General features: G+C 42.1%; 3 protein-coding genes across 5 annotated transcripts in view; 1 reads left to right on the forward strand and 2 right to left on the reverse strand.

Moving 5' to 3' along the window:
• Positions 1-18,174, forward strand: part of LOC137377289 (cytochrome c oxidase subunit 6A, mitochondrial-like) — a 23,308-nt gene extending 5,134 nt beyond the window's left edge. Inside the window, exons 2-3 of the mRNA XM_068046846.1 lie at positions 146-279; positions 18,094-18,174. Of these exons, the coding sequence (XP_067902947.1) occupies positions 146-279; positions 18,094-18,174 (215 nt within the window). The remainder of the gene's footprint in view (positions 1-145; positions 280-18,093) is intronic.
• A 33,325-nt stretch (positions 18,175-51,499) lies between these two features.
• ddb1 (damage-specific DNA binding protein 1) lies at positions 51,500-200,820 on the reverse strand. The gene is made up of 27 exons (XM_068046122.1): positions 200,676-200,820; positions 196,316-196,464; positions 193,901-194,017; positions 184,191-184,412; positions 179,788-179,902; positions 178,737-178,834; positions 174,617-174,775; positions 173,994-174,077; positions 172,960-173,076; positions 171,702-171,804; positions 168,830-168,905; positions 164,448-164,556; positions 159,220-159,398; positions 150,566-150,729; positions 149,382-149,489; positions 143,804-144,011; positions 140,497-140,592; positions 120,634-120,745; positions 101,211-101,334; positions 92,504-92,668; positions 91,731-91,825; positions 88,907-89,077; positions 84,537-84,646; positions 79,495-79,664; positions 64,254-64,356; positions 56,014-56,137; positions 51,500-53,883 (listed from the first exon to the last, which is right to left on the reverse strand). Exons 1-27 carry the CDS (start codon positions 200,734-200,736, stop codon positions 53,800-53,802), a joined length of 3,423 nt encoding a protein of 1,140 aa, XP_067902223.1. The 5' UTR covers positions 200,737-200,820; the 3' UTR covers positions 51,500-53,799.
• Positions 200,821-222,952: 22,132 nt separating this feature from the next.
• On the reverse strand, positions 222,953-257,983 carry LOC137377010 (lysosomal membrane ascorbate-dependent ferrireductase CYB561A3-like). Of its 3 annotated transcripts, none has more exons than XM_068046123.1 (6): positions 257,867-257,928; positions 249,022-249,215; positions 242,816-243,024; positions 234,136-234,290; positions 228,833-229,004; positions 222,953-225,832 (listed from the first exon to the last, which is right to left on the reverse strand). In XM_068046123.1, exons 1-6 carry the CDS (start codon positions 257,884-257,886, stop codon positions 225,812-225,814), a joined length of 771 nt encoding a protein of 256 aa, XP_067902224.1. In that variant the 5' UTR covers positions 257,887-257,928; the 3' UTR covers positions 222,953-225,811. The 3 variants fall into 3 exon arrangements, with proteins under 3 accessions (XP_067902224.1, XP_067902225.1, XP_067902227.1); XM_068046124.1 differs by lacking the exon at positions 257,867-257,928 and adding an exon at positions 249,857-249,911; XM_068046126.1 differs by having other exon boundaries at positions 222,954-225,832; positions 257,900-257,983.
• Between the last annotated feature and the right edge of the window lie 30,375 nt (positions 257,984-288,358).

Genomic DNA, 288,358 nt, shown 5'->3' on the forward strand with positions numbered 1-288,358 from the left:
GGTCTGAAGTGAATATCTTTTGTTTTGTCTCTCTATTCTGTCAATAAACAGCAAGGATACAGTATCTATGTGGCCACTATTGCACACTGCCATTGCTACACATGTATTCTCTTTGGTCTACATCTGATATTTCTCTGTTCTTCAGGTCGTATGTGGAGGTTAGTGAGTTTTGTAGTTGCTTTACCAGGAGTTGCTGTCTGCATGCTGAATGGTTTCCTAAAGCATTCGCAAGAACCCGCTGAATTTGTGCCGTATACCCATCTCCGCATCCGTACCAAGGTATAAGACTAAGTAAATGAGCTGTATGAGATATTGCATTAAACACAAAGAATATTCTAATTATCACTGAATTTAGCAATTGTAAATTTAAAAAAGTACACCAAGCTTTGCATTCTTGCATGGACCAGGATAAAAATATGTAGGCACTGAATAAAAGTATCACACTGTGCTAATTTCCAGAATTTTCATCAAAAGTAGAAATATAACCCTTGGTCATTCAGCAGATTGTTTCCTAGAATGAAAATATATTAGTTCCTCTGTATCCATGTTACAATTACCATACTGTAGTTCCAAAGATAAAAATCCTGGCCTGTGCTAAATTGGTTGATTTTTTAAAAAATCATTTATTCTTGGAATATAGATGACACTGGCAAGCCAATATTTATTACCAATCCTGAGTTGCCCTGAGGGCATTAAGAATCAACAACAAACAGTATAAGACATGAGTCACATACAGGCCCACAGTTACCAAATGTATTGAATTCAATTCACAATTTTTCATGGTGGGATTTGACCACTCTCAAGATCTCAGGTTACTTTAGTTCAGTATCATTACTGTCTGAGCTGGGGCAGTGTTAGGTTTGACTTCAGGAACCTGGGCAAGGGAGATACCTATTTGATGTTTCCTGCAAGAAGCTGTAAATATGTGAATATTGGACAAAGACGGCACAGCGGTGCAGTGGTTAGCACCGCAGCCTCACAGCTCCAGCGACCCGGGTTCAATTCTGGGTACTGCCTGTGTGGAGTTTGCAAGTTCTCCCTGTGTCTGCGTGGGTTTCCTCCGGGTGCTCCGGTTTCCTCCCACATGCCAAAGACTTGCTAGTTGATAGGTTAATTGGCCATTATAAATTGCCCCTAGTATAGGTAGGTGGTAGGGAAATATAGGGGGACAGGTGGGGATGTGGTAGGAATATGGAATTAGTGTAGGATTAGTATAAATGGGTGGTTGATGGTCGGCACAGACTCGGTGGGCCGAAGGGCCTGTTTCGGTGCTGTATCTCTAAACTAAAACTAAACAGTTTTGAGCTTGCTGCAAGCCTTTTTTCTTTGCTTTTACCGCAAGTCAGCATTACTAGCAGTAGTAGAAATCTGGTGCACAGGTTCTCAGACTAGGCTCACACAGTGTTTGTGCAAGATCTTCCAGAATTGTACCACAGCATGAGTTAACATTTTCAGGAAAAGAGGACAGAAAATTGTGAAAACATGATGGGTAAAGGCAACTTCTTCCTGCAACTCAGCACTGTACTTCAGGTCCTGGAACATTCTCCATGCAAGGTTGTAAAATAACCTTGAGAGGAAATCATGAAACACCACTATCAAAAGCACAGCAAGACTCAAACATTTCATTTCTTCCAAGAATACTGTCAATTGCACAATGTCCAATTAGACTGCTGCATCATATCCAGTATCATTCTCCAGTTTGGTATTTAGTTAAAAGAATGACGGCAGCTCAGTGAGTTTAGCCAGCAACTCCTGCTGGAAGAACATATGCCCAGATGTTGGGATAAAAGAACCTGAATAATTTATTACAACTGCAGGAGAGGCAATTACTGTTTCAGCCAAAATTAAGATATCAAAAACTTGTTTTAATGTCAGTTTAGGTCTTATTAAGGTGAGGGATGATAGCCTTGGCAAATAGAGTATTTTCCATTTTGAGCATTCGATGTCATAAAGCACTTCCTGGTCAGATACAGCACAATTAAATACTGAGTATAACTCTGGTTATGTTTTAGGCCATGAAATTCATTGGTGTAGTGCCTGCATGGCATAAGGCAACTGGAGTGTCAACTGCGTACACCCAGTAAGATTAGAAGAGTGAGATCATGATGTCAGAGACAACAGGCTGATGCAATTCAAGAATACTATAATTGCCCAACGTTAGGGAACGCCTTCCTTATTCAATTCTGAAACAACAGCATTAGCAAGCAAGATAGGCCCTGTTCTGGGACTAGTTAAAGGGCCACTTAGCAAGTTGCAGCTGAGGTGCTTTTCACTTACTTGCTCATATAAAGTTGGTGGAAGAGTTTGAAGGTTTCTGTTGACCACAGAAAAGCAGAAAATTACTTTCCCTTGCATAAGTATGAGGGTAATGGTTGCAGTGCCATTTGCTCTACAACATGAGCATGGAGAGATGGTGGCATAGTGGTAATGTCACTGGACTAGTAATCCAGAGGTACAGGCTAATACTCTGGGGACTTGGGGACCCCCCCCCCACAATGGCAGCTGGTGGAATTTAAATTTAATTACTAAATTAAATAATAAAAAGAATCTGGAATTGAAAGCTCGTCCCAGTAATAGTGTCAAGAAACAATCAGTTGTAAAAACCCATCTGGTTCACTAATGTGCTTTAGGGAAGGAAATCTGCTGTCCTTTCCTGGTCTGGCCTACATGTGACCCAGACCGACATCAATGTGGTTGACTCTTAAATGCCCTCTCAAAACATTTTTTAAAAAAAGAAAACCGGTTAACCGTGATTTTTGAGCATGTGTGAGAATGGGGGAATTAGGTTAAAATAAGAAGTTATAAGGTCTTTAGACATAAGCTTATCTTAATAGTGTTTAAGATTTCGTTTTCAATAAATAGTTAATTTGTTGTTATTTAAAGATCCATGGTTTGGTCTGTTTTATTCTGGGGGGTTATGAGAAGGTTTAATTTGGCTGATTTCTGGTTGGGTGGGAAAACTTTAATAATATGCTGCAACCTGTGGAATGATGGGACTGAACAGTGCATCGCTCTCGCCTCGGTCGTAACAATAAGATCAGCAGTGGGGATGTTCGCTGATGATTGCACAATGTTCAGCACCATTCGTGACTCCTCAGATACTGAAGCAGTCTGTGTAGAAATGCAGCAAGACCTGCACAATATCCAGGTTTGGACTGATAAATGGTAAGTAACATTCGTGCCACACAAGTGCCAGGCAATGACCATCTCCAACAAGAGAGAATCTAACCATCTCCCCATGACATTCAATGGCATTACGATCACTGAATCTCCCACCATCAACATCCAGGGGGTTACCACTGACCAGAAACTGAACTGGAGTAGCCATATAAATACCGTGGCTACAAGAGCAGGTCAGAGGCAAAGAATCCTGCAACGAGTAACTCAACCCCTGACTCCCCAAAACCTGTCCACCATCTACAAGGCACAATTCAAGAGTGTGATGGAATACCCTCCATTTGCCTGGATGGGTGCAGTTCCAACAACACTCAAGAAGCTTGACAGGACAAAGTAGCCTGCTTGATTGGCACCACAACCATTCACTCCCTCCACCACCGATGTACAGTGGCAGCAGTGTGTGCCATCTACAAAATGCACTGCAGCAACGCACCAAGGCTCCTTAGAAAGCACCTACCAAACCCGCGACCTCTACCACCTAGAAGAACAAGGGCAGCAGATGCATGGGAACACCACAACCTGCAAGTTCCCCTCCAAGCCACACACCATCCTGACTTGGAACTATATTGCCGTTCCTTTACTGTCGCTGGGTCAAAATCCTGGAACTCCCTTCCTAACAGCACTGTGGGTGTACCAACCCCACATGGACTGCAGCGGTTCAAGAAGGCAGCTCACCATCACCTTCTCAAGGGCAATTAGGGATGGGTAATAAATGCTGGCCTAGCCAGCGACGCCCACATCCCATGAATTAATTTTTTTTTAAAGTGACGTACACGTACAAATCCTGACTCTAAACAAGCCTCTAAGGTACGCGCAGTTCCAGAATATAAGCTGGTGACTGTGAGCTTTGGGTTGAGTGTCAGTACGTCTTCCTCTGGGCTCTCTTCCTGCTCTCGCCCTTCAACGTGAGCAAGGCTGAGCAACTGGCAGTTCTAGGCTATTTGAATGCACAAAAGCAGAAAGGAAGGAAATAGGGCTGGGGAGGAAAGCACAAGGACCAAAGCACACGGTTGCTTCATCAGCATTTTCCATTTCATGGCACTTTTCAGGATGAGGATGAGGAGTTACTGAAGAAGGCGCATAAGGCAGCAGGTTACCGTCATCCAGGATGGCCTCGGCAGCATTGGTGTCACTTACCCTGTGGGATGGATGCCCATGATCCTGAGAACCATCTCTTCTAGGGTGCTGAGGGGGGTGGATCCTTGGTTGACCTCCACCCATCATATGCCTATTCAGCCTGTTATGGGGTCAGAATATCAGTGACTGTGTCATTGTGGTTCGGTAATGTGCCTGCCAGAACTGAATAGCTGCCGGTTTGCAGAGGTGTGTAGAGGTGTACATGTGGCTGGTATGATTGGAAGGTGTGTGTGGGTAAGGTGCAGTGTAAGGATGTTAGGGGTAAAGCCTAATTGCCAGGTTGTGCTGCTGGGTGAGTGGTACATTGAGCAGTTTGAAAGGTGTGGGGGTGAGATGTGATGTGCAGATGCAGTCACTCACCTTGACCACCCGGCACCGCTGCCCTGTTCATGGTGCTACACTCTGGGAGTTCACTATTCTTGCCATGTGCTCCCACTCCTTTCACAGGGTCAGTCTAGAGAGTTTCCTGCTCCCCCGCCAGAAACGTGGCTTCCTTGCTTGATCTCTCGGTAGCATAGGTCCTGGACGGCGTCAGAAAACTTTTGTTTTTATTCTTTCATGGGATTTATTACCCATCCCTATTTGCCCTTGAGAAACAATCAACAATGGTTTCATGGTCACCGTTAGACTATCTTTTTAATTCTAGACTTATTAATTGAATTCAAATTTCACCATATGCCGTGGTGGGATTTGAACCCATATCCTCGGCGCATTAGCCTGGGCTCTGGATCACTATTCCAGTGACATTACTATTACGCCACTGCCTCCCCATAAGGAGTCTACTCCTTCCCTTACTGTGTCATTTCATTTCCCTCAATGGTGAAAAGCAATTATCCAGCAGCCTGCAGTCCATTGCTGAAACTTCCCCTTTTATAGGACTGTGTCTTTAGGAAGTGGCAGCTACCTGGAACACTGCGGTTTCTTCCCAGTGCTACTCGGCCCCTGGAGTGTGCTGGGGATGCTTACATTTAAATGGAGCACCGGACTCGCTCATGGCTATGCTGAAATCAGGAAAATTAGGTGGGTAGACAAAATTTATGTCTCAGTTACTTCCTTTCCATTGGGCAAAAGCATGCCACAAATTGCGCCTCCGTGTCCAAATATTAGAGCAAAGGAATTTTGCAGCCTTTGGTGCTTCAAATGGTGAAACCCCAAGACCACTTCCATAAACGAGCCCTTATTGATAAACCAGAGCATGACTTTATACGTAAATTATCTGGTGACGATAATGTTGCCCAAAGGTTGAACAGAAACCTGTTTAACTATAATTAACTGGCTAAATTGATACAGTTCTCTTGTAGTTACCGAGTGTTCATATATCAGAAGAATAAACAATGTATTTATGCAACAAAGACCATAAACTACGAATCAGGTTTCTTAAAAGTAAAAAGTAGACAGCAATGAAAAATTGAAATAGTAGATTTCACTTACAGCTCATCATGAAAGGTTTTAGTAAAGAGAAACATCCAAGTTGTAGAAGAGTTGGTAACCAGAGGACACAGATTTAAGGTAATTGGCAAAAGACCTAGAGGTGATAGGAGGAAAACATTTTTTTATGTAGCAAGGGAGAAAGTAATAAAGTCCGAATCAGGGTTAATGTGCATGTATGTGAATGCACGGAGTGTGGTTAATAAAACTGGTGAGATTTCCTTGTGGAAATATGATGTTGTGGCTATAACAGAGACTTGGCTCAAAGAAGGGCAGGACTGGGTGTTAAATATTCCTGGATACAAGGTGTTCAGGAAAGATAGGAAAAGGGAAAAATGGGAGATGGGTGGCAGTACTGATTAAGGAGAGCATTGCAATGCTGGAGAAAAAGGATGTCTCAGAGGGGATGAGGACAGAATCAATTTGGCTAGAGCTAAGGAACATAAAAGGTGCAGTTAGATTGCTCGGTGTTGTCTATAGGCCTCCAGATAGTGGGAAGGATGTGGAGGAACAAATTTGAAAGGAAATTACAGACAGGTGCAAAAATTATAGGGTAGTTTTAATGGGGGACTTTTATCCCAGTCTATGCTTGGATAATTATAATAGTGTGAAGGGCAAGAGTTCCTAGAGTGTGTTCAGGAAAATTTTCTACAGCAGTATGCTTCTAGTCCAATGAGAAAGGAGGCACTGCTAGACCTGGTTCTTGGGAATGAGGTGGGCCCAGTGGATCAAATATCAGTCGGAGAGCATTTAGGGGATAGTGATTATTGTAACCATAATGTTTAGACTGACTATGGAAAAGGACAAGGAGCAATCCAGCGTAAGAATAATTAACTGGGGGAAGGCCAACTTCAGTGGGGTAAGAATGGAGCTGAAGCGAATAAATTGGAGTCAAAAGCTGGCAGGAAAATCAGTAGATGAAAAATGGGCTACCTTCAAAGAAGAGATAGTTCGGGCACAGTCAAGGTGTGTACCCTCGAAGGGGAAAAGTAGAGCAAACAAATCCAGAGTGCCCCGCAAAAGAGGTGGAGATTAAGATAAAGAAGAAAATCTGTGCTTATGATAGATGCCAGGTAGAAAATACTATTGAGAACTAGGCTGAATATAGAAGGTCCAGATGGAGGTGAAAAAGCAAATAAGGGAAACAAAGAGAGAGCATGAGAAGAGACTGGCAGCTAGCATTAAAGGAAATCTCCAAGTTTTCTGTCGGCATATAAATCGTAAAAAGGTGGTAAAAGGAGGAGTGGGGCCAATTAGAGACCAGAAAGGGGATTTACACATGGAGGCAGAGGGCATAGCTGAGGTAGTAAATGAATACTTTGCATCTGTCTTTACCAAGGAGGAAGATGTAACCCAGGCAATGTTGAAAGAGGAGGTAAGTCAGATACTAGAGGGGTTTAAAATTGATGAGGAAGTATTAGATAAGCTGTCTGAACTTACTTAAAGTGGATAAAGCACCAGGGCCGAATGAGATGCATCCAAGGATACTGAGGGAAGTGAGGGTGGAAATCGCAGAGGCACTGACCATAATTTTTCAGTCTTCCTCAGACTCAGGGTGGTGCCAGAGGACTGGAGAATTGCAAACGTTACACCCTTGTTCAAAAAAGGGTGTAAAGATAAGCCCAGCAACTATAGGCAAGTCAGTTTAACTTTGGTGGAGAGAAAACTTGAAGAAAAATTAATTTGGGCCAAAATCAATAGTCACATGGACAAATGCAAGTTAATTAAGGAAAGCCAGCATGGATTTCTTAAGGGAAAATCATGTTTAACTAACTTGCTGGAGTTTTTTGAGGAGGTAACAGAGAGTTGATGAGGTGTACATGGACTTTCAAAAGGCATTTGATACAGTGCCACACAACAGACTTGTGAGCAAACTTGTAGCTCATGGAATAAAAGGGACGGTAGCAACATGGGTACAAAAATGGTTGAATGACGGGAAACAAAGAGTCGTGATTAATGGATGTTTTTCAGGCTGGAGGAAGGCTTGCAGTGGAGTTCCCCAGGGATCAGTGTTGGGACCTTTGCTTTTCCTGATATTTATTAATGACCTAGACCTTGGTGTAGAGGGCACAATTTCAAAGTTTGCAAATGATATGAAACTTGGAAGCATTGTGAACTGTGAGGAGGATAGTGTAGAACTTCAAAAGAACATAGATAAGTTGGTGGAATGGGCAGACAGGTGGCAGATGAAGTTCAATGCAGAGAAGTGTGATGTGATTCATTTTAGTAGGAAGACCATGGAGAGACAATATAGAATAAAGGTCACAATTCTAAAGGGAGTACAGGAGAAGAAGCACCTAGGTGTTTTGTGCATAAGTCATTAAAGATGGCAGGACAGGTTGAGAGAGCAGTTAATAAAGCATACAGTATCCTGGGCTTTATTACTAGAGGCATAGGGTACAAGAGCAAGGAAGTTATGTTGAATTTGTATAAAACACTAGTTCGCCCTCAGCTGGAGTATTGCGTCCAATTCTGGGCACCACACTTGAGTAAAGGCATGAGGGCATTGGAGACAGTACAGAAGACAGTCACGAGAATGGCTCCAGGGATGAGGAATTTCAGTTATGAAGATAGATTGGAGAAGTTAGAGGTATTCAAAATCATGAGGTTTCTGGACAGAGTAGACAGAGAGAAACTGTTCCCATCTGTGAAAGGATCGAGAACGAGAGGGCACAGATTTAAAGTATTTGGCAAGAGAAGCAAAAGTGACATGAGGAAAAACTTTTTCACGCAGCGAACGGTTAAGGTTTGGAATGCGCTGCCTGAGAAAGTGGTGGAGGTAGGTTCTATTGAAGCATTCAGAAGGGAATTGGACAGTTATATGAAAAAGAAGAATGTGCAAGGTTATGGGGAGAAGGCAGGGGAATGGGACTGAGTAAAATTGCTCTTTCAGAGAGCCAGTGCAGACACACTGGGCCGAATGGCCTCCTTCTGCACTGTAACAATTCTGTGATTCTGTGAGGTTATGATGTGGAATGTCCAGCCTGAAAAGGTGGTGAAAGCAGATGATTAACTTTCAAAGGGCAATGGGAACTTCAGTGGGAAAAATTTGCAGGGCTTTGGGGACAGCCTGCATGATAGGCTGAATTGCCTATCATTCTATGGGTCTATGAGCTGCTAGGGTATATAAAAAGCATAAAGAAATAAAAATAGTATAACATGCAATTTCTGTGCGAAACCTGGATCAGATTCTTAACAAAATTGTAGAACATTTACAGCATAAAAGGCAGCCATTTGGCCCATCATGTCTGTGCTGGCTCTCTGCAAGAGCAATTCAGCTAGTGCCACTTCTTCACCCTTTCCCAGTAGCCCTGCATTTTTTCTTCTTCAGGTGCTTATCGAATTCTTAGAACTTAGAACATTACAGCGCAGTACAGGCCCTTCGGCCCTCGATGTTGCGCCGACCTGTGAAACCATCTGACCTACACTATTCCATTTTCATCCATATGTCTATCCAATGTCCACTTAAATGCCCTTAAAGTTGGCGAATCTACTACTGCTGCAGGCAGGGCGTTCCACGCCCTTACTACTCTGAGTAAAGAAACTACCTCTCACATCTGTCCTATATCTATCACCCCTCAACTTGAAGCTATGTCCCCTCGTGTTTGCCATCACCATCCGAGGAAAAAGACGCTCACTATCCACCCTATCTAACCCTCTGATTATCTTATATGTCTCTATTAAGTCACCTCTCCTCCTCCTTCTCTCCAACGAAAACAACCTCAAGTCCCTCAACCTTTCCTCGTAAGACCTTCCCTCCATACCAGGCAACATCCCAGTAAATCTCCTCTGCACCCTTTCCATAGCTTCCACATCCTTCCTATAATGCGGTGACCAGAACTGCACGCAATACTCAAGGTGCGGTCTCACCAGAGTTTTGTACAGCTGCAGCATGACCTCGTGGCTCCGAAACTCGACCCCCCCTACTAATAAAAGCTAACACACCATATGCCTTCTTAACAGCCCTATTAACCTGGTTAGCAACCTTCAGGGATTTATGCACCTGGACACCAAGATCTCTCTGTTCATCTACACTACCAAGAATCTTCCCATTAGCCCAGTACTCTGCATTCCTGTTACTCCTTCCAAAGTGAATCACCTCACACTTTTCCGCATTAAACTCCATTTGCCATCTCTCAGCCCAGCTCTGCAGCCTATCTATGTCTCTCTGTACCCTACAACATCCTTCGGCACTATCCACAACTCCGCCGACCTTAGTGTCATCTGCAAATTTACTAACCCACCCTTCTACACCCTCTTCCAGGTCATTTATAAAAATGACAAACAGCATTGGCCCCAAAACAGATCCTTGCGGTACACCACTAGTAACTAAACTCCAGGATGAACATTTGCCATCAACCACCACCCTCTGTCTTCTTTCAGCTAGCCAATTTCTGATCCAAAGCTCTAAATCACCTTCAACCCCATACTTCCGTATTTTCTGCAATAGCCTACCGTGGGGAACCTTATCAAACGCCTTACTGAAATCCATATACACCACATCCACTGCTTTACCCTCATCCACCTGTTTGGTCACCTTCTCGAAAAACTCAATAAGGTTTGTGAGGCACGACCTACCCGTCACAAAACCGTGCTGACTATCTCTAATGTACTTATTCTTTTCAAGATGATTATAAATCCTGTCTCTTATAACCTTTTCCAACATTTTACCCACAACCGAAGTAAGGCTCACAGGTCTATAATTACCAGGGCTGTCTCTACTCCCCTTCTTGAACAAGGGGACAACATTTGCAATCCTCCAGTCTTCCGGCACTATTCCTGTCGACAATGACGACATAAAGATCAAGGACAAAGGCTCTGCAATCTCCTCCCTAGCTTCCCAGAGAATCCTAGGATAAATCCCATCTGGCCCAGGAGACTCATCTATTTTCACACCTTCCAAAATTGCTAACACCTCCTCCTTGTGAACCTCAATCCCATCTAGCCTCGTAGCCTGAATCTCAGTATTCTCAACAATATTTTCTTTCTCTACTGTAAATACTGACGCAAAATATTCATTTAACACTTCCCCTATCTCCTCTGATTCCACACACAACTTCCCACTACTATCCTTGATTGGCCCTAATCTAACTCTAGTCATTCTTTTATTCCTGATATACCTATAGAAAGCCTTAGGGTTTTCCCTGATCCGATCCACCAATGACTTCTCGTGTCCTCTCCTTGCTCTTCTTAGCTCTCCCTTTAGATCCTTCCTGGCTAGCTTGTAGCTCTCAAGCGCCCTAACTGAGCCTTCACGTCTCATCCTAACATAAGCCTTCTTCTTCCTCTTGACAAGCGCTTCAACTTCTTTAGTAAACCATGGCTCCCTCGCACGACAACTTCCTCCCTGCCTCACAGGTACATACTTATCAAGGACACGCAGTAGCTGCTCCTTGAATAAGCTCCACATTTCGATTGTTCCCATCCCCTGCAGTTTCCTTCCCCATCCTACGCATCCTAAATCTTGCCTAATCGCATCATAATTTCCTTTCCCCCAGTTATAATTCTTGCCCTGCGGTATATACCTGTCCCTGCCCATCGCTAAGGTAAACCTAACCGAATTGTGATCACTATCACCAAAGTGCTCACCTACATCTAAATCTAACACCTGGCCGGGTTCATTTCCCAGTACCAAATCCAATGTGGCATCGCTCCTGGTTGGCCTGTCTACATACTGTGTCAGAAAACCCTCCTGCACACACTGGACAAAAACTGACCCATCTAAAGTACTCGAACTATAGTATTTCCAGTCGATATTTGGAAAGTTAAAGTCCCCCATAACAACTACCCTGTTACTCTCGCCCCTGTCGAGAATCATCTTCGCTATCCTTTCCTCTACATCTCTGGAACTATTCGGAGGTCTATAAAAGACTCCCAACAGGGTAACCTCACCTCTCCTGTTTCTAACCTCAGCCCATACTACCTCAGTAGACGAGTCCTCAAACGTCCTTTCTGTCGCTGTAATACTCTCCTTGATTAACAATGCCACACCCCCCCCTCTTTTACCATCTTCTCTGTTCTTACTGAAACATCTAAATCCCGGAATCTGCAACATCCATTCCTGCCCCTGCTCTACCCATGTCTCCGAAATGGCCACTACATCGAGATCCCAGGTACCAACCCATGCTGCAAGCTCACCCACCTTATTCCGGATGCTCCTGGCGTTGAAATAGACACACTTTAAACCAGGTTCTTGCTTGCCAGTGCCCTCTTGCGTCCTTGTAACCATATCCCTGACCTCACTACTCTCAACATTCTGTACACTGGCACTACAATTTAGGTTCCCATTCCCCTGCTGAATTAGTTTAAACCCCCCCGAAGAGCACTAGCAAACCTCCCCCCCAGGATATTGGTACCCCTCTGGTTCAGGTGAAGACCATCCTGTTTGTAGAGGTCCCACCTACCCCAGAAAGAGCCCCAATTATCCAGGAAACCAAAACCCTCCCTCCTGCACCATCCCTGCAGCCACGTGTTCAACTCCTCTCTCTCCCTATTCCTCGCTTCGCTATCACGTGGCACGGGCAACAACCCAGAGATAACAACTCTGTTTGTTCTCGCTCTAAGCTTCCACCCTGGCTCCCTAAATTTCTGTCTTAAATCCCCATCTCTCTTCCTACCTATGTCGTTGGTGCCTATGTGGACCACGACTTGGGGCTGCTCCCCCTCCCCATTAAGGATCCCAAAAACACGATCCGAGACATCACGAACCCTGGCACCTGGGAGGCAACATACCAACCGTGAGTCTCTCTCGTTCCCACAGAACCTCCTATCTGTTCCCCTAACTATGGAGTCCCCAATGACTAATGTTCTGCTCCTCTTCCCCCTTCCCTTCTGAGCAACAGGGACAGACTCTGTGCCAGATATCTGTACCCCATTGCTTACCCCTGGTAAGTCGTCCCCCGCAACAGTATCCAAAACGGTATACCTGTTGTTGAGGGAAACGGCCACAGGGGATCCCTGCACTGCCTGCTGGTTCCCTCTCCTTCCCCTGACGGTAACCCATCTACCTACTTCTTTTACCTGAGGTGTGACTACCTCCCCATAACTCCTCTCAATAACCTCCTCCGCCTCCCGAATGATCCGAAGTTCATCCAGCTCCAGCTCCAGTTCCCTAACGCGGTTCTCGAGGAGCTGGAGTTGGGTGCACTTCCCACAGATGCAGTCAGCAGGGACACTCTTGGCGACCCTTACCTCCCACATTCTGCAGGAGGAACATACAACTGCCTTAACCTCCATTCCCACTATTCCAAATTCCCAACAAATCTACTGAAAAAAACAAAAAAAAAACAAAAAGTCAAAACTTGTTAGGTTAGCAATCCAACGGACAGAACTTCCTAAATAAAAAGCTTACCTTATCAACACACCAGAGTCCTTTTTTTTTGGTTAGAGGAAGAGGGTGGGTGGGAGACACTACACGTGTAGTGTCCCGGGTACAGCCACCACACAAATATATACCTTTTTCCTTACCCAGCAGTCCCCTGGTCCTCCGAAAACAAAAGGGAATTCACTTTTAAACTTACGCTGAAATTGACTTCCCAGCTGTAAGCCCGTTCACGCACCTCCGTTGCTATCCAAGCTGCAGTCACCGAAACTAAAAGAAAGAGATTCTAAACCACACAAATATATACCTTTTTCCTTACCCAGCAGTCCCCTGGTCCTCCGAAAACAAAAGGGAATTCACTTTTAAACTTACGCTGAAATTGACTTCCCAGCTGTAAGCCCGTTCACGCACCTCCGTTGCTATCCAAGCTGCAGTCACCGAAACTTTTTAAAGCCATGATTGTATCTGCTTCCACCACATTCTCAGGCAGTGCATTTCAAACCTTAACCACGTGCTGCATAAAAAGATTTTTCTTGATTTTTTTTTTTGCCAGACAACTTAAATCTGTATCCTCTGGTTCTCTACCCTTCCGCCAATAGGAACAGTTTCTATCTCGGCACCTCATGATTTTGAGCACCTATTTCAAATCTCCTCTCACCTTTCTCTTCTCTAAGCAGAACAACTCCAGCTTCTCCAATCTATCCAGATAACTGAAGTCACTCATCCTTGGAACCATTTTGTAAATTTTTTTTGCAACCTCTCTAAAGCCTTCACATACCTCCTAAAGTGCAGTGTCCGGGATTGGACACAATACACCAGTTGAGGCCTAACCAGCATTTTATAAAGAATCACCATAACTTCCTTGCTTTTATAATCTATCACCATCCTCCAAACAGTTCACAATACTTCCACGTTTTGTGTTCCCTGCAAATTTTGACATTGTGCACAGTACACCCAAGTCTTGATTAATAAAATCATGAAAAGCAGTGGTCCTAGTACCAACCCTGGGGGACACCGCTGTGTACCTTCCTCCAATCCAAAAAACAACTTCACCACTACTGTTTCTGTTACTCATCCAACTTCGTATCCATACTGTCACAGTACCTTTTATTCCATAGGCTTCAACTTTGCTTGTCTGTAAACACATTAACTGCATTGCCCTCATCAACACTTGCTGTTATCTCACCAAAAAACTCAATTAGTTAAACATGATTTGCCTTGAACAAATTTATGCTGACTTTCCTTAATTAATCCACACTTATCCAAGTGATGTTAATTTTGTCCTGGATTATCATTTCTAAAAGCTTTCCCACATCAAGGTTGAACTGACTGGCCTGTATTTGCTGGGTTTAATCCTTGCACATTATTTTTGAACATTTGCAATTCTCCATTCCTCTGGCACAACCCCCCACATCTAAGGAGAAATATAGGAAATAGGAGCAGGAGTAGGCCCCTTGAGCCTGTTCTGTCATTTAACTCGATCATGGCTGATCTTCTACCTCAATACCATTTTCCTGCACTATCCCCATATCCCATGATATCTTTAATATCTAGAAATGTATTGATCTCTGTCTTGAATATACTCAATGACTGAGCCTCCATAGCCCTCTGGGGTAGAGAATTCCAAAGATTCACCACCCTCAGTGAAGAAATTCCTCCTCATCTCAGTACTAAATGGCCTACCTTGTATTCTGAGACTGTGTCCCCTGGTTCTGGACTTCCCCCAGCCGGGGGAAACATCCGTCCTGCATCTAGCCTGTCGAACCCTGTAAGAATTTTGTATGCTTCAATGAGATCACCTCTCATTCTTCTAAACGTTAGAGAATATAGGCACAATCTCCTCACTCTCTCTCCTCATAGGACAATGGGATCCCAGGGATCCTGTGTGGGACCTTATCAAAAGCCTTAGGTAAATCCAAACACAGCACATCCACTGGGTGCCCCTTATCTATTCTGCTAGTTACATCCTCAAAAAACTCCAAAAGGTTCGTCAAACATGATTTCCCTTTCATAAATCCAGGAAGCCAGTACTTCCACAATTTCCAATGTTACTTCCCTCAGCATACTGGATGCATCCCACTTATCAACATTAAGTACAGCCAGTCTTTCTACTACCTCCTCTATCAATATTTAGTCCATCCAGTGTCTCAACTATCTCCTCGTTCACTATGACTTGAGCAGCATCTTCTTCCTTGGTAAAGGCAGATGCAAAGTACTTATTTAGTATCTCAGCTATGCCCCTTGCCTCCATGTGTAAATCCCCGTTTAGGTTCCTAATCGGCCCCACTCCTTTTACCACAGTTTTACTATTTACATGCCTATAGAAGACTTTTGGATTCTCTTTTGTGTTAGCTGCTGGTCTGTCCTCACGCTCTCTCTTTGCCCCTCATTTCCTTTTTCACTTCCCCACTGTACTTTCTATCTTCAGCCTAGTTCTCATTTGTATTATCAACCAGCCATCTGTCATTTGAACCCTTTTTCTGCTTCATCTTAGTCTCTATCCTGTCAATCAGGGAGCTCTGGCATTGTTTGCCCTACCTTTCCTCCTTGTGGGAATGTACTTTGGCTGCATCCGAACCATCTCCTCTTTAAAGGCAGCCCATTGTTCCGTTACAGTTTTGCCTGCCAATCTGATTCCAATTTGATTTCCATTCTCACGCCACTGAAATTAGCCCTCCCCCAATTAATTATCTTTACTGTAGATTGCTCCTTATCCTTTTCATAGCTAACCTAAATCTTCTATGATTACTGTTCCCTAAATGTTACCCTACTGACACTCAACCCATGACTCCCCAGAATCAGATACCTCCTTCCTCGCTGGGTCAGAAATGTACTGTAGAAAATTCTCCCTCTCTACCCTTTACATTAATTATCCAAATATAAACTGGGATAGTAAAGTTCCCCATTATCACTATATAGTTTTGCACCTCTAATTTCCTTGCAAATTTGCTCCTCTATATCTTTCCCACTAGTTTTGGCCTATAGGATACCAGTAGTGCAATGTTACCTTTATTGTTCAACTCTAACCAATTAGATTCTTCCCTTGACCCCCTCCAGGACATCCTGTCTCTCCAGCATAATAATATTCTCCTTAAATACTGCCATCCCTCCTCCTTTCTTTCCTTCTCCATCTTTCCTGAACTACTTGTATCCAGGCACATTTAGAACCCAGTCCTGCCTTTTTTCGAGCCAGGTCTCCATCGTTATCACAACAGCCACATGGGATTATATCTGCACCTGCAGCTCACCTGCCTTATTTACCATGCTTCGTGCACTTACATACATGCATTGTAAAGCAAATTTAGACCTTGTTGCATTCCGTCTTAGTCTGTCCACCTAATACCTTCCTATTTCTTACTTCAGTGCTATAGGTCTCTCCTATTCCTTTGTAAGCCTTGTTTCTCATTTCTAAATCTACATCCTGGTTCCCAACCCCTCCCAAGTTAGTTTAAACCCTCCCCAACACTAGCAAACTGCCCGATGAGGATATTGGTCCCAGCTCTGTTCGGGTGCAGCCCATCCGTCCTGTACAGCTACGAATGTCTAAGGAATCTAAAGCCCTTCTTCCTACACTGTCTTTCCAGCCTGCTATATTCTCCTATTCCTATACTCGCTGGCAGTGGCACTGGGAGTAATCCGGAGATTACGACCTTTTGAGGTCTTGCTTGCTAGTCTCCTTCCTAGCTTCCTAAAATCTGCCTGCAGGACCTCTTTCTATCAATGTAATTGGTACCGATATCGTGGACCTGTGGCTGTTCATGCTGTCCCTTCAGTGCTCTGCAGCCACTCTGACATCCTTGCCCCTGGCACCAGGGAGGCAACCTATCATCCTGGAATCACATCTACATGACCTAGACCTGCTTTTGTTTCCTTATTAACAGGAAACCTTTAGCCTCTATATAATTGAGCTCAGAAAAATTGAAAAGCTGATTGTTGAAATATAACCTTATTCCTGAACTAAGAGTTGTTCTTGTGGACCATCTGCCATTCCATGTTAATTCAAACAAGTATCTGGATTGTTAATTGACATCCTATAGATGAAATGACACCTGGCTTTCTATAAATATTGAATGCGAGATACATGTCCAGTTGCATGTTATGAAACTCTTTACCTTCAATTGATTGTTTTCAAGACAAAGAAGGAAATCATTGTCAAGTGGTTTGTACTTGCTTTACAATCAAAATATATTGACATATGAAAAATGTGATGTAAGTGTAAACAGTTCTTCACAATTGCAGTTTTCAGATATTCATAAGGAACGTGGATTTGACTTCCAATACAGCGAACCTAGGCCTAGAATAAAACAAATTTAAAGTAACACGCCACATTTGAGGTCTTCTCTGTCACAGCTCCCTCTACTGTACCTCAGAATCCTTCCAACGCAATACTAAGAGATTGGAAGTGCAGCCCTTCGGATGAAATGTTAAAACTCAGTCCTTATGTGCCGAATAAAGTGGTTTACGTCATTGTTAAATATCCCATGGCACCATACAGAGAAGAGCAGAGAATTCTTGAGTCCTAGCCAAACATTACTCCCTCAATCAGTTTCACCTAAAAAAAAACAGATGAACTGGCCATTTCTCTCACTGCTAGTCATGTGATTTTTCTTGGAACATATTGACTGCCTGGTTTGTCTACATACGTTATTCTAGTTCAGTAATAATTTATAGCATATGAAGCACTTTGGGATGTGTGAGGAGTATTGAAAGGACCAACTTAACAGCAAGTCTCTTTCTTACCTCAGTGTAAAATTTTTTCATTTCCTACACCACCATTTTGAAATGAAATAACCAACTTAGTGCCAATAAGTTGAGATATGATGCATTTAGTTCCAGTGAGTGGAGAGTAAGGGAAGTTTTATGTGCTGGTCCTATGCCCGCAAGAGATTAGACTGAGACTGTCCCAAACCTGTTTCACACAGTATCCTTGCAGCTAGCAGACAAATGAGAAGACGACAATTTCCACAGTAGTTTTGGATTATTTTACTGTCTCACAGTAGTACTGATGCCACTTTGTTTCTCTTTTGCAGCCTTTTCCTTGGGGCGATGGGAATCACACGCTTTTCCACAATTCACATACCAACCCATTACCCACGGGCTATGAGAAATAAAGTATTAAATTCATTGGTGGGAATTCCAGTCCACAACGCATTCATCATTCTCGTGTGTAATTCATATGTACTATTATAATCCAAATGTAATATTCAAAATAAATAAAAAGTTTTACATGACCTATTAGTCTCTCAGTATTGAGCTGTCTCTAATTCTTGAAAAAGCATTTCCTTGAACAGTAAAGCAAAACTTTGCTAAGTTCAGTCATGATATAAATCAGTCAAGTAATTTTTCAGAATGGGCAAGATTGGAAAAACCCACAAACCTGCATTTACTTTGATTCATGACTTCAAGATATTGAAATTAATGTAATCATAAGGTCTACACAGTCACATAATAAACAATGTACAGAAATGTCCTTGCACCATGAGTTGGGTGTGCAGCCATGATTCTGTGCCACATATTAGCTACACAATAACATACCTTTATCTTGTATTGAGACAAACACACCAGTGACCCTATGCCATGTAGTGAGGTGCACATAGTAATGACCCTGTACTTTGTGTTGAGGAGTATAAGCAATAACCTTGTAGCAAATGTTAAATATACAACAATGATCCTGTACCACATGTTGGAGAGTACATAGCAATGCCTCAGCATCATATGTTGCACTAACAGATGGGCAGAAAAGGGTTCATAATATTCTCCTGTTCTAGTCACAAACATGCTCAACCTGACAGTTAAATGACACTATTTCAACTGTGGTGTTATATTAGAACTGCTTGAATGTCAAAGATATTAATAGGTGTTCAAAATATTATTAATAGTTCCTTTGGGATTGTCTGAAACATACATTTCACACACAACACCAGAGTCTATCACAATTTATAAGGACACTCATACATAACAGGGAAAATTACTCCACTTTCTAAATTCACTCTCTGACAATTCTCTCATAAAAGTGTAAATCATCAATTGACAAACTCTTGATTTTCTGGAAGACTCCTGCAGTTGTGTGATTGCCTTTAAGAGTGATGTCCCTTTAAGATCTTAGTATGCTAATGAGCTAAGTACCAGAATTTGGTCATGTGAATAGGTGCTAGTCTCACTCTGCTACTATAACACCAAGAGACAAGTCCTGTAATAGTTAGCTCTGTACTGTGTTACAAAAGTGCCTATGTGTTTTGTTAAATAGATTTTTTGAGGATTCATTTTTGAAAGCTTGAAGAAATGATAAACTTTGGGAGTTTTCAAAGGGGGTCATGAAAAACAGTCCCTGGAAATGTTTTTTTTAAAAAAGGGGCACTGAAAGGTCTTGTGCAGGCAAGAAGTCATTCCGGGAAACCACCTGACTTCCAGCTCAACAAACAGAGAACTTTGGACACCTGGAGATGTTGTTTACAAAGAAGTGATTGATGGAGGTCAAAATATTGACCTGTTGTCGGTTTCGCTTTTGAATTGGGGTTGAAAAAGGGAGAGAACTTCCAAGGAGAGAAGAGAATTCCCAAGGAAGGAGAGACCACAATCCAGCTCAGCTTTCCAGCACCTCTCTAAAAGGCCCCGAGAAGTCATCTCACGTCTTTGAAGAAAAGCCTGCCAAGTTAATTCTCAATGCCACCTGAAAAGAACTGGTCTAAAAGATCCCAGTGACGGTCTAAAAGACGGTCTGAACTGGTCTAAAAGATCCTTGGGGCGGCACAGTGGCGCAGTGGTTAGCACCGCAGCCTCACAGCTCCAGCGACCCGGGTTCGATTCTGGGTACTGCCTGTGTGGAGTTTGTAAGTTCTCCCTGTGTCTGCGTGGGTTTCCTCCGGGTGCTCCGGTTTCCTCCCACCTCCAAAAGACTTGCAGGTTGATAGGTAAATTGGCCATTGTAAATTGCCCCTAGTGTAGGTAGGTGGTAGGAGAATAGTGGGGATGTGGTAGAGAATATGGGGTTAGTGTCGAGTTAGTATAAATGGGTGGTTGTTGGTCGGCACAGACTCGGTGGGCCGAAGGGCCTGTTTCAGTGCTGTATCTCTAAATAAAATAAATAGACCCGTCTAGGTGTACTTGGAGTCCAGACTGTATGCCAGTTTTTGGAACACAACATATCTCATCTGCAGTTTCTTCAAGAATGAGCAAGTATTCAGCCCAAGATTTTTTTGTCTGTAATAGGGATCTAAAAACAAAAATCCTTTTTTTTCTTCCAGTTAACCGCTGTGCGAGTGTGAGGGGCTCAGGTAGAAAGGGAACTTTAACATTTCAATCTGTGTGTTTATGCTTTACTTCATTACTGGTTAAGAATTGTTTTATAATAAACTGATAATTTTGTTGTTTATTAAAGAAACCTGGTTGTTGTGTTTTATTCTGGGATTAAAAATAGTGTCTATGATTGACTGTATCTGTAAGCGGGAAAAAAATGTAAACATATGTTGTGACCTGTGGAGAAGTGGAACTAGAATAAACAGTGCACTGTCCCGCCTCGGTCGTAACATCTGTATTGGCAATTCAGGTGAGAAGACAGAATCCAAGATTGAAGACCACATGAAAACAGCTTTAAAAACTACCTACAGCTAAAAGAAAGTTAAAGGAAACACTGGCCCAAACAGTGTAAAAATAAAAAACTCACCTCCAGCTGTGGAAGACAGAGCTGGATGACTGGTAGCAAAATCAATCAGTGTGAGCTGGTGAGTCAATATGCCATTGGTACAGGAACCCAGTTTAAAAAAAAAGCTTTGAGGTGCCTTCAAAGTTGATTTTTTTTTTTTTAAAGTCTCAGTAAAAGAAGATAACTGGGAGAACCCAATCCCTGGCTCAGGCTGACTGATTGTTTTCAAAGGCTCCACCACGCTGATCAGGTCCACGCCATTACAGGAGGCACTCGACAGCAAAAAGCACGGGAATCCTCCATTTTCACAGCTCGCAGCTAGAGTTATTAAAAGAAACCATTAAATCACTCTAACGCTGAAGAGCTTTCACTCACTCAGCCAAAGTTTTTTTTTTAAAAACTCATAAAACCACTCAACCGTGAAGAATTGCCTATTGGACGGCTGTATAAACAAACTAGCAGAAATAAGCACTTGAAATGCCTATTGCACAACTGTAAATAGACTTGTGTGTTGGAGCTAGATAAACAGACAAGCTGCTGCTGTCAATCAAACCAGCCAGTCTAAAGAAGAGAATTTTTTTTAAAAGGAAAGTGGTACAGAGTCACAGAACCAGGACTTAAAGCAAGGGTAAAGCAAAAGAACAGCAGAAAGATGGATACCAATTTTCCCAGCATGAACTGGAAAGCCTTGGCTATCCAATCCAAGTTCAAATTGTTCCAACAGGGAATGCAGTTATGCTTTACAGACCAAGTAATTGAAGAACCAGAAAAAACAGCTGTAAAAATTCTGATAGCAATAGGAAATGAGGGATTATACAGAATCAATACCTCAGGATTATCTGACGAGGGCCAGGAAAATCCTGCAAAGATATGGAAAAAGCTGGAAGATGAAGTCAGATTAAGAGTGAATTTCAGAATTCACCACCGAGAATTGATGTCCTATAGGTAACAGCCACAGGAATCAATGGACCAATTTATCAAGAGATGCCGTAGTAAGGGCAACAAATGCGATTTCTCAGAAGCTGAGCTGTCAGACAGAATAATGGAGCTGGTGATTGTATCAACACCCATTGAAGCATGCCAGAAAGACCTCTTGGGGGGCGGGGGGGGGGGGGGGGGGGGAAAGGGCACAGCATTGATGCACTGCTGGAAGATGGCAGGAATTATGAAGCCTTTGTAGCTGGAAATCAGCACCTGCAAACACTAGGTGCAATCAACAGTATCGGCACCATAACCAGGTCAAAAAGAGAAAACAAGCTGTGTGGTAAGTGTAGTTGGTCTCACTCACAGCGAAGCTGTCCCGCATATTGTGACCTGTGAAAGGCGTGCTGTGCAAAAGGACACTGGGCCCGCCTATCCAGGAATTCTGGCTCCAAAGACACAGCCAGAAGTAATGGTTGGACACAAACAAACACTGAAGGTGTTCTTCGGGGTTCCGAAGAAGGGTCACTGACCCGAAACGTTAACTCTGCTTCTCTTTCCACAGATGCTGCCAGACCTGCTGAGTGGTTCCAGCATTTCTTGTTTTTATTCTACATTGTGAACCTGACACATCATGTTGAAGTCCAACAGCTGAAAGCTTTCGTCACTATTAATATCATGTGCCCAAAGAAAGCTGGCAAGCATTCACTCAAGATCAAGATTGACACCGGTGCTAGTGCAAATATCTTAACAGTTTGAATCCTGACAGATATGTACCATAGTCGGTGGAAGTCTATGCTACAACCGACAACTGCCAAATTATCTGCCTACAATGGGTCACCCATTCTTTGCAGTTGCACATCAACAAGGCAATGCAACTGTATCAAGTCAGCATGGAAACCACAAACGTTCTACCTTGTAGACATGAGGAGACCAGCAGGACTACCAGTGTGTAAGGACCTCAACATCATAACGATCCATGAAAGCATTGCCAAGGGGAAATCTCCAAGGGCCAGAACCTGCTCGCAGACTCTGATTAGCATCAAACAGTGCAGTCTGGAAACCCAGCAACACAACTATGCTGCGCCTTCACTTCTGCTACCCAGTGAATCGCCAGCACCACAATGAGCCAGTTATCTCCATGAGACCAAGTACTCCTCCCCCAACTAGTCCTCAACCTGGAGCCCCAAGCCTTCAAACACAGAGGATGAGGAGAGGTGAAGGACACATAATGTCCTGAAGAGACAGAGGAGGAATGAGTCAAAGCATTGTCTATTGGCTCTTCGAGATGAGGTGCTGGAACATTCCAAGAATGACAAGGCCCCCAAAGTGGTCATCTTGAGAAAAGCAACAGAATATATTGACAGGCAGAGGGTGGAGCAACAGTTAATGAATGCAGAGAGAGAGAGAAAGTTCAGGAAAAACGGCAACAGCTGACACATGAATTCCCCGAGCAAGAGTTGTCAAACCACAGAGACGAGCTATGATCTTTTGAGCCTCTATATTTGTAAAGTTCACAATCTCTATCCATGTGTAAATAATTTAGATGTTATCTAATGTTATGTATTTTTACTTTTAGCATACGAGACTTATCTTTGGAAAGGGGGTTTTGTAATTGCCTTCAAGAATGATGTCCCTTTAAGATCTAAATATGCTATTAAGCTATGTACCAGGATGTGGTCATGTGACTAGGTGCCACTCTCACTCTGCTACTGTAACATCAAGCAGCAAGTCCTGTAATAGTTATCTCTACTGTATATATTAGTTAGCTGTTTAATAAACCTGTTCGAGATCGTCAAACAACCTGAATTCCACGCATCTCATTTATATTGCATCAGCCAACATAACAAGTTTCTCATTGCACCTGCAGCAGAATATATTCTGCCACAGAAAGGCTAATACAGGTGGGTGATTTTGTTAAAACGAACAGGGCAGAGAAATTACAGAGAGGTGCAAGCACTATAGAATAATGATACAGGGTACTTCAATTATAGACTGGGATAGTAATAGTGTAAAGGGCAGAGAGGGGAAAGAGTTTCTGAAGTATGCTCAGGAGAACTTTCTTGATCGTACGTTTCTGGTCCACTGAGGAAGGAGGCATTGCTGGATCTGGTTCTGGGAAATAAAGTGGATCAAGTGTCAGTTGGGGAACATTTAGGGAACAGTGATCATAAGGTTTAGATTAGTTATAGAAAAGGACAAGAAGCAATCTAGAGTTTAAAAAAACTTCATTGGAGGAGGGCCAATTTCAGTGGGTTGAAAACAGTTCTGGCCCAGGTAAATTGGAATCAAAGATTGGCAGGCAGAACTGTAATCGAACAATGGGCTGCCTTTAACGAGAAATTGGTTCAGGTACAGTTGAAGTATATTCCCACAAGAGGAAAAAGATTGGGCTACCAAAGCCAGATGTCTCTGGATGACAAAAGAGATAGAGAGTATGATGAAGCAGAAAAAGAGGCGTATGACAGATGTCAGGTTGATAATACAAGTGAGAGCCAGGCTGAATATAGAAAGTTCAGAGGGGAAGTGAAAAAGGAAATAAGAGGGCAAAGAGAGTGTATGGGAAGAGACTGGCAGCAAACATAAAAGAAAATCCAAAAGTATTATATAGGTGTATAAATTGTAAAAGGTTAGTAAGAGGAGGGATGGGGTCAATTACAGACCAAAAGGGGATGTACATATGGAGGCAGAGGACATGGCTGAGCTACTAAATGAGCAATTTGCATCTGTCTTTACCAAGTAAGAAGATGCTGCCAAAATCATAGTGAAAGAGGAAATAGTTGAGATACTGGATGGGCTAAAATTTGAGAGAGAGAAGTTTCTAGAAAGGCTAACTGTACTTAAAGTTGATAAGTCACTTCAACCGGACGGGATACATCAGAGTATACTGAAGGTAGTAAGGGTAGAAATTGCAGAGGTACTAGCAATAGTCTTTCATTCTCCTTAGAATTGGGGGTGGTGCCAAAAGAGTGGAAAATTGCAAAAGATGCACCCTTGTTCAAAAATTTAATCCAAGATAAAATTAACAGTCATTTGGACAAGTGTGGATTAATTAAGGAAAGCCAGCACAAATTCGTAAAAGGCAAATAATGTTTAACTAACTCAATTGAGTTTTTGATGAGGTAAGAGAAATTTGATGAGGGTAATGCTGTTGATGTGGTCTATATGAACTTCCAAAAGGCGTTTAATAAAGTGTCATATAATAGGCTTGCCAGCAAAGTTGAAGACCATGGAATAAAAGGAACAGTGGCAGCATGGATTTTTAAAAATTCATTCATGGGATGAGGGCGTCACTGGCCAGGCCAGCATTTATTGCCCATCCCTAATTGCCCTTGAGAAGGTGGTGGTGAGCTGCCTTCTTGATCCACTGCAGTCCATTTGGGGTAGGTATACCCACAGTGCTGTTAGGAAGGGAGTTCCAGGATTTTGACCCAGTGACAGTGAAGGAACGGCGATATAGTTCCAAGTCAGGATGGTGTGTGACTTGGAGGGGAACTTGCAGGTGGTGGTGTTCCCATGTATTTGCTGCCCTTGTCCTTCTAGTTGGTAGAGGTCGCGGGTTTGGAAGGTGCTGTCTAAGGAGCCTTGGCGCGTTGCTGCAGTGCATCTTGTAGATGGTACAAAAACAAGAAATGCTGGATTCACTCAGCAGGTCTGGCAGCATCTGTGGAAAGAGAAGCAGAGTTAACGTTTCGGGTCAGTGACCCTTCTTCGGAACTGACAAATATTAGAAAAGTCACAGATTATAAACAAGTGAGGTGGGGGTTGGGCAAGAGATAACAAAGGAGAAGGTGCAGATTGGACCAGGCCACATAGCTGACCAAAAGGTCACGGACCCGAAACGTTAACTCTGCTTCTCTTTCCACAGATGCTGCCAGACCTGCTGAGTGAATCCAGTATTTCTTGTTTTTGTTTCAGATTTCCAGCATCCGCAGTATTTTGCTTTTATTGTAGATGGTACACACTGCTGCCACTGTGTGTCGGTGTTGGAGGGAGTGAATGTTTGTAGGTGCTGCAGCTTCGTGCAGGTTCCGAGTCAGGAGGTAAGTAAACAGATGGCCAGGTCGAGTTGAGTCGGGGTGGGCTCGGGTCGGGTTTGGGGCAAAAGCGGAGGGACTCGGGCTGGGTCGGACTCGTTTTCCCAACATAAAGTAGACACCCATTGGAAGGTAGCTATGTAACCCCACTATTTAAAAAAGGATGCCACTTAACTTTGAAAAACAGTCCCTGGAAATGTTCTTTTAAAAGGGGCATTGAGAGGTCTTGAGGAAAGCAAGCCTTACCAGGAAACCACCTAACTTCCAGCAACAATAGGCCTTTCCGGGAAACCACCTGACCTCCAGCTCATTAAACAAGAGAACTTTGGACATCTGGAGAAGTTATTTGCAAAGATGTGACAGGTCAAGATTGATGGAGGTCAAAAGGTTGACCTCCTGTTGTCAGTTTCACTTTTGAACTGTTTTGAGTTAGGTTTGGACTGCATACAAAGGGAGAGAACTTCCAAAGAGAGAAGAGAATTCCCAAGGAAGGAGAGAAGACCACAACCCAGCTCAGCTTTCCAGCACCTCTGTAAAAGACCCTGAGAAGTCCATTGTGTCAACTCATCTTATCTCCTGTCTTTGAAGAAAAGCCTGCTAAATTAATTCTCAATGCCGCCTGAAAAGAACCGTTCTAAAAGATCCCAGTAACCCACCAATGTGTACTTGGTGGCCAGACTGTACGCCAGTTTTTGGAACACAACATACCTGCTTTTTCTTCAAGAATGAGTAAGTATTCAAGTGTCTTTTTCTGTCAGTAATAGAGCTCTAAAAACAAAAATCCCTTTACCTTTCTGGTTAACCTGTGTGTGTGTGTGTGTGTGTGAGAGAGAGAGTGAGGGGCTAAGGTAAAAAGGGAACTTTAATATTTCAATCTGTGTGTTTATGTTTTATTTCATTACTGGTTATGACTTCTTTTACAATAAACTGATAGTTTTGTTGTTAATTAAAGAAACCTAGTTGGTGCATTTTGTTCTGGGTAAAAAAATGTCTATGATTGACTGTATTGGTAAGTGGGAAAAAATTTAAATACATGTTCTGACCCGTGGAGAAGTGAAACTAGAATAAACAATGCACTCCTCCCACCTCGGTTGTAACATATAATTGCGGGCGCTATGCAGCATAAACCAAATGCTGATATACAATTGTAAGTGGGGTAATAATAATTGAAAAAGGAAAAATAAAAAGAACCAGGGGTTTCTTGGGTAACAGAGTAACAGTTGCTGCGACTTTTCTGGGGACGGAGGATATATCCCTAAGTGATGAGAGACTTAACCAAGGTTAAACTAAAGGATTTGGCAGAACTTTTGGTGTTAGAGTTAAAACCAGGAGCTAAGAAAGCAGACATAATTGAAGTAATAGCACACCATTTGAAATTGGAAGAAGAAAATAAACCAGAGGGTAGTGCAGTTGAATTAGCAAAAATTTGGTTACATATGAGGCAGCTTGAGCTTGAACAGAAAAAGGAGGAAAAATAATTGAAAAAGCTTGAACTTGAAAGAGAATTGACAATGATGAAACTTGAACTTGAGGAAAGGGAAAGAAAAAAAGAGAAGGAAAGGAAAGGAATTCAAATTAAAGATGGATTTAAGAGAAAACAGTGGCCTTGACTCCACTGAAAGATTTGGTGAGGCAAGATCTGACTTCAGCCCAGGACCCAGTGGAGAGCTGTTTAAATTTGTATAAGCACTCCCTAAGTTTGAGGAAAGGGATGTCGAGGCATTATTCATTTCTTTTAAAAAGATAGCCAAACAGATGAAGTGGCCAAAGGAAAGCTGGACACTGCTTATGCAAAGTAGGTTGATGGGCCGAGTTCATGAAGTTTATGCCATGCTTTCTGAGGAGGCTTCTGTAGATTATGAGATGGCAAAAAAGGCTATTCTCACTGCGTATGAGTTAGTCCCTGAAGTGCAGACTTGTATAGAATTTGAGAGGGTAAAAACAAATTAATTTTCATCGTTGCAAACTGGCACTAAAGCTGGAAGTCACGTATGAGAATCTTAGGGAACAAATTCTCTTGGAAGAATTTAAAAATTCACTCCCTCCATTAGTAAGAATCCATTTAGAGAACAGAAGGTTTCAACGGTCAGACGGGCAGTGGAAATTGCTGATAAGTGAGCTTGTGTATAAGCCCAAACCATTTGTCACCCCACAAACCCGAGGACAGAAGATTAGGAGGGTGAAAGGAAGGCAAGTAGCTGGGGACAAGAAGGGACAGCTGGGAATGCCCCGGGATCTCCTCCTCAGGCCAAAAAGGAAGATGCTGAGGGTGTAAGTGAGGTCCAAACGCCCAAGTGTTTCCATTACCATATGGTGGGACACCTTCGTGCATAATGCTGGAAGTTGCAAGGTAAACCCTTGGGACTTATTGGGATACACAAAGCCAATGCAGAGAAAGGGGCCCTGACTGCAGCTGTAAGGCTATATATAAAAACAAATGTGAGTGCAAGGGTTGTGAATATGATAGCTGAGTGTTATAGGGAATTCTTGTCAAAAGGAAAAGTAATTCCTTATCCCTCAATTGAGGCAGACAAACCTATAGTTATAAAATGCCTATACTTATAAATACCTATAATTATTTTTTAAAAACCTATAGTTATACTTAGAGATGCAGGAGCCACCCAAACTCTTTTGCTGCGGAAAGGCATAACATTTCCACCAGAAAGTGCAATGAATGCTAAATTTTAGTGAATGGTATTGGCAGGTAGTATACCTGTACCTTTGTATCGAGTGCACTTAGAGTGTGACCTAATGTCTGGAATGGGAACTCTAGGGGTTGTCCACAGTTTACTAGTAGACTCCTGGGGAAGGATGTGGCTGGAGCGAAAGTAGTTGCTTCTCCAATAGTTGCTTCTCCAGTAGTCAAGGAAAAACCAAATGAAATTAAAGAGACAGAACTGATGCATGAAAAGGTTCCAGGAAGTTTTCCTTCACGCGTAGCAACCCGAGCAATGGCTAAAGAAGTTCCATTGTCGGAGGTAATATTGGCACCACAGACAGGTAGCTGAATATCTGAAACTTTCTTTGGGGATTTGGATAACCCAAAGGAAATGTTTAATAAATCTTGTCTGATCATGGCTCAGCAAGCTGATCCAGAGTTAAATAAAGTGGCACAATCAGCTCAAACAGAAACTGAGGCAAAAGGAGTTCCAGAAGGCTATTATATTAAAAATGGGATTGTGATGAGGAAGTGGAGACCTCCTCACAGACCTGTGGATGAAGAACGGACGGGAGTTCATCAGATAGTGGTACTGCCAAAGTATCACCGTGAGCTATTAAGGATAGTTCATGAAATTCCGATAGCGGGACATTTGGGGATCGGGAAGACCAAATCATGTATAAGTCATCATTTTTACTGGCCAGGTTTTTCCAAGGACATGGTGCAGTTTTTTTTTTTTTTTAAAACGTGCCATACATGCCAGATTGTGGGAAAACCACAACCTGCCATAAAACTAGCACCTAAAATTCCCATACCAGTTATTGGGGAACCATTTAGTAGGGTGTTGGTAGACAGTGTAGGACCTTTACCGAAAACAAAAGCGGGACAGCAATATATACTAATTATCATGGCTATGACTACTCAGTTCCCAGAGTCCATTCCCGTGTGGACAATTATTGCTGAGGTAGTAGTAGAAAAGTTAACCCAATTCTTTACGAGATATGGATTACCAACTGAGATTCAGTCAGATCAAGGTTCCAATTTTATGTCTAAAATTTTTCAGTAAGTTATTGGTAATTTGGGTATAACATAGTTAAAGTCTTCAGCATACAACCCACAGACAACAGGATCTTTGGAAAGGTACCATCAGACCCTCAAAACTATAATCAGGGCATACTGTCATGAATATCCCCATGACTGGGATAAAGGGCTAGAATTTCTTTTGTTTTCCACTAGGTTTTAGTCCTTTTGAATTAGTTTATGGATATCAGATAAGAGGTCCTCTAAAACTAAATAAAGGTTTTAGAACAGAGAGATGAACCTTCTGTGCTAGATTATATATCCATGTTCCGGGCATGGTTCGAGAGCTTGCAAAGTGGCTCAAGAACATCTTAAAGCTTCCCAAACAACTATGAAGAAATGGGCTGACAAGCATGCCAAGACCCGAACATTTCAACCAGAGGATGAGGTGCTAGTATTACTGCCTTTACAGGGTGAACCACTGAAAGCATGGTTCAGTGGTCCATATAAAGTGGTCAAGAGAATTGATGAAGTAAATTATTTGATTGACATTGCAGATCATCGGAAAAAGAATCAGCTGTATCATATCAATATGTTGAAACAATATTGCCAGCAGGAGGATAAGCAAGCACAGGTATGTCAGGTAGCTGAGACAGTGAAGGATGAAAAAGATAGCGAGGATGAGTCAGAAGGAGGTTAAGACAATTCTCAAATTGAACCTCCTACTAGCCAGTTAGTTAATACTGAATTGTTAGGGAAATTAGATACTACACTTTCATATTTCAATGCAGAACAATGAGAAGACCTAACTAGGCTACTCACAGCATTTAAGAGAGTCTGTAGGGACAAACCAGGATGTATAACCTTAGCCACACAAGATGTGGAGGTAGGGGAATCCTTTCCTGTAAAACAGCATCCTTATTGCTTTATTCCAGAGTAACAGGCCCAGGTAAAAGCAGAAATACAATACATGCTGGAAAACTACCTAATGGAACCTAGTCAAGGCAGCTGGAGGTCGCCAGTGGTATTAGTGCCTAAACCTAATGGTTCAACTAGACTCTGCATAGACTACAAAAAAGTTAATGCAGTAGCAAAGGTAGACTCCTACCTAATTCCTCGCTAGGAAGATAGATTTGTAAAAGGGATACTGGCAAGTTCCTTTAACACCTGAGCTAAAGAAATATTGGCAAGTTCCTTTAATACCCCGAGCTAAAGAAATATTGGCCTTTGTCACACCAAACGGTCTTTCCCAATGCTGAGTGATGCCATTCAGGCTAAAAAAAGGTCCAGAAACCTTTCAGACACTAATGAACCAAGCGGTAGCCAGTGTTCTTAACTGTGTAGTTTACCTTGATGATGTGCTGGTATACAGTCACACTTGGAAGGACCACTTGGAACAGCTAGAAGCTCTGTTTAGAAAATTACAATCAGCTGATTTAGTAATAAACCTTGCCAAAAGTGAATTTGCGAAAGAGAGAGTGACCTCAGGCATATAGTAGGGCAAGGACAAGTATTGCCAAGAACAGTGAAAGTACAAGCATTGGTGGAGTTCCCTACCCCTAAGGCTAAGCGAGAAATTATGAGGTTTTTGGGATGTCTGATTTCTACTGAAAGTTTGTACCAAATTTTAATATCATAGCTGCTCCACCAACAGATTTGCTACAGAAAAAGAAAACCAAGGTAGAATGGTTAGGGGAGTGCTAAGCATCTTTTGAGAAGCTGAACGCCATGAACTAATTTGACTAACGAACCAGTTTTGGCTGCTCCAAATTTCACGAAGCCCTTCAAGGTTGTGACTGATGCTCATGACCTGGGGGTCGGTGCAGTCCTGTTACGAGATGATGAATCAGGTAAAGAAAGGCCAGTGGGATACTTTTCCAAAAAACTAAGTCGACACCAAAAAGATATTCAACAGTGGAAAAAGAAACCCTAGGTTTATTATTGGCTTTTAAAAATTTTGAAATCTATGTCTGCCATGACTACAGAGACACACTGGTATATACTGATCATAACCCCCTAGTCTTTGTGGAAAAATTCAAAAAACAGAATGCTAGACTATTCTGATGGAGTTTACTATTACAGCCCTATCACTTAAAGATTATCCATATTGTGAGAAAAAATGTTATCGCAGATGCTTTATCTAGAAGCTAACTTTGCTTTGAGTTATCTAAGTGCAAAGATGGTACAAAGCAGAACTCTATTGCTACAAGAAGAGTGAATGAGTATGAGTGTGAAAGTGTGTTTTAAAATTTTTCGTCTTCTATTTTTTTCCACATTTTGTAGTGAAACGCATTTAAAAATGGCGTTTCACACCCCCAAGAATGGAGGTGTTACACAAGTGCCTCTGTGTTTTGTTAAATATATTTTCTGAGGATTCATTTTTGAAATATTGAAAAATGCGAAACTTTGGGGTTTTCAAAGGGGGGGGGGGGTCATGTAAAGGACACTTGACTTTGAAAAACAGTCCCTGGAAATTTTTTTTTTTAAAAAGGGGCACTGAGATGTCCTGAGAGAGAAAAAAAGCCTTACCGGGAAACCACCTGACTTCCAGCAACATGAAGAATTTCCAGGAAACCAACTGACCTCCAGCTCAATAAACAACAGACAACTTTGGACATCTGGAGAAGTTGTTTACAAAGATCTGACAGGTCAAGATTGATGGAGGTCAAAAAAGGTTGACCTCCTTTTGCTGGTTTCACTTTTGAATTGTTTTGAGTTAGGGTTGAACTGTATAAAAAGGGAGAGAACTTCCAAGGAAGGAGAGAAGACCACAACCCAGCTCAGCTTTCCAGCACCTCTCTAAAAGGGCCAGAGAAGTCCACTGTGTCAACTCATCTCGTCTCCTGTCTTTGACGAAAAGCCTGCTAAATTAATTTTGAACGCCGCCTGAAAAGAACTGTTCTAAATGATCCCAGTGACCCATCTGCATGTACTCAGAGGCCAGACTGTATGCCAGTTTTTGGAACCCAACATATCTCATCCGCTGTTTCTTCAAAAATGAGTAAGTATTCAGCTCAAGATTTTTTGTCTGTAATAGATATCTACAGACAAAAATCCCTTTATTTTTCCAGTTAACTGGTGTGTGTGTGTGTGTGTGTGTGTGTGTGTGTGTGAGAGAGAGAGAGAGAAAGAGAGAGAGAGGCTAAGGTAAAAAGGGAACTTTAATATTTCAATCTGCGTTTATGCTTTATTACTGGTTAAGACTTGTTTTATAATAAACTGATAATTTTGTTGTTTAAGAAGCCTGGTTGGTGTGTTTTATTCTGGGATAAAAATAGAGTCTATGATTGACTGTATCAGTAAGTGGGAAAAAATTTAAATGTATGTTGTGACCCGTGGAGAAGTGGAACTAGAACAAACAGTGCACTCCTCCTGCCTCAGTCATAATACAAGAATGTTAAACAGTAAAGTTACTTGCTCACGAGCATAATTAATTATGCGACGAGACATAAGCGATATGCATAAAGTCATTTCTAGCCGTTGATGTCAACACTGGAGGCCACAAAAACAAATTCATTTATTTTTAGAGGGCCTTTTCTCTCGCATGGGCGCTAACCTGTTCCTACTTAATATAGCAGTTGGGGCCCTACTTATATCATCCAGATCTTCATATTAAAAGGAGCCTATTGCCTGAAACAGGCAGGTGCTTTGGATATCCAGTAGTCGACTCCTTTTGAAATGGAGCCAGCCACATCACTGGTGTTAATAGGATAGTTAATGTCAGACAAGGAAAATCAATTCCCAGGTTCCTAAGATGGAAAATTATTCAACTTCTCTTATTTTCTAAACACAAAATGTCATCAATATTTTCTGAGCTAATAAATCATTCCCTGGTATTACGGTTTTAAGCAGAAAAGATCAAGGGGAGGAAACAGAACTCTTTTGCACTTTCTGTGCAGTGTCAGCATTAAGCACTCCTAAATCAGGTGCAGAGCAAGTTAGTGCACATTGTTGTTCTTATGTTGACTTAACAATGTGTCTTTCTCAACTCCTACCTCAAAAAGCTGCACCAATGCAATATTTTCATTTACCATACCAGCTAATCTCTGAGAAATCTCTGACTTGCAATATGCAATAAATTAATCCATCAGCAACTAAAGAAAGACTAATCAGATTTATTTCATTAAGTAGCATTAGAGCAGGGGAGGGTGGTGGAGAAACAGGCCATCCTTTCCATCTGGGCTGGATTTGAACCCAAGTCCCAGATGCTGAAGAGTAGTGCATTAATACCAATGCTTTAAAAAAAAAAGTAGTCCTGGCTTTATTAACACCTGATGGCTGTCAAATACAGATAGAAAAATATTTCACATTTTAATAATTAAAGATATTTCCAAGTGGAACTTTCAAATCCTTAATTTTACAAGACTGCCAGTGACTACATACATAGCATAAGAAACAGGAGCAGCAGTAGACCATTTGGCCCCTCAAGCCTGCTCCTCCATTCAATAAGCTCATGGCTGATCTGATTGTGGCCTTCGCTCTAATTTCCTGCCTGCCCCCCATAACACTTGACTGCGTTGTCAATCAAAAATCTGTCTAACTCAGCCTTCAATATATTCAATGACCCAGCTTCCACATCTCAGTCTTATATGGGACACCCCCTAAATTGAAACTGTGCCCCCTAGTTCTAGATTCCCCCACGAGGGGAAACCTCCTCTCAGCATCTAACCTGTCAAGCCCCATCAGAATCTTACACATTTCAATACGATCACCTCTCAATCTTCTAAATTCCAATAAGTATAGACACAACCTTCTCAACCTTTCCGAAGACAAAACATGACTGTCTCCAATGAGAGTCAGCTGTCCACAGACATTTACAAACAGCTATTTGGCTGGAAGATGAAAGCATCGCTTGTATCTTTTTAATCCTTCAGTCTATATAAAGCCCATTTAGAGACATTTAGAAACAAAACTGGAAGTGATGCCTCTTGTAGGCAAGTAAAATCATACTGCTCAAGTTCATTCAAACAATCTGAAACCTTTTCATACAGAGCAATTTCTTCCTCCCCGAGCTGCCTATTGTATGATGGATGAGAATATAAAATTGTTTTTGAACATTTGCATTATCTATTGTAATGTATCTGTTTAAAAAAAATCAACCTGGAAAAACAGACAGGAGGATAGAGATTAAAATCATAGAAGAAAAATTGAAAACTAGCAAAAGATAAAGAAAAAAATAAAATAAAAAAACTGAGTGGGAAGCAAAATGGAATGAAACAAACAAGGGGAGAATTCTTATTAATTATTTTCAAGAAATATAATTTAAAAAGAGATGGATAGAAGCCAGAGAACAGTGAAGCAAACATGGAGGGTCCAGGCTAGATGGAAGGAAAGAAAGAAAGTGAAAAGGAGTGTCAGATGAAAAGAGTCAGAAAAAAAGACAAATCGGAGAAAGAGACAACAACACAGGGAAAGAGAGATGGGGAGACACACTTGGGAAGATAAGTTGATGACGACTTAGTGAGTTGGTATGCCAACAATGATGCAACATCATTGGTGATAGAAAGTGATGGGATATAGGTTCATATCATCTTGTATTTGGTTGAGTTTCCACTTTGTGAAGGGAAGACACCAAGTATTTTGGGGCAGCTGTTTCTCAAGAAAGAAGTCACTCCCAGGTACTTTCTTGCACTACTGTTATGAAGCAAGATAGTCAAAATAAGTGAGACAATCCCATATAAATTAAATGGAATGGTATTTATATTTTCAGAGCAAGATATAGGAAAATGTGTTACATTTTTAAACAAAAATAAATTTCACCCCAAATAAGTGGACCATATCAGGTCTGTTTCAGTGCATGTTTCAAAGTCATATATGCAGAAATCTGGTAATGTAATAGCAGCTTTGTCACTAAGTATGGTGCAGAGAGAATCAACTAGGGAAAGGCAAGAAAAACGAAAATAATAAAGTATTGTCTTAACAAGTGAGACAAAAAAGCACCAAATATGATGGATGTCATTTTGTTCAAACCTGACATTCCTACAATGTCTGGCATAGGTGTGAGGGGGTCCCCAACTTAAACCATGGAGACAGAATGTAATTTCAGAGTAGTACAAAGCAGCTTTATCAGAGCTTACCCTTGTCCAGTATAGAAAGGCCATTTCCCAGAGTAGTTTTAGTTCTTCTTCCTGAAGTAGTGTGCAGTTTTGGCAGAGGACAGTGCAGCCCAGCAGTGATGTGATCCAACCAATTATTGCAACTGATGGCTCAACCTTATGCATCTAATACACTCAAGTCTGTGTCCTTTTGATTGGAGGGAGCAAAGATGGAGACTATACTGGGGGAATCAACCAGAACAGGAGAGAGTAAAGGTTTTGCTGGGAACAAGGACATCAAAGATAGACATGAGCAGATTGATTCCTGCACAAACTGAATTAAAGACCAAAGTCCAGGCTGTTGGGATTTAGAAAGTGTAGTTGTGAGTGATTTTTTTTCCAGGGGAAGTGGGGCATGGTGGTGAGGGACATCAAGGAATGTCTGGAGATGGCCTTGAACATGATAGATGAGGCAGGACTTTGCAAAGACAGAGATCATGGGAGTGGAGAAGCCATGTGAGATAGCTAAGTCAAGTTGGTGGCCCTGAGTATGGGTCACAGGGATTATGTGGAGGAAGAGGTTTAAGGAGGGCAAGATATAAATAATTCAAAGGAGAGAGGGCAAGTGGAGCAAAAGTGAAAATTGAAATCACCAAAGGTGAGAAATCTCTCAATGCAGATGCTAAAGGGACAAAAGGAGGGAAGATATCTCACTGTGAAACTTGAGGATTGATAGACACAGGTTTGTAAAGGCAGGGTAGAACAAGGAAAGGAGTTCAAGAGGAGAAAGTCCCAGAGTAGTGGGAGAGATCCTAATGCATGATTTGGTGATGAGAAATTTTGGTGGGGCAGGTGATGAAAAGTATACCCAGGCATGGAGGTTTCATTAAAAGGGAAAAATATCACCACACATGTGTCACTGACTGCTTCCTGAGGTTTGGTTCAATAGGCACCAGTTACTCTACAGGATTTCAAGTAGCCACAAGATGCCAGCCTTTCACTGCAGAGCAATCAGAAGTGACCTTACCACCAAATCATCTAATTTAACATAGCCCAGAGATGGAAATTCTCTGATCAGTATGCCTTAGCTACTCAATTCCTAAGCCGCCAGGGGCCATGTGTATTTATACGTATTTTTCTTCCTGAGCAATACATATGTTTTTTTATTCATTCATGGGATGAGGGTGTCACTGGCAAGGCCAGCATTTATTCCTAATGACTTCTAACTGAGTGGCTTGCTAGGCCATTTCAGAAGGAAGTTAAGAGTCAACCACCTTGTGTGTCTGGAATCATATATAGGCTAGACCTGATAAGGACAGCATATTTCCTTCCCTAAAGGTCATTTGTGATACAAGTCTTTTTATTCCACATTTATTAACTGAATTTAAATTTCCCAGCTGCCATGGTAGGATTTGAACTCACGTCTTCAGATCATTAGTCCAGGCCTCCAGATTAACAGTAACATAACCACTATGCTACTGCTCCCTATAAATAAGACAAATTCTATCTGAAGATCTCGCTAATACCATACTGCTTTATTAGCTAAAAGTGTGTAAGTACAACTGGGGAGAGTGATTTCTCTCCCTCTTACTGTTAAGAAACTATGCTTGAACTCTGTATTGACCCTGGTAAAACCCTCAGCTACAGAGAAAACCAGTGTTATTATAAGTAATAATCAAAGTGGTGTGTCCCAGTTAGTGTCCTGTACATTAATTATCACTAGGCTCAGTTGAATTTTATCTTTGATTAACCTTACATTTTTAAAATAACTTCAAGTTTCCAGAATTTTTGGGGGAAAAATCTCACTGCTGGAGTCAATTGGAACAGTTAAGGACTACTTGCCAAATAACACTGACAGAAGTAACAAGAATGTTTGTTTTCTTAATATGAGTTGACTCATGTATCCCAAATATATCACAATAATTCTGACTGGAGAGCTGAGAGCTTTGTTCATGACAGTCTTTGGAAAGAAGGATCTACTTTCCCAAAAGTGACTGATTGCAAGGGATCTAACGTGAGAAAAACTGATTGGAAAAGATGCAAGAACCCTCTGAGGGTAGCTTTTCGATCAAACCGTTGTGAAATCTTCAGAAACCATTCAACCCCAACTCTCTTTGGCTGAGGTGTTTCAAAATGAGAGGAACCCAATGCTGAACCTAAAACAATGTGCACTGAAAGTCAGATCTCTGAACACCACATATAGTCCATAGGAATGATTTGCTTTTCAGAAAGAAAAAAGCTCAACAGATGTGCTGAGTCAGTCGTACAGCATTAGAACATTACAGCGCAGTACAGGCCCTCGATGTTGCGTCGATCATCTGACCTACACTATTCCATTTTCATCCATATGTCTATCCAATGACCACTTAAATGCCCTTAAAGTTGGCGAGTCTACTACTGTTGCAGGCAGGGCGTTCCACGCCCCTACTACTCTCTGCGTAAAGAAACTACCTCTGACATCTGTCCTATATCTTTCACCCCTCAACTTAAAGCTATGTCCCCTCGTGTTTGCCATCATCATCCGAGGAAAAAGACTCTCACTATCCACCCTATCTAACCCTCTGATTATCTTATATGTCTCTATTAAGTCACCTCTCCTCCTCCTTCTCTCTAACGAAAACAACCCCAAGTCCCTCAGCCTTTCCTCGTAAGACCTTCCTTCCATACCAGGCAACATCCTAGTAAATCTCCTCTGCACCCTTTCCAAAGCTTCCACATCCTTCCTATAATGCGGTGACCAGAACTGCACGCAATACTCCAGGTGCGGCCTCACCAGAGTTTTGTACAGCTGCATCATGACCTCGTGGCTCCGAAACTCGATCCCCCTACTAATAAAGGCTAACACACCATATGCCTTCTTAACAGCCCTATTAACCTGGGTAGCAACTTTCAGGGATTTATGTACCTGGACACCAAGATCTCTCTGTTCATCTACACTACCAAGAATCTTCCCATTAGCCCAGTACTCTGCATTCCTGTTACTCCTTCCAAAGTGAATCACCTCACACTTTTCCGCATTAAACTCCATTTGCCATCTCTCAGCCCAGCTCTGCAGCCTATCTATGTCCCTCTGTACCCTACAACACCCTTCGACACTATCCACAACTCCACCGACCTTCGTGTCATCCGCAAATTTACTAACCCATCCTTCTACACCCTCATCCAGGTCATTTATAAAAATGACAAACAGCAGTGGCCCCAAAACAGAACCTTGCGGTACACCACTAGTAACTAAACTCCAGGATGAACATTTGCCATCAACCACCACCCTCTGTCTTCTTTCAGCTAGCCAATTTCTGATCCAAAGCTCTAAATCACCTTCAACCCCATACTTCCATATTTTCTGCAATAGCCTACCGTGGGGAACCTTATCAAACGCCTTACTGAAATCCATAAACACCACATCCACGGCTTTACCCTCATCTACCTGTTTGGTCACCTTCTCGAAAAACTCAATAAGGTTTGTGAGGCACGACCTACCTTTCACAAAACCGTGCTGACTATCGCAAATGAACTTATTCTTTTCAAGATGATTATAAATCCTATCTCTTATAACCCTTTCCAACATTTTACCCACAACCGAAGTAAGGCTCACAGGTCTATAATTACCAGGGCTGTCTCTACTCCCCTTCTTGAACAAGGGGACAACATTTGCTATCCTCCAGTCCTCCGGCACTACTCCTGTCGACAATGACAACATAAAGATCAACAACAACGGCTCTGCAATCTCCTCCCTGGCTTCCCAGAGAATCCTAGGATAAATCCCATCTGGCCCAGGGGACTTATCTATTTTCACTCTTTCCAAAATTGCTAACACCTCCTCCTTGTGAATCTCAATCCCATCTAGCCTAGTAGGCTGTATCTCAGTAATCTCCTCGGCAACATTTTCTTTCTCTACTGTAAATACTGACAAAAAATATTCATTTAACGCTTCCCCTATCTCCTCTGATTCCGCACACAACTTCCCACTACTATCCTTGATTGGCCCTGTTCTAACTCTTATCATTCTTTTATTCCTGATATACCTATAGAAAGCCTTAGGGTTTTCTTTGATCCTATCCGCCAATGACTTCTCGTGTCCTCTCCTTGCTCTTCTTAGCCCTCCCTTTAGATCCTTCCTGGCTAGCTTGTAACTCTCAAGCGCCCTAACTGAGCCTTCACGTCTCATCCTAACATAAGCCGCCCTCTTCCTCTTGACAAGCGCTTCAACTTCTTGAGTAAACCACGGCTCCCTGGCTCGACAACTTCCTCCCTGCCTGACAGGTACATACTTATCAAGGACACGCATTAGCTGCTCCTTGAATAAGCATAGAAACAGGCCCTTCGGCCCACCGCATCCATGCCGTCCATAATGCCTATCTATACTAATCCCACCTGCCTGCATTAATTCTATATCGCTCTATGCCTTGCTCATTCAAGTACCTGTCCAGATGCCTCTTAAATGTTGCTAATGTTCCTGCCTCCACCACCTCCTCTGGCAGCTCATTCCAGATACCCACTATTCTTTGTGTGAAAAATTTACCCCTTTGATCCCCTTTAAACCTCCTCCCTCTCACCTTAAATCTATGCCCTCTAGTTTTAGTCACCCCTATCATGGGAAACAGACTCTGATATCTACCCTATCTATGCCTCTCATAATTTTATATACCTCTATCATGTCCCCTGTCAGCCTCCTTTGCTCCAGGGAAAACAGACCCAGCCTATCCAATCTCTCTTTATAACTCAAGCCCACCAAACCAGGCAACACCCTTGTGAATCTTTTCGGCACCCTCTCTAGCTTAATCACATCTTTCCTGTAGTGCGGCGACCAGAACTGCACACACTACTCCAAATGCGGCCAAACCAACATTACGTACAACTGTAACACAATATCCTAACTCTTGTACTCAATGCCTCGGCCAATGAAGGCAAGCATGCCATACTCCTTCTTCACCACCCTGTCTACTTGTGTTGCCACTTTCAGGGAACCATGCACACCAAGGTCTCTCTGCTCAACACTCCCCAGGACCCTGCCATTCACTGTGTATGTCCTGCCCTGGTTTAACTTCCCAAAATGCATCACTTCACACTTGTCTGCGTTAAATTCCATTTGCAAATCCCTTGCCCACTTTCCCAGTTGATCTATATCCTGTTGTAACCTTAGACAACCTTCTTCACTGTCCACTATACCACCAATTTTGGTGTCATCTGCAAACTTACTAATCATGCCCCCTACATTCACATCCAAGTCATTAATATGTATGACAAACAACAGAGGGCCCAGCACCGATACCTGCGGCACACCACTGGTCACTGGCCTCCAATCTGAAAAACAACCCTCCACTTCCACCGTCTGACTCCTATCACCAAGCCAATTTTGTATCCAATTGGCTAGCTCACCCTGGATCCCATGTGTTTGAACCTTCCAGACCAGCCTACCATGCGGGACCTTGTCAAAGGCCTTGCTAAAGCCCATGTAGACAACGTCCACTGCCCTGCCCTCGTCAACCCTCTTGGTCACCTCCTCAAAAAACTCAATCAAATTCGTGAGACATGATTTCCCATGCACAAAGCTATGCTGACTATCCCTAATCAGACCTTGCCTTTCCAAATGCATATAAATCCTGTCTCAGAATCCCTTCCAATAACTTTCCCACCACTGATGTAAGGCTCACCAGCCTGTAGTTCCCTGGCTTATCCCTACTGCCCTTCTTAAATAAAGGCACATTAGCTATCCTCCAGTCTTCCGGTACCTCACCCGTGGCTAACGATGATACAAAAATCTCTGCCAGGGCCCCAGCAATCTCCTCCCTTGCTTTCCATAGCATCCTAGGATACACCTGGTCAGGCCCTGGGGATTTATCCACCTTAATGCGCTTCATAACCTCCAACACCTCCTCCTTTGTAATGTTGATATGCTCCAGGATATCGCTGTTCCCTCCCTTGAACTCACTAGCTTCCATTTCCATAACCTTCTCCACGGTAAATCCAGACAAGTATTCCATTTCTCCACACATAGATTACCACACTGATCCTTAAGGGGACCTATACTCTCCCTAGCTACCCTTTTACTCTTAATATACTTATAAAATCTTTTAGGATTCTCCTTCATCTTACCTGCCAGGGAAATCTCATGGCCCATTTTCGCCCTCCTAATTTCCTTAAGTGTACTCCTCCATCCCCTATACTCAAGGGACTGGCTTGATCCCAGCTGCCTATATCTAACATATGCCTCCTTCTTTGTCCTGACCAGACCCTCAATATCCCTCATCAACCAAGGTTTCCTAAACTTGCCAGCCTTGCCCTTCCATGCTGGCCCTGAACTCTTCCTATCTCACTTTTAAAAGCCTCCCACTTGCCAGACGTCCCTTTACCTGTAAACCGTCTCTCCCATTCAACTTTTGAGAATTCCTGTCTGATGCCATCGAAATTAGCCTTCCCCCCAATTAAGACTTCAACCGGAGGACCAGTCCTATCCTTTTCCATAACTATCTTGAAGCTAATAGAGTTATGGTCACTGGTCCCAAAGTGCTCCCCCACTGACACATCAACCACCTGCCCAGCCTCATTTCCTCAGAGAGGTAGAGTGTAGCCCCTTCTCTAGTAGGGCCATCCACATTCTGCTTCAGAAAACTATCCTGGACACACTTAAATTATTCCCCATCTGATCCCTAAGCTTCAGGGAGGAATCAGTCTTCTGGGAAAAGATCTTCAACGAAGACTGGGGATCATGTCCAAGCTTCAAAGAAAGAGATTTGGACATAAAAGCAAGGATTTGGACACAGTGCAAATAGACTCAGGCACATGAGTGACTGTATAACTCAAGGGTCTGAGAAACTTTACCAAAAGAAAAGACTTAACCTTAAAAGATGGGTACGGGTACAACAGACAAAATGTTTTACATGACCTGAACTTTAAGGTCACAGATATGAATGGCACACAGATTAAACTTTAGGACTGATGAAATTAAAACAAAGTCAGAGTGAGACAACTTCCCTCTACCTCTTAATAAAAAAGCAACAATGGTCAATCAGATTTCAAATGTCCATAAAAAGTAACAACCATTCTGGTGAATGAAGAAGATCTATTGTCTTCAGCTCACAGGATTTTCTTTAGAAGCACACTGGAAAATGTATCAGAAAGGAGCTCTGAATTCAGCATAGCAGACAGTCCACCACTCCATCACCCCACAGAACCACCCATTACACATGGAACAGCAACCTGCATTTCCTGCCAGCTATCCCTCAAATAGTCCAGGTTGACTTACCAATAGTTTTACCTGAAAATACCCATCCTCCATCTCCCCTTAAAAAGAATGCATTCAATGTATCAGAAAATCTAACCATAACAGTTCCCTCATTAAAATCGAAGCCAAAAATTCACTGCCAGGAATGGTGGAGGAGGCAGAAACTCTCAATTATTTTTAAAAGGTACCTGGACGTGCACCTGAAGTGCTGTAACCTGCAAGGCTATGGACCAGGTACTGGAAGGTGAGATTAGATTAGGCGGCTAGTTTTTTTTTTGGCTGGCACGGACACGATGGGCTGAATGGCCTCCTTCTGTGCTGTCATTTTTCTATGGTTCTAAGCAGCTTGTAACTCTCATATTTAGAATAGATAAAAAAATATTTGTTACTTAAACACAAAAATACACAAAGTACTTCACACAGTGATTTACCTTCTGGAGTGTGGTTACTGTTATTATAAAGGCACACATAGCAGCTATTTTCTGCCAGCAACATCTCTCCACAATTATGAGATAAATGCCCAGTAACTTCTTTTTTGGTAGCATTGACTGAGGCCAAATGTTGACCAGGAGTCTGGGCGCAGTCCTGCTTTTCTTCCAATAGAAACATGAGGGGTTTACTAATCACCTGGTCACTGGAACCAGTAGGAAGAGCCTTGGTTTCCTTTGTTATCTGGAGAAAATTTAAGAGATTCTAGGGCGTAAACAAGCTAGACATCATGACAGGAAAAGTTTCAACAACCTGTTTGTGTCTGCAGAGATGGAGGAATGTGACAAAGCTCTTTTTAAGTCTTAGTTCAAAGATAAATCTCAATATATATATAAAAAAAGACAATTCTACTATGCATTTGTCAAATTAATAGAATTAAATTTTACAGAACCGTCAGGCTATAGTCCCATTTGCCACAGACCCAGTTTTTAAAATCTCTACCATTTCCGAGGGCTTCCACATTGACTTCTAAGGGATGGAACTTTTATTTTCCCATCTGCAGGAACAAATTAGCTTCCAAACGAATGCATTGGCCCCAGAATGGGGTTCCGGCCAGGTAGCAGTCTGGAATCCCAAAAACAGGTAGCTGTTTAAAGAAAAATGGATGCACCCCCTTTCTCAAGGTTGATCAGAGCAGTACTGAAGTCCAAGACAGCAAGACTGGAGTCTACTTTCAAAAAAGATATGCCCAATGTGGTGCTTGTGTGCATTTGCCTCATCCAAATGAGGTGCCCTCCCACTGACCCCACAAATTCTGGCAAAACCACCAGGATTGCAATTGAGCAAATTTGGATGTTGGAATATAGTTGATGCAATTACCATAATTTAAGAACTATGTTTTTGAAAGAATATATGACACACAATACATATCTTCATCAGCTCTGCACACCCTATTTCAATACAAAACACTTGCATTTAGCCAGGAAAATAAAGACTTGCGTTAATCTAGCACCGTTCACAACCACCGAACATCTCAACGTGCTTTATAGACAATTAAGTACTTTTGACGTGTAGTCACTATTGTAATATAGGAAATGAGGCAGCTAATTTGCACACAGCAAGCTTCCACAGACAGCAACGTGACAATGACCAGATAATGTTTTTTTATAACAATTGAGGGATAATATTGGCCAGGACACTAGAGATAATGAAATAAAAACAAGAAATGCTGGAATCACTCAGCAGGTCTGGCAGCATCTGTGGAAAGAGAAGCAGAGTTAACGTTTCGGGTCAGTGACCCTTCATCGGAACTGACAAATATTAGAAAAGTCACAGGTTATAAGCAAGTGAGGTGGGGGTGGGGCAAGAAATAACAAAGGAGGTCTAGATTGGACCAGGCCACATAGGTGACCAAAAGGTCACGGAGCAAAGGCAAACAATATGTTAATGGTGTGTTGAAAGACAAAGCATTAGTACAGATTAGGTGTGAATACACTGAATATTGAACAGCAGCAAGTGCAAACCTGAAAAAAAACAGTGGGTAAGCAAACTGAACAAAGATGAAATGAAATAAATGCAAAAAATAGATTGTAAAAAATGTAAAAAAGAATGTTAAAAACTGGAAGAAAAAATAACTAAAAATGAAAGTAAAATGGGGGGCTGTCATGCTCTGAAATTATTGAACTCAATGTTCAGTCCGGCAGGCTGTAGTGTGCCTAATCGGTAAATGAGATGCTGTTCCTCGAGCTTGCGTTCATGTTCACTGGAACACTGCAGCAATCCCAGGACAGAGATGTGAGCATGAGAGCAGGGGGGAGTGTTGAAATGGCAAGCAACCGGAAGCTCAGGGTCCTGCTTGCGGACTGAGCGGAGATGTTCCGCAAAGCGGTCACCCGGTCTGCGCTTAGTCTCCCCAGTGTAGAGGAGACTACACTGTGAGCAACGAATACAGTATACTACATTGAAATTGGTCTTTTATTTCATTTCATCTTAGTTTGTTCAGTTTGCTTACCCACTTTTTTTTCAGGTTTGCACTTGCTGCTGTTCAATATTCAGTGTATTTACACCTAATCTGTACTAATGCTTTGTCTTTCAACACACCATTAACATATTGTTTGCCTTTGCTCTGTGACCTTTTGGTCAGCTATGTGGCCTGGTCCAATCTAGACCTCCTTTGTTATCTCTTGCCCCACCCCCACCTCACTTGCTTATAACCTGTGACTTTTCTAATATTTGTCAGTTCCGATGAAGGGTCACTGACCCGAAACGTTAACTCTGCTTCTCTTTCCACAGATGCTGCCAGACCTGCTGAGTGATTCCAGCATTTCTTGTTTTTATTTCAGATTTCCAGCATCCACAGTATTTTGCTTTTATTACACTAGATAATGCCCTGCTGTCCTTCAAAATAGGGCCACGAGATCTCTTATGTTCACCAGAGAGGACAGACTGGGCCTCGGTTTAACGTATCATCTAAAGACAGCATCTTTGATGGTGCAACACTCCGATACTGCACTGGATTTTCTCCTGTCAGGATCGATGGCTTTCAGAAATGGATGTCCTCGATCTTTTGTGATACCTGTCAAATGCTGCTTAATTCATGCAACACTCAGTAAACTTTAATTGTTTCTATGACACAATGCCACTGAACGTTTCACATTGCCTCGGTTAGCTTATTTCTCTTGAAATGCTCTTTTGCTTCTGAAATGGTCATTTCCGTCAGTTTGTTCATAACCTAAAAAAAAGCTGTTTTCTTTCATTTTTTTTTGTCAGCACTGGCAATGAACTCCAGCAAAAACATTCACTTTAACTTCACAAAGAAATTTCAGCTGCTCTGCATCCTTGTAATGAGGATATGATAAATGGTGGTAAAGGCCTGCTACCCGACCCAAAGGGGCCCAAACGTGTCGGGTTCGGGTCGGTTCGCTCTTCCAAGTCTGGCTTTTGGGCTCAGGTCGGGCCAGCTCCGACGCACACAGTACTCCACAGACTCTGAGTCTGCGCATTGAGCGAATGAGCGTCTCTATGACGCCATCGCGCTCATGCTGCAGCAGCGCAGCTTCCTTCTATTCCATCCATCCAAAAGTGCTAAGTACAGTGAGTGCACTATGGTCGGGTCGGGTGCTAGAAAAAATGGAAGGACTCGGGTCGGGTTGTGCTCGAGTCCCATGTGGCTCTGTTGAGTTCGGGTTGTTTTTTTTTTCCAGACCCAAGCAGGCCTTTAAAATGGTGGCCTTCAGGTCAGCTGTTCTCAAACTTTTATTTGTAAGTAACCTTCTGCAAAGATCCAGGGATCCCTGTGTAATGACTTGGAAAAACTTGTGCTACTTCAAGTCACTAAAGATTACAGTTCTTCCATTTCTGGTCATCTCAGGCGTCTTCAGCAGAATGGAATACAGCCCTAACCAATCTTACATCTTTGGGATCTGCCATGGAGTTAGGCAGTAACGGGGTGCTGAGATTTGCCTGCTGCAGAGTATAGCTCCTCATGGCCCTGAGCTGCCAAGAAAGCATTAATTGTTGAATTTAAATTTTTGTGATAGTCTTTATTGCTGAGTCAAATAACAGAAAATATAAGAATGCCATATTTCCCATAACTTAAACATTTCAATAAGCGCCTCGCTGCTCCCACCCCCAAATCTACTTGCAGAGGCAACAGACAGCTGCAAAGTTGAAGCAGGTGTCATCAAGTTATCACTGAATTATGTCTATGACCTTTTTGATTACCGTACTGAAGGAAAGCTATTACATTCTGAACCAGAGTTGCTTTGTTCTTAAAAATGTGAACTTATTTATGCTACATACATAGGTAACTAAATAACAGACTGTATGCTTTTCAACCTTTTGTGCTTGGGTTTTAATTGTGAATACCTTTTTAATCATCCTCTGTCCCTGTTCAGATTTCAAAGTAAAGCTTGTGCCCCAACGCTGAAATGCCTTCCTCAGCATTTTTCTCCTCCTTTTGAAAATCTTTTTCAAAACACATCTATCAAAGCTTTGGGATACTGCTCCTGTTTTCCATGCGCCTATTTGAAGTGCCTTGGTACTTTTTAATGTTAAAAGTCTTCCAAGTTGGTGGCTGTTGCCATTGTTTGAGGTTGGAATTTTCTCTGCAAAACATCCAACTAAAACTGGCTTAAGATTAATAACTGATCCTAACTGCACTGCGTTAAATCTGATAAATAAAGAACTTACATTTATATGGCATCTTTCACATCCTCTGGAAATCTCAAAGCATTTTGCAGACAATCAATTATTTTTGCAGCATACTGACTGTTGTGTTGTAAGGATGAATGTACCAGGGTATTGGATACCAGTTCCTTATACTGCCATGAGCAGCTGCAGAATTTATCTTGCTCATGTAAAACTATCAAGAACACAACATACCAAAGATAATAACAAGTTTGCATTGAGACACAAAACAATGTGAAAACTAGTGAAATTTGCTGTTTTCCCTGTTTAATTTTACTTCAAATTAAACCTGATTTGTTGGATTGTAGCCTGATATACAGTTGATCAGCATTACTATCTGTCAGCCAGAGACCAACACAGGCCATTAAAGACAAACCTGTATTTATATAGTGCCTTTCACAACCTCAGGGCACCCCAAAACACTTTACAGCCAATGATGTACTTTTTGAAGTGTAGTCACTGCTGTAATGCAGGAAATTCTCACAAACAGAAATGTGATGACTAGATAATCTGTTTTTGTCATGTTGATTGAGAGATGAATACTGGCCAGGACACTGGGGATAACTCTCCTTCTCTTGTTCAAAATAGTGCCATGGGATCTGTTACATTCACCAGAACAAGTAGATGAGGCCTCGATTTATCATCTCATCCAAAAGAGCACCTCCGACAGTGCAGTACACATTCAATACTGCAAGACAATGTCAGCCTTGATTTTTGTGTTCAAGTCCTGGAGCAGAATTTGAACACAGAATCTTGTGACAGAGGCAAGTATGCCACCAATGGAGCCACAGTAATTTTACTAAATTTAGTTTATACTAAATTTTAAAGGTGGTAATATAGATAGATTCTTAAGGATCACTGAATTTTAAGCAAGCCATCATAAGTAGGACAAAAATGTTTGAGCAGAAAGACTTTAGGTCTTAGTCAGAAAGTACTCTGTTGTATGAATCCAATGGACAGTGAACAAGATTAAGCTATGCAATTAGATAATGGCTGTTCTGTATCTTAAGTCCATTTACCTGCTTTAGTTTCATACTCGAGATACTTTCCAAACAAAAGTCTATAAATCTGAGCTTTAACATTTTCAATTGACCTAGCTTCCAGTCTTTTTTTTTTTGGAGGGGAGAGTTCTAGACTTCCACTTTTCTTTGTGTGAAGTGATTTCTGACTTCATTCCTGAACAACATAGCTTTAATTTTAAGATTGTGACCCCTTGCTCTGGATTCCATCACTAGCAGAAATAGTTTCTCTCCAGCTATTCAATCAAATCTTTTAATCATCTTAAGCACCTGAATTATATCACCACTTAATGTGGACTGTTATACTGCAAAACATACACTTCTCACAGCTTATGAGATTGCCTAAAGCATACAAATTGAAATATAAGACCTTACATAAAGCTCATAACGGTACTTAGAGAATTGGCAATGGTGCTAAGAATATGTCAATTGCGATTGGTGGAGGTAAATGTAGTGGCCAATCTCCACCTGTAGTAAGTGTAAATAAAAACCACCTTTATATTGCAATATTGAGAGTTAGTACAGATTAGTAAAAGGCAGAGTGCTCAACTAATCTAATTGAATTTTTTGATGAAGTAACAAAGTTGATGAAGGGAATACAATGGATGTTGCATTCTATATGGATATTAAGAAAGCATTTGACAAACTTCCACTTAAAAGGCTAGTTAACAAAATTGAGGCTCATGGAAAGAGGGTCAGCATCAGCTTGAATAAAAAAATTGGCTTTAGGACAGAAAATGGCAAGCCATGATGTGGATGTTTTTCAGACTGGAGGATGGTAGACAGCGGTGTTTCCCAAGGTTCAGTGCTAGGACCACTGCTTTTTTTGATTCATATAAATGAGTCGGATATTGGAGTACAGAGTAAAATTACAAAATACGCCAATGATTCCAAACTTCAAGGTGTAGCAAACAATGACGATAATACCAAATGACTGCAACATGACATAGCTAGCAGAATGAGAAACAAGTGGCAACTGGAATTTAAAACAGAAGTGTGACGTGATCCATTTTGGCAGAAGGGATACAGGGAGGTAATTTACAATTAATGGCACAATTTTAAACAGTGTGCATGAACAGAGGGACCTGGGGGTTCATGTGCATAGATCTTTGAAGGTGACAGGACATATTGAGAGTGTATTTAGCAAAGCATATGGGAACTTGGGCTTCAAGATGGAGGTACTACGTACAAAAGCAGGGAGATTATGCTGAACCTTTATAAAGCTCTGGTTAGGCCACTACTGGAGTATTGCGTCCAGTTCTGGACACCATACTTTAGGGGCTGAATTTTATTCTCCCGCCGCCAGGAGTGGCAGCAGGTGAAAAAATGGCAGCTGGCATGTGTGGGCCACACGCAACCAAGCCGCTGCAATCTAGCGTGCAGCGACTCATCATAATATGCAGGGCGACCACTCCCCCCCACCAATGGCGGGGGCGGTCTCTGTGACACCGGCAACGGCGCCAGCTGTCTTTGTGCAGGCACTGGCGCCATTATTAAAGGGCTGCCTGACCTGTACAGATGAAGCACCCACTCTCCCCCAACCCCCTAGAGAGCCCAACGTTGGGACCTCAACAAAATCCAGTCCTAGGAGGGTTATGTGGGTCCTTGACAGGATGCAAAGGAGATTTACCAGAACGGTTCCAGGGATTATAGCTACAAGGTTACGTTGGAAAAGCTGGGATTGTTCTCCTTGGAGTAAAGAAGATTGAGGGGAGATTCAACAGATGTGTACAAGACTATGACAGGTTTAGGCAAGGTAGACAAAAAGCCGCTCCCATGAGATAATCATACAAGGACTTGCTCACAGATTTAAGGTTCTGGGCAAGACATGTGGGGGCTGTGAGGAAGAAGCTTTTTCAGCAGTGAGTGGTAGTGACCTGGAACTCGCTGCCTATGAGAGTGGTGCAAGTGGAGACAATCAATGATTTCAAAAGGAAATTGGATGGGCCTTTGAGGGAAGTAAACTTGCAGGGTTACAGAGATAGAACAAGGGAATGTGACTGATGGAATCACTCTATAGAAAGCCAGCATGAACTGATTGGGCCAAATGGCCTCCTTCTGTGCCATATTGACTGAGACAAACCATCATGGGTAAAAGGGCTTTCCCACCTTTGCCTTGTATAACCTCTGATTGTGGTGAGCAGGACAGTCACAAACATTATGTGGCTACAGTAAATGGAAGTTAACTTCAGGGAGAGCAGTTTTTAAAAAGATTGCAAGCAAAGGAGTGGTAGCAATGTCTTACCTGCTAGTGACAACCATGGGAAGTTTCCAAAGAACTGAGACTGGGGGAGGCAAGTATGGGTCCTGCTCTGCACAACTGAGATGCAAGTGAGGTTTCCGAGCTTAGCACACCTGGTGCGACTGAATTTCGTTCTGCATTTCAGCCAAGCCCTGGTGTATATGCATGGTTGAAAACTTCTTACCAAACCTATTAGGACTCCTTCCTTGTGGGGGGTAAAAATCCCCATCAGTAACACCCTTAGCCCACCCAAACATGCAACATACTACTTTGCAATATGACATACTAATTCCTCAAATCTGCAAGTTATAATGATTTAGCTACCATTTCATTTATAGCGAACAAAGTTTTTATTTTTTTTTTAAAAATAAATGTGTGTCTATAAAGGTAACCGATGTTAGGTTGGGCTTGGAACAACTTCCATTCTGGACACCCGGTGTCAGTATCAAACATTTCCAGACTAATTTTGGCATTGTTGATGCAGAGTAAAGTTCCCACAGTTCAACCTCAAAGCATTTCTCATGCAGTGAGATTTTTCCATTTCCCACATCACTCATCCCACACCTTCTCTGAGTTATCAATTTAGTGCTAAGAGCAGTTTGTGCTGCAAGTCCATTCCCACTAATAACTAGATTAAGACTGTCACTGCACACAGAATAGTCGTTGCCAGAGGCAGGAATCTTCCATTCCATTTGAGTTAGTTTAGAGATACAGCACTGAAACAGGCCCTTCGGCCCACCGAGTCTGTGCCGACCACCAACCACCCATTTATAATAATCCTACACTAATCCCAGATACCTACCATATCCCCACCTGTCTCTATGTTTCCCTACCTATACTAGGGGCAATTTTTAATGGCCAATTAACCCATCAACCTGCAAGTCTTTGGCATGTGGGAGGAAACCGGAGCACCCGGAGGAAACCCACGCAGACACAGGGAGAACTTGCAAACTCTGAGGCCCCAGGATCTAACCCCACAGATCTATCAAGTCCTCCATGGACACAGATTAAAATTGCACTTTATACACTTGGAAACTGAAATTTATTGAAGAAAATAATATTAAAAGGTTCGAGCACAGTGCACATCTGTTCATTATTTATAAAGCAGTTTTATTTTCAGCCTACAAAAGGACACAATTTTTTTTTTTTTTTTAAACAGCCACAATAGGAAGAATTAACATTTTCTTCAAGTAATATGAAGGGGACTCTACCTATAAACCAAAGGAAATAGGCACACAACACCGTAATATGCACTGCCCGCATACCAACTTCACAGTGATTCCCTCTCATCACGAGTTCACAATAGGCCCTAGAAATAGCTACAAATATGAGCAATCATCAGATCATCTCCTAGTTTAATGTACAACAGCTATTTTTATTTTAGCCAAAAGATCAGCCCACATGTTAAGATATGCTCTGGTTAGTGCTGCACCTTAAAGCCAGTGTTTTTGTTGAGTGGGGGAGAGGGTAGATTTCTTCTTTTCCCCTTTCTATAACATTTAGAAATAAATTAAATCCTAAAGCACATCCTTTGATAAATGCAGCCTCTTGGGTAAAGGGAAGTCAGCAGAACTCAAATTATCAGAATGTGTTAATTAACTTCTGTTCTCCCAGATGTTAACAAACCTGTCTATCTGCAGCATTATTTTTATTTCAGAATTTTAGTATTAAGTTTTGTTTTCTTTTAATCCTAAAGGAGATACATGCAGATTTTATAGGGTAGACTGTAAATTTGAATTCTGAAATTAAACCAACCCCCATTACTCCACTCCCTAAAAAATGGCAGGGTTCAAAATAACATTCAACATTGATTTGCATCAAAGCAATGCAGAAGTTATATCTCATTAGCATTACTACAATGCATAATTAAGACCCATTAGGCAGCTAATGGATTTTTTTTTTAAATAGATAATTGGCCAACTCTTACTTTCAGACATTCATTGGAGGTTGCACATGGCCATCAGCGGTCTAAGCCTAAGTGCACCAGGATAGGAGGGATGTATGCCCATTCTACAGTGCAATTTTGCCAACTTTTGCTCGTTATTGTGAGGCCTGTAAATTATGTTGTCATTTTAAGGCATACTAAGTGACAGATATAAGCACTCCCTGCTGTTCTTTACAAAATACTATGACACTGTCTGGTGCTCAGTCATGGAAATATCACCAACAGAGGGTGCTCAAGAACCCCGAGGGTGCTTACAAACAATTTTTCCAACAGCTGCCCCAAGTCTCCCATGCTCGTTTTCATAGCATCACAGCACCAAAAGGTGACATGCCAATGCATGAGTGCTGGGCTCAGATTCCAACAGTCCCTAACTATGGTGCTGCCTTTAATTAATTTACATTTTTTTTTTACATATTAAGTTGTTGGTTAATGCAGAGGAATGGAGCTATTTCTCATTTTAAACATTCAGTGTCAATATCAGGTACTCCAATGTCAGGAATAGCACAGGTTAAATTAAAAGTAAAGCTACTTCTATCCTGCCCCAACAATGTGCCATAACCTTAATTTCAGAAAAATACCTGCCAACTACAATGCATTTTTTCATTTTCCACACCAGCCACCTCAGTGAGATCGTCAGCTTGGTGACTACGAAGCCACAGCATAAAACTGCCCACAGAACTGGTTTCAAACTAGCTCAAATTCAATTCTGGTATGACACTTACAGCATGAATGAGAGGAATCTTCCATGTGAGCTGGATTCAAACCCAAGTCCCAGAAATGAAAAGTCAGTGTGCGAAATTGTTTGTAAATAAAACTAAATGATCCTACTGCCCTCCCTACAGGAACTATCTTTAAACTTTTCATCACAAAGTTCAAAAGGACAGTCACTGGAAGCACAGCAGACTCTTAAAACACAAGTTTATTTGTGCTGAGCACTTAACTAAGGATTAAAGTTGGGCAGCCTTTGACTGGATGGCCACATCATTATTTATCATTTCTGTCTATTCCATTGCTCCAAAGACTATAATGTGTCACATTCATCCCGCAACATGGAATGACAGTTGGAGAATAATATAGCTTCTATAGGTAATTTACATTTAATTTTTGGCTTTGGGTAATGCCAGACAGTAGGGGAAATGTCATTTTTTCAGCCTTCCCTGGAGTTCCCTTCCATATGAACAAAGGTGTCCTAATTCAGCGGCTCAGGACAGTGATGAAACATAGCTATGAGTGAAGAGGCTTTGCATCCCAGGCAATATTGGTTCATTTCATGGATGCTCTGTAGCTGTTTTTATTGTTTACAAAGGATTCACTGCAACCCTCCAATAAAACCAGCAATACCACTGAAACTCACAGCACAGCCCCAGTGCTCAGCTAATGTATTCTGGTCAACTCTTCAACAATTTTTATCAGATCATCTACAGTCGCTTCTCTCTTCATCCCACTTCCATCATCAATCTGAAAATAAAAGCAGTCATGTAAGTGTCTATGCCCAATGATCCATGAGCCATCCAAGCTTCATCCTTGGTAAAAACTACCAACCATAGAATAATCAAGAAAGAAGTGCCAATTGTAGAACAGAAGTCTTACTTGCTGGTTGACAGCTCTTAAACTCTCAAACCCCTAATCAGCCAGAGACCCGAAACAGTCAGAGCAGATCCTTAATAAAAACAGTAATGTCATGTTGCTAAAACTCCTTCAAAAAGGAGTTAGCTAAATATTTCGTTTGGGATGAGGTTTCTGTACTGTTGTTGAGTACAGTTGTTTTTGTACCTGTGGTAAGATGGTGACCACGGATCATTAATGGAAATGAGGCGACAGAGAATATTCTGGAGTTTTGCCTCATTATCCTTGGGAGCACACAGTAACTGCCCTCACAAAATTAAAAGGGTGAGACAAAATCCCTGATAGATTTGACAAAACATAGTCTGTTAAAATTACAAGCCTGATGAGCTGAATATTCTCTTCTTCTTCCAGGCATTATGCTCAATTTGCAGTTTATCCGCAGACCATGGCATTTCCACAGTTGTCTTGTATAGTAATACATGGGATGTGCTGCTCTTTGGGGTTCAGGATAAAATTACATGCTACAGATTGAAGTTTAATCATTTTATAATTGTAGTCTAGATGATTCAATTGGATTACATTACTGTCTGACATAAATTACGGTTTGTAAAATACATGGTCACATATCTGGATGGATGCGATGTGCCTATTCTTTCTTTGATCAGATCATATAACTGCAGCAATTGCAACTGCCAGTGTGCAAAGTAGCCACAAAGAATATTCACACAAGTGACTGCACAATCCATATATTAATACATTAAATCTGTGTGCACTTCCTATCAGCAATTTTCATTATAAATTTTTATGTTCACATTTGTCAAACTGTAATTACACTCTCCCACCAGTGAAGGCACTACAGCACTTCTAGTGTTATTACAGAGTAACAGGTTTATGTAGGCACTTTATATTATAAGTCTACATTAAGTAATAAAGGGTGACCATCTTTTCTATTCTGGGATAATGGAAGATAAACAGGTCATTCTAGAGGTAGCCAGAATCAGTTCGCTACACTCAGCAACCTGGTATAGAAGAAGAAATAAAAACAAGTAGTGCTGGAAATACTTCACAGGTGTGGAGAGAGAAGCAGAGTTAACGTTTCAGGTCAGGGACCTTCATCAGAACTGGCAAACGTTAGAAATGTAATAAGTTTTAAGCAAATAAAGTGGGGATGGGGCAAGAGATAACCAAAGAGATGTTGATAGGACAAGGTCACAGAGACGTTGTCCTATCTGATGACAGGTCACTGACCTGAAACGTTAACTCTGCTTCTCTCTTCACAGATGCTGCCAGACCTGTGAAGTATTTCCAGCACTTCTTGTTTTTATTTCAGATTTCCAGCATCTGCAGTATTTTACTTTTATTATACTGGTATAGAACAAGCATGTCCGAAAACTGATTTCTCTTGCCGTTGTCTGTTGCAATTCTGTTTTTGCTATTACCCAAGTATAAATAGCATTCACAGCATATCCTGTATATCTCCCTGCATGCTAATGTGGATAACCTTGCTATATCTGAAAAAAGTGAAATAAAGTTGCGACGTCTCAAAAGCAAAATACTGCAAATGCTGGAAATCTAAAATAAAAACAGTAAATGGTGAAAATATTCAACAGGTCAGGCAGCTTCTGTGGAGAGGGAAACAGAGTTAATGTTTTAGGCCAATGACCTTTCATTATAACTGCTCTGAAAGGAGTTCAACCTGAAACGTCAACTCTTGTTTCTCTGTCCACAGATGCCACTTGACCTGAATATTTCCAGCATTTTCTGTTTTTATTAGCAATGTCTCCTCTGGATATGCATGGGGAATTTCACATTACAGGCAGATACTTTTGAAGTCTGGATTCTTTAGAATTTTCGATTTGGTGACTTTTTTCATGTAAGTGGAGCTGTTTTGATGGATCTGATACACATGATGAAGTGACATGTTTTGGCTAATCAAGAAATTAATATGAGTATTAAAACATATTTTAATAATTTACATTGTCGGCAAAGCTATATTTAATTAGTTACACAGTCACACATTACCTGCAAGCCCGCAGCCACCTCCTGCATTTTAGGTCGGCTGAGATCCAAGAAGCTCTCAATAAGGTCTCCATCTATGAATCCTGCAGCAGGTTCAGTCTTTCTCTCAGAGTGAAATGATCTCCAGGTAGAGCAAAGTCATGGAAGATTTCTTTTGAACAGAAATTTGTCAGCAAACAACAGCAAAGACGGGCTTTACACAAGAACGTGCAGGAAGAGGAAAACTGCTAACAAGCCTCACAAATCTCATGTCACCACATCCCTCAATCCTGAACTGTTCCTGGTGCACAATTTCATAGAAACTCAGTGAAGAGCAATGAAAGTGCAAGAACCAAGACACTTGGAGTTACTGAGGTGGCATTACTTCTTATGAACATTACAGGACAGTTCCATAGGAAATTAATATTTTATGAAGTGTTCACAGCCATCACTGTAACAAATCTGAAGCAGCCCCTCATGTTCATAGTGTTTATGTGGGGCAAACTGTGGAAGTTATACTCCAATTCTGTCCAAAAAGGTTTGGTGAAAAGCTGGAAGACTTTAGTGAGAAAACATTTTTTAAAAACATTCAAAGCACTGTAAATTATATTTGTGGCCAATGGAATTTTCAAATAAGGCTTTCCAGTTAACAGATAAGTCTTTGATCATACAGATGGTTAGGGCTGTATTCAAACAGTTAAGAAAGTGCTTCTGTTTTTGTTAATTTTTTTTTTTAAAGAATTCATAGTTAAACTGAAGAAATGTTGGACCAGTTATTTTTTTTTCAAGAGAGCGTCGTAAATAGCGAGGAGGAAAGCCTTAGATTACAGGACAATTTAGATGGACTGGGAAGATGGGCAGAGCAGTGGCAAATGGAATTTAATCCTGAGAAGTGTGAGGTGATGCATTTTGGGAGGACTAACAAGGAAAGGGAATATACAATGGATGGTAGGACACTACGAAGTACAGAGTGTCAGAGGGACCTTGGTGTACTTGTCCATAGGTCACTGAAGGCAGCAGCACAGGTAGATAAGGTGGTTAGGAAGGCATATGGGATACTTGCCTTTATTAGCCGAGGCACAGAATATAAGAGCAGGGAGGTTATGATGGAGCTGTATAAAACGCTAGTTAGGCTGCAGCTGCAGTAGTGTGTTCAGTTCTGGGCACCACACTATAGGAAGGATGTGATTGTACTGGAGAGGGTGCAGAGGAGATTCACCAGGATGTTGCCTGGGCTGGAGCATTTCAGCTATGAAGAGAGACTGACAAGGCTAGGGCTTTTTTACTTAGAACAGAGAAGGATGAGGGGGGACATGATTGAGATATACCAAATTATGAGGGGCATTGACAGATTAGATAGGAAGAGACTTTTTCCCTTAGCGGAGGTGTCAATAACCAGGGGACATAGATTTAAAGGGGATTTGAGGAAAAGAAATTTCACCCAGAGGGTGGTTGGAATCTGGAATACACTGCCTGAAGACATGGTAGAGGCAGGAACCCTCACAACATTTAAGTAGTATTTAGATGAGCACTTGAAACGCCATAGCATACAAGGCTACGGGCCAAGTGCTGGAAAATGGGACTAGAATAGTTAGGTGCTTGATGGCCGGCACATACACGATGGGCCGAAGGGCCTGTTTCTGTGCTGTATGACTCTATGAGGACACAAAGAACTAGTTTGGCAACATGTACTGGTTGTCACATGACTTGTTAAAAAGAGAATAGAAACCCTGGCAACTAAGGCAGATGTGGGCAAAGTAGTGACAGTCGCGCACCGCTTGACAGGGCAGAACCCCAGCTCAGCCCTGCCTGTTCCATCTCTTTAAAAAGCCTGAAGAAGTGTCATGGAGAAGAAATCAGAGTCTTGCTGAATGCTTAAAGAGTGCAGAAGAGGAGAATTCCCAAGGAAGGAGAGATGACCACAACCCAGCTCAGTTTTCCAGCACCAAGAAGTCCACTGTGTCAACTCATCTCCTGTCTTTGAAAAGCCTGCTAAATTAATTCTCAACACAACCTGAAAAGAACTGTTCCAAAAGATCCCAGTGACCTGTCGATGTGTACTCGGAGGCCAGACTGGCTGCGAGTTTTTGAACACAATTTATCTCATCTGCTGTTTTCTTCAAAAATGGAGAAGTATTCAGCCCAAGTGTTCTTTTATCTGTTAGAGCTCTGAACAAAAAATCCCTTTTATTTTTCTGGTTAACTGGAGTGTGTGTGAGTGAGATTAAAAATGGCAGGAGATCTCAGACCCGTGTTATGCTCCTCTTGCTCAATGTGGGAGCTCAGAGACACGGCTGATGTCCCTGACTCCTTCACGTGCTGGAAGTGTGTCCAGCTGCAGCTCTTGTTTGACCGCATGACAGCTCTGGAGCTGCGGATGGCCTCACTTTGGAGCATCCGCGATGCTGAGGAGGTCGTGGATAGCACGTTTAGCGAATTGGTCACACCGCAGATTAGGATTGCTGAGGGAGAAAGGGAATGGGTGACCAAAAGGCAGAGAAAGAGCAGGAAGGCAGCGCAGGTGTCCCCTGCGGTCATCTCCCTCCAAAACAGGTATACCGTTTTGGATACTGTTGAGGAAGATGGCTCAACAGGGGAAGGCAGCAGTAGCCAGGTTCATGGCACCGTGGCTGGCTCTGCTGTTTGGAAGGGCGGGGAAAAGAGTGGAAGGGCTATAGTCATCGGGGATTCGATTGTAAGGGGAGTAGATAGGCGGTTCTGTGGTCGAAAACGAGACTCCCGAATGGTATGTTGCCTCCCAGGTGCACGGGTCAGGGATGTCTCAGATCGGCTGCAGAACATTCTGAAAGGGGAGGGTGAACAGCCAGTTGTCATTGTGCACATAGGCACCAATGATATAGGTAAAAAACGGGATGAGGTCCGACAAGCAGAATTTAGGGAGTTAGGAGCCAAGTTAAAAAGTAGGACCTCAGAGGTAGTAATCTCAGGATTGCTACCAGTGCCACGTGATAGTCAGAGTAGAAATGAAAGAATAGTCAGGATGAATGCGTGGCTTGAGAGATGGTGCAGGAGGGAGGGGTTCAGATTTTTGGGACATTGGGACCGGTTCTCGGGGAGGTGGGACTATTACAAATTGGACGGTCTACACCTGGGCCGGACTGGAACCAATGTCCTTGGGGGTGCTTTTGCTAACGCTGTTGGGGAGGGTTTAAACTAATGTGGCAGGGGGATGGGAACCAAACGAGGAGGTCAGTGGACAGTAAGGAGGTAGTAACTAAAGCCTGTAAGGAACTAGATAAAGAAGTCAGCGTGACTAAGGGAAAGAGTAGACAGGGAGCAGATGATGAACGCAAAGGGACTGGTGGTCTGAGGTGCATTTATTTTAATGCAAGAAGTGTAGTAGGTAAGGCAGATGAACTTAGGGCTTGGATTAGTACCTGGGAGTATGATGTTATTGCTATTACTGAGACTTGGTTGAGGGAAGGGCACGATTGGCAACTAAATATCCCAGGATATCGATGCTTCAGGCGGGATAGAGAGGGAGGTAAAAGGGGTGGAGGAGTTGCATTACTGGTCAAAGAGGATATCACAGCTGTGCTGAAGGAGGGCACTATGGAGGACTCGAGCAGTGAGGCAATATGGGCAGAACTCAGAAACAGGAAGGGTGCGGTAACAATGTTGGGGCTGTACTACAGGCCTCCCAACAGCGAGCGTGAGATAGAGGTACAAATATGTAAACAGATTATGGAAAGATGTAGGAGCAACAGGGTGGTGGTGATAGATTTTAATTTTCCCAACATTGACTGGGATTCACTTAGTGTTAGAGGTCTAGATGGAGCAGAATTTGTAAGGAGCATCCAGGAGGGTTTTCTGGAGCAGTATGTAAATAGTCCAACTCGGGAAGGGGCCATACAGGACCTGGTGTTGGGGAATGAGCCCAGCCAGGTGGTTGAATTTCAGTAGGGGACTACTTTGGGAATAGTGATCACAATTCCGTAAGTTTTAGAATACTCATGGACAAAGACGAGAGTGGTCCTAAAGGAAGAGTGCTAAATTGGGGGAAGGCCAACTATACCAAAATTCAGCAGGAGCTGGGGAATGTAGATTGGGAGCAGCTGTTTGAAGGTAAATCCACATTTGATATGTGGGAGGCTTTTAAAGAGAGGTTGATTAGCGTGCAGGAGAGACATGTTCCTGTGAAAATGAGGGATAGAAATGGGAAGATTAGCGAACCATGGATGACAGGTGAAATTGTGAGACTAGCTAAGAGGAAAAAGGAAGCATACATAAGGTCTAGGAGGCTGAAGAAAGACAAAGCTTTGAAAGAATATCGGGAATGTAGGACCAATCTGAAATGAGGAATTAAGAGGGCTAAAAGGGGTCATGAAATATCTTTAGCAAACAGGGTTAAGGAAAATCCCAAAGCCTTTTATTCATATATAAGGAGCAAGAGGGTAACTAGAGAACGGGTTGGCCCACTCAAGGACAAAGGAGGAAAATTATGCGTGGAGTCAGAGAAAATGGGTGAGATTCTAAACGAGTACTTTGCATCGGTATTCACCGAGGAGAGGGACATGACGGATGTTGAGGTTAGGGACAGATGTTTGATTACTCTAGGTCAAGTCGACATAAGGAGGGAGGAAGTGTTGGGTATTCTAAAAGGCATTAAGGTGGACAAGTCCCCAGGTCCGGATGGGATCTAACCCAGGTTACTGAGGGAAGCGAGAGAGGAAATAGCTGGGGCCTTAACAGATATCTTTGCAGCACCCTTAAACACGGGTGAGGTCCCGGAGGACTGGAGAATTGCTAATGTTGTCCCCTTGTTTAAGAAGGGTAGCAGGGATAATCCAGGTAATTATAGACCGGTGAGCCTGACGTCAGTCAGGTGCTGGAAGCTGCTGGAGAAGATACTGAGGGATAGGATCTATTCCCATTTGGAAGAAAATGAGCTTATCAGTGATAGGCAACATGGTTTTGTGCAGGGAAGGTCATGTCTTACCAACTTAATAGAATTCTTTGAGGAAGTGCCAAAGTTGATTGATGAGGGAAGGGCTGTAGATGTCATATACATGGACTTCAGTAAGGCGTTTGATAAGGTTCCCCATGGTAGCTTGATAGAGAAAGTGAAGTTGCATGAGGTCCAGGGTGTACTAGCTAGGTGGATAAAGAACTGGCTGGGCAACAGGAGACAGAGAGTAGCAGTGGAAGGGAGTTTCTCAAAATGGAGACGTGTGACCAGTGGTGTTCCACAGGGATCCGTGCTGGGACCACTGTTGTTTGTGATATACATCAATGATTTGGAGGAAAGTATAGGTGGTCTGATTAGCAAGTTTGCAGATGACACTAAGATTGGTGGAGTAGCAGATAGTGAAGGGGACTGTCAGAGAATACAGCAGAATATTGATAGATTGGAGAGTTGGGCAGAGAAATGGCAGATGGAGTTCAATCCGGGCAAATGCGAGGTGATGCGTTTTGGAAGATCCAATTCAAGAGTGAACTATGCAGTAAATGGAAAGTCCTGGGGAAAATTGATGTGCAGAGAGATTTGGGTGTTCAGGTCCATTGTTCCCTGAAGGTGGCAACGCAGGTCAATAGAGTGGTCAAGAAGGCATACGGCATGCTTTCCTTCATCGGACGGGGTATTGAGTACAAGGGTTGGCAGGTCATGTTACAGTTGTAGAAGACTTTGGTTCGGCCACATTTGGAATACTGCGTGCAGTTCTGGTCGCCACATTACCAAAAGGATGCTTTGGAGAGAGTGCAGAGGAGGTTCACCAGGATGTTACCTGGTATGGAGGGCGCTAGCTATGAAGAAAGGTTGAGTAGATTAGGATTATTTTCATTAGAAAGACGGAGGTTGAGGGGGGACCTGATTGAGGTGTACAAAATCATGAGAGGTATAGACAGGGTGGATAGCAAGAAGCTTTTTCCCCAGAGAGGGGGATTCAATTACCAGGGGTCACGAGTTCAAAGTGAGAGGGGAAAAGTTTAGGGGGGATATGCGTGGAAAGTTCTTTACGCAGAGGGTGGTGGGTGCCTGGAACGCGTTGCCAGCGGAGGTGGTAGACGCGGGCACGATAGCGTCTTTTAAGATGTATCTAGACAGATACATGAATGGGCAGGAAGCAAAGAGATACAGACCCTTAGAAAATAGGTGACATGTTTAGATCGAGGATCTGGATCGGCGCAGGCTTGGAGGGCCAAAGGGCCTGTTCCTGTGCTGTAATTTTCTTTGTTCTTTTGTTCTTTGAGTGCATGAGGGGCTAAGGTAAAAAGGGAACTTTAAAATTTCAATATGTGTGTTTATGCTTTACTTCATTACTGGTTAAGACTTGTTTTATAATAAACTGATAATTTTGTTGTTCATTAAAGAAACCTGGCTCGTGTTTTATATTCTGGGAAGAATAGAGTATACAATTGACCGTATCAGTAACTGGGAAAATTTAAACATGTGTTGTGACTTGTGAAGAAGTGGAACTAGAACAAACAGTGCACTCCTCCTGCCTCGGCCGTAACAATACTTAATGATATTAGATTAACTTCCCCCAGCCTTTCCAGGGAAACTTAAGGAGCAGGGAAAGGATTTGTACATTTTTACAAGCTACTCCCCTTCTCTGTATTGAAAAATATGCCAATCTCAAAGTCTTGGTTGAATGCTTTCTTAAACAAGATTAAATTCTTACCTCCAACAGTGATGTGCCCGGTCAGGTCTCTTTATTGCTCGGCCGCTATGGTGGTTACATCAACTGCCATCTATCCAAAAAAGTGGAAAATCGCCCAGCTATGTCCTGTCCACAAAAATCCAATCCAACCAATTTACCACCCTATCAGTCTACTCTCAATCATCAAGATACTGGAACAGTGCTATCAAGCAGCACTTACAGAATAAGCTCGTCATCAATGCTCAGTTTGTGTTTTGCCAAAACTACTCAATTCCAGACCTCATTACATCCTTGATTGAAAAATGGACAAAATAGCAGAATTCCAAAGGTGAGATGAGAACTTCTGCCTTGATGTTAAGGGCAGTCTTCAACCGAGTGTGCCATTAAGGAACCCTAGTATAGTTCAAGTCAATGGGAATGGGAATCGGGGAAACTGTCCACTGGCTGTAGTCATACCTAGCACAAAGGAAAATGGCTGTGGTTGTTGGGGTCCAATTTTCTCAGCTCCAGGACAACACTGCAGGAGTATCTCAGGGGAGTGCCCCAGGCCCAACCATCTTCAGCTGCTTCATCAATGATCTTCCCTTCACCATAACATCTGAATTGGGGATGTTCACTGGTGACTGCACGGAGTTCAGTTTCATTCACAACCCATCAGACAATGAAACAGTTCGTGTCCACGTGCACCCAGATAACATTCAGGCTTGTTAAGTGGCAAGTAGCATTCATGCCACACAAGTGCAAGTCAATGACCATCTCCAATAAAAGGAAGTATAACCACATTCCCATGACATTCAATGGCACTACTACCATCAAGAACCCGGGGGTTAGCATTAACCAGAAACTTAAGTGGACCAGGCACATAAATACTGCAACTACAAGAGCAGATCAGAGGCTGGATATTCTGCGGCAAGTGACTCATCTCCTGACTCCCCAAAGCCTGTCCACCACCTACAAGGCACAAGTCAGGACTGTGATGGAACACTCTCCTTTTGCCTGGATGAGTGCAAATCCAACAACACTCAAGCTGCTCGACACCATCCAGGACAAAGCATTTCGCATGATTGGCACCCCATCCACCACCATGGTGTCTGCAGTGTGTACCATCTACAAGAAACTGCAGACACTCGCCAAGGTTTCTTCAACAACACCTCCCAAATCCATACCTCTACCACCGAAAAGAACAAGGGCAGCAAGCGCATAGGAGCATCACCATCTCCAAGTTCCTCTCCAAGTCACACAACATCCCGCCATGGAAATAGATCACTGTTCCTTCATCACTGGGTCAAAATCCTGGAACTTCCTATCTAACAGCACTGTGGGAGTATCTTCACCACACAGACTGTAGCAGTTCAAGAAGGCAGCTCACCACCGCCTTCTCAAGGGCAATTAGGGATGGGCAACATATAGTGGCCATGTCAGTGACACCACATCCTGTGAATGTATTTAAAAAGTGAGGCATCCTGAAGCAGATCCATCAAACGTTACAGGTTCCATGACTGGAGACTGCCCTGAGAGTGAATGCAGACCTGCCAAACTCCAGATTCTGGGAAGGAATAAGCAACAGCTTGATGTGCATTCTTTCCCCTTTAATAAAACCACCAATCTAATCTAAACAGATGAATTCATTAAAAAGGATATAATGAATGTTCAATCTTGCCCACACTTTTGATAACTTTATTCAGTCGATTTTGGACTTCTAAAAGGAAGTTGTACCAGCTCTCAGACAACGAGGTAACCAAACCTGTAAAACAACCGTCAATAAGCTAAACAAATCTGTGAAGCAACAGCACTTACATTAAAGAGTTTCTTCTAACAAGTGATGAGGTTGCAGTATTGGTCCTGCTGAGACTGAGGCACATTATTCTTCACAGTCTTTTGATTTTTTTTTTGTTGCCTGTTCCCACTTAAGATTTTTAGGAGACTCTGTCTCAATTGTGTTATAATGTCAATTTGCCCCTACAGCTTTTATAGTGGCACAATGAGTTTCCCCATTGAGAATTCCTTTATACCCTGGTTTTATTGAGAAGAATGTCAGGCAACTTATTTTTCAGTATACAAGGACTGTGCCTAATAACTATCCCACAAACAGCAGCAGAGATTCACTGAACTTGTATGACTGAGTGGGTTAGCTCTGCCACCTCAGAGGAAGTGATGTTGCCTACCTCAATCTGATCTGCATCCACACTGCTGCACAGTAATGCTAATAACTGTAAGGGCACTTTAGCCCTTAGTGTTGGCTTATTCTAGGTATATTGTACCACTTTCCTATAGGGTGGGTATCCTGAATTTCCCAAGAGCACAAACTTCCCATACCCACTTGAAACCCAAATAAGCCACGGAGAATTGGGTGCTGAGCCACTTCTGCCTGCTGAATGCATATTTTGCTTCCATATTGGGTTGCCTTGCCAAGGGCCATCATAAAGTTTAAATGAAAGCAAAATACTGTGGATGCTGGAAATCTGAAATAAAAACAAATACTGGAAAAACTCAGGTCTGGCAGCATCTGTGGAGAAGCGGAGTTGACATTTCAGGTCAGTGACCCTTCTTCAGAACTGGCAGATAGAAGAAAGATTTTCAGCTAGTAAAGCGGGGATGGGGCAAGAGATAACAAAAGAAAAGGTACTGATAGGACAAGGTCACAGAATAGCTGACCAGAAGGTCATGGAGCAAAGACAAACAAATGTTAATGGTGTGCTGAAAGACAAAGCATTAGTACAGAGAGGGTGTTAATGGAAAGAAAACTGAACAGCCACAAGCACAAACATGAAAAAAAAACATGGGGAGGCACAGTAGAAACAAACTTAAACTAAAATAAACACAAAAAAGAAAAAACTAAAGATAAAAGTAAAATGGGGGGTCGTCATGCTCTGAAATGACTGAATTTAATGTTCAGGCCGGCAGGCTGTAGCGTGCCTAATTGGTAAATGAGGTGCTGTTCCTCAAGCTTGCGCTGATGTTCACTGGAACACTGCAGCAATCCTAGGACAGAGATGTGAGCATGAGAGCAGGGGTGTGTGTTGAAATGGCCAGCAAACGGAAGCTCGGGGTCATGCTTTCGGACTGAGCGGAGGTGTTCCGCAAAGCGGTCACCTGGTCTCCGTTTGGTCTCCCAAATGTCGAGGAAACCACATTGTGAGCAGCAAATACAGTATTTTACATTGAAAGTACAAGTAAATTGCTGCGTCACCTTAAAGGAGTGTTTGGGGCCTTGGATAGTGGAGAGAGGGAAGGTAAATGGGCAGGTATTGCACCACCTGCACTTGCAGGGGAGGTGCTGTGGGAAGGGGACGAGGTGGTGGGGGTAATGGAGGAGCGGACCAGGGTGTCATGGAGGGAACGATCCCTTCGGAATGCTGACGGGAAGAAAGGGGAAGATGCCTTTGTTAGTGGCATCACACTGGAGGTGGCGGAAATGGTGGAGAATGATCCTTTGGATATGGAGGCTGATGGGGTGGAAAGTGAGGACAAAGGGAACCCTGTCGCAGTTCTGGGAGGGAAGGGGTGAGGGTAGAGGTGCGGGAAATGGGCCGGAAACGGTTGAGGGCCCCGTCAACCACAGTGGGGGGGAGGAATCCTCAGTTGAGGAAAAAGGAAGACATATCAGAAGCACTGTCATGGAAGGTAGCATCATCGGAGCAGATGCGGCCAGTTCTGAAGGATCAGTGACCCGAAACGTTAACTCTGCTTCTCTCTCCACAGATGCTGCCAGACCTGCTGAGTTTTTCCAGCACTTTGTTTTTATTATAAAGTTTAAATGTCTTTTGAACCTTTCCAACAGTAAAATATTTGTCCCTATTCTCCCACTTCCCTTTAACAGTCAGTGTTAAACACAATATAAGTAGGAGGAGCAGCAATAGACCATACGGCCCCTTGAGCCTGCTCCACCATTCAATACAATCATGGCTGATCTTCTGCCTCAACTCCACTTTTCTGCCCACTTCCCATATCCCTTGGGGACCATAAATGTGTATCTCAGCCTTGAATATATTCAACAATGGAGCATCCACAATCTTCTGGGGCAGAGAATTACATAGATGCACAACCTTATGGGTGAAGAAATTTCTCATCTCTGTCCTAAATGACTAGCCCCTCATCCGGATACTGTGCCCACATATTCCAGATTTCCCAGCCAGGGAAACCTCTGTGCCCACTAACAGGGCTGCATAATTCTGTCTGTTTCCATGAAATCACCTCTCATTCTTCTAAACTCCAGACAGCATAGGCCCAATTTACTCAGCCTATCAAAGGACAACCCTCTCATCCCAGGGACCAATCTAGTGAACCTTCACTGTACCGCCTCCAAAGCAAGTATATCCTTCCTTAAATATGGAGACCAAAACTGCACACTGTACTCTAGATTTGGCCTCACCAAAGCCCTGCACAACTGTAGCAAGAATACATTATTCTTGCACTCCAATGTCCTTGCAATAAAGGCCAACATGCCATATGCCTTCCTAACTGCTTGCTGTACTTGCATGCTGACTTTGTTCCTTGTATGACTACACCCAAATCTCTCTGAACAACATTTACAAGTTTCACACCTTAAAAAAATATATATACTGCTTCTCTTCTTACTACTAAAGTGAACAATCTCAAACTAAAGGCCTGCTACCCGACCTGAACCCGACAGCGTGTCATGTTCGGGTTGGGTTGCACTTCCGGGTCCGGCATTTGGGCTCGGGCCGGGTTGGACATGCTCTATCACTTTAAAAGTGGTTTTATTAGTTTTTTAAAGCTTGTGCAGGTAAGGAATAAAGTGAAAAATGGAAGGCAAGTTAACTGATGGTTGAGTCGGGTCGGGCGCGGGAAAAAATGAAAACACTCGGGTCGGGTCTCATTTGCAGACTTTAGCAGGCCTTTACCTCACATTTCACCACATTATACGCCATCTGCCACCTTGTTGCCCATTCACTTAACCTGTCTATATCTCTTTGCACCTTCCGAGTCCTACGCACAGCTTACATTCCCACCTAGCTTTGTACTGTCAGCAAACTTGGATACATTACTCTCTGTCTCTTCATCTAAGTCAGTGATATAGATTGTAAATAGCTGAGGCCCCAGCACTGATCCTTGCTGCACTTCACTAGTTACAGCCTGCCAACTTGAAAATGCCCATTTATCCCTACTCTCTGCTTCCTGTCTGTTAACAATCCTCTATCCATGCTAATATATAACCCCCAACTCTATGCACCCTTATCTTGTGTATCAGCCTTTCGTGTGGCACCTTATCGAATGCCTTTTGGAAATCCAAGTATACTACAAGAGTTCCCTTTCGTAAAACCATGCTGACTTTGTCTGATCATACTATGATTTCCTAAGTGCACTGTTAAGGCTTCAATAGATTCCAGCATTTTCCCAATGACTAATGTCAGCTAATTGGCCTGTAGCCCCGTTATCTCTCTCCCTCCTTTCTTGAATAGCAGTGTTACATTTGTGAATTTCCAATCTGTTGGGAATGTCTTGGAATCTAGGGAATTTTGGAAAATCATAACCAGTACATCCACCATCTCTGCAGCTATTTCTTTTAGAATCCAAGGGTATAGGCCATCAGGTCCTGGGGATTTGTCAGCTCTTAGTACATTAAATTTCTCCAATACTTATTTTCTGCTGAAAATACAGTTTGTGAAGGATAGCTCTGCAGCCAATCTTTACACACTGTTATATTTAGAGTTATACATTATAAGCGCACACTCCTAACCCAACAACCACAGTTTCAGTCTGTATCTATTTATAGTGATTCAGGTGAATCACCAATTAATGCCCACCACCAGCATACAATTAAACACAATGTACAATTAACAGATCCCCTCCTCTCCTTAAATAAAAAAAAGTTAATACGTACAACCAAAATTTCAAAACAAATGAAATCAAAAAGCTCTGTACAAAGACAGACTTAATGAGTGGGCAAGATCCAAGTAAGCTGCCATTTTAGTAAGTGTATACAGCTTGCCCTTTGGACCTTGCAAGTATGTAACTGACTTATTTAGGAAACCTATTTGAACTACTTTTAGATATAGTAGCATTCCAATGTATATAAGTGGAAATGGAATATAATGTGGAAACATGTGAGGTTATCCACTTTGGTAGGAGGAACAGATGTGCAGAGTATTTCATAAATGGTAAGAGATTAGAAAGGGTAGATGTACAAAGGGACCTGGGTGTCTGTCAATAAGTCACTGAAAGCTAACATGCAGGTGCAGCAAGCAATTAAGGTGGCTAATATTATGTTAACCTTGATCGCAAGAGAATTTGAGTACAGGAGTAGAGAAGTCTTGCTTCAATTGTACAGAACCTTGGTTTGACCACACTTGGAGTACTGTGCGCAATTTTGGTCCCCTTACCTTAGGAAGGATATTATTGCCATAGTGGGAGTGCAACCAAGGTTCACCAGACTTGTTCCCGGGATGGCGGGACTGTCCTATGAAGAGAGATTGGGGAAACTGGACCTGTATTCTCCAGAGTTTCGAAGAATGAGAGGTGATCTCATTGAAACCTAAAAAATACTTAAAGGGATAGACAGGGTAGATGCAGCAAAGCTGTTTCCCCTGGTTGGGCAGTCCAGAACCAGGGGACACAATTTCAAAATAAGGGGGAAGCCACATACTGAGATGAGGAGAAATTTCTTTCTTCAGAGGGTTGTGAATCTTTGGAATTCTCTACCCCAGAGGACTGTGGAAGCTCAGTCATTGAGTATGTTTAAAGCAGAGATTGACAGATTTCTAAAGACAGATGACATAAGGGGATATGAGGATATAAGGATAATGTGGGAAAAAGGCATTGAAGTGGATGATCAGCCTGATCATATTAAGTGGTGGGGCCGGCTCGATGGGCTGAATGGCCTACTCCTGTTCGTATGTTAACGCATTACATTGCGAGACGCCACTGCTCCAGTACCCCTAACAATTTCTTCGTACTTCTCTTTTTCTTTTCTTTTTGTAAAAGAATCAGACAGTGATGACTTGCATCCACTCATTTAATTTTCAAGATTTCTTTTCTGTCCAGCATTAATTTCAAAGCAGCAAGGTCAATCTGTAACTTTTTCTCACTCACTTTTCATAGAGTGTACATTATTCCACAATGACTATTATCGACATAACATTTAATCGTATACTACCTTCAGTACACCCATTGTACAGAATCTCACTTGAAATACTTGACAAATAGAATCAAACATCCACTACCTCCAGAAGGGCCAGATTTTCAGCAGCCAAAGTACTTTTAACATCCTATTTTCTTAGCTTCCCAAGCTAAAGGACAACATTTCTCATTCTCACCTATCAGAAATATGAAACCAACTGTACTAGAATACCCATCAGGAAGATGTGGGGCATTGCTAAAAATGCCTAGTTTCATGTTCTTTGGGTTGCCCAAGGATGAGAACTTAAGTACACATTTCTCCATATTTAATTTTAATGTTTTATTCACCCTTAAAGCATATTCTATTTCAAGGTGTTTCATCATACTACTTAATTCCAACACATCAAACCCAGAACCTGGTCTATTCTGAGTGCTCAACCAGTTCACCTGACTAACCAAGCTTTGCAATTGTTCTGTCTTTTTTTTTTTTAAAGATATATCTTTCTGCGAGGACGTGGCACAACAAACTGGGATGCGAGTAACACTCTCTAAACAGGATTGTTGATTTAAAGATATTTCAGACCTACTCTGCTTAATAACTAAACCAATAGATTTAGAAGCCCCATAACCTTGACTCCCAATCTTAAATTCTACTCTAATCTTCATAACACATTTTGCAAATTTCACAGCATCACCCCATAAGAAATCACAATATGCATCAAGATGTCTGAAAGTTTTCATTTATATTAAAAAATTGTGATATCGACTTTTGTTGAACACAACCAATTTTCAGCAAAACAGATCTCACCAAGAAATACCACACCTTGGTAACATCATTAAGGAAACAGATGCATCTTTAGTTTCCATAGTTGCCTTGTGGGGACAGATCAAAAGTAAGCTAATCAGCTAACAGAATAACTGTGGATTTGCGGAGCCAATTTATAAAAAATAACAAGCAGAAGCTAACAGGGGGACAGCTGCAGATAGCTTAATAGCCTATTGTTTAATAATCAGCCTAACAGTTCAAGGAGGGGGGGGGGATGTGGAACTACTGAAATAAAATGCAAGTATAAAATGCTGGGACGAATGAACCAATCATGCACTGATAACAGAAGTCTGCAAACCACTCAGAAACAAGAGGGGGGGGGGGGGGGGGCGCGTTACTAGTTTTGTTTGAATAACTAAGAAAGGCTTGCTGTAGTGAGCACATGTTCTTTTGTTTTGGTCTTTGTTCTTTTTGTAATCTTGCAATGTAACAATCACATACTGCAATAAAGTTTCTAAAAGTTACGGTCGGACTTCGTCTCTCTTTGTAACTGATGGGATCCAACATGCCTTCTGCATCTGCTGCCTCAGAAATTTCTCACCCTGCAGAAACGCGGCTTTTATGTTGATTGATCTACACTCCCATGAATGTGACCAAAAGAGCTAGATGTTTAGGATTACTTTTCCAGCTGTGGGAGAGCCAACTCTAACATCTGCACCATCCAGTCGCTCTTCAAAACCCCAAGCAACTATTGTTGCTTTAGCCTTCTAAGTCCCATCTGCAAGCACTTTTTCAGTACAAATCCACCTGTGACAAAGCTGGATGCCCCATATCTGGTACTTCAGATAAAACTCCAAACTCTCTCGAACCATCTAATTCCTTCTGTTTTGCCTCTCATTAGTTCATCAAGTTTATTGGCAGCAATGAAAACTTCACAATCATGAAGGCTTCTGCTTCTAGTTTTGTTCTGAGACTGTTCTGTGGCCTTTGTTTTGTTGTGTAATTTATTTAAGCTAAAGCCCCTACTTGTACTTTTATGTTTGTTGGGACTTCTACTGCTAGATCTCCCTCTTGCACTACTTGGGGACTTTATCCCTTATGTGATCATTTACTGACACAAGGGCTGCTTCTGGACCCACTACCTGTACTTGCAGTGGGCTTTCTTACTCTTCACTCTTTCGCCCCATTCTGCCAGTCCATGGATTTACTTCTTGGTCATGCTGAGCATTCAACCAATGTTTAAACTTGCCAGTAGCCTTTCCTGCATATCCCACAATTGTTGAATCCATCCATTCACTCGACGTCTCTGGAATACATGTCACCCGAGTACCCACTCTGGGTAAGTGGTCTTTGGATGCGATATTTCTGTCCTGTATCATCACCACTCTCATACCACTATCCAGCTTTTGATCTGCCATATTCTCTTCCTCAGGACTTCATTACAAAACACAAGTATTTGAAGTACAAGGTGCCTGGTTTACTTCTACCAGCTGCTTAGAGTCTGAGATTCTGCAATTAATTCCGATTAATCGTGAGGAACGAACCTCAACAGTTTGATTGCCGTGTTTGATAAGTACTATCTTACCATCTGACATATTACCTTATCAAGGTCTTTTCATTCCCTCTGACCCTCCCTTTTATAATGCACCAAATTTCCTGAATTAAATTCCGTCTCAGATGGTCTTGTATGATGCCTCAGTACTCTACAAATCTTCTGAGACCTCGGCTTTGATGAAAGCCCATCTCTCTGCATGTAAAGCATTCAAATGTGTTGAAAAAAAGGAACTAAATGTAGCCTTTTCTAGAAGTGGCGGTCTATTGCACAGCACAGAAGCCGATTTGGGATTTATCCCAAGGACAAATTGATCGAGACTATACTCACTAAGCATCTGGAGTGAATTTTTTTGCATGAACCGCCCATACCAGGGCAGTTGTCAACTTGTGTCTGGTTGACCAGCTAAAAATTTATGCAACATTTCGTCAATCATCACATAATTCCTTTCACTGAGTCAATTGCTGAAAGGACTTTCAGCTACAGTATTCATGACCATGATATTCACGTTTTCATACGGCTCTTAGTCACTGGAAAATTCCCCTCCATATCAGTCAGAAACTTTGTTGATGCCCCAAGTCCATTCCCTACTCACGTCTCCATGATTTTATCTATTATAACCCTTTTGTCCTTACTAAGTATTATTGTAGAAAGACTTAGTCTGGTCACCAGATCCACAAAATGTAGAATAAAAATATATTTTGTCTTTATCCTATACCTTTAGATCCATGGCAATTACTTAGTGAAAGTCACGTACCAATAAAAAGCTTACAAGAGGATGTAACGGCATCCTCCACTATTTTCTACAGATTTCACACTTCTCGTTAATCTCTTCTATTAGTCTTGTATACTGTTAATCAACATTTTAACCTTTGACAAGTAGGGTGAGCAAATTGTCTATGTAACTTAAAGTTTGGTTCTCTGATTCTTATCACCTGATGCTATTGATCGTTGCCTTAACATTCTGACGAAAATCAGGTTTTGTTAAGGGAAAATGGTGACTGCAGCTTTGATAGTAACGGAGGTGCGTGAGCGGGCTTACAGCTGTGAAGTCAATTTCAGTGGAAGTTTAAAAGTGAATTCCCTTTTGTTTTCGGAGGACCAGGGGACTGCTGGGTAAGGAAAAAGTATATATTTGTGTGGTGGCTGTACCCGAGACACTACACGTGTAGTGTCTCCCACCCACCCTCCTCCTCTAACCAAAAAAAAAGGACTCTGGTGTGTTGATAACGTAAGCTTTTTATTTAAGAAGTTCTGTCCGTTGGATTGCTAAGCTAACAAGTTTTGACTTTTTGTTTTTGGTTTTTCAGTAGATTTGTTGGGAATTTGGAATAGTGGGAATGGAGGTTAAGGCAGTTGTATGTTCCTCCTGCAGAATGTGGGAGGTAAGGGTCGCCAAGAGTGTCCCTGCTGACTGCATCTGTGGGAAGTGCACCCAACTCCAGCTCCTCGAGAACCGCGTTAGGGAACTGGAGCTGGAGCAACTTCGGATCATTCGGGAGGCGGAGGAGGTCATTGAGAGGAGTTATGGGGAGGTAGTCACACCTCAGGTAAAAGAAGTAGTTAGATGGGTTACCGTCAGGGGAAGGAGAGGGAACCAGCAGGCAGTGCAGGGATCCCCTGTGGCCGTTTCCCTCAACAACAGGTATACCATTTTGGATACTGTTGCGGGGGACGACTTACCAGGGGTAAGCAATGGGGTACAGGTATCTGGCACAGAGTCTGTCCCTGTTGCTCAGAAGGGAAGGGGGAAGAGGAGCAGAACATTAGTCATTGGGGACTCCATAGTTAGGGGAACAGATAGGAGGTTCTGTGGGAACGAGAGAGACTCACGGTTGGTATGTTGCCTCCCAGGTGCCAGGGTTCGTGATGTCTCGGATCGTGTTTTTGGGATCCTTAATGGGGAGGGGGAGCAGCCCCAAGTCGTGGTCCACATAGGCACCAACGACATAGGTAGGAAGAGAGATGGGGATTTAAGACAGAAATTCAGGGAGCTAGGGTGGAAGCTTAGAGCGAGAACAAACAGAGTTGTTATCTCTGGGTTGTTGCCCGTGCCACGTGATAGCGAAGCGAGGAATAGGGAGAGAGAGGAGTTGAACACGTGGCTGCAGGGATGGTGCAGGAGGGAGGGTTTTGGTTTCCTGGATAATTGGGGCTCTTTCTGGGGTAGGTGGGACCTCTACAAACAGGATGGTCTTCACCTGAACCAGAGGGGTACCAATATCCTGGGGGGGGGAGGTTTGCTAGTGCTCTTCGGGGGGGTTTAAACTAATTCAGCAGGGGAATGGGAACCTAAATTGTAGTGCCAGTGTACAGGATGTTGAGAGTAGTGAGGTCAGGGATATGGTTACAAGGACGCAAGAGGGCACTGGCAAGCAAGAACCTGGTTTAAAGTGTGTCTATTTCAACGCCAGGAGCATCCGGAATAAGGTGGGTGAGCTTGCAGCATGGGTTGGTACCTGGGATCTCGATGTAGTGGCCATTTCGGAGACATGGGTAGAGCAGGGGCAGGAATGGATGTTGCAGATTCCGGGATTTAGATGTTTCAGTAAGAACAGAGAAGATGGTAAAAGGGGGGGGGGGGTGTGGCATTGTTAATCAAGGAGAGTATGACAGCGACAGAAAGGACGTTTGAGGACTCGTCTACTGAGGTAGTATGGGCTGAGGTTAGAAACAGGAGGGGTGAGGTTACCCTGTTGGGAGTCTTTTATAGACCTCCGAATAGTTCCAGAGATGTAGAGGAAATGATAGCGAAGATGATTCTCGACAGGGGCGAGAGTAACAGGGTAGTTGTTATGGGGGACTTTAACTTTCCAAATATCGACTGGAAATACTATAGTTCGAGTACTTTAGATGGGTCAGTTTTTGTCCAGTGTGTGCAGGAGGGTTTTCTGACACAGTATGTAGACAGGCCAACCAGGGGCGATGCCACAGTGGATTTGGTACTGGGAAATGAACCCGGCCAGGTGTTAGATTTAGATGTAGGTGAGCACTTTGGTGATAGTGAACACAATTCGGTTAGGTTTACCTTAGCGATGGGCAGGGACAGGTATATACCGCAGAATTATAGCTGGGGGAAAGGAAATTATGATGCGATTAGGCAAGATTTAGGATGCGTAGGATGGGGAAGGAAACTGCAGGGGATGGGAACAATCGAAATGTGGAGCTTATTCAAGGAGCAGCTACTGTGTGTCCTTGATAAGTATGTACCTGTGAGGCAGGGAGGAAGTTGTCGTGCGAGGGAGCCGTGGTTTACTAAAGAAGTTGAAGCGCTTGTCAAGAGGAAGAAGGCGGCTTATGTTAGGATGAGACGTGAAGGCTCAGTTAGGGCGCTTGAGAGCTACAAGCTAGCCAGAAAGGATCTAAAGGGAGAGCCAAGGAGAGGACACGAGAAGTCATTGGTGGATCGGATCAGGGAAAACCCTAAGGCTTTCTATAGGTATATCAGGAATAAAAGAAAGACTAGAGTTAGATTAGGGCCAATCAAGGATAGTAGTGGGAAGTTGTGTGTGGAATCAGAGGAGATAGGGGAAGTGTTAAATGAATATTTTGCGTCAGTATTTACAGTAGAGAAAGAAAATGTTGTTGAGAATACTGAGATTCAGGCTACGAGGCTAGATGGGATTGAGGTTCACAAGGAGGAGGTGTTAGCAATTTTGGAAAGTGTGAAAATAGATAAGTCCCCTGGGCCAGATGGGATTTATCCTAGGATTCTCTGGGAAGCTGGGGAGGAGATTGCAGAGACTTTGTCCTTGATCTTTATGTCGTCATTGTCGACAGGAATAGTGCCGGAAGACTGGAGGATAGCAAATGTTGTCCCCTTGTTCAAGAAGGGGAGTAGAGACAGCCCTGGTAATTATAGACCTGTGAGCCTTACTTCGGTTGTGGGTAAAATGTTGGAAAAGGTTATAAGAGACAGGATTTATAATCATCTTGAAAAGAATAAGTTCATTAGAGATAGTCAGCACGGTTTTGTGAAAGGTAGGTCGTGCCTCACAAACCTTATTGAGTTTTTCGAGAAGGTGACCAAACAGGTGGATGAGGGTAAAGCAGTGGATGTGGTGTATATGGATTTCAGTAAGGCGTTTGATAAGGTTCCCCACGGTAGGCTATTGCAGAAAATACGGAAGTATGGGGTTGAAGGTGATTTAGAGCTTTGGATCAGAAATTGGCTAGCTGAAAGAAGACAGAGGGTGGTGGTTGATGGCAAATGTTCATCCTGGAGTTTAGTTACTAGTGGTGTACCGCAAGGATCTGTTTTGGGGCCACTGCTGTTTGTCATTTTTATAAATGACCTGGAAGAGGGTGTAGAAGGGTAGGTTAGTAAATTTGCAGATGACACTAAGGTCGGTGGAGTTGTGGATAGTGCCGAAGGATGTTGTAGGGTACAGAGGGACATGGATAGGCTGCAGAGCTGGGCTGAGAGATGGCAAATGGAGTTTAATGCGGAAAAGTGTGAGGTGATTCACTTTGGAAGGAGTAACAGGAATGCAGAGTACTGGGCTAATGGGAAGATTCTTGGTAGTGTAGATGAACAGAGAGATCTTGGTGTCCAGGTGCATAAATCCCTGAAGGTTGCTAACCAGGTTAATAGGGCTGTTAAGAAGGCATATGGTGTGTTAGCTTTTATTAGTAGGGGGGTCGAGTTTCGGAGCCACGAGGTCATGCTGCAGCTGTACAAAACTATGGTGAGACCGCACCTGGAGTATTGCGTGCAGTTCTGGTCACTGCATTATAGGAAGGATGTGGAAGCTATGGAAAGGGTGCAGAGGAGATTTACTAGGATGTTGCCTGGTATGGAGGGAAGGTCTTATGAGGAAAGGCTGAGGGACTTGAGGTTGTTTTCGTTGGAGAGAAGGAGGAGGAGAGGTGACTTAATAGAGACATATAAGATAATCAGAGGGTTAGATAGGGTGGATAGTGAGCGTCTTTTTCCTCGGATGGTGATGGCAAACACGAGGGGACATAGCTTCAAGTTGAGGGGTGATAGATATAGGACAGATGTGAGAGGTAGTTTCTTTACTCAGAGAGTAGTCAGGGCGTGGAACGCCCTGCCTGCAGCAGTAGTAGATTCGCCAACTTTAAGGGCATTTAAGTGGTCATTGGATAAACATATGGATGAAAATGGAATAGTGTAGGTCAGATGGTTTCACAGGTCGGCGCAACATCGAGGGCCGAAGGGCCTGTACTGCGCTGTAATGTTCTAAATTCTAAATGGACTTACTGGTTCAACTGCACAGCCACAAACTTTCCAAAAATAACTGCCTTATCATGTTCCATGTCAAGTTTCAGTTGTACCTTTTTCATACGTTTACTTAAAATCAGAGGTATCGCACTACCTGTTAGTACTTATAAAATGGTTTAACTCCAGCTATTTTACATGGAATTACAACTCTCTTTACTAGCCTCAATGTGTTGTCATCAAATTTAAAGCAAGTAGCACTTTTCCTTAATCTTGTGTCAATCCTGACTACTTAAGTGAATCAAGATAACATTTCAACTAATCTATTCCACATACTGTTGAAGTGCAAGCACTATCAAGTGCTGCATATTCATCACAGGACTAAAATGTCTTGTGAACAGTATAATTTGTTCAGATTCATCACTACTTTCATCCTTTTCCTCAGAATTCTCTTCGTCATGTGTCATTTCGAAGACCCTGCCTCTCCGCTTTGGGCAATTTTTCACATAATGGTATTTCAAGTCACACCTGATCCACTGATTAACTGTTCCTTGGGCTGTTCTGGGATTCATTCACCTATTATAGCTGTTCAAATTTTGTCTTCCGCTGCAATAGCCAGATCTGCTAAAGGTGCTTTCATCCTCATTCTGCCTGTCTTTAATCCATTGGTGCCTGTGACCATTCCGAAATCTGGCAATTATTGAGTCCTCTATTCTTTGTGTCACTACAGATTGTCCCAGTTGTTCCACATCGGCTGAAAGAAATCATTATTTCCCCAGGACCTTTCTCAAGACAACATAGAACCAAACACTAGTAGCCTGTCCAATTGAGACAGGTTGGCACAATCCAGCAATTTAAATGCTAGTTCTGAACCAGGGATCCTGAAATTAAATTAAGTCAGTCTTTTGTACAATCTGTTAAAGTCCATGGTATATTCCTCCATGGAATGCCCATTTGTTTTGCAAAACCGATCACAGACCAACCATACCTCATATGCACTTAACAGATCATCGTTCCTGTAGATTTCATCCAAGAACTCGAAAAGAAGATCTAAACCTTCATCACTATCCAACTGGCGTGCATCCACTTCACAAAATACTTCATTTCTGACTTTACTTCTGATAGGAAGTCTCAACGCTAAGGCCATACCTTATTTCCTGTTTGGCAGGGTTGTAACCTGCGTCTATATATCTATCTACTTCATTCTTCCAATAGTCACATGGTTCAGACTCAGAACATCAGAGTGTATTCATATGTAAATTGTTGGGATATGATTACATTCTGGAGTCTGAACCATATCCCAATAATTTACATTTGCTTTCTGACATTTTCCACAATGGCTATTGGGATTGTAATTTTCTTTCTGAAAAAAAAAATTCTTAACTTTCAGCCTTCACCTTTAGGCAACCCATCTTCTGCTACCACCATGTTAAAATCCAGAAAGCCAGGTGAAGGATTGAATTGGAGCCACTTGTCACACACTTTTATATTTATTTATAGAGTTACACATTGCACACATACACCTTCTCACCCAACAACCAGTTTCAGTCTTTGTCTATTTATAGGGATTCATGTTAATCACCATTAATGCCCACCACCTGCACACAATTAATCTACCATTAAGTCAGCATTCCTTTAAATTTCACCTGAATTACAATTTGCTAATCCTGCAGCTAGTTACTTCCCTCCAAAATGACCAAATATCCATTTATAGCAGTGAATGACAATGCAAATGATCTACTCCAGGAGAATCAAGTGGCATCAACACCTTACCATTTCTGCATCAATTCCTAAGCATTTAGAATTATGGCAGTAGATATAAATGATTGTAAGGGTTCATACTATAAAGTGTATCCTGTAAGCTCTCCCTCATAAAATATTAGTAAAAGCCATTACCCTATTAGACATCCACTTTGTTGGTAAAACAGATTTCTGTCTTCCTCCAAGTCTGGTCTCTTGCGCAACTCCTATTTTAATTGCTTCACCACTCTATGGGATGCTTTCAAGCCTCCTGGACCCTAAACTCTGGAATTCCTTTCCTAAACCGCTCTGCCTACCTCTTTTTCCTCCTTTAAGACACTCCTTAAAACCTACTCTTTGACCAAGCTTTTGGTTATCTGTCCTCATCTCCTTATGTGACACGATGTCAGATTTTCTTTGATAACTCTATGAAGCACCTTGTTAACGTTTCACTACATTACAGGCACTATATAAAAGCAAGCTGCCGTTGTTGCTGGAATGAGCATTCTACGCCAGCTTTTGTTTCACTCAGGTGACCTTCAACATTCCTGTGCAAACTCACCAATCATGCCATTGACTGTACCAAACAATACCGAACCCAGTGTAGGTGTGGAAGTCTCGCCAAGATTCTGCATTACCAGAGATCCATGACAGAACACATTGACAAACTCGCCAAGGTGGAACAGCCCCACTTCTTGGAGGTGTTGCCTTTCTTCATCTGTAGTAGCCGCACTGAAAACAAAGACATAGACCTATTGCTGCACATAAAATTCCAACACCTTTCATTTCAAGATCAGAGGGGCGGCAGAACTCACTGTAGATCCATTATACAACTTGCATTCCTACAGTTCTGCTCAGAGAAAGACATCTCAGAACACTCTACAGAGTTAGGAAAACATTCAACATTAAGCTAGAGGAAAAAAAAGTTAAGGAAGTTTGCAAGTTCTCCCTGTGTCTGCGTGGGTTTTCGCCGGGTGCTCCGGTTTCCTCCCACATCCAAAAACTTGCAGGTGATAGGTAAATTGGCCGTTGTAAATTGCCCCTAGTGTAGGGAGGTGATAGGGAATATGGGATTACTGTAGGGTTAGTATAAATGGGTGGCTGTTGGTCGGCACAGACTCGGTGGGCCGAAGGGCCTGTTTCAGTGCTGTAGCTCTAAAAGAAAAAGTGCCAAAAGCATGGTTGATAAGTACTTCTAGGTTTTTAGAGAAGCATTAAATTGGAAGAAGTTATTGAAGACTGGGATATAGTGGCAGAAGGAATGGTCACTAATGTATATTGGAGGGCAGTAGGAAGAATAACCTGGTTTCTGAGGAACAGAGGGTCAATAGAAAAAGTTAATGAATAATTTGAAAGCCAATTCACTGGGATATGGGAAGCCACTGGACCTTTGCAATGACATGGGTGAGGGGAAGCAGGAATGTAGGTGATGGTAGAAATGATCTGTAATTTGAGGAAGGTACAGGTTGGAAGGCTGGTTGGAAAAATGTTTTGAGAAATTAAGTCTCAAGATGATCCAAACATGTTACAGTATTAAGAAAAGGTACAAGTGGGGAGCAGCAATGTTTGAAGTGGAATAATTGATCTTGGTAACAGTGGATATGGTGGAAGAAGCTCATTTTGAAATTAAACAGTACAAGAAGTTTCTGCATCTCCAGTTACAGGTTTAGTGCCAGCCTGGGGTGGTTGGGACAGGGTGAGTGGGGTGGCGGAGGAGCATGCAAAAAATGCAGTTCTTTCCACGGAATGACAGGATGTGAATTTGCATCTACAATTCCTCAAAATAAAACCTTCATCCCCCGTGCAGGTGTACTGACAGCAGGCAAGAGGGGAAAACAAAAAGATATAGCGAAAACAAAAAAGTAGCTCACAAATTCCTAATTCAGAATGAAATATTAAATAATAAAAAGTGACTAACATAATTAAAACTGGACAGGTTGCATGTGGGCAGGATTGGGACCAATTTCCACCGGTGAGGGGGGGGGGGGGTTTCTAGTGCTGTCAGGGAGGGTTTAAATTAGAATGGCAGGGGGTGGGAATCTGAGCAGGGAGACAGTGGAGGGGGAAATGAAAGACAGAAAGGTAAAAAGCAAAAGTGGAAGGCAGAGAAAAGGGCAAGAAACAAATAGAGCCATAGTGCAAAATAAAGCTAAGATGACTAACAATGTTAAAAAGACAAGTCTAAAGGCATTGTGTCTTAACGCACGGAGCATTCGCAATAAGGTAGACAAATTAACAGTGCAAATAGATATCAACGGTTATGATATAGTTGTGATTATGGAGCCATGGCTGCAAGGTGACCAAGGATGGGAACTGAAGATCCAGGGGTATTCAGTATTTAGGAAGGACAGGCAAAAAGGGAAAAAGGAGGTGGGGTCACATTGTTAGTAAAGGAGGAAATCAATGCAATAGTGAAGAAGGATATTGGCTCGTGAAATCATGGCGTTGAATCTGTATGGGTGGAGCTAAGAAGCCAAGGTTCAGAAAACGTTGGTGGCGGTTGTCTATAGGCCCCCAAACAGTAGTGGAGATGTAAGGGATGGCATTAAACAGGAAATTAGAGACATATGCAATAAGGGTACAACTGTAATCATGGGTGAGTTTAATCTATATATAGATTGGTCAAACCAAATTAGCAATAATACTGTGGAGGGGGATTTCCTGGAGTGTGTATGTGATGGTTTGTTTTAGACTAATACGTTGAAGAACCAACTAGAGAACAGGCCATCATAGACTCGGTATTGTGCAATGAGAAAGGATTAATTAACAATCTTGTTGTGTGGGGTCCCTTGGGGGGCAAGTGACCATAACATGATAGAATTCTTCATTAAGATGGAGTGTGAAGTAGTCGAATCCAAAACTAGGGCCCTGAATCTAAATAAAGGAAACTACGAAGGTATGAAGCACGAGTTGGCTATGGTAGATCGGGGAACTTTACTAAAAGGGTTGACGGTGGATAGGCAATGGATAAGATTTAAAGAGCGTGTGCATGAATAACAACAATTATTCATTCCTGTCTGGTGCAAAAATAAAACCGGAAAGGTGGCTCAACCGTGGCTTACAAAAGAAATTTGCGATAGTATTAGATCCAAAGAGGAGGAATATAAAATTGCCGGAAAAAGCAGCAAGTCTGAGGATTGGGAGCAGTTTAGAATTCAGCAAAGGAGGACAAAGAGGTTGATTAAGCAGGGAAAAATCGAGTACGAGTGTAAACTTGCGGGGAACATAAAAACTGACTGTAAAAGCTTCTATAAAATATGTGAAGAAAAAAAGATTAGTGAAGACAAATGTAGGTCCCTTACAGTCAGAAATGGGGGAAATTACAATGGGGAACAAATAAATGGCAGAACAATTAAAACACATACTTTGGCTCTGTCTTCACAAAGGAGGACACAAATAACCTCCCAGAAATGTTAGGGAACCAAGGGTCTAATGAGGGGGAGGAACTGAAGGAAATCAGTATTAGGAAAAAAAAAAGTGCTAAGGAAATTAATGGGGTTAAAGGCTGACAAATCCCCAGGGCCTGATAATCTACATCCCAGAGTACTAAAGGAAGTGGCTCTGGAAATAGTGGATGCATTGGTGGTCATCTTCCAAAATTCTATAGACTTTGGAGCAGTTCCTAGAGATTGGAGGGTGGCAAATGTAACCCCACTATTTAAAAAGAGGAAGGAGAAAAGGACCAGGAATTACAGAACAGTTAGCCTTACATCAGTAGCAGGGAAAATGCTAGAGTCTATTATAAAGGATGTGATAGCAGAACACCTAGAAAGCAGAAACGACATTGGGCAAAGTCAGCATGGGTTTACGAAAGGGAAATCATGCTTAACAAATCGACTGGAGTTTTTTGAGGATGTAACTAGAAGAATAGATAAGGGAGAACCAGTGGACGTGGTGTATTTGGATTTTCAGAAGGTTTTTGATAAGGTCCCACATAACAGGTTAGTGTGCAAAATTAAATCACATGGGATTGGGGGTAATATACTGGCATGGATTGAGAATTGGTTGACAGACAGGAAACAGAGCGTAGGAATAAACTGGTCTTTTTCTGGGTGGCAGGCAGTGACTAGTGGGGTACCGCAGGGATCAGTGCTGGGCCCCAGCTATTCACAATATATATTAGTGACTTGGGTGAGGGAACTAACTAACATTTCCAAGTTTGCAGACAACACAAAGCTTGCGGGGGCGGGGGGGGGTGGAATGTGAGCTGTGAGGAGGATGCAAAAAGGCCCCAATGTGATTTGGACAAGTTGGATGAGTGGGCAAATGCATGGCAGATGCAGTATAACATGGATAAATGTGAGGTTATCCACTTTGGTTGTAAAAACAGAAAGGCATATTATCTGAATGATGATAGAATCGGAAAGGGGGAGGTGCAACAAGACCTGGGTGTCCTTGCACACCAGTCACTGAAAGCAAGCATGAGACCATATCAGGAGTACTGCGCGCAGTTTTGGTCTCCTTATCTCAGGAAGGATGTTCTTGCCATGGAGGGAGTGCAAAGATGATTTACTAGGCTGATTCCTGGAATGGCAGGATTGACGTTTGAGGAGAGATTGGGTCGACTAGGCCTATATTCACTAGAGTTTAGAAGAATGAGAGGGTATCTCATAGAAACCTATAAAATTCTAACAGGACTAGACAGGCTAGATGCAGGGAGAATGTTCCCGATGGCTGGGGTGTCCAGAACTAGGGGTCACAGTCTCAGGATACAGAGTACGCCACCTAGATGAGGAGAAATTTCTTCACTCAGAGGGTGGTGAACCTGTGGAATTCTCTACCACAGAAGGCACTGGAGGCACAGTCATTAGATATATTCAAGGAGGAGATGAATATATTTCTTAATACCAAAGGGATCAAGGGATATGGGGAAAAATGGGGGAAACAGGGTACTTAATTAGATGATCAGCCATGATCTTTTTTAAATGGCGGAGCAGGCCCGAAGGGCCGAACGACTTACTCCTGCTCCGATTTTCTATGTTTCTATAAACATGAAATAAATAACTGCTTTCAGGAAGTGAAATTATTCTTAGTATATGAACTCAGGTTTTTTTTTAGAAACAGAATTAGAGCAATACTGGAAGCAGGTACAGAGAGCGAGAGTGAGAGCGAGATCAATGGTGATGGCAGTGAGGAAGTGATCAGTGGCCTTATTTGTGTTCTAACCCCTTGAAGTGGCAAGGTCCCACTTGATGATAAGCCTGACATTGAGTGACAACTGAAATGTGAAAAATTCCGACAGGCATTGATAGAATTCAAGCATTGGTATATTTAATATATTATTGCACACATATGCAAAGTGGTCAGCTCTTGCATCCTGAATGTAAAACAAATTTGTGCAACCATTTTTAAATGAAGCAGCAGAAACTGCATTTTTAGATCTGACTTTCAATTCTCAAAAAGTTACCAAAGTCACACTAAAAATGGTCCATGTGGTTCAAAACGGGCTGGATGGGTACTCACCCTACAAGAGCATTCTTTCATATTTCAGCTGATGAGGTCCTAGGCCAGAACACATTTGTCATACAATAGCTTGAAAGGTTTAAAGGGGATTACACACAGAATGCGTGCAGGAGTGGAGTGACTTTCACTGAACCTGCTCACCTGTCTTTCTGACATACAAATAAGTTGAAGGAGTTTTCCGCACCCAGGAAATTATCATCATCCAGTATCTCAACAGCACTCATCCAATTAGGGTTGAAGTCCCGGGCGATCTTGCGTAAAAATAAAGGAACAAAATCAATTTTAAAGTCACTATTTCATTAATATACCAATACAAATATCAGACAGATGCTTGTATTGTTAGTACCATTAATGAGACTTAAAAGCAAAGCATTGTCCACTTGATCCCAATCCACTATTTGAAGAGACCGGAATACTTAAACTGGTCAACATGTATCTCTAAACCACTTCCCACAATTAAGACATTAACTGATCATATACCTTGGTGCTATTTGTGGGTTTTTCCTGTGCATGTAGCCTCATGGATCTTTAAGAACACAGGTTATGTAAGTAATTGTATAACCTACCAAACTTTGAAGAAAAAATGTAGCTGTGCAATAAGATGTTCTGTCCTTCCACACTTGGGCTGTGTCTGGAAACAGCATTTTGAGCTGTATAATCACCAAAGTGAATCAATGATGGCTACAGGACTGTTACTAGGAATATGTTGCGCGGGAAACATCAATGATTACACAGGATACACAACACAGAAACAGGCCATTCTGCCCAACTAGTTCCTGCCAGCGCTTATGCTCCACTTGACTATCCTCCCATTCTTCCTCATCTAACTATCACCGTAACCCTTCATTCCCTTCTCCCTCATTTGCTCATCTGGCTTCCGCTTAAATGCATCTATGCTATTCGTTTCAACCACTCCCTGTAGTAGCAAGTTCCACATTCTTGCCACTCTCTGAATAAGTTTCTTCTGAATTCGCTATTTGAATTCTTGGTGATATCGATGGCCTCTAGTTTGCTCTTCCCTACAAACGGAAACATTCTCTCTGTGTCTACTCTACCAAAACCTTTCCCAATTTTAAAGATCTTGATTAGGCCACCCCTCAGCTTTCTCTTTTCAAGAGAAAAGAGACCCAGCCTGTTCATCCTTTCCTGATAGGTATACTGCCACATTCCTGGTATTAGCCTTGCAAATCTGTTTTGCACCCTCTCCAGTGCCTGTCTCTTTTTTATAATATGGCAATCAGAAGTGCAGACATTTCACCAGGTATGGTCGGACGAAGGTTCAATACAAGTTCAACATAATTTATTTACTTTTCAATTCTATTCCTTTAGAAATAAACCCTACAGCTTGGTTTGCTTTATGGCCTTTTTCATTTGTGTATTTGTACTCCCAGATCCCTTTGCTCCTCTGCCCCATTTAGATTCTTATTTTCTATGCCACCTCCTTATTTTTCTTACAAAATGTATTACCTCACATTCATCAATGCTGAAATTCAATTGCCAATTATATGTCCTGTCTGCATGTTTAATATGTTGAAATTTGTTGCAGTCCTTCTCAGTATTTGGTGTCATCTGCAAAGTTAAAATTTGTAGCTTTGATTCTAAAGTCTAAACTGTTAATATAAATCGTGAACAGCTGTCCCAGCATTAGTCCTTGTGAAACACCACTTCTCACCTTCTACAACTAGGAATAACTATCCTTAATCCCTACTCTCCAATTTATCTTTCAACAGCTAGCTATCCATTCTGGTACTTGTCCCTTAACTCCACATTCTCTAACCAGATTCATTAGTGTATTGTGTGTTACCTTATCAAAGCCCTTTTGAAAGTCTAGATAAATTACATATATTGCATTACCCTTGGCTACTCTCTTAACTCTTCAAAAAATGCAGAGGTTGGTCAAGCAAGACTTTCCCTTTTGAAATCCATGTCGACTATTCATTATTATATTTTGGGTTTCTAGATGTTTTTCTCTCCTTTAGTAGAGATTCTATTATATTTCCTACCAATGATGTTACGCAGACTGGTCTTTAGCTCCTTGGACATGTTCTATCTCCCTTCTTAACTTTAGGTATAAAGTTAGCTATCTGCCAGTCTACTGACACTACACCTTTCTGTTAACAAATGATTAAATATGTGTAGTAATGTCTCTGCTACCTCTTCCCTATTTTCTTTTAAAATGAGATGTAATCAGTCCAGGCGTGTTTAATCGACTTTAAGTCTGATTAGCTCATTTAATATTTCAGCACTTTTTATTTTAAATGCAATTATCTCATTTCTAATCTCATCATCTGATGTCATGCCCATCTGTCCTGTTTCCATGGTAAATACTGAAGCAAAGTAATTATTCTGTATTTTCCCCCATTTTTCAAATTGCCTGTGATATTACTTTGTCCTTTATTAAGTGACCCTATTCCCATTGTGACTTTCCTCTTTTTAAATTGATGTGCCTGTAAAATATTTTAATATTTGTTTTATGTTCCTTGATAATTTATGTTACTTCTCTTCCCCAATTTATTTTAACTTCTCTCCTAAATTTCTTAATATTCTCCCTAGTCATGCTCTCCCCTGCTGTCCATGTACTTAGTGTATGTCTCTTTCCTTATCCTCAATTTTTTTCCTTATGCCTTTATTCATTCATGGGACTCATTAATGTTTAGTCTGTTCCTGTTTTTTAGTGGAATATATTCTATATTGTTAAACAATGTCTATGACAAACAATATTGTTGCTCATTTTAATTTTCCCAAGTTCAACAAAGGTTAACCAGTAAACAAGTTTTTACTGGAAAGCATGTGATTTCAAGTAAACATAGCACGGGTTTAACTTGAGATATTTTGTGTTGTGACAAGACAGAATTGATGATTATCCTGGGACTTGCCTGAAAATGCTTAATTTCACTTTGAACTGTTAAAAGCCAGCTGGTTTTTTGGACTGAAAGGAGTTGTTGGAGAGCTGCATATGGGCCTGCCAGGATCAGAAGAAAATCCAGACTACTGTTAACTCTCTTTGAAGAATCCCTACTATTGAAAAGCAAAAGCCTGTATCAAGTTGTACTCTTGCCTCCTGTACTTGGAAGACATACTGAATGTTTGCAGAAACCTTGCATCGAATGTGTTAGAACTGAACCCTTTGTTGCCACACACCTGCTGTAAGACCTATGTGAAGCCTTCTGTAGTTGAATTTCTTTGAACGCCTACCAAAGCAGACTGTCCATCAACATCACCTTGAAAGATTCCTAGTGGCAGTCACCTATTCGACTTTGGGACACCTCGCCAAAACAAAGGACTTACATATCCGCTTCTCAATTTTTTTTATTCCTTCTATTTCTTTGCAACAACTATAAACAAAAATCCCTTTTTTCCTGGTTAACTGGTTTTTGGATGTATGTGCATGTGGGCTAGGATAAAAAAATACAGGGCTTTAATATTTCAATTCAAATATTTACTTCATTATTGGTTAAGACTTGGTTTATAATAAACTGATAATTTTGTTTATTATTAAAGAAAGCTGGTTGGTGTGCTTTATTCTGGACATAGAGTATCTAATTGACTGTTTTGGAAAGTAGGAAAATGTATTGATATGTTGTGACCTGTGGAGAAGTGGGACTGAATTAACAGTGCACTCTTCCCACCTCGGCCGTAACAATGTTCCCCAACTCGGTGAATTAGATGCATCACCAGTTGCATTGATATCAATATGCTAGCTAAGATTTAGTATAGGTACTGCCCATTCACAAATTAATATGCTCTGCTATGCAATTCACAAATCTTTTTAACACCGGTGCTTTCCTGGCTGGCTATTTTCAGACTGAGAGAAAGCAGGAATGAAGAGAATTAAAATGATTGGATGTCCCAACTCTCAAACCTCCATTTTATTAACATACTGTCAAAAGGTATGATTCTTGCCACCCCTGCTGCCTGAAAACCAGCAAAGCACACAAAGAATACTGCACAATGTTCTGTAAGGGTTAAACAACGGTATAACATTACAAGTCCTCTCACACCACGCCTGTAGCCAAAGAGGATTGACAAATGGTAAGAGCCGCTATTACCTCCCTTGCATCTCTTAACAGCCTGGGATACATTTCCTCTGGGCCTGGCGATGTATCTACTTGCAAAGATGTAGCATCTGGGTTATTGGCCAACATTAGACTGAGACATACAAATCAGAAGGCCCCAGTTATGCCTTCCACTGGGAGCCTAGGTTAGCTGGTCTAGATCAAGGCAACAGTTATGGGTTTCAAAACTGGTCTCAGCATCCCCAGGTTCGGGAGAGTAGAAAAAATAATTCAGCAAAGATTCCCCCTCCTCAACAGCGACTCCTTACTGTGTGCATTCAGACTTTAGGTAATGACAGGACCAAACTCGGTTATGATGTCCTCCATGGATGAACATTCTCCTAATACTAATTTCTAGGCCTGTACATGATGGACCAACAGGTTAGCTTTTTCAGAGCAGCAAAAATCTGGAAAAAAGCAAGGAAAAATGCAATTTAAACTCAAGTTGCATTGTACCTCTTCAAAATTCCCTTCCATGGGTTTATATGCAAGAAGTAGCACCGAGCGCATCAAGTCTCCCACCAGGATGAAGTCTCCTTTTGTTTTCAGGTAGAGGGCCATGATATTATTGTAGTGATTACACTCTGTGCGTAGTTCTTTTTCAGCAGTCCATTCATATAAACGCACCTAAAGTGAAAATCACACTGTTACTTCTTCATATCTGGGATAGAATACAGAGTTAATGCACTGAGATCTGGTTTTACCCACCTGATCAAAATAAACTCAAAGTAATGAGAAAAATAAATAAGGCATGCTTTATGTCAAATGATGATATTTAATCAACTGAACTTTACAAAAAACAGACTAAAGGTGACTTGAGCTTGCAGCTAGAGATGGCTAACCTAATTTGTATCACTGCACCTTTCACATTTCAATCCATTGAGACGGAGACACCCATGTCTGCAAAAACCCATCAAAGAAAATGACCTGGGGAATCTGAGTGACCATTTATCCTGTCCCCATTAGCAAGGCATCAAGGCTTGAATACCTGAGGTATTCAACTGGTGGAGGTGAACCACTAAACCTAATCACTTGAACAATGGGACCCCAGCTGTGAGAAGAGGAATCCCAGACATGAACTAATCAAGTTGCAAGGGGAAATATACCAGTGACGACCATGTCTGAATCACTGGGTGACTGTCATATGACAGGTCCACACTTGGTGTGTTTAAACTTCTGCTTTCTCTGCAGTAAAGACACAAGCAGCTAAGACGCTGATGAAAATAGACCAGAGTGGTGGGGGGGGGGGGGGGGGGGCGGCTCCTTCCTCCCTCTCTCTCCAACCCACCTTGCAAGCTTCAAACCGTTTGCTGACCACATCCACCCAGGGACTCCTTGAAAGAAAGCACTACTGTCGCCAGGAGAACAGCCAAATCAGCCGTCTACATCTTTAAATCAGAAGCATCGAGACCGAGGGAAAGTCACGAGACCACCAAATTCAGCCTGAAATTAGCTGAATCACCAACCTCCACAGGCTGTATATCCCTTTTATTTCTCTGGACTCTAATTTGGCCAATCTATGCTCCCCCACTCTAACATATTTGCGTGCGCGAGAGAGAGAGAGACAGAGAAAGTTGGAACGTATGTTATTTTATAGCTAACCTCTTTTTTTGCTAAACTCAAGAACACCAGTCCAGTTGGTTCTTTTATGGTCACAGCGTGTAAACAGTTAAACACTCACTGAACTGGCAAGTATATCCTTTTCAAATCGGAAGTAAATCTATTGCGGTCAAGTGTGGAGAGGGAAAAGAGGGGAACTATTTGACCCCTCCTCACCTGATCGCAACAGTCCACTTGAAGTGAAAACATCCAGCTAAACCGTGAAGAACAGTGGTACAATTATAGATTACATTTTTCCAAAATTGGGTGGTATCTGGAATGAACATTTTGTAGCTGTGTGATGCTAGGGTGAAGTAATGGCAGTTACAGCTCTATTACTGACAATGGCGGGAGAAATTCGAATTGGGGAATTAAGAACAGGCAAAAATTGTATTAATTGCAAGTGCAATTTTTCCTTTCACTTATTATTTAGAATTTAGAACATTACAGCGCAGTACAGGCCCTTCGGCCCTCGATGTTGCGCCGACCTGTGAAACCATCTGACCTACACTATTCCATTTTCATCCATATGTCTATCCAATGACCACTTAAATGCCCTTAAAGTTGGCAAATCTACTACTGCTGCAGGCAGGGCGTTCCACGCCCTGACTACTCTCTGAGTAAAGAAACTACCTATTAGTACGTGTAAGTACATAAATTTAACAGTGAAGTTTCTAATAACATTGGCATCGTCATTAAACTAAGGTCCTGTCCAATAATTTCAGTTTTCAGGTGGAATTTAAAGATCCCATGCCACTACTTGAAGAGGAGCAGGAAATTCAGTCACTAGAGTCCTGCTCAATATTTCTCAAACAACCAATTGGATTAATTGGTCATTTACGTCACTTTTGTTTTGTTAGATGTTGCTGTTGCAGATGCTTGCCACATCTGCCTAGTCACTGCACTCATAATTAGACAGAAATTACAAAACAGAAACAGGCAATTCCCCCCAATCAGTCCATGTTGTTTACCTGCCAGATAAGCACCCCAAAAATACTTCATTGCGTGAAGTGATTCAAGATGTTTGAACGTGATGACGCAAGTAATAAATGCAAGTATTGTTTATTTATATCACTCAAGTGTGCAAACTGTGTAATTCTCAATCTATTTACCTGCAGGTATCATGAGCATTGAAAGGTACCATCACGAGAAAAAGTATATAAAATTTTATTTCACTAATTCTGTATAGTTGCAGGCCTAGATTTAATAGGTTAAGTTAGTAATTGCATTCTCATATTACGATATTTAACTGGAGATAAAAACCCCATGGAGCAACAGAACTGGCTTTGACTGCTCAACTCACAGTCCGAAACCAAGTGGAACTGAGGCTTTAATTCTTCTTCCTTGAGCACAGGAAGAGAAAAAAAATATTAAAATACATGCAAAGTAACCCAAAGCACAGTTGCACACCCTCTAGTGTCAACAGAATGCTTAATGGGGGATTATGTGCAGCAATAAGAGCCCCATTAGGAGAAGAATAAAGAAAAATATAATGAACCACAAAACATGTCAATTTATAATATCAGTAGGGAAAAAGAACATAGATTCTTAACCCAATTTTCACAGAGACACAATAGCCTGCACCACTGAACAATTTACATTCACTAAAAGACCATTTTGAACAGGCAGACTCCCTGCCACCCCAGCAAAGAAAGGTTCTGAGAGTTATAGACTTAAGTACCGTGCTATTGATGCTTGCCAGCAACTTGCCATTGAATTCTACCATGGAATATACAGCACCTTTTACTTCTTTTTCAGCTACAGTCTGAAGTTTACCTGTTGAATTAAACAATATGCTAGTTAAAAGAATATAAATTCTGGCATTTAAAAACAAAATCCATTGAGAAGGGTGTGGATAACCTAGAGGAAAAATACTGGTTGATCCAGAGCATTCAAAAACAGGGCTGAATAAACAATCCTGTAACTGTATCTGTACTTCTGCCGACTAGTACTGGATCTATTCCAACTGTACTGGAGGAGAAAGGATAAATCAGTATAAAATCTACGGCTATGTCTGAAACAGAGATCAACAAAAATGCATTCCAGACTGGTTCTGTATTTATTCCTAAATCAGCCAATTAGAAGCATGGGGAACAATAGCATGGGTCATTACTTCCCAAAAACTTTAAATCAGCATCGTTCAGCAATGGTACATGGGGAACTCTTTGGGTCTGCACTTCACAGTCATAGCACAGATGAAATTTGATGGTTCCGAAGCGCTCAGTAATCATAGGTAGGAGTCAGAGCTGCTCAGCGATGGCACAGGAGGAACTCTGGAGCTCATTAACAATACCATTGCCTCTCCGAGTAACAGATGAACGTCACAGCCTGCACTTTTGTGGGGGGGGGATGGGGTTTGGAGACTGGAGGGGGGGGGTAAAAAAGTCAAAAAAGGGATCAGTAACTGTACTAGTCAGAAACTAATAGACAATATAAGCTTAACACGTGACCCACCGTCAGAGTACTGGAACGCAATGATTCGTCCTTGTTTTGGTTCTGCTTCTTCAGGATAAACCATTGCTGTGCCTACAATGAAGTAAGTATTGGGATCTTTGCCTAACTTGCAGGACACAATACTTAGTGCATACTCATTCTGAAGGAACTGGTGAGCATGAAGAACTGAAAACAGAAGACAAAGTCATTGTTAAAATCATAGGGGACTGAACACAACTTGGTTAAATAACAAGTCGACACAGAATAAATCAATTGAGATCCATAAAGCTGCTTGATCTCAACAAGCGCAGGAGTCATAGTGCTACAAATTGGCATTATTGCCTCTGGAGACAGAAAACAAACTTCCTGCTCAGGCTGGTCGTGTTCCTGATCACTATCCATTGAGCCCTGGTGGAAAGTGGAAATTCAGTTTGATGAGGTCAGGATCAGACCCTGTTGTGCTAATCCTCATGGTCAATACAGCCCGTTAATACTGTCTAGCCTCCCTTTGTACAGCTACACTTTCTAATCTCTTACCATTTAGGAAACACTCTGCACATCTGTTCCTCCTACCAAAGTGGACTACCTCACATTTTTCCACATTATATTCCATCTGCCACATTCTTGCCCACTCACCAAGTCTGTCCAAGTCCCCTTGAAGCCTCTTTGCATCTTCCTCACAACACACATTCCCACCTAGTTTTGTGTCATCCGTGAACTTGGAACTACTACATCTGGTTCCCACATCCAAATCATTGATATATATTGTGAACAGCTGGGGCCCGAGCACTGTTCCCTGCTGTACCCCACTAGTCACAGCCTGCCAATGCGAGAATGACCTGTTCATTCAGACTCTCTGCTTTCTGCCTGTTAACTAATCCTTAATCCATGCCAGTATATTACCTCCTATCCCATGTACTTTAATTTTGCCAACCAACCTCCTGTGGGGGGACTTTATCAAAAGCCTTTTGAAAATCCAAGTATACCACGTCCACGACTCCCCTTTATCAATTCTGTTAGTAACATCCTCAAAAAACTCCAACAGGTTCGTCAAACATGATTGCCCATTCATAAATCCATGTTAACTATGCCCAATCAGATTATTATCCAAGTGTCCATTTATCACATCCTTTAGAATAGATTCTAGTGTTTTCCCAAAGACCGATGCAAGGCTAACAGGTCTGTAATTCCCTGTTTTCGCTCTCCCTCCCTCTTAAACAGTGGGGTGGCATTTGCTACCTTCCAATCTGCAGGAAACGCTCCAGAATCTATAGAATTTCAAAGATGATCACCAATGCATCCACTATCTCCATAGCTACCTCTTTCAACACTCTGGGATGTAGAATATCAGATCCTAGGGACTTATCAACCTTTAGCCCCATTAATTTCACCAATGCAACCAATTTCTTTTAATTCCTCATTCCCCTTAATCCCTTGGATCTCTAATTCTGGGAGATTTCTTACATCTTCCTCAGTGAAGACAGACATAAATTAATAATTTAGCTTCTCTGCCATTTCTCTATTCCCCATTATAAATTCTCCTGAGTCTGCCGGTCATGGACCCACATTTGTCCTAGCCAAACGTTTCCTTTTTACGTACCTACAGAAGCTTTTATAGTCCGTTTTTATATTTTTTGCTAGCTTAAGTTCATATTCTATTCCCCCTTTATTAGTTTCTTAGTCCTCCTTTGCTGAATTCTAAAATCCTCCCAATCCTCAGGTTTACTACTATTTCTGGCAACTTTATAGACCTTTTCTTTTAATCTTATACAATCCTTAACTTCCTTTATCAACGGTTGACTGCCTTTACTTTTAGGGTTTTTGTGCCTTGAAGGAATGTATAGTTGCTGTAAACTATGTAATATTTCTTTAAAGACTATCCATTGCCGATGTACTGTCATACAATGGTATTACCACCAACATCCTGGGGGTTACCATTGACCAAAAACTGAACAGGACCAGCCATATAAGTACTGTAGCTGCAAGAGCAGGTCAGAGACTGGGAATTCTGCAGCGAGCAACTCCACTCCTGACACCCGAAAGCCTCGCCGCCATCGACAAGGCACAAGTCAGGAGTGTGATGGAATACTCTCCACTTGCCTGGATGAGTGCAGCTCCAAACAGACTCAAGAAGCTTGACGCCATCCAGTACAAAGCAGCCCACTTGACTGACACCCCATCCACCAACTTCAACATTCACTTGCTCCACCACTGATACACAATGGCAGCAGCTTGCACCATCTACAAGATGCTTTGCAGCAACTCACAAAGGCTCCATCGACAGCACCTTCCAAAACCACGACCTCTACCACCAAGAAGGACAACAGCAGCAAATGCATGGGAACACCACCACCTGCAAGTTCCCCTCCAAGCCAAACACCATCCTGACTTGGAACTATATCACCATTCCTTCACTGTCACTGGGTCAAAATCTGGAACTCCCTTTCTAACAGCACTATGGGTAGACTGCAGCGGTTCAAGAAGGTGGCTCACCATCACCTTCTCAAGGGAAATTAGGGATGGGCAATAAATGCTGGCCTCGCCCACATCCCGTGAACGAATTTAAAAAATCCAATCAGGACGGTGTGGACTCAGCTATTATTTAACTATTATTATTAGTTAAGCCTTCAAAAGAGAATTGGATAATTAGCTGGAGAGAAAAAATTTGCACGGCCACAAGGGAAAAGGTCAAGGCAGTGGGACTAGGTGAGTTGCGCTTGCAGAGAGCTAGCACTGACATGATGGGCCAAACAGCCTCCTTCTGTGCTGTAACCATTCTATGATTCTACAACATGGGAAAGCTTCTGTACAATTTCTGTTCCCTCAAAAAAATAATTCAAAGGATGCTTGAGGGAAAAGTTGTATGGGAAAATGGTCAAGCAGATTGAACAAAGTATATACCAGATCATATAACCTACTCACCCTTATACTTTGCGATAAATCCAAGCTAACATACATACATATTCAAATGAACAAGCTACTATAGTCCACTGCAGATCCCCATCATAATATAGTTAGGAAAAGGGCCACGTTATCATATTCCTTTTGCGTGGGACTGGTCTGACTCATCCCTGCACATCACCAAAGAAAACTTTCAAGAAACTTCAAGTTGAGGGATTTTTTGGTGAGTAAATTAAAACTTATAATTTTTTTAATGAATTAACAGTGCTTCACGGCCATTCCAGGGTACAGTAGCGTAGTGGTTATGTTACTGAGCTATTAATCCAGAGACCTGGATTAATAATCCAATTAAAGTTTGTTAGTCAGATTGAGAATTTAAAATTGCTTTCTAAAAATCTGGAAATCTGATACCAGCGTATCAGTAAAAAAAAAATTACCATGAAGCTGTTAAGATCGCAGTTAAAAACTCAACTGATTCACTAATGTTCTTTAGGGAAGAAAACGTGCCATCCTTACCCAGTCTGGCCAATATGTGACTCCAGTCCCACATCAATGTGGTTGACATATCTGAAGTAGCTTAACAAGCCACTTTTACCAAACGTGCTGCCAGTGGTTCATTAAGAAGGCCCACCACCACCTTATCAAGGCCACTAGGGAAAGGCATTAAATACTGGCCTTCCAAGAAACAGCCACATTCCAAGAATTAAAACTGAATCTTCACATGGTGAACACTTCTGCCGTATAGAATTCAATCTCACTGCTGTGCTGCAGAAATGAGTGAGCTACAATACAGGGAATTAGCTGCAAATACAGGCCTCCACACAGACTTTGACACCTCAAATCAAAATTAATCTTTCATGTTGCAGATGTTTACCATTAGATGTTGACAACCTTCTTTCAGGAATATACTCGGATGAATCAACCATTACAGATAATGACACTGGCATAGTGGGAAACTTGCATTACTACTTTACAAATAGGTTATTTGAAGCATTAAGCCAAACAATGTTGACCTGATGAGAGTTGGCAACGTGAGTTGAGGTAAATTCTCCTTTGATAGTTGCAGTTAGCTCCAAAAGCCTTGTGTATTGCTTACATTTTGGTCCTCAAAACAATGACAAGAGTTACTTTCCAAAGCAGTTAACAGAACTAATTTTCATATTAATAGGTATATTATAAAACGTTATATGAAGCAGGAGACAGCTTTGCTACCCCTTGGGTGTATATAGCTGTACTCCTGTTTGGCACATAGTGATTGTAACTTAGGGTCCTGTGAGATGTGAATTTGCATGCTTACACTTGCTGTCTCTTTATTCTGGTGGAAAAGGGTAAAATATCAAAATGCTTGCCTGTGTTGGTGGGAGGAGGCTTGTGTGGAGCATAAACTGGTTAAGGTGAATGGCCTGTTTCTGTGCTGTAAATTCTATGCACTTAAAAACACAATGAAGCACTATCATTACATGATAATCCACTATGTTACTCAAGTTCAGTGACTGGTTGTGTTACAGTTGCTTCGAAGCGAGCATTATGGTACTAATGAGCTCAGTGAAAGCCTCTGGCTTCACATCCCCCATTGCCTTAATGCTATCCCTCACAATAATGTTTTGGGTACACTCCTTAAATGGGGTCCACTGCCTCCCCCAGTTAAACATCATCTTGGCATGCAAGTGGACGGTATTAAGGTACGGAACCTACATACAGAACTAACAGCTAACAATGTTATGCAACTTGTACAGACTGAACTCTTAAAAATGAAAAAGCACCATCCTGTTAGACCGACTTATATGAATTCCTGTGTAAACCTAATTTTGGTATTCTTGCTGCAATACAGGTTGACATGGACTTCCTAATTATATCTTTCATAACTAGCCCTATTCATGCCAAGTATTCATTACCCTGAATCTCTTATGCAAGTAATACACTGGTTCAACACCTTCTTAATGGTAAGCCTATTTAAGTTTGATAAGGATGACTTTCTTGCATGTACATGGCAGGTATCTGTCGAGCACAGCATGATTGATGGTTTACCTGAGCAAAGTTCTTGAGATCTAACATATCTTATATCCTGACTGGCCCTGCAGGTTCAGGAAACAGCAGTGATACTTTCAGTAATATCTTTCCACACTTGTCACACCATGTACTTATGGGGGAAGAGGGAGTGGTGGCGACTCCCTTCTACATATCCTTTCTCTCTATACTTCAAGCAGTGTTGGCGGTACATAGTCAACAAGGCAAATTTCCTTTGTTTCTAGCCACTATTCTACAGGAAAAATGGTTAGTAAACAGCTGTACTAGACTGTCATGTGCTACTGAAGGGATTAAATTACTGCTCAACACTGTTTAAGGATTCAGTTGATAATTTATCCTCATGTTTAGTTTAGTTTAGAGTTACAGCACTGAAACAGGCCCTTCGGCCCACCGAGTCAGTGCCGACCATCAACCACCCATTTATACTAATCCTACACTAATCCCATATTCCGACCACATCCCCACCTGTCCCTATATTCCCCTACCACCTACCTATACTAGGGGCATTTTATAATGGCCAATTAACCTATCAACCTGCAAGTCTTTGGCATGTGGGAGGAAACCGGAGCACCCGGAGGAAACCCACGCAGACACAGGGAGAACTTGCAAACTCCACACAGGCAGTACCCAGAATTGAACCCGGGTCGCTGGAGCCGAGGGGCTGCGGTGCTAACCACTGCGCCACTGTGCCGCCCCAAATTTGCCTTGTTGACTATGTACCACCAACACTGCTTGAAGTATAGAGAGAAAGGATATATAGAAGGGAGTCACCACCACTCCCTCTTCCCCCATAAGTACATGGTGTGACAAGTGTGGAAAGATATTACTGCTTCATTAGATGTTCTGCTATAGCACATAATATATGTTAAGTGTTACGAAGGTGCCTCTGTGTTTTGTTAAATATGTTTATTGAGGATTCATTTTTGAAAGATTGAAGAAATGTGAAACTTTGGTGTTTTGAAAGGGGGTCATGCAAAGAACACTTAACTTGGAAAAACAGTCCCTGGAAATGTTATTTTAAAAGGGGCATTGAGAAGTCTTGTGAGGGAAACCTTTCCAGGAAACCACCTGACCTCCAGCTCAATAAACAACAGAGAACTTTGGACATCTGGAGAAGTTCTTTACAAAGAAGTGACAGGCCAAGAATGATGGAAGTCAAAATGTTGACCTCCTGTTGTCAGTTTCGCTTTTGAATTGTTTTCAGTTAGGGTTGAACTGCATAAAAAGGAAGAGAAGTTCCAAGGAAAGAAGAGTACTTCCAAAGAGAGAAGAGAATTCCCAAGGAAGGAGAGAAGACCACAACCCAGCTCAGCTTTCCAGCAGTTCTGTAAAAGACCCCGAGAAGTCATTGTGTCAACTCATCTCGTCTCCTGTCATTGAAGAAAAGCCTGCTAAATTAATTCTCAACGCCGCCTGAAAAGAACTGTTCTGAAAGATCCCAGTGACCCGTCTATGCGTACTCGGTGGCCAGACTGTATGCCAGTTTTCAGAACACAACATATCTCATCTGCTGTTTTCTTCAAGAATGAATAAGTATTCAGCCCACGTGTCTTTTTTTGTCTGTAATAGAGCTCTTAAAAACAAAAATCCATTTATTTTTCTGGTTAACCCGTGTGTGTGTGTGTGTGCGCGCGCGCGTGTGCGTGAGGGGCTCAGGTAAAAAAAGGAACATTAGTATTTCAATCTGTGTGTTTATGCTTTACTTCATTACTGGTTATGACTTCTTTTACAATAAACTGATAGTTTTGTTGTTTATTAAAGAAACGTAGTAGGTGTGTTTTGTTCTGGGTTAAAAAAAAGCCGATGACTGACCGTATTGGTAAATGGGAAAAAATTTAAATATATGTTGTGACCCGTGGAGAAGTGGAACTAGAATAAACAGTGCCTCCTCCCACCTCGGTTGTAACACATAATTGCGGACTCTTTGTGGTATAAACCAAACGCCGACAACATACAATTGCAAGTGGAGTAATAATAATTGAAAAAGGAAAAGTAAAAAAAAAAACAGGGGTTTCTTGTATAATAGAGTAAAGACTACACCACCGGAATGTCTTTAACAGCTGCTGCGACTTTTCTGGGGATGGAGGACGGATCCCTGAGTGATTTGAGAGACTTGACCAAGGTTAAATTAAAGGAATTGGCAGAACGTTTGGTGTTGGAGTTTAAACCAGGAGCTAAGAAAGCAGACATAATTGGAGTAATAGCACACGATTTGAAATTGAAAGAAAGCAAACCAGAGGATAGTGCAGTTGAATTAGCTAAAATTTGGTTACAGACGAGGCAGCTTGAGCTTGAAAAGAAATGGGAGGAAAAAGAATTGAAAAAATTGGAACTTGAAAGAGAATTGACAATGATGAAACTTGAACTTGCGGAAAAGGAAAAGAAAAAAAGAGAAACAGAAGGAAAGGAGTTCGAACTAAACCTGATTGGTGCGTTTTATTCTGGGATAAAAATAAAGTCTATGATTGACCGTATCAGTAAGTGGGAAAAAATTTAAACATATGTCGTTTCCCGTGGAGAAGTGGAACTAGAACAGTGCACTCCTCACGCTCCAGTCGTAACAATATCAATGCTGGGATGAAGGGACAAAATGTATTGTTGCTATATTTGCTGATTACACAAAGATAGTTAGGAGAGTAAGTTGTGAAGAGGACACAAAGAGTCTGCAAAGGGATATAGATAGGTTAAGTGTGTGGGCAAAACTTGGCAGATGGAGTATAATGTGGGAAAATGTGAGGTTGCCCAACTTTGATGGGAGTAACAGAAAAGCAGAATATTTACATTGAGAGACTGCAGAACGAGGCATCCAGGTATCCTTGCACATGAATCACAAAAAGTTAGCATGCAGGTACAGCAAGTAATTAGCAAGGCACAGCAAATGGAATGCTGCCCTTTATTGCAAGGAGTATGAAAATAGGGCACTGGTGAGACCACACCTACAGTACTGTGTACAGTTTTGGTCTCCTTACTTGAGGGATATAATTCAATTGGAAGTAGTTCAGAGAAGGCTCAGTAGGCTAATACCTAGGATGAAGGGGTTGTCTTGTGTGGAAAGGTCGAGCTGGTTGGGCCTATCCTCATTGCAGTTCACAAGAATGAGTTGATCTTCTTGAAACATGTAAGATTGTGAGGGAGCTTGACAGGCTGAATTCTGAGACAATGTTTCATCACATGGGGGAAATCTAGAACTAGGGGGCAGAGTTTCAAAATAACCCTTTTAAGACGGAAATGAGGAGGAATTTTTTCTCTCAAATGTTCGTAAATTTTTGGAATTCTCTTCCCCAGACAGCAGTGAATGCTGGGTCATTGAATATATTCAAGGCTGAGTGAGACAGACTTTTCATCTACAAGGCAGTCAAGGGTTATGGGGGGCAAGCAGAAAAGTGGAGTTCAGGCCACAATCAGATCAGCCATGATCTTATTGAATAGCAGAGCCGGCTTGAGATGCCGAATTACCTATTCCTGCTCCTACTTCTTATGTTACGTCAGCTCAGTTAAATCATGGATGCCTCTAATTTCTCCTGACAAATACTTTTTTTCCTGCCAACAGAAGCATGTAACACAAGTAAATTAGTTCTGTAAAATGTTATAATGCAGATAATGAAGAAATAATGCAGAACAAGACCCTAAAACAGCTATATGCTCAAGAAATTGGCAGACACCTATGCTTCTGTAAACAACGTTAAAAAAAAAACAGAAGTGGTGGCAGCATTTGTAGTTGGTTGAGATGGAAATAAGCTTGTTGAGCCTGGTGAAACGCCAGATAAACTACTGTTTCTATTTGAAAGGTAACCTTTACCTTCAAAAGTATGTTGATCTATGATTAGTAGATTGTGGACTTCCACTTCATCCCCAAATGAGCTCTCATGCTGTGAAGTACTACTTGGGAAAAGCTTACTGGAGCTAACACTGGTAGAAAGAGCCTGAGGGGAGAAACAAGGAATAGTTCAGTAAAGCAAAACACTGACAGCAACACAGGACATTCATAGCCACAGACCTTTGCTTTCTTTAACACACTGTGAATGCTCTTTTATATTAATACTTTTGAACAATGGTATTCATTACAGCACTGGAAACATTGCAGATTGCCTCCCAAGCAATTGCGACCTTTGGGAGACTTGCTGCTGAACTTACCTCTGAACTCCATTTATGGGCCAGCTGCAGGATTCTGAATGAACTGCAATTCAGTGCCATTATTTCTTTTACTTCTTCTACAGTTAATGGTAGCAAGGGAATGTTATTCCCAGATGATGGTTACCTCAGTTTCCATTAATTAAGAGAAAGTACCCTATTTAAATATAAATACATAATACACCTATTGGTCCTCTCTTTCTCCAGGGAAGTTATTGGTTTGCGCCTGAGGATGGTCACATGTTTGAAATTAGGTGCTATCAGTTTGGAGAACTATAGGATCAGACCTGTGTCTCATCTCTCCTTGATGCACATCTTGCAGCATTGCTAAGTAGTCTTCGAACAAGACACTGAGGCGAGAGAGGAGATAGCAGGCGCTCTGACACAAATTTTCAAATCCTCTCTGGCCACAGGAGAGGTATCAGAGGATTGGAGGACAGCGAACGTGGTACCATTATTCAAGAAGGGTAGCAGGGATAAACCAGGTAATTATAGGCCTGTGAGTCTAATGTCAGTAGTAGGGAAATTATTGGAAAAAATTCTGAGAGACAGGATTAATCTCCACTTGGAGAGGCAGGGATGGATCAGGAATAGTCAGCATGGCTTTGTCAGGGGGGGATCGTGTCTAACAAATTTGATTGAATTTTTCGAGTATGTGACTAGGTGTATAGATGAGGGTAAAGCAGTTGATGTCGTCTACATGGACTTCAGTAAGGCTTTTGATAAGGTCCTGCATGGGAGATTGGTTAAGAAAGTAAGAGCCCATAGGATCCAGGGTAATTTGGCAAACTGGATCCAAAATTGGCTTACTGGAAGGAGACAGAGGGTGATGGTAGAGGGTTGCTTTTGCAAATGGAGGCCTGTGACCAGTGGGGTACCGCAGGGATCGGGGCTGGGACCCTTGCTGTTTGTAGTGTACATTAATGATTTAGACGTGAATATAGGAGGTATGATCAGTAAGTTCACAGACGACACGAAAATTGGCGATGTTGTAAACAGTGAGGAGGAAGGCCTTAGATTACAGGACAATTATAGATGGGCTGGTAAGATGGGCGGAGCTGTGGCAAATGGCGTTTAATCTTGAGAAGTGTGAGGTGATGCACTTTGGGAGGACTAACAAGGCAAGGGAATATACAATGGATGGTAGGACCCTTGGGAGTACAGAGGGACCTTGGGGTGCTTGTCCATAGATCACTGAAGGCAGCAGCACAGATAGATAAGATGGTTAGGAAGACATATGGGATACTTGCCTATATTAGCCAAGGCATAGAATATAAGAGCAGGGAGGTTATGATGGAGCTGTATAAAACGCTGGTTAGGACGCAGCTGGAATACGGTGTACAGTTCTGGTCGCCACACTATAGGAAGGATGTGATTGCAATGGAGAGGGTGCAGAGGAGATTCACCAGAATGTTGCCTGGGCTGGAACATTTCAGTTATGAAGAGAGACAGGGTAGGCTGGGGTTGTTTTACTTGGAGCGGAGAAGGCTGAGGGGGGACCTGATTGAGGTATACAAAATTATGAGGGGCATTGATAGGATAGATAAGAAACTTTTTCCCTTAGCGGAGAGGTCAATAACTAGGGGGCATAGATTTAAGGTAAGGGGCAGGAGGTTTAGTTGGGAGTTGAGGAAAAATCTTTTCACCCAGAGGGTGGTTGGAATCTGGAACACACTGCCTGAATGGATGGTAGAGACAGGAACCCTCACGACATTTTAGTATTTAGATGAGCACTTGAAACGCCATAACATCCAAGGCTACAGGCCAAGTGCGGGAAAGTGGGATTAGTTTTGGACGGGTGCTTGATGGTCAGCACAGGCACGTTGGGCCGAAGGTCCTGTTTCTGTGCTGTAAAACTCTATGATTCTACGACTGTATGATTGGGTTAGAGGCCTTGGGGAAGAAATGCTAACGAGCATCAAAAATTCATCAAGCACTTTGCATCCTTCACAAAAGGCTATGGGTGTGAGCAAGAGTACTGACACTTCAATTATATCCAGAGAATGATTTTGCTTCTTTTTAAGTTGGTTTGCTTTCATCAACTGCTCCCTCTGGTTGCAATCAGAAGCACACTGGCATTCTGACAACTCACTGAAGCTCCAAAATATTCATAGAATCATGGAAACTTAACAGTACAGGAGGAAGCCATTTGGCCTGTTCCTTGTGCTGGTTCTTTGAAAGATGCTGATTTTAATTTGTCCATAACCCTGCAGGTTCCTCATCCTCAAGTACCTGTCCAACTCTCCCTTTTATAATCATTTATGGAACCAGCTTCCACCGCTTTTTCAGGTAGATGTTTCAGATCCCAGCAGCTCAGTGATGTGATAACATTTCTCAATCTCCCCAATACATCTTTTGCAAATAATTTTAAAGCTATGACATCTGGTTATAACCCCACTCACTAGAGGGAATCTTTTTTTGCGATCAAAACCTCCATTCGATCACCTCTTAACCTTCTCTGCGCCCAGGAGAACAGTCCTATCCTTTGTAACCACTCCTCATAACTGAAGTTCCTCATCCCTGATGGGATCTTGGTAAACCTCCTTTACAGCCTTTCTAAGGCCTTTACATCTTTTCTGAAGTCTGGAGCCCAGATTTGTCCACAGTAATCCGCTAGGCCTAACTGCAGAATTACACAGAATATACAGTACACAAAGAATGTACAGGCCATTCGGCCCAACCAGTTCATGATGGTGTTTTTGCTGCACTTGATCCTCCTCCCATTCTTCCTGATCAAACTCTTATCAATATAACCTTTCATTCCCTTCTCCTCATATGCTTATCTAGCCTTCCCCTAAATGCAGCTATACTATTCACTTCAACTAGTCTCTGTAATAGTGAGTTACACATTCTCATCACCCTTTGGGTGAAGTTTCTTCAGGATTTCCTATTTGATTTCTTGGTGACTATCCTACATTAATGGTCTCTAGTTTTGCTCTTTCCCACAAGTGGAGACACTGTGTCTAACCTATCAAAATCTTGCATAATTTTCAAGACCTCTATTAGTTACACAAGATAAAAAATAGGAGCAAGAGTAGGCCACTCGGCCCCTCAAGCCTGCCCCGCCATTCAATAAGATCATGGCTCATCTGCCCCAGACCTCAACTCCTCTCAACTCACATTAGTTCATCCCTCAGTCTTTTTTCAAGAGTAAGGAGACCCAGCCCTATCCTCAGTTCTGGCATCCTTGTAAATCTCTTTTTGAACCCTCTCCATTGGCTTTATTTCCTTTTTACAAAATAGGAACCAGAACTGTACACAGCACTCCAAGTGTGGTCTAACCAAGGTCCGATACAAGTTCAGCATAACCTCCACTTTTTACTTCTGTCCCTCTGAAAATAAAACAATGGCTTGGTTTGCTTTTGTTATGGCTTTATTTGCTTGCATCACAACTTTAGTGATGTGTATTTGTACTCCCAGATCTTTGCTCCTCTACCACATTTAGATTCTTACTTTCCAAGTAACATGTAACCTGCTTATTTTTCTTACCAAAATCTAACACCTCACACCTACCTACGTTAAAATTCAGTTGCCAATTTTACACCCATTCTACAAGTCTATTAATTTCTTCATGTAATTTGTTGCAGTCCTCCACAGTGTTGATTATGCCTCCCAATTTGGTGGTGTCTGCAAATTTGAAAATGTTTTGTTTGACTCCGATGTCTTAATCGTTATTAACTGTGAACAACAGTGGTGCCAGCACTGATCTTTGTAGGATCCCATTTCCCACTTTCAGTCTTTGTGAATAGCTACCCTTTACTACTCTCTACTTTGTCTTGCAGACAGCTAGATATCCAATTTGTTACTTATCCCCCGACTCTGCATGCTCTGACCTTATTCGTGAGTCATGGTACCTTATCAAAGGCCTTTTGTAATTCTAGATATATTACATCTACTGCATTACTTTTGTCTGCTCTCTCTGTTACCTCTTCAAAGAATTCAATGAAACATTCCCTTTTGAAATCCATGTTGCTTATTCATTATTACATTTTTGGTTTCTAGATATTTCCTTATTTTCCCCTTTAGAAGGGATTCTATTACTTTTCAAACAACCGATATTAAGCTGACTCGGTTACAGTTTCCTGGACATGTTTCATCTCCCTTCTTAAATATAGGTATGACATTAGTTCCTTGCTCCAGTCCCCTGGCATTACATCTTTTCCCACAAATTATGTAAGTCTATTTGTGCCTGTTAGCTCTTCCCTAGATTCTTCTAAAATGGGTAATTTATAAATCTTTAGCATGATCTCTAACTTTATATTCTATATCTACATCTGTAACTCGCATACCTTTTTAACCACCTTATCGATTTCCTCTGCCACATTTAAGGATTTGTACATGCGGATACCACCGTCTCCCTACTGAAGGGAAAAATCTATTTTAAACATCCCCAACAACTTTACTGATAGCTTGACTACACTACCTGCAAGCTGAGAAACATGAATATAGAGGAACATTAACAGATATCTGTCAGACAAAGGCATCTTGTAACGAAGAACAAATCTTAGGTTGCTATGGAATCAGAAGAACTGTTTAGAGATAATGAACCACGGAGCACCAGCAAGTAATATGCATTATGAGGTAATCCCACTAAACACCGAACCAACCATGAACAAGGGGTATAGGCATATCTGAAGGAAATATTGGGGTGTATGTGAAAATCACAAAGTAAGTGTGGACACAAAGAATACAACTTAATACCTGTAGCAACTGCACCCAGTCAACTGGGACAGATTAGTCTTAGTCTAACGGAAAAAAGACGCCTAAAAATTCAATAGACTTTGAGCAATCATCGGTCTGGCCAATCAAGGCACTTGAAGACTCCAAGACAGGTCTAGTTGTGTTTTTTTTTAAATCTAATCTGTGTATTAATAGTTAAATAAAGATAATCTCAGAGTGTCCGTTCAAGATTCAAGTCCACAAACCCCATTTTAATATCCACTCTAGGTGTGATAGGATATTTCATAAACTGCTCATCTACACTGTTCAAAATCATGCCATTTATAGGATACTGTCTTTCCATATTAGTCCTCCCAAAGTGCATCACGTCACACTTCTCCACATTCTGTCTACACCATCTTGAAGTCCATAACTATCCTCACCACTATTGTCAAGTTTCGTATCAGCTGTAAACTTTATACTGCTGCTTTCTACATCTTAGTTTATGTCATTTATAAAAATTGAAAAAAAGTAATGGACACAAAACTGACCCTTGGAGATGAACACTGCAAACCACCTCCAGTCTGAAAAACATTCATCCACTGCTACCCTTTGCTTCATGTCACCAAGCCAATTTTTGTATCCACATCGCCATTTTCCCCTTCTAACTTCTCAATAAGACTCCTGCATGGCACTTTGCCAAGTGCCTTCCAAAAGTCGATATATACATGTACTCCACTCGAAGAAAGGCACGATTTACCTTTAAAAAAACATCCATGCTGGCTCTCCTTGATTAACTATGCTTTTCCAAATGAAAGTTTATTTTGTCCCTGAAAATTATTTTCAATAACTGCCCCAGCACCGATATTAGGCTGACTGGCCTGCAGTTTTTTTTGGTGTATCCCCCCCGCCTTTCTTCAATAGTGGTTATAACATTAGCAACTCTCCAGTCCTCCAACACTACTCCTGTAACCAATGAGGAATGAAAGACTGCGACCAATACATCTACTATTTCTACCTTTGCTTCTTTCAACAATCTAGAATATATTCCATTCAGACCAGGTGACTCACCAACTTTCAGTAATGCCAATCTCTTCAGTACGTCTTCTCCATCTATTAATATCCTGACCATAACTTTCCTCTCTTTTAGAAAAACCTTCACATCATCCTTTATGAAGGCAGATGCAGAGTGCTCATTATATCCTCTCCCTCTACATGAAGATTTCCCCTTTGGGTCCTTAACAAGCCTAACATTTTCCCTCGCAACAAAAGCAGAAAGCATAATACTGTAGATGCTGGAAATCTGAAACAGAAAATACTGGAAACACTCACAGTCCTGAAACATTAACTCTCTTTCTCTTTCCACAGATGCTGCCAGACCTGCTGAGTGTTGCCAGCATTTGCTCTTTTTTCCTAGCTAACCTCTTACACTTCACATGTTTATAAAATGTTTTAGATTTAATGTTGCTTGCTAATCTTTTCTTGGAAACTCTCTGCCTGTAGTATTAACTTTTTTAATTCCCTCCTGTATTTTACATCATAATCTTGATTGTAACTGAATCTTGCTCCTGATATTTGTCATAAGCCTCTTTATTCTGTTTTATTTTAACTTTTATTTCCTCTGCCATCCAGGGTATGTTACCTTTGGATGCTTTACCTTCTCTCTTCAAAAGGAATATGCCTAGTTTGCACCCGAATTATCTCTTCCCAAAATGTCTTCCATTACTGCTTTATCCTGCAACTGCTGTTTCCAACCTACCTGTACTAGGTCTCTTCTTAAATCACTCAAATTAGCTCTTCCCCAATTGAGCATTTTTTAAACTTGATATTTTTTGGTCTCTTGCCATAATTACTTTAAACCAAATTATGCTGTGCTCACTAAGCCAGATGATGATTTCCTGCAACACCCATCACTTGCCCGACTACATTTTACAGAACGAGATCCAACACTGCTTCCATTCTGGTCAGACTGGAGCCATCCTGATTGGGAAACTTGTGCCAACAATATGAGAATCAGCACCAATTTAGATCAATGGTCAATATGGTTTATTTAACTTACAGCAGACACAGTTTGTTCAGACAATCAAATTAACTGGTCAAGTCATGCCTGCCCAATCCAAACATTTTAACAGATGTATGAATTTCTTTGGCTGGTACTGACAAATAGAGAGTGAGCATGAGTTGCAATTGCTGAATCTGGTGACCTGGAAATGCACAGACATCAAGTCCCAGGTTGAACCATAGAAAAATTATGGCACAGAAGGAGGCCAATTCAGCCCATCGTGTCCATGCCAGCCCAAAAAAAACTAGCCGCCCAATCTAATCCCACCTTCCAGCATCTGGTCCATAGCCTCGCAGGTAACAGCACTTCAGGTGCATGTCCAGGTACCTTTTAAATGAGTTGAGGGTTTCTGCCTCCACCACCCATTCCTGGCAGTGAATTCCAGACACCCACCACCCTCTGGGTGAAAAGGTTTTTCCTCATGTCCCCTCTAATCCTTCTACCAATCACCTTAAGTCTGTGCCCACTGGTAATTGACCTCTCCGCTAGGGGAAGCAGCTCCTTCCTGTTTACTCTAACGAGGCCTCTCATAATTTTGTACACCTCAATTAAGTCACCCCTCAGCCTCCTCTGTTCTAAGGAAAACAACTCTAGCCTATCCAATCTTTCCTCATAGCTGCAACTTTCAAGCCCTGGCAACAATCTTGTAAATCTCCTCTGTACGCTCTACAGAGCAATTATGTCCTTCCTGTAATGTGACGACCAGAACTGTATGCAATACTCCAGCTGCGGCCTAACCAGCGTTTTATACAGTTCCAGCATTACATCCCTGCTTTTGTATTCTATACCCTGGCCAATAAAGGAAAGCATTCCACGTGCCTTCTTCAACACTCTATCTACCTGTTCTGCCACCTTCAGGGACCTGTGGACATGCACTCCAAGGTCTCTCACTTCTTCTACCCCTCTCCATACCCTCCCGTTTATTGTGTAGCCCTTTGCTTTGTTTGCCCTCTCCAAATGGAACATAGGAACAGGAGTAGGCTACTCAGCCCCTCAAGCCTGTCCCGCCATTCAATGAGATTATGGCTGATCCGCGGCCTAACTCCATATACCTGCCTTTGGCCCATATCCCTTAATATCTTTGCTTAACAAAAATCTATTTATCTCAGATTTTAAATTAACAATTGTTCTAGCTTCAACTGCAGTGTGTGGGAGAGAGTTCCAAACCTCTACCACCCTTTGCGTGAAGAAGTGCTTCCTAACATCTCTCCTGAATGGTCTGGCCCTAACTTTTAGACTATACCCCCTAGTTTTAGAATCTCCAACCAGTGGAAATAGTTTATCTTTATCTAGCCTGTCTTTTCCTGTTAATATTTTGAAGACTTCGATCAGATCACCCCTTAACCTTCTAAATTCTAGCAAAAACAGGCCTAATTTGTGGAATCTCTCCTCATAACTTAACCCCTGTAGTCCAGGTATCATTCTTGTAAACCTCTGTTGCACTCCCTCCAAGGCCAATATATCCTTCCTATGGTGTGGTGCCCAGAACTGCCCACTGTACTCCAAGTGGGCTCTAACCAGGGTTTTGTACAGTTGCAGCATAACCTCTGTCTTTACACTCCAATCCTCTAAATATAAAGGCTAGCATTCCATTAGCCTTTTTTTGATTATTTCCTGCACTTGCTCGTGGCATTTTAAAGATCTATGCACCTGAACCTCCAAGTCTCTTGGGACATCCACTGTACTTAACCTCTTCCCATTTAGAAAGTAGCCTGCTTTATCTTTTTTGGTCCAAAATGGATAACCTCACACTTGCCCACATTGAAATCTATCTGCCACAGTTTTGCCCATTCACCTAGTCTGTCAATATCTCCTTGCAATTTTATGCTATCATCTAGACTGTCTACAATGCTGCCCAACTTTGTATCATCAGCAAATTTGGATATATGACTTACTATACCATCATCCAAGTCGTTAATGAATAATGTGAATAACTGAGGCCCAACAGATCCCTTGGATACTTACCCATTATCCCCCACTCTCTGTCGCCTACCACTCAACCAACTTCCTAACCATGTCAATAATTTGCCCTCAACTCCATGAGCTTCCACCTTAGTTAACAATCTCTTATGTGGGACTTTGTCAAATGCCTTCTGGAAGTCCATATAAATAACATCCATGGACACTCCCCTGTCCACTACCTTAGTCACCTCTTCAAAAAATTCAATGAGATTTGTCAGGCATGAGCTTCCCATCATGAATCCATGCTGGCTGTCCCTGATTAACTGAAATTTTTCTCGGTGTTTAGTCACCCTATCCTTGATTATAGACTCCAGCAACTTCCCCACCACAGATGTCAGGCTAACTGGTCTACAATTCCCTTGGTTCCCCCTTTCACCCTTCTTAAAAAGTGGAGTGACATGTGCAACTTTCCAATCCAGAGGGACCACTCCTGAATCTAGGGAACTCTGAAAGACTATAGTTAGGGCATCTACAATGTGCTCCCCTACTTGCTTTAACACCCTCGGATGGAAACCGTCAGGTCCTGGGGATTTCTCACTCTTTAGTTCCATTAATTTCCTTGTTACTGATGTTTTACTTACGTAACTGTATTAAGTCCCTGTCCCCTATCGGCTCTTAATTTTTTCGGGACTTCCGGCAAGTTATCCTCCTTTTCAACTGTAAATACTAAGGCAAAGTAATTGTTCAACATGTCTGCCATTTCCCCATTACCAATGACAATATCTCAATTTTCAGCTTTTAGTGGGCCTACATTGCTCTTGACCATCCACTTTCCCTTTATGTAACTATAAAATTTCTTCTTATTGATTTTGATGTCCCTTGCAAGTTTCCTTTCATAATCCCTTTTAGTAGCTCTTATAAGCTGCTTTGCGACCCTTTGCTGGTTTTTGTATCTATCCCATTCAGCCAGATCTGTGCTGCGTTTTGCATTTTTGTAAGCCCTTTCTTTTAGTTTTATGTTATCCCCTAATCTCTTTTGTTGTCCATAGCTGTTTACCCCACACTTCTCCAGATTGAAATCCATTTGCCAGTTTTCAGCACACTCCACCAAAGCGTTGATATCATTCTGGAGTCGACAGCTATCCTCTTCACTATCAATTACACAGCTAATTTTGGTGTCATCAGCAAATTTTCCAATCATGCCTCTCACATTTAAGTCCAAATCATTTATAGCACAAACAGCAAGGAACCTAACACTGAGTCCAGTGGAACGCCACTGGAAACCGCTTTCCATTTGCAAAAACATCCATCGACTACTACCCTTTGTTTCCTGTCACTGAGCCAATTTTGGATCCAACCTGCCACATTCCCCTGGATCCCATGGGCTTTCATTTTACTGACCAATCTGCCAAGCGGGACCTTGTCTTACTAACATCCATGAAGACTACATCCACTGCACTACCCTCATCAATCTTCCTTGTCACTGCCTCAAAAAACTCAATTAAGTTAGTAAGACATGACCTTCCCTTAACAAATCCATGCTGACTATTCCTGATTAATGAGTGCCTTTCTAAGTGGCAGTTTATCCTGCCCCTCAGAATTGATACTAATAATTTACCCACCGAGGTCAGACTGACCAGCCTACAATTATTTGGCCTATACCTTGTACCCTTTTTAAACAATGGTAGAACGCTCAAAGACCTCCAATCGTCTGGTATCTCGCCCGCATCCAGTGAGGATTTGAAGATGATCCTCAGCGCATCCACTATTTCCTCCCTGGCTTCCTTTAACAACCTGGGATGCAGTCCATCCGGCCCTAGTGATTTATCCACCATCAAGGATGCCAGACCCTCTAGTACTTCCTCTCTCACTAGGCTTATTGTATCTAATATTGCACACTCCTCCTCGTTAACAAAATCTGCATCAACCCTCTCCTTTGTGAAGACAGAGAGAGAAAAATCATCAAGAACCCTGCCCACATCTTCTGCATCCATGCATAGGTTCCCTTGTGCACCTCTGATAGGCCCTACCCTTTCCTTAGTTATCCTCTTGCTCTTAATGTACTGATAAAACATATTTGGATTTTCCTTGATTTTACCTGCCAGTAATTTTTCATGTCCTTGCTTTGCTTTTCTAATTTCCTTTTTTACTTCACCCCTGCACTTTCTATACTCCGAGGCTTTCTAAAGTATTAAATATTTTGTGATTGTCATAAGCTTTCTTTTTCTGCTTTAAACTTACCCCGTAAGCTTCTAGATAACCAGGGGGCTCTAGATTTGGCAGTACCATCCTTTATCTTTACGGGGACATGCCTAAACTGTGCCTGTAGGATCTCGCTTTTGAATGCCTCCCAGTGGTTTGCCACTAATTTTCCTTCAAGTAGCTGTATCCAGTCCACTTTCGCCAGGTCACCTCTCAGCTTCATAACATTTGCCTTCCCCCAATTTAGAACTTTTACTCCGGTTTTATCCTTGTCCTTTTCCATGATTATGCTAAAAATAACCATATCATGGTCACTACCTCCAAAATGGTCACCCACTGTTACTTCATCCAGTTGCCCAGATTCATTACCAAAGACTAAATCTAGAACTGCCCCCCCGTCTCGTTGGGTTTGTTAAGTGCTGGCTAAAAAAAGTTCTCTTGAACACAGTTCAAGAATTTTGTGCCCTCTGAGCCCTTCACACTGTTTGTATTCCAGTTGATATTAGGCTAGTTGAAATCGCTATCTATTATTGCCCTATTGCTTTTGCATTCAGAAATTTGCCTACTTCTATCTCCCTCTCACTATTTGGGGTCTATAGTACACTCCTAGTAGTGTGGCTGCTCCTTTTTTATTTCTGAACTCCACCCATAAGGTCATGTTTGATGATTCATTTCGCACATCATTCCTCTTCAAAACAGTTATTGATTCCTTAAATAATAATGCTACACCCCCTCCTTTTTATCCCCCTCTCTATCTCGCCTGAAAACACTATATCCAGGGATGCTGAGCTGCTATTCTTCCCCCTCTTTAAGCCAAGTTTCTGTTATAGCAATGATATCATGCTCTGGTTAGGCCCCAACTGGAGAATTGCATCAAGTTCTGGTCACCACTCTTTAGGAGGGATGTGAGGGTCCTTGAAAGGGTGCAGATGAGCTTTACCAGCATGATTCCAGGAACGGGGATTTTAGTTTCAAGGTTAGGTTGGAAAAGCTGGGGTTTGTTCTCCTTAGAACAAAGCAAATTGAGGGAGATTTAATAGAAGTGTACAAGATTATGACAGGCTTACACAGGTTAGACTGTTCCCAGTAGCTACTGCACCCTTTCAAGGACCCTCACATCCCTCCTAAAGAGTGGTGACCAGAACTTGATGCAATTCTCCAGTTGGGGCCTAACCAGAGCTTTATAAATGTTCAGCATAACTTCCCTGTTTTTGTACTCAATACCTGTTTATGAAGCCCAAGGTCTCATATGCTTTACTAACCACTCTCTCAATATATCACTACCAGGTCCCTCTGCTCCTCCACACACTTTAGAACTGTGCCTCTCCCTATTCCTTCTGCTAAAATGCATCACCTCACACTTGTCAGTATTAAATTCCATCTGCCACCTCTCTGCCCATTCTGCTAGCCTAAGTCCTGTTGCAGCCAGTTCACATCATCCTCACTATTTGCCATACCTCCAAGTTTGGTGTCATCGGCAAATTTTGAGATTCTACTCTGTTTTCCAAGATCCAAGTCATTTATATATAGGGGAAAAAAAGCAGTGGTCCCAGCACTGACCCTTGGAGACCACTACCATCCTCCAGTCTGAAAAACAACCATTTGCTATGACTCACTGTTTTCAGTCCGAAAGCCAATTTTTAAAAATCCAATTGGACAATGACCCTCCTATTCCACGAGCATCAATCTTCTTAACCAGGCTTTTGTGTGGTACCATATTAAACGCTTTCTTAAAATCCACATAAACATCATCCACCGTATTCCCTTCATTAACCTTCTCTGCTACTGAATATATGGAAAAACCGAGTCTCCTCATAAATCCTGTTCTGCCTGAACCACAGCCCCAAACCCCGCCCCCCAAAACACATTTTTTTCCTCCCCACCTCTTTGTGCTTCTAATTCGCTTTCTATTACCCATGTCTCACTTGGCTCCCTAACCCATCCAATCCTAATACCCAGCCAAGCTATGCTGATTTCACCTGGCAAGGTTTGCCGCTTAACAAGTCCACTTCCTCTCTCCCTTTACTTCACCCTTGCATCATCCACTGTGCCCACAGCAATGCTCATCACAGGCTCAACCAATGTGGCACTCCCATTTGCCGCATATCTTGCTCCAGGTGATCATCTGCCAAGCTAATTTTTTAAAATTCATTCACATGATGTGGGCATCGCTGGCAAGGCCAGGATTTATTGCACATTCCTAATTGCTCTCAAGAAGGTGCTGGTGGTGGGTGAGTCACCTTCCTGATCAACTGCAGTACGTGTACATGACGTAGGTACTCACACGGTGCTGTTACGGAGAGAGTTCTAGGATTTTGACCCAGCGATGAAGGAAAGGTGATATGTTTCTAAGTCAGGATAGTGTGTGACTTGGAGGAGAACTTGTAGGTGGTGCTGCTCCTATGAGCCAGTTGCTATTGTCCTTCTGAGTGGCAGAGGTCACAAGTTTGGGAGGTGATGTCGAACCAGCCCTGGCATGTTGCTGCAGTGCATCTGGTAGATGGTACACACTGCAACCATGATGCGCTGGTGGTGGATGGGCTGTCAGTCTCACTTCTGGAATTCAGCTCTCTTGCCCATGTTTCGACCAAAGATGAAATGAAATCTGAAGCCAAGTCATAGTCAGAGTCATACAGCACAGAAACAGGCCCTTTCAGTCCATCGTGTCTGTGATGTTGCTAGAAGCCAAACTGAGCATTGACAAGGTTATTGGTGAGTAAGCGGCACTTTATAGCACTGTTGCGACTGGCAAGAACATGGGATAGAGCAGAGCTAACTGTGTATGGGAACCAAGATCAATCCTAACTTCACAAAAGCAAAATACTGCGGATCCTGGAAGTTTGAAATAAAAACAAAATGCTGGAAATACGCAGATCTGGAAGCATCTGTGGATTGAGAAACAGAGATAACATTTCGGGTCTCTGACCTTTAATCAGAATTAGGAAAAGTTAGAAATGCAATAGGTATTGAGCAAGCGAAAGGGGGGAGGGTGGGAAAACAAGAAAGATAAGGTCTGTGATAGGATGAAGGATAGGAGAGATTAAATGACAAAAGGTTTCATTGTGCAAAGCCAAAGGGAGTGGTAATGTGACAAGAAACAAATCATGTGTCCAGAGGAAATGTGAATGGCGGATCCTGAATAACTGCTGTCCGAAATCAAAGGAAAGGAAGTGAGAGAAACAGAGAGGAAAAAACCAAACCAGCAAAGAAAAACTAAACAAAATGGAAGCAGAGGTTCTAATCTAAAATTGAAATCAAATGTTGAGTCCAGAGGGCTGTAAAGTGATCAATCGAAAGATGAGGTGCTGTTCCTGGTGCTTGTGTTGAGCTTCATTGTGACACTGCAACAGGCTGAGCACAGAAAGTCTAGAGTGGGAGCAAGGTGGAGAATTAAAATGACAAGCGACTGGATGTTCAGGGTCACGCTTGCAAACTGAACGGAGGTGCTCTGCAAACCGGTCACCCAGTCTACTTTTGGTCTCCTCAATGTAAAGGTAACATCGTGAACAGTGAGTACAGTATACTAGAGTATTTCAGTTCCAACTTTGTTGGAATACTGTGAACAGGAGAAGGGGGATTGACATTTCTGCTGAAGGCTGGGATCATGACTGATTCAGAGGGATCATTAACCATCAAACATGACTCCAGTGTAAAAACATAAACAACTGGGCCTGATAACTGCCCCATCAATCAAAATAGAGAGTCATAGATGACACAAGGAGATCAAAAGATCGAAACCTGGGCAAGCAGGAATTGTGTATGCGGCATCTCTATAATTGAGTAATGGGTTTTGGTTGTAAACCGGTTTGGCTTAATGGGTTTGATAGTTTCTGGTCCATGACAAAGGTATAAAAATAGGTGATTGTGTGTCAGATTCTGCAGATGACTATGTATGCCAGATTGAAGAGATAAAGACTTGCGTTTAAAAAGTGTAGGGTTAGGGTTATGTTTTGGGTCGTGCTTTCCATGGTTTGTCATTAATTTGTTACGATGATTTTTTTTGTATTAAAACTTAGGATTTTGTGTTTTTAAAAACTGAAAAGGACATTTCGGTGGACATCAAGACATCTGGAAATAGCTGAACTTTATGCATGTTTTGAAAGGAAGTTCAACAAAAGCTGAACTGGTAAACAAGGACTGGATAACTGGTAATTTCAAGGAAACCAACAGGGGATTTGACCTCAGAGCCACCGTCTGTCATGACAAGAGAGAATCTATGACTGGGCATGTGACTTGTTTATGGAATGTTTTGGTTTCATTTTTGAAGTTTAAAAGCCAGTGGGTTCGGACAAAAGTAGGCATTCTGAAATTAGATTTTCTACAAGCCTGGAGTTCAGAAGAAAAGCCAGAAAAATGCATTACCTCTCTGTAAAGAATTCTTGCTCTGGAGAAGCAAAAGCTTGTATGAAGTGGTACTGCTGCCTCCTACATTTGAAGAAACCCTGAATTTGCAGAAAATCTTGCATCTTTTAAAAAAAAAAGAACTTTTGCATCGAGTGTGAGAACGGACACCTGCTGCTACACCTCTGATGGAAGACCTATGTGATGCCTGCTGCAGATGAATTTCCTTGAATGCCTACCCATCACAGACTGTTCATCAACCTCGTCTAGAAAGACTTCGAGACACCTCGCCAAACCGAAGAACTTCCTTCCAGATCACAAAAGTCCATGTGTTTATTATTCCTTTCATTCCTTTGAATGAGCTGTAAACCAAAATCCCTTTTTTCCTAGTTAAATGGTTTTTAGATGTGTGTGCATGTGAATGAGGGCTAGGGAAAACAAGGAGCTTTAATATCTCAATTTGTATACCGATTTACTTCGTTAGTTAAGACTAATAACAAAGTGACTCCTGACAACGCATCCAGCAGCCGACGTCATCAGAGCGCTCCCAACTGCGCACATGCACAGGACGGTCTCTTGCCGTCAGTAGGGTGCTTCACATGCGCAGTCTACATTTTTGACAGGACTAATTTGCGCATGTGCGTGAAAATGTCATCGCGCAGCCGGACTGGAACTTCATCCAGCCCCACCACCCAGCAGGAACCTAACCCCCACACCCACCCACCAACCCCACCCCCCCACCTTACCACTCTCTCTCCCCCACTTTCCCCATGGGGAGCAGGAGCAGGAGGGTGGGGGGAGAAGCAGGAGCAAACGGCTGATGGGGATGAAGTGGCGAGGCCTGGAGCAAGTGGCCGACGACAGGGTGTTGGGGTTGAAGTGGTGAGCGGAGCGAGAAGCTGATGAGGATGCAGTGGCAAACAGGAGCGAGTGGCTGACGGGGGTGGGGGGTTTAAAGCAGTGAGTGAGCAGCTGAGGGAAGGCAGCGGTGAGGCCTGGAGCGTGCGGCAAGCAGATGGGTGTGGGAGGCAGTGCCAGGGAAGAGAAGCGGGATACTGTTTGGGGTGGATCACAGTGATTGAATTGAATTTGATTTTTGAGATAATTGAGCAGTGACATTTCAGTGCATGAGACTGCATTTGTGCATGCGCAAGTACTGCACTACTTAGTGGTTGCAATGTCAGCAAACGCAGCCTTGTAATAAAGTTAATTTTGTTGTTGATTGAAGAAACCTGGTTAGTGTGCTTTATTCTGGGGACAAATAGATTGTTAACTCGCTCTATCACTCTCCAGAATGTTCACTACCTCACAAGTAAGCCCCTCATGATCCACAGTTTCTTCATTGTTGAATCAAATGCCATCCTGGTACTGAAAGAGACTTGCCATACAGATGGTGATTCTCCCTCATCAAAGACTCCTGCCAGTGTGTATGATTCACCATATGTCCCAGACAAATTGCAATAGTGGGCCCTTAAGTTCATGCCAGGAACTCTCCTTACTCCTAGGGTACGTTTTCCTCATCTAAGCACTTCACACGTTCATCCCTTCCTATCTTTCAATGGAAGTTCTTGGTGTCTAATATCCCAAGTTCCACGGCAATTTCTTGGCAGTATTTTCCTTCGGGCAGTGCACTGAGCAATTCTAGTTTTCGACGTTTACCTTAATTCCCCTCGCTCCCTCTTCCTTGATTCTGTTTTTCGGTCCTCTTTCAACCTCACCCTTCAGATCAATTCTCCACTCACATGCATGGCTTGCCTTTGATCTCATTAACTGAAATGGCAACACCACCTCCAAAGTCTTGATATGAACATCTGCAGCTACTTCTTCATCTCCCTTACCATCCACATTTACCTGCTCCACTATTCTTCCTGGAAAAATCTGCCACCGTTTCACTGCCTCCTTCATTCTCTCAATTGCCAAACCTCCCCCATGGAGCTTCAACACATTATACCACTGCTCCATTCAATATCCTTGTCCCCACCAAGTCACTCACCACCTCTCAACCCTTGTTCACCCAGGGTACAGCGAAGTCAAGGCCTAAGAGGAAGCGCACAAACCTCCAAACTACTCATCTACCCCTGACCCTTCAAGCACCACCTGCCCTTCATGAGGCAGAGTCTGCAGATCATGCACTGGACTCCACCATCTCAGAGCGAAGCAAACTAAAGTGGAAGCAAGTCATCCTTGATCCCAAGGCACTGCCTAAGATGATGATCACAACATGGCTAGCACATTTCCAGCAATGGTTTCCCCTTGCTACCTCGAGATCCAGGTTTGGTCCCTTCCTCTTTCTCAAATACATGCTGCTCTGCAGTGACACAACCACAGACAAGACAAATTCCATCCCTCCCTTAGACTACCTCCATCCTATTGTACTGCCTCTCCAGCACCAAGTTGTGGATGTGGCATAATTTTCAAATTTTGAACACCAGAAAGATCAAAGCTTTTGTCAAAAAGTTCCAGACCCTTGCCATTGCCTTTATCATCCTTCCTGGGTGGTCACTCTGGCTGAACCAGATGCGCACAATCGCAGCATTCCCTTTGACCTAGTTGAGCATCAAACCCTATGTCCTATCCCAGGGGTCAACAACTTTTTTTTTTAACCTGAATAGACTTGTCTTTTTTTTAATTACTGAAAATGAATTGGGAACCACAAGATGAGCTTTTGACATTTCTAAATCAAATACTTGGCAAATTGCCAAGTGTCTCTGGTAGAATGCATAACATGCTTATACAATAAAATACACGTATTGAATTTATGTACCAATAGAAAAAATGAAATTAAAATAGACCTAACTCTGGATCATCAATTATTTGACTTTTTACTTTAATTTCATCAGTAAAATCATCTTTAAAATAAACCATAGCTTAAGATGCATAGAATTAAGACTACTTTTGCTGCTATTCATTCTCGTGATATAAAAATAATAGCACATTCAGAATAATTTATCGTTTCAACTATATTAGAAACAATAATGGTCACTACCATAAATCCTGTTCCTCGAACCAAAGGCATTATTCTATAACCATGGTGTAGCCATACCACTCAACAGATTTATTTAGAGCACAATGATGTTTTACATTAAAATAATCAATCATTTGAAATCCTGCAGTACAGCATAAATGATTAGCTTTTTATCTCCACTATAAAAACACAGCTTTTATTTTGTTTGACTTAATTACGTTCAGGCTTTTTTCATGTGAATGCGATCTAACTGGAAAAGGCTGGGAGCTGCAAATGAGATGCTAAAGAGCCGCATGCGGCTCTGGAGCCACAGGTTGCAGACCCCTGACCTATCCACTGCCGAGAAGACTTATTTCCACCCCTGCAACATTATATTGCCCCAACCCCACTTTATATCCACTACCACAGAAACGTTTTCCAATACTTATTTAACCTCGAGACTTGATTCCTTTAATGTTCTTCCAAACTCCAAAAAACTGTAAATCACCCAAAACTCTGCTGCCTGTATCCTGTCTTGTTCGAAGGTCCACTCAACCATCTTCCTAATTCTCACTGACCAAAAGATCTTGATATTGTCTAAAAGAAAACCCTCCACAGTTCCACTCCTACAATTGTGCAACTGTGTCCCCCTCACATTTTCCAGTCCACTGACTCTGGCTCCTTGTGAATCCTCTCCTCCACTTTTGGTAGTTGAGCCTTCAGCTGCCGTGATCATATTCTTTGGAACACCCTCTCCAACTCCATTCCCACTTGCGACTTTTACAAAGCTCAACTCTACAACCCAGCTTTTGTTCACCTCTCCAGACTCCCTTGCAAAAGCATGACGTCTGCTCCTATTCTCTTTTGTGAGCCATCTTGGACATTTCTCTTTATTAGATACATAAATGCAAAACACCTTTGTTTTAAAAAGGACTTTGGTGTCTAAAAACTTAAAGCATCTCTCTCTAAGCATGTTTTCACCTGAGTGCTGGCACTTGGTCTCAAGACAGTGGTTCCTCCACTGGGGTCCAACACTTCCACTCTGCTGCTTACTAGACCAAAACACTGCGACGCCTCTTGGTAACAGATTCTCCTGCAGAGCAAGAATAGGAAAATGTAAGACAAAGCACAAAATAAGGAATCTAGGTTAAGCAAATTTCAGTGCAACACCTACAAAAAAAAATGAATTATTTGTACTTTTGCACAAGTACATCAATCAACAGCACATCATGCATAAGACATCCTTTAAATTCAGTGAACAAAACATACTAGCAATGTGATGCCATTTCCATTGATTTTTTCCATCAATCCTACCTTTACTATCCTTTCTTCTACAACACTTCCTCCACTATTCTCAGTGCACCCAAAGCAGAATTAAAATTAAATTCAGTTTTTTTCAAAAAAACAAAGGAAATAAGATTAGACACTTGAGTGTTTCCATTTTTTGTTAAATTTTGAGAATGTGTGTTTTGAAATGGAGGTATTCCATAGATGCTGGAACTTTGGGGTTTTTTTTAAAAAGGGAGGCCAGGGAAGGTTGGACTGAGTTTGAACTTAACAGCTACTGGAAAGCACCTGTTTTCAAATAACTCAGCAGGGGTTGTTTGTGACTTGGAGAGATGTCTACAAAGGAGTGACAAGCCAAGATTTAGAGGTCAGGAGACTTAGCTTCTGGAATGTTTAGTTTCATTTTGAACTATTACAACAGACAGTTGGTGGTTTTGCCTGCAACCCTGTTCATCTCTCTCTTGGAATGGTAGGTGTGGGAGTTGTCCATAGTTTGCCAGTAGACAGACTTGACCTACTCCTGGGGAATGATTTGTCTGCAGCAAAAGTAGTAGTTTCTCGAATAGTAACAGAGAAACCAAGTGAAGTTTAAAGAGACAGAACAGTTACAGGAAAATGTTCCTTCTTGTACAGTAACCCAAGAAATGGCTAAAGAAGTTCCACTGTCAGAAGTAAAATTGGCATCACAGTCAGACAGTCAAATATCTGAAACTTTCTTTGGGGATTTGGTTAATCCAAAGGAAATGTTTATTAAGTCTTTTCTGATCATGGCTCAGCAGCTGATCCAGAGTTAAATAAAGTGGCACAATCAGCTCAAACAGAAGCTGAGACACAGAGTTCCAGAGGTTATTATATTAAAGATGGGATTCTTATGACCTCCTCACAGACCTGTGGATGAAGAATGGATGGTTGTTAATCAAAGTATCGCCGGGAACTATTAAGGTTAGCACATGACATCCTTATAGTGGGACATGTGGGTATCTAGAAGTACCAATCACATACAAGTCAACATTATTACTGGCCAGGTCTTTCCAAGGACCTGGTGCAGTTTTGTAAAACGTGCCATACGTGCCACCGCAACCTGCCATAAAACCGGCACCTCTAATTTCCATACCTGTTATTGGGGAACCACTTAGTCGGGCATTGGTAGACTGTGTAGGACGTTTACCGAAAACAAAAGAGGGACACCAATATATACTCACCATCATGGATATGACTACTCGGTTCCCAGAGGCCATTCCCTTGAGAACAATTTCTGCTGAAGTAGCAGTAGCTAGGTTAACCCAGTTCTTCACTAGATATGGATTACCGATTTGAGATTCAGTCTGATCAAGGTTCCAACTTCATGCCTAAAACTTTTCAGCAAGTTATGGGTAATTTGGGTCTAACACAGCTGAAGTCTTCAGCATGCCACCCAGAGACACAGGGAGCTTTAGAAAGGTACCATTAGACCCACAAAACCCACATGCAGTCATGACTATCCCCATGATTGGGCTAAAGGGCTAGAATTTATTTTGTTTGCCACGAGGGATTCAGCTAATGAGTCTACAGGTTTTAGTGGTACGACAGAGGCGGGAGGAACGCACTGCTAATTCAGTCCCAGTTCTCCACAGGTCATAACATATATTTAAATTTTCCCACTTATTGGAACAATCAGATACTCTCAAATGCTCTATTTGGCCCCAGAATAAGGTACACCTACCAGGCTTCATTAATCAACAGAATTATATGCACGCATGCAAAATTAACCGGGAAAAAAGGGATTCTTGTTTACAATTACAACAAAGAAATAGAAGGAACAAAAAAAAACTTAGACTGAAGAGAAGATATGGAAGTCCTTTGTTTCGGCGAGGTGTCCCGAAGGCAAATAGGCGGCTGCCACTAGGAATCTTTCCAGGCATTGCTAATGAACAGTCTGTGTAGGCTTTCAAGAAATGCAGCTACAGAAGACTTCACATAGGTCTTACATCAGGTGTGCAGCAACAAAGGTTTCAGTTCTCACACATTCGATGCAAAGTTTTTTTAAAGATGCAAGGTTTCTGCAAACATTTAAGATTTCTTCAAATGCAGGAGGCAACAGTATAACTTGATACAGGATTTGCTTTGCAAGAGCAGAGATTCTTCAAAAAGGGATTACAGTTGTCTGGATTTTCTTCTGTTCTCCTGGCAGGTCAATAAGCAAACTCCAACTGCGTGTTTTTAGCTAAATCAGCTGTTTTCTTTTTTGAAGAGTTTAAAATGATACTAACTGTTCAGCAGCAATTTTTTGACAGCCATAAATTGTGGTCTATCATTTCCTTGCAAACATCTGTCCCTTCAAGTTAGAACACAACCCACTACTGGGTTCTTTCAAACATTATGCCTTCCAATAAAAACTGTTTACTGGTCAACCTTCTGTTGATCTTCCTTTCAAAAAAACACCCACAAAGTTCAGCAATCTCCACATGATTCAATGTCCATGAAACCCTTTTCAATTTTAAAAATATAGATTCTCCAGTTTCAACAAAAAATGGAAATCTTCATAACACCCCCGCCCTTAGAGAAATGAAACGCCATTTTTGAATGTTTCATTACAATGAATAAAAAAACAGAAGTTGGAAACATTTTAAACACATTCTCACACTCATGTCCCCATTCCCTCTTTACTTGTAGTTAACAACATTTTTCTTGGGACCATCTTTACTCATTTCATTCAAAGTTAGATTCGTGACAAAGCAACTGCATTAACAATATTTTTGTCCAAAATGTGGACACTCTTCAAATGATAGGGCTGCAACAGGAAGCTCCGACAAAATATTCTGGGTTTTAAATTTTTCCACAAAAGTTAAGACAAATCAGCCAATTGCAACCTTCAACACAAAGCCCCCAGTTGTTCCAAGTGTTCCTTCCAAGTGTCACTGTCAAACAGCAAATCAGCAAGGTAAACTACTGTGTTAGGAACATTTGCTACCACTGAGTTCACTGGTCTCTCAGAAGTTTCTGGAATACCCCCTAACCTGCATGGTATCACTTGGCACTGGAAAAGCCCATCCAATGTGACAAAAGCTGACATTTCTTCAGCTCAGGGCATTAAAGGAGTTTGCCAGTATCCCTTTAACAAATATACCTTTGTAAGAAACATGGCACTGCCCACTCTGTCAATACAGTCTTCCAAGTGAGGAATTGGGTAGAAGTCTGCCTTTGTTACTACATTAACATTTCTTCAGTTGATGCAAAGTCTCGTTGAACCTTTAGGTTTAGTGTCTAAACCTATCGGTAAACTCCAACTGCTTTGATTGGGTTCAATTAGGTGACTTGCTAGAATGTATTGGAATTCTGCTTTTATTTGGGCCTGTTTCCCTGGACTTAAGCGGTAAGGATGCTGTTTTATAGGAACGGATTCCCCTGCATCCACATAGTGTGTGGCTAAGGTTGTACATCCTGGCTTATCCCTATAGATCCTTTTGAATGCTGTGACTAGCCTGGTTAGGTCTTCTCGTTGCTTTCATAGTTAGATGCAGAACAAAGTGTCCAACCTTCCTAGCAATTCAGTATTAGCTAACCGGATAGTAGGAAGTTCAATTTGAGAATTGTTTCGACCTCCTTCTGCCTCATCCTCACTATCCCTTTCGTTCTTAATTGTACCTACTACCTGACATATCTGTACTTGCTTATCCTCCTCCTGGCGATAATATTATTTAACATATTGATATGACACAGTTGACTCTTTTTCCGGCAATCTGGGCTGTCAATCAAATAATTTACCTTCCCAATTCTCTTGACTACTTTAAATGGACTACTGAACCGTGCTTTCAATGGTTCACCCCGTAAAGGTAGTAATACAACATGTCATCCTCCTGGTTGAAATGTTTGGGTCTTAGCATGCTTGTCTGCCCATTTTTTTCATAGTTGTTTGGGAAGCTTTAAGGTGTTCTTGAGCCACACTGCAAGCTTTCCACATCCTTGGAAAGATCTGGCCAGTAATAATATTGACTTTAAAGCCTGGCTTGGGTATAAAATTAAAATTCGGCCCGGGCCCGACCCAACAACAGCCAACCCGAACCCGACCCGGGCCAGAGTCCTCTAATTTCTTTTCAAGCCCGCACTGAGCTGAAAATATCAAACATAATATTGAAACAGAAAAAAATTGTAGATTAAAAAGAAAATATCACCAGCTAATGGGAACTGCAATTGGAAAATCTACATCAGTAGTACTGTGTCAGAGAGTTCCCAAACTCTGCTAGGGTGCCTAAAGTAGACAAGATAAGTCAACAAGTGTAAGGATGAGCCAACCACATTACTCTTGCATTAGCAGACAGTTCAGGAATCCAGACATGGTGCTGTCAGCGAGCATAACCAACTTTTGCCTGTTTTAGATCCTCTGCTACTTACTTCTCTGTCTACAATACGGAGGAAGGAGGTACTTGTAGCATTTGTTGCATTCAGGTCCCTGTATAATTTGAATAGACATAGAGGGAAATTTCTAGCTTACAAACTTACAGAAATAACGCAGGAAGACTAGCTGGCCTATCAAGACTGCCCCACATCAAGACAGCTGGACCATCATGGCTAAACGCTTCTTCCTTCTCCCTAACTCGCATCTAAATCTACAAGGAGTGGCCAATGCGGGGGAAAAATTCAGTAAATTTCCTCTCCAATGCCCTGCTGCCCTGGCAGTCGAAAACCTGTCCAGGAGATTACATGGACCACGTGTTAACTATAAATAAACTTACCTTCTAAGTGACGCAATCTTTCTCACAGACAGGAACTGATCGAGCTCCCTCTTGAAGCCACTGAGAAATTCAGAACCCAGCTGACAATGTATTCCAGAGGTTCTACATTCTCTGGGAAAAGAACCACCTAACATCCTGTATATTCCTACGCGTACGTTGATTTTTTTTTTTAAGTTAAGCTCAGATGGTTTTCTCTCTGCAATATTAGTTGTATGCTCCTGTGAAACAGTCAGTTGGCAAGTAATGGGGCAAAGGCTTGCTTTTGAAAATCAATCAACATTACTTCTACAGCCATTATAGCTTGTTTGAAACTATCTACATTTGATGGGGAAATATTGCATTGATAATGCTACACTGTTTAATGTCTTCAAAATGGTTTTGACATGATCCAAAGTTTCTAGAGATAGCCAACTCTCTATTCACTCCCATGGAACAGAACACCAGCCCTTTGTGATTGGAGGAATACTTCATTCAAGGAACACAAGCTATTAGGTCGACGAATATAGGCTGTAACAGCAGATTAATATGCCAGGGTGTTTTAATTCATTACTGTGGAAGACTTAGAATTTATACTTGGATGGCCAGTGGTGATTATTCAACCTCGTGCACACCACTTTGTTATAAGCAAAAAAAAGTGTGCACAATGCCAATTAACGTCTAGACGAGATACAATAAATATTGGTTCTATGCATTTTCATTTTTAATATTTGCATTTGAAACACTGGATTATCAAAACTAAGATAATTTGAGTATAAGTTAGTCTCTTACCCACTCAGTAATGAGAATTAAGCAAGTGGATCCTGTGTTTTGGCTTACCTCATAATTCCTAGTGGATTTTGTCCACAAAATCCATTGATGTGGTCAATGGCACTCGCTTTCAATCATAATGTGGCAGCTTTCCAGATGTACATCACACAACAGCTACAACATGACATTCTACATAAACAATCTCATCATGGAATTCCATGGTAGACTAATTTTTTTTGTCCTCTTTCAATAACTGGGTAGATCTAATTCTTGAAAATTTTTGGGTTTTTTTTTAAGACAAGACAAATCATCAACATGCTTACAACCAGGGTGGTCTGGGCAGAGCAGTACAGATATTTTTTCAAGTCTGTACTTGCAATGTTAAAACAAACAAGTTCATAAATTATATTTTAAGCATGTGTTATGGATAAAAGGAGACAGTAGAGGCTAATTTTATCTCACATGACAGTTACTCAAATTATCCAGTAAATTTCATACCACTTTGGCAGCCACGATAACTGAAATATCAATGGACCTTACAATCTACTCCAGGGTTTCCTTTGGGCAGAGAAGGCAGCCTCTAATTTGTGCTACTGAATTTCATTGTATTTAAAATGACTTTAGACTATTACCGCATAAATGCAATTCACAAAAATTTCCAGACTTACAACCAGTCTGGAAAAATAAAGCATGTGTTCCCACATTTTAAAATGTTTTTTAAAATCATAACAGTGAAAAGTTTCGTTTAAAAATGTCACACTTAAGTTTTAATACCTATGTATTTATATTGGGGTTTTCATATAAGTGGACATGACAAGTGGCACCAAGACTGCCAAAGCTAAACATTACAGTCCAGCCCGACCTGACCAGTGCCCAAATGCTGGACACAGAATACAGACCCAACCCAGACACATGTAGTCAGGTTTGGTTGGGTTCACGTCAGGTAGACAGGCTTTAGTTGACTTATACGTGATTTGGTCTTCCGGATCCCCATATGTCATGCTATAGGAATGTCATGCGCTAATCTTAATAATTCCCGGCAATACTTTGGTGGCACCATTTTTTGTTGAACAACCGTACACCCTTCGTCCGCAGGTCTGTGAGGCAGTCTTCACTTCCTCATCAGAACCCACCTTCAATATAATAGTTGTCTGGAACTCCTTTTGCCTCAGCTTCCATCAGAGCCGATTGTATCACTATATTTAACTCTGGAACAGCTTGCTGAACTGTGATCACAGACGATTTAATAAACATTTCATTGGATTATCTAAATCCCCAAAGAAAGTTTCAGATATTCGGCTATCTGTCTGTGGTGCCAACTGCACCTCCGACAATGGAACTTGTTTAGCCATTGCTCAGGTTACTACACACGAAGGAAAAATTCCTGGAACCTTTTCCTGTAACTGTTCTGACCCTTAACCTTAACATGGTTACTCAGTGACTACGGGAGAAGCCAATACTTTTGCTCCAACCAAATCATTCCCAAGGAGTAGGTCAATTCCATCTACCGGCAACTCCTACAGATACCATTCCAGACATTAGGTCACACTCTAGGTGCACTTGATACAAAGGTACGGGTATATATTCCCCGCCAAAACCATTCACTAAAACTTTCGCATTCAGTGCGCTCTCTGGTGGAAATGTTATACCTTTCCCCAGCACAGGAGTTTGGGTGGCTCCTGTATCCCTACGTATAACTGTAGGTTTGCCTGTCTCACTGGAGGGATATGGAGTTACCTTTCCTTTCGACAAGAATTCCCTACAACTTTCAGGTATCTTATTCTCAACCCCTACACGCACATTAGCTTTTGTAAGGCAAACCTCACTTGCCAAGACTGAGGCACACATTATTTTGCCACATGAACATTAAAACTTAAAAATTGCAAACCCTGACTGGAAGTACATTTACGGAGTACCAGACAATGTAGAAACAATGGGGACCTAGCAGTTACTTCTCCAATACACAGAAGTGGTCAGACCAGTTTCAGTCACATGGCTAACTGGCTGAAGAGAAATTTGAACTTCCAAAGGATATTGGAGAGAGTTTTTCATATAAGGAGCTAGTCACATGACTAACCTGCTGGGCAACTTAGGAGTTTTGTTTTGAATTTGAACTCTCAAAGGGATTTGAGACAGACAAAGCCGTGTACTCATGGAGTAAAGATCTCTCCTGGCACTGAGAACATCTCTCCTGTCGGCCTGCCTTCATCTCTCCCCATGGAACTGAATCTTGTGAAAACACGTGAGACTCCAAGAGAGAAAGGTTCCCACGTGAACGAGGTTTTAAGATAATTACTGGGCCCCAACGAAACACAAGACCATATCTTCAATCAAGGGCTACAGTGAGCTCAAGAAATAGTAACAAGATATTGCCTCAAACCGTTTGGCTTACCTTTTCTTCTGCTCTTTTCTATCCCTATCTGCATGTTTATATCGCGTGTGCATGCTAGCGTAGGGGTATCCTTAGGCGTGAACCGTATTAGAGACTAAGTTTAAGGTTTAATAAATTTCATCTTTCGGCTTTAAACCAAAGAAAGCCTGTCTGTGCTCATTTCTTTGCCATATAATTGGAAACTGTGAACAAGGATTCACAAAAAGGGGAGCTCAAAACACTGTTTAAAATTAAACCCTGTTACACTAAGACCAGGTAAAGACAGCAAGAGACCCCTAGACACATTGCTCACCTGGTCGTAACCTTTACAGCTGCAGTTAGAGCTACAGTCTGATCTGCTGTACTCTCCATCAGAGCCCCTTTCTCTGCATTAGCTTTGTGTACCCCAACAAGTCCATGGGTTTACCTCGCAACATACAGCATTCTGTAGAACGATGTCCCATCTTGTGACAATGTTAACACATAGGCTTGTAGACCTCACTTCCACCCTCAGCATCTTTTCTGGCCTGAAGAGGGGATCCGGGACGTTTCCAGCTGTCCCTTGTTCTCCCGGCTACTTGCCTTCCTTTCACCCTCCCACCTTCTATCCATCACGGGTTTGTGGGAGTGACGGACAAAGGGTTTGGGCTTATACACAAGCTCAATCATCAGCAATTTCCGCTGCTTGTCTGGCCCTTGAAATCTTCTGGTTCTCTACATGGGTTCTTACTAACGGAGGGGTGAATTTTTAAATTCTTCCAAGAGAATTAATTCCCTAAGGTTCTCATACAGGGCTTCCATCTTTAGTGCCCGTACCCAACAATCAAAATTAATTTGATTTACCCTCTCAAATGCTGTATAAGTCTACCCAGATCATCTCCAGAGGTTCAGGAAATTTCTGTCAGTAAGCTTCAGGGTCTCTCATATGCAGCAAGAATAGCCTTTTATTCCATCTCAATCTACAGAAGCCTCCTCAGAAATCATGGCATAAACTTCATGAGCTCTGCCCATCAACCTGCTTTGCATAAGCAGTGTTTAGCTTTCCTTCGACCACCTCATCTGTCTAGTTTTCTTATCAAAAGCAATGAAAAATGCCTCTACGTCCCTTTCCTCAAATTCCGGGAGTGCTTGCACAAATTTAAACAGCTCGCCACTGAGTCCTGAGCTGGAGACAGATCTTTCCCACCAGAACTTTCACTGGAATCAAGACCACTCTTTTGACTTAGTTCCAGCTTTCTAATCTAGTATTCCCTTTCGCTTTGTGTCATGCTAGGTCCCCACCTGCCAAGAATGAAGCACATGAATTTTGTCATGAACACTGATTATAAAATGTTACTGGAATGAAGAAAGGACTTGTTAAACATATCATCTGTGGTTGGGAAAATATTTGCGTATTAACAGACAGTGTTTGGAAGGACAAAGCAGCCATTCCCTGACAAATTCAACCCACAATGGACTTCTGATCACCAGAAGTTGAAGGTGGGGGAGCTCGCATTCCAGGTTGACTGCTAAGATGGCCAAATACACAAATGGACATGGCCAAACCAGCTAGTCACATAACTAACTTGCTGGGCAACCTCAGTTTTTTTGAATTTGTACTGTTTGGGCAGAAAGTCTGTTTGCTCCCAGACTGAGAAGACCTCTCTCCTGCCTGCTCCCATCTCTTTCTCACAAGTCTCTGAATCCACTGAAGACACATGAACCCCAAGAGAGAAAAGTCTCCTACAGCAAACAAGGTTCAAGAAGAATAATGGGCCCCAAAAAAAAGCAAGATCTACCTATAATCAAGGACTCTACAGTGAGCTCGAAGACCTGTAACAAAAACTCTTCAGATATTGCCTCAAACATTTCCACTTTATTTCTTCTGCTCTGTCTCTATCTGCAAGTGTGTATTGCGTATGCACGCTAGTGTGGGCGCAGGTGTTAACCGAATTAGAGTTTAAGTTGAAATAAAATTTCAACTCTTCTTCTTTGAACATAAGAAAGCCTGTTTGTGCTGGGTTCTTTGCCTTATAATTGGAAAGTGGCGAACAAGGATTCACCAAGAGGGAGCTTAAAAACATGGTGTTTAAAATTAAACCCTGTTACAGTAAGACCAGGTGAAGGTGAAGGGAACGCTAGACCTCTTTCTCACCTGGTCGTAACATTTGTCTTTCCTTTTCCTCAAACTCAATTATTTTCATTGCCACTACTTCTTCAAACTCAAATTAAAATTTTTCTATTTCTTTTTCCTATTCAAGTTTTCTTATTGCTATTTCCTTTTCCGTTTATTGTCAAGTTCAAGCTGCCTCATCTGGAACCAAATGTTCGCTCATTCAACTGCACTACCCCCCGGTTTGCTTTCTTCTCCCAATTTCAAATGGTGTGCTATTACTTCAAATATATCTACTTACTTAGGGCCTGATTTTAACTCTAATGCTAACAAGTGTGGCAAATCCTTTAGTTTAATCTTGGTTAAGTATCTCAAATCACTCATGGATACACAGGGCGGCACAGTGGCGCAGTGGTTAGCACCGCAGCCTCACAGCTCGAGCGACCCGGGTTCAATTCTGGGTACTGCCTGTGTGGAGTTTGCAAGTTCTCCCTGTGTCTGCGTGGGTTTTCTCCGGGTGCTACGGTTTCCTCCCACAGCCAAAAGACTTGCAGGTTGGTAGGTAAATTGGCCATTATAAATTGCCCCGAGTATAGGTAGGTTGTAGGGAAATATAGGGACAGATGGGGATGTGGTAGGAATATGGGATTAGTGTTCTTTTGGGCCTCCTTATCTCGAGAGACAATGGATACGCGCCTGGAGGTGGTCAGTGGTTTGTGAAGCAGCGCCTGGAGTGGCTATAAAGGCCAATTCTGGAGTGACAGGCTCTTCCACAGGTGCTGCAGAGAAATTTGTTTGTTGGGGCTGTTGCACAGTTGGCTCTCCCCTTGCGCCTCTGTCTTTTTTCCTGCCAACTACTAAGTCTCTTCGACTCGCCACAATTTAGCCCTGTCTTTATGGCTGCCCGCCAGCTCTGGCGAATGCTGGCAACTGACTCCCATGACTTGTGATCAATGTCACACGATTTCATGTCGCGTTTGCAGACGTCTTTATAACGGAGACATGGACGGCCGGTGGGTCTGATACCAGTGGCGAGCTCGCTGTACAATGTGTCTTTGGGGATCCTGCCATCTTCCATGCGGCTCACATGGCCAAGCCATCTCAAGCGCCGCTGACTCAGTAGTGTGTATAAGCTGGGGGTGTTGGCCGCTTCAAGGACTTCTGTGTTGGAGATATAGTCCTGCCACCTGATGCCAAGTATTCGCCGAAGGCAGCGAAGATGGAATGAATTGAGACGTCGCTCTTGGCTGGCATACGTTGTCCAGGCCTCGCTGCCGTAGAGCAAGGTACTGAGGACACAGGCCTGATACACTCGGACTTTTGTGTTCCGTGTCAGTGCGCCATTTTCCCACACTCTCTTGGCCAGTCTGGACATAGCAGTGGAAGCCTTACCCATGCGCTTGTTGATTTCTGCATCTAGAGACAGGTTACTGGTGATAGTTGAGCCTAGGTAGGTGAACTCTTGAACCACTTCCAGAGCGTGGTCGCCAATATTGATGGATGGAGCATTTCTGACATCCTGCCCCATGATGTTCGTTTTCTTGAGGCTGATGGTTAGGCCAAATTCATTGCAGGCAGACGCAAACCTGTCGATGAGACTCTGCAGGCATTCTTCAGTGAGAGATGTTAAAGCAGCATCGTCAGCAAAGAGGAGTTCTCTGATGAGGACTTTCCGTACTTTGGACTTCGCTCTTAGACGGGCAAGGTTGAACAACCTGCCCCCTGATCTTGTGTGGAGGAAAATTCCTTCTTCAGAGGATTTGAACGCATGTGAAAGCAGCAGGGAGAAGAAAATCCCAAAAAGTGTGGGTGCGAGAACACAGCCCTGTTTCACACCACTCAGGATAGGAAAGGGCTCTGATGAGGAGCCACCATGTTGAATTGTGCCTTTCATATTGTCATGGAATGAGGTGATGATACTTAGTAGCTTTGGTGGACATCCGATCTTTTCTAGTAGTCTGAAGAGACCACGTCTGCTGACGAGGTCAAAGGCTTTGGTGAGATCAATGAAAGCAATGTAGAGGGGCATCTGTTGTTCACGGCATTTCTCCTGTATCTGACGAAGGGAGAACAGCATGTCAATAGTCGATCTCTCTGCACGAAAGCCACACTGTGCCTCAGGGTAGACGCGCTCGGCCAGCTTCTGGAGCCTGTTCAGAGCGACTCGAGCAAAGACTTTCCCCACTATGCTGAGCAGGGAGATTCCACGGTAGTTGTTGCAGTCACCGCGGTCACCTTTGTTTTTATAGAGGGTGATGATATTGGCATCGCGCATGTCCTGGGGTACTGCTCCCTCGTCCCAGCACAGGCATAGCAGTTCATGTAGTGCTGAGAGTATAGCAGGCTTGGCACTCTTGATTATTTCAGGGGTAATGCTGTCCTTCCCAGGGGCTTTACCGCTGGCTAGGGAATCAATGGCATCACTGAGTTCCGATTTGGTTGGCTGTATGTCCAGCTCATCCATGACTGGTAGAGGCTGGGCTGCATTGAGGGCAGTCTCAGTGACAGCATTCTCCCTGGAGTACAGTTCTAGGTAGTGCTCAACCCAGCAGATTAGTGTAGAATTAGTATAAAATGGGTGGTTGATGGTCGGCACAGACTCGGTGGGCCGAAGGGCCTGTTTCAATGCTGTATCTCTAAATAAATAAATATACGTATACCGGTAAACCAAACAACAAAAAGAGGGATTTTTGGATCAGAGCTTCGTTACAAAAAAACCCGGGCAGATCACTTGCCCACTCCTGAAGAAAACAGATGAAATATGCTGCACCAAAACTGGCACACAGTACAACATCTTCAAGCGGCGTCAAGAAGCAACTCTAGCAAGCCCTCCTCAGAGACAGGAGACCAGACTAATTGTCACAATGGACTTCGGAGTCTTTTTGGGAATTGCTGGAAAGCAAGCTGGGCTACAGTCTTCTGTTTTGCCTTGGAATTCTCCACTTCTTCAGCAGCATACTTGACTTTATCTCACTCCAGAAGATAAAACACACACACACTGACACACAACCAGAAAGCTGGTCAGTTTACTGCCCATCTCAGGTGCACTACCACCACTGGGCTTGTCTAATCAAAAGGAACACTTGTGACTTCTCTGCCCGTTACCAGGGTTTCTGCCTATCTCCAAATAGTGTCAAGTGACAACCAGCAACATGGTTGCCAAATTAGTTCCTTCAGAGCCCCCTGATGGCTTCCTTTAAAAAAAAACTTTGTCCAACATTTATTCAGTTTAACCATAAATTCCTTTAAAAATATTTAACAAAAAAAAATCACTTTCATAACATTAAAACAATATCATCGCCAGGAGGAGGAATAGAAAGCCCAGGTATGTCAGATTAGAGGGACAGTGAAGAATGAAAGGGATAGTGAGGATGAGACAGAAGTAAGCTTAGACTATTCTCAAATTGAACTTCCTACCAACCAGTTAGCTGATACTGAATTGCTAGGGAGATTGGACACTATGCGTTCATATTTAGATGCAGAACAATGTGAAGACCTAACAAGGCTATTTACAGCATTTAAGAGAGTCTGTAGAGATAAGCAAGGATGTACAACCTTAGCCACACATGTGCATGTAGGGGAATCCGTTCCTATGAAACAGCATCCTCACCACTTAAGTCCAGACAAACAGACCCAGGTAAAAGCAGAAATCCAATACATTCTGGAAAACCACCAAATTGAACTCAGTCAAAGCAGCTGGAGTTCACTGATAGATTTGGTGCCTAAACCTGACATTTCAACTAGACTCTGTATAGACAACAGAAAAGTTAATGCAGTAACAAAGGCGGACTCCTACCCAATCCCTCGCTTGGAAGACTGTATTGATAGAGTGGGCAGTGTCATGCTTCTTACAAAAATAGATGCGTTAAAGGGATACTGGCAAGTTCCTTTAACACCACAAGATAAAGAAATATCGGCTTTTGTCACACTGGATGGTCTTTTCCAGTGCCAATTGATACCATATGGGCTAAGGGGGACCCCAAAAACTTCTCAAACTTGTGAACCCAGTGGTACCAGTGTTCCTAACTGTGGTTTATCTGGAGATGTGCTGGTCTCCAGTAACACTTGGAACAACTGGGTGCCTCTGTTTGGAAGGTTGCAATCAGCTGATTTGGTGATATACTCTGAAAAAATTTTAAAACCAGAGTGCCAGGCTGTTCCAATGGAGTTTACTACTAATTGCCCTATCACAAACATTATCCACATTGTGGGCAATAATGTTATTGCAGATGCTTTGCCACGAATCTAACTTTGTTTGTAGTTATATGAGTGCAAAGATGGCACAAAGCAAAACTGTATTAGCTACAGGTAGAGAGTGAATGGGGATGAGCGTGAAAATGTGTTTTAAAGTGTTTTCATCATTTTTTTTATACATTGTAAGGAAACGCATTTAAAAATGTTATTTCATTTCTCCAAGGGCAGAGGTGTTACGAGTGTTTCCATTATTCTGCTAAACTCTCAAAATTTGTGTTTTGAAACAGAAAGGGATCCCATAGATGCTGGAACTTTTTTTTTAAAGTCACTGGAAGGTTAGACTGAGTTTGAACTGTGAACAGTTACAGGAAGGCACCTGTTTTCAAATAGCCTAACAGGAGTTGTTTCTAACTTGGAGGGATGTTTACAAAGGAGTGACAAGCCAAGATTTAGAGGGGCCAGGAGACTTAGCTTCTAGAATGTTTAGTTTCATTTTGAACTATTCCTATAGGCAGTTGGCGGTTTGGCCTGCAACAGATGACCCTGTTCATCTCTTTCTTAAAAAGAAACTGCATTTCCAGTGTGCCAGTTTATTTCCAACTGTATTTGAAGAAATCCTACATTTACCGGAACCTTGTCTGTTGAATGTGTGGGAATTGAAACCTTTTGATGCACTCCTGCTGCCAGATCTATCTGGTGCCTCAGTAGCTGCATCTCATGGAAAGCCTACCCAAACCGATCAACATTGCAAGGAAAGAACGGTTCTCGGACGATCCTAGTGACAGCCACATATACACATTTGGGACACCTAACCAAAACAAAGGACATCTCTCCATACCTTCTTTTCAGCGCAAGTGCTTTTTTATTCCTTTTATTTCCTTATAACAGCTGTAAACAAAAATCCCTTTTATTGTTTTCCTGGTTAACCGCTGTGTGTGTGTGTATATGTATGTGCGTGGCAGGGGGCTAGGATAAATAGGGGCTTTAATATTGCAATGTGTACGTTTTACTTTATTATTGGTTAACACTTGGCTTCTAATAAACAGATAATTTTGTTGCTTATCTAAGAAACCTGGTTGGTGTGTTTATTCTGGGGAAAAATAGAGTACATGATTGACTGTATCAGTAAGTGGGAAAATTTAAATATATGCTGTGACCTGTGGAGAAGTGGGACTAGAATAAACAGTGCACTCCTGCCGCCTTGGTCAGAACAACTGTGAAATGTGGGGTATCTAAATATAGTTGACATCGGTGGCATAAATTTTCCCCTTATTCATATTATCATGGTAATATCATTTAAAGAAGCCACAGGTTAGACAAGCACATTTTTGGAGCAGAGTATAGGAAGGTAAATGTGTTGCACCTGACCGGGGTGTGCTTGATGTTGAGACTGCGCCTAACATTGAAAGTATTCTATTCCACAACACTATAAACGCCCATGATAAGCATAAAAAGGTCACACTCAAGTTTTCCAAAAAAATTGTAAATGAAGTCGAGCAATGAGTATCCCAGAAATGATGCTTCAATTTTTGTGTTCTGATACATTACATCAGAAGTGCTCACCAGAACTCCCGCTTTGTAATTTCTTGTCAGCTACCTGTTATCCTGCATCAACACAAACAACAAAACCTATGATCTTACTCATCCTTCTGATTAGACAAGCCATCCTCAACTACAGCCTGCTGGACTCTCACCATGCCCTACATAAAAACAAAAAAAAGTGCTGCTGCTGTTTGGAATTATTTCAAATAAAATAATTCTGAAGAATCTCAGCCAAAATGTTAACCTGCCTTTTCTCTTAACTGCTGACTGGCCTGAACATTTTCTGCATTTCTTGTTTTTATTCTGCAACTCTTGTTTTTATTCTGCATCACAGCATTCGCATTGTGCGCCAAAATGGTTTCGATACATAGCCATTAAAAAATAAGATTCTTTCTCGTCCCATAAATCCAATCGAGAGTCTTTCATTAATTTAGAAGTGCTCTGTTTTTTTTTAAAAAAACAAAAACACAAAGTTTGCAAAGGCTGTCAACCCAGACAGCACATTTTGTACAATATTTTTGGTTCAGTGCCAGCTTTCTCTGTTCTGCTTTTGTCCATGCTGGCTTTTGCTGGGTGTAACGCCACAGGTAGCACTTGCTCACCAACCCACAACATAATGCCCATTCCTCTACGTGTTAAAGGGCTATTCCAACAGTGTGCACGTGTTAGCAGGCTATTCCAGCACGGGCATTGCAGTTGAGACCAAACCTGTCCCACTTTCCCCCAGAAGCTGCTAGACGGTGAATAGGAAATTGAATGCTGGCTGAATTTTTTTTTTTAAATCTCCCTAGCCCAAGATGTTGAGGCCAACCTTAGCATGCTGAGACTAACTGTTGGATCCCAAGTGCTGCTCAGCTATAATCAGTTAACTTACCACAGACTATGAATATTAACTTTAGCTCTTCTGATCCATATGGGGTAGCAATAAACAATGTGCTTGCATATTGGACTATTGAAAAGAGCAAGTATTATTTCAACAATTACTTTCCTGGAAGCACCTTGTGGAAATTGAGGTGTAGGTGGGTCTGGTGAACAGGTTAATTTTCTTTCAATGAACAGCAGTTTTAAAATTGATCAACTGTGTTTAATTATATGCACATGGAGAGTGTTAATTAGGATCTGACTTGAACATATATAAGGAGACACTTACTGAAACTGAGAGCAAGTTTGAGTAAGGAACTACATGTTTGTAATCTTTTACTTTGCAAAATAAAAAAATTCAACAAGTTTTCTGGAATAAAGCAAGCAGTCACCAGTAAGTACTGGCTGAGATTTTTCAAATTTTCCATGCTAAATATTTTGTATACTGCACTATGCATTTTATTTCTCAAAAGGGAAGTGTTGACCAACAATGATGTGCTCATTTTCTACGAAGTGAAAGGCTTTTAAACTCTTCAAGACTGGGCCCATCTCTTGGAAGTAGATGATTCAAAACAAAGGTCATCCATGGTCCTCCCATGGAATGCAGATAAAATAAAGGTCACTTTCAAATACACTTTGGTGACTGACTTATGCATCTAAATGGTTTCAATACATAACTACTGTTTAAAAAAAAAATAAAGAGCACATAATCTAAAATGGATAGACTCAACAAATTGCATAAAACTATTTCAGAGTCTAAATCAGGAATCTTCTTGTAACCAAGCATTTTACAGCACCAGTGCTTACCCTGGACAGCAGCTGAGAATACCAGCAAGTACCATTTCGTTTTAGCAGATTGACCATAATGAGTAACAGAATCATGTTCCCACATACTAATACTAAGGTGGCAAGATGCATTCGTCATACTACTGCCTAGATACAAGCAAAGCTTCATTAATGACCCCTGACAGGCACCCCAAGCCCAGTCAGTAAATTCCACAGTATATATTTTTGGGGCTATCCAGGAGCACTCTGGATTATATGTTTCAGACGAATCATCTGAATACTGCCCTGGTTGCAACAGGTGGATCAGTTTCTCTGCAACATTGGGACTCGAGGTCATAAAAGTGACTTGGAATCCTCTTAGATGAGTTGTAATTTACAACAAAATTGAAGTGTAGATCTGAGATTGCCATCAAAATGTCGTGACCTAGGCCCTCAACAAAGTTAGTATTTGGCCATTTTGAGGAACATCCTAAACTGGCTTCCTGAGAGTCATAAATAACTGTACCAAAGGAAACTAACTGAAACATCAACTGCCATTTTCCAACTAAATATTGTAATGAAGACCCCCACCTGCCAAGAATGAGGCATATTAATTTCATCCCATGAACATTAATTTTAAACTGTTGCTGGAGTAGAGAGATGACTTGTTTACAGACATCAGCAGTGGCTGGGGGAAAAAACTGCATTCTAACAGACAGTCACCTAGGAAAAGGTGGGAGCTGCTCATTGATTCAATGAACAGAGATTGGTCTGGACAATGGTGATCCACATCTTTTCAGTGTAAGAGACAGCACTACACCCCTCCACCCCCCACCGCGAGATCTGAAATCCACAAACGCAGGAATTTGTTAAAACAATGAGTCATATAACTAACCTGCTGGCCCAGGTCTGGTTTTGAACTGCTCACAGGACAGCTTGGGTCAGACTGCAAATTACAACTGAACTTGGAAGAAGACAGCCTCTCTCTTTCTCACTAACCTCCGGATCCACTGAAGTCACTTAAACCTCAAGAGAGAAAAGACTCCTACATCGAAACAGGTTTTAAAGCATGCACTGGGCCCCAACAAAACGGCAAGACTTACCAGCAACTAAAGACTCTGCATCGAACTCAAAAGGACCATAAATAGAAATCCAGCTATTGCCTCAAACTTTTCCCCTTTATTCTTTCTACTTTTTCTGTCTCTATCTGCATGTGTGCTTATCGCGTATGCATGCTAGCGTGGTTGCGTCGCTTATTCGTAGTTGTTAACCAAATTAGAGTTTAAAATTAATAAACTTCCACCTTTCTTGTTTAAATCCAAGAAAACCTATCTGATTGATTTCTTTGCTTTGCAATTGCAAAGTAGTGAACAAGGATTCACTGAGGGGGAGCTAAAAACACTTTTTAAAATTAAATCCTGTTAAGGTTAAACCAGGCAAAGGCTGAGTGGGAACCCCTGGATCCCTTTCTCACCTGGTTGTAACAACAGGTTTTAACTGGAACTGTCAGCAACATTCAAATTTGTGCAATAAATGTGTAACACGATCACTGGCAGCTTTGCAACAATACTTTGGGTCTCAAAAACAAACAGATAAACAAAGGTACACTGCAAACAAATATTTTTGAGTTTCATTCATTCTTTTCATACATAGTGGAGATCTTAAATAAATGGGAAAATTTTTAGTAAGTGCATGGTCCTGCTAAAGACAATATCTAGCCTGGTCAACAAAGCTGTTGTGCACAATGACCTGCCACAAATATCATTAAACTCCAGAACTCAATCTACAGTTTAATAAAAAGGTATAAATGCTGGAAATCCCGTTTAACGGTGGTTTAAATGTTCACTTTCAAGCCACAAATCATGGAATCAGAATGTCAAACTAGCTCCATGGAAAAAATTTGCATGATTCAGGGATTGTACTTAACCCACTCATCCCTAGTTAAACCATTCACTGTGATAAGGATTTTCAATATATGATGTCATAATTTGAGACAGAAAAGCTCCTCAAATAGCTATGAATACTCTGCATAGTCTTAGTGGACCCACTACAGTTAAATAAAACAATTTGTTTTCAAAAACAGTCTTTCACATGGCGTAACAAGCTGGCTAATCAGAGTTACTACCTGCAATGTGGTCCCTGTGCCAAGTCCTGCACAACTGCACACAAGATAACGAAAGCTCAGTGTACTTAATTCTGTCCACAGAGCTATCATCTTGAAACAATTTAATACTTGCTTCTGGTGAGAAGCACAGTTGATGAGGAACACTTACTTCGGAGACTCATTAAGGGGAACTGTTCGGATGTGTAGTTTTTGAATCTCATCAATGGTTCCTATGGTTAAAGTGCTGTTGTTGGCCAAGGCCAAGCTGTGAGACAGAGGAGCAAGACAAAAATCAGAAAGCAATCACAGTGGTTAAAACTTAATACTTACTTGCCTAGAATCAGCTCTAACAAAGACTTCCTGATTTTTTTTTTTGGAACCTCATTATCCTTCATAATTTTTGAGACTTAAAACCTTGAGAGATTTTTTTACTAATTCGCCCACTAACGCTAATCAACCCCAAGAAAGCTTACATTCGGTTTGATATTTGTGCTGCAAATGTCTTTATTGACATGCCAAGGTTATTGCCGTTCCATACATTTAGGATCAAAATATAAAAAGTATAGCTGTGATCTGGAATGCACTGCCTAAAAGGGTTGTGGAAGCAAGGAACATTCAAAAGAAAATTGGATAGATACTTGAACGGAAAAAAGGCACAATGGGTTGAACAGCTTCCTTCTGTGATGTATTATGCTATGATTCTTATACAAAATGAGACATGAGACATTAGCAAAACTAAGAGGGAGTACGAAGTAAGATTGACAGTCAACAAGAGGAGAAATGGGAAGAGCTTTTATACGTACAAGCGGCAAAAGGATAATCAAAGGAGAAGGGTGACAACTTAAGTGATGTAGGTGAGACCTTGTAATTAAGAGTGAGCAATTGGCAGAGACACAAATATTTTGTCTCAGTTTTCACATTGCAGTCTGACTACCTGGACCTGGATGAGACACTACTGGAGATAAATGTTCAGAACTGTATTTAAAAAAGTGAAGAGGGTTAAAAGTATAAACATGATCGGGCCCAGATATCCCCACCCAATAAATCATAGGGGTAAATGGGTGTTTTTTGAATAAACAGATTTTGGGTAGGGATGTGCTCCAGGAATCTGGGCTTGGAACACTTGTGTCCAAACTATTTATGTAAATGCTAACAAGTGCAGAGAAATTATATTAAGTTTTCTGATATCAATAGGGACATGGCAAACTGAGAAAGCAAAGATCACAAGGTAGATAGGCAGGTACGTAATAGACACTGGGAGAAAACCATATTATTTTTCAGATAGCATCATGCAATCTTCAATGCCCAACTGAAACACCAAACACCACTGACCAGAAACTGAACTGGACTAGCCACATAAAAGCCACCAAAGACTTGCAGGTTGATAGGTAAATTGGCCATTATAAATTGCCCCTAGTATAGGTAGGTGGTAGGGGAATATAGGGACAGGTGGGGATATGGTAGGAATATGGGATTAGTGTAGGTTAGTATAAATGGGTGGTTGATGGTCAGCACAGACTCGGTGGGCTGAAGGGCCTGTTTCAGTGCTGTATCTCTAAATAAATAAAAATAAATAAATAAATAAAATAAAATACTGTGGCTACAAGAGCAGGTCAAAGGCTAGGAATCTTGTGGCGAGTAACTCACACCTCCTGCCTCCCCAAAGCCTGTCCACCATTTACAAGGCATAAGTCAGGAGTGTGATGGAATACTCTCTGCTTGCCTGGATGAGTGCAGCTCCAACAATACTCAAGAAGCTCGACACCATCCAAGACAAAGCAGCCCGCTTGATTGGCACCCCATCCACAAACATTCACTCCCTCCACCAACACACAGTGGCAGCAGTATGTACCATCTACAAGATGCACTGCAGCAACGCATCAAGGCTCCTTAGACAGCACCTTCCAAACCCACGACCTCTACCACCTAGGAAGACAAGGGCAGCATGCATGGGAACACCACCACCTGCGCGTTCCCCTCCAAGCCACACACCATCCTGACTTGGAACTATATTGCCGTTCCTTCACTTGTCACTGGGTCAAAATCCTGGAACTCTCTTCCTAACAGCATTGTGGGCTTGCTTACCCCACATGGACTGCAACGGTTCAAGGAGGCAGCTCACCACCACTTTCTCAAGGGCAATTAGGGATGGGCAATAAATGCTGGCCTAGCAAGCAACGTCCACATCCCATGAATGAATATAAAAAAACAAATAATAGGCTGAGCCACAATGCTGCACTTAAGCGTCAGCCTGGATTATGCACTCAGTCCCTTGAACCCGCAACCTTTTCAGTTCAAACCCGCAACCTCTACCACCTAGAAGGACAAAGGCAGTAGATGCATGGGAACACCACCTGCAAGTTCCCCTCCAAGTCACGCACCATCCTGACTTGGAACTATATCGCCATTCCTTCACTGTTGCTGGGTCAAAATCCCCCAGAACTCCCTTCCTAACAGCATTGTTGGTGCGCCTACACTCCAAGGACTGCAGCAGTTCAAGAAGGCAGCGCACCAAGGGCAAATAGCAATGGGCAATAAATGCTGACCTAGCCAGCGATGCCCACATCCCACGAACTAATATAAAAAAAGATAAAACTAATTAGCTGTGAAACCAACTAACAAGAACATTGAGCAGACCTGAAACTTAAAAACTTGCACCTGAGGCATCCAACTTGAACTGGGTGGTTTAACCTACTAGAAATGGAGTTGAGACTGATCCAATTCATTTCTTTTAGGAATGTTGCAATCATTGGTACTGCTTTTTTTTAAAAAAACCATATCAATTGGGCTAGATTTGAGTCCAGGTTCCAAAACTGGAAAGCACTCAACTTCATGTGGCCCAAAATCACCTTTTTTTATCCAACTTATTTACAAAATCTGCACTCACATAGCACCTTTAAAGTGCCATTATGTCCCAAGGAGTTTCATGTGAGGAAACTGAAAGGCAAACAGGAGTAAGGGAAGGTGACTGACAGCTTGGCTGGAAGGACGGGTTTTGAGAAGATTTTTAAAGATGGAACAAACTGTAGAGCTTTTTAAAGACAATTTCATAGTGTTTCGGCTCTGCTGGCTAAAGCCTCTACAACCTGTAATAAAGCAAAAGGAGAAATGGGACGCAGAGGAAACCAGAGTCAGAGAAGCAAAGTCTGTGAACCAAGACATGGGGCTGAACGAGATCACGGAGTTACAGAGTGGAATGATGCCATGAAAAATTTGTTAAGTGAGAATAAGGATTTGATTCCAATCTGTTAAGAGGCTGGGGAGCCAGTGGAGATCAGCAAGATCAAGGGCCGAAGTGATCAGAATATGATTCAGACAGTGGAGTTTTGGACAAGTTTGTGTTTGTGAAGTTTATGTAGTGTGAAGCTGGTGAGGTGATCAAACCTCAATACAATACATAGAAAACTGCCTCCAATAAAGAAATCAATCTTTTGAGTGCCTCCACCTTCCACAGACTGTGTTAATTCACCACTAACCTATCAGGGTATCCCTCGGAGTTAAGAGGACACATGTAGTTTACTTCCTTGAGGTTAACATTGGAGAAAACCAGCTTGTGATTGCTGCTGTAAATGACAGTGGGACGGTCAGAACAGGCAAAGACATTTGTGGTGGACAAAGATCTGAAGGTTCGCAACACTGTTGGTTGGGTCCCCAGTGTGACTTTCTTGCGGTCACTCAGCAAACCTAATTTAAAAATACAATATAAAAACATTAGCCCATTGCCATCGTTAACATATATAATTAGAATAAATTTTACACCATTTTCCCTGTTCCAGTTTTCTTTCCTCTGCTGAAGGGCACGGCTCATACTGGAGTACAGTTCCAAAGGCACCTGCAACCCTCTGGCATCTTACACAAATGAACACTCTTCATAGGGGTGAACCAAGAGTGTCAGTACTGGCAGACAGTATGACAATGGCAGGATCATGGTGAAGTCTGATCATGTCCAATGAATCATTTTTCAGCAGAGATCCCGTGATAATGATCAGAAACAGGAAACCTGGGAAATCTTTTGCGTTATTAACCTACGGACAGAAACGTAAATTAGCGTGCTTACGTTCCCCAGCTCATTCGACAGAGATCAGAAATAAAACCAGAGACTTTCCAACCTTTATTAGACAGTTCCACACTTAGCATTGCACCCAACCATTGAGTCCTTTAACCTTTTTTTTAAACTAAGTTTATTTGTTTTAATAGTCTCTGTGGTACATACTCAAGGGAGATGGCAGTCACTGCTGGGAATAGGACAGTTCAACTTTTAGAGTCATAGAGTCATTTTCTTCAACTGTAAGCAATTTGTATTGCCACATTGGGATAAAGAATCTGTGACACTGGCAATGAGCAGGATTTTGAGTATTGTTACGACCGAGGTGGGAGGAGTGCACTGTTTGTATAGTTCCACATCTCCACAGGTCACAACATATATTTAAATTTTTTCCCAGTTACCGATATGGTCAATCATGGACTCTATTTTTATCCTAGAATAAAATACACCAACTAGGTTTCTTGAACAAACAACAAAATTATCAATTTATTATAAAACAAGTCTTAACCAGTAACGATGCAAAGCATTAACACAGAAATAGAAAAGTTCCCTTTTTACCTTAGCCCCTCCCACACACATATGTACATATACACCAGTTAACCAAAAAAAGATATTTACTCTTTAGAGCGCGATTACAAAAAAAACAGACAGAAAGAATACTTTGGCCAAATACTTGCTAACTCTTAAAGAAAAAAATATGGGAAGATGTCAAATGTCCCTTGTTTGATTTGGCGTCCCAAATACACATTAACGGCCGTTACTGGGACCTTCCTAGAACAGTTGTCAGGCGACGCTGAAGATCAGTTTGGGCAAGCTATCCAGGAAAAATGCAGCAACAGGGGTTTCAGGCACTTTCTTACACTTGCTTCTCAGCACTTCTTAAACAGATGGAAAAATTGGCAGGCTTTTTTATTTAAAGAGATGGAACAAGCTGAGTTGGGGTTTGCTCCCTTGGCAAGTTTTCTCCCAATGTCTTTTTAACACTGTCCATATCCCAACTCACTATCCAAAGCAAAACCAAAACCAGTGTCACAAGAGTCAAGTCTCCTGACCCCTAGAAACCTTGACCTGTTAATTCTTTGTAATGCTTTCCCCAAGTCAAAAAAACCCCTGCTGGGTAATTATCTGAAGACAGGTGCCTTCCAGTAAGGGCTTGTTTTTAGCACTCCTTGATTCTTCCAGTAACTGTTGTTTACAAGCTCAGTCCAAAAGACCTTCTGATAACCTCTTTTTAAAAAACACAAAGTTCCAGCATCAATGGAATCTTTTATCAGTTCTAACACACAAATCCTCATAATTTAACAAAAAAATGGAAGCACTCGTAACAGTATTTTCAATATATCTGTGGATTTTCCATGGCAATGCTTGCAGCAAGTCAGATGATATGATGCTTGAGAAGGGCAAGAGTGTTACATCATATAATGCAGAAGGGAGCTGTGGCCCTTTAAGGCAACCCAGTCTTAAGTATTGTTAAGTAAACTCAAGTTATTCAAAATTAAATTCTTGCTCAGTCAGGGCCCTTACAAATGTAGCATTTTGGCTCCAGATCACCATCACCTAGCATTCAGTAATCAACTTTATGAAGTTTGTTTTGCATCTGCAATAAAGTGTGACATTTGGAATGCGATATCCAACACATGCCAATGCAGTTTTTAAAAAATATATTAGTAATAGACCTCTTGCAACACTATTCTCGCTAAATCAAAGAATACATTGTTTTACAACAATAGAGGTACATGCCATATCGGGCACAGCGTGATGTAACATTGTTTTACAGTAACTGCATAACTGAGGTCCATTTTATTACATAGTACTCTGGGATCTTCGTCAGTGCTTTGGGGATGGAATTCCACAAACCCTATGAAAATTTATATTTTGCACATTAACCTATAACCCATCTTCAATGGGGTTGCTCACACCTTCTGTAATCTCCATATGAAATGGAGCTAGACACAAAAGGACAGTTGGATCAATTTGCACAGGTGTAATCTAGACCTCAATTCAAAGTCATACACTGTCAAAGAACAAAGAACAGTACAGCACAGGAACAGGCCATTCGGCCCTCCAAGCCTGCGCCGATCTTGATGCCTGCCTAAACTAACACCTTCCGCACTTCCGGGGCCCATATCCCTCTATTCCCTTCCTATTCATGTATTTGTCAAGATGTCTCTTAAACGTCGCTATCGTATCTGCTTCCACCACCTCCCCTGGCAGCAAGTTCCAGGCACTCACCACCCTCTGTGTAAAAAACTTGCCTCACACATCCCCTCTAAACTTTGCCCCTCGCACCTTAAACCTATGTCCCCTAGTAACTGACACTTCCACCCTGGGAAAAAGCTTTTGACTATCCACTTTGACTCTGTCCATGCCGCCATTTCCAGCTTCTGCCTTTCTTGCACTCAAAATTTCTAGTGTTCTCACTTATCATGAAACTGTGAATTGACCACACTCCAATCCTAACTGCCCACCAGTAATAGAAGTCCAGAGGCTTTACAAGGGGTGTAAAAGGAAAGGAGAAGCCAGATAGCTGGATGCTGCTCAGTACTTCTGAAGGATTGCTGTATGGAAACTTGCCAGGGAAGTGGCTCATGGGTCAGCATTGGGGTGAGAAAGAGAGCCTTGGGAGGAGGGAGAGTGGACCTAGATGAACCACAGCCATGGGGTTTCAAGCGTGCCAAGGAACAGACAAGTGCAACTTTTTTTTTTTTTTTATTTCTTTCATGGGATGTGAGCATCGCAAGCAAGGCCAGTATTTGCCCCCGAGGTGGTGATGGTGATCCGTCTTGTTGAACCGCTGCAATCCATGTGGTGTACGCACACCCACAGTGCTGTCAGGGAGGGAGTCCCAGGTTTCTGACCCAGTAACGGTGAAGGAACAGCGATATAGATGTGTGACTTGGAGGGGAACTTGAAGATGGTCATGTGTCCATCGTCTGCTGCCCTTGTCCTTCTAGGTGGTAAAGGTCGCGGGTTTGGAAGGTGCTTTCAAAGGAGGCTTGGCGAGTTGCTGCAGTGCATCGTGTAGATGGTACACACTGCTGCCACTGTGGTGGAGGGAGTGAATGTTTGTGGATGGGGTGCCAATCAAGCGGGCTGCTTTGTCCTGGATGGCGTTGAGCTTCTTGAGTGTTGTTGGAGCTGCACTCATCCAGGCAAGTGGAAAGTATTCCATCACTTTCCGTGACTTGTGCTTTGTAGATGGACAGGCTTTGGGGAGTCAGGTGGTGAGTTACTTGCCACAGAATTCCCAGCCTCTGACCTGCACTTGTAGCCACAGCATTTATATGGCTGGTCCAGTTAAGTGTCTGGTCAATGGTAACCCCCAGGGTGTTGGCGGTGGGGGAATTCAGCGATGGTTGCGCCATTGAAAGTCAAAGGGAGATGATTAGATTCTCTCTAGTTGGAGATGGTCATTGCCTGGCACTTGTGTGGCGTAAATGTTACTTGCCAATTATCAGCCCTGTTGGATATCAAAATGGGAGAGTTGTGCTGTAGCTGCCCCATCCCAAAGCCTGCTGTGCTTGGTAAGGGGTTAAAACAGAAGGCCATACACACAATAGCCCTTCAGGGCGAGTGCTTTGATGGAGAACCGGTACAGGAGGCAAATGTGAGATCACAGGTCTTGCCTGACAAGTGGGCTGTAATATTTAGAGACAATCACAGGGTCCAGCTGTGAGAGAAGCACCCAGAGCCGAGTCACTGAGCTACTGACAGGCTCACCAAAAACCATTCAGGGAGGGTAGTGGAAGCTGTTGCATCACAGAGATGAGATTTAGGTGGGAGTCAGTCAAAATTGGTGGTGGGGGTGGTGGTGGTGGAGCGGGTTAATGGGCAACATTTTTTGTTTTAAAAAATCTCCATTTTTATTTACAAACTACTAATCACATCTGATATACCTACCTAGACTAATATGGCTGCTGTCTAAGACAAAGTTAGGGCATCTGTCACTCAATTAGTAGAGCCATCAAATGCAGATTGATTCAACATTTTTTGATATGCATTCCCAATGTGCCACTTGACTGATGTTTTAAAAGCTAACAGTCTGAGATATTAGACAATGGGGAAAAAAAACAACTACAGTCCATCTACAGACACAAGTATCAGCATTTACCTGCAGTACTTATTTATTCCATAGGCAGAGCTTGACATGGAAATGTTCAACGCATTCTGAGATGGAATGTTGCCTCTCAGTGAAACAAAAGCTGAGTATGCATGCACCAATGCGTCAAGCATAATTTACTACTGGAGTGCCCTTTCAATTTTCCCTCCTTATAGTTATAGTTACGGAAGGTCATCATTTGGCCCATTTCACCAGTGCTGGCTCTTTGAAAGAGCTATCCAATTAGTCCCACGCCCTCCTCTTTCCCCAAAGCCCTCCAAGTTCTGTCGATGTCCTCCTCACTGTTCACTACACTTCCAAATTCCGTACTATCTGCAATCTTTGATGTTATGCCCTATATACCCAAGTCCAGACTGTTAATAATATATTTAATATATATAAAAAAATATCAAAAAAAGCAGTGGTCCGAACATCAACTCCTGGAGAACACTACTGCATGCTTCCTTCCAATCTGAAAATCAACTGCTCAGCACTACTGTTTTTTGCCCCATAGTCAATTTCACATCCACAGCCACTGCCCTTTAAATCCTAATGGCTTCAATTTTGCTAACAAGTCTTACAAGTAAATAAAAGCTCTTCATGTCTGCACAATATTTTCACTCCTTGTCACTTGAGATGGGGAACCCACCATATAGCTAAACCATGAAACAAACTTAAAATCTTTCTTAAATGATAAAAAAACATTTATTTTTATAGCAATTTTATATAGCATAACTGTTTATAAGGCAATATCACTACTGTGTTTTATCCTGATGTAAAGATGTCAAATCTTATCCCAGTAAATAATCAGCTAAAAGCTTTGACATTAACTGATAGCTTTCTACTGCTACTAGCCTACACAAATATCCTCTGCAGCTACATTTCTCTGTGAATGAAACTATTACTATACCTGTTTCTATTTCAAGTCCAAAGTAAAAGAGAGCACCATCGCCCAGAGCGCACAGCAGGTAATGGCTGCCTTCAAATGTTGTCATCAAGATGGACCGTGGAATGATCTCTGCAAAAATAGGAATAGCAGGAAATTGAGTAGGCAGGTGGTTACGCTTCAGAGATAACCAACAGTAAATTAGGACTGGTTATAATTACACCAAATACAAAGAAGTACATATTGACATTAAACTAGCTTGAAACATTGGGTGGTGTTTTTTTTTTTAAGACTTCAACACACAGATCCTCGACCTCCTCCGAAGTATACGCTTTGTTAGCTGCTTGCTTTTGGCTCATTTCAACTTGGCAACAGCAACATACTGTGCATATATGAACATGAAAAAAAGCAGATCAACAGTATTGTAGAGAAATTACCAGAGTTCTGGAATAGAAAGACAATGTTCTCATTCAATTTATCATCCTCAGTATATGTCTCACTTTATGCACAAAGTTCAATCCAAAATTACCAAGTTTTATTTTGATTGTTCTCAAAGTCAGAAATCTAATAAAAATTCATTGTGATTCAGCACACTAGACGATTTTATCCACAATGTAATATATTATTGCTGCAATCAATCTCAAACACATGTACTTTAGAAGGACTGTGTACAGCTCTCACAAAAAACTTTATAATTTCTCTTGAAACTATGGTCATCATGCCCTCAGTAAACTGTAAGGATGTGCCCTTTAAATTTTATGAACAGTAGATTTCATTGTTTTTTCATGATGAGTCGAAGGTCATGCTGTTGTCTCTCTTGCCCACACTTTCTCACAATTAGACACATGAATCAGCATGTATGATTAAAACAAATATTTTTACTCAACCTCAGAAATGGTTTCATCAAGAATAACACTTCATTGCCAAACAGTAAGTTGACCTGTACTCCACAAAAGCCAAATTACCAGTCTTTATTTTAAAACATTAAACCGGAACTTTAAATATTAATAATTTCCCTTGATTTCTTTATAGTAAGGGACATAAAATGCAACAAATGAATTCCTTTCAGAGTCCTGGCCTACAATAAATAACAAATGGACAACGTATTTGGAATTAGTTTTTTTAAATGGTGAAGGCCATAAATTAAATAAGCTCAAGTAAAAGCTAAACAAATGAAAGTGTTGAAAGTTATGCTGCCTCTCTCTTACCTCCCCCGAGCATTTCTTTATGCAGGGTTTCAAATGATGGTAGTTTGAGGATCCGAGCTGAAATATCTGTCCAAAGACCGACAGAGCATAGGGGTGACATACTGCTGCCTTCAGCCAGTGGAGTGATATCCAGGCAGGCCACTTCATGCTCCATCTCTATAAAACTGGTGGAATTTTAAGAAGATAGCTGGTCAATTTCCACTGCTGTGCATAAAAGACTCCTCTAAACTCAAGAAATATAGTCAAATATTAAAAAGCCTTTTTTAAAAATGAAGATAAACAGTAAAGGTTTAGGGTGGGGTTTTGAGAAATTAAGCATTCCCACATCAGGAATCCATCTGTCGTCCCTCACAGTAAATCTACCTTCTCGGACAGATGGTCAGGGAAACAGATTAGGTTGCAAATTACAAAGCAAAATGGACTACCCAGCTTGCCCATATTAGTTACAGTAGCCTTGGAAGGGCAATGAATACTACTCTGCTCACTTTTCTTTTAAATTAAGTCCCTAATCACAAGTTAAAAAAATGTTATTTCTAACAGTTGACCACATACACACTGTGAAAGTACACTATAAAGTTTTGCTTTCCTCCTTAAAGTTGCATGTTTAAGGTCAATGGAATTGTTGATCTGATGTTATGGATTGAAAAGTCAAGAATGTTACTGAGTTTGGGAAACGGGTGAGGCAGGTGGAATTGGGTTGCACAGTGGGTTACTGGTTTTCGCCCTCGTGTTGATTTAAATTCATCTGAGAGTGACAGGATGAAAGTCAGTGCTTATTGCCAGTGATCCATACAGGTAACAGGTTTGCTCAGCTTCAATTTAGTCACCATGTTTAACCTTTTGGTCAGAAAGTCACAAGTTTAAGTCCCACTCCAAGCCTTCAGCACATAATTGAAGCTGACATTTCATTGCAGTATACAGGAAATGCTACAGTGTCACCGGTGCTGACTTATGGATGAGACATTAAACCAGGGCCCTATCGGCCTGCTCAGGTAGAAGTAAAAGATCCAACAGCACTATCTAAAGAAAAGAAATGGAGTTTTCAATATGTCCTGGACAACATTTATCACTCAATCAAGATTAATTGGTCATTTATTCTCATATGCTCTAAAGATTCCACAAACACTAAGAAATAGCAGGAGTGGACCATATGCCCTCAAACCAACTCAGCCTTGCTGAGAGACTCCCACGTTTGCCTAGCGACTATACTTCAAAAGTAATTAATTGCCTGTAAAGCGCTTTATGACACCCTGAGACCATGAAAGGTGCTATATCAAGGCTGCGTTTGCTGACTATGCAACCACTAGGTGGCACATGCACAAATGCAGCCTCATCGACAGAAACGTCTCCGTTTGTGAGGTCTTAGGCAGCTGCCAGTAATAAAAATGGCGCTTCTCAATTTGACACAAAGAAAGAATTGAACCCAAACCCCCTCAATAGCCGCGATCGCCACCTCCAACCCACAACAGTAACCCGCGCCATCCCGCGATCGCCGTCTCAATCACCGCTTCTCTTTCCCCGCTCACTCCTGCAATTGCCACTTGCCTTCACTGCTCCCTCCCACGCCGGCCACTCCTGACTGCTCGCCGCTCACTCCCTGCACGGGTAGAGTGGGGGGGTGCGAGCAGGATGTGAACAGCGAAAGCAGCGGGGGGGGGGCGCGAGTGGGGAAGTGAACAGCTAGCAGTCAGGAGCAGGAGAGGGCAAATTGGCATAGGTTAAATAAGATTAGAGAGGTAAATGCGTAGCTCAAAGATTGGTGTGGGAGAAATGGGTTCCGATTCATGGGACACTGGCACCAGTATTGGGGAAAGAGAGCTGTTCTGTTGGGATGCGCTTCACTTGAACCATGCTGGGACCTGTGTCCTGGCGAATTGTATAACTAGGGTTGTAGATAAGGCTTTAAACTCAATAGTTTTTGCAGGGGGGGAGGGGGGAAAGAGGGTTCAATTGCAGCGAAGTTTAAAAAGTCAAAAAGTAACGAGAGAGCAAAAATATAGGGTAGTGAAGGGGCATACATTAATCAGAGTGTGACAGGAAGGGACAGAGAATACAAGCATAAGAGTATAGCAGAAATTAGAAAGAGTAGGTAAAAATGGTTTAAAAAGTCAAAGCTTAAAGCTCTTTGTCTGAATGCACGTACCATTTGTAACTAGATGAGCTGATGGCACAGATAGAAATAAATGAGTATGATTTGATAGCTATCACAGAGACGTGGTTGCAGGATGACTAGGACTGGAAGCTCAATGTTCAAGGAGATTCGATGATCTGGAAGAATAGGCAGAAAGGAAAAGGAGGTGGGGTAGCTTTGTTATTAAAGGGAAAGATCAGTGCTGTTGTGAGTAATGATATAGGTGTAATAGATCATGATGTAGAACCAGTTTGGGGGGAAATAAGGAATAGCAAGGAAAGAAATCACGGGTGGGAGTGGTCTACAGGCCTCCGAGGCGTTGCCTCTCTGTAGGACAAAGCATTAATCAGCAAATAATGGAGGTGTGCAAGAAGGGCACTGCAATTATCATGGGTGATTTTAATCTGCATATAGACTGGACAAATCAAATTGGCACGGGTAGCATGGAAGACGAATTTGTAGAGTGCATCAGGGATTGTTTCTTAGAACAATACGTTGCAGAACCTACCTGGGAACAGGCTATTTTAGATTTGGTAATGTGTAATGAGGTAGGATTAATTGGAGATCTTGTAGTTAAGGATCCTCTGGGGGAAACGATCATAACATGGCAGAATTTCAAATTCAATTTGAGGATGAGCAACTCGGGTCTCAAACCAGTGTCTTCAAATTAAAAAAGGGCAATTACAGAGGTATGAAGAAAGAGTTGTCTAAAGCGGGTTGGGAAAATAGACTAAAGGGAAAGTCAGTAGATGAGCAGTGGCAGACTTTTAAGCAGGTATTTCATAACACTCAGCAAACATTTATTCCAGTCAGAAGGAAGGACTCGATGAGAACGATGAACCATCCCGTGGATAACAAAGGAAGTTAAGGAAGAGAGTATCAAATCAAAAATAAAGGCATACAAAGCAGCAAAAGCTAGTGGCAGGCCAGAGGATTGGGAATTTTTTTTTGAAACCAGCAACGGATGACTAAAAAACTAATAAAGAGGGAGAAAATTGATGAGAGGAAATTGGCAAAAAATATAAAAACAAACAGTAAGAGCTTCTACGGGTATATAAAAAGGAAGTGAGTAGCTATAGTAAGTGTGGGACCCTTAGAGGATGAGACTGGGGAATTAATAACAAGGAACAGGGCAATGGCAGATAATTTAAACCAATATTTTGCCTCGGTCTTCACGGTGGAGTACACTATAAACATCCCGACAATTATAGATAAGCAAGGTGTAAATGGGAGGGAGGAACGTGTAACAATTTCTATCACGAGGGAAAAGGTGCTGGACAAACTGATGGGACTAAAGGCAGACAAGTCGCCAGGACCTGATGGTCTGCATCCAAGGGTGTTAAAAGAAGTGGCTGCAGAGATAGTGGAGGCATTGGGTGTAATATACCAAAATTCACTGGACTCCGGTAGGGTACCAGCGGATTGGAAAACCGCTAACGTGACACCCCTTTTCAAGAAAGGAGGGAGACAGAAAGCAAGAAACTATAGACCTGTTAGCTTAACATCTGCCATTGCGAAAATGCTAGATTTTGTTGAAAATGTCTGCAAGTCGTTAATTGTTGAACTTCGCTGGAGAAGGAAAGCAACATTCCATGAGGACTTCAAGCAACATTGGACTGTAAATTTGCAAGGAGCATAATTTTTCTATTTTAAATGTTGTTTATATCTTCAGTGTTTAAGAATTTAGTTCTAATTTTTTTAAAAAGAGTTAATTTGTTGATTTAAAGACATGTGGTTTGGTTAGCTGCATTCGGGGGTTAATAGATAGTACAATTTGGCTGTGTCTTTCTTTAATTTGGAAAGTTTTAAATGATATGTTAGCCGATCTGTGGAGCAACAGGATTGAATTAACAGTGCGTTGGTCCCACCACAAACAGAATCGTATATTGTGATTGGGGGCTTTGACAGAAGCGGTCGGTCGTTAGAGGTCATCCACTTTGGTAGGAAGAATAGAAAGGCAGATAATTTAGATGGAGAAAGACTACAAAATACTGCAGTACAGAGGGATCTGGATGTTCTTGTACATGAAACACAAAACGTTAGCATGCAGGCGCAGCATGTAACTAGGATGGCAAATGGAATTTTGGCCTTTAATGCTAGGGGTTGGAGTTTAAAAATAGGCATGTTTTGTTACAACTGTACAGGGCGTTGGTGAGGCCACACCTGGAGTAATGCGTACAGTTTTGGTCTCCGTAAGGAAGGATATACTAGCAACGGAGGCAGTTCAGAAAAGGTTCACTAGGCTGATTCCTGGGGTTGTCTCATCAAGAACGGCTAAACAGGTTAGGCCTTTATTCATTGGAGTTTAGAAGAATGAGAGGTGATCTTATTGAAACATATAAGATTCTAAGGGGGCTTGACAGGGTAGATGTCTTTAAACTAAATAGTTGGGTGTAGGGTTCAGTTGCATGGAAAATTAGGAAGTCAAAGTTAAAGGAGTAGGTAGGATTGCAGGTTAGTGATAAGGCTGATTGTTACCAGAAAATAAAAGGGACAGAACGTGTGAACGTCATATTGCACCAAAAAATCGTACAACAGTAGGTAAATTTGATAATAGAACAAACTTAAAGGCTTTGTATCTGAATGCACAAAGCATTTGGAATAAATTAAATGAGTTAACAGCACAAGTCGGGACGAATTGGTATGATTTAGTGGCAATTACTGAGTTGTGGTTGCAGGAAAACCGGGTTTGGGAACTGAATATCCAAGGGTATTCAGTATTTCGGGAGGATAGGCAGGAAGGAAAAGGAGGTGGTGTAGCTTAGTTAGTAAAGGAAGAAATCAGTGCTGTAGTGGGAAATGATACAGGCACTGGAGATCAAGATGCAGAATCAGTCTGGGTAGAAATAAGAAATAGCAAGGGAAAGAAGTCCCTGCTGGGAGTAATCTATAGGTCCCCTAACAGTAGTCCCGTAGTGGGGTACAGTATTAACCAGAAAATACTGGGGGTTTGTAAGAAAGGTATGGGAGAGTTCATTGAATGTATTAGAGATTGTTTTTTGGAGCAATATGCTGTGGAACCAATCAGGGAGCAGGCTGTTCTAGATTTGATATTGTGTAATGAGGTGGGAGTGATTAATGATCGCATAGTTAAGGATCCTCTAGGGAAAAGTGATCATAGCATGCCAGAATTTCAAATTCAGTTTGAGGGCGAGAAACTGGAGTCCCACACTAGCGTTCTGGAGTTAAATGAAGGTAATTACATAGGCATGAGGACAGATTTGGCATTAGTGGACCGGGCAGGAAGACTAAACGGTAGTACAGTTGATGAGCAGTGGCAGATGTCTAAAGAGATATTCAATTCCTCCCAACTAAAATATATTTCAGAGAGGAAGGAAGATTCTAAGAGGGGGAAAAAACATCCATGGTTAAGCAAGGAAGTTAAGGATAACAAAGACAAAAACTACAGCACACCATAGTGCAAAGGCCAGTGGCAGGCTGGAAGATTGGGAAACTTTTAAAAATCAACAAAGGGTTAATAAAAAAGTAATAAAAAGAGCAAAGGTAAATTATGAAAGAAAACTAGCGCAAAATATAAAAACGGATAGCAAAAGTTTCTATAAGTATATAAAAGGGAAGAGTAGCTAAAGTGAATGTTGGTCCTTTAGAGGATGAGACAGGAGAGTTAATAGTGGGGAACACAGAAATGGCAGAGACACTAAATCAGTATTATGCCTCAGTTTTCATGGTGGAGGACACTATTACCATCCCAGTAGTATCAGGTAATGCAGAGGTTATAGAAAGAGAGGAACTTTGAACAATCACTTGGGAAAAGTACTGAGCAAACTACTGGGATTGAAGGCAGACAAGTCCCCAGGGCCTGATGGCCTACATCCTAGGATCTTAAAGGAAGTGGCAGTGGAGATAGTGGATCCATTGGTTATAATATTCCAAAATTCTCTGGATACGGGAAAGGTTCCAATGGATTGGAAAAAAGCTAATATAACGCCTATTCAAAAAGGGGAGGCAGAAAGTAGGAAACTATAGACCAGTTAGTTTAACAACCGTCTTTGGGAAATTATTAGAATCCATTATTAAGGAAGTAATAACAGGACATTTAGGAAGTCAAAATGCAATCCATCAGAGTGAGCATGGTTTTATGAAGGATAACTCATGTTTGACTAATTTGCTCGAGTTCTTCGAAGCTGTAACAAGCTAAGTGGATAACGGGGATCCTGTAGATGTAGTTTATCTGGATTTCGAGAAGGCATTTGATAAGGTGCCGCACAAAAGGTTAATACACAAGGTAAGATCACATGGGGTCAGGGGCAATTTATTAGCTTGGACAGAGGATTGGCTAACCAACAGAAAACAGAGTTGGGATAAATGGGTCTTTTTCTGATTGGCAAGATGAAACGAGTGGGGTGCCATAGGGTTCGGTCCTTGGGCCCCAGCTATTTACAATCTATATTAATGACTTGGATGCAGAGTTTTTTATTTTTTTATTTTATTTAGAGATACAGCACTGAAACAGGCCCTTCGGCCCACCGAGTCTGTGCCGACCAACAACCACCCATTTATACTAACCCTACAGTAATCCCATATTCCCTATCACCTACCTACACTAGGGGCAATTTATAATGGCCAATTTACCTATCAACCTGCAAGTCTTTTGGATGTGGGAGGAAACCGGAGCACCCGGCGAAAACCCACGCAGACACAGGGAGAACTTGCAAACTCCGCACAGGCAGCACCCAGAATCGAACCCGGGTCGCTGGAGCTGTGAGGCTGCAGTGCTAACCACTGCGCCACTGTGCCGCCCCTTTTTTTTATAAATTCAGCACCATTTCTAAATTCACCGTTGCTGCACAATACTTTCGGGAAAGAAGGTACTATAGCCAAATTTGCAGGTGACAGTAAAATAGGTGGGATAGTAAGTTGCAATAAAGAAATAAGAAATTTACAAATGGATATGGATAGGTTAGGTGAATGGGCCAAAATTTGGCAGATGGAGTTTTAACGTGGTTAAGTGTAAGGTTATCCATTTTGGTCGGAAGAATAGAAAGGCAAACTATCTAAATGGAGAGAAACTTCAGAGTGCTTTGGTGCAGAGGGATCTGGGCGTCCTCGTGCATGATTCGTTGAAAGCTTGTATGCAGGTACAGCAGGTAATAAGGAAGGCAAATGGAATTTTGGCATTTATTGCTAAAGGAATAGAATATAAAAGTAGGGAAGTGTTGCTGCAACTGTACAAGGCATTAGTGAGACCGCACCCGAAGTATTGCGTACAGTTTTGGTCCCCTTACTTGAGGGGGGATGTAGTTGCACTGGAGGAAGTTCAGAGAAGGTTCACTAGATTGATTCCAGAGATGAGGGATTTGTCTTATGAAGAGAGATTGAGCAGTTTAGGCCTTTACTCCCCAGAGTTGAGGGGAGATCTAATTGAGGTAGAGAAGATGATTAAGGAGATTAACAGAGTAGACGTAGAGAGGATGTTTCCTCTTGTGGGGCAAACCAGAATGAGAGGTCATTGTTTTAGGATAAGGGGTAGCAGATTTAAAACAGATGAGGAGAAATTACTTCTCTCAAAGGGTCGTGAGTCCGTGGAATTCACTACCCCAAAGTGCGGTGGATGCCGGGACATTGAGTGAATTTGAGGAGATAGACAGATTTTTAATTTGTAATGGGTTGAAGGGTTATGAAGAACGGGCAGAAAAGTGGAGTTGAGGCCAAGATGAGATCAGCCATAATCATATTGGACGGCAGAGCAGGCTCGCGGGACTGAATTGCCAACTCCTGCTCCTAGTTCTTATGTTGAGAATATGTTTCCACTGGTGGGGGAATCCTGAACTAGGGGACATGGTTACAGAATAAAGGGGGTACGCATTTAAAACTGAGGTACGAAGGAATTTCTTCTCTCAGAGGGTGGTGAATCTCTGGAATTCTCTACCCCAGAGTTGTGGAGGCTAGGTCACTAAATGTATTTGAGGAGGTAGATAGATTTTTGAAATCTCGGGGAGTCGAGGGGTATGCAGAGCAGGCCCGAAAGAGGAGTTGAGGCCTGGGACAGATCAGCCATGATCTTATTGAACAGCAGGGCAGGTTTGAGGGGCTGAATGACCTACTCCTGCTATTTCTTATATGAGAACGGCGGGTTGGAGTGGCGAGCAGCTGGGAGCAAGAGAGAATGGTGGGATGAAGCAGCAAGCAGACAGGTGCGGGGAAGAGGGATAGCAATCGCTAAAGGGAGTGGGGTACTGTTGGGGGGAGAAAAGAGAGGGAGGGTGAGAAGTGAGGCAACACTAGGACATCATTACTTGGCAACGTTGTCACGCACATGCACAGATTCATACAAGAAAGCTGGCGCACTGATGAGGTCGGTGATGCTCTGTGCATGCTGTGTTGTCAGGAGACACTCTGCTTTATAAATGCAAATTCTTTCTTCAATGGGTATGGGCCATAGCACAAAACTGCCCCCACCCCCTCTAATTTGACACTAATAGGCAAATATAAATTGAGGGGTCACAGAGTGGCTGGTATGAAATGGAGAAGTCAATGGTCACCATTACAATGGATTGATTACCTGATTTGTTTGAGCTCTTTAGGGTGGATCTCAAGGTAATACAATACACGGCCCACTGCCACCACCACCTGGCTGTTATTACAGGATGCAACACTGATATTCTTTCCATTTGGTTCCTTCCACTCACTAACCAGTGATTTGGGTTCTTGGCTGACCAGTCGCACCGAACCAGACGTTATCTGCATAGCATAACTGTTATTAGTACTTGAAAGGCACTAAGCTCTAAGTAAATGTTACAAATGGCATTGAACATTGGATTGCATGTAGGGAATACAAGTCAATGACTCATCATCAAACAGACTAAAATTACCATGCATAATACAAAGATTTTTTGGAAGGAAAGGCCCAAACACCCAAATTTGGACACAAATTACTGAAGCATTGGAGCTGAGGTATATATGCATAATGCAGAATTTTAACTTCCCAAGGATTTAATAGTCCAATGGTGGACCCGCCATTATTGAGGGCAAAACAGTTGAGTCACTGCTGTAAAGGAATAGCTCTAAATAGCTGGGTAAGTATCTAAGGTAAGAAAGGTCTCCAGTTTATTTTCATAGTAAGTAGTGTTTTTTTTCAGGGAGTTCTGTAGTAACAAAGAAGGGCACAAGAGCAATTGATATTATTTGATATTAAGCATCTTCCAAAAGGTTTAATTTAAAGGGTTAAATCATGGCAGGAGAGCTCAAAGCTGTGGTGTGCTCCATGTCAGAAGCCAGGAACATTTCCAGTGCCCGGGACCAGCATGTGTGCAGGAAGCATCTCCAGCTACAGCTCCTGGAAGCCCGGGTTTGGGAGCTGGAGCAGCAGCTGGGGACACTGTGGACCATCCACGAGGCGGAGAGTATCATGGATAGCACATGTAGAGAGGTGGTCACACTGCAGGCTCAGACTCCACAGGCAGGAAGGGAATGGGTGACCAACAGGCAGAGCAAGAGGACTAGGCAGGCAGTGCAGGAATCTCCTGTGGCTATTCCCCTGCAAAACAGATCTACTGCTTTGGATACTGTTGGGGGGGAAATGGCCTCTCGGGAAAGCAGCAACAGTCCAATTCATTGCACTACGGTTAGCTTTGCTGCACAGGGGAGAAGTAAAAGGCATGGGAATGCAATAGTTATAGGGGATTCAATTGTAAGGGGAATAGGCAGGCGTTTCTGTGGCCGCAAATGAGACTCCAGGAAGGTATGTTGCCTCCCTGATGCTAGGGTCAAGGATGTCTCAGAGCGGTTACAGGACGTTCTGAAGGGGGAGGGTGAACAGCCAGTGGTCGTGGTACACATTGCAAGGTGACCAGGGATGGGAAATGAACGTCCAAGGATATTCAGTATCCAGGAAGGACAGAAAAAAAGCAAAAGGCAGTGCAATTGCATTGCTGGTTACAGAGGAAATTAACACAATAGTGAGGAAAGATATTAGCTCTGACGATGTGGAATCCGTATGGGTACAGCAGAGAAACACGAAGGGGCAAAAAACGTTAGTAGGGATTGTATACAGGCCCCCAAACTGTAATGGTGATGTTGGGAATGGCATTAAACAGGAAATTAGAGACGCATGCGATAAAGGAACATCTGTAATTATGGGTGACTTTGATCTGCATATAGATTGGGCAAATCAAATTAGTCACAATACTGTAGAGGAGGAATTCTTGGAATGTATACGGGATGGTTTTCTGGACCAATATGTTGAGCAACCAACTAGAGAACGGGCCATCCTAGACTGGGTATTGTGTAATGAGAGGGGAATAATTGACAATCTAGTGGTGAGACCCCCCCTTGGGGATGAGCGACCATAATATGACAGAATTCTTCATCAAGATGGAAAGTAACGTAGCTGATTCTGAGACTAGGGTCCTGAATCTTAGTAAAGGAAACTACTAAGGTATGAGGCGTGAGTTGGCTATGACGGATTAGGAAACGTTACTTAAAGGGATGACGGTGGATAAGCTATAGCAAACATTTAAAGAGCGCATGGATGAACTACAACAATTGTTTATTTCTGTCTGGCGCAAAAGTAAAACAGGAAAGGTGGCAAACCATGGCATACAAGGGAAATTAGAGGTAGCATTAGATCCAAGGACGAGCCGTATAAATTTGCCAGAAAAAAACAACAGACCTGAGGATTGGGAGCAGTTTAGAATTCAGCAAAGGAAGACCAAGGGATTGATTAAGAAGTGGAAAATAGAGTACGAGAGCAAGCTTGCGGGGAACATAAAAACTGACTAAAATTTTCTACAGGTATGCGAAGAGAAAAAGATTGGTGAAGACAAATGTAGGTTCCTTACAGTCAGAAACAGGGGAATTTATTATGCAGAACAAAGAAATGGCTGACCAACTAAATGCATACTTTAGTTCTGTCTTCACAAAGGAGGACATAAATATCAAACCAAAAATGTTGGGGAACACAGGGCTTAGTGAGAGAGAGGAACTGAAGGAAATCAGTAAGAGTAGAGAAATGGTGTTGGGGAAATTGATGGGATTGAAGGCCGATAAATCCCCAGGGCCTGAAGGTATGCATCCCAGAGTACTTAAGAAAGTCGCCCTAGAAATAGTGGATGCATTGGTGGTCATCTTTCATGATTCTAGAGACTCTGGAACAGTTCCTACAGATTGGAGGGTAGCTAATGTAACCCCACTATTTAAAAAGGGAGGTAGAGAGAAAGCAGGGAATTATAGACCAGTCAGCCTGATGTCAGTAGTGGGGAAAATTCTAGAGTCCATTATCAAAGACTTTATAGCAGAGCACTTGGAGAACAGTGGTAGAATCGAGCAGAGTCAGCATGGATTTACAAAAGGGAAATCATGCTTGACAAATCTACTAGAATTCTTCGAGGATGTAACTAGTAGAGTTGATGAGGAGGAGCCAGTGGATCTGGTTTATTTGGACTTTCAAAAGGCTTTCGACAAAGTCCCACATAAGAGATTAGCGTGTAAAATTAAAGCGCATGGGATTGGGGGTAGCGTATTGCGATGGATAGAAAATTGGTTGGAGGACAGGAAACAAAAGAGTAGGGATAAATGGGTCTTTTTCCGAATGGCAGACAGTGACTAGTGGGGTACCGCAGGGATCAGTGCTAGGACCCCAGCTATTCACAATATATATTAAGGATTTAGATGAAGGAACTAAATGTAATATCTCCAAATTTGCAGATGACACAAAACTGGGTGGGAGGGTGAGTTGTGAGGAGGATATAGAGAGGCTTCAGGGTGATTTGGACAAGTTGAGTGAGAGGGCTAATGCATGGCAGATGCAGTATAATGTGGATAAATGTGAGGTTATCCACTTTGGTAGCAAAAACAGGAAGGTAGATTATCTGAACGGCTATAAACAGAGTGGAGAATATGCAGCGAGACCTGGGTGTTCTCGTACACCAGTCGCTGAAAGTAAGCATGCAGGTCCAACAGGTGGTAAAAAAGGCAAATGGTATATTGGCCTTCATAGCGAGAGGATTAGAGTACAGGAGCAGGTGTGTCTTGCTGCAATTATACAGGGCCTTGGTGAGGCCAACCTGGAATAGTGTGTGCAGTTTTGATCTCCTTATCTGAGGAAGGATGTTCTTGCTGTGGAGGGAATGCAGCGAAGGTTTACCAGACTGATTCCTGGGATGGCAGGACTGATGTATGAGGAGAGATTGAATCGGTTAGGATTATATTCGCTGGAGTTCAGAAGAGTGAGGGGGGATCTCATAGAAACCCATAAAATTCCAACAGGACTTGGCAGGGTAGATGCAGGAAGGATGTTCCCGATGGTGGGGGAGTCCAGAACCAGGGGTCATACTCTCAGGATACGGGGTAAACCATTCAGGACTGAGATGAGGAGAAATTTCTTCACCCAGAGATTGGTGAGTCTGTGAAATTCGCTATCACAGAAAGCGGTTGAGGCCAAAACATTGTATGTTTTCAAGAAGGAGTTAGATATAGCTCTTGGATCTAAAGGAATCAAAGGGTATGGGACGAAAGCGGGAACAGGTTACTGAATTGGATGATCAGCCATAATCATAATGAATGACGGAGCAGGCTCAAAGGGCCGAATGGCCTACTCTTGCTTAGTGAGACAGAGGAACTATTTTCTATGTTGCTATGAAAGATTTGTAGACATTATAAATTACTGTTTTCTAACACTGCATTTAAATAAGGAGACTATCAATAACTATATCCTTGATTTAGTCTTTAGCAATGACCTTGATGTATTATCATACCTCAGTGTAGGAAAACACACAGCCAAAGTGACCAAAACATTAGATTCAGTCGGACAGGGGATTTTTCATCAGGCCAACTGGGCAAGCTTATTAGGTCAGGATAGTGATAATACAAATGAAAAATGAAATATCTTTCAAACCAATGTAATGGAAAAGGAAGCTTGTCCAGGTCTTGCTGCATGCAGGCACTGACTGCTTCTTTATGGGTAATTCCGAATGGAGCAGAACATTATGTCTTAAGAATAAGATGATAGTGGTTGTTAGAAGCCAACCATTTTTCTTTGTGCTAGGTATAACTCCAGCCATTGGAAAGCTTTCCCCCGATCCCCGGTGACTTCAGTTTTACTCAGGCTGCTTGGTGTCACACATTGGTCAAATGCTGCCTGGATGTCAAGGGCAGTCACTCTCACCTCTCTAACTCAGGTCTTATGTCCATATTTGGGCCAAGACTGAGGAGGTCTACAGTTGAGCAATACAGGCAGAAAACAAACTGAGCATCAGTGAGCATATTATTGGCGACTAAGTACCACTTAATGGTATTGTTGACAGCGTTCCATCACTTTGCTGATAGGGCAGTCACTGGTTGGTTTAGATTTGCCCTGTTTATGTGGACAGGGCATAACTTGACAATTTTCCAGATTATTTCCCCATTTTTACAGGAAGCAGTATACATATTCAGAGAAAGAATTATCCAAACTAGTACTACAAGATTAGAAAAAAATAAATTAGGATAAAGGAAGGTAGTTGTTATGGAATGCTTATTATGCAATACCCTCTGGTTACAGACAACTTGAGGCATAAGATTTCAAACTGGGGCCTTATGGTATTTGATTTCTATGTCTGGCTATCTGTTTACTTGGCGTCACATTCTAATATTATATACTAATTTTTTTTTAAATGCTGCAATAATAGCACTGTTTCCTTTAGGTAACTGATATTGCCCATCAGAAGTTAGGATGGGGAGCCTAGATTTTATGAACTGGAGGATAAACCTGTTTCCACTTAACACAAATATTACACCTAGAGTCTTTCTCACCTGAATGAGCTGCTGATGGGCCACATTTCCACAGTAGAAGGTCTGTTGGTCGTCAACAAAGCCTGGCATTTCAGTCTCTTCCACTTCCTCCCCATTAAGCATCAGCACACTGCAGTGACAACAAACACCAGTTCGTGAAAATAAATGCTCGGTCAGCTTCTTCAGTCATATTTCCCTCTCCAAGTTCTCTCCGTTTTGGCTGCTCTACCACCCTCAGACTGCTGGGTAGACTGCAGCCCATTTAAGTGGAATCTTCCATTCAAGGAGAATACTAGATCAGCAAGTTATGGCTGGGGAGGATGGTGATGAGAGCTTGGAAAAGGCAGATTAGGCAGAAAACAGCAAGCGAGCGCAAGACCCGGAAGCCATAAAACAGCGGCAGTGGCAGGAAACAGCGAGAGAGAACAAGACTAAGAGGCCATAAAACAGCAGTGGCAGCAGCAAACAGCGAGAGACAGGATTAATTAATGACCTTTTAGTGAAGGCCCCCGTAGACAGCATCAACCATAATATGATTGAATTTTACATTCAGTTTGGGGTAAGAGTAGGTCTAAGACTAGCATTTTAAACTTACACAAGGGCAATTATAAGGGCATGAAAGCAGAGCTAGCTAAAGTGGACTGGCAAATTAGGTTAAGGGATTGGTCAATAGAGATGCCGTGGCAGATATTTAAGGGGATATTTCAGAATACACACATTCCAACGAGAAAGAAAAATTCCAAGGGGAGGACTCACCACCGGTGGTTAACTAAAAATTTTTTAAATAGTATCAAACTTAAAGAAAAAGCATATAATTGCGCAAAGATGGGTGGCCAGTCAGAAGACTGGACAGAATACAAAAAGCAGCAAAGAACGACTAAAGGATTAATGAGGGAAAAATTAGAGTATGAAAGGTAGCTAGAATATAAAAACAGATAGTAAGAGCTTCTAAAAATATTGTTTTTTTATAAAAGAGTTAACAAAGTGAGTGTTGGTGCTATAGAAAGTGAGTCTGGGGAATTCATAATGGAAAATAAGGAGATGGCAGATGAAATCAACAGTTATTTTGCATCGGTCTTCACAATAGAGGATACAAGTAACATCCCAGAAATCGCTGTAATTCAGGAAATGGAAGGGAGGGAGGAACGCAAGAAAACTACAAACACCAGGAAAGAGGTACTGAGCAAATTGTTGGAGCTGCAGGCTGACAAGTCCCGGGTCCTGATGGGCTTCAGCCTCAGGTCTTAAAAGGAATGGTTAGTGAGATAGTTGATGTGTTAGTTTTAACTTTCCAAAATTCCCTTTATTTGGGGAAGGTTCCATCAGATTGGAAAATAGCCAATCTAACTCCTTATTTCAAAAAGGGAGACAGAAAGCAGGAAACTACAGGCCAGTTAGCTTCACATCAGTCATAGGGAAAATGTTAGACACTATTAAAAAGACGTTATAGCAGGGCACTTAAAAATTCAAGGTAATCAGGCAGAGTCAACATGGTCTTGTGAAAGGGAAATCATATTTCACCAATTTATTGGAGCTCTTTGAAGAACTAACATGTGCTGTGAATAAAGGGGAACTGGTGGACTTTCTGTACTTAGATTTCCAGAAGGCATCTGATCAGGTGCCACATCAAAGATCATGGTGTAGGGGGTAACATATTGGCATGGATAGAAGATTGGCTAGCTAACAGGAAGAGAGTAGGCATAAATGGGTCATTTTCTAGTTAGCAAGATGTAACAAGTAGTGTGTCACAGGGATCTGTGCTGGGGACTCAACTTTTTACAATTTATATAAATGACTTGGATGAAGGGATCAAAGATATGGCTCCTAAATTTAATGACACAAAGATAGGTAGGAAAGTAAGTTGTGAAGATGAATTAAGGAGGCTACAAAAGGATATAGATAGGTTAAGTGAGTGGGCAAAGATATGGCAAATGAAGTATAATGTGGGAAAATGTGAAATTATCCATTTTGGCAGGAAGAATAAAAAAGCATATTATCTAAATGGTGAGATTGCAGAGCTCTGAGATGCAGAAGAATCTGAATGTCCCAGTGTATGAATTGCAAAAGGTTAGTATGCAAGTACAGCAAGTAATTAGAAAAGCTAATAAAATGTTACTGTTTATTGCGAGGGGGATTGAATACAGAAGTAGGGAGGTTATGCTTGTTATACAGGGCTTTGGTGATACCACATCTGGAGTACTATGTACAGTATTGGTCTCCTTATTTAAGGAAGGATGTAAATGCGTTGGAAACCGTTCAGGAGGTTTACTAGACTAATATCTGGAATGGGCAGGTTGTCTTACGATGAAAGGTTGGACAGTCTGGGCTTGCATCTGCTGGAATTTAGAAGAGTAAGAGGCGACTTGACTGAGACCTATAAGATTCCGAAGGATCTTGAAGACAGGGTGGATGTGGAAAGGATGTTTCTTCTTGCGGGAGAATCTAGAACTAGGGGTCACTACTTAAAAATAAGGGGTCGCCAATTTAAGACAAAGATAAGGAGAAATGTATTCTCTCATAGGTTGAGAGTCTTTGGAACTCTCTTCCTCAAAAAGCAGTGAAAGCAGAGTCTTTGAATATTTTTAAGGCAGAGGTTGACAGATTCTTGATAAGCAAGGTGGTTATTGGGAGTAGGCAGGAATATGGAGTCAAGGTTACTATCAGATCAGCCATGATCTTATTGAATGGTGGATCAGGCTCAAGGGGCCGAGTGGCCAGTCCTGCTCCTAATTCTTATGTTCTATGTATGTTCGTAGGAACCCACTCATACCCACCCCACCCCCCCAGGTAAGATGAAAAGCAAACACTTAATCACTGATCACACAAATCTAATGGGAATGCAAAATGTCAGTGAAACCAACTTATTTTTACCAAATATAATCAAACTCATTCACTTTCTAGCTCTGTGCTTCTAATTACTCAGTCAGCTTCTGATCCCATCTGTACTGTTGCAAGAAATTACTTGCACAGAGGAAACTAGGCAAGTGAAGGAGGACAAAAGATAAATTCTGTTCTAGTCTTTACCACCATCAAGAATGGTGCATTGAGTCAAAAAAATAGACAAAAGGGGGAGCTAAATAAAAGAGTCATTACAAAATATGTTCAACATATGATAAGACATCAACTACCTGAGGGGGATAAAAACTTAGCAGGCCAGTTCATAAGTATAGTTTTTTATTTTCTTTCATTTGTTGGTGGAATTGTATCCATTTAATGTGCTCTTCTGTTCGCATTGATTGGATTGTTCCAGATGTTGTTTTCCTAGAAGTTATTTTAATATATGACTTAGTCCCTGGACATCTATTTTGCTGAGTGTTTTTGGGGAAAAAGAAATTACCCTAATTTTAGCCTCATCATCTGTTCCATCATTTCAGTAGCATTTTAGTTTTAGTCTCTGGAAACATTGGAGTCAAAACATTAGTTTTTGTCCATATTTTTGTTCAACTTTTCCAAAATATTTTCAAAATTTATATTTTCAAAAACTTAATTGTTTTCATTTCATACAAATCGCAAGAAACGCTGAGAAATAAACTGGAGCTTGAATGATTTATTCATCCATTTGAGCTTCTATCCCCAAATTTGTGCACCACTGGTCAGTATTAAATTAAATGTAATCTCTTGAATAAATTTAGTTTTCATCTCAATTCTTCAACACTAAACTTTGGTCTCATTTTGTTTCCTTCATAAGAAGGGCAACCTGGTTTATGGTGACTAGACAAGAAAAACTCCAACGTTCTTATGCAATAAAACTACTAAGAAATGCTTGCAAAGTGATGTTCTAATTAAACCAATAGTGCCTGATTAAGGCTCTTGGGAAGTTGTCACAAAGGGGAAGTGCTGAGTTACTATAGTATAGGTAGGCTGCATGTTGTGTTATGTAATCATCCTTCACTCACTTAATTTTGCTGGAGAAATTGTTCTGCTTTATCGAGGATGTTGCTGTAGTTTTGGTCATGGGTTCAGTTTGTCGTGGTTTGCAGAAACTCCTTTTAAATAGACTGTTTGCTGAGTAAATAGACTTTGTTCACGATAAAATAGACTGTTTATTCTAAGTACCTCCTGATCTCTGACTCATTAGCTGATAGGGTATCAACAGACAATCTGGTAAAAGTAGTTTGCCACTGGGAAGGTGCAAGTGCCTTGGAAAATGCGCTAACATCTTTCATTCATAACTGCCTATTTGGAAGCCACAAAAGTGATAACAACAGGTTTCAATTCCACGCTGGCAAAGTTTTCCTCACAGAAACATTCACCATGAAGCTCTCATTCTGAAATAGTTACAATATAAATTGGTCACTTTTCCAACTAACCACTGTCTCAAGTTTAACGTCATTTGATAATGCTAAAAACTTGAAAGACGACAATGCCCTAAATAAGAAAAAAGTTATGAAACAGCTCCTTACCGAGTTTGTCCAACAAATGAGAGTACTAACATGTCATCAGTATCACGAGTGGAATCAGAACGTAGTGGCCAAAGACCTGAGAAGGGACAGAACAACCAGGAAACAAGAGAAAGGCTTACATTATAAAGTACTATAACATGCATGTCATAAATATTTCAAATAATCAAAGCAGACATTATGCACACAGCTGAATCCGTTTTTCGAAGCTATTAGCTCAGAGAGGAATGTAGGCCAAGACAAGAAAGCTCCCGGCTCATCCTGAAATAGAATCACTGGATCTTTAATGGTCAATGAAAAACCAAAACAGGCAAACTAAGCTTTGATTTAGCATCCAATCTGATGGACAGCATCTCCAATAATGTAGCAGTCCCTCAGTAATTCCTAGCACAATCAAAAAAGTACAATTGCCAAAAATTACGTAATTAGGAAAACAAGACTGCACAAATTCCCTCTTCCTAACTTTCTTCCTTTCTCTCAAGTACCTGTCAAGCTGTTTTTTATTTGTTCAGTGGATGTGGACATCGCTGGTTAGGCCAGCATTTAGTGCCCATCCCTAATTGCCCTTCAGAAGGTGGTGGTGAGCTGCCTCCTTGAACAGTCCTTGGGGTGTAGGTACACCCACAGTGCTGTTAGGAAGGGAGTTCCAGGATTTTGACCCAGCAACGGTGAAGGAATAGCGATATAGGTACAAGTCATAATGGTGTGTGGCTTGGAGGGCAACTCGCAGGTGGTGTTCCCATGCATCTGCTGCCCTTGTCCTTCTAGGTGGTAGAGGTCACGGGTTTGGAAGGTGCTGTCAAAGGAGCCTTGATGAGTTGCTGCAGTGCATCTTGTAAATGGTACACACTGCTGCCACTGTGCATCAGTGGTAGAGGAAGTGAATGTTGAAGGTGGTGAATGGGGAGCCAATCAAGCGGGCTGCTTTGTCCTGGATGGTGTCGAGCTTCTTGAGTGTTGTTGGAGCTGCACCCAACCAGGCAAGTGGAGAGTATTCCATCACACTCCTGACTTGTGCCTTGTAGATGGTGGACAGGCATTGGGGAGACAGGAGGAGAGTTATTCGCTACAGAATTCCCAGCCTCTGACCTGCTCTTGTAGCCACAGCATTTATGTGGTTGGTCCAGTCAAGTTTCTGGTCAATGATGACCCCCAGGATGTTGGTATTGGTGTACAGTTCCAAACAACCTCTGGTACCTCAACAAGTGCCCATTCTTCATGTGTGAGCCTTGACGTTGAAGGACGATTTTTACAACTGGTTATAGGAATAACATTGGAAGTTGTCTAACTTTGGGGATGCACATGGCAAAATCTTTAACAATTAGATTTTCACTAAGTTTTTCACCAGTTATCAGCTGATCACTGAAGCTAATCAGATGCTTAGATGTTTTCTATTTAATTAACGAGCTCCCCCACCCCCACTCCTCCCCCCACCCCCCCAAACTGTGTTGAAGGTAAGCGCACCACATTTTGTAATACTACACCTGACAGGGCAAAAGATTGCATTTCAATCCCTGCAAACTGCATAATGAGTTGATCACAGCTGAGGTGGCAGTTGGGCTGAAACGGCTGACCTCAGTGCACTTCGGACAATGACGGAAAGAGACAAAGAGTCAAAGTTCCTGATCCGGGCAGATCATTCACAAAAAATGGCTATCTAAACAAGCAATCAGCGCATGTGGAGCCACAAGCCAACCAGGGTCTGCAACATCCAAAAAGGGAAAAAGATTTACCCAAGAGTTTCTGTTACATTCACATGTTGGATACAATTAAAATCCACAAGATTAGTTAAGACATCAGATACAGAACACTGAAGTCAACAATCACCTTGTCTATGTAGGATGGGTATTTGGAGAAGCAAAGCAAGCAAGACTGTCAATCAAAATCTTTTCAAAACCATCAAACACCTGAATAAAATTCTAATGTGCCACTGAACTGTTTATAAAATGTGCTCACTCTCAGTAAAAAGTGGACGCTTTCTATTCAGTGATTTTTATTTTGACAGTAGTAGACTGCTATCACCATTGCTCTCTAACATCTATGCAGAAACCATGATAAAAGCACTAGGTGAAGTACAGAAAAGGTATCAAAGTAGGTGGTCAAATGGTGACGGTAGTGAGATTTGCAGATGACCAGGCCCTAGGGCTAGCACAGCAGAAGATTTACAGATACTAATGGATAGAATGAAGTGAACACTTAGAGAATGAAAATTAATGTAAAAAATACAAAATTGGAAGATTGGAAGAAATAATGGTGGGAAAGCAGAGGTCAAGATAAATGGTCAACAGCTGGAAAAGGTATCACAATTTAAGTACCTGGGGAAGCATCTTGTCAGAAGATAATTACCGCCATCAAGAAAGCAGAGCTAGAATAGCAATGGCAAAGAATGCATTCCCCAAACAAAGAATTGTTCAGTATAGGAATAAGTAGAGATCTTAAGACAAGAATTTTTGAAACTGTGATTTGGAGTGTTTTCTTGTACGGGGCTGAAAGGTGGATCTTGAGAAAAGCAGACATCCAAAAATTCGACAGTTGTGAAATGTGATTCTGGAGAAGGATGGAACAGGGCACTTGGAGAGAACATTAGAGCAATGAAGAGGTTCTCAGGATGATGGAGGAGAATAGATCACTCGTAAATATCAAGAAAAGGCAACAAAGTTGTATTGTCCACAATCAAAGGCATGAGAACTTGCAGGAGATGGTTACTGAAGGATGATGAGAGGAATGTAGACCAAGAGAAAGAAAGAGAATGATGTTAGGACAACTTGAAATTGGAAATGAGGCTCCTACCAACAACTGAAGAGGAAAGCACAAGACCGCGAAGTGGGAAGAAATGAGCAGAGGACCTGCCTTCAGGCAGATCGCTGTAACATACCCTTAATACCAGGAAGATCAATGCTAGCGTGTTCATGGATCCCAATTCCATTCCGAATTATTCTCAGAGAGCCTTCTTTAAATGCTCCTGAACAGGTAACCAGCTGTATTAAGAAAAAGATCACACAATCAATCACACGCACACACAACATCCCAACAAAACACAGATTTGGATAACCATGCTAACCAAAAGGGTTAGAACCACATTTCACCAGGTGCATTTTCACTGCTTCATGATTGAAGTTGCCAAGACTTTGTCTTTCCTTTTACAAATTAACAAATTTTGTAAGAGCAATAATTTTTAAAAAGAAAACATTTTGGTAATTTTCTCCCTTCTTGACTCTTGCTTTGATGCAGTCCCATGGGCACTTGCCACATTTCTGTATCTCATCGAAGTGGCCACTCATGTTTGAGTCTAGACAGAGAGTGTTGGTAAGCTATTTGACCATGAAAGACTTCAGACGCAAACCCAATCTTATCTTCATTCAATGTCCACCCAGACATTGGTTTATCTGGGTCAGAAATGTAGGCTGATTTTCTCTCAAACATTTAACCACTTTTTTTGTGTGTAACTCGCACCTTGTGAATAACTTGTTCTTAATTTCCACAGTAGAAGCATGTCTCCCTTTGGAGTTTCTTGGAAGATTTAACTTTCTCCCTCCCTAGTCCATCAATAACGAGGTCAATTGTAGTTGCCGCTCCCGCATGCCCCCACTGGTGCCCTTTCCCAACTGAGGTCAGCTAGCTCACTAATAATATCCAACAGCAGTACACTCTAGCTGACTCTAGCTACAGAAATCAAATATCCTAACAGAACACTGAGCTGCACAGCAAATAATCTTCTCAGGGCTCACTGGGTTCCAACATCATCAAGTCTTGAGTAGCAAATAAGCAAAATCAACCCCTCTCCTGCAAAGAGAATACAGACTAATACAAGGAGGAAGATAGGAAGACATCACTGGCTTTGAGCACCATAGCTGTCGTGATCCAAACAGTCACCCCCAGAAAAAATAGAATATCCTTCAGCATCTCTGACCAACTACTCCATCCTGATCCTCAAGCTTGTACCAACAGGCACAATCATGCTGACAGACTCTTTACATCAATGTACACTCCTTATAAATGTCATGCAAAAGACTTTACAATTGCACTGTGAGAAAATGTACAACAGTGAACGGAAGATCAGCTCACAACCTCAAATCACAAAATTGTCAAACACAGAATAGTAAAGAATAGTAGGCAGAAACCCTCCACCTTACCTGTCCCTGTCCTTGCCTTTCCAGATCCACCACACACATGTCCACAATAGGACCTAAATTGGTGAAAGTTTCCATGCCAGCAACATAGGACCCCTGCTCATTGCTATCCACGTTTAGCTGCAACAAAGACAAAGATTTAAACTGAATATTTTTTGTTAAAATGTTTCATGCCACTTGAATTTGCATGTTCAATGCACTGTGCAAGTATCCTAAGTAAACCTAACATTGGCTTGTGTTTGTACTTCTGAAATGCACTAGTTATGGTGGAGCAAATGAATTTTTGTGTAATCTCAAAAACCACATTAACTCATGTTTACTATTTGCTGAAGCTTCCCACGTGGTCAACAACGACAGGTTGTCCACAAAGCAGCTGAATATATTTAAATCAACTGCACATCACTGAGTCCCCTTGAAACCAAAGTGCTCCATAAACCAGATGTGAAACATGCCATGGCACCAAACTTTATGAAAGGAATGCTTGGATTCCACACAATGATGACCCCAATTTCAGCTGTCCCATCAGCAGGTTCCAAAGGAAAGCTAAAATCAGAGGGCTAATCATCCTGGTCAGTTTCATGCTTGTTGCAGCAGTAGAGGCCGAGGAACCAGTGCATGGAAACTCAAGAGGTCAGAAATAAAAACTTATCAGGGGAACAGAATGCTGCACATGATAACTTAGGAGTAGAAAAATAACTTAAAATATATGCAACAAAACATATTGCTGATGTCCATAGTATAATGTTACTGACTGATGATTTCCTCCTCTCATGTCAAATACTTTCCCAGATAGTGGAGAGGGGCAACGTCACGCTCGGCCTCTTGTTACTTTTGAACTGAATACAGAGGGTATGCAAGTAGTGCCTCTTAACACTCCCCATGTCAGAGATGTAAGACCACAAACTCACTACAATGAAGCATCCACTCAATGCCACAGTTATTAGTCCAGTAGCATGCTGTGCCAAGTTAATAAGATGACATATGTGTGAAACATGCAACTGTAGCAGAGTGAGTGCTATTGTAATTAAGTTACTTACTTTAACAAGCTGAGAATCTCCAAGACGAGACCCAACAAATACAACTCCATTATCCAAGTATGTCAAACATTCTGCAATAGATGTCTGTAGAGGACAGGTGATATTTAGCACAATAGAATGAGATTTATGTGTGTATAATTCATTATCTGAACTAAGTTATTCATTCTAAATGCAGACAATGCTTCTGAGAATAGAACTACCAAGATGAAAAGTTTTGCATGCTGCAGAATAACAAACCCATCAAATTACTGGTGGGTGTAATAGACACCATTAAATCTGGATTCATTGTTACCTAGCTAGTCAATCGCAAAAAAAAAAAATTCCATCTTAACAGTATGATTAGAACAAAATAACTAGTGTAGAACTAGAACTACTGATTTCCCTTAAAAGATTTAAGCCTACAAATTACTGTTGGCAAATATTAGATGAATGCTTAACACGTTCATGACACTTTTTCATCCGTTAGTTTAATGCAGATTTAACCCATTTATTTTAAATGCACTAAGTCTTTGTTAAAATAGTAGAGTAACATCATAGGAGCATGTTAAGTTGCTAATATCCTAGGCTTTAGTAGCAAACAAATAGTCGCACTTTTATTAAAGGGGCAGTGTTACAGTGCTGACCTCTCCTAGCAGTTCTACACGCAAGTCTTTGACAGTGATGTTTCCATCCATTTGTTCCTCCCTCTCCAGTAACAGCATAAACAGACGACCTTCCATATCTCCCAGCAGGTACCGTGAACCATTGGGATCCACACGGTTGTGGCAAACAATCGTGCTTTGCTGTCAGGGGCGAGGGGGAAAAAGAATTAGAACCTATTCGCAATCAAAATAGTACTCGAAGGCCATACTCTTCCTAAACAAACCAGAGATTTGTCAACAGCAATTCATTCCCACTTGTAATTCAACATGCAGCTACCTCAGTTAATGGGAAATGAGGAGCTATGATGTTGTTTTGTCAGTACACGGGTTAATTAAACCTTTGAATCCAAATTTACAGTACAGTTCGCTTTTATATCCTTTGCTAGTCCTCATTACAGAACAAATCAACATGTCGTTACACTACATGGTTATACCAAAAGTTAAAAACAATTTTATATAAGAATAAACTCATAAATCCTTTGCAATAACTTAATAAGCTGAATGTCTCACCAACAAGCTTCCTTTCTGTTGCTAACAAGATCAGTATACCTCATTTTGTTATCTCATCACATTTCTTTCCTGGTGCTTTTGGTTGCTGTGATTCTGTTAACCAAGAGCTTGTCCTTGATTCTGCACCCCTCAGCACTGACCTCACCACATACATTTCATGTTTTACATAGATCTTCTCTTCTGCAGAAGTAGCATCCTTGCAATCGATATGAATAATTACAGTTTCCTCACACTTGGAAATAGCACACACTGGCAAGTCTTTAAGCAGTTTATCTCATTAAAATATATTCACGATGAGGTGATTACTTCTTGAAAGGGTATTAAAACTGTGCATGTAGTACCGAGGGAATGCTGCATTGTCTGAGGTATTATCTTTTGGATGAGACATTAAACTGAGACCCTATCTGCCCACTATAGCACTAATCAAAGAGCAGGCCCAGTGTTCTGGTCAATATTTATCCCTCAACCAACATCATTAAAAAAAAATCAGGTCATTTATCTAATGGCTGTTTGTGGGACCTGGCAATGTGCAAATTAGTTGCCATGGTTACAGTTTCTACACTCCACACTTAACTGGCTGTAAAGCACCTTGAGATGTCCTGTGGTCATGAAAGACACTATTTAAATACAGGTCTTTATTTCTGCTTCCAATTTTCTCTCCTTCACCTGACTCATGGTGGGGTACAGATCTACCGGCTCCATCCGCCCTCCAATATGTCACCCAAGAGGCCATTTTCATGGGTAACTTGAGTATTGACAGGCAGGGTAACATAACAGTCATCAAAAAATGTAACTGTAACTGATTTTTTTCAGTCGTAGATCAGGGCAATGAAGTCAACTGTCACAACCTTAGTAGAGTTCAGTTAAATCAACACAAAATCTAGTGTCTTCACAGCCCTATGGCTCAGTACTGCACAGCATGTAATGCTTTTACCCAGCAAACTAAGAAAAGAGTGAAACAACATATCGATCAGCAAACTTAGCACATTATTATTGGTTTCACAATGTAATTATTAAATGCAGGGTTTAGAAACAAACAGCCAAACACCATGAGGAAAATATATTTATGTGCCTACTTGCTTGTGAATTGCATAATCCAGTCCCAAGTAAAACTAGAAATAAGTGGCTATTCAAGTATGCAACTTATTCAACTGGAGTCTAGAGAGCAACGTATAGGGTCCTGTTTATTCCCACCAACACTCGTCATTTGTGACAATTAGTGTACTGGTTCCAATATAAAGATATCAATCTTAAACCAATATATTTTAATATTATGCATTACAATTTTTCTGTTCTACCCAAAGCCTCAAACTGCTCCCACCGCTACCATCAGTGACAAACTTGTACCCACCAGTACTACAGTATTACACAGTTCAAAATGTTCTCTAATACAAACCACATGCAGAACGGTAGAATCTATAACTGTACAAATAAGCGTTTTCCACAGTTCAAACAGACATAGTACAAGAATTTCAGGCACCCACAATGAGAATTCATTGCATCTGTATCTGTCTTAAAAGTACTTTTTCCAAAGAAAAGATATTAGGCTAACATCCAACAGGAACAGAATAGTATTATGGCTCATGATTTTTTTAAACTTGCAAGTTGTGGGGTCTGTAAGTCACATCCATTCTTCCAGATGCAGAGACAATTAGAGTACAAATGCAAAAACTAGATTTAACCCATGCTCCTAATTCTACATTTGCCTAGAATTTGCAGAGTTTCTGACAGCAAAATGTCAGTGTTCGCTGTCATTGCCACTCTGAACCTGACCACAACTTCAAGACTTAGCACAAGTGTAAATTAATGCAGAAATCCTGAAACTGGTCCGTCACTCACTACTCCACCACAGACCGCATTTTGAACCACCCACACAGCTGGCATTAAATGAAATCTATTGATTTGACGAGAACTTCCCCTTTTCCGCTCTGATATCGCTGTTAGAAACCCCATTAAAAGTTAAGCCTTGTTAAATGAGGTGTAATTGGGTTTTTAACAGCAATCTGAGGAATCGCTACTGCTGAAAAACCAATCTGATCTGGAAAATATCATTTTTTATATTTGTAGAATATTGTTAAATGTCTCCATTATGAATAATTTCTAGATTTTTTAAATAAGTTTTTTTTTTTAAAATTCATTCATGATATTTCAGCTTCTACCTTAACCTCTGAGTCCCAATCTTTATTTTGCTCTTTGTGCTTTTCATTTCCTGGTTAACCATCAGTGAGAATTCTTTAATGTGAATGGCTGCTTGGACAGCTTGATGGTGTAACTGCAGTTCAACGCTGGGAATTCCCATTAGACAACACTATAATCAACTGCACATCGAGACAGTTCAAGGTCTCACCATGGAGATCACTAGATCTCTCAGTGAGGCTTTCTTTTGAGGAAAGCGGAGTGCACCATTGCTTTATTGCTGACTGCAAAATCCAGGCCAATAGATGCTGGCTCAGACAGTAACGCTCAAATACCCTGTTCCCAAAGCTGAAGATGGAACAAGACTGTAGTGTGAAGTTCCTCGACACCAGATCCCTGAAGCGTTTTAATGTTTTTGACAGTCTTTGCTATCAACTGCACTGTCCTATTAGCAAAAAAACTTATATCAGAAACCTCCCATTTCAAAAATAAAGAAAAACAGAATTTGCATTTATATAGCACCTTTCTTGTGGTTAGAAGGTCCCAAAATGTTTGTCAATTAATAATTTTTATAGTGTAGTCACTGTTATTACATAGGCAAGTGTGGCAGCCAATTTGTGCACAGCAAAGTTTCAAAAACACAAAGTGACAATGACCAGTTAATCAGTTTTAATGGTACCAGTGTGGCATAAATGGCGATCAGGACACAATATCATGGGCTCTTTTACATCCCCCAAATCGAGTCTCAGCTTAAAACTTCATCCGAGAGGCGGTATCTTGAAAAATGCAGCACTCCCTTAATAACGCAATGAACCGTCAGCCTAGATTATGCATTCAAATTTTGCCTATGGGGCTTGAACCCACTACCTTCTGACTCAGAGGCAACAGTACTACTATTGATCTAAACTGACAATATAACGCTGAGAGGCGATCCAGAATGACGAAGCATTGGAAAGCTCTCTATCAGTAGGGTAAGCAGTGCCACCCAACCAGGGTTTTATTTTGCAGGGAGAATAAGCAAGGAGTAAAAGAGGTCTGGCACCTCGATCACCTTCCATATCAGTTCAACTCCTGGAAGCACTGGGTCTTTCTCTATAATATGGACCAGGGAAGAGAATATAGTGAAGACCCAATATCACAGATCTCTGCGAGACCTGTAAGGATGTGTTTGACAACAAACAAATATTGGTGTCATACTTTTCAAAGTAAAGGATAGTACTTTGGCTACATGGCCGCAAAAAAAAAAGTAAGCCAGAAGCACCGCCCTGCTTCTTGTTGACAGTTTTTTTTAAATATAAAGGAACCTGAATGAATGACAAAGGACCATAATGCAGAAGGCTGGAAACAAGAGAGTACACAAGATAAATCAAGTCATGCACATATTACCCAACTAAAGTTTCAAAGGGTTTCCATTATTGCACACGGAATTTCTGTAATCCTTGCTGATATTTCCTACCTTGATAGCTGGCGGTGCAATTGCGAGGTACTTGTCTCCATTGTGGTATGTAATGGATTCTTGGCCTATGATGAGTGCTCCTCCAAATGGTTCTGGAACTGAACAGAAAACACATGATATATCAACTCAGTACTATAATGCAACTATTCTTTGCATTTTACTTTTATTCAAGATGGACTGGTTTAACTCAACCACTCAGCGATGCCAGGGAGCAAGGCTAATCAACTTTAAAAGAAAATTAAGCAAGAATTGATATTTCGTGAGACAGCACAGTGAATATAAAATGGAACAACAGCTCCCAATCAGCGAAATACAGGGCAGCTCTAGGATTGAAGAGGAAGAAAACTTTAGAAATACCCTACTTAAGCAAGTAGGGCTATCAGTGGTTTAGTAGTTTAATGCACACTCTGATATGATACTAAAAACCATATGGACCAAGAGGGTCTCATTTTCAATCCCTGGTCTCCAGTGAGTTAGCTGATCGCAGCTTAGCAAAACTAGGAATGTTGCAATTGGCTAACGAAGGGAAAATAATAATCAACCAGGATTGCTATTCCTGACTTCTATTTAGTGACCCCTGCCAGAAGGTGCAGGAGCATGTACATTAGTTAAGAATAGGATCAGGCTTTGTTGTGATGCCATTCATGGTTGACTAGGCTCACAACCAAAGATTCCTCTAAACTTCTCTTTGTTGTGTACAGCTGTATATTTCAATGAGCAGTATCTTTCAACTTTTCTGCACAATTGCGCAGGAATCTTAAACTGGCAGCTTGAAAGCAGCCTGCTCGATACCTTCACGATTGCTGCTCAACCACACAGCCTGGCAGCTTACAGGGAATATTTCTCACAACACTTTGTTCAGTCTCTAATATACAATATAGTTATTTGCTTTGCTTCCTTGTGCAGTTTTGTACCCTATTATTGTAACTTGGGGGAAATCATCAGTATCTCAGCCGCATTGCTTTTAACTTCTGAAACCTGATGGGCATAAATGGTGAAAGTGGAATATTCCTGAGCATTTTCTTTTTCCAAAAAGAGGAAAGATATCAACCTGCAATGACCATTGATGCCTCAGCCTCCACATTTTCCTGTTTCCAGGGTCCCTTGTTGAATTCTTTCTCTCGCAAAGACACTTCATAGGTCTTTACATGACGACCCTGGGGATCCTAAAAGAGAGGGAGTAGAACGTTTAAAAAGGAAGTTTAAAATGAATCAATAAGTTGGCAAGTACCCATGAAACATGTCCCTGACCTTGGCTCCACCCCTGACAGTACAACCAAGCAAAAGTAAAGCACCTACATCCAGCTCTAGAAACGGAGAAAAAGAAAACGCAAAAATCCACTGCTTTTCTGCACATTACTGCATTGAGTTATGGAATACCAGAGGCCCAGGATGACTTCACCTGCTTGCTTCACCAATGATCGTAGCAGCCATAAAAATAGTATATACGGGGAGAGGGGGAACCACACTAAATGGAACAGAACCTGCAGGGCTGGGGTAACATCGGGACCAAGCAGAAATTAATGTTGCGTCTTTTCAAACATACAATAGGATGCTGGTCCAAAAACACACAGTAAAATGAAAAAAATTACAAAAATGTGAAAGCAAGTTATTGTAAACCTCAACACTTTGTCACTTAACATTTAGTCAATTTTATGCTCATCAAGCTACCTGGTTCAGGCATCCAGTATTTCCAGGTACTTTTAATATTTTATACAAAACAGGTTAGGTAAAAAGCAAAGCTCTGTTTACTCTGCTGCAACAACGTGCCCTCACCTGAACCTCGGGACAGCACCTTCAAATACACCGATGTAACTTTTTTTTCATTTCCCGCCCAGTGCACCTCTGAATAGGACTGCCAACTAGAGCTGAAATAAGCGCAGTTCTACACTGTGAGCCCTATCTGCCTTTCCTCTTATTACGGCTTTGCCTATAGAAAGCCTTCTTAATCGCCCTTCGTTTTTCTTACTGGTTTGAGGGTAAGGAAAGAGACATACTAAGTACATGGATAGCAGGGGAGAGCATGACAAGGGAGAATATGAAGAAATTAAAAGAAAAATCATAAAAGCAATTAGGAAGGCAAACAGGAACGATAAAATTAAACCATTAAGGAACAAATATTTTACAGGCACAAATAAAAATAGTAAAGTTGCGATCAGAATAGGGCCACATAATCATGGACAGGATAATATCACAGGCAATAGAAAAATGGCAGAAGTATTAAATAATCACTTTGCTTCAGTATATACCAGGGGAACTGGACAAGTGGACATGCCAACGGATGAGATTAGAAATGAGATAACTATTTCAAATTTAAAAAGAGCTGAAATATTAAATAAACTACTCACTTAAAAATGATTAAACCCCTGGTTCAGATGGATTACATCTGAGCATTTTAGAAGAATCTAGTGAAGAGATAGCAGAGGCAGAAGACTGGCTGATAGTTAACAGTACACCTATATCTGGCCTTCATTGCAAGAGGATTCGAGTACAGGAGCAAGGATGTCTTACAGCAGTTATACAGGGCCTTGGTGAGGCCACATCTGGAATATTGTGTGCAGTTTTGGTCTCCTTATCGGAGGAAGAATGTTCTTGCCATGGAGCGTGTGCAAAGATGACTTACTAGGCTGATTCCTGGGATGGCAGGATTGACGTATGAGAGATTGGGTCGACTAGGCCTATATTCACTAGAGTTTAGAAGAATGAGAGGGGATCTCATAGAAACCTATAAAATTCTAACAGGACTAGACAGGCTAGATGCAGGGAGAATGTTCCCGATGGCTGGGGAGTCCAGAACCAGGGGTCAGTCTCAGGATATGGGATATGCCACTTAGAACAAAGATGAGGAGAAATTTCTTCACTCAGAGGGTGGTGAACCTGTGGAATTCTCTACTGCAGAAAGCAGTGGAGGCCAAGTCATTAAATATATTCAAGAAGGAGATCGATATATTTCTTAATGCCAAAGGGATCAAGGGATATGGGGAGAAAATGGGAACAGGGTACTGAATTAGACGATCAGACATGATCTTTTTTGAATGGCAGAGCAGGCCCGAAGGGCCGAATGGCCCAATCCTGCTCCTATTTTCTATGTTTCTCTATTTAAGGGAGACAGAACATGCCCGGGGAACTACAGACCAGTCAGCTTCACATCGGTTGTAAAAAAAAATGAACTCCTTATTGAAGGAGAGAACAGAAGAACATCGAGAAACCAAAAATATAATAATGAATTGCCAGCATGGATTTCAAAAGGGAAAGTCTTGTTTGACCAACCTCATTGAATGTTTTGTAAGAGTTAACAGAGTAGACAAGGGCAATTCAATAGATATAAATTATGTAGACTCTGGCTTCCATAAGATACCACAAAATACACTAATAAAGGTCAGAGAATGCAGATTCAGGGGACAAATAGTAGAATGGATATCTAACTGCCTTCAGAAAGCAGAGTAGAGGTAAAGGGTAGTTAATCAGACTGGCAGAAGGTGGGAAGTGATGCGTCACAAGGATCAGTACTGGGGCCACTGCTTCTCTCAATTTATATTAACTATTTAGACTTTAGAATCAAAAAACACAACTTCTAAATTTGCAGATGACACCAAATTGGAAGGGGATAGACAGTGGTGAGGAGAACCACAACAAATCACATGATATTAACTTGCAGAATGGGCATATAATTGGCAAATTAATTTCAGCATAGATAAATGTGAGGTATTACATTTTGGCAAGAAAAATGAGAAAAGAAGAATCTAAATGGGTTACAAGAGCAAAGGGATTTGGGAGCACAAATACACAAAATCATTAAAAGTAGCGACAAAGGTTAACAAAGCCATAAAAAGCAAACCAAACATTTGGGTTTATTTCTAAAGAGAGAGAATTGAAAAGTGAGGTAAAACCTCAATCAAACCTTGGTGAGATCACAACTGGAGAGCTATGTGCAATTCTGGTCACCAGTTATAAAAAAAAAGATAGAGGCATAGGAGGGTGGAAAAACGATTTACAAAGATACCAGAAACGCAGGGTATCAGAAGAGGATAACAGACTGGATCTCTTCTCTTGAAAACAGAAGGCTGAGGGGTGATGTAATAGAAATGATTAAAATTATGAAAGATTGTGATAGAGTAGACACAGTGAACATTCCCATTTGTGAGGAAGAGCAAAACAAAAGCCAGCAAATAAAATAGGAAATTCAGAAGAAACTTCTTTACCAAGAGAGTAGTGAGAATGTGGAACTCACTACCACAGGGAGTATCTGAAGCAAATAGTATAGATGCATTTAACAGAAAGTTAGCTAAGTATATAAGAGAAGGGAATTCAGGATCACACTGATACAGTTAAATGAGGAAAGGCAGCAGGTGGCTCAAGAAAAGCATAAATGCCGGCATAAACTAGTTGGGCCGAATGGCCTGTTTCCGTTATTACAAAAGTGCCTCTGTTTCATTAAATATATTTTCTGAGTATTCATTTTGGAAAGATGGAAGAAATGTTAAACTTTGGGGTTTTCCACGGGGGTCAGGTAAAGGCCACTTGATTGAGAAAAACAGTCCCTGGAATTTTTTTTTAAAAAGGGACACAAAGGTCTTGAGGAAAACAAGCCTTTGCAGGAAACCACCTAACTTCCATCTCATTAAACAACAGAGAACTTTTAACACCTGGAGAAGCTGCTTACAAAGATTTGACAGGTCAGGATTGATGGAGGTCAAAAAGGTTGACCTCCTGTTGTCGGTTTTGATTTTGAATTGCTTTGAGTTCAAGATGAACTGTATAAAAAGGGAGAGAACTTCCAAGGAAGCAGAGAAGACCACACCCCAGCTCAGCTTTCCAGTATCTCTATAAAAGACCCCAAGTCCACTTTGTCAACTCATCTCATCGCCTGTCTTTGAAGAAAAGTCTGCTAAATTAATTCTCAACGCTGCCTGAAAATAACTGTTCTAAAAGATTCCAGTGACCCGTCTACGTGTACTTGGAGGCCAGACTGTATGCCAGTTTTGGAACACAACATATCTCATTTGCTGTTTCTTCAAGTATGAACAAATATTCAGCCCAAGTGGATTTTTTTGTCCATAATAAAGCTCTAAAAACAAAAATCCCTTTTATGTCCAGTTAACGCGCGTGTGTGTGTGGCTAAGGTAAAAAGGGAACTTGAATATTTCAATCTGTGTTTATGCTTTACTTCATTACTGGTTCAGACTTATTTTATAATAAACTGATAATTTTGTTATTTATTAAAGAAACCTGGTTGGTGTGTTCTATTCTGGGATAAAAATAGAGTCTATGATTGACCGTATCAGTAAGTGGGAAAAAATTTAAATATATGCTGTGACCCGTGGAGAAGTGGAACTAGAGTCAATAGTGTACTACTCCCATCTCAGTCGTAACATTATTTTATGGAATAGAGTTAAAAGGCTAGTGTCTAACCCACAGCATCTCCAAATCGCCCCTACAAACTCAAATTCTTACCTGATAGACAAAGCAAATGGTTGGGACCTGACAGCCATACAAAAACTTCACATCAATTACATGTAGCTCTTCCAAACGGATGTTGAATGCCTTCAACTCTTTGTTGTCTCTGTCCAGTGGGATCACTTTAAAGAGCCCATCATATAGCCTAAGACCTATCATGCGACACTCAGGGTCCACAATACCTATGATTCCAGTCTCAGAGGGGCGTCCAATACGATCCTAAAAGGAACATCAGAGATATTAGCATTTGTGGAATGACAACCAGATGTTAGAGGATACAGGAAGCTGAAGAGGATGATCATGACGACAATGTCTGCTATAGGTGGTATAGAAAGTTCTGATGAAAGGTAATCAACCTGAAAAGTCAACTGTTTCTCTCTCCACAGATGTTCTCTGTCCTGCTAAGTGATTTCCAACTTTTTCTGCTTTCATTTATAAGTTTTAATTAGATAGAACATTACATACAATAGCTGTTTACCACAGCAGAGGTGGAAGCACAGCAGGAAGAGAGGTATTTACCTTTGCCACCTAAAAGGACAGCAGCAGATGCATGGGAACACCACCACCTGCAAGTTCCCCTCCAAGCCACACATCATCCTAGCTTTGAAGCATATCGCCATTCCTTCGCTGTCGCTGAGTCAAAATCCTGGAACTGGTGTACCTATTCCACATGAACTGCAGTGGTTAAAGAAGGCACCACCAGCTTCTCAAGGGCAATTAGGGATGGGCAATAAAAGCTGGTCTAGCCAGCGATGCCTAAATCCCATCAACGAATTTAAAAAAAATGTAGGCAGGTGAGCAGAGGCGAGATCAAATAAGATAGGCTTTAGAGAACTGGGTACCAAGGCAAAGTTGGTTTGGAAGGAATCAGATTAGATCAGATTAGAGATACAGCACTGAAACAGGCCCTTCGGCCCACCGAGTCTGTGCCGACCAGCAACCACCCATTTATACTAATCCTACACTAATCTCATATTCCTACCACCTGTCCCTATATTTCCCTACCACCTACCTATACTAGTGACAATTTATAATGGCCAATTTACCTACCAACCTGCAAGTCTTTTGGCTTGTGGGAGGAAACCGGAGCACCCGGAGAAAACCCACGCAGACACAGGGAGAACTTGCAAACTCCACACAGGCAGTGCCCAGAATCGAACCCGGGTCCCTGGAGCTGTGAGGCTGCAGTGCTAACCACTGGGCCGCCCAGGGTGGGTGCATAATAATTAAAAGATCAGCTCTGATGGCTGAACAGAGGATGGGGTATAAATATCAAACCAGAAATCAGAAGAGGTTACAGATTGAGATCTACAGGTTACACTTTTGGGTCTTTAGTCTACATTTTTATTTTACAAATAGAGTTCAGCATCTCAAACCATATTTGAGCCCTCACTTTGTAGGGCTTGCAGCATGCCTTGGCCTGCCCAATATCAAGGTCATTTGCAGGCTAAGGATCAAACACAAAACACTTTTTACTGCATTTCAGCTTACTGGTTATATGACATACATGCATGTGATTTTTTATGAAGGCAGTGGAATATACACTTCACTCGATTGTGGATTAGGTTGCAACTTCCAAACAGATTTATTAAACAAGTGAACAGCAATGACACGCTGTGGATTTTAAAATATTATGTATACCTCTCCTCATGCTGCCAGAAAATAATCATGTCTGTGGTGCTAAACTACAATATAAATAGCCTTGCATGAACAATTCATCTTGCTGATTGTTCACAGAATGTTTCAAGCCTATTTACTTAAACTCCAATGAGTATAGGCTCAACCTACCCAACCTTTCCTCATAAGACAAACACCTCATCCCAGGAATCAGCTTAGAGAACCTCTCTGAACTGCTTCCAATGCAAGTAAGTCTCTCCTTAAATAAGGTGACCTAAACTGTACACAGTACTCTAGGTGTGGTCTCACCAATGCCCTGTACAGTCACATACGAACATACGAATTAGGAGCAGAAGTAGGCCTGTTCCACCATTTGACATGATCACGGTTGATCTGATTGTGGCCTCAACACTACTTTCCTGTCTACCTGCTATAACCTTTGACTCCTTGTCAATCAAGAATCTAAGCCTTAAATATTCAATGACGCTACCTCCACTGTTTTCTGAGGTAGAGAATTCTATGAATTAACAACCCTCAGAAAAAATTTCTCCTCATCTCTGTCCTAAGTGGGAGACCCCTAATTTTTAATCTGTGTCCCCTAGTTCTAGTCTCTCCCACAAGGGGAAAAACATCCTTTCAGCATCCACCCTGTCAAGTCCCCTCAGGATCTTATATATTTCTCTTTCATCTAAACTCCAGTAGATACAGGCCCAACCTGTCAACTTTTCCTAAGATAGCCCTTCATACCAGGATTCAGTCGAGTGAACCTTCTGAATTGTTTCTCATGCAATTATATCCTTTAAGCAAGGAGACCAAAACTGTACGCAGTACTCCAGATGTGGTCTCACCAATGCCCTGTAAAGCTGCAGTAAAACATCCCTACTTTTATACTCTATTCCCCTTGCAATAAACAATTCCATTTCATTTGCCTTCCTAATCACTTGCCGTACATACATACTAACCTTTTGTAAATCATGTACCAGGACACCCAGTTCTGCAATCTCTCTGCATTTAAATAAAATACTGCTTTACTATTCTTCCTGCCAAAGTGGGCAAGTTCACATTCTCCCACATTATACTCCATCGGCCAATTTTTGCCTATTTTGCTCATTTAACCTATCTATATCCCTTTGCAGACTCCTTATGTCCTCTTCACAACTTATTCACCCATCTACCTTTGTGTCATCAGCAAATTTAGCAACCATACATTCGGTATCTTCACCCAAGTCATTGATATAGAAAGTAAATAGTTGAGATCCCAGCACTGATCCCTGCGGCACTCCACAGATTGCCCCATTTACCCCTGCTTTCTGCTTCCTGATAGCTAACTAATCCTCTATCCATGCTAATATGTTACCCCCAATGCCATGAGCTCTTATCTTGTGCAATAACTTTCGATGTGGCACCTTATCAAATGCCTTCTGGAAATTCAACTTACCTACATCTACACAGGGTCCCCTTTATCCACCTTGCTCGTTAGTTCCTCAAAGAACTCCAATAAATCAGTCAAAGACTATTTCCTTTCACAAAGCTGACTCTGCCTGATCGCATTAAGAGGTTCTAAGAACCCCCCTATAACCTCGAACAATAGATTCCAACATTTTCCCTATGACAGATGTTAGGCTAATTGGCCTGTAGTTTCCTACTTTGTCTCCCTCCTTTCTTGAACAGAGGAGTTATAGTTACTGTTTTCCAACCTTATGGGACCTTTCCAGAAGCTAGGGAATTTTGGAAATTTACAACCAATGCATCTATCTCAGCAGCTATTTCTTTTAAGACCCTCAGATTCAGGCCATCAGGTTCTGGGAACTTGTCAGCCTTCAGTTCGAATAGTTTTCTCAGTATCCTTTACATGGTGATTATAATTGTTTGAAGTTCCTCCTTCCCTTTCATCCCAGGATTTACAAGTATTTTTGGGATGTTACTTGTGTCTTCTACAGTGAAGACAGACAAAATATCTGCTCAATGCTCCCACCATTTCCTTATTTCCCATCAATTCTCCAGACTCTCTCGAAAGAGGACCAACGCTCACTTTTGTTACTCTTTTCCTTTTTAATTACTCCTAGCTAGAAACTCTTATTTCGGTCTCATTTTTTTTCGACAGCCTTGGCTAGTTTTTAAAATTCTTTCCAATCTTCTGGCCTACCACTAATCTTTGCAGAATATAACGCTTTTTCTTTCAATTTGATACTACCCTTAACTTCCTTAGTTAGCCATGGATGGAGTGTCCGTCTCAGAGACTTCCTTTCTCACTGCAATATCTCCTTAAAATGTCTTCCACTGCATCTCTACTGACGTACCCTTTAACTTAATTTCCTGGTTCACTTTAGCCAGCTCTGCCTTCACACCCTTGTAATTGCCTTTAAGTTTAAAACACTAGTCTTAAATTCACATTTCTCACCTTCAAACTGAATGTGAAATTTAATCATGTTAAAATCACTGCTACCTCGAGGCTCCTTCACTTTGAAATCATTAATGTCTCATTACACATGACCAGGTTTAGAAAAGCCTGCTCTCTGGTTGGCTCTAGAAAGTGCTGCTCTAAGAAATTGTCCCAAATACACTCGATGAACTCATCTTCCAGGCTATCCTTTGCCAATTTGATTCATCCAATATACATGTAGATTAAAAACACCCATGATTATTGCTGTACCTTCCTTACAAGTCCCCACTATTTGTTCCTATATACTCTGCACTACAGTGTAGTTACTGTTAGGGAAGAGTATAAACTACTCCCACAAGTGATTTCTTTGCTATTTCTTATCTCTACATCTTGATCTTTAGAACAAAGGTCATCTCTGACTATTGCACTAATGTTGTCCTTAATTGACAGAGCTACCCCACCAACTATTCCTAGCTTCCCCTAGTGGGGAATCTAGAACTAGGGGGTACAGTTTCAAATTAAGTGGTCTCCCATTTATTACAGAGATGAGGAGTAAATTCATCTCTCAGAGGGATGCTAGTGTTTGGAATTCGCTTGCCCAGCGAGCAGTGGAAGCTAGATTATTGAATATATTCAAGGCTGATTTAGACAGACTTTCGATTGACAAGGGATTCGATTGACAAGGGAGTCAAGAGTTATAGGGGCAGGCAGGAAAGTGAAGTTAAGTTCACAATCATATCAGCCATGATCTTATTGAATGAGGCAGCAAGCTTGAGGGGCAGAATGGCCTCCTACCCTTGCTTCTCTGTATGTTGTTATGCTAACCTATTTATTTCTCTCCAATGGCTTCAAACTGACTACTTAATTTTACACTATAGGCTAAGTAATACTTTCCAATTTTAAATGGGTTAGGACATGCAGCTCAGGGATGGAATACCAGAATAGAATACTAAGGTTATGCACTACTGATGCAGGAATGACATCACAAAAGTCATAAGTTGATTGGCTGCTGAGTATTGATGCTGAGGGGAACGGTCCGAGAGCTTCAAAACAGCGAGAGGGGGGAAGTAGTCTGAGTGCTTCAAAACAGCTGGCTGGGGCTCAGTCTGCGCCACATTTAGAGGAAAAAAAAGAGGGAAACAGATAAGTGATTGGTTGGTGAGTATTTTGCTCATTTATCTTGCAAAACTCAGATATTTTATCAGTAATTTTAAGTTTTTATTAGTATTAGTAAAGTTTAATAGTGGTAATAAAGCTTATTGGGAGTAGCAGGGTTTACTAATTATATGTTAATCAAGTAAAGAATAAATTATCGAATTATAAAAATGACAAGGCAGGTGATGTGTTGTGACTGCATGATGTGGGAGCTCCTCTGAGACACATCAGGGAGGCGGAAGGTTACCTGGACACTTTGTACCAGGGGCGTCACACCCCTTAGGATAGGGTCTTCTGATTTGGTCCATAGTTAGGGACAAGAGGGGGTGACTACGAGTGAGACAGGTATGGGGACCCAGAACGTAGAAGTGGAGGAGCCTCAGCCTTTGCAATTGTCTAACAAGTTGAGGTTCTTGCAACCTGTATGGATGAAAGCAGGAGCTGCAAGGTGAATGAGCGAACTGACCATGGCACCGCGGTACAGGAAGCCATTCAAGAGGGGAGAGTTAATAGGAATGTAGTGGTGGTAGAAGATAGCATAGTCAGGCGACAGACACAGTACTCTGCAGCCGAGGAGAGTCCAGACAGCTGTGTTGCCTGCCCGGTACCAGGGTTCGAGACATCTGCTATTGGTTGGAGAGAAACTTGTAATTGGGAGGACGGTTGGGGGGCGGGGGCGAAGGAAGATCCAGTGGTTCTAGTCCACGTAGGTACCAATGACATAGGTAGAACTCGGAAGGAGATTCTGCTGAGGGAGTTTGAGTAGCTAGTGTCCAAGTTAAAAAACAGAACCTGAATGGTGATAATCTCTGGATTATTACCTGAGCCACAAGCAAATTGACATAGGGTAAACAAAATTAGAGAGTTCAACACATGGCTCAAATATTGATGTGGGAGAAATGAGTTTCGACTTGTGGGCACTGGCACCAGTACTGGGGAAAGTGGAAGCTGTACCATTGGGACAGTCTTCATCTGAATCGTGCTGGGACCAGTGTTCTGACAGTTCGTATAACGAGGGCGGTAGAGAGGACTTTAAATTAAATAGTGGTGGCATGGAAACAAGATTGAAAAAATTTGATAAATTAAGTAGCCAAGGCAAGGCAAAAGGGAAAGGTAGCAATAAGGGAAATGATGATCAGAGTGTGGCTGGAAGGGATAAAGTATACAAACCTAAGAGTGCACCAGCAGATAAGACTGGAGGTTACAAAAAAAGTACAAAGATAGAACTAAAGCCTCTGTAACTGAATGCACTTAGCATTCGTAACAAAGCAGATGAACTGACAGTGCAATAGCAATAAATACGTATGATCTGATGGTCATTACAGAGACATGGTTGCAAGATGACAAAGACTGGGACCTGAATATTCAAGGGTACATGACATTTAAGGACAGGAAGGTAGGAAAAGGTGAAGGCGTAGCTCTGTTAACTAAGGATGACATTGGTACAATAGAGGGAGATGACCTTACTTCTGAAGATCAAGATGTAGAATCAGTTTAGGTAGAGCTGAGAAATAGTAATGGTAAGAAGTCACTTGTGGGAGTGGTTTAACCACACTGTAGGACGGCGTATACAGGATAATATAATTGGGGCTTGTGAGAAAGGTACGACGATAATCATGGGTGATTTTAAGCTACATATAGATTGGACTAATCAGATTGGCAAAGGTAGCCTGGACGATGAGTTCATAGAGTGTTTTCGGGACAGTGCCGTGGAGTAACACTTCCGAGAGCCAACCAGAGAGCAGGCTTTCTAAACCTGGTTATGTGCAATGAGACAGGATTAAGTAATGACCTCATAATGAAGGAGCCCCTAGGTAGCAGTGATCATATGATTGCTCCCTCAAACTGAATGTGAAATTCAAAGAGTGGATCTAAGACTAATGTTTTAAACTTAAATAAGGGCAATGAGAGCATGAAGGCAGAGCTGGCTAAAGTAAACTGGAAAATTAGGGTAAGGGATAGGTCAGTAGAGATGCAGTGGCAGACATTTAAGAAGATATTTCAGAACACTCAGAAGGATACATTCCAGTGAGGAAGGAAGACTCCAAGGGAAGGACACACCATCCATGGCTAACTAAGGAAATTAAAGGTATCAAATTGAAAGAAAAAGCATGTAATTCTGAAATGATGATTGGCAGGTTGGAAGATTGGACAGAATATAAACAGCAAAGAATAACTAAAAGCTTAATAAGGAGACAGAAATTAGAGTACGAGAGAAAGCTAGCTACAAAGGTAAAAACACAGCCCAAGAGTTTCTACAGGTATTTAAAAAGGACAAGAGTTAAAGTGAGCGTTGGTCCTCGAGAGACCAAGTGAGGGGAATTCATAATGGAAAATGAGGAGATGGCAGAGGAATTGAACAGATATTTTGCAACTGTCTTCACTGTAGAGGATATAAACAATATCCCAGAAATAATTGTGAATCAGGAGGTGAAAGGGAGGGAGGAGCTTGAAACAATTACCATCACCAGGGAAAGGGTACTGAAAAAGAAATTTGTACAACTAAATGCTGACAAGTCCCCAGGTCCTGATGAACTTCATCCTAGGGTCTTAGAAGAAGTTCCTGCTGAGATAGTAGATGCAGTGGTTGGAATTTTCCAAAATTGCCGAGATTCTGGAAAGATCCCATCAGATTGGAAAATAGCAAATGTGACTCTTCTATTCAAGAAAGGAGGGAGACAGAAAGCAGGAAACTACAGGCCAGTTAGCTTAACATCGGTCATAGGGAAAATGCTGGAATCTATAAAGGAGGTTATACCAGGGAAATGAAAATATCAATGTAATCAGGCAGAGTCAACATGGTTTTATGAAAGGGAAATCATGTTCGACTAATTTATTGGAGTTCTTTGAGGAAGCAACAAACAACATGGATAAAGGGGAACCTGTGGATGTGCTATACTTTGATTTCCAGAAGGCATTTGGCAAGGTGCCACATCAAAGGTTACTAAGCAAAATAAGAGCTCATGGCATTGGGGTAGCATATTAGCATGGATAGAGGAATGGTCAGCTAACAGGAACCAGAGAGTAGGCAGAAATGGTCATTTTTAAGTTGGCAAGATGTGACGAGTAGAGTGCTACAGGGATCAGTGCTGGGACCTTAACTATTTACAATCTCTATCAATGACTTGAATGAAGGGACCATACGCAAAGTTGTGAAATTTTCTAATGACGCCAAGATAGGAAGAAAAGTAAGTTGTGAAGGAGGACATAAGGAGTCTGTAAAGGGATATAGATAGATTAAGTGAGTGGACAAAAATTTGGCAAATGAAGTATCAAGTGTGAAAATGTGAACTTAACCACTTTGGCAGGAAGAATAGTAAAGCGACATATTATTTAAATGGAAAGAGATAGCATAACTCTGAGGTACAGAGGGATCTGAGTGTCCTAGTACATGAATCACAAAACATTGGTATGCAGATAGAACAAGTGATTAGGAAGGCAAATGCAATGTTGTCGTTTATTGCAAGGGGAATGGAATATGAAAGTAAGGATCGTTTTGCTACAGTTGTATGGGATATTGGTGAGACCACATCTGGAGCCGAGTGTACAATTTTAGTCTCCTTATTTAAGGAAGGATATAAATGCATTAGAGGCAGTTCAGAGAAGATTCTCTCGACTGATACCTGGGATTGGGGGGGGGGAAGAATGATCTTTTCAGGAAAGATTGGACAGTTTGGATATGTATTCATTGGAGTTTAGAAGAATGAGAGGTGATCTTATTGAAATATACAAGATCCTGAGGGGACTTGACAGGGAGAGACTGGAACTGGGGGACACAGTTTAATAATAAGGGGGCACCCATTTAAGACGGAGATGAGGAGATATTTTTTTCTCTCAGAGGGTTGAGAGTCTTTAGAACATTCTTCCCCAGAAAGCAGTGAAGGCAGGGTCATTAAATATTTTTAAGGCAGAGGTAGATAAATTCTTGACTAACAAGGGAGTCACAGGGTTTTGGTAGTAGGCTGGAAAGTGGAGTTGAGGCCACAATCAGATTAGCCATCATCTTATTAAATGGCAGAGCAGGCTTGAAGGGACTGAAGAGCCTACTCCTTCTAATTCCCATGGTCGTAGTATGAGTAATTAGGCAGGAATGTCAATCAACTCAGCGTCTGATGAATGTGGGTATCGGGAAGTCCAAACAGGTTGGTTTCAGTTTTGCTAGCATTCAACTGCAAGAAGTTTCAACTCACCAGAAATTCACAAACAGGTAGTCAAATAGTATAACCACAGCCCTGAAGTCAATGATGCCAGCTGAGACACACAGTTGGGTGTCCTTAGTGTACATGTGGAAGCTAACCTTTACTTTCAAATGATGTTACAGAAGGGCAACTTATGGAAAAAATAAAGGATACCAAGGATGGAGCACTGGGATACACAAGAACTAAATTTGCACTGCTTTTAACTCTCATTCAACCATTCTATGATATTCCCATTGGAGATGCTGTGCTGATCCAGCATTAAATTTAAATGCTAAATCAAACCCTAATCCCACCAAGGGGCATTTAAAAAGTCTCATGTCACTTGAAGATGCAGAAATAAAATTTTATTTTACCTGTACGTTTCCATGGGCACGCGTGATGATATCGATGTTTTCTCCATTCTGTTTATACTCCAGAATGCAGGCATTGTATTTTGCAGTCAGAATGAAAAGCAGGTCCTTGCCTTCCCCCTGTGTAAATGCAGGTACAAAAAAATTGACACTCTTTTTATGGGTCAGACTCCAATAAGAATTGTTCATCCCCCATTCCAGAAAACTATTCATTTTTAGTTCATTTGAAATTATCTACCAATAACGCACACAGCACAGTAAGACCTATTTGCCTTCCCTCCATTAACCATTGAACACAATGGATATCCTTCATGCTGTGCCATGAAGGGAGCAGAATTTTTTTTAAGGCAAAGCTCAGGTGCCACTATTGTACTTGAAATACCAAATACTAGGAGACACACTGCAGGAGGAAGAAAATGCACAAACAAAAACTTATAAATGCAATTGAATCCGTCCATTTAACAGCTCGCAAAGATCTGGGAATGTGCACATGGACAGGAGCGAAAGACACATGTTCTCTTTCGGTTGACAACTTCAAATTACTTACTAGTTCATTTTGCTTCCTAGCACAGTTCTAGCAAATTGATTCGCTAATTTATTTATGCACATCCCCACAGTTTACTAAATAGTTTGACATAGTCAAGACAATAAAGAACATTTTACTCTGTAAATAAGTTGTTCAAGTAAACTATCATTTCACACTTTATTCACTGTTTCAATCAAGAGCAACTCATGTTGAGGCCAGTCAAATGTAATTTGTATTCCACAGCTTTAGTTTCCTCAGTTACACTCAAGGTGGGAGCTGGTTGGTCTTCAGAGTCTGGTCAACTTAATTTTTCGCAGTCTTGCTCATCACTCCATTAGAGGGAACAAAAATTATATCCCCATTTTCTCTCCTCTCATAAATGCATCGACTCTTGTTGGGGTATGGTTCCATAGGTACTGGCCACAACACAGCACAAAATACAAGAGAGAGAGTAAATACTCCCTGAAATCAGAAAAAAATTACAAAACAATTGAAAAAGATAGAAATTAATACACCATCCAGGTATCAAGCATGTATGGAAGATCCATGCTTCAATCAAACTGAACAATGCCTTCCTGTCTGATGCAAGCTGAAATATTTTCCTACACCCTCTTCCCTCAATTCTAACTGTTACGACCAGGTGCGAAAGGTGTCTAGGGGTCCCCCTCAGCCTTCACCTGGTCTTAGCGTAACAAGGTTTAATTTTAAACCCAAGTTTTTATCTCCCCCTTGGTGAACCCTAGTTCACCGCTTTCCAATTATAAGGCAAAGAAACCGGCACAGACAGGTGTTCTTAGGTTTAAAGAAGAAAAGTTGAAATTTATTAAATTTACACTCTAATTCGGTTAACACTCACGCTAGCATGCATATGCAATACATACATGCAGATAGAGAAAGAATGGAACAGAAGAAATAAAGTGGAAAAGATTGAAGCACTATCTGAAGAGGGTTTTTGTTATGGATCTTCAAGCTCACTGTAGAGTCCTTGATTGTAGTTAGATCTTGCTTTTCGCTGAGGCTCAGCTATTCTTCTTAAACCTTGTTCGCTGAAGAAGACTTTTCTCCCTTGGGGTTCACATGCCTTCAGTGGATTCAGAGGCTTGTGAGAAAGAGATGGGAGCAGAAAGGAGAGATCTTCTCAGTCAGGAGCAAACAGTCTTTGAGTTCAACTCTCTGTGGCCAGTTCAAAAGAAAATCCTGGAACAGCCTGTTAGTCGTGTGACCAGCCGGTCAGTCCTGGCCCTTGTGGATTGTATCCTCCTTAGCAGGCCCAGGAATGCACTTCCTCCCCTTCTATGTCTGTTAGTATGTAAATGTTTTTTTCCAACCATGGCTGATCTGTTTAACAAGTCATTTCCTCGCTCCAACAAGAGTTAAAAATCAATGTTCATGACAAAATTAATGTGCTTCATTCTTGGCAGGTGGGGGCCTAGCATGACATAATAAAAATCCTACTTAAAAGAACTTGGGCGCCCCAATAGCTCAGTGATCCCAGAATCACTTACATGCCTGTGCCAGATTAACTGACTTCAACAGGAGCATTAATGGGGCACCGCAAGTAGCTTCAGCATCGCAAGCTGGTAGGGAGAAAGGAAAGTCAGCCAGCGTTCCCACTCTTGATCACTATTCAGTGACTCCAGCTGGAAGAGTGCATATGGACAGCAGTGAGGATAGGATACTTGTGATGTTCATCAACCAGTGAATAACCTAACGTTCACTGTCCAGACCTTCATGAAAAATGCTAAATTAAGCAGGATACCAGAGGATGACCAGCATCTTCAGGAAGTGAGGGGCAGAAGGAGAAAGAATTGGCAGACTATATAGGAATAAAACGTGTTCCACATATCTGGACAAATTACTGCTGAAGCCTAATATATCATTGCATATATTACCTTCGGTCGGAAGAGCTCCATTACAGCTATCTTGCCATACATGCCCACTTCCTTGACAGGGCGCAAACCTTCCGGAGTTACCACATAAATCTCCAACCTGGTGTTCTTGGCAATCAGCAGGTTCAGATCATCTGCTGAGGTGAAGTGACCTGAAACAAAATGCGCAAATTTAAACCAATATTTTCAGACACGAGATCACACCCTGTGAACCTGATAATGAGAAAGCTACGGCAGGTATCAAATAACCTTACATGCTATGTTTTTATAGTCCATGCAAATAAAATGAAAAAGTTAGAAAAAATAAGAATTGTTTCCTTTATATCCTATTTATTAGACTTGAAATATAATCCCAACTCAGAAGGAAGTGAGGATGGAGTTGATTCAGAGTGGAACCTACATAACTAAAAAGCAATTGAGAAGGTAAGGAGCAACCAAGAAATCAACAAGTGAAATTTTCAAAACCCCACAAGAGCACACATAACAAAAATGCTGACTGTCACAAATTTAAGGGACCTTGCTGTCTTAATGAATAAATGCACTGTCAAGTATGGCATGAGTCATATTTTCTCCAGAAAAAAGGGAAGACTGAAAGAAAAAAGAAAAGTAAAATCCCCCCATATTATTTTTATTTTTCCTTTTTTTTTGTGTTTATTTTATTTTAGTCTCTTCAGTTTGTTTCTACTGTGCCTACCCGCTATGTTTTTTTTCCATGTTTGTGCTTGTGGCTGTTCAGTTTTCAGTCCATTAACACCCTATCTGTACTGATGCTTTGTCTTTCAGCACACCATTAACATATTGTTTGCCTTTGCTACATGACCTTCTGATCAGCTATTCTGTGACCTTGTCCCATCAACATCTCTTTTGTTATCTCTTTCCCCACCCCTGCTTTACTTGTTTAAAATCTTTTACATTTCTTATATCTGCCAGTTCTGAAGGGTCACTGACCTGAAACATTAACCCTGCTTCCCTCTCCACAGATGCTGCCAGACCTGCTGAGTATTTCCAGCGTTTCTTGTTTTTACGCCATAAATATAAGGTGTCCACTAATAAATCCAACAAGAAATTCAAGAGAAATTTGTTTACCGAGTAGAACTCACTACCATATGGTTGTTGAGGCGATTACATTGAGTAAGGATGAATCTAAAGCACAGAAACAGTTCATTCAGCCCAGCTGGTCTATGCCGCCGTTCATGTTCCACATGAGCTTCCTCCCACCCTTCATCGTGTCACCCTATCAGCATACCCTTTTATTTCTTTCTCTTTGATGTGATTATCTAGCTTACCAAAAAGTATAGTTATGCTATCTGCCTCAACTACTCCATGTGATAGCAAGTTTCATGTTATTAGTACTCTTTGGGTAAAAGAAGTTTCTCCTGAATTCCCTATTGGATTTATTAGACACAATCTTGGATTTTTCCATTCCTGACCTGACCTCATGCTGGAAAGTGTGTGCATGAGAACAGAATGGGGTTTAGACACAGCTGTGGTGCAACTCACCCACCCAGTAAAAGAGCTTGCCAACACTTAGCGTGGATAAGGTTCTAGAGGGCTCCTGTCAGCTGTAGAAGTGTATCCCAGCATCATGCAGTGCTTTCAGAAGAGACTTTTTTTTTTAATTTCCTACCACTCTCTCTGCAAAAATGGATCAATAAAACTCTTCTGAAGACCTCTTCTGTGAATCACAGTTGTGCCCACATTCTGTAACCAGGGTGCTTTTTAAATTCATTCTCAAGTAGGCATTGCTAGCAACACCAACATTTACTGCCCATTCCTGGTTGCCCTCAAGGTGATAGTGGGCCTTCTTGAACTGTTGCAGTCCATTTGGTGAAGGTAACTCCGACAGTGCTGTGAGGTAGAGTGTTCCTGGATTTTGACCTAGCAATGATCATGTGCTCGCCATTCCTCCAAACTAAAATAGATCTGAAAACTTTCATGAGGATACTGCCCTTTGGATGAATCAGTCTGACACACGTCTCTGTTATTTTCCATTATGGCATGCTCTGCTCCTCCACAGTTGTCCGAGTAGGATCCTTTTTTCAAACCTTATTGAGGTGCGTGAAGTCAACATTGGGGAATAGAATGTATTATGATCCTGTAGCTTTATTCTACCTGGTTCCAGTTGCAATTCCTGAACAGCAAAGATCTTCAGGAATTACTTTAAGAGGTTCCAAAGAAATGCAAAGTGTTTGAGGCTGTGCTTTTTCTTTTGAGGTGAAGGGAGTATATTGGATGAAATAAAGGAACCAAGAGAGAGCTAGAAGATGCAGCAGGCTTACCACTATCCTTTTCTCGGAGATTTGGGTTCAAATGGACTCGATGGGCCAAATGGCCACCTTCTGTACCATAATAACCATGACTCCATAAATGTAGCCAAACTGAAAGACTCCACTATAAATGTTCCAGCAATTTCACCCCACACTGCCCCTAAAATTTGGCACTAAATTGGAAATCTCTCAAGATAAGTCAATGAATAATAGCTGCGAGAAAGAAAGTAGGTGTTAGAGTAGGAAATGCTTCTTTGAGGTATCGGTTGAGTCATTGCAAGAGCAGAATACAAGAAGCTTTGCACTGTATCCAACCAGTCCTAACAGGGAAACCTAGATACCAATAATGAGCGCCCAAAATGGAAAACTCAATCCATTTCCGAATGCTGTAATCCCTCACCTATCATTCTAAAAATGGTATCCTTTTCAAAACTTTGGAAGAACAGAGCATCTCAATGGAAAATACCAGAATTAACATGAGATATGTGCCAAACTGGTTATCCAAAGGACAGCATCCTCACGAAATTTTCATCCAAACTTTTTATTTTGGAGGAATGGCTAAAGGCACAGAAAGCCATGAACCATTTTTGGGAGATTAGCATTAGGTATAAGTGATACAATAAAGCTAGTCAAGGAGCTTTTCATTACATCTATTTGCAAATAAATGATTTAAGTTGCCAAACAAATTTACTGAAGATCACATTAATAAAACTCAAGTATTGAAATTAGATTTCTGGTGACTCTGTAGATAAGTGATGTGATACCAACCATACAACAACCTGTATTTTACACAGCACCTGAGGTGAAAACAATGCAGGAGCATTGTCACAGCTCCAGTGACCCGGGTTCGATTCTGGGTACTGCCTGTGTGGAGCTTGCAAGTTCTCCCTGTGTCTGCGTGGGTTTCCTCCCACCTCCAAAAGACTTGCAGGTTGATAGGTAAATTGGCCATTGTAAATTGCCCCTAGCGTAGGTAGGTGGTAGGAGAATAGTGGGGATGTGGTAGAGAATATGGGGTTAGTGTAGGGTTAGTATAAATGGGTGGTTGTTGGTCGGCACAGACTCAGTGGGCCGAAGGGCCTGTTTCAGTGCTGTATCTCTAAATAAAAATTAAAAATATATAGGGTCAGCGCCCAAAGCTAAAGAAAAAAAATCTGTTCCCACTTTCCAGCACTACATAGCATATTAGGTGAGCAGAGGATTGGATTTGGTTGTGATGAAACACAACAGTGCAATAATCTACTGACATTTACTGTATACGATGTCAGTAAGGATGTCCACTTAACTGAGGCATGAAGGGCTACTGGCATTCACAGAATAGCATCCCATAGTCAGTACATTCAGGAGGGAAAAAAATTGTGATCCAAACTGTCAGTCATACAGTACAGAAACAGGCCCTTCGGCCCATCAAGTCTGTGCCGGCCATCCAGCACCCAACTATTCTAATCCCATATTCCTGCACTTGGCCCGTAGCCTTGTATACTATGGCATTTCAAGTTCCCATCTAAATACTTCTTAAATTTGATTTCAGCTCCTTGTTACCCTGTTCTTAGTACAGTTAACTGTTACAACTGTGCAAACTATTTTAAGCTGCATTTGAAAATGTCAGGGAGCTGCCTACACAAATAATTTATTCAATTTGTTTTCAGACAAGGACATTAAAGGAAACAATATCTTCAAGCAATGCTATTTGGCCTTTTTTTACCTTTTGTCTTGGTAAGGATTTTGTCACAACAGTTCTACATACCAAGATTTTTTCCAACATAATTTACTTAATTGAAAGTTATTCATAAACAATAAACAAAGGATTGCCACACATCTTTCGATGTAGTGAATGCTCTTTTAACATTAACATCTCATTGTAATTATTAAATAAACAAAGCTGACTGAATTAACAGTATATTGTGTATTTCCTTACTGCTCCAGAGATTGCTGCAGCGACTCCCTGCTGTGTTGAATGTTGTGACTAGGCCTTGAGGCCTGACCCTAGCAGCCCAAACACACCGCCCTCCGTTCCCCGACACGCAAGCCCCTTTGCAAGATAGGCGAAATTAAAAAGAGGGGCTAACGCCTGTTTCCACGTTGAGAATATTTACCGGTAATACAAGCATTCACCGCGGTCGGTTTCTGCGCTGTCACGACATAGTTGTAAGACATGGTTGCAGCCCGCTCTGCAAAGCGACACCAGCTCCACAGTCGCTTGCGCTCCCCCTCGCTTCCTCCGGCCTCGCGCTCCCGCCACCCTCGTCACGTGGTAAAGGCCCAAGCAACGGCTGCGTCTTCGCTCAGCGGCCATCTTTGATCGGGGCAAAGGCAGGCAACATGTGACATATCAGACAATTGCCTCCTGGTAACGTCAGCAGTTTTAGGAGAGCGACTGGTAATTAAATTCGTGGTTCAGTATTTCAGGAAAGGCTGAACAACTTGGTTTCAAGATATCTATTTCCTATTTATGCCATCCTCACTGATGGTCTCCAGAACTCCAATAACACTCAGCTTCCCATCCTGAAGCCACCAAAAACTTCAACTCATCTGTTAGTATCTTAGGAATTAGGAGCAGGCCACTCATCACCTCGAGCCTGCTCTGCCATTCAATAAGATCATGGCTGATCTGTTTATAAGCTCAACTCCACATTCCCACCTACCCCCAATAACCTTTCTGCCCCTTGCATATCAAGACTCTACCTCTGCCTTAAAAATATTCAAAGACTCTGCTTCCACTGCCTTTTTAGGAAGAGAGTTCCAAAGACTCATGACCCTCTGAGAGAAGTTTCTTGTTCCGAAGAAGGGTCACTGACCCGAAACGTTAACTCTGCTTCTCTTTCCACAGATGCTGCCAGACCTGCTGAGTGAATCCAGCATTTCTTGTTTTTGTTTCAGATTTCCAGCATCCGCAGTATTTTGCTTTTATTTCTTGGTATCTCTGTCTTAATGGGCGACGCCTTATTTTTAAACAGTGACCCCTAGTTCCAGTTCCGAAGAAGGGTCACTGACCCGAAACGTTAACACTGCTTCCCTCTCCACAGATGCTGCCAGACCTGCTGAGTATTTTCAGCATTTCTTGTTTTTATTATCCCTAGTTCTAGATTCTCCCACAAGCAAGAACATCCTTTCCACATCCACCCTGTCAAGACCCTAAAGAATCTTTTCTTACTCTTCTAAACTCCAGCGGATACAAGCCTAGACTGTCCAACCTTTCCTCATAAGAGGAAAGGTTGTTCCGCCCAGTCCAGTTATTAGTCTAGTAAACCTTCACTGAACTGCTTCCAATGCATTTACATCCTTCCTTAAGTAAGGAAACCAATACTGTACACAGTCCTCCAGATGTATGACAGATGTAGTGTTACCAATGCCCTGCATAACTCAAGCATAACCTCCCTACTTTTGTATTCAATTCCCCTTGCAATAAATGATAACATTGTATTACTTGCTGTACCTGCATACTAACCTTTTGCGATTCATGCACCAAGACAATCAGATCCCTCTGCTTCTCAGAGCTCTGCAATCTCTCACCATTTAGATAACATGCTTCTTTTCTATTCTTGCTGCCAAAATGGACAATAACACATTTTCCCACATTATACTCCATTTGCCAGATGTTTGCCCACACACTTTACCTATGTATATCCCTTTATAGCTTCCTTACGTCCTCCTCACAATTTACTTTCCTACCTATCTATGTCATCAGCAAATTTAGCAACCATACCTTCAGTCCCGTCATCCAAGTCATTTATATAAATTGTAAAGAGTTGAGGCCCCAGTACTGATCCCTGCGCCACACCACTCGTTAAATCTTGCCAACCAGAAAATGACCCATTTATGCCCACTCTCTGCTTCCTTCTGGCTAGCCAATCTTCTATCCACGCCAATTTGTTACCCACTGCACCATGAACTTGTACTTTCTGCAATAACCTTTGATATGGCATCTTATTAAATGCTTCTGGAAACCCAAGTACAGTACATCCACTGGTTCCCCTTTATCCACAGCACATGTTACTTCTTCAAAGAACTCCAATAAATTGGTTAAACATGATTTCCCTTTCACAAAACCATATTGACTCTGCTTGATTACCTTGAATTTTTCTAAGTGCCCTGCTATAATGTCTTTAATAATAGCTTCTAACATTTTCCCTATGACAGATGTTAAGCCAACTGGCCTGTAGTTTCCTGCTTTCTGTCTCCCTCCCTTTTTGAATAAAGGAGTTACATTTTCTATTTTCCAATCTAATGGAACCGAATCTAGGGAATTTTGGAAAATTAAAAGAACGCATCAACTAAAAGAACTATGCCACTTCTTTTAAGACCCTAGAATGAAGTCCATCAGGACCCGGGACTTGTCAGCCTGCAGCTCCAACAATTTGTTCAGTACCACTTCCCTGGTGATTGTAATTTTCTTGAATTCCTCCCTCCCTTCCATTTCCTGAATTACAGCTATTTCTGGGATGTTATTTGTATCCTCTATAGTGAAGACCGATGCAAAATACCTGTTCAATTCATCTGCCACCTCCTTATTTTCTCTTATTAATTCCCCAGACTCAATTTCTGTGGGACCAATGCTCACTTTGTTAACTCTTTTTTAAAAATATCTATAGAAACTCTTATTATCTTATATTTCTAGCTGGCTTTTTCTTATACTTTAATTTTACCATCATCAATCTTTTATTCATTCTTTGCTGTTTTTGATATTCTGTTCAATCTTCTGTCCTTCCACCCATCTTTGCACAATTATATACTTTTTCTTTAAGTTTGACACTATCTATAACTTTTTTAGTTAACCACGGATAGCGGGTCCTCCCCTTGGAATTTTTCTTTCTCGTTGGAATCTATCTATTCTGTGTATTCTGAAATATCCCCTTAAATGTCTGCCACTGCATCTCTATTGACCGATCCCTGAACCTACTTTGCCAGTTCACTTTAGCTCTACTTTCATGCCCTCATAATTACCCGTACTTAAGTTTAAAATACTAGTCTTAGACCCGCTATTCTCTCCTGCAGACTGAATGTAAAATTCAATTATATTATGATCGCTGCTACCTAGTGGGCACCTTCACTATGAGGTCATCAATTAATCCTATCTCATTGCACAATAGTAGGTCTAGTATAGCCTGCTCTCTGGTTGGGTTCAGAACATGCTGTTCTAAGAAACTATCCCGAAAACATTCTATGAACTCCTCATCTAGGCTACCTTTGCCCATCTGATTTTCCAATCTCTGTGTAGATTAAAATGCCCCATGATTATCACCGTACCTTTCAGACAAGCTCCCATTACTTCTTCCTTTATACTCTGTCCTACAGTGTGGTTACTGTTAGGGGGCCTATACACCACTACCACGAGTATTTAGTATTAAATGCCTTTAGTATTTCTCGTCTCTACCCAAACTGCTTCTACATCTTGGTTTCCTGAACTTAGGTCTGCCCTCTCTATTGCACTAATACTATCACCCCTCCACCTTTTCCTAGCTTCCTGTCCTTCCTAAATGTCATGTATCCTTCAATATTCAGGTCCCAATCTATGTCATCCTGCAGTGATGTCTCTGTAATGGCTGTCAGATCATACTTATCTACATCTATTTGTGCTGTCAGTTCATCTGTTTTGTTTCAAATGCTACGTCTTACACCAAACAACCTTGTTGTCCCATTACCCCTCAATCTTCACAGCACTACACTGACTCTCAATCTCCCAAAGCCTCAACTTTATCGCCTTTGTGTTCAAATGCCTCCAAAAATTTGTCCCTTGCTCTCTAGGCAACCTCATTTAGCTCTCTGCACCTCTGGCCTCCTATGCATCCTGGCCTTCCTTCACTCCACCAGTGACAGACAGACTTAAAGCAGGAAAAAAATGATTTGCATTTATATAGCATCTTTCATGACCTCAGGACGTTCCAAAGCACATTACAGGTAATGAAGTACTAAGGAGGCTGCCCAAGCCAGGGAAGACAGAATTGAAAGATTTTCGTTTTAGGGGATTTGAATACGAGGGGGATAGGTAATGTAGTATAATAGGAAGTAGGTTGTTGCTGGGTAGATTATGTAAAATAGAATGTGATGTCACAAATTGTACAGAACCTCGTGTTATTGTTGTGGAAGCCACAGATGGAAGACATTTGTTACCATAAACCACCGACTAATATTTTTATTCAGTACAGAGTATAGTAATATAGATATTAAATGGTGGCAGCGGATAAGCGATAGTAGAAGAGAAGAAACAAAAACATCGAGAAACAGAAGAAGATGGAAAAGTCATTGCCCTTGCCAGATAACATCGAGTGGGTAGTAGGTCCGAACCAAGCCAAGGTGTGGCCGAAATGGGTCCAGCGGCACTGTTCTGCGTTGCGTTTAGCACAGAGACTAGACAGGGAGAAGGTCAGTACATTGTTGTATGCCATGGGGGAGTGTGCAGACGACATTTTCCTCACCCAGGGAATCGATGAGAAGCAGACTGCTTATCCTGAAGTTCTAAAAGCTTTAGAAGAGTATTTCAAGATCAGGAAAAACATCATCATTGAATGGGCAAAGTTTAACAAGTGAACCCAGAGAAAAGGGGAAAGCATTAATAAACAAATCAATGAACCATACAGGATTGCAGAAGATTGCGAGTATGGAACCTTGCGTGAGGAGTTGATTTGAGATAGAATCGTAGTTGGGGTTATAGACAATGCACTGTCAGATCAGCAAAGGTCGTGGGAAGACTTGAGTTTAGAAAAAGCAGACAGGCGGAGGTTAAAAAATTCAACTGACCTGTGGTTCGAGGGGACAGGGAGAGTCTGATCTCGAAGGCATTAAACTCAGTGGAGTTTGTGGAAAATAAATTAAAAGGAATGGCGCCAAAAAGCCAGGAAAGGCATCTAGAGGCAGCAGCACTGAATTGCGTAGGTGTAGCCAAGGGGCAGTGGCAGGACAATTGCCCAGCCAGAGAGGCAGAATGTTTCCTATGTAAAGAAAAGGGACATTTCCAGTCTGTATGTCGCAGCAAGAAGTAAATGCTGCAGACCAGCAAAGGGACAAATCATTTAAACAACAGAATAAACGAGGTACAAGATAAGCGAATGATATAGCTGAAAGTTATAGGGGAACTGATAACGACTTTAAGATACAAGAATAAAGAGATTCCCAAAACATATATTATTAAGAATCAGACTTGTTAATTACTCAGCAGGAAGGCTTGCATCGACCTATGACTGTTATGTAGGGTAGAAGAATTAAGGGACAAGAGAAGCACCCAAGAGACTCAGGGACTGAATTCCCAAAGCCATTTAGAGGATTGGGAAAATTCAAAACATAATATCACATCACTTAGAGAAAAGAGGCAGAGCCAGTGTGTTTATTCACACCAAGAAAGGTCCCACACCCACTCCTGAAAAAGTGGAAATAGGAAATCGAAGCAATGTAGAACCAAGGAATGTTATCCACAATAATTAAATCTACTAGATGGTGCTCTGGTATGGTTCCAGTAAAGTTTAGTTTAGTTTAGAGATACAGCACTGAAACAGGCCCTTCGGCCCACCGAGTCTGTGCCGACCATCAACCACCCATTTATACTAATCCTACACTAATTCCATATTCCTACCACATTCCCACCTGTCCCTATATTTCCCTACCACTATACTAGGGGCAATTTATAATGGCCAATTTACCTATCAACCTGCAAGTCTTTGGCATGTGGGAGGAAACCGGAGCACCCGGAGGAAACCCACGCAGACACAGGGAGAACTTGCAAACTCCACACAGGCAGTACCCAGAATTGAACCCAGGTCACTGGAGCTGTGAGGCTGCGGTGCTAACCACTGCGCCACTGTGCCGAAACCAAATTAATCCATAAGAATCTGTGCAGACCTCACTCAACTTAATAAAGCAGTGGAGAATGATCTACCCAATGGCAGCAGTGGATGAAAGTTTAGAAAAACTGGGAAAAAGCTCCATATTTACAAAATTGGATGCAAACAGTGGATTCTGGCAGTTGCCTTTGGCCGAAGAGTCTAAATTGTTGACAACATTTATAACACCATGTGGAAGATTCTGTTTCAACAGGTTACCATTTGGTATTATGTCAGAACTCGAGACATTTCAGAGAACGATGTCAAGAATCCTGGAAGATTAAGAGAGGATAATCTGTCACATGGATGACATCCCAATTCATGGAGCAAACCAGAAAGAACATGATACAAGGGTAAGAGCAGTATTACAAAGATTAGAAGCAGGTCTCACGTTGAATGAGAGGTGTGTATTTTCACAACCAACAGTGAGGTTCCTTGGTCACATAATTGATGGATCAGGTGCCAAGGCAGATCCACAGAAGACAAAGGCAATAAAAGATTTCCCAGAATCCAAGAACATAATGGAACTAGAAAGATTCATGGGAATGGTGAATCAGGTAGGGGAATTTTTACCAAATTTAGCTACTATAAACAAGCCTTTGAACAACTGCTAAAGAGCAGTAATATCTAGTTTTGGGCAGAAAGCCAGAAAAAAATTCTTTGAGAAAATCAAAAAAAGAGATGTTAACTTCGTCAGAGATGTTAGCGCACTATGATCCAGAGCTAATGGCAATAATTGCGGCAGATGCATCAGCAACAGGATTAGGTGCAGTCTTATTTCTAGTCCAGAAGGATGCAAGATGCATATTTTGCTTCTCGTTCATTAATTGAAACCAAACAGACATAGGCAGTCATTGAGAAGGATGTGTTGGCAGCAACATGGGCATGCGAAAAAAGTTTGGACTACGTATTGGGCCTTAAGTTTAAGAGTGAAACCAACCACTAACCACTCCTGACGTTGTTGAATTTGAAAGAGCTAGCAAAGTTACCTCCAAGGGTACAAAGATTTCAACTAAGACGAATGAGGTATAATACAACGGCCAAATATGTTCCAGGGAAACAGCAGATGCATCATCATGAGCAACAATTGGAAGACCTGAAGAAGGAGATGTCTTACTTCTGGCAACAGCTCAGAAATTGAGTGAAATCAGAAATTTTCAGAAAGACAACAAAATATGCGAAATAAAAGAATATTGTCAAAATGTTTGGCCAGAATATATGCCACATAACCCAGTTTTAAGGAAATGTCATGAGCAAATGAGTCATATAAGTATTGTGGATGATTTGCTAGTCTATGACAAAAGATTGGTCATCCCAAGAGCTTTAAGGTTGGATATCTTGGAGAAATTGCACCAAGGTCATTTAGGAATCACCAAATGTAGAGCAAGAGTGAGCAACTCAATATGGTGGCCTGGTATATCAAAAGAGATTGAAGAAATTATATCCAGATGCACCACATGTGCTGCTACAAAAAGACGAGTGTCACTCTTGTCATCTTTGTTTCCATCCAGACCATGGGAGAATCTAGGAATGGATCTTTTTGAGTATAATGGGAAGATGTTCCTTATTGTCATTGATAATTACTCGAGATGGGTTGAAGTTAAGTTACTACATGGCCAGAGTTCATAAGGAGAAGGAGTAAGCCATTCAGTCCTTTGAGCCTGCTCCACCATTCAATGAGATCATGGCTGATCATCTACTTCAACACCATTTTCCTGCACTATCCCTGTATCCCTGATGTCTTTAATGTGTAGAAACCTATTGGTCTCAGTCTTGAACATACTCAACAACTGAGCCTCTACAGCCCTCTGAGGCAGAGAATTCCAAAGATTCACCACCCTCTGACTGAAAAAATTCCTCCTCATCTCAGTCATAAATGGAAGCTGTGATCAAATCTATGAGAAATTTTTGCTATGCATGGCATTCCAGATATTGCGATATCTGACAATGGGCTGTAATTTGTGAATGCAAGTTTCAAAGAGTTTACTAAAATATATGGATTTGTTCATATCGCCAGTTCACCGATGTACACTCAAGCAGTGGAGAAACAGAGGTGTATGAACTGTGAAGATGTTATGGAAGAAAAATGAAGATTTTCAACTTGTACTGTTAAGCTATTGACCGACACCATTTCAGAATGGGTTAGCCCCATGCGAATTGTTAATGGGGAGTAGGTTGAAGACACAACTTCCTATACTCCCAAGTACACAAAAGCCATGAATTAGCACAGAAGACTTGGAAAAAGTGAGGGAGGGAGATAATAGACAGCGGTCAATTCAAGCAGAGAATTATGATAGATGCTACAGAGTGTGAAAGCTGTCAGACATCCAACCTGGAGAATCAGTTTGAGATAAAGGCCAGAGTCCATATGGAGAAGTAATACAGAAATCACTTTTTCCATGATCATACATTGTCCAGACTGACCAGGGGATGATAAGAAGGAACAGAAGATCATTGGTAATGGCACCGCAGAAGAAACAAATCAAAGAAAGGCAAGAATCGGTCACTAGAGAGAGTTGATGAACTGGTGATACTGCAGTCAACAGATAACCCAGTGGACAACAGGGATAGAGAACTTGAGTCATTGAATAGTTCCAGTCAAATACAAGAAAGTGTGGATGAATAACTGAAAGACTCAAAACCTCAAACATCTTCAAGTGAAAGGAGAACCCATTGCAGCAGAGTCGTGGAAACACCACAGTGATATTTAACCTGATGAATGAAGTCAGAGATTTGGGGGGAGATGTAGTATACTGTAATATAGGTTGTTGCTGGGTAGATTATGTAAATAGACTGTAAGTATCATTTCAGGATGTGATGTCACAGATTGTACAGAACCTTGTGTGAGGAGTATTGTAGCAGAAGCCATAGATGCTAGACGTTTGTAAATAAACTCCAGTTACCTTAACCCACCAACTAATATCTTTATTGGGTACAAAGAATATAGTAACCTGGCTATTACAGATAACTGCCTCTGCAATCATGACCAAGAATCCAAAAGAGTGTGTTGCCAACCTGGTGAAAAGGTAAAAGAGGAGCTTGGAAAGGGAAGGGAAAGACCAGTTGCAGTCCATGTTGGGAGTGATGACATAGGGAAGAGAAAGGAGGAGCTCCTGCTAAGGGAATAAAGAAGATGGTAACTGAATTAAAATAGTGGACTTCACAACTGGTAATCTTGGGATTACTACTTGAGCCACATGATAAGCAGATCAGGAAGGTAAATGTGTAGCAGAAAGATTGGTGTAGGTAGGAGGGGTTCCATTTCATGGGACACTGGCACTGCTGGACCGGGCTTCACCTGAACCACAGTGGGACAAATATCCTTGTGGAAATGATAAATTGTACTGTTAATTGGACTTTAAACAAATAAGATTAAGGGGGGATGGATCTGGTGAAAATAACATAAGTCTGAGAATAAAAGAAATCAGAGACAGAGTGAAGGTTAGATCAAGGGAAGGAATGAGGGTGACATAAATGGTCAGGGAACAAATATTATAAAATAGAATATATAAAAGGATTGCTAAAAATTAAGTTAAAAAAAACTAATAAAGACAAATTAAACTGCCAGTACAGGAATGTACACAGCACCCAAAATAAAACAGGGGAACTAGAAACGATAATCTGAAGTAAGGAACCAGAATAAAAATAATTTAGACTACATAAAGAACAGACTGGCAACTAAAATATTGCAGGTTATAACAATCAGAAAGGATAAGGCAGGTGGGTAGTTGTACCAATTAAAGATATGTCATGTCCTGTCCAGGCATGAGCTATTCATAACTTTAAACATGGACTATATTAAGCAGAGCATCTTCTGGAACTGAACAAAGAACAAAGAACAGTACAGCACAGGAACAGGCCATTCGGCCCTCCAAGCCTGCGCCGATCTTGATGCCTGCCTAAACTAAAACCTTCTGCACTTCCGGGGTCCGTATCCCTCTATTCCCATCCTATTCATGTATTTGTCAAGATGCCTCTTAAACGTCACTATCGTACCTGCTTCCACCACCTCCCCCGGCAACAAGTTCCAGGCACTCACCACCCTCTATGTAAAGAACTTGCCTTGCACATCCCCTCTAAACTTTGCCCCTCTCACCTTCAACCTATGTCCCCAAGTAACTGACTCTTCCACCCTGGGAAAAAGCTTCTGACTATCCACTCTGTCCATGCCGCTTATAACTTTGTAAACCTCTATCATGTCGCCCCTCCACCTCCGTCGTTCCAGTGAAAACAATCAGAGTTTATCCAACCTCTCCTCATAGCTAATGCCCTCCAGACCAGGCAACATCCTGGTAAACCTCCTCTGTACCCTCTCCAAAGCCTCCACGTCCTTCTGGTAGTGTGGCGACCAGAATTGCACGCAATATTCTAAGTGTAGCCTAACTAAAGTTCTGTACAGCTGCAGCATGACTTGCCTATTTTTATACTCTATGCCCCGACCGATGAAGGCAAGCATGCTGTATGCCTTCTTGACTACCTTATCCACCTGCGTTGCCACTTTCAGTGACCTGTGGACCTGTACTCCCAGATCTCTCTGCCTGTCTATACTCCTAAAGGGTTCTGCCATTTACTGTATACTTCCCACCTGCATTAGACCTTCCAAAATGCATTACCTCACATTTGTCCGAATTAAACTCCATCTGCCATTTCTCCGCCCAAGTCTCCAACCGATCTATATCCTGCTGTATCCTCTGACAATCCTCATCACTGTCCTCAACTCCACCAACCTTTGTGTCGTCCGCAAACTTACTAATCAGACCAACTACATTTTCCTCCAAATCATTTATATATACTACAAACAGCAAAGGTCCCAGCACTGATCCCTGTGGAACACCACTAGTCACATCCCTCAATTCAGAAAAGCACCCTTCCACTGCTACCCTCTGTCTTCTATGACAGAGCCAGTTCTGTATCCATCTTGCCAGCTCCCCTCTGATCCCATGTGACTTCACCTTTTGTATCAGTCTGCCATGAGGGACCTTGTCAAAGGCTTTACTGAAATCCATATAGATAACATCTATAATCATCTTTGTCACTTCCTCAAAAAACTTAATCAAATTAGTGAGACACGACCTCCCCTTCACAAAACCATGCTGCCTCTCGCTAATAAGTCCATTTGTTTCCAAATGGGAGTAAATCCTGTCCCGAAGAAACCTCTCTAATAATTTCCCTACCACTGATGTCAGGCTCACCGGCCTATAATTTCCTGGATTATCTTTGCTACCCTTCTTAAACAAAGGAACAACATTGGCTATTCTCCAGTCCTCTGGGACCTCACCTGTAGCCAATGAGGATGCAAAGATTTCTGTCAAGGCCCCAGCAATTTCTTCCCTTGCCTCCCTCAGTATTCTGGGGTAGATCCCATCAGGCCCTGGGGACTTATCACCTTAATGCTTTGCAAGACACCAACACCTCCTCCTTTTTGATAATGAGATGACTGAGACTATCTACACTCCCTTCCCTAGGCTCATCATCCACCAAGTCCTTCTCCTTGGTGAATACTGATGCTAAGTACTCATTTAGTACCTCGCCCATTTCCTCTGGCTCCACACATAGATTCCCTCCTCTGTCCTCGAGTGGTCCAACCCTTTCCCTAGTTACCCTCTTGCTCTTCATATACGTATAAAAAGCCTTGGGATTTTCCTTAATCCTGTTTGCTAATGACTTCTCATAACCCCTTTTAGCCCTCCTGACTCCTTGCTTAAGTTCCTTTCTACTGTCTTTATATTCCTCAAGGGATTCATCTGTTCCTAGCCTTCCAGCCCTTATGAATGCTTCCTTTTTCTTTTTGACGAGGCTCACAATATCCCGCGTTATCCAAGGTTCCCGAAACTTGCCAAACCTATCCTTCTTCCACACAGGAACATGCCGGTCCTGGATTCTAATCAACTGACATTTGAAAGACTCCCACATGTCAGATGTTGATTTACCCTCAAACAGCCGCCCCCAATCTAAATTCTTCAGTTCCTGCCTAATATTGTTATAATTAGCCTTCCCCCAATTTAGCACCTTCACCCGAGCACTAATCTTATCCTTATCCACAAGTACCTTAAAACTTATGGAATTATGGTCACTGTTCCCGAAATGCTCCCCTGCTGAAACTTCGACCACCTGGCCAGGCTCATTCCCCAATACCAGGTCCAGTACGGCTCCATCCCTAGTTGGACTATCTACATATTGTTTCAAGAAGCCATCCTGGATGATCCTTACAGATTCTGCCCCATCCAAGCCCCTAGCGCTAAGTGAGTCCCAGTCAATATAGGGGAAGTTAAAATCACCCACCACTACAATCCTGTTACCTTTACATCTTTCCAAAATCTGTCTACATATCGGCTCCTCTACCTCCCGCTGGCTGTTGGGAGGCCTGTAGTAAACCCCCAACATCGTGACTGCACCCTTCCTATTCCTGAGCTCCACCCATATTGCCTCGCTGCATGACCCCTCCGAGGTGTCCTCCCGCAGTACAGCTGTGATATTCTCCTTAACCAGTAATGCAATTCCCCCACCCCTTTTACATCCCCCTCTATCCCGCCTGAAACTTCTAAATCCTGGAACATTTAGCTGCCAATCCTGTCCTTCCCTCAACCAAGTCTCTGTAATAGCAACAACATCATAGTTCCATGTACTAATCCAAGCTCTAAGTTCATCTGCCTTACCTGTTATACTTATTGCATTGAAACAAATGCACTTCCGACCACCAGTCCTGCTGTGCTCCGCAACATCTCCCTGCCTTCCTCTTAGTCTTACTGGCCTTATTTATTAGTTCCCCCTCATTTATTTCACTTGCTGTCCTACTACTCTGGTACCCACCCCCCTGCCACACTCGTTTAAACCCTCCCGAGTGATGCTAGCAAACCTCGCAGCCAGGATATTTGTGCCCCTCCAGTTTAGATGCAACCCGTCCTTCTTGTACAGGTCCCATCTGTCCCTGAAGAGATCCCAATGGTCCATATATCTGAAACCCTCCCTTCTACACCAGCTGTTCAGACACGTATTTAGCTGCACTATCTTCCTATTTCTAGCCTCACTGGCACGTGGCACAGGGAGTAATCCCGAGATTACAACCCTAGAGGTCCTGTCTTTTAACTTTCTACCTAACTCCCTAAACTCCCCCTGCAGGACCTCATCACTCTTCCTGCCTATGTCGTTGGTACCGATGTGTACCACAACCTCTGGCTGTTCACCCTCCCCCTTCAGAATGCCCCCTGTCCATTCAGAGACAATTTTCTTTGTGTTGTAAATGAACTACAATCGACACTAAAAGTGGACCTGTGCTGCAAAGACGGTCGCTGAAGGTCAGCTGACTTTCAGCTTGTGTATTAGAGAACTGACTTACTGTTTGAAAGGGTAAAGGAATACCACCCAGTCTAAGAGGTATCCTCAACAGTCATCCTGAAACTATAGGGAGGCATTCCTGAATTGAATGGTTTTCTCCTGATGAATGTCTTACAACAATAAACAGGATGAAGCTAATCAACCTAGATCCCCATCATTTTTGGAAAAGGAACTGTGAGAAATCACATGGTGGGGCAGCCATGTAGGTCTCCTCTTAAAAATTCTTAAAATACAGACTGCAGAAAAAGCAGCTGTCAGACAAGACAGTGCCATTGTGCCTTACAAGAACTGGAGACTGTACCATTTTAAAGTCTCATAACCGGTTTCTTTTCAAGTCCACCAGTATAGGAAACCAACCTTCTAGTCATAAGTCTACAAGTAACTAACTTTGTGACCTGCTGAAAATCCACCTCTTTGAGAGAATCCAGCAATGACTTCAATATACGACTCCGGCTATCGAATCCACCCAACTATATTTCAAGAGTGAAAACGCTTTTTTCACTGGGCCCGCAACGCATGCCTTTTACCCAAGGTGAGCCAAATCATGTGACTTATGAATTATTCCTTTACTTGTAATTTGTTAAAGTGCACTATCCTCTTTCACTACTTTCTTTCTCAAACGTGTGTGAGTGGTGAGTGAGTGGCATAGAGTTAGACTTTCAGGGTGAACATGTGAATAAAAATAATCCTCTTTATTTAAACCCACGAAAAGCAAGCTCTAGGTTATTCAAATTGGCCATACACTTAGGGGTTAGAAAACACACACATCGGCTGGAATTTTATGCCACCCTAACAAGTGGGATGGTGGCGTAAAATGGAGCGGGTGACTTTCCCGACCCGCTCCCGCCTCCGCCGCCTTTTACGTAGGGTGAGGGAATGGAAAACAGCCCACCCGCCCCAAGCCGATCAAGGTTCTTAAGTGGCCACTTAACGGCCGCTTAAGGGCCTTCACCCGCCTCCACGCAGATTTTATGTGTGGCAAGCGGGCATCCTGGAGCCAGGAAAAGACGTGCGCTGATGATCATCCCGGGGGGAGGGGGGGCCCTGCTCATCGGGCACAGGGTGTCCGATGGAGGGCCGCCCCCACTACCCCAACCACCGCTAGCACCCAACGCACCCCCCCCCTTCCCCCCAACTGGCCACCCTTACCTCGCCAGGACCCAACCAATTACCCTCGGTGAGGCAACCAAAACATAACTTAACACCCGGCTCCATGTCATCCTCTGGTTGGCTGGGCTGCAGTCCCAGCGGTGGCCACCGCTCCCGGTGGCGCTGCTGCGACTAAGAGCTGCTGGCCCGCTGATTGGCCGGCAGCTCAATGAGGCGGGACTTCCTCCCTCAAGCGGGTAGAAGCCCCGCCTCAGAACAATTAAAGACAGGAGACCCGAAAAATACGAATGGACCCCCAGGCGAGGCAGAAGCGGGTTCACCACCGACTTTTCAGTGTGGCCAGCTCCCATCCGTCCAATGTAAAATCCTGGCCATCTTTTTCAAAAGAGACTGATTACAGACAGAAAAGGGAAAAGAACTGGGGTGTCGGTACTCTCAATTCAGTCCGTAACAGATAACAATGACAGTAGAAAGAAGGGACATAACGAATAGAAGATTAGAAACAGAATCTGTATAGATTTAAATAAAAGAAGGGATCAATCACACTAATAGTACAGACCACCTAATAGTGGAAAGGAGGTGGAGGAAGAAATATATCAGCAAATATGTCAAAAGAGTAAAGAACAGAGAAAAATAATCACAGGAGGTTATAACTACCTCCAAAGGAAAGAGGTAGCTAAAGGAGTACAGGGGATGGAGTTTTTACAATGTGTGCAAGCCCTTTCTTACCCAGTATGTAAAAAGCCCAAGAGATGGAGCACTGCTGGATCTAGTAATGGGAAATGAACCAGAACAGATAAGAGAAATAGGTATAGGGGAACATCTAGGCAATAGTGATCACAACATAATAAGGTTTAAGATATAGATTGAGAAGAATATAAATAAGACAAAGACCGAAGTAATACATTGGAAAAAAGCTGATTTTAAAGGGAATGAGAATGGACCTAAAAATAAATTGGAAAATTTTACTCACAAAAGAAATAGAGCAGCAGTGGAAGGCATTGAAAATGATCAATAGAGTCCAGCCAAAATATATCGCACTAAAAGGCAAGAACAAACTAGCCAGTAACGACACACCACGAATGAATGAAGAAATAAAGTGCAAAATTGAAACTAAAGAAAAAGGCATGCGTTAAGCCCATAGACAACAATGGAGAGGATGGCAAATTGGAATGAGAAAGGTTAAGAAAGTAAAAAAAAATTAGGAAGGCAAGGAACAATAAAAATACATTTAAGGTATATAAAAAAATGTATACTACAGATGCATAAATAGCAAAAGAAAAAAAAAAAATCAGGATCGGGCCACTAGGGTTATACATGATAAACTCTGTTACAGATCTGTATTTTTTTTCTCCTCTTACGAAAAACAGTGTGTGCCTTTAAGACTGTTTTCAAACAGTGTGCCTTAAAAAACTATGAGGCACAGTGTGCCAGCTGCATTTGCTCCAAGGCCACAGCAGGGAAGAGAGGTCACATGGTGTACTGTAACAATTTAACTGTGCGGAAAAAACAGCAAATAACAATTTTGAGCGATGCCAGCGAAGCTTGCTACTGAAGAAAAGAGCTGTCTATTTCTCAGCAGAAATTCTAGAAGGGGCTACAAGCCGAATTACTTGCCAAACGATAAAAAAGTATTTTTTTCAAGAAACCATTTGTATTGCTGGAGGTAGCAAAATTCCCTTTTCTTTACTTCCAATTTAAGAGTCCTTGCTCCAAAATGGACTCTCTCTTGCCTGATTGTATGTTCTGGAATTCGCAATAACGTTTCAACTGAGAGACTGTTGGTTTTAAAATCCGAATGGATCTATTGCTAAACTCCTTGTTTAAAGAACTGTTTGATGCCTGCTGCAGCCGAATCCCTATCTACTCAGAGATTGTTTCATCAAATCCACGTGGAGACTTTGAGTGGCATCCAATTATTTTTACACTAGGATACCTCACCCATCAGAAATGTAACCCACAAAGACTCATAACCCAATTATTCATTTATTCTTAAGAAACAGCTAATTTTTAAAACATAATTTTCTTTAAAAACCGGTTAACCGTTAATTTTTTAGTGTGTGTGTGTGTGTGAATGGGGGAGTTAGGTTAAAATAAAGCTATATCTAAAGACCTTATAACTTAATAGTGTTCAAGATTTAGTTTTAATAAATAGTTAATTTTTTGTTGTCTAAAGATACCTGGTTTGGTCTGTTTTATTCTGGGGGTTACTAGAGTGTTTAATTTGTCTGTTTTCTGATTGGATGGGAAAACTTTAATAATATGCTGTGAACTGTGGAATGATGGGACTGAATTAACAGTGCGTTGCTCCTGCCTTGGTCGTAACAACAGGTAATGACGGAAATATTAACTATTTTGCCTTGATATTAACCAGAGAGACTAATATGGTCAGCCTGAAGAGACCAAAAAAATGTAAAGTATGTTTAAGATAGAAAAGGTGGGAACAATAGCTAAACTGTTAAACTTAGAGAGGATAAAATCCTGTGTCCAAACTGATTGCATCCACATGTTAAAATAAGTTAGGGAAGAGATAACAGAGGCAATATTATGCATATATAAAAATTTATTAAAACAGGAAATAGTGCGAGAAGACTGGTCAGCAGCTAATATGATTCTTATATTTAAAAAGGGAGATAGAACAAGTCCAGGGAAATATAGACCAATTAGCTTCACGTCAGTCATTGAGTCATCGAGAGATACAGCACTGAAATAGGTCCTTCGGCCCACCGAGTCTGTGCCGACCAACAACCACCCATTTATACTAATCCTACATTAATCCCATATTCCCTATCACATCCCCACCCATTCTCCTGCCACCTACCTACCTACACTAGGGGCAATTTACAATGGCCAATTTACCTATCAACCTGCAAGTCTTTGGCTGTGGGAGGAAACCGGAGCAACTGGCGGAAACCCACGCGGTCACAGGGAGAAGTTGCAAACTCCACATCGGCAGTACCCAGAACCGAACCTGAGTCGCTGGAGCTGTGAGGTTGCAGTGCTAACCACTGCGCCACTGTGCCGCCCAGTGGCAAGAAAAACGATGGAATCCTTACTCAAAGATGTAATTGGAAAAACATCTAGAAACTGAAAATACAATATAGAGTAGTTAACCCAGATTTATAAAGGGAAGGTCAGAGAGTAGACAATAGTAATGCAGTTAATATAATATATTCGGATTTTCAAAATCCCTTTGATAAGGTATAGTAGACTCATAACTAAGGTCAGAACATGTGGAGTCAAGGGACAAGCAGCAGAAAGATTTGCAAGCTGGTTACAAAACAGAAAGCAGAGAGTAGGGATTAAACATAGTTACTCAGATTAGCCAAAGGTGGTAAATGATGATCCATAATGATCGGTACTGGGACCACTTTTGTTCACCGTTTACATAACTGAGTTGCACTCAAAGAGGAAGCAGTATTTCAAAATTTGTGGATGACAAATTCAGGACTGTAGATAATACAGAGGAGGACTGCATTAATATGCAGGCAAATATTAATAAACTTGCACAACGGGCAAGAAATTAGCTATGTTGAAGTTCATTTGCTAAGTGTAAGGTGGTACATTTTGTTAAGAATAAAGGAGGCCACATACTCCTTGGAAAATAAGTGTCTAAATGGGATAGAGGAGCAGAGGGATCTGGAAAAACAGTACACGAATCACTAAAGTAGTGATGTGGGGTTAATAACGCAACAAAAAAAAAAAGCACTGGGGTTCATTTCTAAGCTGATAGAATTGAAAAGCAGAGAAGTTACATTAAACTTGAATAGAATCTTAGTTAGACCATACTTGGAGTACAGTGAGCACTGGAAACACTGCAAAAAAAAAGATTTACTAGAATGATACCAGAACTCAGAGATTCTACCGATCAGGAAGGATCGAACAGGCTGGGGTTCTTTTCTCTAGAAAAGAGAAGACTGAATGGGGAAACCTGATAGAGGTCTTTAAATAATGAAAGGGTTTGACAGGGTAGGTTTAGAGAAGATAATTCCACTTTCAGGGGGGGATCAGAACTAGGGGCTATAAATATAAGATAGTCACTAATAAATCCAATGAGGAATTCAGGAGAAACTACCTAGAAAGTGGTTAGACTGTGGGACTTCCTACCACAAGGAATAGTTAAGGTAACTAGGAATAATAGGATATATTGATGGGGTTAGGTATAGAAGGATGGGAAGAGACTAGTGTGGAGCATAAACACCAACGTGAACCTGTTGGGCTGAATGGCCTGTTTCTGTGCTTCAAATACTATGTGAATGAAAGCTGTGCTTTCACCATTCCCTCCCCAACACCTCTACCTCTCCTCCTTAAAAACCATCTCTGATCAAGCTTTTTGGTCTTCCCTTCTTTGGCTCTGCATCGGTTTTTCATTAATGTGAAATCTCCTTTTCCAACTTCTCTAAAGCACTATCATGATCTTTAACATATTCTCTAGCGTGTATGTAACTAAATCCAGTTTTTGTATCCCTCTTCCCTTTTTCTTAATCGTTCTAATATTTCAGCTTCAAAGCAAAGAAAGGAAGAAAATAATCAACTATACAGAGACTGTATTTATAGCACAGAATCATGACTGGTGTGTACTTGGCTGTAATAAACTCCACTGTGCATGAAACCAGTGATGTGATCAATTTGAGGCAGCCCATGATGCATTTCTTGAAGGTTCACATAGAAACACAACTTGGAGTCTGAAATCATTAATATTTAAAGAGCAACAAGATCTACAAAACTATAATTAGAGCTACTTGTTCTGGCTTTGTTTGTCATGTTCTACATCAATTTGTTAATAGGTCCAACTGATTACACTTAGCTATTAATGCAGAACTGAGCATGTTTGGAATCACAACTGTTCCAGAATTACAGTAGAATTGGGGTATAGGATGAACGCCGATGTTTTATTACCTTTCTATACAATTAAACTAACACATGGGTAAAGGGAGAATCAGTGGCATGTCATTTAAGTGTTTACTTAGTGATTTTGCCATGTGTTGGTTTGATTTCCTAATGATTTCCAGACAAAAGCACAGGCTAGAGATCCTCATCTCAATGTCAGATTTACTTTGTGCACTATAATATCCATGATCTAGCCTTGCATAATCGTGGTGCATATAAAGTATGTTCCCCAATGTAAACTGCCTCTGTGCATCCAGTCTGCGATGAGCTGCAATGTCCTCCATATAATCAAGACCAAAGCCACAACCTTTAGCCCCCTTCATGAACTTCATGTACTTGCCACAGATTCCATTCTCCAGCCATTATTTTCAAGCGGAATCAGTTTGCAAGCTCAGCATCTTCTTTGATCCCAATGCTGCCTATATCCTATTCCAAAACAAGCCTCATTCACTTAATCCTATCCTTGCTAAACTACACAGGCTCACAATCCTGAAATACCTCTAAATTTAAAATGGTCATCCTCATGTTTAAATCCCATCACTCCCAATCTCTGTTACCACCTCTAACCCTACAACAACACCTAACTCTCCATTCCTTTGACTCTAGCCTCTTGAGCATTCCCCTTCCCTTCTACACATCATTGGCAGCTTGCCTTTGGTCCCCTAAGCCTTACATTCTGGAATTCCAACCCTAAAACCCTTTGCCTCTTGAGCTCACATTTTTTTAAAAAAAGACCCACCTCTTGCCAAGATTTTCCTCATCCCTCTGCATATAATTCTTTGGCTCAATGTCAATTTACTGATTACACCGTTGCAAACTATTTAGTATTGCATTCTTCATTAAAGGCACTATATAGATGCAAGCTATTAATATTGTAAAAGCAACTGATATTTAATCAATCCAATGTGATGATATTGAAGGCGGCTTATTTGAGAAAGTCTCACATCGAAGTCAAGCACTTTTTTTCCCTTTAAAAATGTGGGAGAGTTCTGTATAGGAGCAGATGCCCTGTAATTTATTAGCATTACTGTTCTCTACCACAGCCGAATGAAAGTGAATCAGAATTACCTTTGGGTGCATTGTTGATAATAAAGAAAGGGTACTTCATTGGACTTAGCCTGAAGTGACCAACAGCTAGAAGGAAAAGCCAAAGAGGGGTCTATTGCATTGATCATAGCAGCAGTGCATTAACAGCATTCTGTGCAAATCTACATTTTTCCAATCTTGCTCCAGAGTACCAACTATCAGCATTTACCATTTCAAAAATGTAACTGCTGTTTCATATCTACTAATCCCCATTTGCATTGTTTGCCAACAACATACCAAATTGCCTCTTCTGTACATGCACCAGACAAGTCATTATGGTTTATGGGCACTAACTATTCCTGCCATTTTTCATCATTTTAAGACAAGCTGCAAGTGCCAATGCTATGCAAAAAAATTATGGGAGTTGCCACAAAAGCAGTAACCCAAAAAAAGCTGCAATCCACTCTTATATAATTTGATATTATGAATGTGGTATTAAGCTAGACTAAAAAATCCAAAGATGTATTTCCAGTGTATGTTCTATGCTTCTACTTCAATAGAAAGCAGTCTTAGGAAGGTATAGTGATGCATATGTGAAGATGTCATTTTTGGAGGAAAATCTATGCATAAAAATGCAAATGTTAACACTATAAAATGCAACTGTTCGAAAATAACCACTTCAGGGAAATTTGAATTCAACATCAGGAGCCTCGGACTTGCACTACATGCAATCTAAATTAAATATTTACTGGGGCATCAGACTTGGACTGAATGCTGCACGTTGCCTAGCTTTGCCTTATTGTGTTTGTTGATACTGACAATTATGAAGCAGATGCAGCAGTAATTGATAATTTAAAATGTTAATGTAGGCGCCACTGATTGATTTGCTGTTTTTGCAGATGTCTCAGAGATCAGCCTTGGATGTTGAAGGCAGCTTGCTGCTGTTGACCTGGTTGCACATTTGTGGCAATGAAAATGCCACTTACATTAGCATCTACATTAAACAATCAGATTCCCACACGTTTTGGATCTATCTGTTTCATAATCAAAGCATGGTAAACAAGACCAAAATGATAATTGGATCCATCTCAATTGCTCCATGGCATACCTAAACCACAAGGCATGCAGAGGAGCTAAGAACATCAGAAATAGGAGCAGGAGTAGGCCATTCAATAAGATCATGGCTGATATGCCCCAGACCTCAACTCCTCTTTCGTGCCAGCTCCTCATAGATTTTTAAAATATTGGAGTTGAAGGCTATCTACCTCCTCTTTAAATACTTTGTGATCTAGCCTCCACAACTCTCTGGGGTAGGGAATTCCGGACATTCACTACCCTCAGAAGAAATTCCTTTGTATCTCAGTTTTAAATGAGTGTCTCCTTATTCGGTGACTATGTCCCCTAATTTGAGATTCCCCCACTAGTGGCATCATCTCAACATCTACCCTGTCAAGCCCCCTCAGAATCTTGTACGTTTCAATAAGATCACCCCTCATTCTTCTAAACTCTAATGAATAAAAACCTAACCTGTTTAGCAGTTTGAAAAGTCAACCCCTCCATCCCAGAAATCAGCCTAGTATATCCCTTTTGAACTGCCTCTAATGCCAGTATATCCTTCCTTAAACACAGGGATCAAAAATGTGCACAGTACTCAAGTACAGTTGTAACGAGACTTCTCTATTTTTGAATTCCAATGCCCTAACAATAAAAAGGACAAAATTCCATTTTCCTTCTTAATTACTTGCTGCACCTGCATGCTAACTTTGTGTTTCCTGCACAAGAACACCCAGATCCCTCTATGCTGCACTTTTTTTGAAGTCTCTCACCCCATTTAAATAATAGTCTGCCTTTTGATTCTTCCTACTAAAGCGCATGACCTCACACTTTAGTTTAATGTAGCAAAGAAATGAATGAGGAGATCAGAGGTGTAGGTGCCATGCATCTGGTCAAGATAAAGGAATTGACTGGGCAGGGGCGGGGTGGAAAAGAGAGAGGGGAGATGTATTGCAGTGGTGAAGTTTCCTGGCACACAGTCTTCCCAGTTTTAAATGATTGGTCCTAAATGCTTGCACACCTCAAAGCCTTTCACACACAAGCAGTGATTAAAAATCGATGTGCATTTTTAAAAAGCTATTATAGGTTGCACATATAGTTTCAAAAAACAAAACAAAAACTCCTTTCGGAATGACTTAATTTTACTCGTTTACATAAAATCACAAGTTGTTAATTGGAAGTTAGACTCAATTCCAAATATTGCCTTCTGCTCTGAACTTGATCCTCTTACTTGCAGGTTTGCACTTATTTCAAGTGATCTCAACCAATTGCCCACGAGGAGCAGTAAAAAAAATAGCACAACTTCATAAAAAAAAAAAATAGTGGAGGCCTAGAGAGTTGACCACATCCTACTGCACCAGCTACTAGTTCTGAGAAAAATCAGAACAGCAATTCACCTCCTGATACGGTGCATAAACCTAATAAAAAGGAGTGATACTTAATGAAATATATTAAACACTTCACAGATGTATCAGCATGTGCTTGTGTAGGGGGGCATATAAGGCAAGGGGGTGGTTTGGGGGGGGGGGGGGTGGTGGTGGACAAACTTGGATGCAATTAAGGCGGAGGGAAGCTCCAAAAGAAAACCAGCAAGGGATTGTAGCAATAAAATTATTTTATGTCTATTAAAAAAAAGCCACATTAGGGTTTGCGAGTGCCAAGAAAAATTATGCAACTCTTATTGCATTAAATTGATGCCTGTCCCCTTACTGCAGTGCTTCTCTCTGCTGCAGAGTGACTTCTGAAAATTTGGGCCATCACTGTTTAGGGAGGACATCATTCATTTTCTACCAGGCTACACAGTTACTTGGACAAAGTAAGAGGACTGCTGACACCTCAGCAGCTTTGCTTTCTTCTAACTCCATCTCACCTCTTCTGCCCCTGAAAGACAAATTCATACCTTCACCTCACAGCTCAACTGCTAATGTCCTTCTGGCTGCTGCTCACTACTCTAACTCATCCAACACCCCAGGTCCTCATCCGCACAAAGTTTTATATTCCAGCCACTTCAAGCAGTACTGGCTTTACTTCATAAATCGGTTAAATTTCAAAAAAAAAAAATTAAAAATAGATTCAAATCTAAACATAGCCTCACTCCAAGCTACTATATTGGTCTCTGACTCATCTCTGCACAAGGAACTTTAATAATTAGAGCTCTTGTCCCTTCTGCTCCCAAATCTACTGTTAACATTCTTCAGCAAAGCCCTCTGCCATGTTGTGCAATTGCACGAGCCAGGGAGTCAGCACTACTATTTACTTCATATGTTGGCAGAACTTTGGTAAAAGCAACTAGGATTGCCAGTCCTAAAGAATAGGATTAAGCTCAGCCAAGCTGTTTTTCTACACTAAATATCTTGGTCTCAACTGTTCTTGTGAATGGGGCAATGGACTCGAGGGTAGCCACTGCTTGTGGAACATAAATACCTGCCAGCATAGGAATGCTGCACTGTTGGACTTGCAGTCTTGTGGATGAGATGTTAAACCAAAGCCCCATCTGCTATTAGGTAGCTTAAAAAAAAAATGATGTCCCAGCAATATTTTGAAGAGCAGGAGTTTTCCCATGATGTCCTGGTCAATAGTTAACACTCAACCAACATTGCTCAAAATGTTTCTGACCTCCACTGTTATTGGACTTTACTTTGCACAAATTGACTGCTGCATAACTTCATGGCTGTAAAGCAGTTTGAAATGTCCTATGGTCAAGTAAAGGTATATAAATGAAGGTTCTTTTATCTTTATGGAAAGCTTTAGCTAGTTATTAGTGTCCAAGTACCCTTAATTTGCAGTTTCATACCATAGAACAGGGTTTCAGTTGTCTGATGTAGGTGGCCACACACCCACGCACAGAAGAGTGATAATACATACAAGGAATCCTTTTATATAGTTGTATACATTAAATACATGTTTAATATATCTGGTTACAGTCAGAAAAAACTTAAAGTTGGTTGTCATATTGCCCAAAGCTTCTTTCCCAAAATTTTGTTTATGCTTCAGGTGGAGTACATGTTAATTAAAAAAAGCTTGCTGACCCAACATCAAACTATCAGATAAAGTCTAAGTTAAGTGCAGAGTGACATTTTTACTGTAATGTGGCTAAAATTGAACTTTGCAGATTATAAAATCATTTTAAAATTTGTCAATCTTGTGCAAAATATCAATTTTGGACTGTAGTCACAACCCAACTTTGGGCAGTAGAAACTACTTGCATTCATTTTAAATCAATGAAGACACATTCCATCAATGTGAGTCTAATCCCAAAGTCAAAGCACAGCATGCTAATTTACTGCACTAGGGAGCAGAACTTAAACCTTGGAAGTTACAACCTAGGTCCTAAAAAATAAGTGACAAATGTGTTGCTCCATTCCACCAATGCACCCTACACATCAGTTCCTTTTTCTTTCTAAAAAGTACAGAAAGTGATTCTGAAGCAAACTCAAGTGCAATCTTGAAAACAAATTTTCTTGGAAGATACCTTTTCCTCAGTGATAGAAAGCTGCTTCAAATGTTAGCCAGTCAACATACTTAGCCCTAGAGATGAAAGCCTATGACTGCTATATGAAAAAAAATGTTTCTTGCTTCCATTAATTATGCTCGAGTTAGAGTTGCTGCCTTCAAATGTGAAGTGTAGCACAATGTTATTAACTATGTTGGTTACCTGTATAGCCCAGTTTTTGAAAAGGCTGACTGGAAGTCTAAACTGCGAAGCAGACACCAAGACTTTCTAAATAAAAAGAGATCCATTCCACTCCCTTCCTGAGGGGTTAATTAGTGGAGTTGTAGTAGATTCATTTTCATGAGAAATTATATCAACTTGGGTCATAATCCAATCTTTATCCTGTCTGTTTGGACTTGGCAAAGTGTGGCAATGCTAAAGTTACTTAAAATCAATACTTTGGGCACAAAGCCATCAATGTGAAGAATCACTAATTCAGTACAGTGGCACAGTATTCGTGTTCAAATCCCAAGACAGGCTTCAACTGTATCCAGATGTCAGATTTCCTCAATTAGTTTTCTGTCAGAAGTGGCTAAAAAACAAAAACAAGCAATTTCAGTTAGGAAGCATTAGGTAGCTACTTATAGAGGCACATTCTTCAAAATGAATTAGAGCAGTCAATGCTGTAGATAATTAGGTGGTATTTGATTGTGGCAGAAAGCATTCTGCAACAGCCAGTAATTACTTTTCCCATGCAGCATCTGGAAAGTGCACTGAAGATATTTAGTGACAGTTGATGGTCACCAAAAAGTCAAATTTCTATTCTTCATACTTAACCATTAAACCAAGATTTATACAAAAAAAATTATACCTAATGTTCTAATGTCAAGCATGACCAAGACCCAGTTTTAAAGCTAGAGAACACAAAACAATACTCATTTACCCTCCATTTGGGTTTCTAGGATATGCCAATTTGTGCTAGAATATGGTTCCAGAGAAGCTGACAACCTTTGAAGCTCACCCAATTAGTCACTCAAGACTAGATACTGAATACTGGCAGGATATCAGCAACAAGCCCAAACTTTTCTTTAACCAATGTATGCACAAATACAGTTTGTAACAGATTTGAATCAGACACCCAGACTGATAACCAAGCACAAATTGATCAAACCTGGCAACTTCTGGTCACTAGCGTAGTACCATCCAGGATGGAATTTGTTTTAAGACAGGAAACATTGGTAGTTATCAAAAAATGGGCAAGTATAGCAAATTCAAAAAGGAAAAGGCAAATGGAATTGTCTAACAGCTAAAGTACTCTAGCTTAGATATTGTACTGATGTTTATTATAACTCAATCAGTACCCCATTTAAAAGCAGTATAGTTAAACAAAAAAAAAAGTTTGAATATACACTCAGTCGAGGGAAACTTTACAGCAAGTTGCTAGTACACATGCCTGTGAGCTGCAATCTACTCAGCAACAGTATTACTTCAGTTTAAATAAAGTAGAGTAACAGTCATTGTGTACAACTTTCAGTTAGTCATCACTGATTAATCGCCAAGAAACTTGCTAAAGACCTTTTTTTTTAAAAAAAGCAATCGTTTGCAGCCACATGAAAATAGATTTTAAAAAGTATTTGTGTAATTCAACTTCAGTAGACAGAATAAAATTACAGGTTCTGTGACATGTAGCCTGAATACTGTTATTTCAATAGACTTCACCCTATTACCTTAAACAATTCAACTGATTAATTGAAGATCTTTCAGTCAGACGGTGATCTTAAAAACAGGGCGTGTTGTACATACATGGTACAGTACTGCAGACCTATATAGAAAAGGTATCCCCAGACTCAACAAGCAATGACATGGGGGCACACCACACTGAAAATGTACTGTTCTATAAAGACAGGAACATTATACTTCACCTAGTATCTATATCCCTTTAAGACTACAAATCTGACTGTTGAGGTAAAGCAAGTGTTTGTACAAAGGTACATTAAGAGTTGTAGACATTCCTTGTTCCTGGAGAGTTGGTTCTTTATGCACTCTTGCTTTTTGTTGCATTAGTTTAACAGAAGGAAATAATCTTAAACAAAAATGGACATTATAGCAAATCTTGTGTTGAATTCATAGGAAATACTCCAGGATACAATTTTGCAATAAAATTCAAAATTAGACAATGTATGCAGTGAAATTATTAAATTCAGATTATACTGGGAACAGAAGTCACAGCTTTTACACATTTCCACATGGCAGTGACTCAAGACACAACTGCATTCTTCATTTTCAACATAAAAATCCTCACAGGAAGCCACTGTGCTAAGCAATGGAGCAAACCATACCTTTCCACATAACAATTCCTGTGGCCAAATGCATCTAGTTAGTAGAGAGGTGCTGAGCTTTACCAATTCCCCAGGTAGGAATGTATCAAAAGGACATACAACCCCACCTCACTATGGCTCAATGTACTAGTAACTGTCAAGATTAGCAATGGCAGATATCTGAATGTCAGGTTTTGCTCACTAAGAAATAGTGCACGATATCAGAAATTCTGTACTCTGAAATGGAGTTTTTTTTTTAATTTTATGAGATGCAAGCCTCACTGGCAAGACCAACATTTATTGCCCATCCCCAATTTCTTTTGATCAGATGGTGAGCCACCTGCTTGAATTGCTGCAGTCCTTGTGGCATAGATACACCCAGTGCTGTTAGGGAGGAAGTTCCAGGTTTTTGACCCAGCAGTGAAGGAATGACACTATAGTTCTAAGTCAGGATGGAGTGTGACTGGGAGGGGAGAGAAGAGAAAAAGGAGGAGGAGAAACATGTAGGTGGTGGTGTTCCCATGCACCTGTTGGTATTATTATTCTAGGTAGTAGAGGTCATGAATTTGGAAGGTACTGCAGGAGGATTAGAGTTTTGCTGCAGTGCATCTTGCAGATGGTACACACTGCTGCTACTGTGGTGGAGGGAGTGAATGCTTAGGGATCAAGAGGCCTCAGTTCTGGATGGTGTCAGAGCTGCACTCATCCAGGCAAGTGGAGTGTATTTCATCACACTCCTGACTTGCGTCAAATAGATGGTGGACAGGCTTTGGGGAGTCAGAGGAGTTACTTGCTGGAGAGTTCCCAGCCTCTGACCTGCTCTTGTCGAGAAAGTATTTATATGGCTGGTCCAATTAAGTTTCTGGTCAATTGTAACCCACAGTTGATAGGGGAATTGAGTGATGTAATGCTGTTGAATGTTAAGGGGAGATGGTTGCTTCTGTTGGAGATGGGTCATTTCCTGGCACTTGTGCAGTACAGATTTCACTTGTCACTTTCGGTGCCCAAGCCTGAAGGTTGTACAGGTCTTGCTGCACACAGGCACAGATTGCCTCAGTATCTGAGGAGTTGTGAATGGTATTGAACACTGTAGTGAACATTGCTACTTCTGACAGCATGGTGTACGGATGGTGATTGATGAAGCATCAGAAAATAGTTAAGCCTAGGACACTACAAAATAGATATAGGCATTTCAAAGCACAAATGGGGCAAACACACTGCAGTTTGGTTCAGATGATAATACAATGCGCCTGGAATATGTTTGCATTAAGTACCTCTGTAGCATCACCGAGTGCTGATGCACGTGGATTTGGTCGCTGCCATTCACGTTTGAGAAGTATCCAGGCTACAGTCAATGAAAAACATAACAGTAACACTCCCAAAACGTTGGCCAAATATGCCTCAGGTGGAAGCTTCTTATAGGGAGCAGTCGAGTTTGGAGCATCACTAAAGGAAAACAGGAGCATTTTTTTAAAAAAAACTGGTTTTAGAGTAATCAATATATATTAGAACTGAAAGTTAAAGTTGTTCCTTAATTTTTTGGCTTCTTTAAATTTCCCCAAACCACATGATTCCCCAGGGAATGACAAGTGGCCTGCTCCCAACCTTTTCATAATGTTGCTGAGGTAGTTAGAGGTGGTGCACAAGAACATGATTGACTCCATACATTTGAATGAGTCAAACAGTGGGCAAATGGCACAGAAAGTGGGGGTATGGAGTACCATCACCTCCCTGATGCCATGGAATTTTACCCGGAGCAGTGCAAGGTCAGGATGGTCTCTCCTCACCACTGCTGGTATTTTGTCAGCAGCAAGAGGGCCTTTGCTATGTGGGGAGGCTGCGAGAAAAAGTTGGTGGCCTCGCTGCAGGCTGGCCTCCTGATCAAGCACCCTATGGAAAGGTGGCAACAACCATCACACTCCTCACCAGGGCCTGCCTCAGTGGCCCCAGCAAGCTTGATCCCACTCACTTGCCTTCTGGAATCTCCTCCCTGGCTGCTGCAGGCCTCCCACAGTACCAGCAGTGGCCACTACTCCTGGTGGTGCTGAGCTGCTGGCACTGATTGGCCAGCAGCTCTGGGGCAGGATCTCATCATTTAACAGGGGATGGCATCCCTGATGCAGGCAGTTAATTGCCTGCCTGCTATCGAATTCAGTCGTTGGGGGTTGGGGGTGGGGGGGGACCAAAAAATGTCTGAGGTGCCACCGAAATAAAATCCAGCCCAGTGTCTCTGCTCTTTCTCCGAGTTTGTATGGAGCAGAGGTTCTCAACTTCTGCTTCAAAGAGGTCCCCAGCTTCAAACTTAGACTCCTGTAACATAAGCACTTCAAAATCATACAACTTTTATACAGAAAATACATTTGTTTACTTAGTGAAACTTGTTGCTGAGCATTAATTTTGTAAAGATTTGTAGCTCTGAACTCATTTTCAGTAGCAGAGTAGACTAGTCCATTTACAAGATCCACAAGCAAGTTGAGTTAGATTTTAAGCAAAAGGCTCAGAGTAAAAGCAAACTGATCAAATAACCAGAAGGGACAATCAGGCCCAAGGTGAAGATACCTCTGCTAAACCACCTGACAGGGCTGTGTATTTCCCTCATCATAGTTGGCGAATAAGCCTGGTAATAAACTTGTATTAATTGAACATAAATATTATAGCTATATATTAACAAACAAAACAAGGTGGCCAACATTTTGACATTGGCTCTGTGTAAACCACACCATGCTGAAGGCAGTTGTCCCATCTTATGGCTAAAGGGGAAACTGACTTGAGAGGACAGCTGCTGCAGGCCTTTAGTGGCTGAGTGGGGAATGAATAATAGGAAACCGTGGCCTACAAGGGTGGAAGCAAAGGTAATGAATGGATTTCAAAGAACACTAGATGGGCACTTAAGGGAAATAAACTCAGGGATAGAGCCAGGGAATTGGATTGTTCTACACAGATAGCAGGCATGGATTTTATAGGCTAAATGGCCTCCTCCTCTGCTGTTGTGACTGAACAAAATATTTTGTCTTCATGATAGAAGATACTAAAAGCATCCCAATAATAGAAAACTAGAGGCAAAAGGGAGTGGGGAACTTTAAAAAAAAACAGTAGAGGAAAAGTACAGGCATACTAAAGGGACTACAGGCCGACAAGGCTCCTGGACTTGAAGGCCTACACCCTATGATCTTAAAAAGTGGCTGCATGGATTGTGGATGCATTTTTTGTAATCTTCCAAAATTCTAGATTCTGAGAAGGCAACAGATTTGTGGTTTTCCAATCTGCTAACAACCCTATTCAAGAAAGGAGGGAGACAGAAAGCAGGAAACTATAGGTCAGTAAGCCTAACTCAAATGATGGAATCCATCGAGGAAGTAGTTGCAGGACATTGTATAAAACGAAAATTACGTAACAAATTTATTAGCGTCCTTGAGGATGTAATGAGCAGGTGGATAAAGGCAAACCAGTGGATTTGGATTTCCAAAAGACATTTGAGAACATGCCACATAAAAAGGTTATTGCACAAGGTAAGAGCTCATGATGTTGGGGTAATATATTGGCATGGATAGTGGATTGGCTAACAGGAAACAGTCAGTATAAATGGGTCATTCAGGTTGGCAACCCATACTAGAGGTGCCACAAGAATCTGTGCTGAAGCCTCAACTAGTTACAATCTTTGGATGAAGCAACTGAGTGTATTATAGCCTAATTTGCTGACAATACAAAGGATAAGTGGGAAAGCAAGTTGTGAGGAGGACAATCTGCAAAGGGGTGTAGCTACGTGAATGGGCAAAAATTGACACATTAAGTATAGTGTGGCAAATTACAGTTATCCACTTTGGTAGGAAGAATAGAAGGAAAATATATAAATGGAGACTACAGAATGCTACAGTAGAGGGTTCTGGGTGTCCTTGTGCAAAGGAAGTTATCATGCAGGTACAGTAAGTAGTCAGGAAAGCAAATGGAATGTTGGCCTCTATTGCAAGGGGATGGAGTATCAAAATATAGGGAAGTCATGCTACAATTGTACAGAGCATTGGTGAAATCACATTTAGAATACTGCATACAGTTTTGGTCTCCTTATTTAAGGAGGGATATACCTGCCTTAGAAGCAGTTCAGAGGGTTCAGTAGGTTGATTCTTGAGACGAAGGGATTGTCTCATGAGAAAAAGGTGGAGCTGGTTGGAAGTTTAGACCTAGCCAGCAATGCCCACATCCCACAAAACAAATTTAAAAAAAGTGATCTCATCAAATGTACAAAATTTGAGGGGGCTTGACAGTGTAGGTGCTGAGAGGAAATTTCCCCTCATACGGGAATCTAGGACGAGGGGGCATAGAGTAAGGAGTCACCCATTTAAGATGGAGGGGAGGAGGAATTTCTGAGGGTCATTAATTGTTGCAATTCTCTACCTTAGAGCAGTGAAGGCTTGGTCATTAAATATATAAATATGAATATTTAATATGTTCATTAGATAGCAAGATTTTTTTTTTTAAAAAGTATTGGGAGTCAAAGGTTATGGGGGCAGTCAGAAAGTGCAGTTGAGGCCAAGATCAGATTAGCCAAGGTCTTTTTGGATGGTGGAGCATGTTTAAGAGGCTGTATGGCCTACTTCTGCTCCTATTTCTATGTTCTTGTATTCTTACTTAGCGGGGCCAAATGGCCTGCTTTTGCACTGTAAGTGACTATGTGACTATGACCGAGACGGAATCAATGAGAACCATCCCAGGGCTCTGGAGCGAAAAATAGCCCCAATGTGTTGGGTAAGCCAGAGAGACACTTGGACACAAGGCTGAATTTTACTAGCCCTCTGATATTGGGGGCAGTGGTGGGGGCCCAGAAAATTCTTCTAGGAGAGGCCTGCCATGACCCCTGCCACTGGGAAGGCCCGGTTTCATTTTACTGGCAACGGAGAGGCCTCAGTGAAGCCCCCCACCACTCAGCAGTGGAGCCTTCATCTGAATATGCTAATCATATTGAAGTAATGAATAAACACTTAGCTGGTAGTGACAGCCGTCCACGCCAATATTCTGGCCACTGGCTGGAACTCTTGTGCCTTCGGATCTACATACGGAGGGAGGTCCGAGGTGTTACACTGGTGGGGATGGGGTAGAAGTGAAATTTGCAGGGGAGAAACTGCTCCAATTGGTTGTAGGGATGGTGGGAAGGAGTTGAGGGTCAAAAAGGTGGGGGCTCAGCGGCGCACATGAGACACACACAGAGACACACTATCATTTACTGGAAACACTGATCTCCCATTTTCCCCTCCTGCACTGCAGTATCCAGCTCGAAGGGTGTTGGTATCTTAAATTGCCTCAGTTCCTAGAAGGGTCTGAAGAGTTTAAATTCTTTTACTTTCAAAATGTAAAGAAAAATCAATTCAAAAGGAACCAATGGAGTCAAAGGCTCTTCTGCCTTTCTTTATTTAGAAAAGACAGTTATGAAAAATTGTCAGCCCACAACTATAAATGCTGATGTTCAGTTGTGGACGTTTTCCTCTAGAGGCAGGAAGTATTAGTTGAGACATTGAGAAACACAATTAGAATGGATGAACCGGAGCAACAGTTTAATTATTTCGCCTTGTTCACTAGACCCAATCATATAGGCTGCCAACTAAAGGGGAAATTGGTTCTCTACCCATGTGTATTTCAGAAGAATATTTGGGGACTCTTAGTGGATAAAGAGACTGAAACTACACGGAGATCTTTATAGCTGCAGTTCAGATAGCCACCGAGTGGTAGGACCATTCTGGTCTCATCACAAGTATTCACCAGCTTCACTTAGTCATAACCTTTCTTTTGCAGACCCCATGCTGTAGAGTGATGTCAACAACCTGCATTTATATAATTCTTTAATGTAGTAAATCACAAGGGACTTCATAGGAGTGTTCATAAAATTTGACATTGGACTACATAAGGAATCATTGGGACAGTGGACCTAAAGCTTGGTCAGAAATGGTTTTAAAGCAGTGTCTCAAAAGGAGGAGAGCGCAGTGGAAAGGCTCAAGGCCCAGGCAGTTGAAAGCCCATCTGCCTATGCTGGATCAATTAAAATCCAGTGACACCTAAAGAATTTTGCTTTTAGAGTTAGTTTTGGACAAAAGTGGTGGGAGGTGTAACTGGATCTTCCTTCACATTACCCCGACTCTCACCCTTACCATGTATTGTCATGAACTCAATCTATTTTTACTTCAACTTTCTCGCTTGACTGTTACACATGCAGTTACCCAACACCACATCCAAGCAGGCATTAAGAGTCTGCTGGAAGGCTAGTCCTGGAAAGTCAGAAAGCCCAAACTGGTCATCAGCTGATACTTCCAGTAGGGGTCATTGGATCATAATCAGTTTAGAAACCTGACGATCACCTCTAACTTCAGTGCATTCCTAATCACTTTCAGTAATCTGTTTAACTACTGAGAAAATGCAGTAAACAATGTGGAAATCTCTTGAGTCTGAAAAATGTCAATCTGCAGAACATTGACAAACTCAAATGATTATGAAGGGTGAAATAGCTTTTTTTAAAAAAAAAAATTGTTCATTATTAGTCCAAAGGAGAGGACTTTTTTTGCTCTTTTAAATCTTAAGAAAATTTACTTACAGCACAAATATTAACTTTTCATTGATTCCAGTCAAAGAAGCAGCAATGGTCATCACTAAGATGCAAAGTCCAAAGAAGACATGTATGTCTTTGTAAGCAGCTCTAAGCCAGAGGGGTGTGCAGGGCAACAAAAAGGCCAGTAATCCCAGAAGCCACTGTAGGAGAACAAAATTAGAACATTGCAAAATGAAACCAATTGTAGCAGATATAACCTACATATTTATACTGGTTTAGTGAAGGGACTCTTCTTTGGCCAGCCCCTCATTTGGAGCAAAATGCTTTACTTCCAGGTTTGTCCTGGGTTAGTGGACCTCAACAGTAAAGTAGTTCTGGGGGTGCAGGCTTACAGCTGGTAATGGTATTTGAAGAATGATGTTGGCCAGGGCACAAGAATGCTCTCCAAATGCCAATGGAATCTTGCATCTTATTGCAAAGAACACCTCAGACAACAAAACTTATTTGCACTGGAGTATCAGTCTAGATCTGTGCTCAAGTCCTGATCTGAAGCTTGAACTAACTCAGATTTGTAGTAGTGGTGGTGGTGGGGGTGGGGGTGGTGGTACAGGGAAGGTGTGCTGATTGTACCCAATTATGTGCACTGGGATGCAAGTACAGGTGAAATTGGCACAGCAAAAAGTACTCCAGCCATTTAACAAGCAGAACTGCCATAAGTCATTACAGGCAAGGATGATCAAAAAAAAAAAGAAAAGGGGAAAAAAATAATCTTGCCTAGTTACATGACAAGAATGTACTGGGAGAATTTCAGTGAAATATTTGACAGGATATGTAATAGTCAGCCAGGTCATCTTCAGCTGAATGGCATAACAAAAGACTAACAGCAGAACTACACCATGTCTGTTCAATCAAAAAAGTAATAAAAGTACTAAGATAGAAAACAATTAGTTGAAAGTCTTATCCAGACTACATAGCTTCTGTGTTTTATGTCAGATGAACTAGATTTTGTAACTCAATTTTCAAAACTTTAAGACAAACTACTTTGCCTTCAATTTCTGCCATCTTCTCTGGAAAGGATTGACTCATGCTAGTGATCAGCAGATATTAATCAATACTTCACCTAACTGTGCAGACCATTCATGTGAGCCTTCAAGGTCTTACCAAGGCATTACAGCCAAGTCAGTGGCAGAACAGACATTGGATAGTGATCAGGAGCAGTACCATGGGTGATGTCCAGGTTCAGAGAATAAAGGTTCTACTGGGAACAAGGACATCAAAAAGGAGAGGTGGGGGGAGTAGTTCAGCAGATCAACAGCTGCAGAAGTATAACAAATGGAGTTGTAAGCTAGTTGGGAAGTTTAAGTGCAGCATTAAAGGCTATTTGGAGATTTCTTCCCCCAACAGCCACTGTCCCCCACTCCCCAGGAGGAAAACACAGGAGAAAATGGGGATGTGCATGATTAGGTACAAAAGTAGTAATTGGAGATGGCCAGAAGGGGCCAGGTTTGATCAATGTGTGCTTGGTTAGCAATGTGAGTGATTCAAATTTACTAACAAACCGTATTTGTGCATGCATTGGTTGGAGAAAGGATTGGGCTTGATACAGATAACCTGCCTGTATTCCAGTCTTCAGTGGCTAATGGAGTGAGCTTCAACAGCTGCCAGCTTCTGTGGAACTATATTCCAGCACAAGTTTGTATCGAAGGAAAGTGGACAGTTTTGTTGTACAAATTTAAAACTGGGTCTTGGTCATGCTTAATGTTAAACAAAAATAGTCTACCTACTAATGTTCTAAATCTTGGTTTAATGGGTTTAGTACGAAGAACAGAAATTTGATTTTGGGTGACCATTGACTGTCACTAAATGTCTGTTGCACTTTACAGATGCCGCCTGGGGAAATTATTGTGATGGAAAGCATTCTGCAGCAGCCAGCTTAAATCAAAAGGAAAATTGGATGGGTGCTTGAGGGAAGTAAACATGCAGGGCTACAGGGATAGAGCAAGAGAATGGGACTGACTGGGTTGTGCTACAGAGAGCCAACATGGACACAGTGGGCCAAATGGTCTCCTCCTGTGCTGTAATGACTGACTCTATAGCCTTTAAGTGATAGGTAGTGGTAGTAGTTTAAGGACAGAGACCATGAGAGTCAAGAAGTTGAGGTGACAATGTCAAGGTGATCATGACCATAGGTTGTAGAGATGACATTACATATACAGCAGGAACAGGTCATTGGCCCAACTACTGCATAGTTGTTCCATGTACCTCATTATAGCCTTTTAACATATTTCAATTCCCTTTTCCTTCATGAACTCACCTAGTTTCCTTTGGAAAACATCCAAGCTATTTGGCTCAAGTACTTCCTATAGTAGGAAGTTCCCCCATTCTAACTATTCCAGGTAAAGAAATTGCTCATGACCCACTAGATGTATACTAATTAATTTATGGCCCCTAGTTTTAGATTTTCCCACCAGTAAAAAAAAAACAACCAACCATTCTGTCGACAGTTACCCTGTGTAAGCCATGTACAAGTGTGGAAAGCTCGATCCGGGAACCTGATAGATGGATGGGAAAGAATGAAATTAGAAGTATTGGGTTTGGGCCCAGAGTGGCAGCCAAAATGCACATGTGCATAGACAAAGGGAGCTCAAATTACAGACTCATGTCCAGATTGTAAACAGGGGATAGGGAGGGCACTATGAGCAGCCCAAAAAGTTTAAGAGCATAGACTTGCCCAAGTGTTCAGATGTACTAGCAATTAGAAAGTTTCAGTCCAACCCACTAACTCTGCCAAGTTGTCTTCCATGTAGAAATGGCCTAGGCAGTAGGCTACATAAGTAACCAAGAAATAGGAGCAGGAGTAGACAGTCAAGCCTGCTCTGCCATTCAATACAATCTTGCTCATGTTAGACTTCAACTCCATTTTCTTGCCTGGGCCACATATCCCTCAATTCCCCATGACTAAAAATTTGCATCAGCCTTAATAATAAGGCATCCACAAACTCTGGGGTACAGAATTCTAAAGATCCACAAACCGGAGTGAAAAAAAAAAAACTCATTTCAGTCCTAAATGATCAGTCACTTATCCTGAGCCCAATGTTAGATTCCCCAACCATTAAAACAGCTAGTGTTCACCCAGTCAAGCCCCTTCAGAATATTAAAAGCAATATACTGCAGATACAGGAAATTTGAAATAAAACCGAAAAAGTGCTAGAAATACTCAGTTCTGGCAACTCTGCCTCTCTCCACAGATGTTAATGGTTCAGGTCAGTGACCTTTCATCAAAACTGGCAAAGGTTAGAAATGTAACAGGTTTAAGCAAATAAGGGGAGGGGGCAAAAAAGCGAGAACAAATGGGAAGGTGTTGATAGGACAGAGGGTCACAGAATAACTGACAAAAGGAGGTCATGGGGCAAAGGCAAAGACAAAAAGTGTGTTAATGTTGTGGTGAAATACAAAGTTAGTGCAGAAAGGATGTTAAAATGACAGAATGAAAGCCCTAGCCACAAGCAAAAAACATGAAAAAAAAAAGCAGGCAAGCACATGGTTACAAAAAAAGCGTAATGGAACAAAACAAATAAAAAATACAAAGTAAAACTAAAAAAGGGAGGGCCAGTCAGGAGTTTGCCCCATGACCGTTTGTCAGTCATTCTGACCCTCTGTCCCATCAACACCTTCCCATTTGTTCTCTTTTGCCCCATCCCCTTTGTTTGCTTAAAACACATTACATTTCTAACCTTTGCCAGTTCTGATGAAAGGTCACTGACCTGAAACATTAACTCTGCTTCTTTCTCCACAGATGCTGCCAGACCTGTGGAGTATTTCCAGCATTCTTTTGGTTTTATATCCCTTCAGAACCTTGCATGTTTTAATGAGATCACCTCATTCTTCTAAACTTCAGAGAATACAGATACAATTTACTTAGCCTCTCATTCCAGGCACCAATCTAGTAAACTTTTGCTGTACTATCTCCAATGCAAGTCCATCCTTCCTTGAATATGGAGACCAAGACAACAGTACTCTAAGTGGTCTCAGCAAAGCCCTATATAATTATAGCAAGACCTCTATTCTTGTACTCCAATCCCCTTGCAATTTGCCTTCCTAATTGCTTGCTGTACCTTCATGCTGTGTTCCTTGTACAATACGCCCAAGTCCCTCTGAACAAGTTTTACACTTAAATATTCTGCTTTTCTATTCTTGACAATGAATAACTTGACACTATACTCCATCTGCCATCTTGATGCCTACTCACTTAACCTGTCTTAGCAGCCTGTGTCCTCCTCACAGCTTACATTACAATCTATATTTAAGTTTGCTGGGTGGGAAAGAGTAATATATCTATGATCTTAAATGAAGATTGATTAGCTGAGGTCCCAGCACCAATACTTGCAGCACTCCACTAGTTACAGTCTGACAACTTGAAAATGCCTTGTTTATCCCTACCCCTTGTTTCCAATCTGTTAACCAATCCTCCATCCATGCTCATATCCTCAACACCATGAGCCCTTATTTTGTGTATTAACCTTTTATGTGGCACCTTCAAATGCCTTTTGGAAATTCAAGTACCTTACATCTACTGGTTCCCCTTTATCTATCCTACTAGGTACATCCTCAAAACTAATAAATTTGTCAAACACGATTTCCTTTTTGTAAAACGATGTTGACTTTGTCCAATCATACTATAACTTTCTAAGTGTGTTATTAAAGACTTCCTTAATAGATTCCAACATTCTCAACAACTGATGTCAGGCCAATTGGCCTGTGGTTCTGTTTTCTCCCTTTCCCCCCCCCCCCCTTCTTGAATAGTCGGATTATGTTTACAAACTTCCAGTCTGCTGCGGCCATTCTGGAATCGAAGGCATTTTGGAAAATCATAATCAGTGCATCCACCATCTCTGCTGCTACTGGTTTCTAGGATATAGGCCATCAAGTCCTGGAATTGGAGAGATTAGTCCTTCATGCTTCTCTAATACTTTTCCCTCTGCTGATATCAATTATGTTAATTTCCTCAGTCATTAGCCCCTATATTACCCTCTATTTCTGGTATAAAACTTGTGCCTACTGTGAAAACAAAAGGTTTGTTCAATGTCTCTGCCATTTCCTCATTTCCCCAAGATGATTTCTCCTGTCTCGAAAGGACCCATGTTTACTTTAGCTGCTGTCCTCCTTTTTAAATGCTTGTAAAAGCTCTTACAATCTGTTTCTTCCCCCTGCCTGGTTTACTCATTTTATTTTATTAAAAATCGGCCCTTTGCTGGTTTCTAAACTATTCCCAATCCTCAGGCTCATAATTTTGTAACACATCTTCTTTTGGGCCTCCTTATCTCGAGAGACAATGGATACGCGCCTGGAGGTGGTCAGTGGTTTGTGAAGCAGCGCCTGGAGTGGCTATAAAGGCCAATTCTGAAGTGACAGGCTCTTCCACAGGTGCTGCAGAGAAATTTGTTTGTTGGGGCTGTTGCACAGTTGGCTCTCCCCTTGCGCCTCTGTCTTTTTTCCTGCCAACTACTAAGTCTCTTCGACTTGCCACAATTTAGCCCTGTCTTTATGGCTGCCCGCCAGCTCTGGCGAATGCTGGCAACTGACTCCCACGACTTGTGATCAATGTCACAGGACTTTGTAACACAAGCTTCTTGTAATCTAATATCTTCATCTTCCTTAATAAGCTACAGATGGATCTTTCTTGCAGAGTTTGTTGGGTTTTTTTTTTATAAATGGAATGTAGAACATTTTGAATTGTTAATTTAAATGTTTCCCACTGCTTATTTACTGCCATACCTTTTAGTCTATTTACCCAAATCAAACTTGCCAGCTCTTCCCTCATACCCACGTAATTGGCTTGTTTGAATTTAAGAATATAGTGTTTCGGACTGGAGTATGTTGCTCTTAAACTGAATATGGAATTCAATCGTTAGTATGACCACTTTTTCCCCAGCGGATCTTTTACTATGAGATAACTAATCAACTATAAATAACTATGGGCAGCGCAGTGGTTAGCACCGCAGCCTCACAGCTCCAGCGACCTGGGTTCAGTTCTGGGTACTGCCTATGCGGAGTTTGCAAGTTCTCCGTGTCTGCGTGGGTTTCTGCCAGGTGCTCCGGTTTCCTCCCACCTCCAAAGACTTGCAGGTTGATAGGTAAATTAGCCATTGTAAATTGCCCCTAGTGTAGGTAGGTGGTGGGGATGTGCTAGAGAATATAGGGTTAATGTAGGATTAGTATAAATGGGTGGTTGTTGGTCAGCACAGACTCGGTGGGCCAAAGGGCCTGTTTCAGTGCTGTATCTTTCTTGATTTTCTTTGGCCTCCTTATCTCAAGACAATGGGTAAGCACCTGGAGGTGGTCAGTGGTGTGGAGCAGCACCTGGAGTGGCTATAAAGGCCAATTCTAGAGTGACAGGCTCTTCCACAGGTGCTGCAGAAAAATGTTTGTTGGGGCTGTTACACAGTTGGCTCTCCCCTTGCGCTTTTGTCTTTTTTCCTGCCAACTGCTAAGTCTCTTCAACTCGCCACACTTTAGCCCCGCCTTTATGGCGGCCTGCCAGCTCTGGCGAACACTGGCAACTGACTCCCACGACTTGTGATCAATGTCACAGGACTTCATGTCGCGTTTGCAGACGTCTTTAAAGCAGAGACATGGACGGCCGGTGGGTCTGATACCAGTGGCGAGCTTGCTGTACAATGTGTCCTTGGTGATCCTGCCATCTTCCATGCGGCTCACATGGCTAAGCCATCTCAAGCGCCGCTGACTCTGTAGTGTATAAGCTGGGGATGTTGGCTGCCTCGAGGACTTCTGTGTTGGAGATACGGTCCTGCCACCTGATGCCAAGGATTCTCCGGAGGCAGCGAAGATGGAATGAATTGAGACGTCGCTCTTGGCTGACATATGTTGTCCAGGCCTCGCTGCCATAGAGTAAGGTACTGAGGACATAGGCTTCATACACTCGGACTTGTGTTCCGTGTCAGTGCGTCATTTTCACACTCTTGGCCAGTCTGGACATAGCAGTGGAAGACTTTCCCATGTGCTTGTTGATTTCTACATCTAGAGACAGGTTACTGGTGATAGTTGAGCCTAGGTAGGTGAACACTCGAACCACTTCCAGAGTGTGGTCGCCAATATTGATGGATGGAGCATTTCTGACATCCTGTCCCATGATGTTAGTTTTCTGGAGGCTGATGGTTAGGCCAAATTCATTGCAGGCAGCCGCAAGCCTGTCGATGAAACTCTGCAGGCACTCTTCAGTGTGAGATCTTAATGCAGCATTGTCAGCAAAGAGGAGTTCCCTGATGAGGACTTTCTGTACTTTGGTCTTCGCTCTTAGACGTGCAAGGTTGAACAACCTGCCCCCTGATCACGTGGAGGAAAATTCCTTCTTCAGAAGACTTGAACGCATGTGAAAGCAACAGGGAGAAGAAAATCCCAAAAAGTGTTGGTGCAAGAACACAGCCCTGTTTCACACCACTCAGGATAGGAAAGGGGTCTGATGAGGTGCCGCTATGTTGAATTGTGCCTTTCATATTGTCATGGAATGAGGTGATGATACTTAGTAGCTTTGGTGGACATCCAATCTTTTCTAGTAGTCTGAAGAGACCACGTCTGCTGACGAGGTCAAAGGCTTTGGAGAGATCAATGAAAGCAATGTAGAGGGGCAACTGTTGTTCACGGCATTTCTCCTGTATCTGACGAAGGGAGAACAGCATGTCAACTGTCAATCTCTATGCACGAAAGCCACACTTTGTCTCAGGGTAGACGTGCTCAGCCAGCTTCTGGAGCCTGTTTAGAGCGACTCGAGCAAAGACTTTCCCCACTATGCTGAGCAGGGAGATTCCACGGTAGTTGTTGCAGTCACCGCAGTCACCCTTGTTCTCAGAGTAAATAAAAATTAATAAAACTCTGCCTCATTGTACAATTCTAGATCGAAAAATAGCTTTATCCCCAGTTTGTTTCCTGGAACAATATATTGTGGAACTATCACAAAAGCATTCTACAATTTCATCTTCCAAATTAAAGTCCCCCACAACTATTAAATTGCCTTTGTTACAAGCTCCAATAATTTTTGCTTAATGCCATCCAACAGCATAACCACTGTTACAGGGCCTATAAACTGCTGGGAGTTTTCTGACCCTTGCCATTTCTAGTCTCCACCAATACTGACTACTTCCTAATCTTCTGAACCAAAAATCTTTTCCCACTATATCCTTATGTCATCCTTCATTATCAGGGCCACTGCTCCTTTCCAACTTCCATTCTTATTCAGTCGTCGAAATGTATTCCGTGGAATGTTTGCCAACCGTGGTCATCTTGTAACCATATCTCTAATGGCTGTTTTGATCATGTGGAGGGGCCTCAAAACTCCGACCTCTAATGTTGACACATGCACACTTAGTTGCTAGTATAATTAGGAGTAATAGGAAAACTGGATGGTTTTCTCTCCCCCTTAACCTAGGGAGACTACACCAAATATAGCAGCTTTACTGCAGTCCCTATGAAACAGAAAACTCAGACAGGAATATATCCAGTTATATGCTGGTCGACTTGGCCAAATACAATACAACTGCAGTACACTTATTCAAAAAAAAAAACCAAGGCAATTAAAAAATATATATAGTTAAGGCATTATCTTAAAAGCTACTTTAGTGGCTGTGGAAGTAGGTTAACAAGTTTAGTTCTTTTGCCAATATGAGGCCAATTTTAACATTTATAGTAACTAAATTTTAGCACTTCTTACTTGTAATCCAAAGAGAATGACTGATGCAAATCCAACCCAGCTGTGCATAGAATACAAGTTGGGAATGTGCATCTTATTGTGGAAACCAAATGCTGCTAGTAACCCAATGACAGCTAGAGACAATGCACCAAGGTTCAGTGTAGCATGAACCAACTTTAGGATCATCTTGTTGCTGGACCAGGTGAATGGCAACCTGTATACAAGAATGGCTGGAAAAAAAAAAATCATGTTACTCAGTTACTCCTATATTCATACAATGTAGAAATTAAATTTCTGGTGGGTATGTATTTACCCACATGAAACATAGGCTGGCATTTTCCACTTTTGCACTCACTAGCTTCTGATTTTCTGCTGTTAAGTGGTTGAAAAAAAAAAGCTGGCGAGCACAGAAAATGGACAATTGTATACACATTCCCACTTGGTGCGACTTATGGGTACATGCATAGATGCCCTTCCATTCTTTTGAAGTGAAAAGAATATAAAACTTGCATAGTTCTACTGAATTGGTAAAATGTAGGGTGGAATGATAACAGACCAGACAGTCCCAACTCAGTTAGCTGGTCACAGCCAAGGAATTCAAAACATAGTATTGAACCTGCCTTTTGCAGTTCACTGAAGAGCTTCAATGGCCAGTATGCATTTGACTAGAGAACATAGCTGAGAGTTTGCTACAGGGTAATTTACAAACGAGAAGTGCAAAGCTAACGAGGTCAAGTAAGTTGAGTGAATAAGTTACAGCGCAACATTACAAGTCATATCCCATAAAGTTGCACATTGCAAGCTGTACTCAGCACCCTCCAGAGCTGAAAGGCAGAGGACGGAGAACAAGCAGCAAGGCAGTAAAGGCCTGCTCAAGGTATAAAATGGGGAGCCGACCACAGGCAACCCTGGTGGTGGTGGTGGAGGATAGTAGGGGGAACCAAAACAAAAAAAAAAGTGTAACTCAAAGAAACTGGTGGTTAACAGTATTTCACAATAGGTGGCACCATTTATCTGACCTCGTTAGCTTTGCACCTTGTTTGTAAATTACCCTGTAGCAAACTCTCAGCTATGTTCTCTAGTCAAATGCATACTGGCCATTGAAGCTCTTCAGTGAACTGCAAAAGGCAGGTTCAATACTACGTTTTGACTGCCTTGGCTGTGATCAGCTAACCGAGTTGGGACTGTCTGGTCTGCTATCATCACGACTGTATTTCAAGTGAATTATAGTTCTCTTATGGATAAGAGCATTTATAAAAGCAGTACTTCTTCCAGAGCAGGTCTGAGCATTGTGAAGAGACATCTGAAAAATACAACTGTGGCTAAAAAGAGCTTATATACACGTCCACTTGAACTGTGAGAAACAGTAATGTAATTGACTCCAGACATGCAATTGCCACAGGATGAAGTTGCCCTAATAGCAACTTAGACCACAGTTTGAAGTTTGGGAAATGCCATTAACAGTGAGCAATGTACTTCCAAAGGTTAGAGTCAATGTTTTATTTTTATTTTTTTAATAAAAGCAGTAAAAGCTTGCAATCTAACCAAGAACTCCTCAAAGGCAACACTGGATATCCAGAAGTGTTCCATTCCCCCATCAACCTTCAAGATTGAAGAGATTCAATCTCGTTGAAGATCCAGAGCTACTAGAATTAAAAACATATTCCCACTTTTGTGGTATGCAGTTTATCACTACAATTCAAGTGGCACAACAGCATTTAGTACAAATGATGTTTGCTCAACCATGTGAATGGCCATCCATCCAGAACTTGCAAATCAGTCAACTAAAAAAAAAAAAAATACACCCCACCAATCCTAGTAGGCATCTAAAAACAAAACATACTTGGGTGCAAGCTGGTGAACTGTATTTCAAGCATAGAAACACAAGGTTGGTCACTGAAACTACACAAGGATTGTTGCTATAGTTTTAACTCAGCCTCTTGTACACTATTGCTTCACAATCCTCCAGCCTATTTGAGGAAGATAAATCCTATTGTTTGGTGGTAAATAATAAAATTTGAAGGTGATAAATGACTTGTATGGAAAAGGTTAAGGCAACAGCAGGGATCCTGTAACTGAATTAAGTGGATTTATGGAAGTTCATTTGCAAGAGTGCAATACTCAGCTCTTGTCTGTTATGATCATGTCACAAAGGGTCAGGAGTACAATTATGTGAAGGGGAACAGATCTCAACCAAGAAAAAAAAAAGGGAGGCAAGGATAGTATGAGAGACTTGTCATAGCAGGGCCACCTAGTGGGTGTGTATCAAAGTAAAGCTAACAGCTGTAAGGAATGAGCAAGGAACAGATCTGCTGATGCTAAAAAGATGCATAATTAAGGGAAAGACTTCAGCTACTAAGCTCCAGTGATAGATGACTGACCAGCTACACAAAAGTATGAATTTTTAAAAAATTCATTCATGGGATGTGGGCATTGCTAGTTAGGCCAACATTTATTGGCCATCTCTAACTGCCCTCAAGAAAGTGGGTGGTGGTGGTGAGCTGCCTTCTTGAACTGCTGCAGTCTTTGGGGTATAGGTACACCCACAATGCTGTTTGTAAGGGACTACTATTTGGCTAACATTAGTTTTGATCACATGGTCACCATTTAACAAACAAGTGAAATACATGTGGAATTGCCCAGCTGGTTGAACAAACAGTGAAATACACATCCATTAAAATAGCTACTGGAGTTGAGTGACTTAGAATTGTTTGAGCCAACAAGTTTTCCTCTCCCTTGTTTATGTGATGTGGGTGTCACTGGCAAGTCCAGCATTTATTGCCCATCCATAATTGCCCTGGTGAAGGTGGTGAGTTGCCTTGAACTGCTGCAGTCCATCTGATGTAGGTATATCCACAGCGTTCCAGGGTTTCGACCCACTGCCAGTGAAATAACATTTCCATGTCAGGATGGCAAGTGGCTTGAAGGGGAACTTGTGGATGGTGGTATTCCAATGTGCCTGCTGCCCTTGTCCTTTAGGTGGTAGAGGTCACAAATTTGGAAGGTTCTGTGGAAGGAACCTTGGAGAGTTGCTGCAGTGCACCTTGTAGATCAAGACTGACCAACATACAGCCCACAGGCCAGGATCCAGCCTGCCAAAGGTTTCCATCCGGCTCATGGATGTAAACTGTATCTGGGCTGTTACTCATCCTCACTAGGGGTCCCTGACTGGGGATAGGAAATTTCCCTTTGTTAGACTGGCTTTTAAAAATCACAAATCAGTTTCACAGCTGACTGTTGCTGACGTCAGCACCTGCCATTTCCCAACTTTAGACAGACTTGGGAGTTTCCTGGCTCCTGCCAACTTTTTTTTTATAAAAAGTTCGGGGAGTTTGTCAAAAAGGTGGGAAATGGCTGTCCCTAATGTTAGGATTTGTCAGGTGTGACTTGTGATCTTTAAAAAAACCAAGCATCTGCTAAGCATTCCCACTCCCTGCAACTAGAGAGCAGGATGCAGGGGACAGAGTGATCTTTACAAAAATGCTTTGATTAATCAAATTCTTTGATTAATAGCGTGAAAATTAAATTTTTTAATGCCTTTATCTTTCCAAAATTGTCTCTGGTCCCCTTGGTCAACAAAAATTGTAATCTGCCCCCCCCCCTCAAATAGGTTAGACAACCCTGTTGTAGATGGTATACACTACTGCAATTGGGTACTGGTGTAGAGAGTGTTTAAGCTGGTGGAAGGGATGTTAATCAAGCAGACTGCCTTGCCCTGGATGGTGTTAAACTTCAGGTTTTTTGAAGCTGCACTCATCCAGGTAAGTGGAGTGTATTCTCTCACATTCCTGACTTGTGCCTTGTAGATGACCGGTTTTAGGGAGTGAGGAAAAGTGAGTCACTCACCAGAATTCCTAGCATCTGACCTGCTCTTGTACCCACAGTATTTGTGTTAGTCCAGTTCAATGGTAACCCCCAGGATGTTGGTGGGTTATTAGCAATGATAATGCCTTGAATGTCAGGGGAGATGGTTAGATTCTCTTAGAGATGGTCATCACCTGGTATGCAGGTTACTTACCACTTATCAGCCCAAACCTTAATGTTGTCTTTGTCTCCTTGTGGAGATAGACTGCTTAGTTAATTGGAGGAATTGTGAATGCAGAGTTTAATTCCAATAAGCACACATCCCCATTTCTGACTTTATGCATGAGGAAAGGTCATTTACAAAGCAGCTGAAAATGGTTGCATCTAGGACACTATCCTGACCAACTTCTGCAGTAATGTCCTGGGGCTCAGATAATTAGCTTCTAACAACCTCAAACATCTTACTTTGTGCTCAGTATGACTCCAGCCAGGAGAGTTTTTCCCCCTGCCCCAATTACCATAGACTTCAATTTTGCTGGGGCTCCTTGATGTCAAGGACAGTCACTCATCTCATCTCTGGAATGTAGCTATTTCATCCATGTTTGGACCAAGGCTGTAATGAGGTCTTGAGCTAAGTCGTCCTGGCAGAACCCAAGCTGAGCATTGGTAAGTGCCACTTGTTAAAAGGCATCAAAACTCCTTCCATCAATTTGCTGAAAAGGCAGTAATTGGCCAGATTGGATTTGTCCTGCTTTGTGGCAGGAGATACCTGGGCAATGCGTTCCATTACACGGACATCTAGGGGTGCAGCTAGTTCTGGAGTACAAGCCTTCAGCACTATAGCTGGAATGTGGTCAAAGCCCATCACCTTTGCTGCATCCAATGTGCTCAGCCATTTCTTAATATTGCATGATGTGAATCAATTTGGGTGAAGTCTGGTTTGTGATGCTGCAAACCACAGGAGCCAAGATAGATCATCCACTCAGCACGTCTGGCTAAACACGGGAGTCTTGTGATTTGCACCAAGATGCTGGGCTCTGCCATTATTGATGGCAATATTTGTGGAGCCTCCTCCTTCCCCCCATTAGTTGTTTAATTGCCCACCACCCTTCATGACTGGATGTGTCAGGACTGTGGACTTGTTGGCTGCACATGCACATAGTCCTATGTTGTAACTTCACCAGGCTGGCACCTGTTTTAGGTATGCAGGGTGCTGCTCCTGGCATGTTCTCCTATACTGCTCCTTGAAGAGCTGGTTCCTTGGCTTGATAATGTAGAGTAAGGGATATGCTCTGCCATGAGGTTACACATTGTGGTGGAATATAATTCCACTACTGGAGGACCCACAGCACCTCATGGATGCCCAGTTGAGATGGTTCTGTTCTGAATCCATCCCATTTAGCAGTGGTAGTGGCACACAAGATGGAGGGTGCTCTCAGTTTGAATACTGGGCTTCATCTTGAAGACTGTGGGGTGGTCACTCCTACTGATACCATCATGGACAGACGAATCTGCAACAAGTAGACTGGCAAAGGCAAGGTCAAGTAAGTTTTCCCTCTTGTTGATTCTATCCACTTGTTGCAGAGCCAGTGTGGTAGCTATGTCCTTCAAGACTCAGCCAGCAGTGGTGCTATGAGCCACACTTGGTGATGATCAAGGTTCCCCACCCAGAGTACATTGTGCCTTTGCTACTCTTAATGCTTCTTGCAAGTGCTGTTCAACATGGGAGTACTGATCATTACCTGAGTGAGAGCAGTAAATGGTAATCAGCAAGAAGTTTCTTTTCCTATGTTTGACTGAATGCCATGTGACTTCAGACCCCATGAAGTCTATGTTGAGGACTCCCAAGGAATATCCCTCCTGACCGTAGACCACTGGGCTGCCACCTCTGGTGGTTATGTCCTGCAAGTGGGTCAGGACATACCCAAGGATGGTGACAGAAATCTGGGACATTGGCTGAAAGGTAGGATTCGGAGTATGATTATGTCTGGCTGTTACTTGATGAAGCTGTGGGATAGTAAAGTTGCACAAGTCCCTATATGTTAGGAAGGAGGACACGGTGTTCCTTTGTTGTATCTGGTGCCTAGGTTGATGCTGGGTGATTCATCCTTGTTCAACGTGGCAGTTTGACACAATGGAGCACAAACTATATAGCAACACTCAACATTGCTAGATTGTTATAATCTACATTTTCCATTCAAAACAAATGGTAAGTATTAACATGAACAAATATTTTTGTTAGAAGTGAAGTTTGGAAAGTCGACAAGTCTCGGTTATGCAGATAATACTGTGCAGTGTCTAATTATTTTTTTTGTGGGGGGGGGGGGGGGGGGGAAGAAAAAAAACAAACAAGAGAAACAGTAGCCTGCAAGGCAAATACCATCAGCAAATCACCTAGAGAATGCAACATATTCCATGCTTACCATTCCCATAGAGGACAACAAGCCCAGTCACCATGCAGACAGGATGCCAATTAAACATCTTCACTGTTCCATCCCAGGCGAAGCCTCCCCTGTAGCTCTTACTCCAGGTAGTCACAAATATTATACAAAGTAGACCAAAGAGGAGAGACAAGGTGTAGACAAGGTAAAACATTGTGCTGCTCTTCATCTTTGTCCTGTACAACAAAGAACTACAATATTAATTTTGTTCAGTTTTCCCACCTGAAGTGCTGAGTCATGCTAAAGTATGGTTCCAAGGAGAGGCAAAAAGTATTAAAAAAAATTGAAGAATTTGTAAAGTCAGTTTTACAATAAAAAAAATTACAGACATCTATTCCAAATGCTGCTCCCCAATGGGAGTTGCTTTATCCATTCAACTCTATACACAACTCAAGTTGGATACATGCAATTTTCCTCCCTTTGAGAAGTGTGCTGACCCTTCCTGGGATGATTCCATTGTGCTGGCATCCCTCCAGTACCTTCCTAAGTGGCCATTTTCAGTGTATAAACCTAGACAGCAAGGGCTGCAAGTTTTGACATTGGGGTGAAGGAAAAGGCATCAAATCTAACTGCACAAAAAGGAGGGGAAAAAAAATGGTAGAATTAAAGTAAATATAGGGAAAAACTTTCCTTTGCTTGCAGAGTCCAGAATGTTAAAATTCAAGCTGGGTAGTTTTTTTTGGGGGGGGGGGGGGGGGGGGGGGGGGGGCGGGCGGCAATGTCAAGAAGCTGATCTTCCCACAAAAAAAAAGGTAGTGGAAATCTGAACATCTCCAACACACACGGTGATAGCAAGGGTATTTATTAAGTGCCAGACCTGCTGAGTGAATCCAGCATTTCTTGTTTTTGTTTCAGATTTCCAGCATCCGCAGTATTTTGCTTTTATTTATTAAGTGCTACAGGACAAAAAAAAAAAGGCAGGTAAAAAAAAGATGCATATTAGCCATGATCGAATTGAATGGTGGAACAAACTCAAGGGGCTGAATGGCTTACTCACCTTCCCATCCCAGGAAGTAGTACAATTACTACAATTGACAAGATCAACTGACTCAGTAGACATAGCAAATCCTAACTTTCTGGCCCATATGGTTCAATGCCATAACCTTTATAAAAATAAAAGGTCCATTTTTGTGTACACAATCACTAGATAACAAGTATCTCTTGCATGGTTACACATCTCACTTACCTCAGGATGACCTCATAACATCTATAAAACTGTACAATTTCAGAATTTTACTGGAAATAAAAGTGTGGCAGAACAAGTTATTCAAGAACAGAAAAGGACAGCTCACTCGTATTCCATTTGCAGAACACAAGCAAGGAACTAAAGGACAATAAGATTTAAAAATTAACAAGCAAGTAGATTTTTAAAATGATTAAACAGTGTTATGAAAGTGCTTCTATTTAATAACTTTGAGGACTCATGATTGAAAATTGTAGAAATGGATTCCTTTGGAGGACTGAAGTGTTTCCATAGATGCTGGACTTAGTTTTTTTTAAAATATAAAGTCACTGGAAGGACTTTGGGACTTGAGCTTTTGGTTTAAAAACAAATACCTGGAAGTGACATGTCTTCAGCCAGTAAACAGCAGTTGCCTTCTGACTATGGGAGTTGTTTAGAGAAATTATGTCAAGATTTATGGTGGTCAGGAAGTTGGTTTCATTTTGACTACAGTTTGGGAGTCAGTTGAGATTATAGCTCGCTGAGAGAAACCCAGCTCATTTTCACCACCTCAGAAACCCTGCAAATCCAGTGTGATAGCTGAAACCCCGAATCCACATTTCTTGTGGAAAGCCTGCCAGATTAATCCTCGACACCACCCGAAAAGAAAAGAACTGCTCCAGAGAGATCCTATTGACAGCCATCTACCCTTATTTGGGACACCAGAATAAAGGGACAACCGATGTCATTCCATATCTTCAGGAATTAACAAGTATTTGGCCAAAGTATTTCTTTTTTGTAAGAAGAAATCTGCAGAGAAAACCACTTTATTTTTTCTTTAACCAGTGTGTATGGGTGTGTTGGGCTAATTTGAAATGGAACTTGCATATCTCAGTGTTAATGCCTGGCATCTTTACTGAATAAGTCTTGTTTATTAAAGATATCTGGTTGGTGGATTTTATTCTGAAATTTAAAAAAAAAGTGTATATAATTGGCTGCATGGGTAACTGTGCATACATGTAAATTTATGTTGCGACCTGTGGAGAAGTGGAACGAGAGAAAGACAGTGCACTCCACCTGCCTCAGTGATAACGTAATTGGGGACACTACAGGATAACCCAAAGCCAACGATATGCAATTGTAAGTGGGGTAATAATCATTGAATAGGGGAAAAAGGAAAACACCAGGTTTCTTGTGCATCAGAATCAAAGTTACACCACCAGAATGGCTTTGTCAGTTCCTTTGACCTTTTTGGGGAGGGAGGACTAATGAAAGTTATTTGAAAAACTTAATCAAGGCTAAACTAAAGAATTGGCAGAAAAGTTGGCATTAGAGTTAAAACCAGGGGCAAAGAAAGCAGACACTGAGGCAACAGCACAGCATTTGAAATTGGAAGGAGGAAAAAGCAATTCAGATGATAATTCAGTTGATTTAGCTAGAATTCAGTTACAGATGAAGCAGCTTGAACAGGAAAGAATAGAAAGCAAAGAAAAAAAACTGGAGCTTGAACAGAAAAAAAACAAACTACAATTTCAAAAGGAAAAAAAAAAGAAAGAGGACAGGCAGCAGAGAAAGAGAAGGGAGGGAGAAAGGGTATTGGAATTTAAAAAGCTAGAACTGAAAAAAAAAAAAGGGTGGCTTTGACCTTGATGAAAATTCCAGTGAGGAAAGAACTGACTAGCCCAGGACCCGGCAGAGAGCTGTTTAAATTTGTGCAAGCCCTCCCCAAGTCAGAGGAAAGGGACGTAGAATATTTTTCATTTTTGAAAAGATAGCTCGACAGATGAAGTGGCCAAAAGGAAAGCTGGACACTTATGCAAAGCAGGTTGATTGGCAGAGCTCAATGAGGTTTATGCCATGCTTTGAGGCTTCTGTAGATTATGAAATGGCAAAAAAAGGCTACTCTCACTGCTTATGAGTTAGTCCCTGAAACTTACAGGCAGAAATTTCAGAACCTCTGGAAACAGCCTGGGCAGACATAGAATTTGAGAAAGCGTAAAGCAAATTAATTTTGATCGTTGGATGTAGGCACTAAAAGTTAGAAGCCACGTATGAGATATTCAGGGAAATAATTCTCCTGGAAGCATTTAAAAATTCACTCCCTCGGTTAGTAAGAATCTATGTAGAGAACCAGAAGGTTTCAACAGCCAGCTGAGATCGCTGATCACTATGAGCTTGTTTACAATCCAAATCCTTGTCCATCACCCCCACAAACCCAAGGAGGATAGAAGGTGGGAGAGTGAAAGGAAGGCAAGTAGCCAAGGACAAGTGATAGCTGGGAACACCCAAGGATCTCCTCCTCTGAAAGGAAAATGCTGAGGGTGGAAGTGAGGTCCGAAAGCCGAAGTGTTTCCATTGCCACAAGGTGGGACACCTTTGTGCAGAATGCTGGAAGTTGTGGGGTAAACCCATGGGATATATTGGGGTGCACAAGGCCAATGCATAGAAGGGGACCCTGACAGAGTATGACAGATCAGGCTGTAACTCTGAAGCCAAGTACAAAAACCACTGAGTACAGGGGCATGAACAAGATAACAGTTATAGGGAATTCTTGTCAAAAGGAAAAATAACTCCTTATCCTCAAGTGAGGCAGGTAAACCTATAGTTATACTTAAAGATACAGGAGCTACCCAAACTCCTGCTGGGGAAAGGCATAACTTTTTCCACCAGAGAGCATCCTGAATGCCAAGGTTTTAGTGAATGGCATCAGCAGGAACATATACCCATACCTTTGTATCAGGTGCATCTGGAGTGTGACCTAATGTCTGGAACAGTAACTGTAGGAGTTGTTCATAGTTTGCTTATAGACAGTTGACCTGCTCCTGGGGAATGATTTGGCCATAGCGAAGATAGTTGCTTCTCCAGTAGTCATGGAAAGAGCAAGTGAAGTCAAAGAGACAGCAATTGCAGGAAAAACAAAGGAATTTTTCCTTCAAGATGTAGGGACCTGAGCAATGGCTAAACAAGTTCCATTGTCAAAGGTCAAATTGGCACCACTTTCAAATATTCCACTATCTTTCTTTGGGGATTTGGATAATCCGAAGGAAATGTTCTATGTCTTCTGATCAAGGCTTAGCGAGCTGATCCAGAGTTAAGGGCACAATTAGCTCTAACTGAAGCTGTAGCAAAGTGAGTGCCAGAAGGCTACTAAATTAAAAAATGGAATTCTGATGAAGTGGAGACCTCCTCACAGACCTGTGGACGAAGAAAGGACAGTAGTTCACCAGATAATGGTACCGCTGGGAAATATTTAGGATAGCCCATGAAATTTCTATAGATGGACATGGGGAAATCAGAAAGAACAAATCACACAAGTCAACATTACTACTGGCCAGGTCTCTACCAGGACATGGTGCAGTTTTGTAAAACATGCCATATGTGCCAGATTGTGGGAAATCCACAACCTGCCATAAAACCGGCACCTCTAATTCCCATGCCCGTTTTTGGGGAACCATTTAATAGGGTGTTAGAAGACTATAGGATCTTTACTGAAAAGAAAAAGCGGGACACCAATATATACTCACTATTATGGAAATGGCTACTGGGATCCCAGAGGCCATTCCCTTGAGAACAATTTCTGCTAAGGTAGTAATAGAGAAGTTAACTCAGTTCCTCACTCGATATGGATTACTGATTGAATCTCAATCAGATCAAGGTTCCAATTTTATGTCTAAAATTTCAGGAAGTAATCTGGGTATAACACGGTTAAAGTCCTCAGCCTACCACCCACAGATATAAGGGGCTTCAGAAAGGTACCATCAGACACTCAAAATGATCAGGGTACACCGTGATGGAGATCCCCATGATTGGGATAAAAGGTTGGAATTTCTTTTGGTTGCTACGAGGCATTCACCTAATGAGTCTACTGGTTTTAGGCCTTTTGAATTAATTTATGGACATGAGGTAAGAAGTCCTCTAAAACTAATCAAAGAAAGTTTAGAACAGAGGGACGAACCTTCAGTGTTAGATTACATATGTGAGCAGCTCCTAGAACACGAGAGACTGCAAACTGGTTCAGGAACACCTTAAAGCTTCCCGAACAACCATGAAGGAATGGTCAGACAAGCATGCCAAGACCCAAACATTTCAAACAGGGGATGTGGTGTTCGTATTACTGTCTTTACAGAGTGAACCACTGAAAGCACAGTTCAGTAGACCATATATAGAGTAGTCAAAAAGATTGGTAAAGTTATTTAATTGACACCCCAGATTGCCAGAAAAAGAACTGGCTATGTTAATATATTGAAACAATACCACCACCAGGTGGAGGATAAGCAGGCACAGGTATGTCAGGTAGTAGGGGCAGTGAAGGATGAAAGATAGTGAGAATGAAGCAAAAAGGAGGCCTAGACAATTCTCAAATTGAAGCTTCTATTATCCTGTTAGCTAATGCTGAATTGTTAGGGAGATTGGATACTATGCTTTCATATTTAGATGCAGAACAACGAGAAGACCAAACAAGGCTACTCACAGCATTTAAAAGGAGTCTGTACAGATAAACCAGCATGTACAACCTTTGCCATACATGTGGTTGGAGGAGAATCCTCTCCTATAAAAAAAAAGCACCCCATCACTCAAGTCCAGAAAAACATGCCCAGGTGAAAGCAGAAATCCAATACATGTTGGAAAACCACCAAACTGAACCCAGTCAAAAGTGACTGCAGTTCTCCAGTCATGTTAGTGCTTAAACCGGATGGTTCAACTAGATTTTGTTTAGACTACAGAAAGGTTAATGCAGTAACAAAGAAGATTCCTACCCAATTTTTCACTTGTCAGACTGTATTGACAGAGTTGAAGTGCCATGTTTCTTACCAAAATAGATTTGCTAAAGGAACGTCCTAGTAGCCCTTTTAACACCAAGCTGAAGAAATATCAGCCTCAGATGGTATTTTCCAATGCCAAGTGATGCCATTAAGGCTAAAAAAATGCCCCAGCAACTTTCCAGAGACCAATAAACCAAGTGGTAGCCAGTGTTCCTAACTGTGTGGTTTACCTGGATAATGTGCTGGTATACAGTGGCACTTGGAACAACTAGAGCTCCATTTAGAAAATTAGTCAGCTGATTTGGTGATAAACCTTGCCAAAAGTGAATTTGCAAAAAAAGTGAGGGTAACCTATCAAGGGCATATAGTAGGGCAAGGACAAGTGTTGCCAAGAACAGCAAAAGTACAAGCACTGATGGAGTTCCCTGCCCCCAAGTTTAAACAGCAAATTGATGTTTTTGGGGATGTGTGGTTTCTACTGCAAGTTTGAATAAATTTTAGAACTATAGCTGCTCCAGAGATTTGCTAAAAGAAAAAAAGCCATTCTAGTGTACTCAGGAGTATGCCAAGCATCTTTTGAGGTGCTGAAAGCCATTTTGATCAATTATCAATTGACTGCCCCAAATTTCACCAAGCCCTTCAAGGTAGCAATTGATCCTAGCAACCTGAGAGTCAGTGCAAAGAACAAAGAAAGAACAAAGAAAAATTACAGCACAGGAACAGGGCCTTTGGCCCTCCAAGCCTACACCAATCCAAATCCTCTACCATATCTTTACCAAATCCTCTATCTAAACCTGTCGCCTATTTTCGTCCTGTTATAAGATGAATCGGGCATAGAAAGGCCAGTAGAATACTTGTCCAAAAAGCGAAAGAAATACTCTACAGTGGAAAAAGAAACCCTAGGCTTACTACCAGCTCTTAAACATTTTTGAAGTATATGTCCACCATGACTATAGACAGGCACTGGTATATACTCATCATAACCCCTAGCCTTTATAGAGAAATTCAAACACCAGACTATTTTGATGGAGTTTACTATTGCAGCCCCGTCACTTAAAGATTATCCACATTGCAGGGAAAAAAAATAACGGAATTGCTGATGCTGTCTAGAATGTAACTTTGCTTTGAGTTATCAGAGTACTAAGAAGAATTGTATTAGTTACAGATAAAGAGCAAATGAGAATGTGTAAAATGTGTTAATTTTTTCACCACTTGTTTCCCCCCCACCCCCCCCATTTTTCATAATGAAACATTTACAAATGGCATTTCATTCCTTCAAGGATGGAAGTGTTAAGAAAATGTTTCTATTTTTAATTTTTTTTTTGAGGACTTGCAGTTGAAGATTTAGAAATGGATTCCTTTGGAGGACTGAACTGTTACCATAGATGCTGGACTTAGTTTTTTTTTTATTTAAAAGGGCACTGGAAGGACTTTGGAACTTGAGCTTTCTATTTAAAAACACATACTGGAAGTCACATGTCTTCAGCTGAGTACACAGCAAGTGCCTTGGTGACAAGGGGAGAGTTGTTTAACAGAGAAGTGACATGTCAAAATTTATGGTGGTCAAGAGTTGATTTCATTTTGAATACTGTTGTCAGTTGGGATTATAGCCTGCTGAGAGAACCCCAGCTCATATTTTCTCCATCTCGCTGAGAAACCCTGCAAATCCAGTGTGTGATTGCTGAAACCCTGATGCCACATGTCTCCTGAAAACCTGCTAGATTAATCCTCAACACCTGAAAAAAAAAACTGCTTCAGAAATATCCCAATAACATCCATCTATGCTTATTTGGGACATCAAAATAAAGGGACAACTGACATCATCCCATATCGTCTCCATTTCCATCAAGAATTAACAAGTATTTGGCCAAATGCTTTTTTGTAAAAAAAAGACTCTGCAGAGAAAACCTGTATTTTTTTTTTTCATGTGTATGTCTCAGTCTCAAAGTTAGAAGGAACTTTTATATTTCAATGTGTGTTAATGCTTGGCATCTTGACTGATTATGTCTTGTTTAATAAACAAAAAATGAGTAATGTATTATAAAAGAAACCTGGTTGGTGGATTTTATTCTGAAATAAAAATATTGAGTATATACTTGGCCCTACTAGTAACTGGGTAAACATTTAAATACATGTAACAGCAGCACATAACTGCATGGGGAAATTGACATTTTGATATGGAATTGAACCTTACAGACCAGAAGTTTTACCCTCTGCCAAGTTATTTGATGGCAGAGCAGCTACCATAGCTGCTTTTATACTACACAAGTGTTACTCGCACCCAATACAAGCATCATTGCTGGTGTCAAACCCCAAAGCAAAACTAGCCAGATTCCAAAGGAGACAATTCTTGAAGAGCAGCAATTGGCATTCCCTTATTTGAGCAGGCACAGACACCCAAGAAATTGATTACAGGATTTATACAACTTTTGGAAATCCAAATTTATAAAACGGCATTGAAGCCACTAACATTTGTGCTTATTATATTCTAGTATCGGCATACCAACTGCAATGTTAGTTTTAAAAAAGTGCCCTAAAGCATTTTTATTATCTTAAGCCATTGCACAGTTTGACTTGTAGAAAAAGTGCATTAATAAAGCATTAAGAACCTTTCACTAACAGTATATCAAATGACACTTCGCTTAAGGATGAATGTAAAATTTATTCCTTAAACACGGTACCTCCTGACAACGCAGAACACAACCGTGTTTAAAATATTCATTTTCTTCGTAACAGCTGTTTGTACCAATATCACTGGATGGAATTTAATTGGAAATCACGATCTTGAAAGTTGCAGACAAACTTCATCACAGGTAATAACTTCCGCATAAATTCCAAACGCAGCAAATAAAGCAACTTTAACCCGAGATTGCTAATACTTACCACAATTATAAACCCTTACCTGACACTTCCACACTCCATAACAAAAACTCACCTGACAGCCGCTTTTATACCCCACCTGCAGCGTCATACGCAAACTGATCAGTTCACACAGGATTCCGCATCCAACACGCATGCGTATCAACCCCAAAGTATTGTGGGGTTGGAGGCCTTGGAATCCAGAGGGACTACAATTCCCACAATGCAATGCCTTCCTGGCGCGATTAGCATTTTAAAGGAGAATGGACATCTTCAGGATTCCTGAAACTTGAAGCTTGTTAATATTATAATATCTCCATCTCCCTTGGTGATGCTGTAATGGTATTAGGGGAGGCGGTAGCGTAGTGGTATTGTCACTGGATTGGTAAACCAGAGATCCATGGTATTGCTCTGGGGACATGGGTTCAAATCCCACCACAGCAGAAGGTGGAATTTGAATTCAATTAATAAATCTGGAATTAAAAGCTAGTCTAATGATGGCTAAACCATTGTCGATTGTTGTAAAAACCCATCTGATTCACTAATGTCCTTTAGGGAAGGAAATCTGCTGTCCTTACCTGGTCTGGCCTACATGTGACTCCAGACCCACAGCAATGTGGTTGATTCTTACATGCCCTCTGAAATGGCCTGGCAAGCCACTCACTTGTATCAATAAAAAGGAATGAAACTAGACGGACCACTGGAAACGACAACGGCAAACCCAGCCCTGTTGACCCTGCAAAGTCCTCCTTACTAAGATCTGGGGGCTTGTGCCAAAGTTGGGAGAGCTGTCCCACAGACAAGTCAAGCAACAGCCTGACATAGTCATACTCACGGAGTCATACATTACATACAATGTCCCAGATACTGCCATAACCATCCGCGGGTATGTCCTGTCCCACTGGCAGGACAGACCCACCAGAGGTGGTGGCACCGTGGTATACAGTAGGGAAGGAGTTGCCCTGGGAGTCCTCAACATCGACTCTGGACCCCATGAAGTCTCATGGCATCAGATCAAACATGGACAAGGAAACCTCCTGCTGATTACCACCTACCACCCTCCCTCAGCTGATGAGTCAGTACTCCTCCATGTTGAACAGCACTTGGAGGAAGCACAGAGGGTGGCGAGGGCACAAAATGTACTCTGGGTGGGAGACTTCAATGTCCATCACCAAGAGTGGCTCGGTAGCACCACTACTGACCGAGTTGGCCGAGCACTAAAGGACATAGCTGCTAGACTGGGTCTGCGGCAGGTGGTGAGGGAACCAACAAGAGGGGAAAACATACTTGACCTTGTCCTCACCAATCTGCCTGCCACAGATGCATCTATCCATGATAGTATTGGTAGGAGTGACCACCGCACAGTCCTTGTGGAGATGAAGTCCCGCCTTCACATTGTGGATACCCTCCATCGTGTTGTGTGGCACTACCACCGTGCTAAATGGGATAGATTTCAAACAGATCTAGCAATGCAAAACTGGGCATCCATGAGGCGCTGTGGGCCATCAGCAGCAGCAGAATTGTACTCAACCACAATCTGTAACCTCATAGCCTGGCAAATCCCCCACTCTACCATTACCATCAAGCCAGGAGACCAACCCTGGTTCAATGAAGAGTGCAGAAGGACATGCCAGGAGCAGCACCAGGCATACCTCAAAATGAGGTGTCAACCTGATGAAGCTACAACACAGGACTATCTGTGTGCCAAACTGCGTAAGCAGCATGTGATAGACAGAGCTAAGCGATCCCATAACCAACGGATAAGATCTAAGCTCTGCAGTACTGCCACATGCAGCCATGAATGGTGGTGGACAATTAAACAACTAACTGGAGGAGGTGGCTCCACAAATATCCCCATCCTCAATGATGGGGAGCCCAGCACATCAGTGCAAAAGATAAGGCTGAAGCATTTGCAACAATCTGCAGCCAGAAGTGCAGAGTTGATGATCCAACTCGGCCTCCTCCTGAAGTCCCCAGCATCACAGATGCCAGTCTTCAGCCAATCTGATTCACTCCACATGATATCAAGAAACGACTGAAGGCACTGGATACTGCAAAAGCTATGGGCCCTGACAATATTCCGGCAATAGTACTGAAGACCTGTGCTCCAGAACTTGCCACACCCCTAGCCAAGCTGTTCCAGTACAGCTACAACACTGGCATCTACCCTGCAATGTGGAAAATTGCCCAGGTATGTCCTGTACACAAAAAGCAGGACAAGTCCAACCTGGCCAATTACCGCCCCATCAGCCTACTCTCAATCATCAGTAAAGTGATGGAAGGTGTCATCAACAGTGCCAAAAAGCGGCACTTGCTTAGCAATGACCTGTTCAGTGACGCTCAGTTTGGGTTCCGCCAAGGCCACTCAGCTCCTGACCTCATTACAGCCTTGGTTCAAACATGGACAAAAGAGCTGAACTCAAGAGGTGAGGTGAGAGTGACTGCCTTTGACATCAAGGCAGCATTTGACCGAGTATGGCATCAAGGAGCACTAGCAAAACTGAGGTCAATGGGAATCAGGGGGGAAACCATCCGCTGGCTGGAGTCATACCTAGCGCAAAGGAAGATGGTTGTGATTGTTGGAGGTCAATCATCTGAGCTCCAGGAGTTCCTCAGGGTAGTGTCCTAGGCCCAACCATCTTCAGCTGCTTCATCAATGACCTTCCTTCAATCATAAGGTCAGAAGTGGGAATGTTCACTGATGATTGCACAATGTTCAGCACCATTCGTGACTCCTCAGATACTGAAGCAGTCCGTGTAGAAATGCAGCAAGACCTGGACAATATCCAGGCTTGGGCTGATAAGTGGCAAGTAACATTCGCTCCACACAAGTGCCAGGCAATGACCATCTCCAACAAGAGAGAATCTAACCATCTCCCCTTGACATTCAACGGCATTACCATCGCTGAATCCCCCACTATCAACATCCTAGGGGATACCATTGACCAGAAACTGGAGTAGCCATATAAATACCGTGGCTACAAGAGCAGGTCAGAGGCTAGGAATCCTGAGGCGAGTAACTCACCTCCTGACTCCCCAAAGCCTGTCCACCAACTACAAGGCACAAGTCAGGAGTGTGATGGAATACTCTCCACTTGCCTGGATGGATGCAGCTCCAACAACACTCAAGAAGCTCGACACCAACCAGGACAAAGCAGCCCGCTTGATTGGCACCCCATCTACAAACATTCATTCCCTCCACCACCGACGCACAAAATTTTTGATGTCTGGTTCAGATTTTAGACATTTCTAGGCACTGTGTTCAAAGTCTAGACACTCCAGGTTAAATTAGGAGAGGTGGCTGATTCTTCTTCCCTCCCATCTGAAAATGGCAGCAACCTTTAATTTTTACTTTAATTTGAATTCTGACAGAAGAGTATCGATCTGAAACGTTAACTCTGTTTTTCTCTTCACAGATGCTGCCAGACCTGCTGAGTATTTCCTATATTTTCTGTTATTTTATTGTTAATTTTTAAGTGTTAGCCTTGTTCAGTGATAGCACTCAAGTCTTCAAATCTTCAAACCCCACACCAGAGATCTAACTCTATAGTCTAGGTTGACATTTCAGTGCAGTATTTTTTGGATGAGACATTAAACAGAGGCCCTATCTGCCCTCTCAAATGGATATTTGAAAGAGCAGAGGGCATGTTCCGCTCAACATATATTTGTTAACTAAAAACACCAAAATAGATTATCTGGTGATGTGGGTCCTTGCTGTGCACAAATTCGCTGCTTCATTTGCCTACTTAGTGACTGCACTTAAAAAGTGTTTCATTGGCTGTGAAATGCTTGGGATGTCTTTCGGACAAAGGCATATATAAATGCATGTTTGTGCTTTATTTTTATCTTTCTCACACTGACTCGGCCCTAACTAAAGTTAAAAATGACATTCTCTGTGACTGTGGTGCATTGTACCTCCTCAAACACTGTACAGCTTTGACTCAATCGACAACAGAATCATGTTCCAATGCCTCTCCTTCATTGACCAACTCAGTGGCAATGCCCTCACTTGATTTCACTCCTGTTACAACCAGGATTTGAAAGGCTCCCCTCTTGTCCCTCCCCTTGTTTTACCGCAACAAAGTTTATTCCCTTTTCAACAGTGGATGTGCTTACCAATTCAGTGAGTGTTTCACCCATTATGTGCTATGATCATAAAGGAACCAATCCAACAGGTTTTCCTGAGTTTAAACAAGAAAGAGGTTATTGCACTTAAAATCAAAACCTGATCTGTATAAAATAATAAAACAACGCTCCAACTTTCACAGACACACATACACGCACAGACAAGAATCACACACACACAAATAGGTTACAGAGTGATGAAGAATAGTTTGGTTGGATTCGAGTCCAGAAAACATTAAAGTAATATACAGTCTGTAGGGTCTGGTAATTAAGTTGTCTTCCAGCTGAATTGGTGGTTCTGAAGTTCCTGGCTGGTAGAAGTGCATTTGCAGCTGGTCCACCTGGTTTAGGGTTTTCTTGGAGACAGTGATGTTGGTGGCTTTCTCCCCGGGGTCTCTGTCTGTAGCGATGACAGGTTCGGACAGGATTCAAAGCTTGCAATATACCTGGAGAGAGAGAAAGAGAGAGACACACACAGCCCCACTGTGGTCCTGCACTGATTAGCTCTCAAAGAATGTCTGCTGTATGGAATAGAAACTCCAAGTTTTCACACAGACTGGGGAGGCTGTCACATGATTCTTTCAGTGTATTCTTTTGTTCACTTTAATGAGATCCAAAGTCGAAGAATCCCAAATCTCTTTCAGCTCTTATTGTTTCAATGTTTACCCTCTGGAGGTACATCTCCACTAGCGTGAATGCTCCAAGATGGCTTTGAATGTCTTACAAAACCAGATAATTTACTCAACTCTTCATGCCATTGTTCTGGATGCGAGCTATTTAGACATGCATCTCCACTTCCATACCTTGGAATATGAGGTATTTCAATGCAAATTGTGGTGGCTTTCTCGCTGTTAGTTTATAAAAGTTGAACGTAGGATTCCAGCTTTCCTTTTAATAGTTTAATGTAGGTTTCCAATCAATTAATTAAAAATCCTCATTCAGCATAACGTTTTCCCGACACTCTTAAATATCCAGTAGTAGCTACAGAATCTCTAACAATGACTTCCTGCACTTTCACCTCTGGAGTGTCTCCAAGAGTTTTCCTTCCCCTCCTCTTCCTGATCTACATGCTGCCTCTTGTTGGCATCGTATACAGACATGAGGTCAGCTTTGACATGTACACTAATGGCATCCAGCTCTACATTGCCATCACTCAACTTGAACCCTCCACTACTTCTGTTTTATCATACAGACTGGAAGCTTCCAGGTTCGATCCCCAGATTGCTTAGTTAGTTGACCTCAGTTAGGGCACTACAAAAATGCTTAGTATTCCTAGGCAAGTGAAGTAAGAGATCAGCAAGACTGGTGTCTTCTGAGTATTGCTGGAAAATCCACATTAGGGAGGTTTGGACTTTCGCTGTACGCTCCCCGTCATTGAATAGTCAACCAACACTTGTTATCGAGCATCACCCATGAGAAATAGGCCTTGCAGTGTGGGGGGAGGAGGGAATTGAGGAAAATATATTCCTGGGTCATGGTTAGACCCATCTCTTAAAAGTACGACAGATCAAAGGATGTCAATAATGAGTTCTGATATCTGGAACTAGTGAGGCAGGCCAGCAAATCGAGAGAAGATCCACAGAGGTGGGAAAAAGAAAGAGACCAAGTGCCGGATTTTTAAAGACCATTTGGAGCAGAAGTCGCCACTGGCTCCCACCACCTCCAGAATACGGCAGTGTGTGAAGGACGTGAACACTACAGAGGGCCATGAGGGCTTTGGGAAGGGCTGATTAACATAATGCAGAGGCCTAAAATAAAGCTCAGCTTCTCCAAAAGTGCCACAGAGTCGCCATTATTGGATCTGTAAGACTTGCATTTGTCAGTGGTGAATGGCATGAATCTGGAGAGGGACGTGAGCCTGTTGGCACCACTTGGGCAGCTGGGGTTGGCAGGGGAAGGCCTGGTGAGCATACAAACCCCAGCTGAGGGAGCTGATATGGAACAGGCTACTCTGACATTGGACAGAGCAGCCAGGATGAGCTTCAGCAGATGCAATCTCCTGGATGGCCACAAGGGGAAGAAGGTGCTACCCAAGACATCGGGTCTACCGCCCAAGAGTCAGCTACCTGCAAATAACAGCACCAATGCCCTAAGAGGCTATGCCTCTCTAGGCAGATTGTCTTGGACATTTCCGCTCTGATCTACAATAACCTGAGGTCTTGCAGCCCCTATGGCAGTCCCTTACCTGCAGCCATCCAGGTCACCATCACCCTGAAATTCTATGCAACCAGGTGGTTCCAGGGATCAGCTGTGGACCTAGGCGGTATCTTACATTCGGCAGCTCACCAAGCCATCAGACAGGTCACGGATGCCATATTCTGGAGGGCAGGGGACTGCAACCACTTTGACACAGGTGGGCCTGCACAGGCACAGAGGGCTTTGGGCTTTTCCGCCATCGATGGATTCCCTCAGGTCTAGGGCATCATTAATTACACCCATGTAACCATCAAGGCACCTACACACCAGCCAGTCAGATTCCTCAACAGAAAGGGCTACCACTCATTGAGTATCCAGCTCGTCTGTGACCACAGGAAGCAAATCTTACAGGTCTGCCCCCAGTTTCTGGGCAGCTGTCATGATTCCTTTATTCTCTGAGAGTCCCAGGTGCCGCACCTCTTCAGAACCACATCTAGATTCCATGGGTGGCTACTGGGAGATAAAGGAGGTAGCTCCTGACGCCTGTCCGAAACCCAGACATAGATGGAGAAAGGCGCGACAACTAGAGCCATCGCCTAACACAGACCTGTATTGAACAGGCCATTGGCCTCTTGAAGATGCACTTCCATTGTCTAGACTGGTCAGGCGGTGGCATCCTGTATGAGCCAGCCAGAGTGTCCAGTATCATAGTCATCTGCTGCGCCCTGCACAACATGACAATGCAAAGAGGACTGGAGATGGATGAAAAGGAGGAGCTGGAACACCACACCACCTCAGAGGAAGACTGGGAGGAGGAAGAGGAGGAGGAAGGGCTTGCTGAATAGGTGTCCAGTGACCAGCGGAGGGCACCCGGCAATGCCGTCATAGATTTCAGGGTGAACTGCAAGCTGGCATGGCTGCAAGTTCCATGCTGACTGAACAGCACTTCATCTGATCTCCCCCAAGTCCTTGTGGGTGATGAGCCCAAAATTCACCTTCCAGCATAGGGAGCTATGATACCACTATCACACATACCTGTGAGATCCCATTGCCATCCATGAGCATGCAGAATGAGGGTTCCTCTGCCAACATAATCCAACACCATAAGGCATAGGCACATAACATTCCCAGGGCCCCATGTACCCACCCACCCCACAATGGTACATCCCCCTTCTGAGATGAAACATCAATAACACACATATCAGAGTGATAATATAAATAAGTTATGTTGTGATGTTAACAAAAGAACAGACAAATGTGTGGAACTGCACCCAGGTGACGCATAAAGTGAATTCAATGGCGTGGCACTTTTCTTTCCCCAACACATCTACGGGGTTCTCCCTCTGTGGCAGAGGATGAGGTGGAGGCAGCCTGCTCCCTAGTCTCTGCCTCTGTCTGAGATGCCCGTGGCTTCCAACCTCATCTTGGAGGTGCCCGTGGGGGCTCCTCCACAGGCTGCCACGTCTACATCATCGCTGGGATTGCCTCTGTCACAGGGCACTGGCACAAAGATGGTTCTTGAGTTGGAGGGAGCAAGGGGCTTAAGGGTGATGTCAGTGTCCCCTGACGGATGGCCCCTTCATCTGCTACTTCAACCACCTCCGCCCTTTCATGTCGCCCTTTGATGCTGGTTGAGGGCATCAAGTGGGACACAGCTAGCATCCACTTCGAGCACCTCTGCGCCATCAGCGACACTGAGTGGTCTATGCTACAGAGTCTCACTCTTTCTGTGCATACCAGCACGCTGCTCCTGCACCCACTCAGAGTGGTGCTGCATTTGGCTCTCCAAAAGGTTGCCCAATCTCTCCATGGAGGAGTTCAGGCGATCGAATCCCTGGGTCATGACAGAGCACATGCACTGCATGGACTCTTCCATTGCCTGCCCATGGCTCCTCAAGGTATCAGGGAACTCTGACAAACAAGAACTTATCTGCCTCTGGTTCTTGAGGAAAACTGTCCTTGTTTGTGGCATCTGAGGCACAGCATCTTTGCCCAGCGAAGTGTCGCTTTGTCTGTTCTCTGTCCTCCGAGGGGGACTGCCACAGCTGTCTCTGCCTCACCCTCCTCCTCCTGCTCAGGCATGATGTTAGGTTCACCCAGTGGTCCTCGTTCTGCACTACTCTGGGGTCCAACTGAGGTGAGTGCCTCTGCGTTTGTGGAAGGTGCCGAGGTGTGATGTGACTGTGCTGGTTCCGTGGAGCTCCCCCGCGAAGATGATGGCACTGATTGGGCAGATCCACTCAGCTCCCCCTCTGCAACTGGCCCTGTGGGAAACACACGAAAATGGATGACAGTGGTGGGCCATCCCCCACCGAATACCTTGAGGGCACATGGCGATCTCAGCGCTACCTCCTCCATTGGGGCCAAGATGTGCAGTTGGGCCACTCCACCCCCCATCTGGCCATCTCTTGAGCATTATGGGTTTTCTTCTCCTGCAGGATGAGAGGAGAATGATTCATGAGTAGGCTGCCCTCCCTCATCTCTTTCAACATGACATACACGTGGGCTGATGTCCCCTTCTGTGATGTCCCCATCTGACTGTCACCCCCTATGTGAGGGTGGCTGTCGTCTCAGTGTTGCGACTGTACACTTGATCTGACAATGTTAGTGAGAACTATGGACATTCTGTGAGGTCAGCTTGTATTCTGGTGCTTAGAAAGTTGGTGTCCAATCAATCAGGTGCCACTGGCCACTCACCTTACCAGACCACAAGAGATCATTGAACCATTTCTTACAGTGGACCCACATCCTTCTGGTGAGTCCCCAGCTTCTGACCTCTGTGGCCATTCACGCCCTGTTGGTCTCACTGGACACATTTGTCCTTCCTGGAGCCAGGAAGATCACCTCTCTCCTCTCTGACACTGCGTCAATCAGCGTCTCCAGGGAGGCATCAGAAAAATCAGGTGTCACATGGGGACACATGCCCATGCCAACACTAGCCTTCCGATCTCCCTGCTGCTCCATCCCTGAGGCAATGGCAAGCCCAGTTATGGCTGCTGCTTGACTTTTAAAATAGCCCTCTGAAACCTGGTCCAGCCTCCAGGACACTTCCGGTGCCTCTAACTGAGAAATGTTCCAGGCATTGGGTTTCCAAACCCACAATGAAAATTTAGCTCCAAGACTTAGAATATACACTTGTTTGACCTATCATGTATGTGCTTTTTGTTTGCTTGAGCAATCCAAAACTAATACCACTGCCTTGCACTCTCTCCATAGCTTTGTATCTTCCTCTGCTTCAAATATTTATCCAACTTTCCCTTAAAGATTCAGTAGTCTGTGCCTCAACCACCCTCTGGAGTAGAGCATTCCTTTCCCAAGAACCCTTTGCACAAAATCTCCCCGAACCTCTCTCCACACTCTCCAAGTGACAATTTTAAAGTCATGATCCCTTATTGTTAATCTGTTAATTGTGTATCAATTGTTTGATCATATGTAGGTGGAGGGTGTTAATTGGGGTCTTACTTGAGCACTTATAAGAAAACACTTACTGAGACTGGTGGAGGGTTTTGAGTGAGGAGCTATATGTTTGTAATCCTTTTATTCTGCACAATAAATATAAAACTGAGTAAAGATAGGTTCCAGCGTTATCCTTCCATAATAAGCTTTCTGGAATTTAACACTCATCACTGACTTCTCAACAAATGGAAATAGTCTTTCTCTGTTCTCCCTATCAAAATTCTTCATAATTTCAAAAGGCTTTATTAAATCTCCTCTTCGGATTTTCTGCTTCAATGGAAATAATCCCAGTATCTCAAGTGTCGCCTCATAACTATAGTTTCCCTGGCATTATTCTGGTGAAGATTCTTCATGTGTGAGCTAGACAGTGATTGTTGACAGGCTATTAAACCATAGATGAGATCAGAAGCAAAGTTTAATCATGTCCTCACTGATTTCAAGACAGACACATTCTGACAGAGGTCACTAGATAATGATCAGGAGTGAAAACATAAAATTTCCGCTTCCTAGCCCTGGAATGCTGAAACTGTTTGTAGCATGCATTGTGACTAGTTAACTCAGCATAGGCCAAAACTCAAATCAGGGATTGTCTGGTTTGTATGATCAGATCAGGTAAGTGGGGTCAGGGCAGGGCAGGGGTGTGTTCCAGTGAGGACAGCCCGTACCTAATCAGGAGTGCCCCCCCCCCCCACCTGCCCGCAAGGAGGCTACCAGGTGTTACTGGGCGGTCTCCTCAGATAGCGAAGTGCCCATCCACTGCTGGTAAATACCAGCGGCAGCAGAAAGAGGTCCTAAAGTGGCTATTAATTGTTGGCCACTTAAGGGCCTCGATTGTCCTAAGGGTGGACGGACCACCTGTCACCTCCCCCGCTGCTGCTAAGATACCAGCAGGGGTAGGCATGGCGCCCTCGCCATCCTACCAGATTTCATGCCAACGCCCCCCCAATTTTCCAGCTCACTCCCAGGAGTGGGTGTTAAATTCCAGCCTCAGTCTCCGGTATTGTTGGTCAAAGTTAGTTATTGTTTACAGTGGTAGCAAGTTATCTTAACTAAGTTTAATGACTGATGAACTGATCCCAGCATTGCAACATTCATATATTTGGTCTACCTAAAGGGCAAGATATCTAAACGGTGACTTCAATGGACTGGGTGTAAAGCAGGCATCCCATCTGATACTGCCGATTTTAGATCCCCAATACAGTTGAAAGTTCTGCACATTATATAGAAGCAATTACATAGAAGAAGACAGCACAGAAATGGGCCATGTCTATGCCAATGTTTACACTCAACACAAGCTTCCTCCTACCTTAATTCATCTCACCCTATCAACATATCCTTCTATTCCTTTCTCCCTCATGCTTGTTTGGCTTTCCCTTAAAAGCATCTATGCTATGTGCCTCAATCACTCAATGATGGTTATTGTTTAAGATAATAGAGCAGCACATGCCAACCTACAGCAATATATGGACAATATCCAGGTTTGGGCTGATGAGTAGCCTGTAATAACTGTGCCATTTAAGTGCCATACAATGACCATTACCAACAAGAAAAGTCCAAACCCCCTCCCCTCCCCCTGACCTTCAAAGGTAACACCATCCCCATGTTTCCACCAACAACAGTCTGAGATCTGCCATTGACCAGAAGTTAACTGATCTATCCTTTATCAATACTGTGTTGCCTGAGCAAGTTAGAGACTGGCTACTTTGCAATGAGTGGCTCACTTCCAGTCATCTCACTTCCACCACCTACAAGGTTCACATCGGGAGTGCGATGGAATATTCACTACTTACCAGACGGATGCAGGTGCAGCAGAAAGCTAGAAGCATGCAGTATTGTTGCAATCTCAAGCGAGTTTCCTACTCTTAAGTACAACAAAATAGCAACTGTTGTTCTCATGTGGAGAGAAATAATTGCATTACCAGCTGCATCATTTTCTAATTATCCAAATAGAAAGACCAATTCACCAATTTTGCAAAAGTCAACCAAACTTGTTGGATCACTGTACTACTCCATTGATATTACATCATGCCAGCAAAAGTAGCCTCTTCTACAGCAGCGCTATATCATTAATGGGGTAGCACTGCTAACTCTGGAGGTGTAGGAAACCACCTCAGGAGCTGATTTTTTTTGGCTCCTACAATGGCAGCAATGCCACTGGCAGCAATTGTAACTAGCTGCCACCAACAATGCTAGTCTCCACCTTTGTTCTGGTCATGGACATTTTGACATCACTAGCCTGTCTAGACCTTCCTCAGCATGAAGGGAGCTCGGTGGCCGTAAATTGGAACTCATAGTTGCAGTTTTAAACAAGCCTATAAGGGAGTAAACCCTAACAGAAAATCCGGAGCGGAACCCCGTAGGCGGTCATGTGTCACCTTTGGCATGTTTCTGGCAGTTCCTGCAGCCATACCAGTATCAAACGTCGTGCTCTGCACACCTTTGGACCCCAACAGAAAGGCCGAGAGGGGGACTTTGATGCTTGGGCAACTCACAACCCCCATGCATTCGCCCAGGCTTGCGCCATGGAGAGGTCACTCTATAGTCGCCTCACAGCGACCGAAACAACACGGAAGGCAGCAGTTATGGATTATAAGTCCAGCTCAATTGGCGTAGAGATTGGGCGCCATGGATTGCCTTTGTCGGTGGGAGAGGTCATCACACCTCACTGGATAGCTACCGCCCGCCTCAAACCGGGCAGCCCCCGGTCAATAAGGTTCTGTCCCGCCACAGTCCACCTACTTCAATAGGTGCTTGGAGCTCAGGGTCATTGCCCGAAAAGTGGACTGCAACACCGCACCAACCAGCACAATAAAAAAAGGAAAGAAGTTACCAGCCCTTCGTTTTGCAAGCTGGAATGTCAGAACTATGTGTCCTGGCCTGTTGGAAGACCTGACACAAATCAACGATTCTCGGAAGACCGCCATCATTAACAATGAGCTCAGTAGACTCAACGTGGACATTGCAGCACTTCAGGAGACACGCTTCCCTGCGAGCGGATCTCTAAGAGAGCAAGACTACACCTTCTACTGGCAGGGTAGGGATTCTGAAGAACCAAGACAGCATGGAGTGGGCTTCGCCATCAGAAACTCTTTGCTCAGCATGATAGAGCCACCTTCAAATGGCTCAGAACGCATACTGTCCATCCGACTGCTCACCGCCTCTGGTCCAGTACACCTACTCAGCATCGAGGCTCCAACACTCTGCTCCCCACCTGAAGCTAAAGACCAGTTCTACGAGGAACTCCATAATATCATTAGTAGCATCCCCAATACCGAACATCTGTTCCTGCTGGGGGACTTCAATGCCAGGGTTGGGGCCGACCATGACTCATGGCCCTCCTGCCTTGGGCGCTATGGCATTGGAAGGATGAATGAGAATGGACAGAGACTGCTTGAGTTGTGTACCTATCATAACCTCTGCATCACCAACTTGTTCTTTCACAATAAACCCTGTCACCAGGTTTCTTGGAGGCACCCAAGATCACGTCATTGGCACCAGCTGGAACTCACTGTCACAAGGCGAGCCTCTTTAAACAGCGTTCAAACCACACGCAGCTTCCACAGTGCAAACTGCAACACCGACCACTCCCTGGTGTGCAGCAAGGTTAGAACCAAAGAAGCTGCATCACTCCAAGCAGAAGGGCCACCCGCGCATCAACACGAGCAGAATTTCTTATCCACAGCTGTTACAAAAATTTCTAAATTCACTTAAAAAAGCCCTTCAAAACACTCCCAAAGGGGATGCAGAGACCAAGTGGGCCCACATCAGAGACGCCATCTATGAGTCAGCTATGACCACCTATGGCAAACGCGTGAAGCGGAATGCAGACTGGTTTCAATCTCACTTTGAAGAGCTGGAACCTGTCTTAGCTGCTAAGCGCATTGCACTGTTGAACTACAAGAAAGCCCCTAGCGAGTTAACATCCGTAGCACTTAAAACAGCCAGAAGCGCTGCACAAAGAACAGCCAGGCGCTGCGCAAATGACTACTGGCAACACCTATGCAGTCATATTCAGCTGGCCTCAGACACCAGAAACATCAGAGGAATGTATGATGGCATTAAGAGAGCTTTTGGGCCAACTATCAAGAAGATCGCCCCCCTCAAATCTAAATCAGGGGACACAATCACTGACCAATGCAAGCAAATGGACCGCTGGGTTGAGCACTGCCTAGAACTGTACTCCAGGGAGAATGTTGTCACTGAGACTGCCCTCAATGCAGCCCAGCCTCTGCCAGTCATGGATGAGCTGGATGTACAGCCAACAAAATCGGAACTCAGTAATGCCATTGATTCTCTAGCCAGTGGAAAAGCCCCTGGGAAGGACGGCATTACCCCTGAAATAATTAAGAGTGCTAAGCCTGCTATACTCTCAGCACTCTACGAACTGCTTTGCCTGTGCTGGGATGAGGGAGCAGTACCACAGGAGATGCGCGATGCCAATATCATCACCCTCTATAAAAACAAAGGTGACTGCGGTGACTGCAACAACTACCGTGGAATCTCCCTGCTCAGCATAGTGGGGAAAGTCTTTGCTCAAGTCACTTTAAACAGGCTCCAGAAGCTGGCCGAGCGTGTCTACCCTCAGGCACAGTGTGGCTTTCGAGCAGAGAGATCGACCATTGACATGCTGTTCTCCCTTCGTCAGATACAGGAGAAATGCCACGAACAACAGATGCCCCTCTACGTTGCTTTCATTGATCTCACCAAAGCCTTTGACCTCGTCAGCAGACGTGGTCTCTTCAGACTACTAGAAAAGATCGGATGTCCACCAAAGCTACTAAGTATCGTCACCTCATTCCATGACAATATGAAAGGCACAATTCAGCATTGCGGAACCTCATCAGACCCCTTTCCTATCCTGAGTGGTGTGAAACAGGGCTGTGTTCTCGCACCTACACTGTTTGGGATTTTCTTCTCCCTGCTGCTCTCAGATGCGTTCAAGTCTTCAGAAGAAGAAATTTTCCTCCACGCAAGATCAGGTGGCAGGTTGTTCAACCTTGCCCGTCTAAGAGCGAAGACCAAAGTACGGAAAGTCCTCATCAGGGAACTTCTCTTTGCTGACGATGCTGCATTAACATCTCACACTGAAGAGTGTCTGCAGAATCTCATCGACAGGTTTGCGGCTGCCTGCAACGCATTTGGCCAAACCATCAGTCTCAAGAAAACGAACATCATGGGACAGGACGTCAGAAATGCTCCATCCATCAATATCGGCGACCACACTCTGGAAGTGGTTCAAGAGTTCACCTACCTAGGCTCAACTATCACCAGTAACCTGTCTCTCGATGCAGAAATCAACAAGCGCATGGGAAAGGCTTCCTCTGCTATGTCCAGACTGGCCAAGAGAGTGTGGGAAAATGGCGCACTGACACGGAACACAAAAGTCCGAGTGTATCAGGCCTGTGTCCTCAGTACCTTGCTCTACGGCAGTGAGGCCTGGACAACGTATGTCAGCCAAGAGCGACATCTCAATTCATTCCATCTTCGCTGCCTCCGGAGAATCCTTGGCATCAGGTGGCAGGACCGTATCTCCAACACAGAAGTCCTCGAGGCGGCCAACATCACCAGCTTATACACCCTACTGAGTCAGCGGCGCTTGAGATGGCTTGGCCATGTGAGCCGCATGGAAGATGGCAGGATCCCCAAGGACACATTGTACAGCGAGCTCGCCACTGGTATCAGACCCACTGGCCGTCCATTTCTCCGCTTTAAAGACGTCTGCAAACGCGACATGAAGTCTTGTGACATTGATCACAAGTCGTGGGAGTCAGTTGCCAGCGATCGCCAGAGCTGGCGGGCAGCCATAAAGGTGGGGCTAAAGTGTGGCGAGTCGAAGAGACTTAGCAGTTGGCAGGAAAAACGACAGAAGCGCAAGGGGAGAGCCAACTGCGAAACAGCCCTGACAACCAATTTTATCTGCAGCACCTGTGGAAGAGTCTGTCACTCTAGTATTGGCCTTTATAGCCACTCCAGGCGCTGCTCCACAAACCACTGACCACTTCCAGGTGCTTACCCATTGTCTCCTGAGACAAGGAGGCCAAAGAAAGGAAAGATATGCCCGTTGTTTCTCTGTTGAGTCCACGCACAGTGTAAATGGAACAAAGTCCACAGCACTGGTATTTCTTGAACATTGTAAAACTGTTTGAGTATTCTGCTTATGTTTTATATTTTAAAATCTAACATCACAATAAGTAAATCTATGTATTGTCACTCAAAATAGAAGATGACTCCAGTCACTAACCTTTCTGCGCTAGACAATTTATAAACTGTTATAACCACAATAAGACATCAGATTATGTTTTCAAAAGCTATAAAACTGGTGTCCTTTACCCATGGTAAAATTGCTGACTGTATTTGCAAGTCTCTGAAAGCTGTGGGTGGGTAAATGTTTGGGTCACAGCTGAGCAAACAATCAAGTGTTCCTGCTGTTTTGTGATTCTGAGGTTGCCCGAAAACCATTAAAAAAATAATAAATGTTATAACTGTTGTATTTTTTTCCCAAAAATATACTTTATTCATAAAACTCTGTAAAAAAAAATTACAAACGAGTTCAAATTTAACATTTCAAAAAGTGAGAAAGAAATCAGTTTCTTTTGATACAGAAAGTGAGTTGCCTCAAAACTCTTTCCATTCCATTTTACATGCAATGTACATTTGCATTACCCAGCAACACCATATTTTAGTGCATACAACAACATGGTCAAAAAGTAGATGGAAAACAGAACTGGAGCTATTACGCAGCCTTGTTTGTTGCCATTGGTGACCGTAAAGGCATCTGATAAGGCGCCATTCTGCATCACACTGGCCATCATGCCGTCATGAAATGAATGGATGACTGTGATCATCTTTTCAGGGAAGCCATATTTGTACAGCACTTTCCACAGGGCTTCATGGTTTACTATGTCAAAGGCCTTGGTCAGGTCAACAAAACCATGTAAAGGTCTTTGTTCCATTTATGGGACTTTCCTTGAATTTGATGTGCCGCAAAGATTATGTCAACCGTTCCTCGTCCAGCACGAAAGCAACACTCTAAGTCTGGGTATGCCAAGTTTGTAAGATGAGTGACAATCCTGTTGACAATAACCTTTGCAAGAATTTTTCCTGCTGTGGAGGGAAGTGAAATACCACAATGATTGTTACAGATGACTTACTTCCCTTCTGTTTGTACAGGTGAGTTTATGGAAGCATCCTTGTAATGTTTTACAATGGTAAGAAAGTATGCCCTCTGGTGTATGATATCTACAGTCTGGTGTATGTTTGAGAAATTAGAGGATTTTCCAAGGCATTGCTTTCAGTAAGTCAGATGATATGACGTTTTATAGAGGCAGGTGTTTTACACCAGGGCTTCTCAACCTGCAGTCCACAGCCCCGTAGGTGTCTGTGATAAGGTTTCAGAGTCCGTTGCCGCTGCCAACACGTGGTTTCTCTCAACACCATCAATCTAGCCCCCGGATTGGCTCAGCTTTTACCAAACGCTAAGCAACAGCCATCACGGTCAGCACCATACCAGTCATGTGACCTGCTTGACCTCTCATCTCTCTCTCATGAGCCAGCAATTCATTTACAAAGTCCAACATTAAAACTAAACTGCTGACAATATTTTAAATACATTTTCCACTGTTCAAATCTAATAATAAAATGCTATTTTGTGACTGTGATGTTTAATTTATTGCCATTTTCTCCCAACGTTCCTCCCTCCCTCCCCCCGCCCCAACCCCATGCTTTTGGATGGTGCTAGTCGACTGTTCTGTTTGAATTATCAGCATGTGGGGATAGAAGTTTTGGTCAAGAGAGAGGTCTCCAGGTATTGAAACCGTGAAGCAGCAGACCCAGAGCTTGTAGCAAATGAAACATTCAAATGGGAACTATTTGGATACCCAGTCAGAGGCAGCAGGAAGCCCCGGAGAAAGGAAAGCAGGTGTTGGGGAAATCTTGCAGAATCATTCCCACTTGAAAGAAAAATCTGGCAAAAGCAGGACCCAAACTTGATCAGAAAAGCAAAAGGTGGCTGGAAGCTATGGGTGGGGGAAAATGGACCCCATTAATTCTGTCTGTAGAACATGCCTGTGACTAGAATTGCTACAAACAGACAGAAATACATAGGGGAAAGTGGCAGGAACAGCTCCCAGAATCAACTCTGAGAACAACTCTGATTATTTAATTAAACACGTTGTTAATCAGATTGGTGAGTTACAGGCGCAGATTGACATGTGGAAATATGATGTTGTGGTTATACAGAGACCTGGCTCAAAGAAGGGCAGGACTGGGCGTTAAATATTCCTGGATACAAGGTGTTCAAGAAAGATAGAAAGGAAAGAAAAGGGGGAGGAGTGGCGGTATTGATTAAGGAGAGCACTGCAGTACTGGAGAGAGAGGATATCCCTGTGGGGTCAAGGACAGAATCTATTTGACTAGACCTAAGGAACAAAAACTACATTGTTCAGTGTAGACTATAGGTCACCAACTAGTGGAAAGGATGAAGAGGAACAAATTTGCAAGGAAATTACAGAGAGATGCAAGAATTTTAGAGTAGCTATAAAGGGAGACTTTAATTATCCAAATATAGACTGGGATAGTAGTAGTGTAAAGGGCAGAGTTGGACAAGAGTTCCTAGAGAGTGTTCAAGAAAATTTTCTACAGCAGTATGTTTCCAGTCCAACCATTGCTGGACCTGGTTCTTGGGAATGAGGTGGGCCAAGTGGATCAAATATCAGTAGGAGAACATTTAGGGGACAGTGATCATTGTATCATAAGGTTTAGGTTGGCTATGGAAAAGGACAAAGAACAATTTAGAGCAAGAATAATTAACTGGGGGAAAGCCAACTTCAATGGGGTAAGAATGGATCTGGGCGGAATAAATTGGATTCAGAGGTTGGCAGGAAAAAAGTACTTGAACAATGGCCTACATTCAAAGAAGAGATAGTTTGGGCACAGTCAAGGTATATTCCCTTGAAGGACAAAGGTAGGGCAAATAAATCCAGAGCTCCCTGGATGACAAAAGAGATAAAGATTAACATGATGAAGATGTCAGGTAGATAATACAATGGAGAACTGGGCTGTACATAAAAGGTTCAGAGGGGAAGTGAAAAAGCAAATAAGAGAAACAAAGCGAGAGTCTGAAAAGAGACTGGCAGCTAAAGAAAATGGAATCCCAATGACTTCTATAGGCATATAAATAATAAAAGGGTAGTAAAAGGTGGAGTAAGGCCAATAAGGGACCAAAAGAGGAATTTACGCATGGAGGCAGGGGTAATGGCTGAAGTATTAAATGAATACTGTTACGACCAAGGCAGGAGGAATGCACTGTTTATTCTAGTTCCACTTCTCCACAGGTCACAACATATATTGACATTTTTTTCCCACTTACTGATATGGTCAATCATAGACTCTATATTTATTCCAGAATAAAACACACCAACCAGGTTTCTTTAATAAACAATAAAATTATCAGTTTATTATAAAACAAGTCTTAACCAGTCATGAAGTGAAGCATAAACACACAGATTGAAATATTAAAGTTCCCTTTTTACCTTAACCTCTCACACTCACACATACACATACACCGGTTAACCCCGGGAAAATAAAGGAATTTTTGTTTTAGAGCTCTATTACAGACAAAAAAAACACTTGGGGGTCAATACTTGCTCATTCTTGAAGAAACAACAAATGAGGTATGTTGTGTTCCAAAACTGGCATACAGTCTGGCCTCCGAGTACACGTAGATGGGTCATTGGGATCTTTTAGAACAGTTATTTTCAGGCAGTGTTGAGAATTAATTTAGCAGGCTTTTCTTCAAAGACAGGAGACCAGATGAGTTGACACAGTGGACATATCAGGGTCTTTTAGAGAGGTTTTAGAAAGATGAGCTGGGTTGTGGTCTTCTGTCCTTCCTTGGGAATTCTCTTCTGTCCTTCCTTGGGAATTCTCTTCTCTCCTTGGGAGTTCTCTTCCTTTTTATGCAGTTCAACCCGAAATCAAAACAATTCAAAAGTGAAACCAACAATAGGAGGTCAACCTTTTGACCTCCATCAATCTTGACCTGCCACTTCTTTGTAAAGAACTTCTCCAGGTGTCCAAAGTTCTCTGTTGTTTATTGAGCTAGAAGTCAGGTGGTTTCCCGGAAAGACTTGTTGTTGTTGCTGGAAGTCTAGTGATCTTTACATGACCCCCTTTGAAAACCCCAAAGTTTAACATTTCTTCAATCTTTCAAAAATTAATCCTCAAAAAATATATTTAACAAAACACAGAGGCACTTTCGTAACAATACATCGCATCTGGCTTTACCAAGGAAGAAGATGTTATCCAGGCCATGGTGAAAGAGGAGGTAATTAATACACTAGAAGGATTTAAAATTGATAAGGAGGAGGCATTAGATAGGCTGTCTATACTTAAAGTTGATAAATCACCAGGACTGGATGAGATGCATTCAAGGATACTGTAAGAAGTGGGAGTGGAAATTGTGGAGGCACTGGCCATAATTTTCCAATCTTCCTTCGACTCGGGGCGATTACAGAGCACTGGAGAAGTGCAAATGTTACACCCATGTTTACAGAATGTAAAGATAAGCCCAGCAACTACAGGCTAGTCAGTTTAACTTCGGTGGTGGGAAAACCTCTAGAAACAATTTGGGACCAAATTAATAGTCATGTGGACAAATAAGGGTTAATTAAAGAACGTCAGCATGGATTCGTTAAGGGAAAATCATGTTTAGCTTGGATATTTCTGAAGAGGTAACAGAGAGAGTTGTTGAGGGCAATGCCACTGATTTGGTGTACATGGACTTCCAAAAGTTATTTGATACAGTTCTGCACAACAGACCTGTCAGCAAAGTTATAGCTCATGGAATTAAAGGGACAGTAGCAACATGGGTAAAAATAGGCTGAGTAACAGGAAACAAATAGTAGTGGTTAATGGATGTTCTTTGGGCTGGAGGAAGGTTTGTAGTGGAGTTCCCCATGGGTCAATGTTGGGACTCTTGCTTTTCCTGATAAATATTAATGACCTAGACCTTGGTGTACAGGGCACAATTTCAAAATTTGTAGATGATATGAAACTTGGAAGCATTGTGAACAGTGAGGAGGATGGTGTAGAACTTCAAAAGGACATAGACAAGTTGGTGGAATGGACGGATAAATGGCAGATGAAGTTCATGCGGAGAAATGTGAAGTGATTAATTTTGGTAGGAAGAACATGAAGAGACGATATAACATAAAGGGTACTACTCTAAAGAGGGTGCAAGAGCAGGGGAGCCTGGGTGTGTATGTGCATAAGTCACTAAAGGTGGCAGCACTGGTTGAGAGTGTAGTTAATAAAGTATACAGTAGCCGAGGCTTTATTAATAGGAATATAAAGTACAAGAGCAAGGAGGTTATGTTGAACTTGTCTAAGATACTAGTTCGACCTCAGCTGGAGTATTGCGTCCAGCTCTGGGTGTCACACTTTAGGAAAGATATGAAGGCTTTGGAGAGAGTACAGAAAAGGTTCACGAGAATGGTTCCAGGGATGAGGAACTTCAGTTATGAAAATAGATTGGAGAAGTTAGGACTGGTTTCCTTGGAGAAGAGAAAGCTGAAAGGAGATTTGATAGAGGTATTCAGAACATGAGGTGTCTGGACAGAGTGGATAGGGAAAAACTGTTCCCACTCATGAAAGGATCGAGAACGAGAGGGCTCAGATTTAAAGTGATTGGCAAAAGAAGCAAAAGCGACTTGAGGAAAAACTTCATGCAGCAAGTAGTTAAGATCTGGAATTCACTGCCTGAGAGTGTGGTGGAGGCAGGTTCAATTGAGGCATTCGAGAGGGATTAAACTGTTATCTGAAAAGGAAGAATGTGCAGGGTTACTGGGAGAAGGTGGGGGAAGGGGATTGCTCATTCAGAGAATTGGTGCAGGCACAATGGACTAAATGGCCTCCTTCTGCACTGTAACGATTCTGTGACTTGGTCATCCTGTGAAAGATGGGAAACTGATGCAAGAGAATGAAAATGATGAATTGTTCTTCCAAATCTGCTGTTGTGCTGGAGGGAGGTTAGGAAAGTTGGCGTGTCCTGGAGCTATAAGGCTGTTTGAATTGTGCTCCTGTTAGCACAGGTATGGGGATCTGCAGCTTATGGTGTTCCAGCTGGTGATAAGTGACATGTCACTTCATAAAGCCTGATGAGGTGATGGAAACACATTCAAAAATAGCTTTAAAAAGGGAATTGGGAAATACTTGAAAGAAATACTAGAGAGGATGCTGACAAAATATTGGTAGAAGCGGAGATGGTACAGGTACAAATTGATATGCAGGATGTACTGGAAAGGCTAGTTATGCTCAGAGTGGATGTCGTCTGTCAGTTTAACATCTGTGGTGGGTAAGGTTTTAGAAACAATAATCAGGGGGGAAAAATCAACAAGCACTTGGAATGGTTTGATTTAATTAGGCAGAACTAGAACAGATTTGTAAAAGGAAGATTGTGCTTGACTAAACTAATTGATTTTTTGATGAAGTAACAGAGAAGGGTGATGAAGGGAAAACAATGGATGTTGTCCATATGAATTTTAAGAAAGTTTTTGGCAATGTACCACATAAAAGGCTGGTTAACAAAACTGAGGCTCATGGAATAGGAGGGTCAGTGTCAGCTTGGATAAAAAATTGGCTTAAGGACAGAAAACAGCGAGTCATGGTAAATGGCTGTTTTTCAGACTGGAGGGTAATAGACAGCAGTGTTCCCCAAGGGCCAGTGCTAGGACTACTGATTTTGCGATATATATAAAAATGACCTGGATCTTGGAATACAGAGTAGAATCTAAAAATTTGCTGACGACACCAAACTTGGAGGCATGGAAGACACTGAAGATGATACCAATCCACTGCAACAGGACATAGATAGGCTAGCAGAATGGCAAGACAAGTGGCAGATTGAATTTAATACAGAGAAATGTGAGGCGATGCATTTTTGGCAAAAGGGATAGGGACAGGTAATAGAGACTAAATGGTACAGTTCTAAAGGGTGTACAGAGACAGAGGGACCTGGGGGTTGATCTTTGAAGGTGGCAGGACATACTGAGAGAGTAGTTAGCAAAGCATATAGGATCTTGGGCTTCACAAATAGATGCATAGAGTACAAAAGCAGAGAAGTTATACTGAACCTTTATTAAGGTCTGGTTAGGCCACAGATAGAGTATTGTGTCCAGTTCTGGTCACCACACTTAAGAAAGGATGTGAGGGTCCTTGAGAGGATGCAGAGAAGCTTTCCCAGAATGGTTCCAAGGATGAGGGATTTTAGTTACAAGGTTAGGTTGGAGAAGGTGGTGTTCTCCTTGGAGCAAAGGAGATTGAGGGGAGATTTGATGGAGGTGTACAAGATTCTGACATTTTTGAATAGGATAGACAAAAAAATAGCTGTTCCCATTAGTTGATGGTGCCAAGATCTAGGGGACACAGATTTAGGGTTTTGGGTAAGAGATGCAGTGGGTATGTGAGGAAGAACTTTTTTAAACAGTGAGTGGTAATGACCTGGAACTCGCTGCCCAAGAGAGTGGTGGAAGCAGAGACGATGAATGATTTCAAAAGGAAATTGGATGGCCCTTGAGAGATCTCCGTGTATGGGAGACAGTGACGGCTCTGGGTGTGAATGCGCCAATGAGTACAGCACTGCTTCTGTAGTGCTGTAAGTGTTGCTCCCATTTAGTACAATCTACTTATGCAAAGCGGGATTTTCAGCAATGACATCAGTGAAAACAAAGTACCAAACCAGGATGAACATTGACTATGACATGTACATGTATTTGTCAAAGATATCTCTACAATCTGACAGAATAGTTGCTCAACACCAGCAACAAGTTTCCCATTAAGTAAAACAAAAATAATAAATATATATATTTAATTGCATAACAAATTTTTACACAGCAAAAATACTTTTATTGTGTTACAGAGGATCAGTCGAATTTTTATAACATGGGAGAGGGCCTCAGAAGCAAAAAGGTTGAGAATTCTGTTGTACACCATGTAATGCACAATGTATCATTCTGCTAAGGTGGCATCATGTCTCCCGAAGGCAACAATGTCTGATTGTTGTTAAATAAGTACAAGCAAAGGCACTCAGAGTTTAAATGTTCTTTAGTCAGGAAACTTTGTGAAGTATCAAAGTGTTTTGTCAGTTTCAACTCCAGGTTAAAAGCACTCGGCAAACAACAATTTGGATTTTTGGCTCTTTTTTAAGATTATATTGCAGCTCCAAAATTTGCAATCATTGGATGTGTGGAATATGATGTCCAGAGTGTGACATCTGGCACATCCTGACATATAATTTGTACATTATTAGATAACACTACCTGGCATTGCTCATAAAAAGACAAAGAATGCACTATTTTGTAAAGTCAGAAATACTATTCCATGTTAAACACAATGGATGATTCTGCTGCTGAAGTATAGCTATGTATTTCTTTACCGAACAATTACACTGTGCAGCTTTATTCTTTAAATTAATCCTCAGCTTGCTTACAAGTCACGCTGCAGAACTTTGACTTTGTTTATTGGAAGCTGCAGACATTTTGGCTCCAGAATTAAATGAGATGCATAAATTTGAATTAGACTGTGTGGCGTCTGGAATGTGACATCTGGAGTTCTGATATATTATTTTTAAATGTTTTACAGTTAAGTAGATAAATATTTATTGTCATGCTACAATAATGTGAGTGGTTGGAGTCCAATCCTTGAATAACAGTCCTTGTCACAGATGGTAGAGGCACAAATCACTGGCTCAAGTGATAAGAGTATTGACTTTCGAAACTTGATGTGCTTTCCTGTTTGCCCTCTTCCCTTTCCTCCGTCTCAGCCACCTCTCATCAGCATCTTTGGCTCCTTGATGCAGCAAAGCCCTCCAGTGTGACCTGCTGTTAACCACATCTTCCCAGCTTCCAGTTTTGATGTTAAAAGCTTTTAAGTCCCTTTATCAAATGTCTTTGAACCTTAGTCTAGGTCATCCCAGTCGTCTTGAGGCATCTGAATGTTCTCCATAGAAGAGATCTTTTGGAATATGCCCACCTTGACAACTTAGTTTCCTTGAGTACTTCAGTGTCAGGAACATTATCTCCCCTCTGGATACATAGAAATTGTAGAAAATTTACAACACAGAAGTAAGTTATTTGGCCCATTGTGTCCGTGCCAGTTGACAAAGAGCTACCCAGCCAAATCCTACCTTCCTGCACTAGGTCCATAGCCCTGCAGGTTATGGCTCCTCAAGTAGATTCCAAGTAGTTTTTAAATGTGGTGAGAATTTCTGCCTCTAAAGCTCCTTCAGGCAGTGAGTTCCAGATCCCTACCACACTACGGGTGAAAAGATGTTTCTTCATCTTCCCTCTAATCCTTCTACCAATTCCTTTAAATCTATGCCCCCTGTTTATGACCTGTCTACTGAGGTAAATAGGTCATCCCTATTTACTTTAGTTAGGCCCATCATAATTTTATACACCTCAATTAAGTCACCCCTCAGCCTCCTTTGTTCCAAGGAAAACAACTCCAGCCTGTCCAATCTTTCCTCAAAGCTAAAATTTTCCACTCCTGGCAACATCCTCTTAAATCTCCTCTCCATTCCCTCCAGTGCAATCACATCTTTCCTGTTATGTAGTGACTAGAACTGTACACAGTACTCAAGCTATGGTCTAACTAGTATTGTATACTGTTATAGCATAATCTCCCTGCTCTTATATTCTCTGCCTCGACTAATAAAGGTAAGCATGCCATAAGCCTTCTAAATATACTTAACGACCTGTCCTGCTACCTTTACGGATCCGTGGACATACACTCCAAGGTCCCTCTGTTCCTCCACACTTCTCCGTACCCTCCCATTTATTGGGTATTCCCTTGCCTTGTTGCACCTCCCAAAATGCATTACCTCACACTTCTCCGGATTGAATTCCATTTTCCACTTTTCTGCCCAACTGACCAGACTATCTATATCTTCCTCCAGCTTTCCTCATCACTGTCAACTCACAGCCATTTTATCATCTACAAACTTCTATATCATGCTCTCCATTTGAGTCTAAATCATTTATATAAACTCCAAAAAGCAAGGGACTGAGTATTGAGCCCTGTGGAATGCCACCGGTAATAGCCTTCCAGTCACAGAAACACACATCAACTATTATTCTTTGCTTCCTGTTGCTAAGCCAGTTTTGGATCCAATTTGTCACTCTTCATTGGATCCCAAGGGCTTTTACTTTATTGACCAGATGCTATGTGGGACCAAAAGCCTTACTAAAATCCAGGTAGACTACATCCACCGCACTGCCCTCATCAACTTTACTTGTCACCTCCTCAAAAAATTCAATCAAGCTACTCAGACATGACCTTCCCTTAACAAATCCATGCTGACTTTCCTTGATTAATCTATGCCTTTCTAAATGAAGGTTTATACTGAACCTTAGAATTGATTCTAATAATTTGACCACAACCAAAGTTAAGCTAACTGGCCTATAATTACTCAAATTATGCCTTCTTCCCTTTTTAAACAACAGTACAATGTTGGCAGCCCTCCAATCCTCTAGCACCACTCCTATTGCCAGGGAGGATTGAAATATAATGGTCAGAGCCTCTGCAATTTCCTCCCTTGCTTCTTTTAACAACCTGGGATATATTTCATCAGGGACTGGAGATTTATCTACTTTCAAAGACGTCAAACCGTTTGCTACTTCCTCTCTTACAATGTTTATCTCATCCAAAATTTTACACTCTTCCTCCTTAACTACAATATCATCATTGCTCCCCCTCTTTAGTGAAGACAGCTGTAAAGTATTCATTAAGAAGCATACCCACATCTTTCGCTTCCACACATAGGTTACCGATTTGGTCCCTAATAGGTCCTACTCTTTCCATAGTTATCCTCTTGTTCTTTATGTACTTATAAAATATCTTTGGATTTTTCTTGATTTTATTTGCCAGTATTTTTCATGCCCTCTCTTTGCTTTCCAAATTTCCCTTCTAATTCACCCCTATACTTTATGTACTCTTCTAGACTTTCTGCCGTATTGCACTCTCAGAGTCTGACATAAGCTTCCCATTTTTGCTTTATCTTACCCTCTATGCACCTTGTCATCCAGGGAGGTGGGATTTGGCTGTCCTGCCCTTTTTCTTTGTGGGAACATGTTTATCCTGAATCCCTTGAATCTCCTTCCTGAATGCCTCCCATCACTCTGATGGCGATTTACCTTCAAGTAGCTGTTTCCAGTCCATTTTTGCTAAATCACTTCTCAGCAGAGTAAAATTGGCCTTTCCCCTAATTTAGAACCTTTATTCCTATTTTATCTTTGTCCTTTTCCATAACTATGCTAAATCTAACTGAATTATGATCACTACCACAAGCTCTTGCACTGATACTCTTTCCACCTGCCCAGTTTCATTCCCTAAAACTAAATCCAGAATCAAAGTAATTCATGACAACGCTACTTCATCGGTCACGTCATCAGGATGCGCCGCGGTGCGCACATGCGCAGACGGCCTCATGCCCCCTGCGCATGCGCTGCGGTCCGGCTTACCAGGACCGCTTTGTGCATGCGCAGACGCGCGGTACGCGCATGCGCACACAGTCTGCTCATCTCTGCGCATGCGCTGCGGTCCGACCTGCCAGGACCGTTGTGCGCATGCGCAGATGACGTCATCGCGTTATTTCGTCTTCCTCGACGACGCGCCAGTTTGGCCTCTGCGCATGCGTCAAAGCTTCGGCGCGACTTTTTGAAAGTGGAAGGAGGGGAGGTTTCGTCGGGCATTTTCTCGCATTTTATCTGAATTATTTATTCGTTTTGGAGACTTGCTTCATTTTTATTTGACACAGGAGATTGTTCCAAGGTAAGCTGCTCTGCCTTTGTAAGTTGCTCTGAAAACATTTCTATTGTCTGGGCCACCGCATGTTCTCCAGTCCCTGTTGTGAGTTGCTCTGAAAACATTTCCATTGTCTGGGGCACTGCATGTTCTCCAGTCCCTGTTGTGAGTTGCTCTGAAAACATTTCCATTGTCTGAGCCACCGCATGTAGCAGGATGAAGGCACAGTGACTGTGACTTCTGGCGCCAAACAGTACACACTGCAGATACATGATGGCCAGGCTACCTGCAGCTGCATCTTCTCCATTCAGACTTTGTTGCCCTGCAAATATGCTGTTGTTGTGCAGAGGCATCTGGGTCTGCCTTTGGACAGGCTCGCCCCCAATTGTCGCTTGCGTGCATCTCAGACACCAACGACGACAGGCATGGCTGCTGCCATTGTGATTACAGAGGAACAGCCAAGGCCCCTCAGCCACAATGAAAAATACCGCTTGCTTTCAGATCAATTGTACCAGCTACAACAGGCCGTTCTGCAGAGTGGAACGGCAGCATTCATGAGGAGACTGGACTGGCTGCGGCAACAGACTCTCCGCTGGCAGCAAGGACTGGCTGATGAGATGGAGCCATTTACTATGCCCAACAATTGCCCCGAAGCACCTTCGGATGGAGGTGGCCGCGCGCTGGACATCAGTCACGTGTCACAAACCCTGGATCCTGAGCGTCTCACCCCCTGGCCTAATGATCTGATGGACCATACATATGCCTGCCTGTTCAAATCTCCACTTCCCCTACCTGCGGTACCCTCTCCTTGCTGCTCAGTTACACAGTCACCTGCTCCTACACCCATCAGGGCAGTGCTCATGGACACACAGTTACCTGCTCCTACACCCCTCAGGGCAGTGCTCATGGACACACAGCCACCTGTTTCCCCATCCGACGTTGAAACAACCATGCAGAGCCTTGTGAGACTCCGCAATTGCCAGTTGCTGCCTGTCAAGCAGAGAGGGCGTCCAAAGGGGTCAAGCACTTGGGGAACATTCAGCAAGAAGAGACTGAGCACTAAAAGAAACAAGCATGCCGTGTCCAGTGGTCGCAGAAATGTGAATGCTCTTGCTGTGAACACAACTGGTGATAGTAGTAGGCAGGATTAAATGGGAATGGATGGAAAGACGCACGAGTAACATAACCACTGGCAGGGAACTGCTGGGCTAAATGGCCAGCTTTATGTTCATAGCCCAAAAGAAATGTGCTTCTTTTCCAGCACCCTCACATCATTCATGTTTTCCCTGAGAGCAGCATTGAACCATCACGAGATAGGGGCAGTTACATCATCCTGAATCCTACAGCTGAGGTGGGTACTAAGTGATTCATTGGCGGTGTTATCAGTACATGCCTTTACCGCAGAACACAAAGCATGCTCAACAGTAATTTCATTGGAGGGAGGGAAGCTCTGACACTGATGTTCTTTCCTTATTTTCTTTCATGTAAAACGTGCCCTTGAGAAAACAATCCTTGACACTTAAGGATGGCATTCAAGCAAAGTGGCAGTGCAGGAGATGACGCAAGGATGTGCTGATTCCTGCATCTGAGGTGGGTAATAAGTGCTTCATTGGCGACGTTATCAATTGGTGCCTTCACTGCAGAACTTAAAAAGGTGTGCACAACAGTAATTTCAGTGGATGGAGGGAGGCAAGCTCTGACTCTGATTTGCTTTATTTCTTTTCATGTAAAACATGCCGTCGAGAAAACAATCCTTGAGACTTAAGGTCAGCATTCAAGCAACGAAGGCAACTAGATCATGCTGCGGAGCTCATCACGATGTGGAAAGGAACATTGCATTTATGGATGAATTGGGAATGCACATTGGGATGTGCTTGGGGAACATTCACCAAGAATAGACTGAGCTCAGACTCTTGTGACTTTGCCTTCTTCACATGGACAATACAGTAGTGGAATAGAGAGCCAAGCGTTTATTCACCACAAGGCTCTCCAGGAACAATCTCTTTAGCTGTGCATAGCAGAGACTCGGCCTGTCTGTCTAACGGGAATGCTGGACACAACACTTAATGAACTTAATAAAACTTTTCAATAATTAAACCCAGAATTGTTGAGGTTTTGTTTTGCATGCTATTTCCCCGACTTTGCAACTGCACTTCAGATATTCAACTCTGGTGGGGGGGGTAGAGGGAGGGGTGGGTGAAGAGGGGGAGGGGTGGGGAGTGCGGGGAGGGGTGGGGAGAGGGAGCATGCAAAATGCAGGGACCAAACAGTTGCAATGCCTGAAGTACTGAGGAGAAGTAGAGAAAGCAACTGGGTAGGGGAGAAAGCAACTGGATTGGGCATCCGCGGCTGGAGGGAACGGCTGAATGGAGACGGCCGGAAGCGAGAGGCCGTAGAGAGCCGCGGGGTGCGAGCGTGCGAAGACCTTGGTGTCACCGGGTCCAGGGACAGGCCAGTAAGTCTTGTGCTGTTGTGCTTATGGCGCATGCACAGAAAAAGGCACTCCCCTTCCGTTCCGCTGCTCCCCCCCCCACTCTCTCCCCTTCCTCCCTCTCCCCCCAGCTCTCCCCTTCCCCACTCTCTCCCCTTCCTCCCTCTCCCCCCAGCTCTCCCCCTCCCCCCTTCCTTACCCCTCCCTCTCCCTCTTTCTCCCCCTCCCCCTTCCTTACCTCTCCCTCTTTCTCCCCCCCTCCCCTCCCTCTTTCTCTCCCCCCCTCCCCTCCCTCTTTCTCTCCCCCCTCCCCTCCCTCTTTCTCTCCCTCTCCCTCTTTCTCCCCCTTCCTTACCTCTCCCTCTTTCTCCCCCCCCCTCTCCCCGGCACCGTTACCGCTGCTCTCCCCGGCCCCCGCGCTGCTCTCCCCGGCCCCCGCGCTGATCTCCCCGGCCCCCGCGCTGCTCTCCCCGGCCCCCGCGCTGATCTCCCCGGCCCGCTCCACTCTCTCACTCCGGCCATTGTATTCTGCCACGTGTTTGTTAGGTTTCATCTCTGTGATTTTTTGAGCAGCGCCATCTTTAGTCC

This window comes from Heterodontus francisci, chromosome 14, assembly GCF_036365525.1.
Source record: "Heterodontus francisci isolate sHetFra1 chromosome 14, sHetFra1.hap1, whole genome shotgun sequence".
Lineage (NCBI taxonomy): Eukaryota > Metazoa > Chordata > Chondrichthyes > Heterodontiformes > Heterodontidae > Heterodontus > Heterodontus francisci.

What these genes read in the sequence shown, in the direction of transcription:
- ddb1 (XM_068046122.1), bottom strand. Translation starts at nt 200,736, where the DNA reads ATGTCTTACAACTATGTCGTGACAGCGCAGAAACCGACCGCGGTGAAT. An exon ending in GGCATCAATGGTCATTGCAG is followed by an intron (nt 178,835 to 179,787) that starts GTTGATATCTTT and finishes TTTTCTGTTCAG; the next exon opens with TTCCAGAACCATTTGGAGGA. An exon ending in TCATTTGTTGGACAAACTCG is followed by an intron (nt 164,557 to 168,829) that starts GTAAGGAGCTGT and finishes TTGTCACTGCAG; the next exon opens with TGTGCTGATGCTTAATGGGG.
- LOC137377010 (XM_068046123.1), bottom strand. Translation starts at nt 257,886, where the DNA reads ATGGAGTGTGGAAGTGTCAG. An exon ending in TCATTCTCTTTGGATTACAA is followed by an intron (nt 234,291 to 242,815) that starts GTAAGAAGTGCT and finishes GTTCTCCTACAG; the next exon opens with TGGCTTCTGGGATTACTGGC. An exon ending in CACTCGGTGATGCTACAGAG is followed by an intron (nt 225,833 to 228,832) that starts GTACTTAATGCA and finishes TTTGTTTTTTAG; the next exon opens with CCACTTCTGACAGAAAACTA.